At 46.6% G+C, this 288,358-nt stretch overlaps 1 protein-coding gene and 1 long non-coding RNA gene across 2 annotated transcripts; one reads left to right on the top strand and one right to left on the bottom strand.

Moving 5' to 3' along the window:
• Window positions 1-65,302: 65,302 nt before the first annotated feature.
• On the bottom strand, window positions 65,303-213,881 carry PSKH1 (protein serine kinase H1). Its single transcript, XM_069603874.1, has 3 exons — window positions 213,757-213,881; window positions 187,189-188,211; window positions 65,303-66,258 (listed from the first exon to the last, which is right to left on the bottom strand). The coding sequence occupies exons 2-3, from the start codon at window positions 188,125-188,127 to the stop codon at window positions 65,941-65,943; spliced, it is 1,257 nt and encodes a 418-aa protein (XP_069459975.1). The 5' UTR covers window positions 188,128-188,211; window positions 213,757-213,881; the 3' UTR covers window positions 65,303-65,940.
• A 5-nt stretch (window positions 213,882-213,886) lies between these two features.
• On the top strand, window positions 213,887-229,107 carry LOC138447656 (uncharacterized). Its single transcript, XR_011259923.1, has 3 exons — window positions 213,887-214,009; window positions 225,921-226,117; window positions 226,605-229,107. It is a non-coding gene; the product is annotated as an uncharacterized lncRNA (long non-coding RNA).
• Window positions 229,108-288,358: the final 59,251 nt, after the last annotated feature.

Genomic DNA, 288,358 nt, shown 5'->3' with positions numbered 1-288,358 from the left:
GACTGTTGCTACGTTAGGTGCATGCAGGATTCCCCACAGCACACAAACATTGGAAAAGTAAATAACTGCACCTCCTGTCATGCGCAAGTCCTCTAGTGATTGTAAACTTCTTTGGTTCTCAAAAGTACTCGATTAAAGATCAGAATTGTCAGTCCAGTTTGTTAGGTTTCTCTCAAAGAGTTAATTATCATTAGATAATATATTAATTCTCATCAATAAGGCAGTGTAATATTTCCAGTTAGTTTACAAACCATTTTATTCCATTTTCCAAAAAGTGTGTGCACGAATAGTAGAAGTGCCCTGGTGCCAACGTGTTTCATCTGAATACTGGTCTCTCTCAAGGCTCCTCTCGTTCTGGATACAGATATTTTAATGATCAGTTCTTATGTAGAAAACGCAATGAGTGATTTTTAAATATTGTTCCCAAATCTCGAGGGGTGGGGGGAGAGGGAGTCTCCCCTTGTTCTTCTCTTCAGCTCTCAAAACAAGGTGTTAAGTCTCACTCACTATCCTGCCATACTTGACTATTGAAGTTATTTTCCAGAAAGTACCTTTTCTTTTGAATAAAGGGGTCGAGGACCCATTGTCAAGTTCTTGTACTTCTCTTTCTTTGTCACATGAGTATTCCGACTCGTTTTGTATTTTGTTTCTCTTTTGTATGGTTTCCAGACATGTGTCTGGTCAAGTCTGGTGCACTATCCTGCCAGACTTGATTGAGGATCTTGGAATTACAGAAAATGCATTTTCTTTTAGTAATGGGTCCTTGGTCCTTCGCTTCAGCTCTTTTCATCTCTTTTACATGCACCCCTGATCCTTCTGGGCTGTCTCAGGGTCTCCACAACTGTTTGCTTCTACAGTCTTCTGTGGATCCTTGACCAGTTTAATATGTTTGTGTGGGGCTTCCCCAACTTCTTATGGGTTCCAGACCATGGTGTGCTATTTCTCTTGGTTCTCTTCCCCTGCTTTATTCAATGTTCAATTGAACAGACCTGGTGTACTCTCCTGCCAGGTAGTGTTCCATCTAGCTTTTACAGTTTGTTCGTTATCCCTTTCTGCATATTCGTATGGGCCCTAGACCCTGATATGGTTTTGCAGGTTCTCTATCCCAGCTGTACTCAATGCCCTACTTAACAGACCTGGTTTACTCCCCTGCCAGGTGCTGTTCCTCATGGGATGTTCAATAAAGTTTGCACCAGTTTTTACAGTTTGTTAGCACTTTTTGGATCCCTGGATAATGGTGCGTCTGTTCAACTTGTTTCATGCCCTCCGCATCCCACCAGCCCGCCCAATCCTTTCACTACCTTCGGGAAACGCCACTGCGGTCTTCAGTCTTCCCTGGGAGTTGAACAGAGCTTCTTCACTGCTTCTTCATGCAGATTTCTGTCCTCGGTGGCTCTGCAGCAGTAAGCTCTCTCTCGCGTACCTTTGTGACCATCTTCCCTTCGCCAGTCGAGTTCTGCTTTCTCCATTATCAGACAGGATCCTGCTCCATGGAGCCTTTATAGACACTCACTCCTCCTCCTCCGATTCTCGTGCCCTGCTTCTCAGGTCTCTTGCCACAGAACCGGAATCTGGTTCCTCACTCCTCCAGGGCTGGCTTGCCCAGACGTGGCCTGACAAGGTACACAGTCCTTCCTTACTTTTTACGGCCATAGCAGCCTTCAATAGACAGTACCACATATGTTGTTTCTGCTGTGGCCTTTTGCCTCCTATCTTCTTCGTGTCAGTGACTATATGCACTCTACCTGGGGAAGCCTCAGTCATCCTTGTCCCAGTATCAGGCATACGATTGAAATCCTCCATTCTACAGAGACACAGAAGTGTTGGGGGCAACAGAGAATTTAGTGGGGGTGTGGGAGCCGGGGACAACAATGGGGCAGGTGAATACTGTGCTCTTCCAAGGCGATCATCACTGGCTTCCCCTCCCTATGAGATCCACCCGCTGAGTACCACCCACAGGCAGAGACTTGGGTAGCAGCCTTAACTCCCTGGCCTCATGGAAAGGCTCCCCTCCCCATGGAAGCAGCAACAATATCCTGGGATTCATCACAGCATGTATATTTTTGTTGAGCATTACATGCCAAATTGTAAATTCAATTTGGTGAATAAAACATGCACATTAAAATGATCAACTCTGCTAACACCATGAACAACATTGTCATATGTGGAGTTTGGTTCATGGATTTTTCCAGATCAGCAAATACGTGAAGCACCTGCTGGGGCAGTGCAGAACTCGTGATTGCGAGTAGGTCTAGTTTTCTGACGTCCTTCTAAACATGGTCACAGACATTCACAGTGACCAACAGTAGTGGTGGGTCACAGCAGTTCCTACCAGGTTATGCTGCAGGAATTCCCAGGTTCTTCAGGGAGCAATGGGGTAGTTTATGAAAGAGTTTAGTAGTGCTGTCATTGGTCTGTAATTGCTGGTAGTTTTCATGTGAAGATCAACATTATCAAAACTGGTTGGCCTTGTGCAAACTGGATTGGGGGACAAGTCCCATTGAATGAAGTAATGTGGATAGAACAAGAGCATCTTACCAGACATCTTAGTGTAATTCTTCTCTGGAATGATGGGGATACCATTTGAGCCTTATCCAACGAGGGTGCTTGTTCAGGAGATGTGAATCAACAGATTGTCTTCCATCAGCTGCAGCGTCTGAGGTTAGCCTCTTTGTATTCGTCAGGTCCCGGGAAGTGGCATTCATGTTGAGTTGTAATCGGTTGTCAAATGATTGGTATGAATCAGAGCCCATATAGGTGTTCTAGTTGTCAGTGTTCTGGTTTACATGGGCAAGTTTGCTAAGGTTAGAGTATGGTTCCATTGTACCCACTTGATCAGGGTGTTTCTGCTAGGCTTCTAATTAGTCTACCAGAAAGCGAATGGTAAGAGTCAGAATGGATGCTGTTGAGGACATTTGGTAGCAAGTTTTTCGTGTTGGATGGCTATCGTCGTGAGACAAGGTGACGGAAGGATAAAATCTGTTTCTTGGTGGCTTTGCTTAATAGGTGTCCTATAAAGAAACATATTTCGATAGGAAAGGAATTCAGGATTGTTGGTGCTTGTGTGTGATCTCACATGATGTTCCAATCCCAGGGATTTCGTGCGAGTGGGAAATGGCAAATTCAATGGTGTGTTTTGTGACGTAGAATGAGAAAGGCCACTGGAGAATTTCTGGGCCTTTCAAAAGGAAGTACAGCTTTTTAACTACATACACAGAATCATTCCTAACAGACCAAAAACTCCCTGGCCCAACTGAAGCATGTGTTCAGATCTGTGCTGTGGCGGTTCAGCTCAAACTGGTGGAAATATTTGAACCCATATAGATTATGTTAAGCAGGGTGGCTTAAGAACGACCTGAGCTCCAAAGACCGATGATAACTTCAATCCTTTTCAACCACACGAGGTCTACATTTTACATGAGAGGTATTGCAGGGTCCGCGCAACAGTCTGCCTGAACAATATACTGATTGGAAGCTTTGTTCTCTAGATATTCAACAAAATTGATCTCTGCAGCGACCCTCCAAGATGACGACCGACAGCGTTAAGGAGGTGTATGGAGGACCACCATAGGTCAGAACGTGCGGGTTGCAGCTGGACTCTGCTGGGCTAAATATCGAAGACAACTGGGAATATGAGAAGCCATGTATAAGCACGAGGGCCTGGGCGGCAACGTTGCGCGTGAAGAGATTGTTGCACCAGAGACACCTGCTGAGGCATTTAGCTAGCTGGGTGTGTGCCTGAAAGATCAGCCGGCGGGCACCGCTCTATGCACTGCACGCTTGGGTCAGGATGATTTGCCCAACTAACGCATGCTGTGACTGAGGCTGGCGACCCCGAGGAACAGCACCGAAATCAAACGCTAAACGGAACGAGTATGAAACAGCTCAATAATACATAGAGGATCTGAATAATCCACCATTTTCCAATCCAGCTGCAAATTGAAGCTGCTAGCATGCCTACATGAACAGTTTGATGGCCAGCCACAGTGGGGAACGTGAGGAGTAGCATTTATACATCAAGTCCTATGAGCGCAGTGAGCGGTGGAATTTCTGGGCGGGGAACAACTGGTTGAGAACATCAGGACTGGATGGTGACTAGATGCTGATCTGGTATATTGCCCAAGCGCATTATGATGACTTGTTAAGTTTGCCTTGGTCTGGTTTGGAGATCAGGTACGAGTCCTGAGAATTGGGGGCTGAATACTACATCAGTGAGATTGCACTTTGTTATATTGCGCCTAATCAAAGGGTACGCAAATGTGAAGAATTTGATTTGCTGGGAAAATATACACAGATAGCTACTTGCAGTGTCTGATTGAATTTGGGGGATATACCACATGCCAGATTCAAAAACAAAAGGCAAAACCAAAAGCGGTCCATCATGGATTCCTTCACACCTAGAGGAACTCAGAAAGACCTTCCCTTGCACCTAATGGCAGAGAGACTGCAGAAGCTGGACCACGCTCGCTGGGGCGACGACTGTGGCCCTGCGTACCTCCATTGAATATAAAATAGACAAGATAAAGAATGACGTAAACCTCTTGCGACAGGATGTGCGATAACCATCTACCCGTGTGTCCAATAATGAGGAAAAGTTTTAGTCTACAATGACTACCACGGATGCCCTAACGACGACGGTGGAGGAACTGACTAACAGGAATAGGCCCTGGAACAGCATGCTGAAGATGCAGAGCGAATGACCCCACATTGTATATTGAGTATCTACTGTTACATGAAATCAGACCTGGGAAGCTATCTCAAGTTTTCACTATGGAAAGGGCACATCACTCATTGATTTCCAATCCACCACCTGGCGCCCCTCCTCAGCCCATCAGAGATTGTGGCACAATTAGACACACCTTTCTGGTTGGCAAGCTCTACAGAAGAAAAGAAACAGGTTTGTCCCGACCAAGGAAAGGCTCCTTGGGTTGTGCCTCAAATATATGATAAAATACCTGATGAAATTCAAAGCGATACACAAAAGGCAAGGACCTGTTGGAAGTCTAGAGATGTTGGATGGGAGATGGAGATGCAGTTTGATAGGTGTAGGAGAGTCCCTAGTGAGAGCAATCTGTATGAGAATGTTGCCCTGTAAGAGGTCAACTGTTGGATGGAGGGGAGGGGTTCAGTTTCATGAAATACGGCCACCCTTAAGTTTGTGACATGGGATGTGAAGGGTATGTGCTCTTATATGAGAGAACTCAGGATTGAATCATATTTACGCAGAAAACAGATCTCAATAGCTCCATTGGAGGAAACACACTTGTTGGTGGAGGAACTGAATACAATTATTGCCGAGAGAGATGGTGGGGAGCAGGGGTTGGTTATCCTTCTCAATACTCAACTTACTCTGGGGGAGTTTTGATATGGGTTGCTGGGCCTGTACCTTTTGAGTCATTAAAGCTGAAACAGAAGATAAGGGTAGGTTAGCAATTGCTCACAGCTACATATAACAGATCTGTATTGTGAATACATATGCTCAAAATCAAACTGCTTATGCCTTTTTTTCGCACCCTATATAAGTTGACACATCTTAGGGGATCCTTCTGGATATGGGGTGGGAGGTCATTTTGTACCCAGAATTGGACAGGTTGGATCATACATTTAAACCGCCCTCTCCGGCAGCCAGAACCCTGCATAATATTTTATATCCCTCCTTGGTTGTTATTTGGTGAATTATTAAAAAGGGAATAGTTTGCAGAGGCTGTCTGTACTGGAAGAGCCATTTCGGACCATTCCCCGTTGATTATGACCTGGGTATTCAAGAGTATGAATACCTCGATTCAGATGTGGCATATGCCTATGAACGCCTTATCTGATGACGTCTTCCAGTCATCGGGAGGAGGTGGTTGTGGAGTTCCTGGATTGCAATGTTGGAAGTGTGTACAAATGGAACACCGTTTGGGAGGCCCTTATGGTTGTGGTGCAAGGCGAGGCAATTGCCAAAGCTAGGAGCGACAGGAAATCCTTGCTCCCAGAACTAGGCAGGCTAGTAGATAATTTATAGGAGATTCATGATTCAGGAGATTTATTCCTGCCAGATGGAAGGGTACTAGAAACATCCCTTGGGCGACGGCCCAGTGCCACATATCCTGCGCTTCCTTGGATAGGGCTGGGGATCTGGTGCCCCCCTGCTTCCGGATGTAGAACATCGTGGTGGTGTTGTCGGTGAAGACCCTCACCACCTTGCCCTTTAGGGATGGAAGGATCGCCCTGCAGGCCCAGAACACGGCTCGGAGCTCCAGGACATTGATGTGTAGTGACCTCTCCTTCGGGAATGCGTGGAGATCTCTGGTGTGCGCTCCCCATCCCTCTAGGGAGGCATCCGTCATCACCGTTTCCTGATGTGCCGGGGTCTGGAAGTCCATGCCCGCTGCAAGATGCACGCGGGTGCTCCACCACCGGATCGCTTGGCGGAAAGTCTCGTTGAGTGGGATCCTGTCTTCGAAACTACCCGGCGCTTGCATCCAATGGGCGTCGAGGAACTCTTGCAGTGGTCACATCCGCAGTCTGCACAGGCGCACAAGGTAGATGCACGATGACATGCCGAGTAGGAACTTGATGGACCTCACCCTGGCCGCGTCCATAGTCCACAGCCGTTGTACCTTGCCCAGGATGGCCTTCGTCCTTTCCTCCGATGGAGAAGCCAATCGCGCCACTCTGTCGAGTCTGGCTCGCAGGAACAGGGCGACTTGCGACAGCACCAAGTGGGATTTTGCATCGAGAATCCCAGATCCGTGAGCAGTTGGACGGTCTTCGCTGTGTGATCGACGAGTTCTCTTGACTTTGCTCGGATGAGCCAATCGTCCAGGTAGGGGTAGACGTGGATCCCCTGCAGGCGCAGCCGCGCCACCACTGGTGCTAGGCACTTGGGGAACACCGTGGGTCCCGACTTTAATCCGAAGGGAAGGGCCTTGAACTGATAGTGCCGCCCCTGGACCACGAATCGTAGGAATTTGCGATGTCCCTTTAGAATGGGGATGTGGAAGTAGGCATCCTCCAAGTCCAGCGACGATAGGAAATCGCCTTCCTCCAGCTGTCCCAGCACGTGCTGGAGGGTGACCATCTGGAATTTCTGAGACTTGATGTACTTGTTTAGACGACAAAGGTCCAGGGTGGGTCGCCAACCGCCAGTCTTCTTCCAGACAAGAAAGTACCGTGAGTACACTCGGAGCCCCGGAGCCTTTTTGGGACGAGTTCTATGGCTCCCTTTCTTAGCATCGCTCGTACCTCCAGAAGTAGTTGTGGGACATGGTTTTCCTTCCCGGCCATTGGTGGTATGCGGGGGCACCTTCTCTGAAATTCCAGGGTGTGCCCGTGGGCAAGGGCATCCAGCACTCAACAGTTAGTGGAGATTGACTCCCACACGCTGATGAATTTCGCCAGCCGGCCTCCTACCGGGGTGCTCGGGTGGGGGCCTGACGCTGCGGCCGGTTCAGTTCTGTTTCGTCACGGCCTTGCCGCATTGGCCTCCTTAGCGATGACAACGCAATCCTCCTATCTTCCCGCGTCCTCTGTAGGCTTCCTGCGACGAGGAGTGGACCCCTTGGCGGTACGACGAGGAACCACCTCCGAATCCTTTGGAGGCATCCTGCTTGCCACCAGAGTTCCGAAAGGACGGCTGTCGTTGTTGAACACCCAAAGCCCGAGCCGTCTCGGTATCCACCTTGATGGCCTGCAGTGACACATCCACTGTCTTGCCAAACAGATTGTTTCCGTCGAAGGGCATGTCCAGAACCCTGGTCTGCATGTCCTGGCGGAAGTCAGTAGCCTTAAGCCAACCGCACAGGCAAAGCCAAACCCTTTTGCCCATCTGACAAAAGTCGGTTTCCATAATGGTGTGGTCCGAAGCCACCTCACCTTCCTGTAGGATTTCTAGGGCCTCAGCCCTCTTGTCGTCCAGGAGGAAGTACAGCAGGGGAGTGATATTGAACCACAGCCCCCTGTTGCAGCTGGCCATGATTGCGAGGGCGTTGGCCGCTTTAAAAATCATCGCCACCGACATGACCCATCCTCCCATGGCGTCCAGCTTCTTCTCCTCGCCGTCCGGCAGGGATGTTGAAGTTGAAGCCATCGCACCCGCCGCTTTCTTCTTGGCTGCGCGGAGACCACTGAATCCGGGGACGACTGTGCCCTAAGGCACATAGGGACAGAGTACGGGGCCCAGTGCTACTTCTCGTACCGGTCTCTTAACAGGAGCCATGGACGCATTCTTCAGGAGCGCCAGCCCCGCGTCCCAGATGTCATCCAGTAACAGGACTGAGAGGACAGTCTTCCTCTTGGCCTCCCATCGTTGGTAGAGGAAACCTTCTGTTCTTCGGGGCAGAGCTGGAAGAGCTCAGATGCCCTGGCGATCATGGCATGAAAAGAGCCAATCTCGTCGGGGTGGGGGGGGGTAGAGGGGATGTCCGAGGAGGTGGTGAAGGGAGGTCCATTCCATCGTCACCACCGTCGTCGTCCGTCCCTGTCGTTGCTGACTCCATTCCCGTCCCATCCCTCGGTGGAGGGGAAGGAGGTGAAGGCTGTGAAGGCTGGACAGGAGGAGGGGGATGGATTTGCCTCCGCTTGCCCGGTGGGCTTCCCGACGGTCCAGGTTCCGCTGGATCGCCGCTGGGGGTAAGGGCAATCTTGTCCTAATCTCCATACACAAGGTCTGAATAGCCATCAAGATTGCTCCAGAGTTGTCTGGTGGCATAGGCACCGGTTGCGATGGGAGCAACGGTTGGGGAGTAGGATCCTCCGTCTCCTCCACGGTCCGCGGCTCCTCGTCGGCACCACCGTCGCTTTCTTCATCCGCCCCGTCGCGATCCCTCCCGTAGGATCGGACCTCCTCAAACTTCTTGTCCAGGATCTTTGCGACGCCAGCCAGCTCATCTTCAGAGGTGGTATCTGTGTCCGTAATGTCTACCGTGCCGCCCCCCCCCTCTTTCTCTGCCCGGGGTTTCACAGAGGTCTTATCGATAGGCTGAAAAAGAGGATTCCCTCTGTGGTGGCAGGGAAACTCTAGGCCCGGAGGGCATCTCCACTGGGATAGCCTCCGCAGGCTTCGCCAGGGCCGCCACGACTCCCTCGATCGAGGCCTTAGCTGGGTGAACCAGGGCCTTCGCGACTTTGGGTGCGCCTGAGGCCTTCACCTTGGGGCGAGGGTCGCTGCCTCGCTCCCTCTCGGCTGCCGCCGTCGGGATCGACCGGGACTTCTCCCGAAGCATTCTCCGACTTCCTTTTCCCTGAGCCGAAGCGTTGGCTCGTGGTTGATGCCGTCTGACATCACGCCCTGCCTGGCAGCCAAAGAGCCCGACCCATCGGCTCGGACATATTCTTACAAAACGCACAGTCCTTTTCCACGTGCGATTTGTCGTTCTGAAGGCAGTAGAGGCACCGAGAGTGCTCATCTTCCTTGAAGACATTTTGTGATCCGCATCCAGGGCAGCTCCTGAAAAGCTTGGATCCGGGTTCATGTTTCCTTTGTCCTGGGCCGTGGCCACGCGGGGTGGGCCTCAAAGATCTTCTGGAATCCTCCAAGAAGCGAAACTCAACGAAAACTCACCCTTGAGGGGCGTAGGAAAATCCAAAATTGGTCCCCGTTGAACGGAAGTAGAAACGGTGGAGCTTGAGACTCGATTGACTGAAAAAATTTGAGTAAACTCTTTGAAAAATCCCAAAACGCAGTAAAAGCTCGAGAGCTATAGCACGAGGACTCCCAACACTTGAACGTGCGGTAAAAACCTGAAGATGGCTGGCAGAGGAGGGCTTAGGTAGAGGGCAGTCATTGGCTGGGGGCAGTATGACCCAGAGACCAGTGATTGGTTATTAGGAGAAAGACAGTTCAGAAACGAAACAGAAACTTTTTTTTTTTTAACCGAGGATTCCCAGCCTGACGACAGGGAATGTTCATGAGCATGTGAATCCATGCCAGACCCCATGCTGGAGAACCTGGGTCACAAATATCAATGCTTAAAAGCTGAAGCTAGCGTTAAGTATTGATAATCAAATGTGCATGGAAAGTGGACTTGTGTTGTCGACTAAAGGGTAAACAATGGGACACAGCATTGATGGCCATTAAACAGATCTCTAGAAATTAATGGTTTTGGTCATCACAACTGAACGTATTATATAGAACATATATGACCCCACACAAATGTGTGCAATTTACCAAGCAGGCATCTCCTCATTGACTATGGCATAATAATGAACCTGCAGAAGGGGCATGGCCTGAGCTCTTGGAGTGAAGGAGCGCCTGAACGGAGCTCCCGTCAAGATCCTGTCTAGAATCCTCATAAGCAATGTTTTTGCTGGCAAACTCGGCCACATCAGCGGCTGTAGGAAGTGTTTCCCCAGCCCAGTGCCGCAAAGCCAACGCAAATCAGGGTCATTTGAGTGGAGAACTAAGTCGGCGAACAGTGGAGTTCATGTTCACAAAATGGCAGGCGAGGCCGCGACCGAGCATTGCAGGAGGAGGGGCTGTGACTGCCGACCCAACCGTCACAGCCAGCGAGCAGTGGAAGGCGCCATATCCTAGGTCTGCAAGTTACCGAGGCCACTGTGTACTAGCTACAAAAATTGAGAACAGGGGACTACTGGCTGCGCTCATTGACAACGCTGGGACCCTGAGGAGCGTACAACGGCGGCAGCCCAGCAGGTCCTGAACAGTGCGCTGGAAAACAGAAGGTGTGGCTGCCACGCCATAGATGGGACTTGCAAGGGGGTGTTGCGGCCCAACAAAGCTGCAGCGAGACGTTGACAGCTGCGGCAGCCCTGCTAGAACAATAGCGGGGAGAGCATACACAAAGGCAGGAGCGCTGCTGTGGGCCACCACTAAGAATCACCGGGAGATACGCCAGCATAACCCCAAAATACGGAGCGCCCGCTCTATAACGCGCTTGGTGTGGTGGACCACGGTGGACTGGGCCGCAATGTAAACGGCACGAGTGGTGCCAAAACAGACACTGTAGCACACAGTCCTGGAAGCGCAGAGTAGCCGGATTACTGGGGCTGGAGCGAAGGAAACCACCACCTTGTCTCTCCTCACTAGCCAAAAAATGGCAAGGGCCGTAGCAACAAAGCTGAGCGCTGGAGCACAGAGTATTGCCATTGCCCGGTCAAGTACACAGGCCACTGCTGACAGCCACACTAAAAGGCTCTACTCAATGGGAACGTGGTAACCAGGACAGGAGAAAAGAAAGTTGCGGCGCGCTGACCCCAGATGCCGGCAAGTCAGGCCAAAAAGTAAGATGGATAAACACCCTAGCAAACTGGACCCACTATGAGCTTACTAGCTGCAAATTAAAGTGAAGGGGCCGCTGGGGTTGTCATGCAGTGCCACAGAGAAATTGTGTTCGCAACAGGGGTTGCAACTGCATGGCCGCTGAGACCACGTGTAGCATAAGCCAGCGGTGGAGCTCAGCATCCAAGAGTCCAGAACACAGCCCTGAAACATAACTATGGCTGAGCCCAGGTTGCGGTACAGCAGCAAAACAGACACACTGAACCTACTAGCAACACCCCCTCCTGAAATACAGGCGGAAGACGGCAACTTTCACAACACCGGCCATCGCAACAACGATAAAGTTCAGCAGATGAAAACTGCCAAACAACTGGAGACACAAACACCCATTAACAATCGCAGTGGCATGTCCCCAACAAAAGGGAAGAAAGAAATCCACAATCATGGAATCCTTCAGCAACGCAACCAAAACAAGCGAACCGGCACAGCAAAAACCAGCGATGCTGGCAATAAAGATGATCAGGTCCTGGGGGCAATCGCGGCACTGAAGACTTTCATTGAAACTAAAATTGATGAGGTCAAATCTGATATGCAACTAATGAGGCAAGATATATAGCACCTGGCAGGGAGAGTGACGAAAACAGAAACTAGCCTCAAATAAACCAGTGAAACCACGAAAAGCCTAGAAATGGTAATGTAGGAATTGGAGAAGAGGAATGTTGTCTTGGAGTCACGCTCAGAAGACGCAGAGGGGAGGGCCCGCCGCAACAATGTCCAACTGCTTGGAATCCCAGAGGAGCTGGAGGCCCCGAACCCCACAGGTTTAGTGGAGTCACTGCTGATATAGGCAGTCAGCGCTGGCAAATTCATTCAGGGTTTTGCAGTGGAGAGAGCCCACAGATCCCTGCAGAAACGTCTGCCACCCGGGTCCCACCCTTGCCCGATGATTGCAAAGATCCTAAACCTCCAGGACACGGAGATCATACTGAAATTCACGGGAAGGTGGTGTGATAGGACGAGACAATTCCACAGTTGCAATGTACCCGGACTACACACCCATGGTCCAAAGGGCCAGAAACTCATATGTACTGATCAAAGCCAGACTGGCAACTAAACATCAAGGACATTCTAACATACCCTTCCAGGCTAAAGGTGATTTACAAATGCCGACCCACCTTTCTGGAGACTCCGGCTGCACTACCATGTGGCTGGAGCATAACAACCTGGACGGAGGGGAGGAAACGGTCACAGGAGTGTAACATGAACCTGGATGATGGCAAGAGAGTGGAAAATAAGTTTGTTATTGAATTGTTTATCTTTCTGTGCAAATGTACAATGGATACCGAGCGCAAGCATGTTGTTGAATCTTAAACTAGACAGAGGTGATGCCTGGCCACCCACTTGGGGCTCACAGATCTAATCCACGCTAAGGTTGGCATCGGCCGGTTGCCGATGCAGTTCAACTCACACAGGAAGGCCTGGCTGGGTCATGGCAGTGCGGGGGCGGCACCCGAGCGCTGCATGATGGATGCAGCTGCTGGGCGTATGGGTTTTGTTCTAGTTAATGTTTGGTTTGTTAAAGGTTCTTCACAAGTCAAGGTACAGGAAAGGAAGGAACTGTCCTGGAAGGTGGATGAGGTCGGGAGGGCGATAACACCAAAGCAGTTAGCAGGGAAAATTGCAAGGGAAAGGCCTGAGCGAGTGGTCACTGGAGGGAGTCAAAGGGGCGCAAGTATCCATGATCATGGCAGGTAACATCAAGGTACCAACATGGAATGTACAGGGATTGGGCACGTGCTTGCGAAGGAACAGGGTGAAATCCTTTCTCAAAAGAAAAAAAGTGTCTATTGCACTTCTGCAGGAGACCCAGCTCATGAAAAGTGAACTAGCAAAGGTGAGAGAGAAATAGGGAGGACAAGGGTATGGGGCGGCATACTCCACATATGCACGAGGGATTTTTACTTGGATAAATGCGGCTGTGCCTTTCCAGCTGCTGGAGATGGAATCAGATGAACAAGGCTGGTACTTGATATTGCGGGGCCATATTGAACAAGTAGAAGTATGCATAGTCAACTCATACTTCCCCAATAATGGGATCTCATCTTACCTTAACATGATATGCACCAAGATAACAACATATCACGATTGCTTCTTCCTCTGGGGAGGCGATATCAACTGCGTCTGAGATCTTGATAGATCTCTCCCGCCTGCAAACTCGGCGGGGGGGGGGGGCACTGTGTCCCTGAAGGCAGTGCTAGGGAACCTAAACCTTGTAGATGTATGGCGGGAGCTACACCCCACTGATAGACGCTACTCATATTTTACCTCGCCCCACTGCCTATACACAAGAAAAGACTATTTGTGGGTAGATCCCCACACCGGTCCTGGCTCACCCCAACCGTGCCTCCCCCGCACCACACAACACCACCTCTGCCCTATCCCAGCACTCACACAACCTACAGTGTGCCCTTATCAACGCTTGATCCATCCCTGCTCATGCCACTGAAATTCACAAACTTCTAATCAATCTAGTCCTCGATATCCTAGCCATCACCGAGACCTGGCTACATAGCGCTGCAGGGCCAGCCCTCAACCTTGCCATCCCACAAGGATACTCATCAGGCAAGACTGCCTCTCTTTAATAGGAGGTGGGGTAGCACTCATCCTGAAAGATCACCTAGAGGCCAGACCAATCACATCTAACCTGGGTGACACTATAGACTCCCTAGCTATAAACATCGCCCTCTTCCACAACTCCACCATCACCATCAACCTTGTTTACCGCCCACCTGGGCCACTATTGGAGCTCCATGAGAACCTCTTATATCACTTAACAGAAAACCTAAAACTCACTTCCAAAAGCTTCCTCTTAGGTGACCTTAACCTAGGACACGACGACAAAAAAGATAAGCCAGCCAAATCTCTCTCACTAGCCTTAAAAGAATTAGGTTTTGACCAAAAAATAACCTAACCCACACACAATAAAGGACGCATCCTCGACTGGGTAGCCAACCACAACTGTCACATTGACATTAGCTCCATCACCCCGACTCCTTGGTCAGACCACCACATCATCCACTTCTTCATACCGGTCACATCTAACACCAAATAGCCCATCCCCATTCCACCAGCCCTGGCAAGATGCGCCAAAAATCTTAATAAAGATAAGCTCATACCACACCTAGGCATCCTCACAACAGATCTCAAGTCCTCTGACCCGTCAGAGCTAGCAGATATCTATAAGAGCACCATAAACTCTGCTATTGACGCTATCGCCCCCCTAATAAGCTCATACCACACCTAAGCATCCTCAACGATGCTTATACCACACCTAAGCATCCTCACACCAGATCTCAAGTCCTCTGACCCGTCAGAGCTAGCAGATATCTATAAGAGCCCCATAAGCTCTGCTTTTGACGCTATCGCCCCCCCCTACAGAAGAAAAAAGTAAAAACAGTGAAACACTCAAACACTTGGTTCACCTCTGAACTTAAAGAATTCCGCTCGCAGAAGAGAAAAGCTCTGAACATCTGGCAGAAATCCCCCTCCCCAGCAACCCTACTCTCCTACAAAAAAATATCACCTCCCAATACAAAAAAGCTATAATCATAGCCAAGTCAGCCTCCTACAATGAAATAATTGTGAATGCTAGCTCCGAATCCAAAGAACTCTTCATCATTTTCAAAGAACTCACCATGACAGCCACCAAATCACAGGACATTGTTAAAGACCAAACCTGGTGCAACTCCATACAATCTGCCCTGTTGCAAACAATCAAACTCCTACAAGCTAAAATTAACGAGAACCACAAAAACCTATCACAGCACCTCAAACCTACCGCCATCTACAACCACCTGCCCAGCCAAAGGCCCCACTCCGCAAAAGCCCCCACTACCCCTTTCAAATTCTGGGAAGTACCAGAACAGGAAATTATTGCGATAATGAACAAGATTAAACCATCCAACTGTAAAGGAGACCCATGTCCAGCCAGTCTAATTAAAGACTGCACTGAAACACTCGCCCCCTTCCTCAAAGCATTAACGCCTCCTTCAAGGCTAACACAGTCCCAGACAGCCTAAAAGAAGCTTGGGTATGCCCTCTTCTAAAAAAAACACTTGACCCTGAAGTGGCTAATAACTATAGGCCCATCACCACTGTGCCCTTGCTGCTCAAAATCCTGGATAAAATTGCCTACATGCAAATCCAGGAATATCTTGAAACCAACCTCATCCTAGGGAAAAGACAGTCAGGTTTCTGTCCAGGTCACGGGACAGAGTCAGCCCTACTCAACTTAAAAATACAACTTGGAGACTAATGGACAAAGGCAAACCGGCACTCCTACTACTGGACCTGTCCGCCGCCTTCGACCTTGTCAACCATGATATCCTAGGCATGCACCTAAAAAATGAAGTGCACTTCTCCCCAGAAGCCATCGCATGGGTGGCCTCGTTTCTAAATGGCAGACTTATGAAGGTCTTCTCAGACACTGCCTCGGCCACCGCTACTATCATTCACTGCAGCGTCCCCCAGGGCTCCTGCACCGCCCCTACTCTCTACAATATATTTACCCTCCCACTCTTCAATGACCTCGACTGTCGCAACATAGCATACACAAACTACGCGGATGATACGCAGGTACTATTCCCACTAACGGGGACATACGAAGAAGACGTGACAGCCCTAACCAAAATCTACACAGCCATCCAAACCTGGATGGCTGCAAACGTCCTTTGCTTAAACGGGGACAAAACTGAGCTCCTCATAGTAGGGACTAGCGAAACTCTCAACAAACTCCCCCCACAATATAAATCCTTCTACATCGACAATTCCACCATCACAGTCTCCACGACTGTCAAAACCTTAGGTGTTCACCTTGCTGCCTCACTATCCATGTCCTACCAGGTCAACGCCATAGCCGCCTCCTCAGTGCTCACCACCAAAGTGATCAATGCAGTCAAACCTTTTCTCCACCAAAAACTGCTCATCCATTGCCAGAGCCACAATAGGTACCAAACTGGACTAGTGCAATGCCTTTTTTATAGGCACCTCTGTCTACAACATAAAAAAACTTCCAAATCGCGCAAAACAACGCGCTCCGAGCAGCACTGACCATTCCCAAATGGGAACACATCTCAAGCCAGGAAAGATGCCCACTGGCTACCAGTAAAGGAACGCATACTCTTTAAAGCCATGGCCATTACACACAGATGCCTCACACTAGATGCCCCACCCTATCTCGCAGAAAGAATCACCGTCAACAGCTCTAACAGACCCATCAGAGCCCACCGTGCCGACCAGATCCATGTTCCCACGTTCAAAAGAACTAGAGCTGGAGGATCTAGCTTCCAACACCTCGCACCCAAAAACTGGAACTCTCTACCAACCTCACTAAGGAATGAAAAATCATACACCACCTTTCGCAAAAACCTAAAAACCTTTCTATTTCACTAAATGCTAAACCGTATGTACGGCTTTGCTTGCACTGTAACTATAGCAATGCATAAACTCTCTGACCCTCATACCACCTACTTCAATGTACCATTGCAACTGACTGTTATGCCATAACTATGTATGTCTAAGCTTAAGCCTGCTGTAACAGCGCCAAGATGCCTCAGGGCAGCTCAGCATGCTTTATAAATGCAAATAAATAAATTAAATTAAATAAAATAGCAGAATTCGAGATGGCACAATACCTGGGCAGGTCAATTTCGGATCAGTCTACGTTCCTGGTGGAATGGAAAATGAGAGGTTTGAGGCCCCCTGTACCACTATGGTGCATGCCCGCTGATGCCCCGTCAGACCAAATCTTCTGGGATGGGCTCCAAACGAAACTAACTGAATACTTTCAGATGAATGTGGGTAGTGTAGCGGAATGGAGCACAGTGTGGGAAGAAATGAAGGTGGTAGTGAGAGGAGAGTCTATTGCAAATGCGGGTGGCATCCGGAAGATGCTACAGGAGGAGTTGGAGTGGGGGGGTGGGAAGAGGACATTAGGTGGCTGGAAGCTCACACTTCGGTCGCCCCGGAGGAGGAATCACAGCCAGGACAGCCTCAGCCAATATGCTTGGCTGAGGCTGTCCAAATTTGATTACGTGGTTCAGTCCACAAGGGCGCACACCGAGGATGATAAGCAAAGCAGGTTATTGGCATGGCTTTGCAAAACGGGAAAACCCCAAAGCCTTGACCACGGAACTTACGAACGATGAGGGTTGTACACACAGGTCACAACAGGCAATTCATGACTTCATTTTCTGAGTTTTACTCTGACCTGTGCCAGTACCCCAGGACGACATACTAGGTACCCTGGAGGAAACAGGCCTACCCCAATTGGACATAACACAGTGAGATGTGTTAGAACTAGACATATCTGCAGAAGAAATAAGTGAGCCGATTTAAAATCACTGGCCACTAGCAAATCCCGTGGGAGCGACGGGCTCCCCCCGGAGTTCTATAAAACATATGTATCGACTGAGGCCAGCGCTATATAAGGTGTTTAAGGAGGCACACGAAAAGGGCATACTCCCAAAGAGTATGAGAGAAACCCTAGTGATTCCTATTCCCAAGCCGGGTAAAGCCACTGACAAATGTGACTCATACCGGCCAGTGGCGATGTTAAATTACGACAGAGATCCTCATGACCATCCTGGCAAAAAGGCTCTCTAGGGTGATTGGGGGACTGATACACGAGGCCCAGAACGGCCTTATAGCAGGCCGCAGTACAGCCATGAATCTGCGGCGACTGCAGCGCGTTCTATCACAAACGACTGACTCGCAAGCACAGTGTGCGATCATTTCACTAGACACAATAAAGGCATTTCCTTCCCTGTACTGAGAATGGCTCCTGGCAGTGCTGAGGGAATTTGGATTCAGAGAGCAATTCATGAAATGGATAAAGATATTGTATACAGAGCCGAAAGTTAAATCGGGAGGAGTGGTGTCGCCGGCTTGGGACATACTAGGCACTAGGCAAGGATGCCCACTTTCGTCGATGCTGTATGTGCTGGGGCTTGAACCAATTGCAATTTAGCGTAGAAAACTGTTCATAGAGGCAGGCATATGGGTGGGAGGGGTAGGCCATTTGAGATCACTCTATGCAGATGACGTGCTCTTATACTTGAAACCCACACTGTAACGTGCCGGTGATACTGGAGGTGCTCGACAACTATGCAAGGGTGTCTAGAATATGCGTTAGTAAGGCAAAATCCTGTATATTTCCACTGGCAGGCCTGAGAGAGAAGGGGGTTGATGAATTACCTAATTTTGGGCTCCAATGGCGGCTGGAGATGTTCAGATACTTAGGGGTGAATGTAAGACATGCCAGAAAAAATGAATGTAAGCAACACAGCAGAGGTGGTGAAGGGGCTGAGAAAGTCAATAACATTCTGGTCCAAGCTACCACTGTCCTTAATGGGCAGGATTGCCATCTCCAAAATGATAATCTTGCTGAGATTCCTGTACTATTTTAACAATGTACACTATTACATCAAGCCCTCCTTTTTCAGGCTATTAGATGTTTTGTTCCGGGGGTTCCTGTGGGGAGCGGCCTGACATAAATTAGCACTCGCAACCCTTAGCCTGCCTTACAAAAAAGGGGGTACAAAACTGCCAAACTTAGAAAAATACTACTTAGCGGCACAGCTCAGCTTTGTAACTAACTGGTTTTCAGGCTACACTACCTCAGAAACAGGGCTATTACGAAGTCTCGTAGCCCCGGCAAACTTGAAGGAAATACTCTGGCTACCGCCGAAGTGCTTGGGCGATCCGCCCATGATTGTGATGCTGTGGCGGAGGGTGTGGCATATGACACTGACGTTGATGAAAATAGAACGTCCCTACTCCCCTGAGACGCAGCTGGCAGAAGATGTCTGTAGAGAAAGGACGGACTAAGCGGTGGTGAGACACTGGGAAAGAAGGGGCATCTATACCTGGGGGGACATGTTTCAAAGAGGTGCCTTCAGGCAATTTGTCTCCCCACAAAAGAAAGAAGTGATACATAAAGGGCAATTCCTATTTTATCAGAGGGTTAACAAGATGGCAGAAGCAAGGTGGGTAGAGTGGCCGGGCGAGCCAGCAGCCAATCCGTTACGGACTCCGATGTACAGCCTGAATGAAGGCAGGAAAACTGTGTCCAGTCTGTGTGGCCTACTAATGGATAAGCCCAACCCTAAGAGCGCTGCATTGAAGTGCTGCTGGGAGGCAGATCTGGGGGGAGAAATAACAAAGAATGGGAACAAATTTTATTACACCCTCGAGCAGTGTCTAGGAACTCCCGCTTCAGGCTGATCCAATTGAATGTTCTAGATCGTACATACATGACACCACACAGAGGAACCAAATTTAGCAAAACCATGCAAGCACTGTGTCCATGGTGTGGGGTTGAGAAAGCAGGGATAATGCACATGTTTTGGACATACAAAGCTTTTGGGCACGAATAGAGCAGGCATGTAGAAAAGCCGGGATCGTACGATACCAATGGTCCCCGAAAGAATGTCTGCTAGGCGCATACCCCAGAGACAGCAAGAACAAACAGGTGGTCAAATTCACGGACATGGCCTATATACTGGCCAAAAGAGCCATAGCAATGGCCTGGATGTCGCCTAGAGGCCTTGTTAGGGAGAATTCTCTGTAAAGGCTAATTTCCCAAACCTTGCGAGTCCCCCAGCAGCTTAGCAGGAGAAAAAAATAAACCCCAAAAATCCAGCAAAGAGTGAGACTCTTTTCCTCCCACTCTTAGACATGATTTGAGGTGTTCCTTTGACTTTGTATGTGTTTTATGGGCTATGGGTTCCTTTACCCCATAGGGCTTCATGTGTTTTTGGTATGTGGGTTACACTGCACCCTCTGTGCCGTAACCAAGGGGTGTCATAGCGACCCCCAAACATAGACTCCATACCCTGGGACTGACTACTGTCTCCCAGGGCATGTAAAGTCACCATTGGCTTTACTAGTCTTAAATTGTGAACAGAACCAGTACAAACCATCATATTGTGGACGTACTGGTCGGGACAATTCGATTGCCCCCGGGTCTGTTGTTCGAGGGGGCACTGTCCAGTCCCCCCCGACCAAGTTTTGGCTGGTGGCAGTGGATACTACTTTTTATATTCGACCGCGAATATATTCCTATGGGATTTTCCCATTGTTCGAGGCTACCACTTTTTAAAATAGCCTCGAACATACAGCCGGTTTATTAAATTAAAATAAATTCACCGGTTGGTATTTTTTGCCGAAACTTGGTTCCAAAATGGCGTTTGTGTTCGCTTCTGTGACTCCAACCCAAGTCGAGCCCTTTGTTCCACTTTTTGGCGGGCTTCTCCACAGAAGCCTCCAAAAGTGGTGTCACTCTGTCTGGGTACCAAAGGGGGTGCGGGAGGGGGTTTAGGCACCCTGGACTGAGTTGCCTCGGCAACTCAAGTCGCACTCTTGTGTGATTGGCCCAAGTGGTGAGCCGCCCGGCTCCCCACTTAGCATGTTTGAGTGACAGCTAGGCTGAATGAATGGGGGTTTTCTGCATAAAAGCAGGGCTTTGGGGACTGGAACTTCAGAAGTTGCCACAGGACCTAAAGAATCCAAGGAGGGAGAAGCTGAGCCGACCTGCAACGACGACACCACCGGTGGAGCCCTGCTGAACTGTCTCACCACTTTTCCTGACGACAGAGGAGATCTCCAGCCCAGAGAGTCTTCTTCCTTTGATTGGTGGGGATAACCAGTTTGCCCGTCTTTTTGCCTTCCTGGACCATCTCGTGGCCGCCTTGCCCATGCCAAGCACCCCGGCAACCGGAATACCACGGTTTACGACTACCGCGAAGAAAAGGGTAATACCTTGTAACCGGGAAACTCTGCGGCTGGTTTCTTCCCTGGCAGTGCAACGACCTTCAGCTTTCCTCCATGTCGAGACCTCCTCTTCCTCTGGACGAAACACCGACTTGCACCCGCTGCCAGGAACAACTGCCCCTGCTGGAGCGTTCTTCACATTTTCAGGTACTGTGTCCCGCCTGGCTTCCCTTGCGACAGATCGTTCGGGGTGACAGTAAATCCTCGACTTTCTAACCTGGGTTAGCCTGGGGCCTGTTAACTAACTTTACCTGACTTGATCTCAATCTTTTATGAACTATCTACAAAGACTCTTTGGGCATAACCCCACTGTGTGATCCTGGACACATTTTGCTTGTTCTCTAAGAGTGGGTCTGGCATTTGAACTTCCTTGCTCTCCAGTAGACTTTGCCTAACCTGCCTCACTGTGGTTCTTTGAAAAGTATTGAAATTTGTGTGCTTTCAGAACTTTGCCTTTTCCCTCCCTTTTTCTATAACTTATTAGAGTGCCATCTTATGTTAAGCGCTCACCTCTGTCTGAAAATAAGTGGTGTTTCTCATTAAGACTGGTCTAATAAGTAATCAGGGTTGTATATATATAATAGTGACTGTGTTGAAATTACTTACCTCTTTGTGTGCTAGTGTAATTTACAAGTGTGTCTTTAAATAAATAATTATATACTTTTACACCAAAGCTCTGGTCAGTGTTTGCTTGTGCTACTGTATCTCTGTACCCATTTTGTATACTCTATATACTGCCTAACTCATCTTGAGAGAAGTCTGACTGCTCAGCCACAGCTACCAGGTAAATCTGGATGGTACAGACTGCTACCAATTGGGTTTACTGCCAACCACCTGTAGTCCTAAATCTTTTGCAGTGGTCCCTAAGGGAACTGCACAGGTTTCTGCCTAACGGGCCTGTAATTTGCACACTGGTACAGAGAATTTGAATGCTGGGCAGATGCGGAAACCAGGATGTGGAAGGAGGGAGTCACTAAATCAGCGATAATGTGGGTGCTACTTTTGAAACCTGGAAATCACTGGTTTGGGACACGTTTCATCCCTCAGATGATAAACCCCCATGAAGGGCCACAGTCTTTTCATAAATTGGCTGTGCTGTGTAGTAAACAGTGAGCCCGGTGCCAACGCTGCTACCCAAGGTGCTGGGCCCAGGCAGGTGATAACTGGCCACTCAAAGGAAAACCCCAATCACCCACAAGACAAAAAGATATGTATAATATGCAATTCTATTTGACAAAGTGAAGAGGTTTGTGTTGTTGTTATATTAACGGTTACCAAAGGAATATGTATATACGCAATGTAATACAAGTATGGATGTATTTGCTGTATGCAGTAATATCTATGCAAAAATGCCAATAAAAACACTTTAAAATAAAATAATGAACCTGCAGAATGTATGCCTATGTTTTGAAATTGGCCGAAGGCAAATAGCCTTAGGCTCGAAATCAAGCGGGCCTTGGAAGAAGCAGTTGCACTTGGATATGAATGGACCCCAAATAATGTCTTCTTGGTATACATCCCCGTCCGGTGAAGGCTAGACACATAGTTAAACACTTGCTGGAGTAAGCCCTGCATTTTTAAATGTGCATTGCGCTTTTTGCTGTGATTTCGGCATTTGAAAAAACCTTGCTGACAGCTTGAGGAATGCAATGAAGAGCAATCTCTTTCTTTGATTCCACCCATTACCTGGGCTTTTGTTTTCATACTCATTTACTTGCTGTCTCATTGTGCTTTTCGCCTTCCAACATGGATGCATCACTTTCTTTGTAGCTGCCTTGGTCTGGCCCTTAACTCACTCTCCCATTGGTTGCACTGACCTTGACAGACCAATCACAGCAACTGGGAGGCGGGAGCCGGCCCAGACTATGAAGGCCCACAACAATTGCCCCAGTCCGCTGCTTGGGTTTTTCTGCAGCCCTACACATGAACTTCCATGATGCTGCTACCTCACAACTCAAAGAAATCTGGACTACCATGACATTCACACCTCCTTAAGTATGGGTTAGTTCCCCCCTTCTGGACACACTCCTACCCTCTCTTGGCTTTGCTTCCTTCTCTGTTGTCTCCCATGTTTACACTTGTGATTGCATTACGTTGTACACTGCTAGCATCTGAATCGATGTCTAATTCCAACTCCAGCTGTGCTTTTTTGCATTTGACCAATTATCAAATCTAGCTATGTTTTTTGCACTTAGCTTAAAATCCAATCTCCTACTCTTTGATAGACGCTTCCCTCGCCTCATCAATTTCCTCTCATCTCTTGCTGTCCCCTCTCTCCCTACAGCTCCTCCCTTGGCTAACTTGCCCTCACTACCCTTCTCTTCTGCCCCCCTAGGGCTCCTTGTCCACATGCACAGGGCGTACCTCCAATTTGTACCCCTCTCCAGAAGTCCTTTAAGGCTGGCAACTTTCTTCATCTTGCCACCCTCAACTCTCACTCTGCCGTCTCCTCAAAGAATTCAACCTCGCTGTCCTCGGTCTCACCGAGACTTGGTTCAAGGCCAGCTCTGTCATGAGCTTTCACACTCTCCTCCCTGATGGCTACAAGATCCTCTCCGCAACAAGAACCACCCGGTCCGTAGGGGGTGTAGCCCTGATCTTTCCTAAGTGGATTCCTGCCTCCATCTTTCCCACACAGACTTACTCCTCTTTCGAATGCCTTGTCTGCAGGCTCCCTCTCCCTCCTGGCCTGTCTCTTATCGCAGGCACTATCTATCAGCCTCCTCGTCAGATAACCTCCTTCCTCAAAGTGGGCGGACCTCTCCTCCTCCCTCCTGGCCTCGACCCTTCAACTCCTCTTTCTTGGAGATTTACATCCACCTGGATACTTCCGGTCCCTCCTCTCGACTCTTTTGCAACCTCTGCGACTCCCTCTCTCTTTTCTCCCCTCTGGCTGAACTCACTCTGAAAGGCACTTTCTGGATGTTCTGATCTCCCCTGACCTCCCCCTCTCTATCCCCCTCACCACTCCCCTCTCCTGGAGTGATCACTTTCTCCTTTAATCCCATCTCTCCCTCTATACCCCTCAGGCCATGCCACCTCCAGCATTGCCACTGACCTTCTCGGTCATCCAACCCATGAAGCGTGTGTCAGTTGAGGCTTTCGCCACCACCTTCTCCCCCCCCCCTTTCGCCTCTGGCTGACTCACATCCTGACGCAGCCTTTCCATGCTCTACTCTTCTATCTCCGATACCCTTGATGCTCTTGTCCCGGTCATGAGGATCCATTTGAAGCCCAAAGCCAAGTTCAATTCTTGGTACAACTCTTACCTAGCTACCCTTAAACGCAAGTGCAGGGTGGCTGAGAGGAAATGGAGGGCTGCTTGTTCATCCTCTGAAAAACTGGCCTGCTGCCTGCTCCAAAGGCAGTACAGATTCTCTGTCCATACTAAGAAGAGAGCCCACATCCAAGCCCATGTCTCTGTGGCATCTAACAACTAGGCCAAACTCTTATCTGCAAGGAGTTGGCCAACCCTGCTGCAGTCGTCACCTCTCCAGTCGCCTCCCAGTCCCTTTGGCATGGCCCTTGCCTCTCACTTCATCTCAAAAACCCAGGGCATCCTGTCCCCCCCTTCCTCTCCAATCTCCTTCTGCAAACTCTGGTCCTCCTGGAGCTGCCCTCCCCACCCTCTCCCTCTTCCTTCCCTTCTTTCTCCCCTGATGAGGTTTCTAGACAAGTCCGATCTATGAAATTCTCATCAAAACAGGTTCTTCCCTGTTCCTCTAAAACCATCAAGGACCACATGGACACCCTTGCTCCTGCCCTGGCCAATTTCTGCAACCTCTCCTTCACCTCTGGAGCCTTCCCCTCCCCTCTGAAGCACTCCCTTGTGCACCCACTTCTCAAGAAACCCACAGCCGACCCTTCTTGCCCGGCAAACTATCGCCCTATCTCGATCACTCCTTTCCTGGGCAAACTCCTGGAAAAGCTGGCCATCTCACAGCTTAACCTTCATTCCGATTGCGTTGGCTGTCTCCACAACCATCAGTCTGTCTTTAGAGCCGCCAGAAGCATGGAACCTGCTCTCCTGAACATCCATGAATACCTGCTCCTCAACCTTGACTGAACATCCCTTCGGTCCTCACCCTACTCGATTGCTCTTCTGCCTTTGACATGGTGAAACATAACATCCTGCTCAACCGTCTCTGTGACAACTTGGGTATCACCGATCAGGCTATGGCTTGGCTGACCCCTTTCCTCTCTGACAGCCCCTCCCAGGTCCAACTTGGGTCCTTCCTTTCCTTGATTTCCCTCTCTACCTGTGGTGTTCCCCAGGAGTCTAACCGGTCACCCTGGCTTTTCAACCAATACCTGGAAGCTCTCACCCATCGCATTGCTGCTCTCAGCTCCACTTTTCAGTGCTATGCCGATGACACCAAACTCATTTTTGGGCTTCACACTTCCACCTGTTCGCCTTCCCTCAGCTCCGATTGCCGCTCTGCTATTCAGGGGTGGTGTGCAGCCAACGATCTCTGCCTTAATGCCAGCAAGACAGAGATCCTCATCGGCACGCCTTAGCCCTCCTTTCCGGTCACTCTCTGGCCGGCCTCCCTTGGCACTCCTCCTGCAAGGCTAAGAACCTCAGAGAGATCGTCAACTCCACACTTTTCTTTTCTGCCCACATCTGTGATGTCTCAAAAAAGTCAAACTACCAACTGCACCTCGTCAGAGGTATTCAGCCTTTCGTCTCCTTCCCCCAGAAGCTCACCGTCTCACGAGCCCTGGTTCTCTCTAGGTTGGATTACTGCAACAGCCCCTTTCTAAATCTACCAGCTTCTACTCTCCACAACTCATCCAGTACAGGACTGTGAGACTGGTCCTTGGCCTCAAGCCCTGGGATTGTATCTCTCCAGCCCTGAGATCTCTTTGTTGGCTCCCAGTGGCTGCAAGAATTAAATGTAAGACCCTTTGCATTGTCCACAAGGCTTTCTGGGGACTCTGTCCAAAACACCTTCAACTCTCCCTCCGTAAATACCTTCCCACTTGAGCTCTTCGCTCCTCCACCTCCAACTCCCTCAGGGTCAGTTGTTTCTCAAAGAAACGAGCAGAGGGTAGATCTCGGTCTTTGGCTGGGCCTCCCTCTGGAACAGCCTCCCTGCCACTCTGAAACTTGAGGAGAACCATCTCCAGAAGAACCTCAAGACCTACCTCTTTGCTTCTGCCTTCTCTCCTCCTCTGCCCTGCTTATATGTTCTACTTCGGCATCATACATCTGGTTACCCTCTGATTTCGGGCCCAGGTTCTTGCCCACCCTGCCACACACCCGCATCACCTCCTGGCAACCCCTGCACTCAGGTCTGTAACTGCACAGATTTCTGCAATTATCAGACACACCCCATCTGTGCCTTAAACCTAGCACTTGCCACATGCTGGCTGCACTACCCCTTGTTTTTTATTCCTTTGCTCAGTCCACCTCTCCCCTCCCCCTGCACTTCCCACCTTCCCTCTCCCCTGCACTTGCGCATGCTCAAAGTTACTGGGCCTAGCAAGATCGTTGTTTTTTTGTTTCTCCCTTGTTCCCCTCCCTTGCCTCGTCGCGCTCTGAAACATGTGCATGAGCCCGATACAAGTAAAATAACATCAATGGACCGGGCATGTATATTTGCCACGGATCGCCATGTCATGGAAATTACAAACCGGCCTAATCTATAAGCTATGGTGGGATGACATGTTGAAATGGTCCACTGCTGAAACAGCGGAGTCGCATAGGACCTTGAAGAGAGGTATTGGATAACCTATGACGAACCTGGATGCATGGAAGGCTCTTTTGCAGGCGATGTTCTGCCATTGCAGTGACGGACCCCATTGAAGAGGTGGCACTGATTATACCTTTGTTTGTGGCACTGCCTGGAATTATGGTGGACCCGATTCTTGCGCATCTTGTGATATATACTGTGGCAGCTCATGTCCAGTCTAAGGCCTCCTACCGTCTGCCACAGCTATTTACTCGGGTTTCCCACAAGGATATCTGACATGATTGGCTCCCAATGTGAATTTGTTGTGCTCGATGCTCTGTTTTTCGTTATATGCTTAGTAATGTGTGGATTTTTTTTGTTCCTTTTTTCATGATCCTTGCTCTTGAAACTATCAAACAGATTTTAAAATAAACTAGCAGAAGTACCCATTCTCCGAACGAGTTCAGCAGACAGACATGATAACACTGATCCTGTAGGTCGCTTTTCTGATTCACTTATCGCTTGATGTGCTTTGCACCATGAAGTAAACTGCACAGATGATGGGCACATGTGGCTGGCTGATATACCCCGGAGCAGACATTGGTGTGAGGGGTGTGCTGATGTATAGTGGGACCTTCTGTGCTCTCTCCCCACCTGTTGCCTCACGCAGGCGTCGGTGCAGTTCGTTACAGAGCAGATATCTTGGAAACAGTGCATCCTAGGGCCTGGATCTCAAAATTTGTTCCTCATGTTGGGACCGGTCCTTCCACGATCACATTGGTGTGTGAAATCCAGGGAAAGGAGTGGGGTGTCCAAATGTGATACAGTCAGTTATGTGCGGTGGGTCCCAAAAGGTAACTATGCAAAATTTGGTGCAGATTGGTGAAAGCGTGTGGAATTGTATAAGGAACAACTCACAAATCAGGCCAAAAACCAATTTTGACTTTATATCTATATTCAATAAAAAACAAATGTTTTTAAAAAGGGACATTGTTTACAGGTAAAGCCGGAAAAACTCAGAAACTCACTGGTTATGGTAAGCTAAGCAACCATAACTTGCGCCACCAATGTTCACTGCTAAGACTAAAACCCAAGACAAAGTTGACATCACATATCTGGCCCACTTGTTTTTGTTCACTGAAATATCTAGGCCAGGTGGTTTTGTTCACGGACAATCAGAATAACCAGGTTACTCACCGTAGTGACCAGCTTACTCCTAGTCGATAGTCCCCTTTCCTCCATACTTATGGGACATATCTCTGTCCTGTGGGACGGGACCGGAGCACTTTGTAAAAAGCATCCAAAAATGTATTATTTTTTATAAATAAAAAAAAAATGTGTCCATCCTCTCTTTCTTGCGCGGGGCCCGGTTCACGGCCGTAACCCCACCCATCTCAGCTCCACCCCACGCATCGCCCATCAGTCCTTTTCTATCGCCAGGTCAAAGACCTTTTAGCAATAACAGAGGAACCTTATTAGAGGGGACGGCGGGCGGGCGTATGGCAGAAAGGGCACTATGGACTAGGAGTAAGGTGGTCACTACGGTGAGTAACCTGGTTATAATCCTACGTCCCGCCCCTTTCCTCCATACTTATGGGAGATTCCCAAGCACTCCTTACAGGAACTATGGGTGGATGGGAAAAAAGAAAAAACCCTTACTGAAACAGATTCTTCAGCACAGCCTGACCAAACTGAGCATCAGCTCTTGAGCTCATGTCAAGACAATAATGCTTACAAAAAGCAGATGGGAAGGCCCAAGTAGCTGCTCTCACGATGGTCTCCCAGGGGACATACTTCTGAAAAGCAACTGCGGTTGCCTTACGCCGCACCAGGTGTGCATGAATGCCTTTAGGAGGCTTCAGCCCTTGGACGGTGTAAGACTCCGTAATGCAGGCGGCGATCCACCGAGAAATAGTCACCTTAGACGCTGGGTTACCAAAGGTCACAAACAGTTGAGAAGAACTCCTAAGCTCCAATGTTCTGTCCAGATAGAACTTAAAAGCCCTTCTGACATCGAGACAACGCATAACCCTTTCTGCCTCCGAGACAGGGTTCGGGAAAAAGACCGGCAGGGAGATCGACTGGTTCAAATGGAACTCATATCACCTTCAGCAGGAAAGCAGGATTTGTCCATAGGACCACCTTATCCTTGTGAAAGACCAAGAAGGGATGCTCCACCGATAAGTCCTGGAGCTCACCGACACGCCTTGCTGACGTAACAGTGACCAAAAAGGACACTTTCCAGGACAGGTACTTGAGGTCCACCATGGCCATTGGTTCGAAAGGTTAATGGCACAATGCCGTCAGGACCACATTTAGATCCCACGCCGGGTGTGGATTACAAATTGGAGGATAAAGGCATGTCAAGCCTGCAAAATGCCTCTTAACCACTGAGTTAGACAGAGAGTAAGAGCATTGGTCCGTAGAAAGGTAAGCGGAAACCGCTGAAAGATAAGTTCTGCATGACAGGACGTGAACGCCTGACTCTGCTAAGAAGGATACAAAGGACAGTACCGTGTCAATTGTAGCCTCCCTTGGGTCCAATTGCTTGTTTAAACACCAATGACAGATCCTGAGCCATTTGCTTCTGTACTGGGACCTAGTCGAGGGTTTTCTGGCTGCCTGGATAATACTCATGTTATCCACAGACAAGTTAAGATGTTCTAAAGACTTGAACTCAGGCACCGTGCCACCAAGCTGAGTGATTGTGGGGAGGGGTGCCACAGTTGCTGTTCCCTCCGGGAAGGAGATCCTGATCGGAGGATACACCGACAGGTGTTGAAGTTCTGAGAACCAAAACCTGGCCGGCCACCATGGGGCTATGAGTAGAAGAGAACAGTTCACAGAGTTCTTCACTTTGCAAATTGCTCGGTGAACTAGATGCAGAGGCAGGAAAGCGTAAGCCCTCATGTTGTGCCATGGAATATCGAGAGCATCCCCCAGAGAGGAGGCCCCCAGCCCTCCTCTGGAGGCATACTGAGGAAGCTTCTTGTTTACCGCCGTAGCAAAGAGGCCCACTTCCGGTGTGCCCCAACACAGGAAAATCCACGAGAAGACCTCCACCTTCAACTCCAACTCGTAACTGACCATTGTCCGCCAGCTGAGGGCATCTGCTGTGACATTCAGCTGGCCCGGGATGTGCACTGCAAGCAACCAGACCCCATGAAGAACAGCCCACTCCCAAATCTGGATGCACAGGTCCACGGGGAGGGGGGGGGGGGGCACTTGGTTCCCCCTTGCTTGTTGATGTAATACACCGACACCACATTGTGTGTATGCGGACCACCTTGTTGGCAATGATCGGCCAGGAGCTCCAGATGATTTATGTGGAGGAGCTTGTCCTGAGGCAACCAAAGATCCAAGACCTGAAGAAGATCCAACGTCGCACCCCACCCTAGAAGGGAGGAGTCCGTCGTGACTGTTACCGTAGGGGCTGGGTACTGAAACCCCGCACCAACCGACAGGTTGCTGAGAGATGGCCACCACTCCAGGTCCACTCTCATGGAATCTGGAATCATCAATTTGGAGTCCAGATCCACAGCCTGATGCCAAGAACTCTGAAGAGCCATCTGAGTTCGCCTCATCTTGAGACGAGGAAGAGCCAACACGCACGAGGCCATGAGGCCCAGAAGCCTCTGGAACCACCAGGCCAACATGCTCTCCGACTGCGCAAACATCTGACATGTGGCTAACAGATCCGCCATTCTGTGCCCGGTCAGGAACACTCTGCAGTCGATCGTGTTCCAGCGAAAACCCAGGAAAATCAAGTCATGCAAGACCGTCATGGAAGATTTCCGCCAGTTCACCGACAGCCCAAGATGGAACAGGAGCTGTAGGAGAGACTAAAGATTGCATGCGGCTTTCAACAGGCAAGGGCTGCATAAGAGCCAGTCGTCCAAATCCGGATACACATGGATACCCTGCAGACGAAGATAGGCCACAATCACCGACATCCTCTTTGTGAAGACACGCAGCGCTGAGCTGAGGCCAAAAGGAAGCACTCGAAACTGGAAGTGCTCCTCTCCCAAAGACAAACAGATATCTCCTGTGTGGATTGCAAATCAGAATATGCATGTTCGCATCCTGAAGATCCACCACGCTGAGCCAATCGCCCATCTGCAAGGAAGACTGTATCTGGCTGGGCGTGATCATCTTGAATTTCTCTTGGGGTAGGAAAAGATTGAACTGGGAAATGTCTAGGATGGTGCGCAGGCCAGCCTGGTTGGGTTTGGGCACCGTAAACAGCTGGGAGTAGAAGCCCTTCCCTCGCTCCCCGAGGGAAACGGGTTCCACTGCTCTGAGGTTTAGCAGCTTCTGCACCTCGGCGTTCAGGGAGGGCGATCCCGACAGCTGAAAAGGAGGGTTGGAGGGTGGGGTAGGGGGTACGGGGTAAGCGGGAGACCGCCCGAGTGACTGACAAGACCCATCTGTCTTCGGTGATGGTCTGCCACGCCTCCCAATGAGACGCAATGCATCCTCCCACTGGTGTCTCGTGCGAGCACTGAGAACCCTCATTTTGTAGGTTTTTCGGTGGTGTTGCCACCTGAACCTGAGGAGGAGGCTGAAGAGCGGGAGAAAAACTGAGTCCATTGTTGCCTCTGGTGGTTATTCCCCAAAAGGGTAATCCACTCAGATTTCGGGTCAAGGAAGCCCCTGAAACCAGAGGAGGGCCGACTCTGCGACAACGGTATCTGAGTTTTAAAGGGAGTTTTAACTAGGACCGACAAGGACTTAGCCGTCTGAGTGCTATCCTTCGTCTTGGTCAGCTCTCTGTCCGTTGTAGAATGAAACAGCTCTTTACCGTCAAACGGAAGGTCCAACACCTTGTCCTGTACTTCCTTTGAAAATTTGGTGGCATGCAGCCACGCCTGTCGGGAGGTATCAACCCCCAGCATAAGGCCCCGAGCTGAGGGGTCTACGTGATGAGCCGCAGCCTCCAGATCATCCTGGGCCAAGACCCTGGTGTCTGATAATCCCGCCTTAAAATCCTCCAGCTTTTCGACCAGAATGAACTCCTCAAACTCCGACAGACCTTTCCACATCCGCATATTAGCCCCCGCTAACACTAGTTCGGCATTGGCCTGCCAGAGCTGCAAGACCGAGTTAGTGAAAATTTTCCTCCCAAGGGAGTCAAGAAGCTTGTCCTCCTTTCCCAGAACCTGAGTAGCCGTCGTGGAAGAGGATGCTGCAGGCCTGGACTGTAAGGTAGCCGCAGCCACCACCGTGGGGAGGGGGTGGACAAGACAAGACGACAAAGCCACCTCTTCCGAAGAATGCAGCCTCGCGCATCAATTTTCTTAATGACAAAAAGTCCAGAGTGTGGCTTTTCCCAAACCCTACAGACCTCGGCCAGAACGTCCTTCTGCAAGAACAGGCAGGTACACTCCAAAAGAGACAGGGTGAATGCCCCAGAAAGCATGCCCTCCTGCGGAGGGGGTGCCTTGGGCACTGGAACATCCAAGAAGCACATAATGTCCAGTACCCGGTCATGGAAAGCTCTAATAGAGCAGGGCAGATCCTAGTCGTCCCGATAGCCCTGCGCATCATCCGACAGGTCAGGATCCTGCTGAGCCATGTAGGGCACTACCTTGTCCACGGGGGACAATGGGGGCAAAGGACAAAGAGTCGGGGAAGGCACCGTAGGCAAGGGAGGCGCCGGTGGGACCACCGGAGGAACGGGTGGAACCGGAGGCGCGGGTGGACATATCTCCCTAAAGAGCCCTTTGAAATATTCCCTCATGGGGTCGGTACGCATAAGCGTCTGAAATTTGCCGAAAAAGGTGTCCTCCGGGCACTGTATTGGAACCGGAGGGGGCCTCTCATGAGGAGGATAATTCCAGGGATGTAACGGGGAAGGGTGCCACACCGGCCCATCACCCGACGTATCCACAAAAATAAAAGGTGCCGACCCCGCAGGCAACAAAACATTGTGCGGAAGGGGCATCCGAGCGTTCCAATCATAGACTGGCCGATAAGGATGCGCACAAGGAACCCTATGTTCACCCACAGAGCCAAGCCCTACACCTGAGGCCGATGGCATAGTTGTAGGGGGTGAAGCCCAAAATGGCCACCCTGGTCGTGGCAGGAACGGCCGCCATTTTATCACATATGGGGAACTGCGGCACAGGAGGAAGTGAGGCAGGGGTCTCCGTCGATGGATCAGGGGGTCTTAACTTTAGCCTCAACATAAGGAACCTCGGCAGAGGCCTGGAATGTTTCTGCAACATACCAATCGCCATTTAGCCTTCCAAGGAAGGACCTCGGCACTGCCGGTAAATATCCTTCTTTGCCCCCTCAACAGATCTGGCATCGCCACAAGAGTGGGAACGGTGAGAAACAACCTTCACCGATAAGGCTTCGTCAGGCCTCTCAGAAATGTTGGTAACCTTAGCCTCTGTACGAGGGACCTCGGACCCAGGTCCGGTAACAGCCTTACTAGCGCAGGCCTCCGAACATCCGTTCGGTAACACCAAGCCCCACCAAGGCCTCGGGGCGAACCCCGGTCTTATTTTTGAGGGAAGCCTATAGAGATGCCTCAGAGCAAGCTCCGGTACCCCACGACTCTGTAGAGCTGGGTCTACAAGCAGCCCCCACAGGAGGGGCCTCGGAACGTAGTCCGGTATCCAAATGCCCCTTACGGAAACCCTTGGAGAAAACTCTGGTACAATTGTTAGGCCCAACGGGCACCTCAGGGGAATCCCCAGTGATAAGAGCGATCAACGCCCCTCCCGGTTCAGGAAGGTGTCTCCCGACCAGGGTGCTCTGAAAAGTAAAGAAGTTACCGGGCGTTTCTTCTTTTCGTCAATAAACGCTTGAAAATGCAAAGGAGGAGTCCGTCGGAACACCTCCTCCCACCGCTCCAACCGACACTGAAGTGCCCGGACCGAAAGGTAATCACAGTAAAAACAGGAGTCCCAACGGTAATCCACACCCCCCCCACCCCCCTCGCGAAATTTCGGTGACACAAAGAATCTGGAAAGTCTAGTTTGAACGACATAGACCACTAGTACACGATCGCTAGCGAGAGCCAGAGGAAAATAAGGAAGAAAATTATGCGATGCAAATGCATCCAGTCCCGAACGAGCAGAGAAAAGGACTGATGGGCAATGCGCGGGCAGAGCCGAGATGGGCGGGGTTACGGCCGCGTGCCGGGCCCTGTACAAGAACGAGGGGAAGGACACATTTTTGACAAAAATAAATAATTTTTTGGGATGCTTTTTACAAAGTGCTCCGGTCCCGTCGCACAGGACGGAGAGATGTCCCATAAGTATGGAGGAAAGGGGAAAGTAACTAGGAGTATATTCAAATTCAGAGGGTGCTGTATATCTAGACGTGAACCTTCTCATATGTTCTTAAAGTACTTTCCTTAGGTTTTTGTCTCAGCTCATGGTGCACATACATGGGGCAATAGGCAGGCCTCAAACACACAATTCATTTGTATACATGAAGATAAACTTTCATGCTATTAACATTTTCTGATGAGGTTTCTTTCTTCCTTTAGTTTCCCTGTATGTGCCTCTGATTTGTATGCATTGTGTGTCTTCATATGTATTGTTTGTACTAGCAGAAGTGGGTCTTGAATTTTTAGCTAGTTAGTACGTTTCACATTACACACACAATCAGCCCTGACATCTTGTTACCAACATTATACACACAACCTCTTGTAGGGAATTTTCATCAAAATAATTTCACATGTGATGTCATCAGTGATGTCATCTTTGATGTCCTGGGTGTTAGTCTTTGCAGTGCACGGTGGTGGTGCTAGTTATGGTTGCTCAGCTTACCATAACTGGCAAATTGCTGAGGTTTTACCTGTAACCGTAGCATCCCTTTAATAAAGTTTTTTCATTGAATTTCATAGGTTTTTATTATTACAACGCAACAATAACATCCCTTTAACAGTTCCTTTAGGAACCACCTCTCACAGTTAAAAAATACAACAAAAATCTTATAGACTCCATCTACTTTACATTTCTCAGTAAAGTACATAGACTCAATACGTTTTTCAAACATTTTCATTAACATTTTGTGTTATGGTAATAATGTGGCATTCATCCCCCGTTTCAGGGACCAGAACAGGGGATAACGGCCCGGCAGCCCAAGTTATCGGCCCAAGCGAAGTGTGTCTGTGTGCGCCCTGATGCCTGCGGGCTTCAGCACGTTCTAAATAAATAACGAGGGCTCCGGACCATTATCCTGCAATGGGGGATAAAAGCCATTAGCACCCCGGGTTCCCAAAGCAGGAACCCGGGGGAGCTAAAAAAAAAAATAGATTTTTCTTCCTACAGCGGGAAGGGACGGCGTGCTCCATACAGAGCCCCTATTCCCATTCCATGGCAGCCTGTAGAAGGCGAAGACAGAACCCTATGACCATACTGCCACAAGCACATTTGTTTCCCCTTTCAAACCTATCCCACTTTCCAATAACTTTACCACCTAGCCGGTACCAGTTGGACATGGCCACTTTAACACCATTTTTCATCCCTCGCGGTCATTGCCAGTAGCCAGATTGTCCGGGTCATGACCTTATACCATGACCCGGACAATCTTGCCACTGCCCATGGCCACAGACTATACCTCAATCACACCAAAGGTATATTACTATTTTTTGTACCAACATTATGACACGTGTCAAAAAATAAAAAGGGCACATTTGCAAAACCATGCTTTAAGGTCCTTGCCAATGCTCCTTCCATGAGTTTGCTTGAAATTCACCCATGTTTTTATTTTTTCAAAAGTGTCAAAATGTATGTACATACATCAGTCATACAACTTAGCCACCACTTGACACAATCCATTCAGTCTTTACACAAACATTGAAGATTGGCTCTATAATCTTTCTGCAAATATTTGTCCACATTGTCAAACACCAACAAAGTTATAAGCCATCTACAAATGCTGAGACCCCCCCCCCACTCTAATTTAGCCCCATCTTGAGAAAATCCCACCAAACTTTGCAAAATTATTTTAAATCTAGATATAATGGTTTTTGTAAACTTCTTGTGAAAATTCGTCATGGCACCACATTTATAAGCCTTTAGAATATTTTGGGACCCTCCCCTAAATTTGTTCCCCCTTGACAAAACTACTCCATACATTCCAAAACCATTCAGAATCAGGTCTAGCATAAGATTCCAAAATGTAATGCAGTTTCTTTGAGTGGCGCCAAGCTTCTAAGCATAAGCCATCCAAGAACTGCTTTTCACCAACCCTGTAATGCAGAAATAGGCACAGATGCCCCAGAACATAAGTGTCCGCGAACATCACAGGACTGTCCCCAAACATCTGGACTGTTTGCGGACTTCGGGGATGAAAAACACCAGTTTTTTGGCTTCTTATGGCCATATCCCATCCCATCCCATCCCATCCTCATCACCCCTCACCTCCCCATAGATTGTTTGATAAGTTTGACAAGTGCAATGTTGTGTTTTTTATATGTTTTAACCGCGATGTCTGCGGTCACCGGTGGAAGTCCGTGAATCCAACATGGCGAACAGGGAAGTGGGTCCGCGGACCGAACCCAGATATCACTTTTTTTTAACCTACTTGTCGTTTTACAAAAAGAACTACTGGGCAGATTTACACCAAATGTACAAAAGCACACTTTCGGGACCAAGCCGTCGCATATTTGGCGAAAATCCATTCAGCGGTTTGGGCTGTAGACGCAAGCACATTTTTCTTTTTCCATTGCGTCTATGGAGAAAAAAAAAAAAAATCAATAAAATTACCCCCAAGCCGCCACCCCCCTCCCCCTTGGCTAAACCTCACCAAACTTGCCAAAACAATTCAGAGCGGACCATATACTTTTTTTTGCAAAGTTCAGAAAAGGAATCGTCGGAGGGGGGGTGGGAGAGAGGGGGAGGCGAAGTTAGTAGCCACCCAAAAAGTGCTCTTCGTATGAGTTGAGCAACTTAACCATAACTAAACAGTCGCTACCAGAAGCTGTGTAATAGATGGATAGATTAGGTTAAGCAGGTGACATTGCTAAGGGGGGGTCAGGTGAATGCTGCAGAAATAAATAAATAAATAAATAAACAACAGTATGAAGAAAACTAGTTCAAATGGCAGTGAGCCAACTCGGGCCTTTGACTTTGGAGAGGAAAATAAGTACCAGGCGAAGTGTTTATGGCTCACACAATGAACGTTGTAAATCCAATTACTTCTTGCCACTAACTGAAACTTCTTTTTGTTGTCTTTGATGATAGTTTTACATTACTATTTTATTTATTTAGTTGATTTAATCAAATTAATGATTTTTACAAACGAAATCGAAATCAAAACGAAGTGAAGAACAAAGAGTAAAGCTGAAGGCTGAAAGCTGAAAAGGAAAGGGAAACTGAAGTGAAACCGAAGTGAAACCGAAAAAAAAAAAAATGAATGTTGAGTAGAACTTAAGTTTTCAGAGAGATAGAATAAACTTCAGAGTCTGTGTAGTAGCGATAGTCCAGGTATTTCTTTCTCCGCTCATCAGACGTGTCCACCACATTTCTTCTTCCTTGGTATATGATGCAGAAAGGTGTGGTAGCAGAAATTTCTCACCTACGGCTCTGGTTCCTGGGCAATTTAAAAAGAGATGGCGTATGGTTTCTACGTGTCTCTCGTTTTTGCAAAAACGACACGTGTTCGAGTTACTTTGTCCTCTGAGTTTTAAGATCTCATTTGTCGGCAGTAGGTTCAGACGCGCTCTCAAGAACAAGTTTCTGGCAGCTTTATTTGGGAACTTGCTCAAGTAGTTCGGAACAATGTTTAGTTTGCTCTGACTGATTTTGCTTTAGATGCTTTGTTCAAGGTTTCAATCCAGTCGATCTCACTGATTTTCCTTTTTATTTTTAGCGAATTGCCGATGAGATCCTGCTCCGAAGCGTTAATTTCCACAAGCTTCTTTTTACGAGCCATTTCCCAAGATTTAAGCACAGAGGGGGAAGATGTCAATAGTTCCGTGCGTACGATAGCTAGCACATGAGGACAGTCCAAAAGCAATAACTTCCTATACAGTATCATCGATTTAATTTCCATGGTCCCTTCCAACGATAATAAACCAAGCTCTCTTCTGATCAAGGGGGCCGATGCTGACTTGGGGAGACCTAGAACAGTGCGCCAAAATAGACCCTCTAACTTCAGCCACAAGTTTGTAGGTGTGTGAGGGAGGGCTTCTGCTGCATAGGTGAGGGATGGCACCACCTTCATCTTGTAAAATTTAATCAAGGGTAACAGGGAAAAACCACCGAACTTGTTGTCCAATGCCCGGCCTTGTGCCGCTAGGTTTTTTACTTTGGTCATTAAGCAACTTTGGAGGGTTGCGTTTATACTCGAGCAGTCCAGTGCTACTCCCAAGTATGTGATATTTGCGACTTTTTCCAGTGCTACCCCATCCAGGTACCAGGCAAGTTTTTCCTTTGGTCGTTTGTGTTTTTCCATTATCAGGATCTTGGTTTTGGCTGTGTTTATAGTTAGATCATTCGTTTGAATATATGCCACCAGATGGTCAAGTTGACGCTGGAGACCAATAAGAGTCAAATCCATTAAGATTAGGTCATCAGCATAGAGTAGTCTCAATGTTTTCGACTTGCCCATAGTCGGTGGAAAGGAGCGGATCGTTTGCTCCGAGGCTTTGAAATCGCTGAGATAGGCAATGAAGAGTGACGGAGCAAGGGGGCAACCCTGTTTCACTCCGCGATCAACTGGGATTTCAGATGATAACAAACCAGCCTGAGTTAGTCTCACTCGCACCCTTGTTTCTTGATGTAATGCTTGAATCGGTTGGAGGAGTTCAGCCGGGCATTTCCAAAGACTCAGTTTTCTCCACAGGCGCTCACGGTTTACTTGATCGAAAGCTTGCGCCAGATCTATGAACGCTAGAAACACTCGTGGGCCTCCTCCCAACACCTTACTTTTAAGTGCGCTGAGAAACATGATGTTAGTGGTTGTACCGCTGTTTTTTGTAAATCCCGTTTGAAACGGGTCAGCGCATTCGGCCTCCCTGGCCCAAACCTGAAATTTTTGTAGTAATAGAGAACCAAACACCTTACCAACCATATCCAGAAGTGCGATAGGGCGGTAGTTTTTTGGATCTTCTTTCCAGCCCTTTTTGAATATCGGGACTATGATAGATGTTGTCCATGAAGACGGAATTTGCCTTGCCTGTTTGCAGCGTTTGAAGATTTCACTTATCAACACAGCCCACTGACTTGGATATTTCTTTAGGTCGAGGTTTGTTATTCCGTCCGGGCCGGGTGCTCGTGATGGTTTCAGTCTATGCAGGACTTTGAGAATCTCAGATTCACTGCTCAAATCTATCCATGGTGCTAGTTTTGTATTAAGTTCGAAGAGGCTTGACGATGCAGGCGCTTTGAACAGATTTGAATAGAATGTTATCCAAGTTATTTCCCCAATGGGGTTTGATGGTGAGATCTCGTGAGGCGACAAAGAAGATCTTAAGAGTGCCCAGAACTCTCGGGGGTGGTGGCCGCAAACAAGCTTCAACATGGCTTCGGCATCTTGTTGGTAAAAATTGCTACGGTGGTGCCTGAGCCATGATTTGTAAGATTTCTTTTCTTGATTCAAGGTTGCCCGATTTTCAGGTGAGGGACAAACACCGAATTTTCTTCTGGCTCGCCTTACTGATCTCCGTTTTAGGACCAGTTCTTTGCTGTATTGATGTCTAGCACAATCGTTATTTTGTCTGAGGCCAGCAAGTTTAGCTCTAAAAGGAACCAGAAGTGGTTGATAGTCTGGTAATTGCGGGTCACTCAGTAGTTTGTGCCTGTATCTTTAAGATCGAGGTTTCTGAGAGTCTTAGGCGATTTTGCTGGTTATTTAACTCCACTTGTGCTGGCGTAACTGAGTTCACAAGCCTTGTAGTCTTCCATTTCAATACAAGCAGGTTATGGTCGCTAGCCGAGGACCTACGTACCTCGAACGAAGTGGTCAACGCTGCCAAGAGCCTGCTTATGAAGATGTGGTCGAGGTCCGCTGAGGAGTTACCTCTTTCCCAGGTGGGCAGCCTCTCACCTCTGGGGAATAAATCCTCAGCACAGAGCAGATCACAAGATGACATCAACGACAACCAAGCCACGCCACGTTTGCTTCTTAAGGTCAAAAAAAGAGGAAGGTCACCGGCTGAGTCATGTGGTAACCAGGTGGCATTTAGATCTCTGCAGATGATTAGCAGGGCCTCAGGACACCTTACTCGTGCTTCATCGATTGAGTCCTCAATCAGTGCTATGAGGAGTGAGTCAGTCATAACCGTGGGATTCCAATAGACATTGAAGACGATTAAAGATTGTGTTTTGGGCTTTCCCTTTTTCACCTCGGCATCAATCCAAATAACTTCCGTGGCCAATAAGTGAGTTGTCACTCTGAGTGTTCTTTAAGTGTAGGCCGGATCCACAGCGAATTGCAGTTATAAGGCCTGATGACGGTCGGCCAAAAGGTCCTTTAACAGCTGGAGCAAATGTCAAATCGTATCCGTCTATGGAGGGGCGTTCTATCAACCAAGTTTCTTGCAAGCAGATATCTAAACACCCCAAGTTTAGGTCTCCTTGTTTCGTTAGATGCTGGAATCCACAAGTATTCCATGACCCCCAAAGAGAGATCTGGTTTACCAGTTAGTAGTGTAGAGGCAAGTGGTGCGGACAGACGCTCAACAAATTGCTATTTGTTCTTGTTTATCGTCAGTGCGTTGGGCAACCATGCCCATTGTTCCGCTGGTGGAACTTGTTGTTGAAGTTCATGAGTGCCGGTCTCTTTGCCCCCCGGTAATTGATGTATGGTCCTTACGATTCTCGACCTGGGTCCCCGAGGACATCTTCCTATACCCAAAGGATCCTTAAGGGCAATTCCGTCTATCTTTGTGGCCATTATGGGACACCGACTCTCCTCTTTGCCACTGGGGTTCAAAAGAGAAGACCGGGGAGAGGCATTCTGTAAAGCTGGCTCATTGTGTGTAGAAGTTGGTCTGGATCCTCTCTCCTCGCCAGGTCTGGAGTGCGATTGTAGTTTATTACTCCTCGTGGCTGCGATACGAGGTGTAATTGACTTAGTCGATTCTGATGGTTTCCTGGTTTACATTACTATTAAGTGTTCTACTACAGAACAGAAAGGCATGGGTCCAGCAACATCGAGGATGGCCACTGGTTGCTTAGGCCTCTACATCTTTTGGTCAGGAAAGGTGCAGGGCACTCATTTTCAAAAAGGCCTGTGTAGTGGGCACCAGCCAGGGGAGTGTGTGATATCATGGAGGCCTAGTGTAGAAAGTTAAGGCTTGCTTGTGTGCCCGTGTTCCAAAGAGTCAGTTGATGCTGAGAGTGACTGAGTGAAGATAGCCTGGGTGGTGGTGCCGGTTACCGGACACTGCCTACAAGAGTTGTACCTGTGACAAATCATACTTACCCTATACCTCCTGGCGACTTTGTGTCAATCATTGAATCCACAACAGACCTCTAGCATAGTGATCGCTCTTGAGGGAGTTCAACTGAAATACAGAATTCACGAGGTGAGAACTCAATTATGTATACTTTTAGTCCAATTAAATTGCATTATGCTTAGTTTGCCGGAGTTACCTCAGGGCTGTAAAAAAGGCATGTGTATGTTATGGGGTAGTGGGTATAGGGACGATAGTAGGAGATGGGGCATCCCCCGTTAATTAAAACTAAACCAAGAAAGCAACTACAAACAAGGTAATTTTGGCAAAGTAAATTACCATACAGAAATCTATTTTGATGAAACAACGTAGACTCCTCCATCATACGCTAGTCATCATCTCTGCAGTTCGACAAGGAGTACTGTACCCTCAGTTTTGCAAGACTAATAGCAATCCATTTACATCTCAGCATAGCCGTCTCAAACCAGAGACATGCAAGGAAACTTGGGGTGGCTCCCATTGTGACATAGACTGAGTGCTTTCTCCTTAGGAATCCAGGACCTCTCCCCGCAACACTGACGAGAGATGAGATGTTGCTTGGGTTCATGAAAGAACAAAAGGTACTCACCAGCAGGCATAGCAGGTGCTGTCAGATGAAGTCCTGAAAGGTCATCAGGAGTTGTAGACCTGAGGATTTGAATCCAGTGAGGTGGTATTACAAAATGGACCGAAACAAAACCATGCCTCAATAGACTCAGTCAGGCCACGTAAGGTTGGGATCCAAGCACTGCAGAACGAGCACATAGGAATAGGCCTTAAAGGGGGAAGTAGGGGGTGCACTGCTCAAAGTTAATTTGGCATAAGGGGGTAGGAGCTGGAATGAATCAGAGGACTGAGTGATATGAAAATCATTTTGGTTGTGGAATGGATAAGCGCAAGCTACTCTAAAGCACTCCGTCCCAAGTGAGTACAGTAAAGGCCAGACTAGGGGTGCAGGAGAGGGTGGAGGCCAGGAGTGTTACAACTCCTACAGTGGCACACATTTTGCGGTCGCTGTGCCGATCATGGTTCATCCGCCTGTATCCTCGATGGGAGAAAGTGGTCAGGGCAGAGACTGCGTTCAACACTGCTCCTAAATAATGGAAAATACGTTTTCCGTGTAAATAGCATACAGCCCATGGAGAATGTGGCAGCACCCTAAACTATTGTCACAGATCAAGATACAGGCTATGCATATGCCTAACAAAAACATGGAGTTTACTAGTTTTTTTGTTAGGTCATTTTTGCCAGGTACTGCCATGAACGGCATTGGCTAGAAAAGAAGTGAATTCTTTTGGGGACAGAAGAAAGCGCAAAGGTTTTCAGAAATGTTACTGTAATTCATTTAGAAGTTATAGTTGTTGTATATCACAGTTATGTATTCAATGAATGCATCACGTTCCACCTTTGCAAGCTTTTCGTGATGCGATGTACTCGCGAATATGGAACGTGATTTCAGTTGGACAGTGGGCTCGTTGAAATAAACTCACCTGAAAGATCCTGCGTGTCGGGTGTCCATTATTTTAACATTGGCTACGAGGATTTGTGTGGTCACAGCGAGCCCACCGCCTGTTCATGGCACTGGCGGCGTGAGGGGACCTGCAGGGCACACTTGGAGGGCTATCGGAGCCGTCCTATGAAGGAAACGGTCGTCCATCACACGAACGGAGAGGAGAGCCGCTCCACCAGCAGGTGTTGAAGCGGCCGAAGAGCCACAAGCCGCTCCACCCTGAGGTGTAGCAGCGGCCACCACAGTGCCTGCCTGCCCCCCCCCCCCCCTTGGTTCCCCGGTGCCCCTCTGCAAGTTGTGCTGCTCTGCACTCTGCTTACAGTACGTTGCAGCGGCTAGGAAGCACGTTTCTCCCATAGCGTAGTTCACCTAATAGAGGAGTAATGCGGAAACGAGTAAACACAGCCAGCACCTTACGTTATCTGAGAGAAGGGCACGTTGAAGGTGATTATATTAATTGTGAACTGAAAGAGCCCCAAATAAGGGAAAGCAGCCTTACTGGGAGCCACAGACAGCTGCAGATTAGAGGGCAGAGACAAAGTAAAGAAAAAGAAGGAGTAAATGGGACTCTTGCAAATAATAAAGTAAGTTGGAAAAGACCAGCAGACTCGAGAAGTAAATTCTGCTGTGAAACAATTGCCAGTTTTGTATACAGTTCTGTGACGAGCCTCCAACATGGCTGCTGCAAGCATGCCTCCGTCACCTCCCTTCATGTCAGAACCGAGTACCCCTAACATCAGATGGGACAGGTGGAAGAAACTGTATGATACTTACCTTGTGGCAATAGGAGGAGACAAGTGTGCACCGGTAAGGAAGGAAGCAATATTGCTGCATAACCTAGGCACAGAAGGACGCAGTATTTTTGATGGACTGTCTGAACCCACAGAAGTTGGACAAGGTGAGGAGGAACAGTCACAGTTGCCATCAGGAAACTAGAGATACATTTTGCACCAAAGAAAAACATCACATTTGAGAGACACAAGTTTTTCTCCGGGAATCAATAGACACTAGAACCAGTTGAAGCCCCTCAGTCAGTGAGTTTGGGCCCCTCACTGACTCTCTAATTTGCGACCAACTAGTGCGGTGCACCAACAATGATAGAATACAAGAAAACCTTATCAAAAGACTTGTCATTAGAGCAGGCAGTGGAAGTAGCAAGAGGCATAGAAGAAACTTCAAAGTATATGGCCGGCATGAAATCTGACAAAAACAGTAATGAGGTGGCGGCTGTGAGAAATGGCAAAAAATTCAGCATGGGGAAAAGCATAAATTGTTTTAAGTGTGGCAGCAACCGCCATGTGTCCTCGAACCCGTTTTGCCCCGCGCGCAATCCAAATTGCCTTAAATGCAAGAAAAAAAAGGACACGTCGCACGAGTTTGCAAGGAAAATGTGGCCATAGAAAACATTGAGAGAAATGTCAGATGCCCTGAACAAGAAGAGAACACTGCAGACCAACAAAGTGGACATGCCAAACACATCCTGGAAGTTAGCGATGTTGCTGGAGGAGAAAGAGGACCTGTAGACGTTTTCATGATCAATAACAGAGTTGTTACTATGAAAGTAGACAGTTGCTCCCCGTGGACCATAATGTTTATGGAAACCTTTAAAAATGTGTCAAGGTAGACGTGAGAGACTTGAGCGAAGCAGAAATAGAACCATATGCCTATGGTAATGATCTATTGGGGGAAGTATCCAGCAGTGATCAAGTTCAAAAGGGAGGAGTTACAACGCTGAAATCTATGTGACCAGAGAAGGCTCATCCTTGCTTGGTTGGAGTGAGCAGAAGAAGTTAGGAATAAAGATACAAGCTAATGCAGACTCTCCAATTACAATTGCTGAAGTACAGGACCAATGGGAGAAGGAGTTTCCCAAAGTGTTCACAGATGACCTTGGAAAATATAGAAGGATATGAACACCAGATTAAACTAAAGAAGAATGCGATTCCTAAAATATACAGTCAGGTTAGTTCCCCAGAACCTGAAGAACAAGGTAAAAGCAGAAATTGAGACTTTACTATAGAGAGGTGTAATTGAAAGGGTGGAAGGTTCAGAATGGCTATCACCAGTGGTAACAGCGGTCAAACCCAGTGGTGACATAAGACTTTGTGTGGATCTAAGAGAACTCAATAATATTAGTTGACCATCACCCTCTACCGAATATCAACGAAAAGTTGGCTACATGAAGTAAAGCAAGCGTCTTTTCTGGGATTGATCTATCCCAGGCTTGCCATCAAGTCCCTCTTTCTGAAGATAGCCACAGTCTTACCTCTTTCATCACATCTGAGGGAACATTAAAGTTCTGCAGAATGCCGTTCTGTTTAGCTTCGGCGGCTGGAGTATTTCAGAGGGTCATGGAAATGGTTGTGGAAGGGATTCATAATGTAGTGGGATTCATAATGTAGTGGTATTCCAAGATGATGTTCCGATATATGCAGATTCTAAGGTGGAGCATGATAAGTTACTCAGACCAGTACTCTCTAGGTTAGAAAAGGTAGGCTTGACGGTTAAAAGAAACAAATGCAGGATATCAGTGGATAAGGTGGAATATATTGGCCATGTAGTATCAGACCAAGGTATTAGTCCAAAGTTAAGTCTGGTAGAGGCTATAAAAAGTGCACCAGATCCTTCGGACAAGGACCAGGTGAGGTCATTTCTGGGATTCGCCGAATACTATCATAGATTTGTAAAAATCTTTGCAGCCATATCAACACCGATAAGGGCATTATTAAAAAAAGGAGCAAAGTTTCAATGGTCAACCCAGTGTGAAACACCATACAGAGAAATTAAAGACGGAATTACACATGCTCCTTCAACTGGAAAATTTAGTGATGAAGATCGCACAGTGTTGGTGGTTGATCCGAGTATTCCAAGTTTGGGTGCAACTCTGTTACAGTACAATTCAGAAAATGTAGAAAGAGTAATTGTCTTTGCCTCTAGAACGCTTAAAGGAGCGGAAGCAAATTACACTGTAGTTGAACGTGAAGCTATGGCTATGTTCTGGGCTATTGGTCATTTCAAGTACTTCTTGCAGGGAAGGAAGTTTTTAGTGCGCTCTGATCACAAACCTCTAGTACAATTATTTAACAGTGGGAGATGGGCATCTGGGTCTCCTATGATAAGTAGATGGGGTTTGGGGCTTCAAGCCTACAATTTTGATGTAGACTACCTGCCTGCAAAGAAAAACATGGTAGCAGTTTTTTTTTATCCAGGATGCCAGTAGACCAAGTAAAGGAATTAGATGTGAATAATGAAGATGAGAGCTATGTTATTGCTGAGTTGGTAAGTGTGCACCAAGAGGAATAGAACAGGGCTGAGGATAAGGATTTAGACCTAAAATTAATTAAACAATGGACCATCGATGGATGGCCGCAAAAGGAAACCCTAGATAGAAAATATGAGATATGGTGGGAAGTGAGAGATGAACTTAGTATAGTAAGTGGGAAGTTGAGGAGGGGTAATTGCATAGTACCCCCTGAAGGAGTACGTAGAGGTCTTATTGAACTAGCTCATCAGGGTCATTTAGCAGAAGGGGCAACCAAGAGAAGGATATGAAATTCCTATTGGTGGCCCAAGGTAGGCAAAATGGTGGATCACTGAGAAAAACTAATGCGTGCCAATTGAGTGACAAGTCCAAGTGTGTACGTGAAGTACCCCTTACTCCAAATAACATACCTTCCCAACCTTGGCAAAAGTTGGCAGTGGACATACTAGGACCAGTGGCAGGATTGGGGGATATGTTAGTTGATTTTCATTCAAAATGGATAGAATGGGATGTGTCTAGGGAAGTGACAGCCAGAGAATTAGTATCCTTTTTGGAGAAGGTGTTTCTAAGGGAAGGGTTTCCATCCGAATTGGTATCTGATAATGGGGTACAATTTGTATCACAATTTATGAAGTTCTTTTTAGAAAGCTATGGGATTAAACACATCAGAACTGAGTTATATCACCCAAGGGCGAATGGCTTAGTGGAGAGGATAAACAGACTGATAAAAGGAGGTATTCAGTTAGCTATGTGTTCACATCAAGACTGGAGCGAGATACTTAACCACATGATGTGGAGTTATGTTACCACACCACATTCTGTTACTAAAGGGTCACCTTTTGTTTCGCTAAAAGGCAGAGAACCTGGGACCAAACTGTCCGGGTTGGTTAGGACTGGCGGGGTCTGTTGTAGACAGAAAAGCTATCATGAATCTTACAAAGCAGGCTCAAGTTAACAATAAGGAGTATTTCGACAAGACAGAATGGAAAACTGAGATTGGGTCTTTGTTAAAAATCCCAGACACTCCCAGAAGTGTGTTGAAAGTAAATACATTCATTCCAAGAAGATTGTAGAGGTGCGGGGGAGTGTAGTAGTCCTGGAAGGTGGACAAGTATGGTCCCAAGGGAGGTTAGCTAAAACAAAAGAGGAGATCAATGTGGAAGGAGAGGACAACAAGGAAGGAAACGTTTAGAATGAGGAGAGTATTGTGGAACAGGAAGAAAATGATATCCCCACAGAAGGCGTTAATGATAGTAGACACAGGTATCCTGGTGCTTTGCATAAAGTGAGGAGGCCCATCCACAAACCGGGATGGTTAAATGATTTTGTAGTTGTGAAAAGTGGATTAAGCGGGTCTCTTTTCCTTTCGTCAAATTGGCCGTAGAGAGGGAGCTATGACAATGCATTACTTACCGTAAAAGCATTTCTGATGGTTGTATCCGCTTAGATTCTCATGCTGTGCATAGTCTGACATCCAGTGGTCACTGCAGATTATTGCATTTTGTTTTCAGTCGAAAAGGGTAGTCGACAAGGCGTGTCTGTAACACTATCTCTATAGTGACGTGCATTGTACCCACAATCTCTCAAGCGTCGAGGTCCCTCTGTTTGTATTTTTTCTGCCCTGAGGGAACCTATTAGACGCGAGTGAGTACAGAAAAGAGAGATAAAGGATGTCTATGTTCCTTCCATCCGAGCGAGTAGGAAGGGTGGGCGCATGGGAATCTAAGCAGATACAACCAACAGAAATGCTTTTACGTTAAGTAATGCATTGTCTTCTGATGTTTGTTAATCTGCTTAGAATCACATGCTGTGCATAGACTAGCGAGCAGTACCCGGAGTTGGAGGTGGGTTGTGAGAAGGAACAGTAGACAAAAGATGTCTTAATACTGCTTGTCCCACCTGGGAATCAGATCTAGAGTGGGCATCTAGACAGTGTTTTGTAAAGGTGTGTACAGAACTCCAGGTTGCCGCTTTGCAAATGGATTCAAGAGGGACATTTGCAATGAATGCTATGGAAGCCCCAGTGCCACAAGTAGAATTTGCTCTCGGCTTGAAGGGTAGTGCTCTCTTAGCAAGAGAGAAACAGAGTGATGCATTGGACAATCCATCTAGATACAGTGGATTTTGAAACTGCATCTCCTTCTCTTCCTGCTGCCACTGAGACAAAGAACTGATTAGTCTTTCTCAGAGGTCTAGTTCTTTCCATATAAAACATGACAGCTCTGCGCACATCTAGTGTATGCAGGCTCCTTCCTCCTAAATTTGACGGGTTTTGAAAGAACTATGGTAGTTCTATAGACTGGATGACATGGAATTTTGAAATACATTTTGGTGCAAACCTAGGATGTGTGCGAAGAAGCACCTTATCTTTGTAAACTGTTACAAAGAGGTCTAGTATAGAGAGCGCCTGTAGTTCACTCACTCTCCTAATGGAGGTGATAGCTATTAGGAAAGCAGTCTTAAGAGTGAGGTCCTTAAGGGATGCCTTATGCATGGGTTCAAAGGGTGAGCCCATAAGCCTGGTACCACGTTTAGGTCCCATCCGGAAGCTGGGTTGGCTATAGGAGGGTGTATCCTCTTTACTCCCTCCATGAAGGCTTTAATAACTGGGACTTTCCACCATGACACTGAGCTGAGAAAGGGTGTATGCCGAAAGTGCAGCTAGATGAACTTTAATAGAATTAAAAGACCAATCCGGAGTCTAATAAGTGAGTCAGGTAAAGAATAATATGTGTGGGAGAGCAGTCAAAGGGGTTGATGCTCTTATTTCTACACCAGATGACGAATCACTTCCATTTGCTAGAATAGCAGTAACAAGTGTTAGGTTTCCTAGCCTCGCTAAGAATCTCCATGCATCTTTGAGGGAGTTGTAAATGTCCAAATTCTATGACCTCAGGAGCCAGGCTGCTAAATTCAGGGTCTGTGGGCATGGGTGTAGCGTTCTGCCCTTGTCCTGTGACAGCATGTTGTACGGGCAGGGAAGTTTCACTGGAGGAGATAGAGACATCTCTATCAAGTGAGCAAACCATGGCTGCCGGGCCCACATAGAGGCCACTAGTATCATGGTGACTGGTTCCTGGTGCATCTTGTGCACTATCTTGTTGAGAAAGGGAGTCGGGGGGTGGGGGGCGTAAACAAATTTCCCTGACCACCTGACCATGTTATCCAGAGACCGTTCCCTTTGGACTGGTTCTGGGGGTACCTGGAGGCGTAATCTTGGCATTGGGAGTTCTCCATAGTTGCAAACAAATCTATTTCTGGGAATCCCGATTGTGTGAAAACGTCGAAGACGATGTCTTCTTGTAACCGCCATTCATACTCTGCGGGCAGAGGGAAGTCTCTGCTGAGTTCGTCTGCTAGCAGATTGAGTTCCCCTGGTACATGTTGTGACAACAGGACCATGTGTTTGAGAGCCCACTTCCAGATGTTCTGGGACAGCTTGGACAGTCCTGGAGAGTGAGTGCCCCCTTGCTTGTTCAGGTAGTACATGGCTGTGGTGCAGTCTGTGAGGACCATCACTGTCTTCCCTTGCAGGTGTGCCTGGAAAGCCCTCAGTGCTTTGAAGACTGCTATCAGTTCCAGCAAGTTTCTGTGTTTGGACGCTACACTCCGAGTCCAGACTCTGTGTGCAGTCTGATGGGATAGGTGAGCGCCCACCCCCCATCCTGTGAGGGATGCGTCTGTGGTTAGAGTAGCCTCCACTGCGGGAGTGGCGAATGGTTTCCATGTTACAAGGTTTTCCTTCGACCACCACCGTAGCGAGAAAATCAAGGCCTGCGAGACCACCACTAGATCATCCCATTGTCCGCTGGCCTGACACCACTGGCTGTTGAGCCACTCTTGCATTGGGCACAGACGCGCGTGAGGTACCAAATATATACATGACGCCATCATTCCTAGCAAATGCATTGCTTTGAGTAACGTCACCTCTCGACCAGCCACATATTGAGGGATCTGAAACAGCATATTTTGGACCTGCTCATTGGTGGGGAAGACGAGGCCGTCCTTTGTTCGAATTAGAGCCCCTAGGAATTGTTTGATCTGGCTGGGATCTAGGCTGGACTTCTCATCGACAGAGAAGCGCCGTTGGAACAAAAGGTCTACAGTCTTTTGGGTATTTGAGAAGCAGGTCTCGTAAGAATCCCCTGTTATGAGCCAATCGTCGAGGTAAGGGTATACTGGGATGGACAACCTGCGCAGGTGGGCCGCTGCCACTGCCAGTACTTTTGTGAATACCCTCGGCGCTGACGCTATGCCGAAGGGTAGCACTCTGATCTGGTAGAGTTTGCCCTCCATCATGAACCTGAGGTATTTTCTGTGCGCTGGCAACATTAAAATATGAAAGTATGCATCTTTCATGTCCAGTGTTGTCATGTAATCTCCCTGAGAAAGTAGGGGGATTACTCCCTGTAGGGTCACCATGCGAAATCTTTGAGGTTTGACAAATTTGTTTGCTGGGTGCAGATCTAGTACAGGGCGCATGGTTAAGTCCTTTTTGGGGTACAAGGAAGTACACTGAATAAATACCTTCCGTTACCTGTGAGAGGCACGACCTCTATTGCTCCCTTTAGTAGCAGCAGTTCCACTTCTTGAAGAAGAATGGTGAGGTGCTCCGGTGATTAGCGTCATCCCCTTGGGGGTCTGTACTGGGGGACCGACTGAATTCTATGCAGTAACCGCGGGCTACGGTTGACAATACCCAGCGGTCTGATGTTATTCCGTCCCATGCTGGTAGGAAAGATGTTAACCGGCCCCCGACCGGCGATGCATGGGAGGGGTCGCGAACCTTCAGGTCATTTGGTGTTGGTAGCCGGGGATCCTCTGGGAGTGGGGCCCCAACCTCTACCCTTGCCACAGCGCCGTCCTCTTTGCGTGTACTGGCCACTGGTTCCCTGAGTAGAGGACCAGTTGCCTGCAGTGTACTGCTGTTGCCGTTGGCTTCGAAAAAAAATAATTTGTTGCTGAATCCTCGCTTATTGGGAGGCCTTGAGATTTGGTCTAAAGTCTTGAGGGTGTCAAAATCCTTCTTCGCAGTCTCCAGTGCGTCGTCCACTGCTTTCCCAAAGAGGTTAGAATCCTCTATTGGTTTATTAATGAGTGACGCCTGGGTTTCTGGCTTAAACCTGGAATTGCAGAGCCAGACATGACGCTTCAGAAGTATTCCCTGGACTAAAGAACGGCCAGCCGTTTCTGCAGCATCAAGAGTGTTTTTAATGATGCTCTGGCTAATCAGAGTTCCTTCTGTTACTGTGGTCAATAAGCGAGTTCTTAAGGGCTCAGGGACTTCCGAGGTCCTGCCGTAATTTGCCCCATTGGGCATCAGCATAACTTGCCAGTAGGGTATTATTGACAATTCTGGTTGAAAAAGCTGCCGAGGCTATAATTCTTTTACCCAGGCCTAGAGTTTCTTTCCTACTTTGTCTGGGGGTGCTTCGCTGGTTGACAGCGGAACCCCTGCTCTTTTCCTTGTGGTAGTTACCACCAAGGGGTTTGGAATTGAGTGACCCCCAATATATAATGGGTCTGAATGAGAGGGAGTAAACAGTTTCTTCAATTCTGGGATTGACCCCTCTGACCAGTGCCGGTGTAGACAGCGAGGAGTGATTGGTCTCTTAACTGAGGCGAGGAGGGGCATGGTTTGGCTAGTGGGAGGTTTTTGTTTAATGATTCTTTCTACAAAATCAGTATCGGGAGTAATCTCACCAGTTTCAATCTCAAAATGCGCTGCTGCCTTCCGCAGTAGCGCGTTGAAGGTGGGTTGATCATCTATTGGTGAAGGATTCCTGACCGGTGTGGTCCGAGGAGAGGGAAGGTTTATGATCTCAGGGTCTGTAGACTGTTGGCGACTGCCAAGGCTGTGAGCCAACTTCATCTGGGTCTTCCTCAAAGCCCTTCCCCCCCCCCCCCCCACCTATGTCAAGGTTTCCCTCAAAACCTTGTTCTTCGAGGTTCTGTTGGTCTTCATTATCCAAGAATTCTTTGTCCTCTTGGAAGCGAGGGTCTTCTTCAATGAGGTCATAGGTATTAGATTCCTCTTGGAGGGGGTTAAGTAGCCTGGGGTATTTAGACCTGGGGTCCTCATGCAGTACCTCTCTTGGCCTCTTGGGAGTTTTTTGCATAAATTTATCCAGTTTCTCCATACATGATTGGAATCTCTCAAGAGTCCAATGTGGTAACCCAGAACGGTCTGGAGACGAAAAATGAGGCTGTTCTGCCTGTAGCCATTTTGATCTATCCCATAACGTCGAGGATAAAGTCCCTTCGCCTTCTGAGAAACCTTCTCGTAGGCTAGGGCCTTCTTTCGACGCTGGGAGCAGTCCCTGCCTCCCTTTGGCATTTTTGGCGTTTCCCTGGCCTTGTGAGCGGTTTTCGGCGTATCACTCGCTGTCCGTTTCTGGCCGTCCGTGGAAACTATACACGCCAAGCTCTCGACGATTAGTTTCTCTGTCGAGGGTGTGTCTGGTGTCGTGCTGGGCAGTGCCGAGTCTCTTTCGGCGACGATAGCACTCTTACGAGGCGTGTCGCCTGGTATCTTGGTGGTAGCGCTCTTGTCTGCAGGTAGCCCAGTCACTAGTTGCGGTTGCGGGGAGGGCTTTTGACCCTTACGGTCGGTGGAGGACACCAGTGGTTCCGGCGTCTCCGTGGGCACTATGGCTTTCTTCGTCTTCGACAAAGAAGTGCCGTGGGTTGTGTGTTTATGCCTGCTGTGTTCGTCAGCATCGCCGGGGTGTTCATCCCCATAAGTAGGGCATAAGCCGAACTTGTCGGGGCCGGGGACAGACACCGAGGAGCGGGTATGCTCCCTAGCGAGGTCTATGACTTCTGAAACAGAGGTCGGTTATCACTATGCTCATCACACTCTGCAGCGGCGGGTGAGGAATCATCTCTAGACATAGCGTAGGCTGCCCACCTCTTGACCCTGCGGTCCTTTAAAGTTTTCGGGTGAAGTAGTTTACAGGCCGCACAGCCTTCCTTGTTGCGGTCGAGGGGTAAGCAACGGTTACACCGCTTGTGCTAATCTTTCCATGTAAATTTGCCCTTACAACGTGGGAAAAATCTAAACAAAGTCCTCTCCATAACTGAGGATATAGATACGAGTGATAACGACCCCGAAGGAAAGGGGGGGGGGACAAAGGCATTCTCAGAAATAGAAGAAATGTCCCACGACCCCACTCTCCCTACTGTCTTAGGCCGGCGAGGCCAGGCAACGTGTTCGGCAGCGCCGAAGGATCTCCTCCGTCTAGGTCACCGCCGTCGAAGTTCTTACTCAGCGGTGAAACAGCTTCGACGTCGAAGGAGGGATCTATGTAATGTATTTAATAATAGCTAACGACCAAAGGGTCGAGTAAATGTTTTTGCAATTTCACTCGAGGAGCTCTGCGTTAAGGCGACCAATATCTGGGCGGAAAAAAACAATCTGAGGGACCTCGACGCGTGAGGGATTGTGGGATTGTGGGTACAATGCACGTCACTATAGGGATAGTGTTACAGACACGCCTTGTCAACGTCCCCTTTTCGACTATGAAAACAAAATGCAATACTCCGCAGTGACCACTGGATGTCGGACTATGCACAGCATGTGATCCTAAGCATATTAACATCAGAAGTAATGATCCAAGTATAATTCCTTTAGAAGTGATTGTAATATAGTTGTTGTATATCACAGTTATGTATTCAATGAATGCATCACGTTCCACCTTCGCAAGCTCTTCGTGATATGATGTACATGCGAATATGGAACGTGACGATTTGTTTTATTTCAGTTGGAAGGTGGGCTTGTTGAAATAAACTCACCTGAAAGATCCTGCGTGTTGGGTGTCCATTATTTTAACAGTTACCATGAGTGGTTTCTCCAATCTTTCCACAGCCAGTTTTGGAAATGATCTATCTAAACATGGCAGAAACGGCAGCGATTTCCACAAGTACATCCACTTGTACATGGTACAGACTGGATGCTGCTCAAATGGGATTGCACAATATTTAGCACAGAGCTACTTGCGTTGAAACTAGCTTGTAATCAAACGTGACAGGAACTGAAGACACTAAGCATCTGGCTGGATAGAACTAATATCACTGAAAAGTTTCATATTAATGGACTGTTAAGCGTCTCAATCAAAAACAGGCGAGTTGCAGGTGTGTCACTATAATGGGTCATCTGCGAAAAAGGAATGTGTTTCCCTTGTCACAAGGCAAACAAGGGTAGCAACTTAAAATCCATTAACAATAATTTCGCTGGTAACATACGAGTCAAAGTAAGAATTCGATTGTATGCTCAAGCAAACTTGGCACTGTAACTAGTGAAATCCCGGCCATGTTTATGTTAGAAGCTAGAAGCATTTCACATTCAGGATACATCTCGGTACACGCGAGTGCTGGGGGGGGGCGGTGGAATAGGTCAATGCGGACTAAAGAAACGCAGCCGGGGATTCTGCAATGGAGGCATGACTGTTAGAGAGTCACCCGGGGTAGATAGAGACTCGATCTGCAAGCCTATTAGTTTGGCAAAGAAACGTAAGCCAACCAGCTGTGAGTGTGTGTCCACTCAATGAAAGTTCAGTAGGCCATTCCAATCGCCAACAATTTGCAATCCGTCACTACAAACCAAATAAAGTTTGCGGGCATGTCCAAGAAGTACACATTAGCCAGAATCCAGTTCACATCTTTTTTTAATGAATACAGAAGGTACATTTACAAATGTGGATACACAAAATAAATAATTCTATACAAACTAATTCATACATTTTAATGCGTTATCAAAATATTGGTCTACTAAAGTCTCTGCAGTACAAATAACAGTGATCCAAATAGAAAAAGTAAAATCACAGCTGTGGATTCTTTTCATAAAACAAAACTATCTTCATATTTTTTAAGGCAACTATTTACACAGATGTCCAAAGTGACATACAATTGGACTATGCAACACAAGAGAAAGGTTACTGCCCAGGTTGAAGGAAAATAGAAATGGGTGTGCAAGTGAATTCACCACAACCTTGTAAGACAAGAGGAAGAATTAACACAGGAATGAGCAGAACAGTGATAAACCAATGTCATTTCTGTGCACCGAGGAGCACCTCCGACGAGTTCCCAGGCATTAGCACTATACCCACATGGGCTCTATAACGTGCACGTGTTCTACTCACAATTGTGGCATTGCCACTTTTTAGGAATGCACTCCGAGGTTGTGGAAAGCAAACACTTTCCTCTTCAAAGATGGTGAAATCCTTTGTTCAATGAGCAGAGAGGAAGGTTTCCAAGCTTGTCTGCTAATGCAGGTCATAGAACACCAACAGCCACTTGGTATGTGTATAGCACATGCAACCTAATTATCACATGAAGGCAGAACCGTGCACCAATCACTAGCACGTGGGAGCTGCTTGCCTGAACCCGAAGTAGATGCAACTCTTGAATAATGTGCAACAAAGATGGCAAATGGAGACGATCAGATTTGTTACAATATCACAACCAGTCTCAAAGTCACATTCACACCCAGGGAAGAGCCATTGGCCAATCAGATGGCTGGGAAAGCAGGCGAGAATTTACATTCACTGTTCCTTTGAAATACAAGAAAGGTGCTTGCCTTTCCTCCTTGTATTTGAACCTGAAAAATATTGCATTCAATGTTTATGTGCAATATTAACTGCTCAGTTGGACCAGAGGAGGTGGAAGGGGGATCATTATGCATGGAGCCGGTGGGCAAGTCATCTACCATAGTCCAGCAGCAGCATTAATGATATTAGTGGTCATCAAGTCAATCGTATACTTTGAAGCAAGGACAGCCAAGCAAAGGCGGGTAGGAACCACTGGAATATACATGAAAGACCGTCCATGGTGGTTGCAGAAAGACAGCAGAAGTATATTCTCTGTAACACTCCAAGTCCCACCCATTAATGACACAAACCTGCATAACAACGTGCAAAGATTCAGAAGTCCATTTGAAATAGGACCAATCCACGCCCAAATGTCCAACGACTCCAAGATGGAAAATAAGTGCTGAGATCAATTTCTTCACGAAGGAAAAAGCCTTCAGCGCAATGTTGACTGATCGACTCATTGTTACTTTTAGGCACAGCATGTCAGAGAACCTAATTTGCATTTAAGACACAGGAGGCAGAGAAAAATAAAGTGCAGCGCTAACAATGGATATTTAAATCTTCAACTCTAATAGGGCACCTTAAGAGCTAGGGGACACATCCTCCCAATCACAATGATGGTTGCATCAGACAGCCTATCTGGTAACAAACATTAAGGGATTAAGGGAGAACACATTGCCACCATTATTATCAATAATCATTGCTTATGTTTTCATCACTGACATTGCACTGTCATCACCAACATTGTGAGAGAAGGGTGCAATGCACCCGATAATACTGAATGACGACAGCCTGAATGGGTTACTCTGGAAGTGCAGTTTAGGTTAACCAACAGCTTCAATAGCGGAACATCCAGAGCCCTCTATGCAGCTATTTGGAAGTGGAAATACTCCGAATTAGTTTAAAAAGCACGAGGCCAAGGGAGGTACAGAAATCCCTTTCAAACCTACCCTGACCACTTGCATTGCTTTCAAACATTGCCAGTTAGTGGAATAACCCGAAGTACCATTGGGGTCCATAGATCAGAGCAGGCAATGTGATCACCCATCTTACTGCAGCGGAAGCATATTCTCCTTTACACCGTTCCACCCCTTATTTTTTTTTAACTGTTGGGTACCAATGACGAAGTCATGACAAGCAGCAGGTGGCAACACCGGTGAGGTATCAAATTAATTAGCAAAGACTGACTTGCAAAACTAGAAATGTGCTTACCATATGCCAATCAAAGAAGTATGCATAATAAACGCACTAGTAAATTTGGTACTCGGCTACAAGTTACTTCTTACACAAGGTATAAACACATTCACCTAAAGATCAGTATCACAAATATATCATGATCTTTCAATCTATCTGCATCACCCACGTCCTTTGAATGCCTCACCCACGAGTTACCCAACAACCGCTGATCAACAGGATGACCATTAAGGTGGTATCTGAACTGGGCTGCAGCTAGGAGAACACCACTATGGGTCATAATTTTAAACAAAGAAGGAGTATGAAGACAATTCTTTGGGGGCTATTTGTATGCCAGATCCCACTATTCACCATGCGTGGAAAGATTACACCGCTGGGAAGAAAGAGCCGCTAGGATGTCTAGCCTGAAGAAGGTTAACAGGTATGCATTACTTTTTATCCTAAGCATGCATCTACCCTGAACCTGGAAACATGAAAAAGCTGGGGTAGCCCAATTGTCTATCCTGCAAAGTAGCTCAATGGGCAAATGCCTCTGGAAAGCTAGCCACACTGCCATGGGTCTAACAGAGTAAGCACAATCCTACCCAAAAACAACAGATGCCTTGAAGGAATGTCTGCCCAGGGCATTCCTGACTCCCTACACGACAGAATGCAGATTTTCTGAAGTCCATGGCATCACCAAAATACTGTATAAGAGAGCTTCTGATGTGCGAGCTATGAAGTGTCTACTCTGCCACAGAGGTGCAGCATATAAAACAAGGCTGAGCGTATATGGTCTGTTGAAACGTTGCCTTTGACAAAATGTGCAAACATGGTTTTTTCAATATATTGGAAGCACCTTGGGTAAGGTAGATGCATTCTTAAGTATATATTACTTTCTTTTGCACTGAAAACTCAAAGCATACTACCAGAAAAACATAGAAAAAGCTGTGCAAGAACATTGTGAAGATGAACAGAATGTGTGCCCCAAATGCCTAAAGGGCATGTGGCTGAGAGGGCTTGCAGTGCGCCATGTGAACTGGTGCAGGGAAGACAACCACTTTTGTTGCTATCCACTTGGCCAACTGTCATCCGATGCTACTGACTCCAAGGGAGTGTCACTATAGAAAGAAGACTGACATCTCGTTAAGGAGCGAGTTTCCCCAACAGGGCAAAAAGAGTTACTGGTTTGCCAAAATGGACCGGACTGCTTCAATGCGCAACAGAAAAAGCTTAAGTGGAGCATTCCAGTAGCGCCCTATTGAGTTTCAATAATTTCAAAAGGATCAATGTATTAACAGAGTCATAACCTCTTGAAAGTCCAATATGTGTGTAAAGGTTTAGATGGGATGATGTGTGCAGCACATGCTGCCTCAATTCAATGCCCACTGGCATGGGTGGCTGGATTGCTGTGTGCCACGTCTGTTCCGTCGCGTTCTGAAAGTAGTGCTTCCTCATGAATGCAGCTTTGATGCTATACAAGAAACCGATGCAGAATTATGTAACGTTCACTGTAGAACAATTGCTATTCATAGCGAGAGAAAGCTCGGCCTTTAACAATTCCCTGATCACTTGGTGACTGTAGAGTGTTGTACATCTAAATCCCACAATGATATTTAGTTTTACAGGACATACATTATAGACGCCAACACTAGAGGGTGCCCATTTCCTGCCAAGACTGGAGTTTCACATTAGGAGTTAATCTAGAACATGCTTAGACCTACCCTCCCGCTTTAAACCATCTACGTGAAACGCTCAGACTTGAAAATAAACTTATAATGGATGTGTGCATTTGATAACGCAAGAGTCCCGGGGTCTGCAACATGCAGCACTCCAGATGTTATGGATGAGGACCCCCAGGATCACTTGGGGTTGACTATGCTGGCTAGGGCTGATGGGAGTTTGTCCAAAACATCTGGGAGTGCCAAAGTTTGCAGACCCACCAGAAAACCACCATGGTGGTACAGTGCGAACTAATATTGCTATTGTCGGTTAATCTGTCCCTTCATGATCATGTGGATGCACTCATTTAGCATCCAGAAACCCACTCTCACCCAGGGCTTCACTCCACACCACCCTCCCGCCCCACCCCGTAGACGTGAATTCTGGCAGCTAGCGTTTTAGTTATGATATGAATTTACATAAACATTTCTCCGGAAATATTGAACGTCTTGTCATTAAGCGTGGGTGTAGTGGTAGGGGCGACTAGTAGAAGAATACACCATCGCAAAAAATGTTTGAAGGAACTAAATGAAAGATAAAGGGCAGAGACAGTCCCACATTTGCCCTGCAGATGTCCCCATTGGCTTTCTCCCACTCTCACAACTCATTTCACTTCACCGATCGTCTCGGATGGAAAGAGTTTCTCCCAGGCGCCTATTTAAACGAGATCTGGTTTTGAGTCGTTTCTTGTACTAGTGAAGCTGCTGTAACAAGTAAGTAGATCTACTCTCCAGCAGGCCCTTCATCAAAATATGTTCATGCATGTAACTGCAAGACATAGATGAAGATTCACCTGTGGCTTCAGAAGGGTCCTGCAACTCGTCCACACATGAGCGAGCAAAAGTGGGAGGGAGCACAGAGAATGGGAAGAAGGTTAATTTTTTTTTTTTCACAAAACAAACGTCTATGTGGCTGCTGAGCTCGTATGAAGCAGCTCAGTCCTCTCACACATTCCATGTCGCTCCAATGCGAGTACGTTCTGCTGTACCAAGTGCAAGATCTGTTCAATGGTTTACGGATTCAGCCTTCAAGCGGCCAGAATCAGATCATACATGCAGTCTAGTATTACAACAAACCCCCTCCAAGCAGCAGGCTTTTTAACTTATTATTAAGTCAGTAAATACTCAAACGAGTACAATGAGGTGTCCTCTTTTTTTTACAAGGGGCTTGATGGGAGAAGGCGCCAGTCCAAGAAGACATTCTGAAAGCTGTAGAAAGTGATATCAACTTTTGACACAGAATGATGGGTTTGCAATTGTATTGTTGGTTAACTAGCTAAACTTTGAGTTGGTTCAGATTGAATAGGCATAGGAGCAGTTCCCAGCTGTCATTATTTCTTGCACTAGTACATTCCATGCAACGTCTTTAAGTCCCACATGAGGTAGTTCATGTGAGATGAAAATTATGCCATTATGGCACTCGCCAAATGGAAAATAAAACATTGGTAAAACTTGAGTAGCCCAACTACCAAGAGCCTCAAACACTCAAAGTTAAGAAAGATGGACGCAAACAGGTCCTATAGTAATCTGTAGCCAAACGGCAGGTGCTTACTGATGGCACCTTACTACTCCCGTCCCATCACACTGAAGATGATGGTGGCAAGGGCTACTGGGCTAAGTTGCATTGAGATGAGGGTCTTCAGCATGGATTTGCAAAGTGTAAAGACTAGACCAGACAATTTTTTTAGTGTGAACATCAGAAGCTAATCTTTGAGGCAGGCCAATGTGAAGTCCATTGGTACCATTCTCTCATAGTTTGATAATGGAGGGGATGCTTTCAGGCGAGACCTGTGACAAATCCAAAATGTGACCGGGAGGCAAACACCTACGCCTAGGTCAAGGATCCATCATTTTTAGAAAGAATCACAATAGACGCAGGAACCAATTATCCCACATAATGGAGCAAGTAGGTCCGACATTGCCCTGTGGCATTACAAAAAGGTCTAGAGAAGAGCACGCGCACTGCTGCAGTACTGGCACGCAGAAGCTAAATGTACCTAGGGATGCCCTGCACAGGACACACTGTTTGCCTCATACCCAGACAGGTCAATGTAATGTGTGATGAACAGACCTGGAATAAGACACTAAAGTCAGAGAGCCTGCTAGAAACCACACTGTCTTGAGGATATAGCAATGTGGCAGACCGTGGTTGCTCTGAACTGACCCAGCCAACTAGCAGTAGGCAATATGCAAAGGTAGATTGCTATCCACCATGATTGGCCACCAACACTTTCCCTTATCACCAGAGGTGTGCAAATAAATAGCCAACCCAGAACTAAGAAGAAATGCAGGGGGATAGAAGGGGCTATATGAGCTAAAAGTAGCCCCTCTGAGGCTGTAGGGCAATACCAAGAAGAGTGGTGAATAAGAGGTTAATAACAAATACATAAGTAAATAAAGCCTTGGAATGATGTAGCAGGAGGAGGAAATGCAGCCAAGTCACTTCCCAAAGGCAGGAGCCCATAAAGCCAAGGAGAAACTGCAGAACAGCACAAAAAAAAAATAGGTTTAAAAAGAAAACTGCGATTGGGCCCGGCCCAATGGCACGCAGACATACAGTAAATAAAGATGGACTAAAGGAAACGAGGAGGGCGATAGTCACACAGCCCATGCATGAAAGGAGCTGAAAAGGTTGTACGCATACGGAAGGAAGCGCTGGCACTGTAGGCGAATAGTAAACAGGCTCTGGAACACAGGAAAAGTCCAAAAACAGCAAAGAAGGGGGGCGCTTCCGAAACAACAACTTGTTAGCCAATTTTGAGTTACGTTTTGGGCACCTAGATTTCCACTTATGTGAAGGAGACATTGGCACGTTTCGGGCACTAGGCATGTGTGGAATGGCGTTACATGCTGCTGTGCCCCATTACTGAGATCTGGAATGCTACACTTCTTGAACACGAGCTGTAGATTGAGACTCCAGTCCTGCAGGCACCATGGACCCACTTTTGGGTATGGATGGGGTGGCGCCTCGTATCCCTCACAAGGAAGGTGTGTGGCATAGATGATGGTATTGATGGTTTCAAACATAGGATACTAGAGTGATTGGATATTAAAGGGCAGCCGGCCTGAACATAAATGTTGCATAGAAACAGTAATGGAGTGTTTATGAAAGAACCCATGTCTTTCGTTATCGTAGCCGAGCAGATGCTTTACTAAACGTGGGTGCGAGATCACCAACTATCCGGAGGCAGGGTTCCGCAATCTGAGAAATGAATGGCAAACATTAGGGTTGCAAAAAGCCAACCTCCATCTCAGTCAGATCGAGCAGTAGTGCATTACGACAACCTGGCATCAACCCAAGCACACAGAACAAAGCATGGCATGGGAAGCAGTGAATGCTTAATGCAAGCAGCCTCTGGGTACAGTATCAAGCTCATCAAGAGAAGCAGATTTTCAAGCTCTGAAAGATGGCTCACACTGCATTTCTACTGTGATGCGAAAAAATATTAAAGTGACTGTAGATAACAGGCAGCCATAAGCTTCGTCGTCCTCTCTTACGTGCTCGGGTAAGCCTCTGGGTAGACAGTGAGATGTGCGAAGAACGTTAGTCTCCCACCTCCCTTCACAACATCTATTGATTTTAGAGTTCTGACTCAGAACTTAACAGAAACGAGCAGCCGCCAACGCCACAAATGGCTCTCCAGGCGCCTTCAATCTCTAAACGAGGAGTCCATCAGTTGTGACGTCTCAAAGGCACTTTTCCGCCCCTGCACCTTTGTATAAATCAATTGCATAATACAAACTGCTTAGGTTCTATTCCTCAAACACAATTCAAAGCGTTATTAGTAATCGGGTGAAGCAATTTCAAGTTTTTCAGTTGGGTTTTGGTAGCGGCAATTAGTGTGAAAAACGGACTGCGTAAAATAAAACATTTTGAGGATTGCCAGACTAACTTTGTAGCTCTTACGACAAGGCCTGTGCACATAGCTGCTCAGAGACTGCATGGGTGAGCTGTTTGGGGACCAGTAATGTCGTGCACAGCTCTGTAGAGCCAGACAGCTATTTAGTGCCTGGATTAAAATGCTTTATGTTAAGATTGCAGAAAATCAGACTGATCTAGGGCCCACAATGAAATCTTAAGTGCTACCTTTATTGTCCATCACCACTCATCTCATCAAAACGATGTGGGTTTTAAAGAGTTGCGGAGCAAGGGCGCCTATCAGACAAACTGCAATGTTAAAGTTTGGCAGTTACTTCTCAAAGACATTTTTGAGAAGCAGGCCCCAACGTTACAATCTTGCCAGTCTCTGCATGCTCCCATACGTTAAGTTACGTTATTGTGACTTGTACTGCACACCGTTGACATTTTTCATGGTCTGCAGGCGCTCTGGCGGATCTGAAAAGGAAGGTGGGATGGAAGGGCTTAGTGGGATTGAAAGAGAAAAGCGCAAGAGCTTTGATGTGCTGTTGGTAGCTTCATTTTGGATATAAAACGGTCACTGTGTGCTGGTTTGTTTTTAGTTGGAAGTCGCTTTGTGGTGTAGGAGTGTGTGTGGAGATGTGTGTGCGTGTGGCTGGCTAAGTTGGTTTGGTGTTGCTGGATGTGTGCGGTTTGTGGTGGTTTTACGTTTCGCTGCCATACAGATACAGTGTTTATTGTTCTGTGTTTTAGGGTGGTTAAGCAGGATATTGGAAAGTGGTTAGTCGTTTTCGATCTCAGTTCCAGCAGGCCCTTTTTGCTATTCCACTAAGTGAATAACTGTTAGATCTTGACACATTTAAACCACACACCCCTTCGCAAACAGCAACAGCCAGAGGTCATTTGCCTGGCATATAAGAAAGGACGATATTGCAGCTCTTCGTCTTTCCTCCAACACTGAGCTAGATCGCTTGGAGGCTGCTTCCATGTGCAAGTCAATACATTCCGGTCTAGGTAATCTGAACGCTGTTCCTACAACTGCCAAGAGGGAGGAAACAACAGTTTAACAATTGCAGAAAATTGACAATCACTTCTCTTGCTCCATCCCTGGAGAGGGACGAGTGGTTAGCAAGGCCGAGTCATGCAGCCGCAATCAAAAGCTCGGGCTTGGATCCAGGCACGAACACGAAAAGATTTGGAGATTTCAGATAAATAATTATGGGCAGAGGAGCAACTCTTTCCTTGACCGAAGGGTGAAAATCGACATGCTTGTGCATGCAGCACCGAACATTGTAGAGCTTTTGTGCACCCAGAGCATTGCAGAAAAGATTGCTCATCTGTGAGAGGAGGAAATAAATGCCTGCAAAAAGAAACAATCTGTGTGATACTCCGAAGAAACTGGATGAGTGCATCTAAAAAAAAAAAAAAAAAAAAAAAAAAAATACAAACTAAATGGAAGAAAGACCAAAATGGCTCGGACTGATTTAGTTTGCTGCATTCGACCAAGCACGGGGACCAGAATTCTGGTGAAAGGCATGACAAAATGAAGGAAGTGTGGATCTGATCATTGACACAGACCTTTATAGAGCAACGCATTATTACACTGCCGTATTCCCAAAGCAGAACTATACATTAACACTCCATCTTACATAGATCTGTCGCGGTATGGTATGGTGATAACCAAAACAAAGGTGTGCATCGTGTGCCGATACCTCATTCATTTCAAGTTTTTATTGTCGGTTGCTATGGGATACTGAGGGGGAAAACGACTGTGCATCTATTATTTTCCCTAATGTCATTGCTTGCGGACCCTCAAATTCAAGTCTTTTACTGTATGTAGGTGGACAGGTTGTGAGGGAGACTGGTGGCTCAGAAAGGCTATTAGGGCCGTGTCAGAGTGAATCCAACAAATAACAAACCCCCTGCCGATCCCAGAAGCTCTTGAGAGGCACTAGAAGGCATAGTGAGAGATGGCGTTTCAATGAGGAGCTGTGGCCTACCCTCCCAACTTTCCTGTAAAGGAACTAGGAACATGCAAGCCCCGTTTGCAAGACTGCCAGAAAAACACAACGTAAACAAACCACACAACACTCATCGGATACATACCTAACAGCTAAACTGGAACACTGCAACAGTTTGAAGAAGTGTCCAATGCACCCCAATCTAGAAAGAACACAATTGACAGACTGTAAAAAGTCTGCAAAGAGATGAAAACGGGTTGGGATTGCCTACAAGGGAGCACTCAAGAAGCCCATGTGGTAGTGCACCAGTGCACAGTCATGATCGACACTCTGGCACCCAAGTGGGCACCGAATCTCTACACTGCAAAGTGTGCTTAGATGTTGGAGGCACCGAGATTGAATCGTAGATGGTGAATCATTCCCTGATAGTGCCAGTGGGGCAGGAACAGGCCTTAATTGTATGGAACGTCAATCCAGCAAAATGCCCCTCACACCATTCTATGGAGATCAAATCCATGCCTGGCAGCGTCAAACCAACAATTGGGAACTCAGTCAAGATGCATGAGGAGGTCGACTTGCTCGAGAGGGGAAGGCAAAGGTGGGTGCTGTGAGCAGCAGGAAATTCAAGAAAAGAAAATAGTAAGGAGAGTGCCAGCACCTTCTAGCACACTCAAAGAATATGCTAGACCAGACACACATCCTGCAGGTTCTAGGGAATAGCCACAAGCACACTCCACAGGCTCCTTTGCTAGCCCAGTCTAGGCCTCAACCAGCCCTTCCTTGTTTGTTACAAGGAGTCGCTGGGCAGAGGGCTAGCAGAGCAAGGGATGAGGGGAGCATTTGCACTGTTCAGATGAGCAGGGGCACGGCTCCAAGTTAGTCTAGTGATATCTAGCGATTGGAACCCCACACCCTTCCGCTTTTCAACCAGCAAATGGACAGCAGGGTCCAAAAATTAAATGCTTCCTTCTAGAGCTCAGTGGCAGCATTCATTCTTCACGCAGTGGATCTAAGGAAGGCCAACACTAGCGATCACTCCCATTGCCTAAATATTATGTATAGATTTTAAAAAAAGAAAAAAAGACCACACTTGCATTCTTAAGGGCAAGGGTGTGACCCCTTTGATGCACTTCATTGCAGCGTTTGCATTTAAACATCACTGGCCTACATCACAAGAAGGAAAGGCACACAGATACCGGAGTGTATCCCTTAAACACACGCTGGCTTTTGCCAGGTATCCAGGTGGTCACTTGCAATTAACCTTTTGATTGCAATCTTCTGGGCAATCCAGCAGAGGCAACTCGTGCAGACTGGTCACGGGAGGTCTGGCACTCCTCACTCCGCCACCAACACATCCATGAGCTGTGGATTGTATGCTCAGTCTCATTTGGGACCAAAGAAATAACAGAGGGACTGAAAAGGACAGTTGAGAGATTTGGAAAGCACAGAGCAGCAACACCAGCAGATCCAGGAGCACGTCAGTGGACGAATTCAAAACAGACCTATGTAGCTCAACGACATATGAACGACCTCTCTCTGTGTTCCACAGCCAGATGTAATCCTCATTGCCTCTAGAGGCCCTTTGGTTCCCAGCAGAAAAAGATCCACCACCATCATCATCATCATCATCGACGGTATCAATTCTGAACTGATGCACAGTAAATGTCCTGCTGAACCAGGAGGAAGGAGTACCCCCTTAGAACCAATCCCTAATGGTTTCTTTCACCGAGATCCTAGCCATTGTATTGCTGCTGGTACCGCAGATTGAGTTCACGCAGTTCCCGCTCACGCACCCGGCGCGATTTGTTGGATTTGGTCGAGCGGCTGGAGCGTGTGGACTGTGCAGATTTGGTGCTTTGGCATCGGGATGAGGCCCTCTTCAGAAGGTTCTGAGAGATTGAGCGGTGCAAGTTCTTCATGGAGGAGGAGGCAGCCATGCTAACCACCCAGGGATGCTTTAGGGCATGGCTGGCTGACATCCGTTCACCAGGATCCACTGTGAGCAATCGGTCGATAAAATCCTTGGCGAGGTTTGAGACACTAGGCCAGGGCTAAGGGAAAGAAAAACAAAATTATAAACAATGAAAACAAAGAAGGCATTTCTTAAAACACAGGTTGGCATTATGAACACAGGCCAACATTTATTTTTATGCAACAATTACTTTTCATAGAACAAGACTTATGCAACCATTGTATTAAGAGACACCAATGCAGAGGGCATGCTTCTGAATAAAATGGAGACCTCAAGGGGGCTCTGTTAAAAGGGATAGTGATGCTTTACTTCTGTGAGGAGCTACAAAGGAACTTGTTGCAGCTGGCGCCTTATGATCCAGGACACAGAGCTTCATTTATTGGCGATTTATAAACAAGATATGCAGTCGCCTTTTGACAGCGGTTTGGTAGATTGTGAAATAAGTAACTGGTCACAGTGACGATGTCTAATTTGGTGCCCTCTGATCACCAATTACTAAAAGGATCCTTCAGTTACAGCACCTCAGAGGAAGTCACTAAGGTTAGAGATGTTTAGTTCTGGCCTTCGAAGGAAGCAACCCAACTGAGGCTTCAGGTTAATAGACAAGACCACATGTACACAACTCGGAATGTACATACATTATAAATCCATTCATTTAGGAGTTTGTCACCCACTTTCTATATATCAGTTACTTGTTAATCTTAAACAAGCAACAACCCGCTGGCAACAGGAGAGGGGCACACAACCAGTACCTGAGCTCACCACAATGGGCACTGAGAAACCTGGTGTAAGTCTGTAAATGGCAGAGACAGAGTGGTAAAACAGGTCTGCTATTTGTGGAATGTGCTTCTACCCATCATGTACGATACAGGTATGATCAGTGCCAGATGATGCCCTCAAACAAAGTAGTTGCAAGTATAAGAAAGGCAGTGGCAAAGGATGCCACCTGTTAGCCTTGCCCCCAGCCCTGTCCCCGGTGACCCACAGTTTGTTCAGAGAAAACTCATAAAGGTAAAGTGAATCTATGCTTTAATTATTCTCTGCACTCAGAGCTCATAACTTGTCTGCCTCTGTACCAGTAAATCTGTTGGGATCCTTGTATCTATGACTGAACACCTTGGCACACAGCTAGATGTAATCATTCTGCTAGCAACAGGTGTATGTTTAATCACACTTTCTGGCACATAATCTTGCCTGTCTCACTGAGTTTTTGCTTGCATAACACATAGCCATATAGAATCTTTGTTTGCATATACGCACAACAACTGTCTAGCTGGTGATATCTATCACTGAACACTTCACACTGAACTCTATTGAACATTGTGTAAACCAACAGTTGTAATTGTTACAGCTCATTGTACTGCTGACCCCATAACACAGCTCTATTTACTCTTGTTTTGCCTGGAATCCTAGCAAAAAAATAATCTTGATTGACCCATTCTGTTAGACTGCATGAGTGGAAATTACCTAGATATTTTGTTTTAAGTATCTACCACATCTTTATAGTTCACTTAACGGCTGACCCCAGAATACTTAGATAGAAGGACCTGGGTTTGGCTGAAATTATAGAAGGAATCTTAACTTATTGTGTTTGACTGCATGGCTAGCCATTACCCGGACTGAATCTGTTTGACACCCACTAAATCACTGCAGCCAACTATATTGCAGCATTCATATCAAACAGCTACATTGACCCACTGGGCTAGCCTACATAGCTAGTTTGAGGCTCTGTGTTCAGTCTCCTCTACATCTGTACAGCTAACTATATTGCTGCATGCATACCTTACAGTAAGCTGTTAAGCATGGAGTTAATCACCACAACAATTTTGCTGTTCATCATACTGCATACCTAACACAGCTGAATTTCACCATTTGTAAATACCTGCACGCCAAGCACATAGCCACATATACTCTGTTGGTGTACACACAGCTAGATTGAAACATTGTGTTGGCCCCACACTTATGGCTTTTATAGTACAACCTATCTCGCATTTAACTGAATTACATTTCGGCCACAACAGCATAGGACTCCCTGTACTGCCTGCTACCTAACTCAATTAAATAAATTGCATTTATAGATGCATCCCTAACAACTGTTTCACTTATTGATGCATGAACACCTACCGCATATTTGATCCTTTGTACATCCCTACATATCGAACACATTACAAGCCCTTCTCATTGTGCTTTGCTCAGAACGTCGGCTTGATCGATTAACTCGCTTTGCACCTGCTCAACTACTGTATAGCTCCATCCCTTGCATTTCTGGAGGTTGAATCACTCTTCATGCCTCCACAAGAACTACATACGTATTACTGCTGCCTAAATACCTAATAAACAACTAGTTTACTTTTAAGTTGTGCCTACATTCTGTGAGAAACCGGACTGTGTTCTCCCACTTACTGCCCCGGAACCCTTTGTTCAGGTGGCCAGTTAAGGGCCATCGCTTTTGGATCACGACCCTGGGGGTGGACAAGCGAGGGAGGATCGGAAGACTAGAGGGTCATGAGGGATTGGGAGGAGAATATCCAAGGGCGAGACATGGTATTCAAGACATGGTATTCCCCCTCTCCTCATTTGCCATCAGAAACCCCTTTTTCATTTCAGCCTTCATGGGATATTTCCAACCACATTCCATCTCCGACTCCCCATTTCCAACTAATACTGGAAAGAAGAGGCAGCCGAGAGTAGTGGGGACTGCCCATAGAAAGAACATGGAGAAAGTAAGGGCAGCCTACTGTAGAAACTCCTCAAGTCGTTCCACTAATAGAGTCAAGCAGGGTCAGGCATTTAAAAATGACCAATTACACCACTAGACTATAGGACTGAAGGACAGGCATGTCCTGTTAATTGGAGTATTGAAGGTCAGGCAAACCCAGCCCTGACCACACACCTGCAGCCCATTGATACAACACAGGTGCATAAAAGGAGGCTGCTAAGAAAGCAGGCAGAGCAGCAGTGAGGCTGTGTGGCTGAGTCCAGCAGGGGATCCCTTCTCAGTCCCAGTCCAATGACAGAAGCAGAAAGCGAACTGGGGATACTGTCTGGATCTGAGACACCAAGGAGCAGAGAGTGGCAGGATCTGAAGGGTGGAGAAGAGTGGTGTGCCGATACGCTGGCCAGGTGACTGAGGGGCTGCAGCATGGCGAGGAAGCCGTGTTTCCAAGGAGCCATAGTGAGGCTGCCTGCACCCTGATGCCAGCGTTCAATGGAATGCTCGTCCCCCTTAGGCACCCTTGGTGACAGCAAAGGTCCCGAGGGGCAGGTGGCGAGACCCTGACCTCAACCCTGTGTATCCTGAAGGAACCACCTGGCAATGTGACGCTTCCCAGTGAGTTTCGTGAAAGTCAATGAGAAAGAAACTCGGGAGCGTGCGTGTTACTGCAGCGGATCAGGAGAAAGACACAAACTGAAAAGCACCACATGACAGATTGCAAAGGGGCATGAAACAGGAAGCAAGTGAAAAGAGTGAAGCGACACGAAGCAGGAAAGCGAGAGAAAATAATCCTTTTGTGAAAGTCCACTATTGTCCATAGGAAAAGGGCATTGTGGGACTTGTAGTGAAGAGACAAGTTATATCTGAAAGCCAAAAGGGGTCCGAGACCCATGTAATAAAGAAGAAATACTTGAAAACCAGCATTGCCTCAGCCAAAAAGGAATCCAGTAGTGTTTCACAGAAAGACAGAAATAAAAGGATGTGAGGGACCCAAAAGGAAAGCAAGAATAAAAGTTTAAAAGTGCAAAGTGTGCAGAGGCACGATAAGGAAAAAGACTGGTGCACGAAAGTAAAGTAGTAACTGTGCAAGAGGCACAATGGAGAGACGGTAAATGAAAGGAAGGTGCCCGCGGCACGGCAAGTTGAGAGAAAGCCAGACAAAGAAGGTGCAAGTGAGCACAACCAAGTGAACGATAACCAAGCAGTGTAGAAAGCACTTGGAAGAGGAAAAGATATAAGAGAAGCAAGTACAGGAAATACAGAGTGGGGCCAAAGATCAGAGTGGTCGCACTTAGGATGAGCCAAGAACGTAACGTTTTTGAAAGTCTCTGATATTACCCCATGAGAAGGTTGTATGTGAAAGGAACTGTAAACAAGAGAAGGGCATATCTTGACAAGTTGAACTTTTTTGTTTAGAACTGGAGAGGCCGGAGCTTGGGGAAGGGAACCCCGAGAGGTTGAAAGGAGGGACTGTTATATATTTCTTTTGTTCTGTTGAACTTGGACAAGGGAATCCCAAGGAACCAAAGACATTCAAAGTATTTGAGAATACTGCAAGGGCCCTGTGCAGAAGGTCTTAAGAACAGCCCTTTTTCAGTGAACTTATTTTTGTGATCAAACTACACCTGGTGAGAAGACCGCCTGAAACCAAACATGGGTTTCCTATTTTCTGTTGAACCACTATTTTTCCTTTTTAAAGTCCTCCTAACACATTTTTGTAGAGAGTGAGGGCAAGCATAGGTTTAGACACAGGTGGATTGTTTTGGACTTTAGACATCAACGGCCCTTAGAAACATCAGTTAAGGGAACCATCCGTTTAAAGTTAGGCATTACACCAACTCGGGAACCTTAGTAAATAAAGGTTTTGAAACTAACATCTTTGAGTCTGTGTCTCTCTTGATACCATGCATGTCTCACAGCACTAAACAGATACAGGTTTTGCATACCAATCACCTACATATCTTCGCTCATTATGTTGTCCCCATAATAACTGACTAGCACATGGTATAGTCTACACCCCCATGCCCAACTGGTTTTACTCCCAAAATTTGCCTGAACAACCAGCGGCAAGCTAAACCAACACACCTATGAAACCTATCTGTCATAACCAGTCCAATCTAACTGAAACTAGGTCCCTCACAAAAGGTATCAAACAATTCCTTGGATTCTGGAATCATTAGAACCATATCCACCGAAGGAACCTTTTTTTCGTAAACGGAACCCTGAGAAAATCATCTTGTCTGCATAGCCTACAAGCCAATAGTCCTACAGAATTCTTGGAAAAGTTTAATAATCTCCCAACTACCCATCATCACAGAGGGATAAGAAAAGCCTTAAAACGAACCAACCACATATGCAGGCGTGAAGAAAACCATAAAATGATGATCAAGCCTCTCATCCCATCCTACTGTATCACCCCCCTCTTCTGATCCTAAACTACAGGTTGAAAACACTAAGATACCTAGAAACCAACTTTCTTGGTTTGTGAAAACATGGCCAAATGCTCCAACCACAAGGCTGTCAGGTCTATACTGCACTGATGATCCCTAATGAGGGTGAAACCAGGTATGTAGTTGTCCTGGCAGTCTTGGAAACGTCTGTCTTGGGTTGATTAAGCTATGTTTAAAGTAGCACTGCCTTCTTAGACAAAGACCATTTCCAGGAGAAAAGGGTTTGCATTTGAGCTAATTTGCATAACCACAATGACTTGCTGGTGTGGCTCAGAACTGGAGGTGAACTTCCAGCGCTGGCTACTACGTGGCGGCGTAGACTGTGTGACTTGGCTCAAATGGACTTTCCTACTATATGGGATACATTACTCACCGTAATCATATTTCTGATGCTTTTATCTGCTTAGATTCACATGCTATGCATAGGCAGATATCTAGTGGTAGCTGCGGAGCATTACATTTTTTGTTTTTGAAACTCTAAAAAGGGACGTCGACAGAGCATGCCTGTAATCCTATCCCTAGTGACGTCCACTGTACCCATGGTCCTTCACGTGTCGAGGTCCCTCAAACAAAACAATCTGACATTAGGTAGCATGAAGTGTAGCGGGAGTACAGCTGTAATAAAGCAGATAAGAGTAGATAAAGCCAGAAAACATTTATGCACCTTCTGCTCCACAGGGGAGGAAGTGTGGGCGCATGTGAATCTAAGCAGATACAAGCATCAGAAATACAAATACGGTGAGTAATGTATCCCTTCTGAGGCTTGTGGATCTGCTTAGATCACATGCTATGCAAAGATTAGCAAGCAGTGTTTGGAAAAGATGGTGTGTTGTGAGAAGGTACAGCGGCAAATAGATTTTTTTAGCACCGCTTGTCCCACCTGTGAATCTGCTTTAGAATGTGCGTCAATGCAGTAGTGCGGAGTAAAAGTATGTATAGAGCTCCACGTATCTGCTTTAGAAATGGCATCCAGCTGGACATTTGCAATAAAGGGCAAAGTAGCTCCTATAGCCATGGTAGAGCAAGCTCTTGGTGTGAAAGGCAGAGTTTTGTTTGATAAGAGTGTAGCAAAGTTATATGCACTTGACTATCCATCTGTAGATGGCGTTTGAAACGCGATCACCATCCCTGCCAGGTGCTAGGGAGACAAACAGTTGGTCTGTTTTTCATAGCAGTTTTGTTTTGTTTACATAGTAAAGAACCCTCCTCCTTACATCTAGTATATGGAGGTTTTCTCAGTTGAGTTTGAAGGGTTTTGAAGGAAAGCGGGTAGTTCAATGGACTGGTTGTCATGGAACTGGAATATGAACTTAGGTTTTCACCTAAGGTGTGTTCTTAGTACCAACTTGTCTTTGTGGAAAACAAACAAAGGGTCTTGCACGGACAAAGCTTGTAGTTCACCGACTCTTCTTATAGAGGTGATGGCCACCAGAAAAGTTGTTTTAAATAGGTTAGGTGTTTAAGGCTGGATTTGTGCATAGGCTCAAAGGGGTGGGGCGGGGGCTATGAGTTTTGCAAGTACCACATTTAGATCTCACTTTGGAGGCGGGTTTGAAATGGTGGGGTAAAGTCTTTCTACTCTTTTCATAAATGCCATAATGACGAGACTTTCCACCAGGACACTAGGTTAACCTTGATGGGTTTGAATACTTGACCAGAGTCAAGTAAGTGGAGCATGTAGTGAAGAATGTGTGATGCATTTGATCGGGATTATATCTTTTGACCGGCACCATATTACAAATTTTTTCCATTTGTTAAAGTAACAATGTCTGGTGTTTGCTTTACGTGCTTCCTTGAGAATTTCCATACCCCTTTGAGGTAGCTTTAAATGACCAAACTATGAATTAAAGAGCCAGCTGCCAAGCTCATAGATTGAGGATGTGGGTGTCAACGTTGTCTCCCTGTGTTGGGTGCGCATGTTGAAGGGGTACAGGAGTTTGATTTGATCACACATCGCCCGTTTGTGCAAATGCAGAAATAAATGGTCTCACCCACATAGGAGCAACCAGGATTAGAGTTGCTTGTTCCTGGTGCATCTTGTTCACTATCCTGCTCAGTAGCAGTGTTGGGGGGGAAGCGTAAGCTAATTTCCCTGACCAGCTCATCCACAGGGCGTTCCCCTTGGATCCGAATTGGGGAAACCAGGATGCGAAATCTGGGTATTGTGCGTTTAGGCTTGTGGCAAACAAGTCTAACTGAGGATAGCCCCAGAGGGGAAAATATATCATCTGAAATATTTCTGCCGTGCTGCCACTTGTGCTCTTCAGGTAGAGGATCTCTGCTAGAGAATTGAGTTCCCCTGGGACGTGTTGTGACACTAGGGACGTGTTGTGACACTAGGAACATGTTCCGCTTCAGTGCCCACTTCCAATGTTTTTAGGCTAACCTGGAAAGACTTGGAGTGTGGTGTGCCTCCCTGCTCGTTTATGTAAAACATGGCAATGGTGCTGTCTGTGAGGACGTGTACTGTTTGGCCCGATGGATGCACTTGAAAAGCCTGTAGGGCTTTGAGCACTGATAGTATCTCTAAAAAGGTTTATGTCATTTTGACCTGTGATATGGGTCCACAGGCCATGCACGGTGTGGTGAAGGAAATGGGCTCCACACCCGGTGAGTGAGGAGTCTGTTGTGAATCGCTTGCAATGTAGGGTTGTGAAAAGGTTTTCCTTTCAGCAGATTTTCCTTTGTCCACCAACGAAGCACTTGAACTAGGGTTAGCAAAACAACCACTAGAGTGTCCCACTGACCGCTTCCCTGAGACCACTGCGCTAACCACCCTTGCATTGGGCGCATGAATACTGTGAGTGCGGAACCAGGTAAATGCATGAAGCCATCACCCCGAGCAGGTGCATTGCTTTGCGTACGGTTATATGGCGACCGGCTAGATACAGAGGTATTTGCAGCAGTAGGTTTTGAACTACCATTTGACAGAAAGACTAGTCCCTCTTCTGTCTTTATGATAGCTTCTAAGAACTGTTTTTTTTATTTTTCTCATTGAGAGTCCCAACTGGAACATAAGATTGATTGTTCTTTGGGTATTTTGCTTGCAAATTTGAGGGATTACCGGTTATCAGGCAGTCGTCCAGATAAGGGTACCCTGGGATCGATTGCTCTGCATAGGTGTGCTGCCACTACCCGTGTTCACCTGGTTTGCCGGGACGATTTCCATGGCGTCCTTTAGTAGCGCTGCTCTGACTTCTTCTAGCAGGATGTGTTTTTCCTTTGTAGTTGGTCTGTCTTGGCGGGTGGTCGGCTGGCTGGTGTTTATATTAGCACCATGCACTTGCCCTCCCGCCACGGTGGAAAATACCCACTTGTCCGAAGTACCCACTTGTCCGATGTGATCTCCTCCCATGCGTATGTAAAGTGAGAAATATGACCTCCTACTGGAGAGGCATGGGAGGGGACCTGTAATGGGTGGTCATTGCTTAGGAGGGGTGGAGCCCCCTCTTGAGTAGGAGGAGGAGGATCTGCTTCTAAGTCTGGACCTTCTGGAACCCCTGCACGAACTCTGCCCGCCCTGGTTGTAGTTTGAGCACTGCTGGGAGTTCTGTCCTCTAAACGGAGTGCATTTGAACCTCCTCTCTGCACAAAGGGTTTGTTTGGGGGTTGTCCCAGGGATTTGACAGTGTCATATTTCTCCTTAGCATTCTTCAGTGCGTCCTCGACTGCTTTACCGAATAATACGTTAGGCTCGATAGGCATGTTCAAAAGGGTGGCTTGAGTCTCCAACTTGAAACCCGATTGACGTAGCCATGCATGGCGTTTGATGAGGGTACCTTTCGCCACAATTCGCCCTGCATGGCCCGCTACCTCCAAGTTATTTTTAAAAATGCCGTTTGCTACTAATCTCCCTTCAGCAATTGTTTGTAAGAGCTGTGCCTTTAGGGGTTCTGGGACCAAGTCTATTTGCTCTGAGATCTCGTCCCACTTGTGGCAGTTATAACTGGACAGTAGCATAGTGTTTGCTATTCTTACGTGAAAAGCAGCTGAGGAAACTACTTTCCTGCCTAAGGTGTACATCTTTTTGCTCTCCTTGGCAGGAGGGGCTTCGGCAGAGGCTAAAGGTGTTCCTGCTCTCTTCCTTGTGGTGGTGACTACTAGAGAGCTGGGCTTCAGCTGCCCCCGGATGTAAAATAGGTCTGATGGGGCTGGTCTAAACATCTTTCCAATGCATGGGGTGACTGCCCTTGTCAGATTGGGGGCAAGTAGAGTACACTGAATGAGGCTTTGGACAGACTGAAGCAGTGGGATGAACTGTGGTACATAGCTCTTAAGCCAAAGAGGTCCTCTACAAAGTCTTATCGACTTGAGCTTCCTGGGTATCGTTTTTTAAAGTGTCCAGCAGCTTTTAAAAGAACGTCATTGTACTGCAGCTGGTTGTCCACCGGAAAATTAGCCACCGGCTGGTCACTATGGTCTGGGGATGGGATGATCTATACACCGTCATCATAGTATTGCTCTATGCCACCCCCCACTCCCACTTCGTCTACTGGGTCTGTTAATGAGCCAGGGTCTTGGGAACCTTGAGTGTCATAATATATGTCATCAGCCACGTCTTGACAGGTAGAGGTGTTCGTTTGTGTTGCGTCTGTTAGGGAGAATTCTCTCTTTAGGCTGAATTTCCTAACCTAGCGAGTCCCCCAGCAGCTTTGCTGGATTTCTGGAGTTTGTTTTTTTCTCCTGCCAAGAGTGAGACTCTTTCTCCCACTCTTGGACATGATTTATGGTGTTCCTTTGACTGTTAATGTGTTTTATGGGCTATGGGGTCCTTTACTCCATAGGGTCTCATGTGTTTTTACTATGTGTGTTTCACAGCACCCTCAGTGCAGTAACCAGGGGTGTCATAGTGACACCCCACCATAGACTCCATACCCTGTGACTGACTACTGTCTCCTAGGGCATGTAAAGTCACCATTGGCTTTACTAGTCCCAAATTATGAACAGAAACCAGTACAAACCATCATATTGTGGACGTACTGGTCGGGGCAATTCGATTGCCCCGGGGTCTGTTAGTCGAGGGGGCACGCCTCCGTCCCCCCTGATCGAGTTGTGGCTGGTGGCAGTGGATAATACTTTTTATATTCGACCGCGAATATATCCCTATGGGATTTTCCCATTGTTCGAGGCTACCAACTTTAATTATTTAATTCTCATAGCCTCGAACATACCGCCGGTTTATTTATTTAATATTAATTCGCCGGTTGGTATTTTTTGCCAGGACTCTATTCTAAAATGGCGTTTGCGTTCTCTTCTGTGACTCCAACCCAAGTCGAGCCCTTTGTTCCACTTTTTGGCGGGCTTCTCCACAGAAGCCTCCAATAGTGGTGCCACTCTGTCTGGGTACCACAGGGTGTGTGGGAGGGGGTTTAGGCACCCTGGACTGAGTTACCTTGGTAACTCAAGTCGCACTCTTGTGTGATTGGCCCAAGTGGTGAGCCGGCCGGCTCACCACTTAGCATGTTTGATTGACAGCTAGGCTGAGTGAATGGGGGTGTGCTGCATAAAAGCAGGGCTTTGGGGACTGGAACTTCAGAAGTCGCCACAGGACCTAAGAATCTGATGAGGGAGAAGCTGAGCCAACCTACCACGATGACAAACCGGTGGAGTCCTGCGGAACCGACTCACCACTTCCCAACGACAGAGAAGATCTCCCGGCTGGAGAGGCTTCTTCCCCTGACTGGTGGGCACAACCAGTTTACCTTGTTCTCTTCGCATCCCAGGCTGTCTTGTGGTCGAATTGCCCGTGCCAAGCACCCCGGCAACCGGATAGCCACTTACCACTGGACCGCGAATAAAATGACCGCTCCTTTTACCTGAGAACTCCGCGGCTGGTTTCTTCCCTGGCAGTGCAACAGACTCCTGTCTTCCTCCCTGACGAGATCCTCTCTTCCCCCGGACGAAGCACTGACTTCCATCCGCTGCCAGAAACAACTGCCCCCGCTGGAGTATTCTCACCACTTTAAGGTACCGTGTCCGCCAGGCCTCCCTTTCTAAAGATTGCTACAAGGTAATAATCCCTTAACCTTCTGGACTGGGCTGGCCGCCTTGACCTTCTAACTGGTCCCTTTCTTTTGGTCCAACACTTTTTGAACCTTTGCAAGACTCTTGTGCACTTCAACTGTGTGACCTTGGACACATTTCGTTCTGATCCTCTTAAAGTGGATCCGGCCTTCTGAACTCCGATTTCACGGTTTTACTTGCCTTCCTCTCTGGGTTTGTTCTAATGAAAGTGTTGGGATCGGTTTCAAATTATACCCTGCTTTTCTCTCCCTTTAAAACGAATTATTAAAGTGCCATCTATGTTAAGCGCTCACCGCTGTCTGAAAATAAGTGGGGCTTTACTGAAGACTTGTCTAATATTCTTCTAAGGGAATGTATATCTTTTAGTGACCGTGTTTTTGAATTGCTTACTATTAGTGCCTGTGTGTTTTTCTAGATGTGGTTTTTAAATAAATAATTATATCTCTTTTACACCAAGCCCTGGTCAGTGTTTACTTGTTCTACTGTGTTCTTTTGAACTATTGTGAATACTCTGTATACTGCCCAACTCTTCTTGAGGGAAGTCTGACTGCTCAGCCACAGCTACCAAGTGAATCTGTGTGGTACAGACTGTTACCAAGTGGGTTTACTGCCAAACACCTGTAGTCTTAAATCTTTTGCAGTGGTCCCAGAGGGAACTGCACAGGTTTCTGCCTAACAGCGTCCAGGTGGGTTCTTTTGATTTTTCGGGCCTTCCCTTCGACACCGCGTGGGGCTCATCGGTCGATGATGTGGTCGACTGTCAGCCACGGTGGATGGGTTTAGTGTGTCGTGTAATGGAGGTGCTTGATCCGCCGGGTGTCGTCTCCATAGCAGAACCGTCGGCCTCCCAGTTGGAGTTGGGGGCTCGCAGATGGGAATCCATCGGGTCCCGATCGCCCTCGGCATCACTTAGGACGCCGACATCGCTGGAGGCTCCCTCGACGTCTATGTCGGCCTCTGCCTGCATGGTGTGGCAGGCTCAGCGTTTAGTTTTCCGGTCCTTAGTTTTTGGCGAAACAGTTTGCAGGACTTGCACTGTTTTTCAGAGTTGTCCCTAGGAAGGAAAAGGTTACGGCAGTCTACGTTGTGTTTTCCAGGCGAGTGGAGGTGAATTGTGAACGGCAGTCTTTTCTCTCTGCAGACTGCTGAGGCCGGCCCTCATTACCCAGGAGCCAGCGCAAAGCGGTACGCAGAGTTGGGACCGCAGAGTTAGACCGCAGTCTACGGCAGTCCACGGAGCCAATGGAGCAGACCGCTAAGGGCTATCAGGTACAAAGTATCAAATCAAAGGACAGGGGAAGGAGGTATTGTCTGCCACTGGACTCGCAAGAAAGTCCGTCTGGGCAGATTCTCAGAAGTTGGAGTCGAATTACCAGGCAACCCCGTGCAATGGACGGATCCAAGACACCAGCGACCTCTGGCCATGTCAAGAACCCAATCACTCAAGGCTCTAATCACGAGGACCCTGAGGACTTTTGTTCCGAACAGTCGGATCACTCCAGGCACCCGGAATCGACGTCCGACGCCGACCCTCATAACAGTATGACAGACAGCGGTCCTATTGTGACAACTCCAAGACCGTACACAGCAGCCTGCACGCATCTTTCCCCGAGCGCAGCCTGCACCGTACAACTTGCCATCAACGAGGAACATCAGAGTTCCGTTAACAAAGTTCTCAGCTATCACCCCGGAGTGGGGCCACATGAAGAAACAGCAGTCGACCTGGAACCACTGGACGCAATGTGTTCCGACCGGCAGACCTCCGCCGTGGCGAGTGGGACCCAGTCTGTTGGTACCGAAGGGTGCCTCCGGCTGGATCTCAGTCAGCCGGCTGGGACCAAATCTGCGGTCCATGAACTGTCGACAATGGATACGCAGCCCCCGGACGAAGTAATCCCGCAATCAAGGTATAATACGAATACAGCCTCATCATACCCCGAAATCAACAAGACTGCTAAGTCTTCAACTAAGCCGATAACTCTGGCATTGATACACAAGGAGCCGGTGCTTCATATAAAAAGCGTTTGTAACAAACCCAACAATGAACCCAATCATGAAGGTACCAGTCAACTTAACAATCTACCTACACAACACGTGGAGGGAAGGCCGGCTCGGACTACAGATACCGCAGGACTGTGTGGAGCTGAAGAGGTCCCAGTGGGTGTCCCGCTGCAACAGGCAGAACTCACCGCGGTGCATTCTAACCTGTACCAGCAAAAAAAAGAGACAGCACTGGCAATGTACAAAAAAAAAGTCTTACATAAAAAAAAGGTCTAGAGACTTGATAGATCCAACGGCAATAAAAGCACAGGAAAGAAAAACAGCTGGCCCCGATCAGGAAAGCAGAAATGGGGAAAGGCACTTTTCCTACCCCCCTTATGTCAACAGCCCTGAAGGACTTCTTTAGAAAACAATTCAAAAGAAAGTTAGAAACCGAGGCGGAATTGTCGGATGCAGAGATATTGGACGCTGTCCACGACATCTCACCAGCATCAAAACAATGCAAAAAAGGATCGGAATCTCACAATAAAGAAGTAGTAGCGGTGGAAAGTACAGAACCATCTTATATACTGGATACACCTAGCAAACCACCATCCTTGCTAAATGATCTAAAGCAGGCGAACACGCAACCAAAGCATTTGGAAACAATTAATGAGTCAAAGACACCACCAACTTCTAAACCTACTGGGACAGCAGGGTTTAAAGCCACAAACGGAAAGGACCAACTCGAACCACCAATTCCAAAGATCGTCCAATCCACTCAACCAGTCTCTCCCACACTGACTCAAACATCTTGTGGCTATCCAAAGAACGCTCAATCATGGTATGTGGACTCAAACCAGATTAGCACATCTAACAAAGCAACTCAGGTCTACTGTAAACCTCAGATAAAAGACCCCCCAATGCGGAGTGCACACCCCAATGCGGAGTGCACAATCTGAAAAAGTTGGCGTAAAGAATCACAAAGATTCACCATCAGGAAGAGATCCGTTTGGCCACATATATGACCACCACAAAGAGGTCACAACACCGACCAACAACAGGAAAGCGAGTGAAACGTTCTCAAGTACTCCTCAAGATAAATCATCCAAACACCCGGATATGCTGTCTATAATGTCTGCTATCACCATCGCCTTAGCACCATTCAGAAAATTATACGAGTCCATCAATGACTCTTAAGGACTCCGTAACAGTAACCGCAGCGATGCACACCAAATTAATCTTTGTTGAAGGCTTCATCACAGTCTTAGAACATACAATGTCGGAGCGAGAACGTCTCTGGGATCAAAGATTAATGACCGTGGAAGAAAAACTTAAACATCAGCAAGATGCGATTTTGACACCACACAGTAAGGAACAAATACACCTCGGAAAAGAGAGACGACCAGGGGTCAAGATAAACAGCGAATTACAGAAAAGGTCCCTGGCTGAAATAACAACAGGTACAGCAATGTCAGAGGTTCTGCAAAGAAGCCTCTCGTGTCCAACTCAATAACTGACCTGGAGGACATTACAGTTCCTCCTATGGTTGAACCTCCAAAAAAAACTGGTATTAAAACTCGTGCAATATTCAAACTAGTCAGATCTTCAATGCAATTACAAAGTAAAGCGTCAAAAACAAATCTCACAAAAAAAAAAAAACAACTGGTATGAAAGATTCACAGTGCTGACCAGGAAGTAATAGAACTCGACAATTCACCAGCGACATCGAAAGAGTTCATGGCCAACTCCTCATTAATGAATTTAACAGTCCATCCTGATGAGGTGGATGACGCGGACGTCTTTTATGAATCCTCAGACGAGGTTGAAGAGACCAAACCCCAGCAGCAACGACAAACGGGTCTAACGCTAAAAACCAAATCACACGTTGATCATTCTCATGAAACCTCAACAGATTTAACTCAAAAAAAGAGGGGGGAAAAAAAAATGAAGAGACCCAATCGGAAAAAAACAAATCCCAAACACTAAAAAGTGACACGAGACATGAGCAACTCCCTTTACAAAGGTCACGAAGAGAACAAAATCGGCACACCGGAGAACTTGACCCGAAACTAAGCGATATCCAAATCAACTGCACGAGGCGAGCCGCAAATTCAAATACAACTCGCACTTTCAAAATGGAGCAATTGACATCAGGCAGAAACTACATGGTGCTAAACAGGAAATCAGGCCTGGAAATATTGGGAAAAGTTTGAAAGCTCAGTTCATTAAACACCGAAGACTTCACGCTGATTGAACCTTATCATAAAAATAAAAAAAGCGAAAGCCTATCTACACATAAAAGCATCAGCGCTTTTTGACATCCAGGAAGAAGTATACGCAGACCTGGAACATGCTGGGTTCAAAATATCTGAACTTCTAAACGCCAACTCTCCGTCATTTAAACACACATTTACTAAACAAAGTAGCAATTTGGGAAAAGTACACTTACAGATCTGAGACAGAGAAATACCAGGAGCCCAGAAGAAACAGACAACACTACGAGGCAAGATCCCGGAAATACCGGAGTAGATCGAGCCGGGATACCCACAGACGCGATAAAATTCACCATTTTCGGTCTGAAAACTTCGACAACAAAAGAAGAGAGAGACCGTGGTCAAATAGATGTCCTACCCAAAGTGACCAAACTTAAGAAGTCATCTGACATCGCAAGAACACCACAACAGGATGACCAGAGTGACAAGAAATACAGCCCGACACCGGACGAAAAAGATCTCTCATACCACCATCGGCACCTCAGGACCTTGGAATTGGATAAAAGACGCTTTGAAAATGAAATCTACAACATAGCAGTCAGGAGCCAAAAAGATTACAGACGAAATCGGCATCTGCACCCAGAGAAATCGTCCGTTAAGAAATCTACTTACAATGGGATCGTGGAAGCCACGAGCACCTGTCTAAACCAGAGGCCAGAGACTTGGACTTTGGACATTATTTGCCTCCAAGAAACTTGGCTGCAGGAAAAACCAGCTCTCTATGGATACCAAATCCAGATATCGCCCGCAATAAAAGGTCTTCTAGGGAGACCTTCCCTGGCATTCTAACGGCAACGCGATCTGGCTCAGGAATTGCCTTGGGAAAAAAAAGATGATTGAATCCTACGGCATGCGGGTATCTCTAGCATCATGGACTAACTCAACTATAAGAACACCGACACAATGTCCCGAGAACCTGGGTATAATGAATCTCTATTGGAACCCACAGAGGGTCACAATTGCCAATTTTTGTACGGCAGTATCTGATGCACTAGACAAACTTCAAATCGAATTAGAAACCACAAAAGTCATCTTTGGTGACTTAAATGCAACCTGACACACAATCTATACCGTTAACGCCCAAAAAAAGGCCAGCTGCACGAGGACGGATAGGGGGCAGGCATGGATGACCCTCATGAAGGACAGAAACTTCCACAATATTGCATCTACATGTGGAAAAAATCCCTCCCTTCCGACATGGGAGTGTGAGAATTCGGCGGCAACATTAGACTATATCTTCGTTTCAGTGGATTTAGTCCAACATGTCGAATCATTCGAGGGTTACCGCACTACTCAAATTGACCACAACTTACTCCATATGACTTTAACCTCGGCCTGCCAGCAAAAAAATAGCTACAATTTAAATCTGGAACATCACGCTCAACAGACGCGTCTGCGGCTTACAACAGCAGATGTAATATCTATAACCCACAAATTTAACTCTACTATGGCAAATAACCACTCAGCACCAATATCAGCGAGATTAAACTATCTACCTCTGCTGTTATCGTTCAAACTTGATGCTACCACAGGCCGGGGGGCAAAGAAAAACAGAGACCATGAATATGACAAAACTGTAGTAGTCAAAAGAAGGAAGTTACGAAAACTAAAAAGACATACATTTCCACTACTCAGGAAGGAAGAAAGAAGCTGACTGAGGCCGTAGGAATCTACAAAGAATGGCTACAAGGGTATAGAGCAGTCCTCTATCAAAATGACGCTGAGAAAATGGCAACAATTCTAGACAGCAAAAAGAGCAGAGACTTTTGGCAATCGATAAAAAGCAAAGACTCTTCGGCCTCTAACCAGTTAGTCAATTCGGTTTCGGAGAAAGATTGGATAGACCATTTCCTCCGCCTCTTTGCCTTCCCAGAGACAAATGCAACGATGCCAATTTTCTCAGACGAAAACACTTGGGTGGATTTTACAGATATCGATGACATCAAAAACCTAATCTCAAAACTAAAAAGACCAAGAGCTCCAGGACCAGACGGCCTTACAAATATAGAACAGAACCTGGAGGAGTGGGCAATTTTTATAAGTAGAGTCTACCAGCAATGTAAAACAGCGAAACAGATCCCGAAATCATGGACTGAAGCGGTAGTGGTGTCACTTAACAGCAGAAAAATTGAAGTCGTCCCGCAATTCAAATATCTTGGCATAATGATTGACTCTTCAAATAGTGAAAAAGCAATGATACAGGCATTATGGAGTAAGACAAAAAACTTGACCAGCCAACTGAAGATGGTCGATAAAATTTGGGAAATTTTCACTAATACCAGCAATACATTTCTATAAATCAAAATTGGTTCCAACACCGACTTATGGCATGGATGCATCACTTAATATTCCATCATCGAGATGGCCAAAGATTGAAGGTCATGTGTGGAAATCCGTCTTGGGACTTCCGAAATAAACATCAACTCCAGCTATTAGACGAGAATTGGGCTTACTGTCGCTAGCAGCCACAGTTGAACAAAAACAAATGCAGCTCCTACGGAAGATTCTGATGCCCGAGAATCTGCAGATCTATAAAATCATCAATAAAGAACTACAAAGTGGCCGATGTAAAGTCTTAAACACATGGAAATATAACTTGGACTGTAGACTAAATGACTTGGCATGCTCCCATGAAGATTTGATCAACAGCCCAGAAAGAATAAAAACCAAATTGGGACTGGACGATTGGATATGTACATGTGAGAAAACATCTGCGAACCGTTTGTTGATTCACCTACCGCCACCTACAAATAAGTTGAAAGTCCCGCTAGCATACCGTTCTAAATTCCCAAATAAACCACTTCAGAAAATGTTTGAGGATACGCTTAAATTTACTGCCAACTCAAGAAATTCGAGCAACGCGTGCTCTCTCAGCATCTGATAAGTGTAGAGTATGTAAAGAGGACTCCGAACGAGCAACAATTCAACATTTGCTAATGTACTGCAAAAAAAAAAACAGTCACTTACGGGTCTCATTTCTGACCCCGCTCTTCGCAAACTCACAAATCCGAGACGATGAAATCTGGTGGTATCACCTGTTTGCAGGGGAAACTACAAGATACACCATAGCGGCAGTTAAGATTCTGGAAGCAGCCATGCAGAGGATTACAGCTCAGACAACATCGGAAAGAACAGCTGACGAGACAGTTGCGTCACTGCAGCCAATACATCCATAGCCGCAAGAAATTAGAAATTGAACTTTCTCATTTCTACATTCCATACTTTGTCGACAGCTCTACCTGACCCGTTTTTTCTTCTTTTGGAAGAGATTTTGAAGAGATTCTTCTAAAAATCTTTTTGATTATACACAATTAAAAAAAAAAAAAAAAAGTTACACACTCTGAATCCTTCCAGGGAAACTTCCTGTTACAGGAAGGACACAATTTAAAAAGGTGCATTTACCATAATATGGAAGGATGGAAGCCTGGCAAAATACAAGCAAGTATAGGGGAATAAGCATTCTCCAAGTGAGATGAATGATGACATCCCCACTCTCTCTACTGTATAGGGTCGAGGCCCGATTGGGCCAACGTAGGCCACAGACAAGGTACGTTGAGAGGGGAGTCGTTGTCAATGAATGGTCTTGTTCTCGAAAGTCGTCGCTGTAGATCTTACGGTGTACGAACGTCGAAAGGACAGAAAGAAAGTCTAACAAACTTTTTATAAGTAATGGCATCAGCCAGAAGGAGGAGCTCTGCAATATGCGTTCGACTATGATGGTGGAAAAAAACAATCTGCGGGACCTTGAGTCGTGAAGGACCATGGGTACATAGTGGACGTCGCACTAGGGATAGTATTAGTGGCACGCACTGTCGAGGTCCCTTTTCGAGTTTCGAAAACAAAAAAGGTAATACTCCACAGCTACCACCAGATGTCGGCCTATGCATAGCATGTGATCTAAGCAGATCCACAAGCCTCAGAAATATTTATGTTACAATTCTGCTGCACCTACAACAGGGGAAGAGTGTCAAAGTCACTAATGTTTTAAGACAGGAATCGAATTCCGAAATGTAGCAGGTTGCTTTTAATCGTGCATCATAGACAATTAAAATACATAAGCATATGGAGTTCCCACAAGCAATGACATCCGAAAATTCGGCAGCATTACGGGTTTCGCGACTAACACGTTGCTTGATCACAAATCCTACCCACCATACCAGTGTGCATTTATAGGAGGAGCTGTGTGTTGATACGATCATGAACATAACAAAGGGACTCCTTCCCTCTGGATTGTGCATTCGGCCATATTGCATTACATTGACTGTGTTGAAAAAGGTATACCTACCCATAGAAATGCATGTTTAGCACACGGTCAGTCCATGCCTGATGGAATAAACACTTGTCTGTGCAAGTGAACCGTAATGGAAAGAAATGCTAGGATTCAAGGTATGAATCCCCTCCCAAACATGGTACAGTGAAAAATGTGAGATATCTGATGATCAGAATATATAACAGTCTCAGTACATGATCACTGAGACGATATTGATAACAGTAATAGTAAAAGTACAGGAGTAAAGGATTTACTATATAGGAGGATATAAATAACCATGAATGCAAAAGTGCACATATGATGCGAACAGCAAATCCAAGTCCCCTTAGTGCGGATGTGACGCCACACAGCGAAGTGCTATTGCGTAAATGCACAAAAATAAAGTACCACAATACAGCAGTCCTAGGGACAGGTGTTGTAAAAATGCAGTGCAACACATAAAAGTGCTAGTGCAAAGGTCATCGATCCAAAGCGCATGGTACGCAGCAGCAGAGAGTAGAACAGTAAAGTGCAGATGCAAAACCATTCAAAACCCTGAATGGCAATCCGTCTGAGAGCTTGTCAAGGGCTAATCCCCATGTGGGGGCCACATTAGATTGGTAGATGCTAAATGCGAGGTCCCATGATTATTCAGTGCATGGTTCCTTAACTGAATCAATGTCAGAAAGTCATGGGATGATGCAAAGGACCCCTTAAAGGCACGTTAGGCAGATAGATGCACAGAACCTGGTCCCCATGTGGGGGCCACCATCTATGGGTATATGCAAAATCCCTTATTTATAAAATGCTAGGTATCTGAATATGATGCAAATCAGTGGGGCATAAGGCTATGCGAGGCAAAGAAGAGGAGCCTGGAATGGCATGTTGGACTATAGGTTATGCACAGTGTGTTCCCCACTAAATATGGGAATGTGCAGTGTGCAATATCCCATATGTATAAGGTGCGGTGTGCCTAAATGGAAAATATATGGAAAAAACTTTAGTTGTATCGACGTCAAGGTGAGAACTTAATGCAGCAAAACCCTAGAAATTCAGCTAAAGCCTCCTTAGGTTCTCGCCCCGTGTTGCGCAGACTATGACCACAATGATAACATCACATCACTAATTACATGTTGTATGGGAACACTGATGACATAACAAATCACATCACTGATGCCATCACTGGAGACAACACTAATTGCATTGTATATAACTGATTATATCAATAATGGAATTAGACATAACATCATTTATAAGTTAGCTCATGAAAACTTTGATTACCTGAACAACAATTTAGGCAGTGTACTTGGCCATGACAAAGGCTGGGGTCACTGGCCAGCACCAAAGGCCATAGCTAGTGTTCGTTTATGTGCATGATTAAAAGCCATGCCTAGTAGTCCATCACGGTTTTAAAATATACAGTGGGCAACATCGAACTCTATAGTCAGTGGCCATGGCTAAAGGCCATAGCTAGTGCCCATTAATATGTCAGAATATACAGTCGGCACAGCCAAAGGCCATCGCCAATGGCTAGTATTGTGTTGAAAAGCATGTCTTGCGGCTTGTTAGTGTATATAATATACAGTGTGCACAGTCGAAGGCCATAGCTAGTGGCTGGTTAGTGTTGTGTAATACACAGTGGACACAGCCGAAGGCCATTGCTTATTCCATTTCATTATTTTGAAATTTACAGTGGACATGGCCAAAAGATGTACAAACGAATCAATGTCAAAGGCCGTGGCTAGTGGCCCATTTATATGATGTTAGAATATATAGTGGGCACAGTCAAATATTGTGGCCACTGGCAAGTATTGTGCTAACGTCCATAGCTAGTGCTTATTCAGTGTATATAATATACAGTGGATACTGTTGAAAGCTGCATCCACTGGTAAAGCCCAACATCTATGGTAGGTAGCTTGTTAGTGTTTTAAAACATTCAGTGCACATGGGTGAAAGTTGTGACCATTGTCCATAACTGAAGGCCATGACTAGTACCCATTCATGTGTGTATAATTGGCCATGCACATGGACCATGGCGTAAGGTCATCCTTAGTGCCAGTTATAGTTGTAATGCAATTAGTGATGTCATCAGTGATGTGATCTGTCATCATTGTGGTCATCGTATGCGCAATAGGGGGCGTGAAGTTAAGGTGGCTTTCGCTGAATTTCCAAGTTTATTTGCAGCAGGTTCTCACCTTAAACGTCCCTGCAACGAAGGATTTGTCCTTAAATTTCAAGACTTTTGTTATTCCATATATAATAAACATATAATACAGACCTACTCCTTAAACAAAAGTGCACAAGACAAAGTAGCATTGGATTTTTTTTTTTAAAGTAATGAACACAGGAAAAATAACCAGAGGGAGGAAATGTTCCAAAAAATATGCTGGCAAAGTATAAAAGGTGCTCACCTTTAAAATCCAGCAATGTGACGTGAAAGATTCCCATGAAAACTAAATCCCAATACGAAACAAGTGCATGTGGTCTTGTGAGTAAGCGTATGCACTGGGAACATGACAACCTGAGTCAAATCCTGGTATCCAAATACTTGAGCAAGCTTGCCAACCTAAATAAAACCCAAAGGGTTGCGTCCACCCTCTGGAAAACAGTTATGCTCTTCACCCACACGTGTCCTTTACTTGTGCCCTGAAAAGCAGCCACAATCAGGGGACAATAACTACACCAGTGTCGAGGATTGCAAACTCTCTTGCCACATCGTGTCTGGCGATTTCAACAATACTCTGCTTTATAAAGTCTTCTTCAAAAGTACACATACCATAGTGTCACTCAAATATATAAATCCTTATAGAACTATGCAAGGCAAAAAGTGTACAATTGTGGCATTATGCCCCCTCTCCCCCATCTTGACAGACTGCAAATACCAGAATGAAATTCAGATAAGGCAAAGAAATGGACAGTAGCACGGTATAAAAAAAGAAAAATGCGGACGCCGTGTGTTACAAGATATTTAAAACTTTGAGAACTAACGTTTTTGGGCAATGTGCAGTGGGATTACATTATTTGCCATTGAGCACACTCTTTGATTAAGCAGCTTTCTCCAAGCGGTACTCCCGTTTTCGGGGCCATCATTTTGACGCGGGCCAATTTGGCACGGGCATTCCGCTGCAGCGCTAATTTCGGCATCCCTTTTCAGCGTGAAAGCCAATCCGGCGCCGTTATTTTGGCACCAGGAATGTTTGGACGTGGCCGACATTGAAGCCACGTCTAAACCTTCATGCTAAATAAGATCACAAGACTGCATTGCAACAAACCTTGTCACCTCCCACTTGCGTTGCTTTTCTTTTAATTAAATTAGTTAAATTAAAAAACATACAGCCTTGAGTTCGAGGCCGAGCATTTAACCACTAGGCCACAATGGCTTGGTGATTCATAGGGCATACACTTCATACATGTTCAATGATAAAAGGCTACGTATGAAACTTGTGAACATCCAAGCAATAACATCCTTGTAGCATAATGGTTAAGTGCTGCGTCTCAAACTCCTTGAGGCCAGGGTTCTCCAATAGCTGCATTCAGCAGAAATATGATTTTTTTAAATTAAATTTTTTCGGTTTTATAGAAATGCGGATGCCGTGTGTTAGGAGATATTTAAAACTAAGAAAACACAGCATTCATGACCATGGACTGTCTGCATTCCATGCAGTAAACGGGACCGAACCGGCTTAGTTTCAAAGAGAGGATGGATACAACCCCCCCCCCCTTAAGTGTTCTTTGTTGTGATGTGTACTTGCAAGAGCTGTTGGAATGTTGAGAGGTGAATGTCGTATGAGGGTTCTGCAGGAGCCGTTGAGAACAGAATGAGAAGGATGATACTGGCTGGATGGGACGCCGGTGTTTCACGCACAAGCTTACTTGGTAATGATAATAAAGGCTAAAGAACTTACCTATGAGAGCGGACTTCCTTTATTACTACACTGGCGACGAAGGTGGGATTACCGGCGTGGAAGGGGCAGCAGAACGCGTGAAGACATTGCCTTCCAGGTATCATCCCATCCGGCAGTACCGGGAGTTGAGCAAGGGCCTAAGGTTGTAAAGTGCTTGTGTCGATACTGTACCAGCCCTTGTAAAAGCGAGTTGGATTGGTGCTGAAGCGGACTGGTTGCTGTCCGGGGCCAGTGTCAGGAGCAGAGTGGTGAGGGGTTGGATCGAAGACTGGAAGTCCGAAGAGCGGACAGTGTCCTCTGTGGCAAGCCAGAGTGGCGCCGTAGCGGGCCCGATTGCGCCCGCGGCCGGCGTCAGGAGCGTTCCAGTGGGCGGCTTTACCAGGACCTCGTCCCGTGGGAGGAACTGTGCGGAGCCGTAGCAGGCCTGATATGGCCTGGGGCCGGCATCGGGAGTGAACCTACAATGATGTGCTGATGACCCTGTTCCGTGTGAGGAACAGGTGCAAGTCGTACGCACCTAAGGGGAGCGCTTGACTTCTGAACTTCGTGGACACTGAAGCAGGTTGGTGTGCTGGTTGTACCTGTGGCACTATTCGCCATGGTGCGGTGGCAGTTGTGGGAGGAACTTTCTGATGGATGGCTCTGTGATCGGCCTGTTGGTCCCTCAGAGCCAGCTAATACAATGGGGACGTCGGCTGCTGTAGGTGGGGAGTTGCAGGAGCCAGTGACGGAACGCAGCGTGGCGTGCTGCGTGCAATGCAACGACAATGCGGAAGGGAGAGCGAAAGGACTGGTGATTGTTTCTTTTTCGTATTGCTCTGTGCATGCACCTAGAGGCAGAGTACACGCATTGAGGAGTCAGAATGGGTCATTTTTCTGTGGATCGGATTGGGAAATATTGAACAAGAAGATGCCGGAGCACCCCTTGGAATGGGAAATGCTGGAGTGCTCTTTAAAGAGGAAGGTGCCTGCTTGCACCTCGCAGACCTATGCTAAGGGGCCGTGTCTGCGCTCGTGTGTGGTCTGTGGGAAGAAATAGTCTGGGACAGGACGTTTTGGTAGCGTTATGGAGATCTGTTGGGCATCCTGAAAGAGTATTATTCTGAACTTTGTGATTTTTATATCAGGATGAACAATCTCGTCCTGTCAGAGGACCGATTCATGTGTAAGCGTATAAGGCCAGTATGTTTGCCGTGTATATGTTTTGTGGCCTCAGCGTGCATGGTTTGGGCCTTTGGTATGAGTGGTGCGCATGTTTATGTTGTGGCCCGTGTGTGTGTGGTCAGAGCAGTGTAGTGTTTCGTTGTGCTTTGCAACGTTGTTTTATAATCGCATGCTATTAATTTCCTTTGCAGGTTATGGAAAACGATATTGCTGTTGTAATTGTATTTTTCTTGCAGGTCGTTTTTTTAATGGGAAATGTACAACTTGATTTTAATGCCCATTTTTGGGCAGACTGGAGGGTGGTGGCGGACTCTCAGTAACCTTCTTTGTTGTTCAAGGTTTGGACAGTGCCTTAAGGGGACGGACTTGAGGGTGGGTATGCCCCTCGTTTCTCGCTTTCTTGAAGTGAGCATTAATGTTGCCTTGTGTGGGCGGACATGAGGGAAGGGGTTTCCTCAAATGCCAGGTTTGTGTGGTGGTTCGACAGTGTGGTTCAGTCCTGCATAAAAGCATGTTTGTATGCCCTTAGAAAATTGTGGTGTGGGGCATGTGTGTGTGCGAGTGTTGGTGGGTGCATTTCGGTGCACAGTTCTATATTGTGCATATTGTAGGCAATCAGTAGTTAGTGATGGGTGTCCTATTCCTGAGGAGGCGCACTAGGGTTCCGGCCGGGTCCTTTGTGTTCAAGGGGTTATGTTTGATACATGTAGTGTGGAGGCAGTGACTTGGGGTCACATGTAGTGTGGAGGCAGTGACTTGGGGTCACGTGTAGTGTGGAGGCAGTGACCAGGGGTCACGTGCAGTGTGGAGGCAGTGACTAGGGGTCACATGTGGTGTGGTAGCTGTGACAGGGAGTTACATGTGGTGGTGTGGCAGTGAGATGGGGTCACATGCAGGTGTGGTGTAGTTGTGGCAGTGACTAGGGGTCACATGTGGTGTGGTAGCAGTGACGGGGTCACATGTAGTGGTGGTGGCTGTGACTTGGGGTCAGATGTAGTGCGGAGGCTGTGGTTAAAGGCCACATGTGGTTAAGTAGGTTATGATTGGGTCTAGGGTCACGTGTTGTAGTTGATGGTTAGACCAGTTAAGTTCACAATGGTATGGTTGTCCCTAGGTGGTTGAACTAGGTATCTTAACAGATTGTTGTGCTTGTTGTTGCCCTGGTCAGGGCTGGTTTGTGCTTGGTCGTGGCAGGCTCGAGGCTCTGGGGGGCAGCTCGGGGCATAAGGATGTTAGTGCACTGAGGATTCAGGAAGTTAGTTAAGTTGTCGCTTGACTGGATAGTGGATGTGGCAGGTCCAGTTCTGAGGGGCAGCTCAGGACGGTGGATGTTCATTTTATTATTATTTTTCGTTCTCGTAGGGTGGTGCCTGGTTGGTTTGTTAGGGGTACTGGTATGGAGTGGAGTAGATATTCCTGTGTACCTGTTATTGGGTCTTTCCCGGGGCAGTTTCCGTTGGTTATACGCAAGTTGCTTATTGGTATGGACTTTGGGTCCATTTGGGTTACCTTGCGTGGAGTAACTCTTTAGGGTGTTGCTCATGTGCTTGTAAGGGGTTTGGCGTACCTGTTGATAGCGTGGTGGCCACACGTTGTTGGCAGGTGGTTGGTTATGAAGTGTTTTCCACATTGGGTTTAGGCATTTCATTTGGTTTTTGTGTTATTACCGATGCACTGTTTTATAATTGGCAACGGGGGAGGAGTGTTGTGATGTGTACTTGCAAGAGCTGTTGGAATGTTGAGAGGTGAATGTTGTATGAGGGTTCTGCAGGAGCCGTTGGGAACAGAATGAGAAGGATGATACTGGCTGGATGGGACGCCGGCGTTTCACGCACAAGCTTACTTGGTAATGATAATAAAGGCTAAAGAACTTACCTATGAGAGCGTACTTCCTTTATTATTACACTCTTCTAAGGGGGTCCCATGTAGGCAACATGGCCTTAGTGGGTTGATCCCTTTCCTCACTTTGAAGCTAAGCAGGGTACGTCCCAGTTACTGCAGGGATGGGAAATCCACTGTTAAGGCAGCAACTTTTTGGAACTCACTTCCTATCACCCTGCGGTCTGAAGCCGTCCTTGCTACTTTCAGGAAATCTCATCTGTTCAAATGAATTCTTCCAATCTAGTTGCCCTGTGTCCTGTTTCTTGATGGTTGTCTTTTTGTGTTTTTGTTATGGCGTCCAATGCCTGTGGGCTTTCGGCACCACCTTATAAATAAGGTAAAAATACCCATTTCTTTTAATTTTTATTATTGATGGGAGACTACAAATACCAGAATGCAATTCAGGTAAAGGCAAAAAATTGTCTGCGAGTGCAAAACCTTCAAAGACTGCGGTTTAATTCAGATGCCCATGCCATCCATGCAGTAACCGGGACTGACTCTGCTTAGCTTCAAAGGAAGAAAAGGGCCGGCCCATTCCTCTAAGTGGTCTTGTACGTTTGGCTCATTTAACAGTCAACATGGCCTGAGGAGGCTGGCCCCCTTCCTCACTTTGAAGCTAAGCAAAGTCTGTCCTGGTTACTGCATGAATGGAAGACCTGGAGGGTAACTGAGTCACTGGCCATGGCCTTCAGCCATAGCCAGTTTTTCACCCTGACGTCACTATAGTTATAAAAAAACGTTTGAAATAAATGTTTTTAAAATTTAACCGCGCACATTCCTGCAATTATCTGTAGCCCTTTGTAACCTGGGATATAGCCGCGAATATCGGCAAAACAGACGGAAAATAATCCTTGCCTGCCCCCCCCACGCCATCACCAAGTGCCCCCCTCATCTGTGCCAGCTCCCCCCACGGCCTCCTCACCGCCCCTGCCCTCTCCCCTTCACCACAGAGCACATGCTGCGTCTGACGCAGTTTGCTTTCAGATGTCGGCTATTTGTGGCTATAGCTGAAGCTACAGAAAGCTTTGTGTTGCAAACTTGGTCCCTGGACCCTATCAACTCCCATATTTCACTCAGTGCTTCCCCTCCCCAACCCCCCCCCCCCAACCCCCTCAACCTCTACCCTGATGGCGTTTCATTTTCCCATAACCTCAGCTATAACTGCGAAGATCTCTCGCATCGAGAGAAAAACAAGATGGCAGTAGTTTAATTTCTGAAAACCATGATCCTGCAAAGCACCATGGGAGATATCACTAATTTTTGGGGAACGGGGCACCCCCTTCTACGACAAATTTCAAAATAACTACAGCACGGAATAACCCCAAACCACGCATGGATCGTGAGTCAACCCTTCCTGCCCGAGTTGTTTCGGACTTGGTCCAAATCCGTCCAGCGGTTTAGGCTGTGCGCTTTGGCAAAAATTGACCTTTGTCTATGGGAAGTAGACCTCACCTGTTTTTTTTTTTAAGCTTAATTTATTGTTTAACAGATCTTTACAAAATTTTACAGTCAGTGGGCAGGGGGCGCACAGACTTAATTACTTCTGAAATTTCTGCAAAATCCGTTACTCGAATCAAAAGTTATTAACAATAGAATTTTGAGGGGTTCCTATGTGTCTCCGACTCACCTTAACTATAGGGTGGCGACCACCGCCCTACGATATATATTTTTCTTCTTTTTCTAGATGCCTTTGAAGTTCCAATTTGATTTGTGATGACAAAAAAGTGCTTCATATGCTCCATCATCAGCAAGCCCTAAAACAGGAATACCGTGATCAACCAACTTTGGTTTAGAGAAGTTGACCCAGATAATTTCCACCACTATGTCCCCTCCCCTTATTCCCCCCCCCTGCACCCCACAGCCCCCCCTCACCACCCTCCCCCCACCACACGCCATACACCCACTCCCCCCCGCCCTCCCCGTATTCTGCACCTCCCCCCTCATCCCCCCCAAGAGAAGCTTAAAAAGCATAGGATGCTTTGCGATCCCTGCTTCCTACCATTTTTTATTTTGGAGAATCTTTGTGGGGCTTGCACCACATAATTGCTAAAACCACTGTTACAGAAACATAGCATGCAGCAATGCATGGCCTGGCATAAACATGCCAACTCACTAACGTTTCTTTTTCCAAACTCCTCCGCCATACTACCCAATGAGGAATACCCCAACAATATTAGCACCCGTCAGCTGCTTTGTAAGAAGCATGTCGTGTGCCAGGAGTTCCATTTCCTGCCGTGCATGGATTTGTAAAGTTGTAAAATGGGGATATTTTGTGTACAAATGGGCTACTTTCGACTGCAGATTTTTTGGTGGTACCCAAGACTGCTTAATTCCTTGGTCTATTGCCCTGCACAACTGCATCCTTTATCGCATCTGCTGTTGAAACTTTGCTCTCTTCTCCTTGCACCCTGTGCCTATAAATGCAAAATGCAAAGAACAGCAATAAACGCCAAAACTATTGGCTTTGCCAATGCTGGTTAGTGATCTTGGCATTTGTGCCATTAAAATTGAGCCTCACTTTGGTCCAATATTTTCAATGTATTTCAATGATTAAGTAGAAAACCCCATGGTGCACATCACGCTACCATTTTATACCATGTAAAGGGTTGGTCAACTAAAAGTAAATCAAATAACGGTCCAACCTTTGCTCTTGGCAAATTTGCTTGCCAAGTTACATATTGCTACACTTGATGCTCCAGATAAGATTTGGAAGTGAGAGTATTTTACACCCTATTTTGTAGCGTTGGGAGTAAAATGACTTTAGGGAGTAAAAATGTAAATCCATTCCCAAAGGGAATATTCTACAAGCGAATAAAAACTTTTTGGACAATAGAAACGTTTTTGTAATAATTAATTTTTTCAACTAGTTATTTATGCACATTAAAAGATGCATGCTAACTTCTTCCTATCAGGCAGTTATAAGAGTAGTTTCTTCCTGTGGTACTATGCTCACTACTGGTCCAAACAGTTCCATGGAGCTTTGTGGGTGAAAGCAGGGGCACAAGGTTCTATATGTCCGTTTCCTATTTTTTGTTGGAGTATTTTTACTTTTTTCTTTTTGGGAGTATTTGCCTATTTTTAGGGAGTCAAAATGGTCAATACATTCCTCATCTGTAGGGCGTGCTACACCACCAAGTATTGGTGAACTTCGCTGAAAGTCCCATCAATTTAGAATGAGGGCATTGTCCTTTGTGCAAACCTGCAAGCGGTGCAACAGTTAATTCACAAAGATGGTCCATTTCTCAACAGGAAGCACACCACAGTATATCTCCCTCTCTTGCAGCACTCAAGTCAAAGTATGAAGTATGAGTTGCACGGACTGAATCCTCACAAACAGTCGAATATTGCCAATCAATAGTTTACTCCTGCACTAGCCAAGCTTAAAGCAATAGGGTGTACGTTTTGGAGTGGGATTGGAGGCAGTCCCATGCTCAAAAAAGCCTATAGGAGTCACAAACAGAAAAGTATGTATGCTACCTGGTCAACTAAAAAACTGGATGGAATTGATGGAAGTGAATGGGTGGAATTACCCTACCCTCCCCTCCAGTTGCTGTGTGTACCCACCACGCACGTGTCTGTGCCTTCTTGTTCCCCCATGCTGTTGTATATCCCTATTGTCCACCTATCACTGCAAGCCCAGCCCCCAATCACTGTGTGCCCGTGTGTAGCTTTGTTCCCTGCCATTCTGTTCCCATGATGTTGCTATGTATCCCAATGTATTACCCAACCCTCTCGTCACCATGTATGCCCACCATGCCCGTATGTCACTGTGTACCCTGCTTTCTTGTTCCCCATGCTATTGCTATATATCGGAATGCCCCCCCCTCCCTCCCTCCTGTCGCGGTAAGCCCAGCCATTGTCACTGTATCTGTATGTCGCCGTGTTCCCTGCCATCATGTTCACGTGCCTGGTCTCGGACGCTCTAAAGATGACCCATCAGATCACATCACTACGCTTACTCTCTACTATACACCATCACACAACTAGAACATTGCTAAACCCCTGATAAATTCGGCCTAGCTGATCACATACGAACACTACCCCGAACACTACCCCATGAACACCTCATCACCCTAATATGCAGCTATCCCATTACATTCCGGCCTAGTTACATAAGCGTCCTTCAGGCCTAACCCAGCCAGAACCCAGTCTGGGTGTCCACCCACCAGACTGTACACATCCAACTGATATCTTCAGCACCACACCTAAAGCTAGGATGCAGCTACCATCCGGCAATTACATCAGCTGCACACAACTGGTGCACACACGCACCTTTGACACTATCTCTCTCTACTGACCTGTAGTGCGGTTCCCGAGGGCGTTGACTTACCAGCGCTTTGAGATCACACCAATGATATATAGAGCGCTATATAAATCCCAAGTAACGTAACTTCACATAACAGCATGCAGCTGAGGTATCACAGCAGGTATTTGAACTTTGTAAAACCTTTAAGACTTCACCAATTCCTCGTTTATAACAATCCAGTGACCATCTGTGCAGACCTAGCACTTGAATCCAGAATTGAGACTTTTGAAATAGAATCAGCTAGGATAGTCTTGCAGCCAGTATTACTGAATCTGTACCTGAATTAGAGCTGTATGAATCTGTTCCGCAGACTGCACCAGCCAACTTCACCTAATTCCGTCTCCTGGACACCACTAGGCAGGATCATGACTTTGGGCAACTCTCCATAAGCACTATACTCTTCCCCAACGCATTTTATAAAACCATTTGCTCTTGGGAGGATAGCTCAGTGGCAAAGTGCTCTCCTTGGAAGCAAGACGACACAGAGAAACACTAGTTTGATTCCTGGGTCCGCGCTTAGAAACCTCTAGGTATTAAGCACCTTATAAATAACCTATAATATCATAACCATTCCCATCAATTTATATACCCTGCTAGATGTGGTAAGGAAGCTTTTGGAGACCAGAACGATTCCAGAATCAGCAAGCAAGGCATGATTGCATCCCATCCCTTTGTTACGACTCAAAGGTGGTTGACAATCATTGCCCAATATCCCAACTATATCTTGTGGCATGAATTCTGGAAAATGTAACCTTGTTAAAGCTACAGGGCCAACTGGAGACACGTGGATTTGAGAGGGACTCAAATATGCAGTCCTGGACATTAGAACGCGGTTAATAAAGCATAAAGTGAATGGCACTGACCCCATTAGATTCATCTGCTGCATTTGACATCAGTGACCATAGGAGCCACAACAAAGTAGACTCCCTCTTTGGGCTCCGAGGACTTTCCCCGACTTGGGTCAGTTCCTTCCTGAAGGCGAGGCGTGGAGCGCATTGGCCGAGAGAAATACAAGGTTACCTGTGGAGTTCCACAAGACTCCACACTCGAGTCTCTGCTCTTTAATGCTATCTTTGTAGGTTAGCAGGCCTGAAAGGGGAATCGGGCACCGTTTTTAAGATGAGACACCCTGTCATTGGTAGTTCTGGATCAGATTAAGGGGATATGAGTTATGTCTCCCGTAAAGTGTCAAAGGATTCCTTGCTGCAAATCTTGGTGGAGGAAACCTGGGTATGTTTCACTACTGATACAGTGCGAGAGAAGCTGCAGACCGCCCATCCTTTTGTCCGTCCTCCTGCCTTTGGGCTGTCCAGAATCCTGGGTCCTTAGTGAAGGCACTCTTTTGTAGCACACATCAGTGCCATTGCTAAGTGAGCCCATTACATGCTCTGCTTTATTTTTCATATACACCCTCTGCAAAGCACCACCCATAGGCCCACCAGGCTCCAGGTATTGGCTCTCTCTAGGCTCAATTAATGCAGCAGTTTTTTCAAAGGACCCCTACAGAAAAGTCTTAGCAGGCCTCAAATGGTCTAAAACAGAGCCAGTTGATTTTTGGGAAATCCCACATCGCCAAAAGCCGGTGCGATTTGAAGGACCGTGCCGCACCTCATCGCCTCAGATCATTTTAATCTCACAAAGAAAACCGATAGTACCTCAGCATCCAAATTATAAAATGGGGAGAGAAAGTGTGGGGGACTGTCGACATGAAACGGACTGGTTTGAAGTCCGGTCTCATCATATAACCAGTTTTTAAATCCTGTCGAAGGGCATATATTTGGCCTGCCCTAGTAAGGTTTCATCTGTAGAATGTTTGCTTTGTAGGCCACCCGATTTATAATTGAATGCAGGATATTCGTGGGAGGGGGGGGGGGAAGAGATGCGGTTTCTGGTTTTACCTTGTAATTGTATTTCATGCTTTATATGTTGCACTCCCAGCTACTGAATCTGGTCGAGTTGCGCCCAATAAAGGTTTTCTATTAAAATTGTGACCAGAATCTCCCATAACGTCATCAGCCTGCCAAGACACATCTGCCTCCACCCGCAGGGCCTACGGGCTGCTGAAGCATACATGTGGATACATTATGGCATTTTACTGCAACCTAAGCATCCAAAAAGATCATGGAGCTGATTCACAAAGACCCTCCCATGCCTGTATCTTGCTGGCAAGTGATCCATAACACTGCAGTCAGGAAAGGAGCCCTGCGACGGAATCAACTCTGCCCTAAATTCGCTCTACTGGCTCCCATCGACACCTAGGCCACTTTTAAAAGACATTCAACTCACCATATTTGCATAAAGGAGGAAAATGATCGATATGGCAAGGAACCCCGATTTGGCACGCACTACATTCCCTGAAAATATCCTTCACAAAGTCCTTAGAAATTGTTTTTTTCTGATAGATTGTACAGCACTGCTCGCATGTTTGAGGGGGGGCGAGCCTCAGGAAAAGGCATACATACCAAGGCACATAGGTTCAAGGTTTAGTCTGATCATGGTAAGTCGCAGGTATATCTATAGTAGCCATCACGAGCATAAAATGTACCTGAACTTTACTAATGCCTTTTCAATTTAAGATTGAATGGGATTGGCGATGTAAATTGCAGGAATATCTTTGTCTTTTTACCCCTCTTCCATGGCAAACAATCCTGCAGTAAAGTCCACCACAATGGGCTGCACTGCAAAATGTGAAACGGAGTAGAGCATTGTGGGCTTATGAAAGGAGACGTCGGTCGAGCCTAACAAAGAAAGACATTACAACAAGAAATTATACCTTTTTTCTAAACACCTTGTATTACAAGATCTAGCACTATAATAGGCAACAAAGGCATAAGAAATAAGCTGTGCAACAATAAAAGTCATTCGATTTCAAACAAACCAATGCTGTACACAGTCACTCTTTGCCAGCACAGTGAAAACTAAAGTACGAAAACAAACCAATGCAGGCAAATTGGATTTCTTCTCCTTGCAATTACTGCAGCTCCGTCTGGAGGATTGTCGGCCGTCCTTGTAATTCGAAATCTCTTCTGGTCAGCAAACACAAATCAGCCTATTGATCTGTTTATGCAGGGAGACGCGTTACCTGCTGCACACTATACGCTGGTATTGGGATTTATTCAATTAAAGCCCCCTTTCTTAACTAGCAAATAAATATACAGAAAGTATTGCCATGGGAATTGAGTGGCCGGGCTTCCCAGCAAGCTGTCGAACATCATACAGTGGTGAGAACTTCTCAGGCAACCATGTTTCTCAAACAGTAATGTTACTTGTCATGGAGATCTGTGCCCCATTCACATAACCATAAGAAGTCGTGAAATGGTGTCACGAAGCCTGAGCAATTCAGGCAACCCCATGAAAGAATGTAGGACACAGAGGCAACACTTCAGACTCAGTGCCTCATGATGCAAGAGGAGGCCCGTTTTCCCTTGGAGCCCAAAGTTACCATTTTCACTGTAGAACTCAGCAGTTGGAAACGTTGCACCAATGTGGTTTAGACTTGGGAAATGAATGGTCAATGATTTACAGAGTTGAGAGAATTGCTGATGAAAAGGTGTGGTGGAGGGGTCGGGGGGCAGTGATAAATTTCTAAATCGGAGAGACCAGATTGATCCATTCGAAATGGGAATTGAATCAAGCGTGGAGCAGGGCAACACACTAAATAGATCACAAGCCTGCATATAGAGCATGTCAATGTGTAGTAATGAGACTTCACAGAAAGTAGTGGTATGCACTTTGGGGGCTGGAAAGTAAGAGACCGCTTCTCAATTACAAAAGATAAAATATCCCCCTGCACACACCTCACTGAATGCCCTACAGCTCAGATGCACTCGCACATTAGGAGACGTTTTACACCAACCATTAAAACGGATGCGTCACCAGCTAAAGGAATAACTTTTTCCAATGCTTTAAGTAAGTGTGAGGAGGTCATTCCCAGGAGGGCCCAAAGATTATAGTTGAGCTATGCACGATTAGACTAAGGGGGTGAGGGAGAAAACTGCTCCGTAGACATTACGATCACTTAATTTAATTCCACATGTCTGAAAATGGCGATTCTAGATTATTGGCTTTACAATAGTCCAAAGGAAAATCGAGATAATTACATGTACTTTGGAACATATTTTTTGATCTTGCATTTAGAATGATTGACTCAAATTAACTAGTACATAAGACTAGTTCATTACCTTCAAACGAACAAGGAAATGGCCCCTGCATTTATTTTGATTTCGAGTTAATATTTTAATATTAATGTTTTAGTCCATGCCTTGACGACTGAATAATTATACTTAAACCTTTTAATTGATCATGCCATGTATGAAAACTTGACCGCTTCGGTTAGGCCACACGTCCAAGTAAAGGTTTCTTAGCTACTTCAGATTCTTAGCCTGTATTGGACACTTAAGCCTCACCACATACAATGTTTTATGCATCATTGGGGCCCCCACTTATCCCACCTTAAACATGGATGTTGCCTCACACATACTTTGCGAGATTATGTCAGTGCTTTTGGTGGGATAAATAAACCTAACTCAAAATCATTATGTAGAGCTTGCAACTCTGCTTCCCAGCACAAGTGCTAATATTAACCATTTAGGTCATGCACAATACATCAATCCTAGGAGAATGAAAAACAGAAATGAGATATGCACGTGAGCTAAAGTTCGAACACAGATCTCTGTAGCAGGCAGCCATCCTCCCACTGAACAATCCGACCGGCAGCTGAACATGTATATATATTCCACTTGTTAATCACTAGAATAGGGAATAAGTACTGCAGAAATTGTCACAGTGGGTACTTAAGCTTCACTAATAAAACGTGATTGTAAGGTAGCACTTGGCTTGATGGGGAAGGAGGAAGGGTAGTTTTATCCTTCTCCGTTCCCCTTTACTAGTGATCATGTGCAGCAAGGCAGCGCAAAACAAGTTGGGGAGGACATTGGCGGATTTGATGCTGCAGACCAACCAGGCGTTAGCCTGCTCAGTTGGATTGCAATCCACCAAGATTTCACACCATGTAAATGCTAAAAATGATGCATCCCTCTCGAGCACAGGAACGTCCTAACAGCTCTCTCCGGATCCTCCTCAAACGGACTACAATTACAGATAGACCCCACAAACGCCCAAGACAATGCACAAACGCGATGGCATTCAACGGACCCAGGCACAGGATAGCCTACAGACAATGGTAAAGGGAAGAGAAAAAAGGAATGGAATTCGGAAACCGTGGAAATAGGAATACAATGATCATCTCATTGCTCTTTTAACCATGTTATAGAAAAGAGGCACAAAATCAATGAATCACAAATGTACCCCCAAAAAAAGTACAATTTCACCTTTACAGACAATAGTAAATAGAAAAATTAAACTAGGAGGAAAAAAAACAGAATACATTATTGGTTAACTACCGTTTGAGGAGGGCTAATAACAAATTGAGCTAACTACCAAAAATCTTGAACTGGGACTGCTTGATTTGTGGACAACCTGTTCAGTAACTAACGCAGGCAAGCATATGCCAGAATTAAAAGGCGTGACCAAAGCCCAAGGTCACCAGAGAAAACGTAAATTCAACAAAACCGACTGCCTGTGCCGCACCTTGCCAAACTTATCAACACTCAAAAAAGTTAATAAATGCTTGGAAGCAATAGTGTTTAATGGACAGCCAACACGTGTTTTAACCGGTTATGGTCTTCATCAGGGCTGTAATGTGTGTGAGAATATATACAGTAAAATATTGCATCACAATTCGAGGATTACATTATCGAAAATTAAATATTTTATTATTTGAGCAATTTAAAATACATGTCCCCCTAAGGTTTAGCTCATAATGCCACAGAAACATTTAAGTCACACATAAAATTCATTAAAATGGTTAACAAACGAATGAACTTAAATATTAGCAGGATAAACATAGAAATGATGTTGCAGGAAAGAAAGGGAGAAAAAAATGGAGGCGAGGGGAAAAGTGGAGGTGAAGAAGACAGACACCAAATTAGTTAGATCATAAGTAGATCTGAGCATTGATAAGGTTGGCATGGTTTGGTGCAGGTAGTCAGTTTTGTTGAATTTACATTTTTGGTTAGACAGGCATTGTAAATTTTTAAAAGGTCTTCTATAAACGCATACATTAAATGAGTATTTAAATTAAAGGTTCTTGTGACAATTGTATTGGGATGCTCAAAACGTTTCCTACGCTTATATTAAACTCCTTAATCTCGTCATTGGCCTGGCGTGAGCAAGGGATTTAATAGCACATTTGGAGATGGTGATCTCAAAACACGATATAAAGCTAACAATTATTCAAATAGGCAATACAAAGGCAGCAATTGCTTTTTAAAACTCCGAAAACGTGTAAAAATGAAGGCTTGCACACAGGGCATTTCCAATATAGCCTTATAGACGGAGGAGTTATTGCGGCATACCATGGTGGCCCAAAGTGGGGGTCTACGAGGTCTACAAGGCTATTAGCACACGATGGTAGTAGCAATATATATTTTGGATTTTCTTCGTGGTGACGTATAAAATGGTGCTTAAGAGTGAGTAAAGTAAATGGACAAAAAAAGTTGGTAAATTAAATGCGATTATATTTTGAAGTATTTAAACATGGTTGTCTTCATACAGTAAGCATTTTCATTCCAACTTGGTTGTACTGGAACAGGTTTAAGTGGAGCATGCTGTATGTGCCATGTAAAAGTAAATGTTTTCTGTATAAGAAAGTTAAAGCATGTTCCAATGTTATACTCCCTCTTTCGTGTGTTAAACAGCGTGCTGCAGGAAAAAGAAGGTCATCCTAGAGAGGCAGTGTCTTGGTGAAACAAAATCTTACCTGGAAATTGCATTGTTGCTTCCCCGTCTGCATCTGAAGACAGAATGCAGTCAAAACCAGTAGGCTGAGAGGAGACCAATAACAAAACCCCATGTGCTCAGATAGAGCAGAGATTTTTGTCCACAGCGGTTGACCAACATCTTTTCACCATCCATTTATAACGTTATGCTGAAGGTGAAGGGTGGGAACTCCATAAGAACAAGGGGAGGTGCAAGGAGTTTCAGCAGTGTGCAAAGACCCATATTGCAATTAGAAGGTAAAGCAGAGACCGTCACAGGTGGTGTCAAAATCGGGTTCCTGAGTACGCCAAAGAATGTTGGGAGGAAGGGTCCCAAAGAGGCGATGGAGTCTAATATGGACCTGCAGTGCCCAGGGCTTGTGCAGCCCGTTAAAGATATTTTCCCCTTGGGGGCACTTCCACTGGCCGCCATCGATGCTTACCAGTGCTCACAGCCCCTAGCCCCATGTCCACCTGCCCCCCTCCCCTGCCCGCCCTCGCCTAATCCAATTGGTGTCGCAAGACCCAGAACACCATATTTAAGCCCCTCTCCCAGGCCAGCGTTGTCTGGGTAGGTGGCAGGTTCAGGTACAGGACACCCGTTTGCCCGTTCTCCCTGCTGCCCCACCCTGCCACGTACTACCGCTTTTGCGGTCTGGAACAACACCCAGGTAGAAGGAAAGCGGAGGGGAGGGGGGGGGGCGGTGGGGGGAAATCATATTTGTCCCTTTGACTTGTGGAAGGCTGGTTTGAAAAGAATGGGATCGGATTCCATTATTGGGAGCGTGCGTTTACATCAGATTTCTTTAAAAGAAATGGGCAGTATGACATAGAGCAGGAGCGTTCTTAGGCCTCTGAGAAGAGTGGGATTTGTTAATTGGAATAATGACTCGGGAAGCCGCGATGTATGTTCACCATTTTACAGTGTATTGAAAATCTGCATGCATTTGTATTCCGGTTTTTCTTCCATTTTTGTTTTAAAAATGGTGTTCTAAAGCACCGATTGAAAACAAAACAAAAAAGTGTCTACCTAAAAGTCATTTATCTGCAAGCCTTCGTAATGAAGCCCTTGGAACAAAACCTTTTAGATTACCCTTGACTAACACAGTAAAAGCAAACTGAACACACACATACACAAATTAAAGCTTAAACAAAGCAAACCAACATCAGTTTTGGACGGCAATGTATGCGCTCACCTTTTTCCAGAGGTTTTGAAAGTTTTAGCAGTAAAGGAAAATCGATTGCTAGTGCAATGCCCAACGAGACCCGTGAAAGTTAGCCATCAAGTCAGTTCCAAACGAGAGGCAGATCTTCAATATACTCTCTCGGCACCCCCTCAGACTGCTGCTCCGATTCAGGCCCTTGCTCAATTGTAAACCCCCCCCACCGCCTCCCCCATCCCCCATCCCCCATCCCCCATCCCCCATCCCAAGCTCGACTCTGTTGACATCACAGAGAGCTCCCAACATTTAAAAGGACAGGTGCACAGACATCACTAAAGACTAGTGCACAAGGGAAGAAAAAGCAATATTTTTTTTTTATTAAGAACCACTTTGTGGGAAAGTAAGCACTTTGAATGCTGGGTAGACCAAGCATGACTCTCACAGGACTGAAAAGAAATGTGCGATCGGTTAGCACTCTGAGGCGCTCAAACACTGAAATCGGTGGAGAAATACCGATTCCATTAAAAAGCAAGGTGGCTGCTCTTTTGAAAAAGAAGGGTTCGCCTGTGGCAATTGCTGGCAGTGTCACTCGCATTTGACTTCAGAGGTAAAACTGTTCTCCTCTGGCGCTCCTGGCGGAAAGACATGCAAGCCATGCTTCAAAGTTATTAAATTGCATGTGGCATAGATGCAAAGGGCCCTGGAGACTTTGTTCTGTACGTGGCTGGGAACTAGATTTCACCCAGCGTTACAGGATTCCTCTTCTTCAGACGGCTGTTTTGCATTCATGCAGCTGCTTTAATTACAGTACAAGGTTCAGATCGTACCACTTCACGCATAGCCCAGACTAACATAACATCTTTAAGGCTGGCTAATCTCATGCATGTCTTAAAGATCAATGGATTTGTCCCCAAAAATCATAACCAGTTTTAGAAAAAACATTTTTCCCAGCGGCATGTCCGTCCAAGATGGCCTAATGAGATCTCCTCAGGCATCATGCTGCTAATTGATTAGGAGGATGGGTGCACTACCTGCCCCTACATTTGAAAGATCAGGTAGGCATGGAAGAATAAAAAGGTCAGAAAGACAGGTTCTCGCTGGTCACCAAGGTGCTATGCAGATCAGTAAGCATTTGCTGAACTTCCGAAATTACAAGAATGCCTAATTGATAATGGGGACATATCAATGGTGTGCGTCCGCTCACCTCCAGAGCATCCCCCAAGGAGACTGACCCACAGCATGTAGGAAGGGAGTTTATTTTTTTGGAAAGAGGTGCGCCCCAAAGGGCGGAGCGTGTTGGAATCACCTCCTGTTTTAGCTCCAACTCGTGACTCGCCAAAGCTAGCCAACTCAGGGAATCTGCCAGGCTGTTCATCAATCCCGGAAGATGTATTCCTTGGCAGACTGACCATTACCATATTGCCATTGCAGGAAGGGTCAAAGTTTGGATTTTGTACCTTCCCAGACTGTTCACATAAAATATTAAAGTTGTGCATTTGCATATGAACTCGTTCTAGATGTTGGACAAAAGTGCTTTTCGTGGTTCTCCCGAAATTGGTTCAGTCGGATCAGGCAGGCTACGTACGAAACAGGCAGGGGGGGTGGATAATCTTGGGAAGACTAAATATTCTGGCATCTCCGGAGGCCCGCAAGCAGAGGAATACTGATACTCTTTAGATGCAGAGAAGGCGTTCAACCAGGTTGACTGGTGTGTTATGAGAGGTATTGAGGAAGATGGGCCTAGGGGCGACCTAGATGGGGCGGACAGGGACACTGTATTCAGCACCCTCTGCTAAAGTGCTGGTTAATGGGATGGTGTCACATTCCTTCTCCCTGTTTCGGGGTACCAGGCAGGGCTGCCTACTCTGTCCCTTGCTTTATGCATTAGTAATGGAACATTGGGCTTCCTCTGTATGTGCGGATTGGCATATTCAAGAGGTCTCGGTCCAGGTGCAAACTTACAAACTCACTTTCTTTGTGGACGATGCCTTAGTGTATATGTGTCTGACCCGAGGGGTTCTATTCCACACCGCCTGAAGGGTCTGCAGCAACAGGTCAGAGTTTTGGGATTTAAAATGCATCTCTACAAGTCAGTGGTTTCGACAGGGAGCACCAAAACTACAATATCTTCAGTCCCTGACATTGGTGGTTTCCGGGGAGGGTTTTAGAGGTTTAGGAGTGCAAATACCTAGAGAATCTTACAGACTTATTCAGCAACTTATACGCCTCTTTGGACCGGTATACGACAACCTCGAAAGATTGGGAAAGATGCCACTTACTGGACGGCTAGACTCAAATTGTATGAAGAGGTCTCTCCTCCCCAAGTTCTTATTTATATTTCAGATGGTTCCCAGGGTGGTTACAGACTCCTTTCTCCTGATAGTTAAACAGGTTCTTTTATGTTTCCTCTGGAAGGGGGCCCAAACTACGATTGCTTATAATATACTTATCCTGCCGAGGGAAGGGTTGGAGGAGGGGGTGGGACGAGACTCCCTGACCTGACCATTACTATAGGGCGGCGCAACTTCAGGTACTGGTTAATCAACTTGCTCCGTATTCATATAAGCAAAGGGCGAGTCTGAAGACTACAGTCCTAGCCCCGGTCTCTGAGAGAATGGTTAGGGGTCCCGTAGATAAGAATCCAGAGGAGAGTTCTGAATCATCTAGCACTCTCTGTACTTTGGAATATATGGAAGGAGAAGACATGCACGTTGGCGCACATCATGGCCCTCCCCACTGATCTGTAGAGGGCGAGTGACATATTACCCTATGGAATATCTCATGTACATGCTTGACGAATCCAGATGCAATATAGAGGAATGGCGGCTCAACTTTTTTACTTTTTTGTTGATGTTAATGTTAAAGGATATTTGTAACTCGCAATATCACCACCGGAGTGGTCCCCTGGCGCTCTGGTGGTAGAAAAAGGGGGGGGGAAATCGGGTTAGTGAGGATGAGCTGGAGAAGTGCAAGAGAGCAGTGATGTGTTGTTGGCGGCCTCAGCCCGGAATTCCGTTGGCTGGGCTTGGGGTGTTATACTGCCCGAAGACGTGTGCTGTTGTGCGGGTCTGATGTTGCAGTGTGGTGAAGTTTGTGCGGATTGCAGCATTTTAAGTTTGTGGTTGTGTTTGGTTGGAATTTGAGGTGTGTATGTAGAGGGTGAAGTTGTTAGTGGGTTGGTTAGTTGACTTTCCTGTCTTGAAGTGGGGTGCACATTTCCGAATTTCTAATCAGGTGGGGTGTGTGGGCGTCTCAGTGTCTATGTTCAGCTCGGGGCTTTACAACACTTGCGGTCCATTTCCAATAGGTCATCCTTTCATATGCATAACCTTGCCCAAGTTGGTGCAACTGGCTGCCTACATGGCCCCTGTTTGTATGAGGAGCAGGCACGCGTTTGTGCGTCCTTTGCAGTCTAGCCCAGGAAGCATTGCTAATCTAGTAGGAGGGCGGCATCTGTAAGCCCTGGTTTGCTCCCTCCATGGGTTGAGGCCTGCTCGGCCTGTACCATCTTATTTGTATTTATTTTTTATTTATATAGCGCTTTAATCCAAGGCGCTTTACAAGAGGAACAAGCATAATACAACAAGCAATACATGACAAATTAATCTAAACCAGAAAACAGTACAAGGAACAATTTACATTATAGATGAGGAAAGGTGCTGATGGAAAGGGACTAAAAGAGAGGGGGTAGGAGGAGTAAGTAGAGTGAGTAGTGAGACAGAAAACGAAAAAGATGCTAGGGGGGTGAATGGAATAGATAAGATTTAAGAGAAGTGCAGAATGAGGGGTAGGAGGTAATAGAGCGGATGGGGAGGGGTAGGCGGTTCCAATTTGGTTGCTCATTCATGTTACCGCTCCTACCCCTTTGGTGTATTGCAAGGCTAGCGCTTGCACTTATGTCCGGAGGCGGCGTCTGCCTACATTCACAACTCTTCGGTCCATGCCCTGGTCAATATCCACAGCTTAATTAGTGTGGCAAGTGCTAATGTTTACCCAACTTTATACAGGTATGATATATACTAGCATCTATTCAGTGTGTGTAGGTTGTTCGCTGGGAGTTGGCTTGGGACGCTGGAATTTGTCCTTCTGGGTGTCGTTTGTGTCTTATTAGACATAGTGTTGTCTCTCTTGTTGTAGTAAGAGTTTCTTTATTCGGTATTCGATGTTATTGTCGTCCTAGGTTTGTCATTCTTTTCATTGTGTTTCCCCATTTGGTGGTTTTGGCTTTTCAGTTTGCATCTGTGATGTTGAAGAGCCAGGTTTTTATTAACTTTCTGAATTGTAAGTTTTCTTTGGTATTTTATTTCTTCCGGGATGTTGTTCCAGGTTTTTGCGGATAAGTGGGAGAAGGAGGCGCCCCCCAGGTTTTTTCTTAAGTTATGGTTTTTCTTCCAGACAGATTTCGTTGCTTGATCTGAGGGGTCTCGTTAGCCTGTAGATTGTTCATTTCTTTTGCAGGAATTCAGCTCCTTGTCCGCGGATTGCCCTGTGTGTTATGCACATTGTTTTGAAGGCGATCCGATGTTTGACTGGGAGCCAGTGCAGGGTTTTTAGGGCCGGAGTGATGTGGTCTCTTCTGGATAGTTTGAGGAGTCTGGCTGCTGCATTTTGGATCCGTTGTTTCTTCAGGAGGTATTCTGGTATCCCGAGATAGAGGCTGTTTGCATTCTTGACATGATTGGGCCAGGATTGTGAGTGTTGTGTGGGTGAAGGAGAGGAAAGGTAAGCTTCTACTTGCCGTGTGAAGGAGGAAGAAGCAGGTCTTGATAATTGCATTGATTTGTGGTTCTAAAGTTAGGGTGTTGTCCATCAGGACTCCCAGATTTTTCTTACTACCTTAGATGGAATTGGTGCGGTTCCCATTTCCATTGGCCATGGAATAATGGCGTTCTCTTGATTTTTGGATATATTCATGATTTCTGTCTTTCCTGGGTGGATTTTCAAGCTGTTGGCAATCATCCAATTGACGACTTCTTTTAGACGCTCGATTAGGGTTTAGTGACCGGCTTGATCGTATTCGATTTTGTAGATGATTCGAGTGTCATCTGCGTAGTTGTAGCATGTAATGTATTTTTTGAAGATTCTGATTAGTGCAGTTTGATAGAAGTTGAAGTACAGTGGTGATAGCGAGGACCCTTGTGGTACTCCAGGAATCGTGGTGTGGATTTGAAGGGCTCTAACCAGACGGTTTCTGTTCTGTCTGCTAGGAAAGATTTAGTCCAGAGTAGTGCCGTGTCTGGTATGCCTATGTCTTCTAGTCTTTTGGTTAGGGTGTCATGGCCAACTGTCAAAGGCTGCGGAGAGGTTGAGCAGAATCAGGGCCGAGGTTGTGTCTGAGTCCGCGTTTGTTTTTAGGTCATCCCAGATGGACAGTAATGCTATTTCTGTTCCTCTTGCAGGTCTGAAGCAGACTTGTGCTTGGTCCAACAGGTAGTGTTTTTCTACGTGTTCTTGGGTTAATTTGTACACATAGGTTTCCAGGAGTTTTGCTGGGTAGGGAATGTTTGAGATCGGCCTGCAGTTGGAGGACTTATATGTCGCCACTTGTGTTTTTTAAGAGTGGTTTGATATATGCTGGTTTGAATGTTTTTGGTACGGTTCCTGTTGCTAATGAGAGATTTAGGAGGTTTCTGTAATATTCTGATGGTGTTCCTTGTGCGAGGATTGATTTGTAGCGGTCAGGTGGGCATGGATTCATGGGTGAACCCGATTTCTTGCTGTGTTCACCAGCATGACAAAAGCCTCTGCCGATATTTCGGGAATGTTTTGGAGTTTGTGTTGTGGTTCTGTGTTAGGTTCGGTTTGTTGGATGTTCTGGTTGGTCTGTTTTATTTGTCGGATGTCGTCGATTTTGTTCTTGAAGTGGTCTGCCAGGTCGTTGCAAAGTTTCTCCAAGGGTATTGGGGGTGTTGTCGCAGCCTGGTGGGTTTCTTATTTCTTTGATGATGAACATTTCTTTTTGTGCGTTTGTCGCTTTAGTGATTCTGTCGTCATAATGCCTTCTCTTCGCATTTTGCATTTCATTCTTGTATGCTCGGATTTGTTTCTGGAACAGTTTTTTCTTCTGTGGGTTGTATGCTCTTCCATTCCAGCTCCATTTTCTTGTTGTCCTTTTTCAAGGTGCATAGTAATGGTGTGAACCATTTTGCCATTGCTCTTTTTTTTAATGGGGTGAATGGTTTTTCGGTGGCGATGTTTTCGATTGTATCCGCAATCCATTTGTGTAGCAGCTCCACTTTCCTGTCTAGGTCAGCCAGCTCTAGTTCTGTAATTGAGGGTTTGGTCGTCTCCAGCTGTTCGAACAGGTTGCTTGTTTTGACGGTTTTCCAGTTTCTTTTTGTGGTGGTTGTGAGTTTGGGGGCCTGGATGCAGAGTCGAGTTGGTAGTCTGATTTCCAGTTTCTTTTTGTGGTGGTTGTGAGTTTGGGGGCCTGGATGCAGAGTCGAGTTGGTAGTCTGATGATGAAAGGGATGATGAGATGATCGCTCCACAGTATTCTTTTTTCGGTGGAGTTGTGGTGATTGTTTTTTCTGGGCAAAGATTGCGTCGAGGGTGTGTCCTGCCGAGTGTGTTGCTCCTTTGACCAGCTGTCGTGGTTTCATGATTGCCAGTTGTCCGGTCAGTGAGTTTTGAGAGTTGGCGGGACTTGCTTCAAACCAATGTTGAAATCCCCCAGGATAATTAGATGCTCATTCTTGATGGCTAGGTTGGTGATGGCTTCTATGAAGTCATCAACAAAGGTTGCATCATATGATGGTGGTCTGTACACCAGGATGAATGTGACATTGTTTTTTGGGTTGGCTGATAGGTGCATGACCATGGTTTTGCAGTTGGTTTATTTTTAGGTGTTCTTTGAATGCCATCGCGAGACTTCCTCCTTTTTTATGTTTCCGGTTTATTTGAAGGCATTTGAAGTTGGCTGGGAGGCAGCTTTGGAGTGTGATTTTGTAGTTGTCGTCCAGCCATGTTTCTGTGATGAATAGGATGTCAATGCCATCGTCATCGAAAAGGTGCAAGATTTCTGTTGAACGTTTTGACATGGATCTTGCGTTTAATAGATTGCAGTAGAGTTTAGAGGTGTGGTTTGGTCTTTACTGTTGGGGTCGTCTTCTGATCGGTGTTGGTATTTCCTTTAAGGTCAATCTCAATTTGCGGTGACGTTGCTTTTGTCTTCGAAGAGTTCTTCTAGGTTCAGTCTTAGGTTTTTGTTTTCCTCACGTTCTTCTTCCAAAGATTGTGGGTGTCGAGCGGAAGTTGCTCTTGATTTGGTGATGTAGGGTGTTATTGCGTCGATTATGTTTACTGATCTTCTGCACAGTTGTGTTTGATGGTCTGCTCTTGCTGATTCTTGCGTTGGGTTGGTTCGTTCTGGTGACCGGTTGTTTGCAAGGTATGGAGTCAAGCATAGGAATTTTTCTCTTCTCTCAGCATCGGTTCGAGTGTCGTTCCTGTGATTTAGAGCGTTTTCTGCGGTGGTGCGTCTAGGTAACTGTTTCGGTGCGTTTGTTCTTTCGGCTCTTTCTTCCACTCGGTATAGGTAGTTTGTGGCATTTTTTGGGTTGAGGGCTATTTTGGATTTTGTTTATTTTGCTTTGGTCTGGCGGTCTTGTGGTGTAGTACTGGGTGAGGGGGATTGCCCGCTATAAGTTGGTGGTCAGCAGCCGGTAATGCCGATTTGTTTTAGTCGGTCTTTTGAGTAAGGTAGAGGAAGTTAGTTAATATTGTATCATTGGGTTAAAGTTGGCTGCCCTTAATATGGGTCTCCCTGGATGAGGTTCACTGTGGTGGGCCGACTATGTGGGGTTGGGCGGGTAGCTAGTTGCTATACGAGTGAACTAATGATTTCAATGCCAACAGCTAGATTTGAGAACCTCGCACAGTGGGAGAAAGGCGCCACGCCCCGTCGGTGGAAAGAGTACAATCCTAGACACAGGTGATGAGTTACAGTTCTAGTGACAGCTAGATTTGAAACACCTGTATTGATTTTGATATTTCATTTCTATCGCGCTCATACACAAGTGCTTCAAAGTTTTAAAGTGGGAGAGAGGCCTATGCCTAGCAGGTGAACAAGTACAATTCTAAACACAGGTGAAAGATTACAATTCTAAACACAGCTAGATTTGAGTGTCCTGTACGGTGGGGGAGATGACTATGCCGGACCGTTCAAATGGGTGCTATACTAGACATTGCTGTGCTTAATAGTGTGCAGTTAGGAGGCTGAAGAGGTGTTATATATTACTAAGGTGTTTTAGGGTGGATTTGATAAGTGGGCTAGGCTTCCAGGGTAGAGTTATTGCTCTATTCCCCACCTAGGCCACTCTTCCCTTACAAGTCCTTGGTCGTTGCTGGTTGACGGCTGGCCACTGGCTTCCCCTGGGGACACCCGCTGACACTCTCTGGAGCCGCCCTTTGCCTTGGGCCCTTCGCCACAGGTCTGCCGGGCATGGGGCTGCCCAGGAAGGGTCAGCTAAGACCAGACGAGGCGGCCGAGGAGGAATCGGGAAGTGAGGGAGTGTTGGGGTCGGAAGCAATGGAGGAGCAACACAGGAACTGGGGCCAACAAGGAAAGGTAGATTCTGGGGAGGTTGAGGCCCGGGGGGTTGCTGGAAAGGCTGCACTCACCAGGATTTGCAGGTGTGCACTGGCTTTTTTTTGGCAAATCTGGGAAGACACCCGGGTAGATGTCACTGCATATATCCTGAAGATTGAGTTCAAGCAGTATACCAATATTGGTTTAATTGTTAATGAACATTTCTGAAGAACCGGGCAAGGAATGCATGTTGGCGCAGATGGTAAAATCAGGCTAAGTTTGAATAGTGTATCGATAACTCATTGAAAAAGATAGATTTTATTTTTTCTGAACAATGTATGGAAGGGATCTCACGATGGTCGGCTGGTAGGGAGCTCCAAGTTCGCGGGCCAGAGACAACAGCCATCGTCCCGGCGAACAAACTTGGATGCAGGAATCAACAGATTTTGATTTGCAGACCGAAGAGTGCGCTTTGGTTGGTAAATCGAAATTGTTGCTGAAAGATAAGTGTGGGGCCAGGCCATAAAGGCACTTGCATTCTTGAAAAAGAACCCTCTGCTTAACTGGGAGCCAGTACAAACTTCTACGAAAGTTTGGAATTGGAGCAGCTTTGGGAAGGGCAAAGAGTAGCCTAATGGCGGAGTTTTGGGCGACTTGAAGGTGTACTACTTGGTTCTTTGGAATGCCCATAAGGAGGGCATTACAATTATCTAATTTAGAGTTGACCAAAGCTCCTACAACAGCAGGCAATCTCAGTTGAAGTAAATGGATTTAACAATCTCGGCCACTTGAAGGTTACCATCCCGATTTGCCTGCCAATTTTCACCTTGGAGGCATAAACCGTTGCAACATCGAAGATTGCCAGGAAGGTGTAAGGAAGGCATGGTATCAACAGCAAAACAGACACAAGTGACCACAGTTCAAGGGTGTTAATTGAACTTGAACTATGGTGTGATAAACGCCTATCTAAACCTAAATCTACAGATGGGAGCAAGCTACGACAATAATGAAGTCCTAGTGGAGTCTTGTCCAAATAAAAGGCCCTATACTAAAGAAAACTACCGCTAATCCTTACCACTAATTTACAAATAATGTGAGGTAATGTTTACAAAATATGTCAGGATGCTCGGGCCCTTGGCCTCCCTTCCCCACATTTTCAGCACAGGGCAAGATGGGTCACTCGACGGCACGAGGATACAGTTCCATTTTCCGCGTTCAGGACCTTCTTTGTCCAAGTCCTTCTACTTCTTGCAAGCCTCTTGATGCAGTGGGCCGGTTGTACCAAACGCACAATGTTATTTTCCTTTTTCCAGTATTCAATTTGGGTGTTCACCCTGGATCCCCCTCAGCTGGACTCAGATCCCTTTCTTTCATTCAATTAGTCTTGCTCAGCCGGGCTCCGACCAATTGTGAAGTACATTAAACTATCAAAGACTTTCGAATGTGCACTGGCTTTAGCTAGACCCATTGCGTGACCACTTCAATCTCAATATTTCTTTCTCTCACACTCATACCCAACAGACTTTCAAATGAGCACCCACGTGGCGCCGGACCACTATGTAGGTTATCTTTTCTGGGCCTCCCGAAGTTCAAATACAAAGTTCAACTTCTTCATTCTATTTGAATCGATCATCCCAAACGCCTCACAAACTGTTCTCTTTATACAATGTTGCGGCTTTCAACCTTAGTTCAAAACACAAGCTGGTTTGGTATCGGTCTCTCCGACTCACCGGCTGTGCCGTCTCTTCTGACGCTGCTTTGCTGTAGGAGCCAAGGACAGTACCACGGCGGCAAGCGCCCCGGTCCCTTCGACATACTGTGCAGGTTTGATCAGCCATAGTTCCTGGTCTTCAGTTTCTTACTTTCCAAGGCTCACGAAAGTAATAGTCTTTACAGGTCAAGGGTGCTTCCCTCCAAGCAACCCTCTCTGGTCTCGCCGTCTTTCTCCTTATGTCCTTGTGTGTTTTGCCTCGCTCAGAGTCTACTTTTGTGCTCCACCGTTTATCTGTGTGGGGAAGTGGCTATGGTGTTAATCCATTGTCGCTCATGTTGAACTGTATGTGAGAAAGTGTTTGTGTCGGGAAAAGAGGGTGCGGGGGGAGGTAAGAGTTCCTAGGTATCCTAGCTTGTAGAATGGGGAAAAGGTGTTACAAAGAAGGGGATAACGCGTCTCACCCTTCGGTGTCCCACTTTCACTCCCTAAAGACTCCTCATCCAGGAACTGGATCCAAAAGCTACGGCCATGACCTGGCCACCTGGATGGCAGATCTCCGGAGACTAGCAGGTGAGACACCTTCAGGTTTCTCACAAAGGAAACGGATGTGCAAGTTGCTTATTTGAGGGGAAACTATGATCTCTGTCTTAGAGGGATTTAATTGGAGCTGGTTTTCCAACATCCAATGTTTAATTTTACATGCACAGGCTAACACCATCTATGGCAACCATAGTTTTATTTTTTTTATCTGACATGGATTTGACGGTCTTCAGCGTATGAATTATAACTCAGAAGTGAGAAGAAATATAGAGGGGAGGTTGCATGTGGACATTAAACAAAAGTGGGCAGTGGATACCTGTGACACTCCACACCGGATTAAAGAAATCCAAAAGAAAAAAGGTCCCATCTTTACCTGCCGAGAACAAAAAGGAGGCAAACCATTCCAATGAATCCTCAGAAACTTGTACAACCGTGGCTAATCTTGAGAAGGAATTTCAAAGTGGACAATATCAAAAGCAGCCGACAGGTCAAGCAGGACCAGCATGCCAATATCCCCTTAATCGGTGGACGATCGACAGCCTTCCCAGACAGTCAGCAGTGCAGTGTCAGTACCATGCCCTGGTCTAAAAGTGTCAAGGATACTATGAGCATCCACAAAGTTTTGTAATTGGACCGTAACATTTCTTTCCAAAACTTTGCGGGCCAAAGCAGTCCAGCAATTGGTTGATAGTTAAACAAAACCGTGTGCTCCAATGAAACCTTTTAACAATGTAGAGAGGTAAGACCTTTTACGCTCAAGGGGCACACATCCTTGGGCCAGCGAGGCATTAATAAAGGAGGTAATAAACTCACACAATATTGCATGTTGTCTGGCAAGATAAGCAGGGATGGGATCATAATTGAAATGAATGGGTTTCAATCTAGAGAAGAGTTTCAGAAGTTCTTTGGAAGAAACCGGGGAGAGGGAAAATAAAAGACAGCGGTCGAAAATTTTACAATTGCAACAGTGTGATCTGAAGTAGACACTGAATTTTATCTGAATAAAAGAATTCATTGGCTAGAGTGAGTGAGGGAGAAAAGGTAGTTATAGTGAGAGCTGGAAAAGCTAGGTTTTTAAATTCGACCAAAAAGCACCTTTAGTCGATTATCAGCATGATTTATCTGCCTTTGGAGAACTCAGATTTGGCAGATGTAGGCATTTAAAGCTGTTTTGACCATCTGAAGATAATTATAATCTCTGGTTTTTCACCACTTTTTCTCCTTACAGTAGATCTTTGATGACGCTGAATGGCAATAGTTATTTAGTTTTTTCGGTTTACTTAAGATTGTTAAAGGTGTCGCATGGTCCCAGTTTTTCATAAATGGTTGAGATTAGACTTCTAGAACTCTACACAATCTAAGTCCTGTCGAAAGCCCACAGAAAGTTGAACAATTGCAACTTGATCAAGATCTTTTTTGCTATGCAACAAGGATGTAGTTACGATGGGGAGTCAGTGGTCTTTGAAGGGATTAAAAAAAAGAAAAAATTAACATCCAAGTGGCCATTCCATATCACAGCAATGTTTTTATGGTGGAATTGAAATGTAGCTCTAAACATTACTGGCCTAAGCAGTGAACAACTATATGAGAGGCGGAGTCTGTAAGCAACAAGAGAACATGGAAATGTAACATGTCCTTAGGTTTAATAGAATCAGAATCAGCGGGAACATTGCACCAGACATTCAAATCACAGAGTATTAGCAATTTGGAATAGTTCAGAGCTTCTGAGCCCAAAACATCATCAACATTTTTGAGAAAAGTAACAGTAGGACCAGGTGGTTTGTAACAAAGCACAAGCTGATAGGATTCATTAGGAGATGGGGAAAAAGTAGCGGCATAGATTTGAGACATTTCATCTCAGTCCAAAACACAAGGGTTCGCTAATTCCAGCAAGGAGTTCGCAATAATGGCAATTCCTCTGCCTTTTTGAGTCTCTCTATTTAGCCATTGAATTTGATCATCAGGCACCACTAGTTGAAAGTGTGCAGTGGAATATTAAGAAGATCTAGTACAAGAGAGTCAATAAGCTCTTTAGTACAATCGCAAGTTTGACTGCAGATCTTGCGTCGATCAATACAGCATGTAAAGGCATTCTTTCCTTCTTGGCAGTTGTAGATGGCTGCGGGGGTAACAGGGCTTCTCTAGTTTCATAGATGTCTAGGTGCCCAAGTTTATTATGAGCACAAAGGCAAACAAATCATTGTTATTTAATTGCAGTAATGTTGTTTTAGTACATTGTAACATTATGCAGACTAGGTGCAATGCTGATCATCAAAATGCATCAGCATATCTAACAATAGCAGAGAACAATATGAAATGAGATAAGGAGGGTATCAAACCAGTAAACAACAAAATTAGATATTCATAAAGCCAAAAGGGAAGCTGAACAGGCACAAACAGTCTTCGTGCTGGCACGTCTTTTGTGGCATTGCACTATGACAATTCAACAAAGCGCCGATCCCCGGAAGCCGGGAGATGAAATAGACTTTAGCTTGGATGCGCGAGATGCACAGGAAATACAAAATTTAAAATCAAAACTGTTAAAAATAAGGCAAGCCCCAATCAGTAAAATTGAATTGCATTTTAAAATAGATTCTGACTAATAATAATGACACTGTACCTAGAAGTTGGGTGTGGGGGGGGGGGGGATATGCGTGGGAACGCTGATCTTAAAGTTGCCAATCTCTCATGGTACAATTTGAGATTTCTGTGTCTTATTTTCATTTTCAAAAACCAAAAGAGATTTAATTTTGGAAAAGAAAGTGCAAAAAAAAGTGCATTAAGGGCTGGGAAAATGGCAATCTTCCCCAGGACACGGATAGGATTTTAGCAGTCCTGCCTGAACAATAAATCAAAGGTCTAGAAATGGTCCACGAAGGCTACCCATTCCAGGAGTTTGGAGTCTTGTGGCTGTAGCTTGAGGGATCAGTTCCATAAAAGGCATGCCAACTTCAACATATGTTTGGCTGCATTTCCTACCAAATTGTTATTTGTGATTGAGGCTATGATTGCCCCAAAACCATTTCTCTCCTTCTAATCTTTAGATGAGCAGGATGAACCGCCTGCCTGCACAATACCCTGAGACCCAACGGCCCCTAGATCCACCAGTCCGTTCATGCAGGAGTCCTGAGGAAGATGGAGCATTTGTTCTGAATATCTGTTACACTCTAAACTGTTGGAAAGATCCTGCAGCAAGCAGCATTCCAAAAAAAGCCAAATAAGTTATGTTCAAGCCCTAATTTTTGTGAAGATTCACATTAATGGCTTCCACCCACACGGAAGGACTCTGTTGTGGAAAGGAGTTACCCCCTGAGAAATGTAAAAGATTTCTATCAGCCAGCCAATTTGGGATGCGTAGTTATGAGTCTTTTAGATCCACTGCATAGATCCAATATCCTTGCTGCAGGGCAGATTGGATCTGTGCCTGGGTGATCATCTTGAAACGGTGTAAGGTTAAGAGGAGGTTGAAAGTCAACAGACTGTGCATAGACCTACTTGGTTGGCTTGGACACAGTAAAATAAAAAAGGGTAAGGTGGAAAGGGGGATAAAAAGAAGTAAAAGATCTTAATCTACCCAAAGATTTAAAAACAAGGCTCTGATGTGATGTTCCTCAACGCTTCTATGTCAAGAGGCAGACCTTCCCACCGGACTGCTGTGGGACCCGACGGCCATCAATTGGTGGCCTGGTCTGCTGGTGCAGAGCTGGGACTAGGGCCCTGCAGAGAAGTGAGAGAAAACCCCTCAAGTTGCCACCCTTTGTTGTTTCTATATGAAGGCCCGAGACCCCTTTGCCCAGTGCTAAAACCCTCCATATTCTGCAGAATGAACGGGAGCAGAAATGTGGCCTGAACACCCCCTTACCCGCCCCTGCTTCATGGACGAAATTGGTTTCTATAGAGAGGAACGGGATTTGGCCAATAAGATGCTAGCTTTCTTTTTGCTAAACTTCTCATCTGTAGAGTTATGGAACAGATCTGTTCCATCAACTGGGACGTCTAATACCAGGTCGTTAGTAAACTTGAGGGCATAGAACCAGGTTGGTCTGCATACATCTGCTACAATTGTGATGCCTCTAGCACAGGGGTGCACAACTGATTTTGACAGAGGGCCGAAAGTACCTTACATGAGGGCTATAGTGGGCCGAAAATTAAATGTGGGCGGGGCGGTAGGCGGGGCGTGGCAGGAGGCTTTTTAAACCCGCAAGTTGTACTAAACACATGGAAAAAGAATGTTTTTGAGGGGTAACGATTTTTATTTGCATTTCAAACTTACAGTTTCCATTGTTATAATTTATTTCTATTTAGTTATTGTATCTCGCCTGTTTAATTAACTTGTATATATTTTATTGACCCTAGATTGGACATGCCATTATTTTGGACTGCTACAGTTTGCTATTTGGGTTGCCCAAGAGGAGTACGGCCTTCGTTGAGTCAGGTTTCTTCAAAAAGCCAAAGATGAACATCTCCTAACTGTGCCTGTTTTAGCTTTATTATTGGGTTCACTCTTGGAGTGCAACACTATGCCCCATGGCCCCCTCACCCCCAACCAAACACAAACACAATGCCCTATGGCCCCCTCACCCCAACCAAACACAAACACAATGCCCTATGGCCCCCTCACCCCCAAACAAACACTATGCCCCATGTCACTCACCCCCAACCAAACACTATGCCCCATGTCCCCCTCACCCCCAACCAAACACTATGCCCCATGGCCCCCTTACACCCAACCAAACACAATGCCCCATGTCCCTCACCCCCAACCAAACACTATGCCCCATGTCCCCCTCACCCCCAACCAAACACTATGCCCCATGTCCCCCTCACCCCCAACCAAACAATGCCTCATGTCCCTCACCCCCAACCAAACACTATGCCCCATGGCCTCCTCACCCCCAACCAAACCCCCACCCCCCAAATCAGCAAACACAAACATGCACCCATACAGACCCGAACCCCCACCCCCCAACTCAGCACACACACAAACATTCAAATCAAAACATTCATACACATCCGACACACCCGAAAACACGAGGTTTTTGCCTTTTAAAGATGGCCGCCACCGCATCCTCTTCCACTCATTCGGCTCCACTGTGAAGCCCCAGAAGCCTGTTGCCTCGTGATTGGCTGCCTGTTACACCTTAACTAATCCGGGAGCACCGGCAGGCGAAGCCGGCACAACGAAGGCGACCGACAAAGGCTCCCCATCTGACTGAGCCTGACCGAGCACGGGCCGTGCATGCCTGCTCCAGCACCAGCGTCAGCCAGGTACTGCTATTCCCCTAATTGCGCAACCCTCTTTTCTGTGCAGCCTGATCCGCTCCCTCCTAGCTACAGCACAGCCTTGATCGTTCCACCGCCGAACAGAACACATGGTCGCTAACGCACCGCGTTGCTAAGAACCCTCCACCTCATTACCCCATGTCGGCTCCAAAGACAATATTGTATCTCGCCGTTCATCACTAATGCACTGCATCTTAACTGTGTCCTTGCCTTCATGCTTTATTTTGATCGCTGATTGTCATTATAGCGACTCACACACTTAATGTTGTCACGTCCATTGTAGCCAGTGCATCGTACCTAGGGCCAGCCGATCACTGCTAAAGTGCTTCACCTGCCTCACTGTTAATTGGCTAACCCTCCGTACCCTGCACAATGGCCTGCATCATGTTTCTAATACAAGCACACAAACGTCAGTGCCTCAGCAACTTCTAGGCACACATTTGCACGCAAGACTAGCCTCGACACTCCACCCTGTACACCTGCAGACATTGCTTCAGCCTACTATGCTCCTTTAGTCCCGTGTTACCATACCTTGCATCCTGAACCTGGGCATTGTTTCAACTTACCTTGCACCTTGAACCTAGGCATTGCTTCAACTTACCTTGCACCTTGAACCTAGGCTGAACCTAGGCAGTGTTTCAACTTACCTTGCATATTGTACCTAGGCACTGTTTCAACTTACCTTGCACCTTGAACCTAAGCATAGTTCAACCCATCTTGCATATTGTACCTAGGCATTGTTTCAATTTACCTTGCATCTTGAACCCAGCCACTGTGTTAGCACTCACCACCTATACAATGTTCCTACCAGGCACCTACTCGTACTGCTGAGAACTATTCTCCACCTATTAATCTCACATGCCCGTCTAGCTCCACCTTAAGCCTGGCCTCCATCTGCAACACCCCACCACCTCCCTCAGATCCTCCCGCCACAATCATGCTACCCCTTACCTCCCTACCATGCAGCTTCTCTGAAAGAAACGCTAGACTACGGTCCAGGCTTCCCAAACTGTACGAGCCACGAGCCAGGGACTTGACCCAACCCAAACTCACCAACTGCTCCTATCTCGCTAGCACCTGTGCCAACCTTACGATGAAAAGACCCAAGCCCACCCCACAAACTACTAAGTCCAGACACAAAACCGACAACACAGCCACCACCACCACCACCACCACCACCCCCACCCCCACCAAGACAAGAGACGCACCCATAAAAGGAGCCCTCATTAAGGCTCGCTCTGCAATAGCCCATGCTACAGATATAGCAGACCTCATTCTAGCAGCAGATCTAGATTTCCTAGCCATAACAGAGTCCTGGCTCCACACAGCCGCCGGACCAGCCCTCTCCTTAGCCACCCCACACGACTACACCATCCTCCGAGCGGATAGGACAGAATCAAGAGGCGGTGGCCTGGCTATAATTGCCAAAACACATCTCAACATCAGACTAGACTCCTCTACCCACCTCCCATCATGCGAATCACTCACAGCCAAGCTGCCCACTACTAACTCCCAAACGATATCCATCCACCCACTCTATAAACCGCCCGGACCTCTAGGATCCTTCGAGGAAGGCCTTAGCACCATCCTCCCAGAGCCTTCTCCTTGGAGATTTCAACCTAGGTTTTAAAGACCCCAAAGATCACCAGGCCACCCTCATCAACAATACCCTATCTGAATTAGGCTTCACCCAAAAAGTATCTGGCCCCACCCACAACAAAGGGAGAACCCTTGACTGGGTTGCAGACTTCAACTGCGTGGCTGCCATCACTGACAACTCCCCCCAACCTTGGTCCGACCACCACCTACTCTCCTTCACCCTCGAAGCCTCGAGCCCCATCATTAACAACATAAAGCCTCTGCCATTCCCATTCCCATTCCCACGAGAAGTAAGAAAAAGATCACAGTGGAAAATCTGATCCCTCTGATCCTCCCCACACTTAACCAACTCCCCGCCACACTCAACCCCCATGACCTCGTCGAAGGCTATAACAAAATCATGCGCACAGCCTTAGACTCCATTGCACCTTCAAAACTAAGAAAATGCAAACCCCAAAAAGCACCTCAACCACTGGTTCTCTAATCGCCTTAAAACTCTCAGAACAGAAAAACGCAAAAAGGAACAGCCCTGGAGACAATTTCCCACAGAACTCAATAAATCAATACTCAATAAAATAAGGTCCAACTACAAAAAAGAAATTATAGCTGCCAAACAAGAATCCTACAACATGAGAATCGTGCAATCTAACTCCAGTACCAAAGAGCTATTCACAATAATTAAAGAACTGGAAACACCAGTGCTAATTCCCGACACCTGTGTGAAGGACAAACAAACAATGGTGCACTAGTGTCCAAAATGCCCTAAACAAAATCACAAACCTTCAAACTAAAATTAAAAACAAGAAAGAATCCTTAACTAAACAGACCAACCCTACCAACACGACCCCGCGCCCCAACTCCCGTTGCCTACCCCCTCCCGCTTTAGCTTCTCCAAGGTCTCCACTCTAGAAGTGGAAAAAATCATCCTTAGTCTAAAGCCATCCAATTGTCAGGGCGACCTCTGCCCCCCTCAAATCATTAAACATGCGGCAAGAGACCTCTCGCCATTCATCACAAGACTTATCAACGCTTCCTTGTCCTCAGGCACCGTCCCCAGCAACCTCAGAGTGTCCTGGGTCCTCCCCCTTCTCAAAAAACCTTCCCTCGACCCGTCCATCCCCACCAACTACAGACCCATTACCACCGTTCCCTTCCTGCTCAATATTTTAGACAAGACAGCCTATCTACAAATACAAAAATTCCTCGAATCAAACCGTCTACTCGGTATTCGGCAATCAGGTTTCAGACCCCAACACGGGACACAAACAGCCCTTATCGACCTGAAGGCTCAAATCAACACTCTGAGAGACAATGGGAAAACTGCCCTACTGCTCCTCCTAGACCTATCCGCAGCATTTGACCTGGTCGACCACAAAATCATATTCAATCACCTCGACTCTGCTGCCCATTTCTCCCAAGAAGCCATCGGCTGGATCGAGTCCTTCCTTAGCAATAGATCCATGCGTGTCTTCTCTACCACAGCGGCCGCAGACCCCGTCCCCATTACATGCGGAGTACGCCAGGGTTCTTGCGTCTCACCTACACTGTACAACGTGTTCATGAAGCCCTTGTTTGATGATCTAGATGGTCTGGGTATCACCTACACTAACTATGCCGATGATACCTAGATCCTCATCCCGTTGACGGGAGATTACAACCATGATTTGGCCTTGGTGAACAGGGTGTACATCATCATTCAGGCATGGATGGCATCACACAGTCTATGACTGAATGACGACAAGACTGAACTCATCATACTTGGATCCACTGCAAACCTAGCCAAACTAGACCACAATTACACCAGCTTCAGAATAGACAGGAACCTAATTAAAGTAGCCAAGGAAGTTAAAACCTTGGGAATATACATTGACTCCTCCTTCTCTTTCCATAAACAGACTAGCTCCTTGGCCTCCTCCACGGCTTACACATGTAAGCTCATAAGAGCAGCCAAACCTTTCTTATCCACCCAGAGCTGCATTACATTAGCCAGAGCCCTTATACTATCAAACCTGGACTACTGCAATGCCCTCTACGTAGGAGCTAGCAAACAGGTTATCAACAAAATACAGACGCTGCAAAATAACGCTCTCAGAGCAGCGCTCAGCATCCCTAAGAACGAACACATCTCCAACACTAGGAGAGCCCATAACTGGCTCAAAACTACAGACAAAATCATGCTCAAAGTAGCCTCACTTACACACAAGTGCCTCAACAACACCGCCCACAGCTACTTAGTCGACAGAGTAAGCAAATACTCGTCCAACAGACCTACCAGAACCTCCAACGCTAATCTACTCACTGTCCCCAGATTCAAACGCACCAAAATGGGGGGCAACAGCTTCCAAGTGAAAGCAGCCCAGCACTGGAACTCCCTACCACCCCCACTAAGGACACCCCAAACCTACTCACACTTTAGGCGCAACTACATACACTGGATAAAGAACAATGACCGATAATCCCATCCTACCCAGACCCGGCACACACCTTGTAAATAAGTTTACTCGTAAACCTGCATACCCACCTTGTAAATATATACACTTGTAACCTGCATACTTCCCTGTCTTTGTCATGATTGCTGTAACGGTTTTCTACCCGATTGTAATTACTGTAAATACTGCAATGCAATGCTATGTGAAGTGTAACTAAGCTTTGAATAACCTTGCTGCTCCTGCGCCCTCCTACCCTCGGGTTTGGTGCGCACTACAAATAAATAAACTAAACACCCCCCCAACCCCGCATCTCAACATACACACAAAATACATTCAAATACAAACATTCATACACATCCGACACACCCCCCCACCCCCGCATCTCAACATACACACAAAACATAAAGCAAAACAAACCCGACACACAAACACAAACAGAGCACTTACCGGAAACTTGCTGGAAGGCAGGTAAACTGGAATGCTGGAATCGTACTACGGCTGGTGTGGTCCAAGGCTGAAATGCCTTCTGGCATCAAGCCTTATGGACCACGCCAGCCGTAGTGCTGGCCCTCCATTGGTGCAGCACACACGCATTACGTGGCTCGTAGGAGCGACGTGGTGTGTGTGTGCTGAGCCAATGAGGGCCAGTGTTTTGTCCGGCCCGGAAGACAACAAAGACTTTCCTAATGGAGGGCGGCCCGCAAGCAGCATCGGCCGCCCTCCATTAGGAAAGCCTTTGTCTTCCAGGCCAGACAAAACACTGGCCCTCATTGGTTCAGTGCACATGAACCACGCAGCTCCTACTAGACACGTAGTGCGTGTGTGCTGCACCAATGGAGTGCCAGCAAGGCTTGACGCCGGAAGGCATTTCAGCCTTGTCACGCCCAGGCCAGCCATAGTGCCAGAAGCCTCACCAGCGTTCCAGCACCTCTGGCTAAGTACATGTTTGTGTGTGTTCGTGTGTGTGTGTTCGTGTGTGTGTGTTCGTGTGTGTTCGTGTGTGTGTTCGTGTGTGTGTTCGTGTGTGTGTTCGTGTGTGTGTTCGTGTGTGTGTTCGTGTGTGTGCGTGTGCGTGTGTGCGTGTGTGCGTGTGTGTGTGTGTGTGTGTGTGTGTGTGTGTGTGTGTGTGTGTTTGTGTTCGTGCATGCGTGTGTGTGTTTGAGCATGCACGTTCGTGTGCGTGTGTGTGCGTTTGTGTGTGCGTGTTCGTGTGTGTGTGTTCGTGTGTGTGTGTTCGTGTGTGTGCGTTGATGCGGAGGGGGTGTGTGTCGGGTCTGCCTGAATGTGTTTGTGTGCAAGTGCAGTGTGTGTTGAGGTGCAGGGGGGGTGGGTGTCGGGTCTGCCTGAATGTTTGTTGTTGTGTGCACGTTCAGTGTATGTTGAGATGTGGGGGTTGGGGGGTCCGGGTCTGTATGCGTGCATGCTTAGGAGTTTGTTTGGTGAGTTGGGGTGTGGGGGGGGGGGGGGGGGGGGGTTCATGTCTGTATGGATGCATGGTGTATGCTTGCGAGTTTGTGTGCTGAGTTGGGGGATGGGGGTTCGGGTCTGTATGGGTGCATGGTGTATACGTGTTAGTTTGTATGCAGGGGTGGGGGGGTTGGGGTCTGTATGCATGGTGCATGCTTGGTGGCATGGGGCATAGTGTTTGCATGAGGGGTGGGGGCCATGGGGCATAGTGTTTGCTTGAGGGGTGGGTATCTTGGGGCATAGTGTTTGCTTGAGGGGTGGGTGTCTTGGGGCATAGTGTTTAATAAAAATTGGGGGTTGAAAAAGCCTCCTGCCACGCCACGCCCCACCCACATTTACTTTTCGGCCCACTATAGCCATCATGTAAGGTACTTTCGGCCCTCTGTCAAAATCAGTTGTGCACCCCTGCGCCTACATCATCTCTCTTGTTGAGGTAGCACATGTCCACTGTGGTGTCCGTCATTATCAGGACATTCTTTCCTCGTACAGAGGAAAGAAAAGCCTTCAGCGCCAGTCTGATTGCCCTCAGCAACAAAAGGTTGTTGTGTAGTTGGACTCTGATGAAGACCAACGACCGCTGATAGTCAGATCGTTGGCATGAGCGCCCCACCCTGTGAGTGAGGCATCCGTCATGGTCATCTCCGGCCAAGGTTGCCAAAATGTTTGTTTCTCCCTTCAGAATATTTTGCTTGCAGCCATCCCCAGGCCATCCTGTGCAACCCTGCTTGGAACCTGTAGTAGGTCTGACATGTTGCCCGAAAATTGAGGCCATTGTGTCCTGAGAGCCCATTGAAGGGATCTCATTATCAGATGAGAATTCTGGCAAATGCAGGATGCCATGAGGCAGAGCAACCTCAAGAAGTAGAAGGCTGGGAGAGGCTGGGCACTCTGAAGTTTGGGTGGCGAGGTCTTTCACCAAGGATGTATCCAGAACAGCTCCAATGAACTGGAGCTTTTGAGATGGGATCATGTGGGACTTTTTGGAATGGAGGGAGAAGCAGAGTCTGTGGAGATAGTGGCAGGTTAAGAAGAGATGAGCCAGGTAGGGGAAGACGTGATTTCCCCCCCCCCTCTCCCGAGACTCGAGGGCACCATCAGTGTGGTAGGCAAAGATCAGCAATGGCAGAACTCGAAACTGATCATGAGAACCCCAAACGGCGAACCTCAGGTACTTTCTGTGGTTGAGATGGATTGGCACATGAAAATAAGCATCCTGAAGGTCCAATGACACATCCAAATCCTGGAGTTGATGGCCCTGAAGGATCAAAGAAAGTGTGACCATCCTGAAATTGTCCTTCCTGAGGATCTTGTTCAATTATCTTAACTCCAAGATGGGTCTCAGTCCTCCGTCCTTCTTGGGGATTAGGCAATATGGAAAATATCATCCTTGTTCCTCTCAGTTACAGGTACTGATTATAGGATCTGTTTCTAGCAGGGTCATAATTTTCTGCACAAGAAACGGATCTGGAAACTTTAAAGAATGGCTCCCTGGTGGATGATCCGGAGGTCTCTGAATGAAGGGGAGGCAACAACCTTAGGCTATGGTTTGTAATGCCTAAGCATCTGAAGTAATACCTTGCCATTCTTTCAGATGCTGAGACAGTCTGCCTCCCACTGAGGTGCCGCGAGTTCAGACCTCAGCGAGGTTTTGAGGCAGCTGAACCAGTGGCTGTAGGTAAAGATTCAGCCGTTTGGTCAGGCTTTGCACCTCTCCCTCATCCACCAAGAGGGAATCTTCTTTGGCCTCTTTGACCAGCCATTTCTCGAGCTCTTCCAATCGAGTAGTAGTAGTAGTGAAAAGGTCTACCCCCGCAAGACGTTCCACTGGCGTGAAAGAGCTGAGGCTGCCTAATTGCAGCACCTAAAGACTTGGCTGCCGCATTTAAGATCTGCAGCTTCTCAAGACTTTCGTCAGCCTTGCTGCCAAAAAGACGAGACCGGTCAAAAGGCATATTAAAGGAGTCGACTGCACGTCCGGTGCAAATCCAGACTTCCTTAACTACGCAAACCTGTGCATCACGGGGCTTACTGCCATTGTTCTGCTGATGCGGTCAGCAGAATCCAAAACCGATTGAAGAGACTTTCAATTGGCCCCTTTGCCATCTTTTACAATAGCCAAGAAACCGTCTCTTTCCTCCCCTTCAGAAATGTGTTCCGCCACCATGGATATATAGTCCCATAGAGTGCAAGTAAAATTTGCCAGGGCACATGTGGAGTGGGCTGATTTGAGAGCCATGCTCCGTAGAGAAAAGACTTACCTAGACCAGGAGTCGTTTATCATCCTGAGCCGGTGGGATGATCAGAAAATCAGCCTGCTTGGAGGTAGCGATTGCAGCCTGCACCAAAAGACTTTCTGGGGTAGGTTTTGACAAATAGCTCGGGTCACTACTTGGTCGGTATTTCTTTGCCAATTTCTTATTTACTACCGGACTTGATTCCGGTGCTTCCCAATTAGCACTTACACTCTTCTGAAGAGCGACATGAAAGGGTAGGATAGGATCCCTTTGATGACCTTTGTCCAGGATATCTGTGAGGTCATCCTGTTGGAATGGGAGGGCAGGACTGCTCCATCCCAGATAGTCCACTACCTTGGTCATTAATTACCAGTAAGAGGCATCTGTATGCTCCTCTGACTCAGGCTTTCCAAATTCCAATTCTTGTGACGTGTCCACTCGACTGGCCATCTGTAAATGTTCATGTAGGTGCCTTAACCTGGAGTCTTCTGAACATTTGGTGTGCCATACTGCAAACCAAATGGTGCATCATCAGCCGGGTCATTGTCCTCATAAATAGAAGTTAAAGACTTAAAGAAATCATTCCTTGGTAAAGGAGTACAGGTTTTCTGAATTTCAGGTAAAGGCGTTGATGGCTTCGATGCAGATGCCCATGGAGTCGTCAAAGATGTTTAGACGTCAATGGCATCTCACTGGCGTCAACATAGACTTGTCCTTTGCCAGTGACAGACTTCGATGGCTTGAAGGATTCCCTGATGACTTCTTGTGGAGGCCTTGACGGCTCTCGATAATCTGGCCTTCGTCCCGGGCTCCAGGGATTTGGCTCGCGCCCTTTCCTTAACGGCTTCAGAAGGCACGGTAGGAGCATGGCCTACTTGCTTCAAGGGTTTCTGGCTCTCGAAAATGTTGAGCATTTCCTGACTGGATGCTGCCCATTCAGCTGAAGTAGAGGCATTAGTTGGGCAAGTTATAGTCCTTTCTGGGGAGAAGTTGGACGAGGATGACGATAAGGCGATTTGTGATGCCTTTTCTTAGACTGCTTCAACAATGACAAGGAGGAGGGAGGAGAAGGAGGAGGAGCCACTCCGTGACCTGGACCTTTTAGTCTTCCGTCGAGGAGAGTCGCTGCTCGCTTTGTCGGAAGAAAGTTTTCTCAACGGGTTAGTCAAAAGGGGAATTTTTGGGGCGTCTACTTACTGCCAATTTCCCTTTACGCCCCTTCAGAGCTTTTCCGGTCATCAACTGACACTTGACATGCTCCGGTCTTGTGGTCCACACCGAGACATCACAAGCATCCTCAAGGTCTTCTGATCCACAAAGACACCACAAGCATACTCGATGCGGGACCGTCAGCGACATATTGGGGGTCGCAGTCGTGGCACTTTTTAATCCCGGTCTTCAGGGTTGTTGGAGCAAAAGACGAAGACATTTTTGATAATTTGTGAAAAAATATCTGAAGCTCGCCGTAGTTCACAAATCAAAAACAGAACAGAAGCTAATGGGCCCTTGCACACGCTATATATACCTTCGATGACATCACACACGAGACTGAGGCCCTCGAGGGATATCGCGTCGACCACATCGACGCTCAGCGCCCTCTGCCGAAAAGGTTTTCCGAAGCAGCTGAAGCAGTAGGAATACGTGGGAGGACACAATCCATTTGAAAGGGCTAGTCTGGCTACCCCAAAATGCCACTATCCATATAATAGCACATCCTTTATTTTTATCAACCACTTGTTAATAAAATAAAAGTGTGATTACACATCTATGATCGATGCGCAGTTAAAATAAATGTGTTGCCGCGCCCCCTCCACCAAATCATGAGCACCCCCTTGCACATACAAATGTGCAGTCCCCAAAGCTGCATCCCCATTGGGTCATGAAAGGCCAGGGAAGCAAACCGCCTCTGGCCCTGCATGGCCATTGGACGTGCACGGCTGGGGTACAAACTGTCAAATAGAAAACAGGTTTCCCTTTGACAGTTCAAGCCAGCACAGGAGCGCTGCAGCTGAGGGAGCACTCAATGGCTGGCGAGGCTCCTCCGTGATGGGCGAGGGTTCTGGCGGGTCAGCACCACCTTGCTAGTTATGGACGAGCCACCACTACATGCAAAGAAAACTATCCCGCTGCAATTAAAATATGTATCGTGTTAGATTTGAAACTTCAGGGCTTCCAAGCACAAAGAAAAGTGTAGGGGTAAACATGAAGTTTAAAAACTGTCCAGTCTCAGATTCATTCCTAGTGAGATACAATTGAATGATATGTGCATTCCGAAGAGCTTGCCCTCTAGCGATTACAGCTGAAGCACATTTGTCAGGTACTGCAAGGAAAGCTTGGTTTGCAAAGACATAATAATGGTGCACCTCACTGGCACATGAGAACAGTTTCTGCCAGGTTCGTGAACAGACGCCCTCTGCGATCATACCAGTCAACAAAACACTGGTTAAACTGTGTTTAGTGGGTTATCAGCATGTTGCACCACTACTAAAACAAAGTAATAGGATAAGCAACTTCTTGGTATGGTTAGCCGAATGTCAAAACCATGAACTTATAAAACAAAATGTTCAAATTCAGATTTTCTGCAGAGTTTGTTAGTTACACAGAAGAGCAGGTCAAGCTGACCTCTCATACTTCCCGAGCAGCTGCACTCTAAAGTTTCTGCCTCTATGGAAACAGAACAAAGACTAAAGCAATCACTTCAACACATGCAAGAGCAGGACACGAAGAGCATTCTACCTTTTTCTCTGAACAATTCTGGTAAAGGTGTGAAAAGATTTTCCAGTTAAAAGATCAAAGAATACCACCATTGAAGTTTGAGCCGAAGCCAGGACATACTTTGTACAGGCAAAATAGAAGTCTTTGCTCACAAACACCAAAACTAGACAGAAGCACGTGTCAGATGCTTAGTGGAAATGCGTTTGCCTCCCAAGATGCAAACGGTAAGACTGACACTATCAATTCAGATGTCTGAAAGTCTCAACATTGGTGTGCACACCGGATGCCAGGGTTACTGAATGTTTACCAACTTCACAAACATCTACTTGGGAGTTTACCTTCAGATCGGATGAAAACACTTCCCGAAGATCCTCGCTGTGGAAGCAATGCTAGGGCATCCCATTTGTATGTAGCGCTGGAAAAAATGAAAAACTCAATATCTGCAGTTGAAGTTTGATATCAAAGGCACTACATCACTTGCTTAACCTCTGGACACAGACTCAGGGAAATTTCTGCTGCCTGCATAACGGTCATCAGAATTCAGGCAGGAACAGACCTACATCCCAAATACATTGGTAATACACTAGGGTCACAGAAAATACTATGTGTGTTGGTAGGAGCAGGGGGAATAAAGAAAGATTGATTTGCTGTTTGTGTGGGAATGGAAGGAACCAAGCTCTGTAGGCAGGACAATCTTCAAAGTGTTTAAGCTAGGCTGGCCTGTGCACCGAGATAGCCAAGTAAGCCATTTTGTGATACAGGCATCTAGCATCAAGTGTTCAGCTGTCTTTGTGATGTGGGCTGGTCAACGAGCAGTGATCTTTGCAGATTTGTGTGATGGGCCAGATGGGTTTGTGTACACGTTTTAGGCTTTGCAGCGTTGTTGGTTATTGCGTTTGGCATGGAATGTATGGATGATGTGCCAAGATGTGGTGCTGGTTAAAACGAAAAAGGTTTTAAATGTCAGTAGGTGCTTCGTATTGGTTTAGGATGATAACAAATAGATGTTCCTATAGGAAGATCAAGTATCCTTTTACATTTGTGGTTTAGTTGCATGGTTGGTTTGGTTGGCATAGGGCTGTAGTCCTGTTCTAGTCTGTTTTGTATGAGGTTTTCATGCTGTTTGGACCCAAAGATGGTGACTCAGCCACTACAGTCCAGTAGATACTTTGTTCCAACAGGTGGTCTACCACTATAATGGCAAGGAGGTGTCCAGGGATTGGGGGTCTCGCTGCTAGGAAACTGTAAATGACAGGTCCATCGACAAGAGGGAGGGAGTGTATTACACAATTTGGCAATTGTGACAGATCAGAAGAAGGTGGCTGAAGCCAGAGTCTCTTGGACAGCAGATGGGACACATCATGTGTGCATAATCCTGGAAATACTCTCTTCTTCCAAGAAGAGCACAAAGCAGTCAAAATTAATAACTGTGTTTTTTGCACCAAGTTCTCCACTTAATGGCTCTCCCCTACCTTAACCTCCTAGGTGTAGATTTATGTGTTTGTATTTGGTGTTCATGGATATTAATAACCATTACGATTAACTGCAGCCAGCCATAACTTGCCTTGCTAATATGTATACCCATAGCCTTGCATCACCACTTAAGGTATTTTACATTATCATTTAGTATTACTGCTCTTACAGTCCTAGGTAATGTAAGAAAGGCATTGCATCAAAGTAAGACAGACAAGTGTTCACAGGTCAAGGGTGTTTAATTAAACTGTAAAGTGGGCGAGATAAACCTAAGATGGGAGCAAGCTACGACCAAATAATAATAATAATAATAATAATAATAATAATAAAGTTCAAATAAAAAAGTGCCTGTACTAAGAAGCCTGCTGCAAAGCCTTCCGCTATGTTACACAGTAGTGTGGGATAATGTTCACAAGAATTTAAAAAAAAGTGTTCACGAGGGGGCGCAGGCAAAATGGCTGCCTGATCCGTGAGCTCCCTTGATGGCCCCGGGAAAATCGCGGAGACTGAAGAAATAACGGAACGCCCGCTGCACTAAAGCGGAAAAACCGCTGTATGAGATTGCCGTGACCCTGGAGACACCTTCCTGAAGCTTGGGGCTGCCCCCGTCGCCGAGTTCTCCATCGGAGTGTTTTCGCGCCCTCCCCTGCCCCATCGGGTCCCGAGGCATACGCGGGAGGAGGCCTTCTCGCCGCTCCGCCCTCGGCGTGAGAGAAGCGACCTGCGCGCCTTGGTGCTCATACTGACCAGCTGTCCCTCTTCCGATGCGAGTGCCCAGCGGGGGGGGGGGGGGGGGGAGTCGCGGCCAAGACATCGGGCTGCGAGACGTGTGGAGCCCCCGGGAGCCTCTCCGGCCCCCTCTGCACCTGCATTACCGGAGCGGCTGGTGATTCCGGGCCGTCACGGGAGCGCGCCCGGGCCGTCACGGGAGCGCGCCCGGGCCCTCCCCACAGTGAAGCGCCATAGACCCGCGGCCGCCACTATCACCTGCGCCCTTCGAGGCCTGGGCCGACGCAGGAGCGTGCCCGGGGGCCCCCTACTGACCCACCGGCAGGAGCCAACAAGGTAAGGGGTGAGTGCTTAAGCCCAGCGGTGACAACTCCAGTGTGGGGGAAAAGACCCTGGTGGACCAACAGCGGGCCCTCAACGCAGGCGAGGCGCACTCCCCCCTATAGGACCGCCGATCCGCACGGGGTTGGCCGGGGGTCTGCATCTGAGACACTACGGAGACGGGGGGAGCCCCGGAACTCCAATTCTGGGGGAAAGTTCAGTGGACCGTGGGAAAGCCCCTGCATAGCCCAACTGCCGTCACTGGAACACCACATGGGAACCTGCTCCTAGGGCACCAAGGAGTAAGCCAGAACAGGGGTGGCGGAGTCCGCTCTAGGAGACAGATTGATCCCCCAATAAGTCCAAACAAGTTCAGGTCCCTGCGGGCCGGATCAGACTTTAAGCCTGGCGTGAGTGGGACGGGAGGGGAACTCTTGATCAGGAGTAAGACCACTGAGGCCACCGAACGATCGCAGGGACGTTGAAGGGGGAAGCAGCCCATGAGCTGGAAGGAAGCCTTGGCGAAATATCAATTCTCAGCGGAGAGCCCGGAGATGGAGGCCGGACCCCCCTCCGCCCAAGCCCCTGACATGAACGTTATGCAAAACATCCAAGCGATCCTCGAGTAAATTAGAGGAATGAGAACTGACATGGGGGCTAAACTGGCAGACCTCACTTCTAAAGTCTCTACCCTGGAGGACAGAATAGAGGGGGTTGGGAACAATCGAGTCCATTTGTGTTTCCAGGATGGCGGTGGATACCTAAGATTTAAGGAACTACAGCAACGGGAGGAGGAACTCCGTCGCAAGGTGGACGACATGGAAAATCGGGAACGGAGGACTAATCTCAGGATTTTTGGTCTAGCAGAACCAGAGAGAGACCCCGCCGGGCCTGGAGGAAAAGGTTCAAGACATCATTAGGATCGTCCTGGGTTCCGACTCGGGAGAGTCTGTCCTAATTTCCTAATTAACAGAGTCCACCGAGCTGGAGGAGGCGGAAGGGGTCCACGCTCGGTCCTCGCCAAATTTCACTACTACAGGGACAAAGCGCAGATACTCGAGAGGGCAAGGACCTTGAGGGACATACAATATGACAATTCCAGGGTGGCGATTTACCAGGCCCTGTCCGCCCTCACACTGCAGATGAGGAAAAAATGCTCAGCAATCACCAGGTGGCTACAGGAGAAGGGGGCCCGATATCGCTGGGGTCACCCGTTCTACCTGGAATTTGAATGGCAAGGGGTGCGGCAACGCCTCATCACCGAGGAGGATATCCTGAGAGCCACAGATGAATTGGTGGGAGACTCTCCTGGCCCCTCCGGGGATAGGAATGAGACTAGCAGAGACTCTGCCCGGGCTCCCCGGGGTCCCCCCTCGAAGCAGGGGAAACATAAGGTGAAGGGCACACGGAAGTTCCAGAAAACGAGGCACCCGCTGGTCGATCACGGGGACCACGTTTGATCTCACCAGGAGAATAACAGGGTTGTTTGCATAAATGCATTGGCCAATACGGTCGATTGGGGTCTCCTCAGTTCCAAGGGAACCACACACTATCTGTTGAAGTCGCCAGGGTTGGCGGAATGTCTGCTTCATTGATATGCCTTGCTGTTTGGTCCGGTTTGGGGGGAGAGAATCCGGGGGTGAGAAGTGGTGTGGGGGATCCTGGAGTACGTGGGGTCCCCTCGATGGTCCTCCGGTGCCGGCAAATGGCGGGTGTTGTCCTTCGGTTCATGCCACTGTTGGCAAGGTTTATGTTTAACTGATGTATTTGAACATTCGAGGCACCCCTATGCTGGAGTTGACAGCCCAACATCCTCTCATGGGGGTGGCGGGTCGGGGGCTCCCGAGGTTGGTGTCCGCTCCCCGGCATCCGCTCTAAGTCAAAGCAAGACACAGGTGACACCCCATGAGCGGCACAGGGGGCAGGGGGGGGGGGGGGACAGCGGAGTGGGTCCCCACAAGGGGATCATAATCCTGACGATGTTCGGGAAGGGTATTCTTAACTCAAAAGTTGACAGGCATGTTCCGTATCATCTAATTTCCCGGGGTCTGGGTAGCAGCCCTGGTAGTTCGTTAACCAATCCTGATGCTTGTCGGGCAAGGAAGACTAACGCCTTTCCACAATGGGTAAGGGAGATGGGGTAGAAGGGAAAGGGTGGGGGAGGTATATAGGAAACAAGGGCACCACACCATGGCAAGGGGACTCAAATCAATTGATGAAGCGGGGGGAACTTCTTGAAACTTCACAGGGTAAAGACAGCGACGATCATGGCTGAGGGAAGGATTGGTACGCTCAACGTCAAGGGACTAAACTCACACAACAAGGTCTCTTACAAGTAACATGTTTCGCTAACAGAAGCTGCTGGTCCTCTTCTTGCAGGAAACACTATAGAAGGGGGGCGGAATCGGCGATAAAGGGGAAGGATATTGGTAGGAATTTCTGGGCTCACACAAGTCTTCCAAGAAGGAGGGGGTGGGTATCCTCTTGGGTAAATCATTCCATCTCACCAACGTAGAGACGAAAAGGGGCTTTGGGGGTAGATTTCTGGGGATCAAGGGCCTGTCCCAGGGCATGCGGGTTACGTTAGCCACCTTGTACGCACCAAATACGGGCCAAATCAAATTCCTCCTCAAGATCCTTGAAGTCATGGATAATTGGGCGGAGGGAGCCATGATTCTGGGGGGGGGACTTCAACCTTATTTCAGACCCACATCTCGATTGGTGGTCGGTCAGAGGGGTCGTGGCAAAAGCCCCCACCAGGGACAATCAATCTAGCATTGAGAGACCTCTTCCGGGAATATTATTGGGTTGATGTTTGGCGGAAATCTAATCGTACCCCGGGGGGCTACACATTCTTCTCCCCTCCCCATCAAACATATACCAGAATTGACTTAATGGTGGTCTCAGAGGAAGGGGGGGGGGGGGGGGGGGGGGTTGGAAACTCTATGGTCGAATCGGTGACCTGGTCGGATCATGAACTCCTTGTCATGGAGTGGCGACTACAGGACACCCAGAAAACATATAGATGGCGCTGTAATGATACCCTCATGAGAGATCAGGTCTTTAAAGAGTTCCTAAGGGAAGAGATGGAAAATTACTTCACGACAAATGACACCGGGGAAATCCCAATGGCCACCGTCTGGGAGGCGGCTAAGGCCACCTTCAGGGGCCTCCTAATTGCTGAGGGTTCGGCCAAAAAACGAGAGCACTAATCGAGTCCAAACTCCGCAACGACCTGCGGGTCCTGAGGGCCCAGCTCACGAACGGTAACATAGACCGCGAAAACCTTCTGAGTGAAATGAGGGACAAGAGGCAAGCCCTGCATGCGACTCTAATTGGGGAGGTGGTCAAAAAAATGATACACGAAACAGAGATACTACGAAAAGGGAGATAGGGTCGATACCCTCTTGGCACACAGATTGAGGGGAAACAGAGCGGGTAGGAGAATAGAGAAGATCAGAGATGACACTGGTAGTACCCAAACAAAAACAGGGCCTATAGCCGAAGCCTTCGCAAACTTCTACAAGACACTCTATACCAAACATGAAAGAGTCTCTTTGGATAGCATAAAAAGCTACCTGAAGGACCACCCACTCCCAAGACTCACGGATCTTGAGAGGGAAACACTGGAAAAAGAGATAACCGGGGAAGAGGTGGAAGAGGCCATTAAGAAACTGAAGGTAGGCAAAACCCCGGGGGGAGATGGCTATACGGCTGATTTCTACAAACAGTACCAATCAGTGTTGATACAGCCGCTCACCAAACTCTTTAACCACATTAAATCTTCAGATACTATCCCGCCGACATTCCTGCAGGCCATAATCACGGTGATCCCTAAGCCCGGTAAGGACCCAGCTGAACGTGGCTCGTATAGGCCCATCTCGCTCCTAAATACGGACGCAAAGATCTTTGCTAGGATCCTTGCAACCCGCTTAGAAAAATATCTTCCTCGATTGATCCACCCAGATCAAGTCGGTTTTGTGATGCATAGACAGGGGGCCGATAGTATGTGTAGGGTTTTGCGCATGCTAAGTTCAAAGGAAGTTAGGGTGAAGGGCGCTCTTCTTCTGTCCCTAGATGCAGAAAAGGCGTTCGATAGAGTAAGCTGGACCTTTATGGAAAATGTCCCATCATCTCTGGGAATGGGACCCAAATGGCTAGGATGGATGAGAGCCCTTACTCGCACCCCTCAGCAAAAATCACAGTGAATGGATGTGAATCCGAACCTATCCCACTGGAAAGGGGCACAAGACAGGGGTGTCCACTCTCCCCCCCCCCCCTTATATACGCCCTAGTAATGGAGCCTTGGGCCATAGCCATCGGGGGAAACGATAAAATCCAGGGTGTTAATATGGGTAAAGCCAACTGTAAAATAACCCTCTTCGCGGACGACGTCCTGCTCTATCTCTCCAACCCCTCCCAATCAGTTCCCGAGGTACTAGATCGCTTAGAACAATATGGGTCCCGCGCAGGTTACAAGATAAACCTAGATAAATCAGTGGCGTTCCCAGTGGGCCAACTTAACGACTAAGAGAAACAATATATTGAGGGCCTCCCGCTCTGTAGGCAACCTGAGGGATTCTGCCACCTGGGGATCCAAATACCTTCGGATCTGGCCGATCTTTTTACTGCAAATTACCCTCCCCTTTGGTTGTCGGTCAAGAGAGACTTGGAACGCTGGTCGAAATCTGGCCTCTCGTGGATGGCGCGCCTTAACTCCATCAAGATGGTCATCCTCCCCAAATTTTTATACCTATTCCAAATGCTGCCGACCCAGATCCCGAAGCCGTTCCTCCTAGAGATCAAGCGTACTCTCCTCCGCTACCTTTGGGCGGGAGAATCCCACAGAATTGCATTCGACACCCTGATAAGGCCCAAAGACGAGGGCGGAGTTAACTTCCCTGACCTGGACACGTACTATAAAGCCTCCCAGTTGCGAGTCCTAGTAGATCACTTAACAACAGGCCCTAAGAAACAGTGGGTAGAACTGGACAATCTGCTCTTTTCCCCGGTCACGCTAGATGAATGGCTCTGGGTCCCGAAGGTTAGGATTCCAAAAAGGGTATTGAGACACCCAGTCCTAGGGGTGATATGGACTATATGGAAGGAAGGGGGCTATTTTAGGTGGCTCACAACGTGGCCTTCGCCCCCGATTTGCATATGGGCTCCCCCACTCTGGGAGGGTATCAATGAGCCACTGGCCTTCCAGCAGTGGTACGAGGCAGGTCTTTGTAGAGCCGGTCAGCTCTGGACGGATGGGGCGTTCATATCCTTGGAGGATCTGAAGGATGCCCTCGGCCTTCCCAATTTCTCCCCCTTTCGATACCTACAACTAAAGGGTGCCTTGATCGAAGGTAGATGGGGAGACACTCTCAGGAGGGAGCTAACAGATTTCAAGAAATTTATTATTACACACAAGGGGACGAAGGGGGCTATATCACAGCTCTACGGCTTTTTGCTATTTTCCATCCCACGAGACCCCCCACCTTCCCAGACACAGTGGGAGAGGGACCTAGGCACTCCCATAACGGAGAAAAGATGGACCAAGATGTGTAGGCAGGCCAGCCGCTCCACAGCCGCCCCCCCAGTACCGTCACCAGGCTCTAAAGCTGATCCATAGATGGCACTACCCCCCGCAAAGAATAGCTAGAATGAGAGCGGGTTATGATCCCCATTGTTGGAAATGCACACAGAAATAGGGGACTATGTACACATGTGGCACAAACCTACTGGAGAGAAGTCCTCTCTTGGATAAAAGAGGTAGATGGAATGGATAGGACCCTATCCCCCTGGCTAATACTGTTCGGCATTGAAGTTGAGGGGGGGGGGTCCCCAAAGGTGAAACACGACCACATGCTACAAGTCATGCTAGTAGCGGCCAGATGTTGTTGGGCCCAAAAGTGGAAGTCACCTCGAGCTCCGGGGGAGGGGGAATGGATTTCTAAAGTACGGCGATTTATGATATGGAATTCTTGACCCACTTGATAGACTAATCCAAGTCCAACATCGAAGGCCTGTGGCTCCCATTCTTCGACAAATATGGGAAAACGGCCCAATAGTCTACGACGAGCCCTGGACAGTCTTTTAGATCTAGACACGGTCTTTTCGACACCTCCGCTAGGCCCTATGGGGCCCTGTTAAAATATGGGACATTCCTCCTTCAGCCTGGCCCTGGCGGTTTGAGCTCCCCCCACCCCCCCCGCCCTTGAGGGAGCCACCTTGTATTTCTGAGTTTGAACTTCGTGAAAGGACACGCTGAACCCTGCTGATATCGCCAATTAATGTATCATGGTGTGGGGAGAGGGTGAGAACGATGGGAGGGGGGGGATGAAAAGTTGTGAACATTGATCTTTTGTTTTTTCTTTTTCCAAATGATGTAGCACTGTCATTGTCAATTCATGTCACGATTATAAAAACTCAATAAAACCAAATTTTCAAAAAAATTAAAAAAAGTGTTCACATATATCAGGATGTTATGGTCAGGGTCTCCCTTACCTGCATTTTTTAGCACGGAACAAGGCGGAACGAGCACAGCACACTCCTGGGCTTCTCTGGCATGAACTTACAGCTCCTTTTCTCAGTTTCAGGGCCTTCTGTGCCCAAGTCTCTTTCGCATGCAAAGTGTCTTCCTCCAGAGTGCCCGATCCGCCATAACAACAAAACACACGTTCCTTCCATTAACCTTTACATTGGGTGATTACCCTTCACCCTTGGATCCCCCTCAGCCGGGCTCCGATCCTTCTCCCAGCCGTCAGCCTCCCTCAGTCGGGTTCAGACCAACCACTCATTGTGGACATCCCTCAGTCGGGTTCATGCTTGCCATCACAATGTTCATGGGTGTATTCATGCTCACTGTAATTCGGGTGCATCCCTCAGTCGGGTTCACATTTGCCAAAATACCAGTTTAAAAAGAAAAGTCCTTCTAGACCCCTTAGGTTCTTCCCTGTACCTAAGCCAGGGTCTCAGCCCCCAGTCAGGCTTTGCACAGTTGTAATCTCCGTGCTCAGACCTTCCAGAGCACTTGCCAATCCAAACAGACTTCCAAAGGGCGATCTTGTCTTGCTGTGTCACGGTTTGCTTACGGCAAGCGTGGTTTTGATATATACAGTTTGCACAGCATTTCCCTCAGCCGGGCGCAAACGCTTATTTCACAATGTCTAAACTTCAGGCAATGGGTTAAGGACTTTCGATTGTACCAGGTATTTGGACTGACCCTTGTATGACCACCTTAACTCACTACACTGGCCTTCTCTATGGCCTCTTGATACTTGTAGTTTTCTTTCTTCCCAATATTCAATACGGTCTCTTTGTTCATAAGAGGGTTACCAGCTAGAGACCTTCGACTGGGCGCTCACGTGGCTCCGGACTACCATCTCTGGTACCAATGTGTTCACAAAAGACCTTTTGTCTAATTATCTTCTTACTGATGCCACTGCAACCTTGAGCTCAGTACAGTTCGGTTGACTATCGGCATCTTCCGACTCACCGGCTATGCTGACCTTGTTGGCTGTTCCTTGTTCTTTTGCTGCAAGAGTCAAGGACGGTACCACAATGGCAACCTCGTCTGCCCGCCCTGGCTATCAGTGCGGTAGGCTGCCATGTACCGCTGACATCCGTCACACCATGGGCCAGCTGCGATTCCTGGTCTTATGTTTCTTTCATCTGAGGTTTGGCAGGTCTGGGTTGAAAGGTGTAAAGTTAAGCACCTCATTGACCTCCTTTCACATCTCACCGCCTTCCTTCTCCGTTTGAACTGCTGTCCTTTAATGGCTGCCCCCTCGTGCGTTCGGCCTTGCTCGGAGTGTGGTCTTGTGCTCCAACTTTTATCCCTATGGGGAAGGGAAAGGGTAATCAGGTGTGTGTAGTTGTTCAGGTGTGTGTAGTTGTCGGTAATTGCCGGACTTTGCCTGACCCTTGTTTTGGGACAGGTCAGGTAAACGGCTCGGATATTAGTCCGTTGTCGGTCAGGCTGTGCTAAAGTGTTTGTGTTGGAAAAGGGAGGGGTAGAGGTTCTATGTATGCTTCTAGGTAGGATGGGGAAAAGGTGCTAAAAGGAAGGGGGTACCGCGTTTCAACCTTCGGTGTCCCACTTCCACGCCCCGAATACCCCTCATCTAGGTGATCCTCCCGCACTGGTCCACCCCCTGGAACTGGACCCAATAGCGGTGGCCGTTTTCCAGCCACCTGGATGACAGATCCCTGGAGACGAGCGAGTAAGACAGCTTCAGGTTTCTCACAGTGAAGAGTACAACAGTTTATCACCATGAACCATCTTCTAATATGCATGCACCTATTCTGGGATAACCTAATTAATGGCTGAACGGCAAAGTGGCTTGATGGAGACAAGGTAGTAATCACCAAATTAATAAAAAATATTAGGGCTGAGGTTGAAAAAGATTTACAAGAACAAATGAAGAGTGAAAGTGGCTAATGCTGTGTGAGTATTAGAAGCTGAACTATGAATCGCTCAGACTGAAGATATGGTGCAGAATTTGACAAGAGTGGTTGCGGATCAAAGACTATCTAGTCATTAAGTTAAAAAAAAAAACACAGATCAAGTGGGAATAATAAATGCATTGTTGGGCCAGATGGAGATCTTCCTCGAATACCAGGGATGCTGGTGTTCTCATTGCACTTCAGACAGAGAAAGCCTGCAGTTTAATGGGGGGGATGGACTGTCCATGGATGTGCAGTCAGGCAACATGAATCTAAGTACAGGAACCAACCTCTGCTTCCAGTCATTCATGATAATCTTCTCAGACCACATGTTAAAAAAAGCGAGGAAGGACTACCTTGAGGTAAAAAAGGTTCAATGGGACAAAGGGGTCTGTTACTCTAAGCTCGTCCAGAAGTTACGGGTCAATTACCAAGACTGATGGACTTGAGGAACTTGCCCTAATGAGGCGACTGACCTAAACTACAACATCAAGAGAAATAGCCCACCTTGAGGGTCGGATGAGGAGCAAGGTCAATGAATTCGTCATACCAGGTTAACACCTATCCAGTTAATCGTTCCCTCCCATAAACTGGTGCAGCTTATACTACGAAAATGTGCCTCAAAAGAACAGATTTGGAATGTTTTAGAGAATGCCAACTGGGAGGGCAGGTCTTGCTGGGCCTCTAGTTCACCAAAGGCAGAGTCCACGCAATCATCTTAATTAAGGTAGGAATATTTGTCCAACTAACTGTCGCAGAAGGTTTCCACTTGTGACATGTATGGCTGAAGTTAAATTTGGGGGTGTGGGGCGGGAGAGTATTTCATGCATATATTTGAGGCCGTCCTTGTGGATGGGGGAGCGCTAATTTGGTTCTAGTAAGGGTTTTATTTTGCCAGTGGTAAAGGTTTTTAGGGTTGTGTCGTGGGAGGGACCCCAGTTTTGTACTACACCAGAGGAGAACAGCAGCATTTTTCACAAAGTTGCTTTTTTCCATTATTGATTCAATTTTCACATGCAGATTATTCCCATAACTTGGGAGGTGGAGATAGGGCGAGTTGGTGCAGTGAGTTGGTACAGTCATCAATGAAAGGTCCATTATGTCGCAGAATTTTGTTGTTAAATCGCGGGAGCTGGTTAAGGGAGGGAAGTGAAATAGAATGATGGAATGGGAATGTATGTAGAGTTTTAATACTGGACGCCTTGGCTAGATGTAAATATGGGAAATTGAATGAAGATGCCGATAGTCAACCGAACTGCACTGAGCTCAAGGATGCCTACTCCTGTGGAAGGCAAGAGGACTTAACCATGCCAAAGGTGGAATGGTGATAAATTACCTTAAAAACACATCAACATTGCAATGCTCCAGGAGACAAACACACTACATCCAGTCATATTACTTTGTTATGATCTGTCATAGTTCAGGGCCCTCAACAGCTACAAGTCCAATACAGATTGCCCAGAGTTTCTTCAAAGGAGTTACACATTCTCATTTTACATAGGGAGGGTACTTCATACCCAACCTTCATCTCTAATTGAACATGTTGTATAGACTGGGGGGTGTCCTAGGCTTCATTCCAAGTCAGTCCAAAGGGTTCAGTTGGCAGATATCTAGTGGGCATATGGTGGCAGCTTCACCCTGGAGACCATGGTCTTATTGTTCCTGTGCGCATAATGAGGTTTCTTGAAAAGACCTACTTTCCAGGCACACTGGGTTTTTAATTGTATGTTAATGGAGAGGACTCTGATCATCTCCAGTTGTTGCTAAGAGAGACATACAAGCATGCATGCATGCATGTTACAAGGGTACCTTGGTTTGCAGGTTCAAGAGAGGGTCTCCCTAATACAGCCCAAGTGAAAATATTTTAAAGAAAATGCAAGATTATTTTGACAAGAACAATGATTCTGTACCCAATTTGGGAGATATTCAAATCTTACATACACGGATGCATAGGTTTGACAAATTAGGAATACTACATACCGTACAGAGGGACCTGGGCAAAGCAGGAGGGAGGGCAGGTTGAAATCTCTTGACTAAGATTATGATAATTTGAGTGAAGCCAAATTATTGCTTGAATTGACCGCTATTATCCTCGATTTCAGCTTTGGCCATTGAAATTACATCAAAGGAGCGATACAGACATTGTTAATCGTTATAAATCCCACCATAAAACAGTCTACCACTTGTTAAGGAGATGAGGTTCAGTTTTCCACCAAGTAATTGATCTGCATCAGAACGCTTTTCCTCCTCACAGGTGCTACAGCGATAACTGGGATGGCAGTGCAATATAAGTGGGCCGCAGCATTGTTTAAGTACCTAGTGACTGAGGGTGTAGAAACCACAGTCAGAGATAAAATTGGCCAAACGTAATAGGAAGGCCAATCGTCTCCATGAGAAAAGCAAGTTTCTAAATTATTGTACCTTTTTCCAACCATAATGGTACAGCCACCACAAGCAGTTTTCCATCAGAGGTAGTGTGTTGACTTTGTGCATTTGGGCCAGTGTGAAGTTTGAGTCCGTTAAACTGCCACTGGACAAGGGGGGGCTTGGCCGTCCCAAATTCTAACAAGTATTTTCTTTTTGCCCAGACTCACGTCACCTCTCTGGGAATCACTGCAACACGCATACTACATGCAAGAGCAGACGTTGAACAGTGCATTCTGGGATCACCTTATTTGGACAGCGGAAGGTGCAGCTGGGTAGAAGATTGTACCTAGATTCACTCGGGCATGCTACTCCCATTCAGCATTCAGGGGCTCCCTTTGTCAAATCAAGAAGAGTTTGGTAAAGATACTGCAAATGATTCACATTAAAGTCTATTGCAATGCATTTCCCAGTCAAGCAATTCACGTTGCAGTAGGAGCTCAAAAAGCCTCATTACATCCAAGGGGGAGAGGTCAATATGTACTTCAGCCCCCTTCACACGCTTGTTTTGTACAATTCCACAAGTGCCCGACCCTCAAACACTTTGACACTGCTATACACCTGCATGCTTATGTACAGGGTCTGGACGGCCAGGGTACTCTTATTATGGTTTTTCCCCCCCCCCATCTGCTTTGTGCAACCCTGAAGATTTCTGTAGAAGAAGGGAGAGTGTGAGGGGGTGGGGTAGGGCAGAGCAACTAAGTATCTCAGTGTGAATTCTGAAAGTGAATCAGTGGAGCAAATTAACAGTAAGACAGCATGCAAGGACCAGAAGAAACAAACAGAAGACAGGCTCTAAAGGTTAGCAAAACAGGAAAGGTTTGATAACGTTTCTTAAATGCGTAAAGGTTAAATGCGTAAAGGTTATCAATGTAACAAGTCTGCCGGTAAGCTGTTCCAAAGCTTACCGGCATGGATGGCCCCAAAGTGGTCTAGAGCTCTGGTAGGGCGAAAACACATTCATGGTGGGCCGGTTATGGATCATGCCATTTCAGGAGTTTTTCGCGATACAATGGGACTTTTTAATCTAGAGTTTTGTGTTCGATAGTCAACATTTTCTAAGAGATTCTGGCCTATTAAGTCATTTTAATGTTTTCAATACTGGTGAAGCATGCTTCCGAAGATTCACAAAAAAAAACAGGCAGCCATCTTCTGGAGGCACTGCAAGGAGCAAATGTATGCTTCAGTGGCTCCGGTATATAGAGCACTGCAGTTGTCCAATCTCATGCAGACAAGGACATCTATGATATGATATGATATATGGCATTTGTAACGCGCCTATACACAAGTGTTTCAAGGCGCGACGAGGCAGGGAGGGGGGAACAAGGGGAAGACAGACAACGATCCTACTAGGCCAGGTGTCATTTACATCGCGCAAGTGCAGGGGTAAGGGGAAGGGAAAAAGTGCAAGGGGGGGGAGTGCAGTACAAGGTAAGTAGAATAAAATAAATAAAATGGGGCCAGCTGGTGGCAAGTGCAAGGTAAGTGCAGACAAGTGCTGGGAGGGGGGGGGGGGGCTGTAGGGATACAGAAACAGTCCCGCAGTGCAGGGGTTGCCAGGGAGGCAGTGCAAGTGGAGAGTGGCTGGGCCCAGTACCAAGCCCGGTGAGAGTGGCCCAGTTGCAGTTTCAGTGAAGAATTTGGCAGGGGAGAGGGAGAGAGAACGCAGAAGCAAAGAGGAAGGTTTTGAGGTGCTTCCGGAACCGGAGATGGTTCTCCTCAAGTTTCAGGGAGGCAGGAAGGCTGTTCCAGAGGGAGGCCCCTGCCGCAGAGAGAGATCTACCCCCAGCTCGTTGCTTCGAGAAGCGGCTGACCCTGAGGGAGTTGGAGACGGATGAGCGAAGGGCTCGGGAAGGAAGATATTTAGGAAGAGAGAGTTGAAGGTATTCAGGCCTCAGGCCCCAGCAGGCCTTGTGGACAATGCAGAGGGTTTTGAACTTAATCCTCGCAGCCACTTGGAGCCAGTGTAGAGATTTCAGTCCTGGAGAGATACGGTCCCTGGGCTTGAGGCCAAGGACAAGTCTCGCAGTCCTGTTCTGGATGAGTTGCAGAGGGCGTAGAGTGGATGCAGGCAGATTAAGATAGAGGCTGTTACAGTAGTCCAGCTTTGAGAGAACCAGAGCTCGGGAGACAGTGAGCTTCTGGGGGAAGGAGAGGAAGGGAAGAATACCTCTGAGGAGGTGCAGCTGGTAGTGTGACTTCTTAGAGACGTCAGATATATGAGGAGAGAAGGAGAGTGTGGAGTTGAAGATACCACAAGGTTTTTTGCCTTGCAGGTAGGAGCAGGAAGAGGGCCAAGAGGCTGGCCAGAGAGCTGCAGGGAAGCAGGGAGTGGGTGTGCCGATGAGTAGAATCTCAGTCTTACTGGCATTAAGGCAGAGGTCATTGGCGGCACACCATTCCTGGATAGCAGACAGTCAGAGATGAGGGAAGGAGAGGAGGAGGCCGAGGGTAGCCTGAAAATAAGCTGGGTATCGTCCGCATAGCACTGAAAGTTGGGGCAGAGAGCAGCGATGCGGTGGGCAAGGAGTGCCAGATACTGGTTGAACAGCCAGGGAGATTAGATCCCTGGGGGACACCACAGGTGGAAAAAAAGATGTCAGAGAGGAAGGACCCCAGTTGGACCTGGGAGGGTCGCTTGGAAAGGAAAGAGGTCAGCCACGCCAGAGCCTGACCAGTGATACCCAGGTTATCACGGAGACGGTTGAGCAGGATGGCATGGTTGACCGTGTCAAAGGCAGAAGAGAGATCGAGCAGAATGAGAACACACAGTCACACACTAGTCACAATTATACATGTAGAATCAAATGAAAAGAAAAAGGTCGGAGCCTCGTTGTACCTGCGGTCTTGTATAGTCTTGTGGCATTTGCGGACACGAGAAGCGATGCTGCATCTCTGGAAAGGGATGCAGCCATCGGGGACTTGTTCTGTATATGTGAGGGTTGCTATGGGAAACCGCGCTGGGCACGTGTTGACCTCGGTACAGTTGTGTTTATGGCACATCAGGTTGCTACCAACCTGTAGCACTGCAAAATCGGACAAGTCATTCTATGACCCCATATAACATCTTCTCGCATAACAGAAAGGAAATGCGCCATTTCTATTCAATTCATACGTCACCTCAACTATTCAAGACCACAGGTACAACGAGGCTCCTCTTCCCTTTTTGTTTTCATTGGATTCTACACGTATAATTGCGACAAGTATAACAGATGTCCTGTTAATATGGTCAGCTTCTTTCTAATTGATTTTCCTTTGTAATTGTAGAACCTGCCGTGAAGGACCTTGGTCCGAAATGCACTGGCGGTAGTGGTCTCTGCGCACATTACATGGAAAACAAAATTTGAATAAAACAAGAGACACTTTATATTTTTTCATTTGCACGTTTTCATCATCCTGCCATGATGGATATACTCATTCAGGATAAATTGAACAATTGAATACTATATGCAGTCGTTTTTACAACATTTAGTGACCCCAGGTCTGGTGAAGCATTCACCAAACACTTTTTTCACTACAAATACTATATGGCCACTCCGATTCGAACAGTGACAGGGTGGTTGAAGAAGAGTGAGGTTGACAGACTGGTGTAAAAGGACTACACCAAAGATATGCAGATCAAGATTTCTTTATTTCTGGATATTCCCATGTCTGATTTTTTTATTCAAAATAAGTAAAACTGTGGAAAATAAAAAAATAGTGTTCTTGAGCGGACAAAGCTCCTGCGTGATGTAGCCAAAACTACGCAAACAGGGAAGCAGTCGTCTCCATTCAAAAGGCTTATTAGTAGACAAAACATACAAAGCCCAAGGAGGCAGTCGAAGAGCATATCAAAATGATGCTCCAGCAGTTGTCTACTGAAATATTCTCTTGCTAAAAGCCAAATTCTGCAAAGTACAACCTACAAGAACGCTCTTAAAAATCAGTCTTGGCCAGTTGCGCAACAACATAAAGCAGAGGTCAAAATATCAAGTTACAAGCTACTAGCCAGGGATAAAAATATTGTGCCACATGCACAAGAGTCAATTATCAGTAGCCAGAGGCTAGTGATAAGTGCAAAGTCTTATGTAAAGGACATGGGCTACCTTCCACAACAGCAAATTGTCATCTTAAAGTCACCATTGGCAAGATTTGTTTTTAGATGGGGAATTCTAATATAATTACTTCCCGAATTACTTCCCGTAACCTGGGGAATAGAACGCATGAGTGGATAGTTTTTTTGGCAAACAATTTAGGACACATTATCGTAGAAATCAGACATGGTCAACTCTGGAAGAGCAAGGCATCTGAAGATTGTTCTTGAGAGGGCCATTTTTAAACAAAAAAGTTAGAAAACCCGAAAAAGCCGCAAGAAATAACAGTGAATCAAGGAGCAGTATTGTGCATTTTTGTGGTTTTGAAATATTGAAGCAATCAGTGGCACGTTGTTAAGCCTTGTAAACCACACTACTATACACCAAGCGCACACACGCACCCGTCCCCTTCTCTAAATAGAGAGACCCTCATTCGCATTTCATTTTCTGTTATATAGTCAGCTGTATAATGCAATGATACAATGTGGCACTTTTCAGACCAATGTAGTCTCAACGGAACAATATGCTAGTAATCAATCTATTACTGTTATTTTTGCCACAGTTGCTATGGCAGAGAATATTTCTAAAATAGCTGCCCGTAGAAGTCTGAGCCCTCATTTGGGGTACAATTTACAGTCTAGTGCAGAGGTCTACAAACTGTGGGGCGCAGTTTTTTATTTTTTATTTTTAGATTCAGAAGAAATGGGCGGCGGCTGCTCACATGGTCGGGCTGGAGCATAAAACAGTCTCAGGCACCAATGAAAAAGTGGCTCGCAGTTGCAAATGGATATGGATATTCATTTATATAGTACCCAAAGGGGTTAAAATGTAAGCAATGTGTGATATTTAAAGAATATTTATTCAGTAACAATGGTCAAAATTACTAGCTGCATAGTAAAGTAACTCAAACTGTCCCACATTGGCCAATTTTGACTGGCCAACACTAGCATTTTTAGTATGGGCATTGTCCTATTGCCCTGTAGGCCAGTCCAAGCCTGGCAGCTCATCCATAATGGCGAGGGGGCGTCCACCCAGTGGCCCCCTCACCCATTAAGGAGGAGCCAAGAAGCCAGCCCAGTGAAACACAGTACTCCCTCAGCTGCTTTTTCCAGCTGAGGGAGTGCTCCAGGGCTGACGGTTCAGTTCCCCAGCTGCACATGCTCACTGAGCCATGCAAGGCTAAGGGTGTTTTGCTTCGCCAGCCTTGCATAGCTCTTGGCAATGCTGGCTGGGGCACTGCATGTCTGTATGTGCGAGGGGCAGCTACTGCACATCCTCGCACATTTGGACAGAGCAGCCTGGAATGGGGCGTTTCAGCACCCACACACCGGCACCTGCAGAAGGTACGTTTATGTTCATTTATTTAAATATGCGTATGGATGCATGTATGCTTGTGGTGTGTGCGAGTGTTTTTTTGGTCCGTTGGGCTGATTTTGGCACGTGGGGGGAAAGAGGGTTTACAACAAAGTCATTTTAAAAATGCCTAAATGCCTTTGTTGCACAATCCCCCTACCCACCTGCCAAAATCAGCTCTCCTGAGGCGCTGTGGAGCTCAAGGGACAGGGATGGTATTTTTTACTGGAGATCCATCATAGATGTTCACTCAAAAATACCATGCTTTCCCCCTTGGCACCCCAGCGCCTTACATACATAATCATATTGATTGTGTTAGCCCCAGGTGACCATCATAGATGTCCAGTTAAAAAATTTCGTGCCTCCCCCCTGAACCCCCAGCACCAATTGCAACCGTTTGTTTTTTTTACCCTTTTTTTTTTAAAGAATGCTCTACACATATTAAACCATTATTTTAAAAAGATTCAGGGGGGGGGGGGGGCTAGTGGCGGGAACAGGGTGGAAAGAGCCCAGGGCCTGTAATGGGGTGTCGTGGGGTGGGGAGAGCCCAGGGACTGGGTAGAATGGGATGAAGGAGCCCAGAGAATGTGATGTGAGCAGGTGGGGGAGCCCAGGCACTATACTGGGAGTAGGATGCGTTGACGGCACGCAATAGTTCATAGCCATTTGTACAATTTTATGGGAGCGTGGCCTGCCCAAATTTTGCGGGCGGGGGGGAGGGGGGGGGTGGGCTTGCTCTCTCGAGGGGACACCAATCTCCTTTGATCCAAAATCCCACAAATGACGCCAAAAAAGTTTGGTGTCATTCGCTAAGTTGACCCTGATAAAGCAGTTTGTTGTATCGCACATTCATTTTTGTTTGAAAACACTAGTAATTAAGAGTTGTCACAGGTCTGAATCCCAGCAGGATAAATTCAGCCCTGCCTCCGTTCTTTAGAAATGGATGATGATGGGTTATTTATAACGTGCTTAATACCCAGAGGTTTGTAAGCATGGACGGACCGGGACACAGACACACACACACACACACACACCTCCATGTTAATCAACTTAATTTTTTTTTTTTTTTTTTTTTAAAGTACTTGAATGTATATGGCAGACAGACAAATTAAGAGGTATTTGGGAGGTTGTTAATCGATGTTTCTCAGTTTACTAGCACTTTCCTGTGCCATCATCCACCCAGTCTCTTCCCTCTGCACATATATGCCCTTGCAAACACCACAATTATCATAAAACTTTAGGAGATATCCTGCCCTTTACAGAAATATCTGACATGCACACATACGTTCACAAAATATCCCGTTCCAACCCAAACTGCATCCTTGCCTAGCTCCCAAACTGCGCATCAATTTCTCACTTTCCTGTCCCCTTGACTGTCCCTCCAACAGATTAAAGGTCTGGATTGTCCTGATGGAGGTACAGTGCGCCACTACATGGACAAGACTAGGCACTCTGAAACTATACAGCCTCAATGTGGCACAGTACAAAAATCAATTTACATAATATACAAAAGGTTTACACTATACAAAATCCAAAAATACTGACTTTGCCTACGCCGATTTATTAGTCATGGCCTCATTTGATTCCATTTGGGCCCTCGGATCTACAGTTTCATATAGATGGGTGTTTAATCAAAGTGGTTTACAAAGACCTTTGTGGATTTGACGCAGAAGGATTTCGTGGCCTCTGCTCCACCTGAGACAATGAGCAAAGGCTTACAAGCACAGCACATCTCGCATTTCAGTCAGAGCGTTTGGTTCTCGGTGTTCGGAGATGGACGATGATTTATAGAAGCGAGGCCATTGAATACGTTTTCTTCCATTGTCTGAGGGCGACACTAGGTCAGGGGACAGCGATTTCATGTTCTCCACCCTTCCCTTAAAATAGCAACAATAAAGAGAATGGAAAGAAATCATCTGTCATGTTCCCGGACGTCTATTGTCTTCTGCCCTGCTGACGTCAGTGAGACTGGGACCAACTGTGGACATTTTGATTTTGATTAAGGAGAGCACAGACAATGAATTGAACGGTTTATCTCAGTCCCCTGGACACTCGCTCTACATCTTGGCATGTTTTGCTTGGACGGGAGTAGAGCAGTCAAGTGAAAAACCTAATGAGTTCTCGACACTGCAGACAAGTCAACGGAATACATCCTTTGTTGCACTACAATACTGCTACTAGTGCATAGGAAGACCTCTTACAAAGTGTGGTTGTCAATTTTTTCAAATGAAATAAACTTATGTAAATATAATTATACCAAAAGGTGCACAAGTGTAAATTCTGGGGTTGAGGAGATGACAACCTCACAGAATGCCAGAAAGGCAGGCCCTTCACCAGTAAAACTCCTCCTCCGTTTTGTGCCTTGATAAATTCCAAAAAAGCAGAGAATAACCAGTTAACCAAAGGGATGTCAAAACATATGTCTTTTCATAGCTTTTGAAAATAGCTTCAAAGTCCCCAACTTCATTTTCTGACACTCCTAGCAAATTATGTTACAACGTCACTATGTTGGGGCTTGGGTGAGCCAGTACCTTCCCGGCTCCAGGAGATCAAAGTGGCAGCTCACAATTTGTGCATATGTTAATCCCAGTCAGCCCAATTCCTACCACTGGAAGGACAGCTTATAAAATCGAGAGGAACACTGTAGAACTGCTTTTGCCCAGTTTTTCGTCACTTTATTGCACAAAGCTTTCTCATGAGCTTGGGCAGAGATCATTACCTAGCCAGGGGCATGCAACATCAAATTTGGGATTGCAGTGTTATTGGCGTGTCCATTCTAACCCCCCCCCCCACCCAACCCAAACACTGTCTTCAGTGCCAGCATGCTTCCCTGCACCATTATGCAGCCGTTGCACTCCCTTGAAGGCAAGGGCAAGTACTCACCAGCTTCATGAAGCTCTTTGATCTTTCTGCTTCCAATTTCATTGTGAAGAATCCTGCAGGCTTTCAGCATAATTCTGAAACCGAAGCTCTGGAGCTGCCTCAAATCTCATGAGTAGGTTCAGTAGGGGCACAGGGATTTTGATCATGCCCTGTTGATGTTCAACATTTTGTGGAACTTGTGGGAGACACTGGGGTATATCGACAAGTGGGAAAGACTACCAAGGATTCTGGGCCTTGACCTGGTGTGTAAAAGTCCTAGTTGGCTATGCAGCACATCACCCGAGCAAGCTGGACGTTTTGAAGCAGCTCTCAGCCGGCCAACCAACAGAACAAGGAGGGTGCAATGGATGCCTGGGGTCCTCGTTTCAAGCAAGCTTTACTGTAGGCCAAAAGGAGTTGCTGCTCACATGTAGAACATGGCTATGAATGTAGTATCTTGACTGCCCCCACCCCCTTGCCTCATCTGCTGTTTCCCAGGCCTTTGTTACATATGCTGTACAATGAAACATTGAACAAGGTAAAAAAAAAAGGGGGCAGGGCGCAACACCCACAGAGCACGAGAGTGCCACTGATTTTGACAATGGAAATGTGAGAAAGTGAAATAGGAACAGTCTTCAAGAGGGTAGAGGTTGGAGTACATAACAACTGTGCTCTGCTGCATCAGTCTCCTGATTTGCAGCTCCTGCTCGTCAGTGGCAGAGCAGGTCCAAAAGGTACCCAGTTTGACAACTGCTTTGACAGCAAATTCACTGCAGACAGCATTTCATTTAAATCAGCCACCCTGACCTAAAACCATACTTTCTGGTGGCAGGGTAATTTCCAATAAGCCATGAGTAGGCTTTGGTATTGTGACCGACAGTTCACACAAGGCTCTATAAGCATCCTAATTCTGAAAACTTTGCCAAATAAACAAATTAATGTAAGTTTGTATGCTACTATTTGGCCTAGGGAACTAAAAGTAGGCCCCCCAGATAGCTGCTGGTGACAAGGTAACCAGGCTATCCTAGGCTAAAAGCAGGAGCTTAAGCCCCCAGCAATTTCGAACCCTGTAAGTGGAACCTCCTGTACAACCCAACCTGTATTCCCGTTTACTCGATATCCACATCAAAATGCTGTTTCCAAGTCCTTTATTTGGTTGGTATGAGTGGGTCCTGTATGGCTTCTACCAGGCCTCCAAATAAGCGCTCGCCAGTGGCTGTTGGCTACAGATCATATATAAAGAAAAACAGGTTTAAATTTTCATCTCATGGGACACTTACATTTGTGGGGAGCTATGTACTAGATCCTGGTACCAAAGAGGTATCTCCTTCCTACTGGGTGATGCCAGATTACCCAGGAGCTGCCTTCAGCTCCTGCTCATCAAATCTCAATTTCGAACCCTGACCAAGTCCTTATATAGTGAACAAACTTTAGTCCTGGATAAATTACGGTGCAAAGTTCAATGCAACAAAACCCTTGAAATTCAGTGGATTTAAAGCAACAGAAATTAAGCAGGCATTAATTACGCCACCTTAACTCTGAGCCCCCCATTGCACCGCACCTAAGCACACTGAAGATATCACCTATGACATCAATGATAGCACTGGAACAGCGGACCTTAGGTGAAAGCGATGCATGCAACATTCAAAAAGTATATTGCTGCATCTTATGTATTCAAGTGGAAAGCTTGTTTGGGGTTTACTTTTAGAAATACTGACAATGTACAACCATGGCATGTCTGCACATGAGTCTCTTGGTATCGAATGAGTACTCATTGCTCGGTTCCTGAATCTGTTTGCTATGTAAAGTAGACATTTGCAGTAGTTCAATTAGGACTTTCACCTGTCCACCAAAGATTACTAACGTAGATTAAAAAGGAACAGTTTTCCAAATCCCTTTGTGCCACATATCACAACAAACATACAGTCGGCAGAACAAAGCAAAAGGTAGGCTTTGACCGTAGCAAAGGGTAAATTTTATGGCAGGTGGCCTGTACACATCAATCATGTGACACCCAGTTTCATGTGGCAAGGTGACAGGGTTATCAGGATAAGAGTAGATTGTGTACTTTACCGACATACACTGTAATCTTTCTAGCGCACGGGTTTCAAGCTACATGTTGGCAGATGCTTCAGACTGTCTATGATCCCTTCCAGTGGACTCCTCTGCCTAGAGCAAGCGGAGGTTGGATGGCAAACATCAGGAGTTACAGCACAACAGGGTTCTGCTAACTTTGGATCTAAAGCTGTAGATTCTTAGAATAACTTCAAGTTTATGCTCCTAACATTATTTTTTTGCCCAACTACTGTGGGCAAGATGAAGGTCTCTTCTTCTGCAACAATACTAACAATGATGAATTTTCCCTTTGTCTATGTATAATTGATGTGTTTATTCTTCTTTCTGTAGGTTATCGATGAATAAAAAGGGCCTAGAACGCGCCATTTATATTAGAATTATAACCAACATTTAATGTATCATTTTTTGCCTATCTGAGTCCAATAACTGATTTTGCAAGGGTCCGGAGAGCGTAAGCACATGATTTCCCCACGTGGCCAAGATAAAGCAAAACACAGAGTTCCCATAACATTCCCAAGGTATAGCCTAACTAAAAGGCCCACAAAAGAGCGCTCACCTGGGGGTGGCTACTCCGTCCTCCAAGTCCAGTATGTCCTGAAGATTCCCTGCATATGTTCCACCATTACCCTGAGCCAGGAAGTCCAAATCCATCCCCCCCCCACCCCCAAACTCCTTTCGGTGCACTTGGGGAGGGTCAGGGTCCCACAGCATACCCAAATCAATTTATAGCACATAGCGTCTATTTTAAAAAGGTTGTCGGGAAGAGCACGAGTATCATTAAGAAAAGGAAAAGCAAACGTGGGGAGGACCATTCATTTTAATTACCGTCATCCTACACACCCATGTAAGGGTAAACTCAGACCATCTTCTCAAGGCTCGTTTCAGAGTTTCCACTACAAAATCGTAATTAAGGTTGTACAGAGCTTTCAGGTTATGGGAAACCCGAATAGCCAAATATTTATTGTGTCAACCATTATTGACATACAGTGAAGGTTCTGCATTGTCTCAGAAGTCTTTCAAGTTCCCCTATTGGGAGGACCTAGGACTACATGTGGTTAATACATAGTCCAACCAGAGCTCCATAAGTGTCTAATTTAATTTAGCATTTATATAGCGCTACGAACCCTCCGGTATCTGAGCGGAGCTTATTATTACCCACGTGTGTGGTGCTCATTTATCGACCTTGGAAGGATTAAAGGCCGAGTTTGGCCGTGCCGGGATTTGAACCTGTGTCACCAGGCTCTGCACAGATGTCAAAGCGACGCTCTACTCGCTGTGCTATCAGACCGGCTAGGGTGAATATTTCTCGCAGGGAGTCCCATGCATCCGCTAAATACGCCAGTATATCATCTGCAAATAGGGAGAGTTTAAATTCGACTTTGTCACAGTCAATGCCCCTTATCCGGGGTAAATTCTGATTGCTGCCCCTAGGGGTTCAATCCCTAGGGCAAACAGAGTGGGGACAGAGGACACCCCTGTCTGGTGCCTCTGTGCAACACAAACCCTGTGGACATAACCCATAATCCTGTTAAGAGTCACCCTTGCTATAGGATCCTCGTAAAGAGATGTCACCCTAGTCATACCCTACCCTAAACCCAAACGTTTCCAAAGCCACACTCGGAAAAGGCCATTGCACCCTATCACAAACCTCTCTGCATCTAATGAGACCCGATAGGCCCCCTTTCCTTGCTTCTGGGTATTGTATAGAAGGTTGAGCGTTTTCTAATATTATCAGAACCATGCCATACCCTGGCAAACACCAGCTGATCCCCATGAATCAGAGCTGGGATAATCTTGTTGAGCCCATTTCCCAAATTCTTGGTCAAAATCTTAAGTTCATGTTCAGTAGTGAAATAGGACTATACAGTGCACACCAGGACAAGTCATTCCTCTTCTTAGGAACGACCGTAGTAATTGCAGCCAGCATCGATTTGCAAAGTGACTCACCCTCTAAGACTCTGCTGAATAACTCTGCTAATGTAGAGGCCAACACAGAGTGGAGCATTTTGTAAAAACGGACAGTGAACCAGTCTTCGTCCAGAAACTTGCCTCCATTTCTTTGATTGTTGCCATTACCCATTCTTCCGAAATGGGAGCGTCTAAGAAGCCTCCTCCAACCCTACCATGGGAAGATTCAGACGGTCAAGAAATGTAAGAATCTGGCCCACGTCCCCTTTTTCACTCAGACATATTAGGTCCTAAGAACTCCTGAATGTGTGCCTAATTTTAGTACTCCCTCGTTTAAGATCCCCTCTTCTGGCCTGAGAAACATTAACCAATCTTGATTTCTGTAGTTCCCTCAACCACCATGTGAGGTGCCAGTCAGCCTTCTCCCACCTATTCATAGTATTTTTGCCTGGGACGTTGCAGTTTCAAATTTGTCTCAGACGATAGAAGAGCTTTAAGTTCCACTTTACAACTCTTAATCTCATAGGGGCACATGCTAGTGCCCCCCCTTTTCCCACCCCACATGTTTCTCCCCTAGTCGTAGCTTTAACACCTTCGCATAGAATGGCCATAGTGACCTCCACTGTATTAAATTCAATGTATTCCTTATTTTAGTAAACTATTCTACACTCACTTCCTTATCCTTCAGCAAAGTCACTGCAGATTCACTGCACCTTCCCCCCTCCACTCAACCAACGCCAGATCATGGTCAGACCAGGGGACAGAGCTTGTCAACTTCTAAGACAGATGGTAGGGTGTCCGAGTATGATATGTTATGTTACTTGGCATTTATATAGCGCTCTATACAGCATTGGTATGACCTCAAAGCGCTGGTAGGTTGAACGCCCTTGGGAACCGTAGTTCTGGTCAGTAGAGTGTGTGGGTGCACAAGATGAGTGCAGCTGATGTAAATGCCGGATGGTAGCTGCATCCTAGCCTTAGGTGTGGTGCTGAAGATATCAGTTGGATGTGTACAGTCTGGTGGGTGGACACCCAGACTGGGCTCTGGCTGAGTTAGGCCTGAAGAGACGCATATGTAAGCAACAAGACCGTAATGTGCTCGGCTAGCTGCGTTTTATTAGGGTGATGAGGTGTTCATGGGATCGTATTTGTATGTGAACAGCTAGGCCGAATTAAATCCAGGGTATAGCTGTGTTCTAGTTGTATGATGGTGTATAGTAGAGAGTAAGCATAGTGATGTGTAAGATGGTTATCTTTAAAGCGCCCAAGACCAGGCATGTGAACAGGATGCCAGGGAACACAGCGACACACTGACACAGAGACAGTGGGGGGTGGGTTTACAGAGACAGAAGCGGGGATGCGGATATATAGCAACAGCAAGGAGAACAGGAAAGCAGGGTACAGAGTGATACAGGGGGCATGTTAACATTTACATTAGCATTTCTATCTAGATGCTATTCGGGAAAATGTTGCGTTTCTATCTAGAAGTGACTTTGGCTAATGTTCGCAATTTCATCTGAGTGAGGCACCTGCTTCCATCCACAGGTCTATCCATTGTGGGACATGCTAACATTTGCATTTCTATATAAGAGAGGCACATGCAACCATTCACAATTCCCTCTAAGTGTGGCACATGCTACCATTAGCAAAAGTGTGGCATATGCCATCATCTGCAATTCCATCTAAGTGAGGGATATGCTACCAATCATATGAGTAGTAAATAAATGCAGGAGCCAGTGCTCCAGATAAGATTTGGAAGTGGGAGTATTGTACTCCCTATTTTTTTAAGTTGTGAGTAAAATGATTTTTTAGGGCGTAAAAATGTAAGTCCAATTCCCAATGAGGGTATTTTATAAGCTAGTAAAAATGTTTTTATAATATTTCTTTGCACCTAGCTATTCATACACTCGCACCCGGGAAAGACAGAGTGACCAATCACAATCTGCCTTTCCCAGGCATGATTGTGCATTCACTGCCCGCGGCGGGGAGACAAAATATGGTCTAAAAAAATGGCCACCACCATTAAAATAGAAAAGTGACTAAGTCCCATTTCGGATGGCCGCGGCCATTTTGGAACATGTTTTCCATGGCCACCATCATTCCAAATAGGGATCTAGTCCCTTTTCCATTTTAATGGCGGCAGACATTTTTTTGTAATGTTTTCCTCTGACGTGAGATGGGCTAGCACTGAGCTTATCTCCTGTTGGACGAAAAATAAAAAAGAAAAAATCCCGGCTTCGCTCGGGCCTACCAAAGCTCGGTGGCCGTTAAACCCCATATCCGCCCCCCAGCCGGGGCGTGAAAGCTATATTAAAAGATTAATGTTTACATCTTCCAATCAGGGAGTTAAAATAGCTTCTTCCTGTGGTACTACGTGGCTTCTGGTCTAAACATATCCTTGGAGCTATGAGGGAGGAAGCATGGACACTAGAGTCAACATGTCTTTTTTTTCTAATTTTTTGTTAGGAGTATTTTTACTCCTCATTTTTATTTTTGGGGAGTATTTGCACATTTCTAGGGAGTAAAAGTGGCTGATGCACCCCTTATCTGTAAGGCTGGCAGGAGCCGTTATGAACCTAGGACTAATGTTGGGGGGGGGGGGCACTGTCCATTTCAAACTCTCAAGCATCTACCAATCCCAGAGACCCATTAACCCATCCCAAGCCTAGCCAAGTCCCTGACTAAGTATTCCCCACTGCACGAGTATCCCTTGTCCGTAACCTATCGAGGATTGGGTCATGCCATAATAAAGTCACCCCATCCCCACCAACCCCCACTCCCACTAAAAAGCATTGCAGCTGTTAATCCCTTTAAACGTGTCGCCACCTCCTCCCAAAAGGCTATTTGGGACAATACATTTATGCCAACGTTAACCTCCCCTCCCAGTCAGTCCTCTGCATCTCAAATCTACACCTGCTCCCCAGGGTGACAGCCACCCCTCCTTTTTTAGTCAAACCCAGAGGCATCGTACACCATCAACTATACCACCGCCTCCAAGAGAGGGTTTTGGTCCCTTCACCAAATGAGTTTCCTGTATACATAAAAAAAGTCTACACTCAAAGCCTTACATTCCCTCCTCTACAATGACCTCTTAAGCAGGGAGTAAAGGCCTCTGACATTTAATGTGCCCATTCTCAGACGAAACTGCAGTTCAGTCATGCCTACAGGGGGTAAACACTCACCTGATATTCAACAATGAAGAATCTTCCCTCAAACCCATTACCCATCTCTCCATGTCTTCTCACCTCCTATGGCCCAGAATCGGTAACAGTAGAATTGGGAGGACAACACACACTAAAAACGTAAAACAAAAGCAAAACAAACTCCTTCCAGCAGACACCCTCACTCTGGTCTGCCACTTCCCACCTTCTAGAGGGAGTGGTCCCTGCGCCCTCTTCCTCATAGTTCAAAAATGAACCATCAGGGTAGCTTTCCCCTCCTACCACCCATCATTAATCACAAAAACTATAATTATGCCCCCACAGAACCCCAAACCAGTAACAAGCACCATTAGGCACTGTATCGTAAAAAGCAACATGTCTGGTTAAGAGCGGTCACGCAACATAGCCCCACAACTCAAAACAGCCCAATATGACCGACATGCCCGCCCCCACCTACCCTCCTGTAATAATGTGTCATTCCAAGCGAAATATTCTAAACGGGAATGGATTCCTAAACGGGAATGGATTCTCAACCCACCTCGGCTCTTGTCACCCTGTCAGTTCACACCAACGCTTCGATTAAATGCCTCATGCCCGTCACCACCGTCCGACTCTTCGGGTGTCGTCCTCCGTGACAAGCTGGCATTTAAATTTCTTCCCATTCAAATATCAAGGAGAAAGAGTACCCCTCCACCCCCACCCCAATTGGTATTTGGCTCCCTTGACTCTTAGCCACTGTGTGAGGGAGGCACATTGCTTGCGCCTTCCCAGAGTATAGGAGGATAGGTCTGGATGGAGACTTTCGAGTTGCCACAGTCCAGGGGGAACGTGCGTTTAGCTTTGTCGAGGGTGCAAGTCTTCTCCAAGAAATAATGTAACTGGAAGAGAACTGATCTTGGGCCCCCTCCCTCCACCTATGGCACTGTGTGCCCCATCAATGGCAGGTCGTAATAATTCTTCTGCTTTAAATAGGAGGGTGAAGATATCAGTGCCAGTCTCCCCCTCCTCTTCGCTCCTCTCCTCTCCCACCCCTTGTTCCTCCCTCCGCCCTGCCCACACACCCCCTCTACCCTCAGTTCTGCCTTCGCATATTTTCAATACCGTCAAACTTTAGGCACATTTCCTCATTCGGTCTTCCCACTTCCGCGACCCTCATGTCGATCTGAATTTCGAGAATCTCCACCAAAGATGGATTTGCTTTCAACCTCTGTATTCTCACCTGCAGCACCTATTGACACCACTCACCTTCACTGGCCCTGCCCCGTCCCAGTTCCGTACTCCTCCGGCTCCTTCTTAGCTCTTTGCACTTATCACACGTGTCCCATGCCTCTCTCCAGTGGGGCCCACCAAAAGTCAGGACACAGCAGTAGGGACATTTCTCCAAGTGCCCTACATCAACACCTGCACAAGACCCTCATGGAACCACTCTCTGGTTGCAAGATGGGTCTCCATAAGTACCGGGTGGGAGGGAAGGCGCTCTGCTACAGCCATCTTGCCTACCACCCCTGGTGGCCTCCCCTGCACATTTTTCATTATAATTAACAGGGCGCGCGTCTTAAATTCACTTAAAATACTCCCATTTCTCCTAACTACTGGACAGTTGAACGACAAACCAACAAAGGGCTTCCTTCAAGGGCATTGTGCTCAACTGGTTTCTTATTTGGTGAAAATCCATCCACCGGATGGATAGGACTGTGCGCTTAAGCACAAATGGGACATTTTCCCTATGGGAAAACCAATGCAAAGTTAAAACGCAGCCTACCTTTTACATCGCAACACATTTTCGGGAAATTTTACAGTTTCGGGCTGATCCATCCCATGTTTAAAAAGTTATTAGACATAGAACGCTCCCATTTCCTATAGGATGATCGGTTTTGAGTTAACTATATGGTGGCTAGTATCAGTGTGGCAGCATTAGAGTTTTATATAAAGAAAAAAAATACATAAATGGATTACCAATTCATACCGCCAGTGCTTCATATTAATGTGCCTGGGTGGCAAGATTTACAGAAAACACGTTTTTCAATACTGCTGTGTCTTCATTATTTATGTGGTCTTCATTCTAAAGATGTGCTACATTCCATGAGAGGACACCACAGTGTGGAGCAACAGTCCGTGGAAGCTTGGGTGTAAAACGATTTCTGTTTTTTAGAACAAGAGCAATATGGTGTGAGAAGAGTGTTGTTCCAAGATGCCTCTCTTGGCCCTCTTCCTGCTCCTACCTGAAAGGCAAAAAACCTCGGGGTCATCTTCGACTCCACACTCCTCTCCTCACATACCAGACGTCTCTAAGAAGTCACACTACCAGCTCCTCCACCTCAGAGGTATCCTTCCTTGCCTCTCCTTCCCCCCAGAAGCTCACTGTCTCTAGAGCCCTGGTTCTCTCCAAGCTGGACCACTGTAACAGCCTCCATCTAAATCTGCCCGCCTCTACTCTCCGCCCTTTGCAACTCATCCAGAACAGGACTGCGAGACTTGTCCTTGGCCTCAAGCCCAGGGGCCGTATCTCTCCAGGACTGAAATCACTACACTGGCTCCGTGACTGCGAGGATCAAGTTCAAAACCCTCTGCATTGTCCACAAGACCTTCTGGGGCCTTGGGCCAAAATACCTTCAACTCTCTCTTCCTAAATATCTTCCTTCTCGAGCTCTTCGCTCATCCGCCTCCAACTCCCTCAGGGTCAGCCGCTTCTCCAAACAACGAGTTGGGGGCAGATCTCTCTCCGCTGCAGGGGCCTCCCTCTGGAACAGCCTTCCTGCCTCCCTGAAACTCGAGGAGAACCATCTCCGGTTCCGGAAGCACCTCAAAACCTTCCTCTTTGCCTCCGCCTTCTCTCCCCATCTCCCCTGCTAAACTTACTGAAACTGCAACTGGGCCACTTACCGCTCTCGGTCCTTGGCCCAGCCACTCTCCCCTGCACCGCCTTCCTGGCAACCCCCTGCACCGCGGGACTGTCTGTATCCCTACAGCCCCCCTTCCCAGCACTTTTCTGCACTTATCTCGCACTTGCCACTAGCTGGCCCTTGTTATTTATCCTGTATGCTCTTAACCCTGTACTGCACTCTCCCCTTTCCACCTCCCCTTTGCACTTTTCCCCTCCCCCTCTACCCTTGCACGCGCGATCTGAATGACACCTGGCCTAGTAGGATCGTTGTCTGTCTCCCCTTGTTTCCACCCCCACCCCCCCCCGCCTCATCGCGCCTTGAAACACTGGTGTATAGGCGCAATGCCATATCATGCACAATTTACTACATTTTAACAAGGAGCGTAAATAGGACAAGCATTTCCACCGGGAAACAGCAGCTTTTAACATTGTAGGACTAGCCTGTCCGCTGCATTTTGGGTAGCATGAGGAACAGCTTTTGGAGGGCTTCTCGAACATATGCAATCTGCTTAAAAGTGTTTCATGGAATTAAATGCTTTACTTCCTTTATCACTTGCAACTGTGAAGATGGAACAAAAACATTTCATAATAACAGAGTATCCTTTTACAGACTTCTGGTTAAGCAGAGTACCCCAGGACCGCAAGACGTGACAAAATTGATAGATCTGGCCTGTTTATCAGCAAAACAGGGAATAGGTATGACATCGTAGTGGACATTGGGTCGAATATTTGCGGTGTGGTGGGAGGATATGAAGAGATTGTCCACGATATAGAAATGTACACCGGGGATCTCATGAGGTTAACGATAATCGAATGGGCTAGATTTCTCTTGTGCAGTCTCTGTACCATCCTTAGGATATGCCACCCGGCCAGAGCACAGTTTGTTCACCATTTATTGTGCAGTTATATCTTTGATAAGGGAGAGATAACTCGTCCGGAGAAACACCAAATTTGAAAGGGGTCCACGATAGGCAAGGGGATCTTCACGATGATAATGGGGCATGCCCGGGAAGTTTTACTGTACGACTTGCTACCAGTTTGTGCAATTGATGACAAGCCAGGGTTTATACATATTTTGGTGCTAATTTTTTGTTTCTATTGGATAAATGTCAGAATGAGGCCAATTCCAACCATTGTACTGCTATACAATAAACAGATTTCAATAATAGAATTTCCTCTGGTAAATACTCTGCTGAACCATTTTGTTGTGTTTGTGACCATAGCAGGATCTCCCTGGATATTCCTTTTGCTCACTATGAAGCTATTGTGGCTGGGCCAAGTTGGAACAAACCCTTTTCAGCCTTCTCTTTAAATTCTAAAGGGGACTATTCTAAATTTGATGACAAACACTGTTACAAGGAACGAGCATTCAGGGGCGGGTGTGCCACCAGAATGAAAGGCACATATTGCAGGACAGAACGCTCCCAAACTAACAATTTGAGGTCAGCACCAGGTGGCAAAGCTTTGGCTCTGGGAAATACTCAGGTTAACAAATCTATAGGAAATCTTAAGTGTGGTGTTCTGACTCGTCGGGCATGTTTGCAGTCTGCCAAGTCAGTCTCTCTATTGTCAGAGACCACGGCTCACAGATATCCGCACTCCTTGAGTTCAATTCACTTGCACTCAATGTCAACATTTCCAAAGAAAGAGGATTGTGAGAAATAAATGATCTATTGAAGATTCAATAAGATAAATGAGGATTAATGAAGGATGAATAAAAATGTTTTAAAAAACGATCTGAGGACTATTCAGGAGTATCAATTGAGAGAATCAATTTACATTAATATCAGCAGGTGATAAACCCATAGAACATTGATCAATAGATCAGAGGAGAAATCAAAGACTAAACCACATGAAAAATAATTGCCTCCAACAACTAAATGGGAGAGATTACGGGGAAATCTTTTGAAGTAAGCACCTTGCATATATAATATTTTTCTTTATATGCCTTTGCAATTAAAAGAAAAAAAATGGTTTTATGCAGAAAATTATTTCTTAATATGATGTGAATAAACAAAAAATACTTTTCCTTTAATTGATTGGAATCATTAGCACAAATTCTCTCATCATTTTCATATTATTCATATTGGGCAGTCACAATATATGACTTGCAACAAAGACCATCTAAAAAAATAAATTAAAAAAACACAATTTTTCGTCGCAGGACAATGAATGCCTGTAAATAACGCACTGGGGCTGATTAGGTGAAACAGTTCACCAGCTTGAGAGCACTTTAACACCAAACATTTGAGTCCAGACTAGCCTATCCTGAAATTTAATACACCAAGGACAGGGTTTGAAATGCTGGGAGCCATTTAGCTCCTGCTTCTACCCTTCAGATCCCAGATCAGCTACCCGACAGTCGAAGCTAGGGTCGTGCAAGTGTGCACCCGCCGACCGCACAGGTGATTTTTGCGCAGGAGGCCCTGGTGTCTCCACCCTCCTGAATCCATTCATGTCTAGGAAGTAAGCCTTTTTTATTCATGGTGTCATCATCGTGTCATAGCAAGGGTTTCTGATAAGGGCCGGAGGAAACTAGTTTGATTTATACAGTTCTTGTTCGAGTCAGACTTACAGCTGCTTGCCGTCCTGACACATGCAGGCGGCCTTCACACGCTGCCGATGCCAATGGGTGCCGAGTGTCACACATCATCCTGCAGGCCATGCAGCAAGCCTCAAGCTCCGTGCAGGACCAGAATTTGCGCTAGTTAAGGCTGCTGCCACGGGCACCCACACCAGTGCACAGTGATACAACCTCCACTCTTCCATGAATGTGGATGCACAAGGTTCCAGGCGGAATGCAAACTTTTGCTTTTCCAACAAAGGTAGAATGCTGGCCCTCCCATCTGTCCATCACCCACCTTGGGTCACCACAAGAGGTGCATGGGTTTGACTGGTTGACTAGGACTTCCCCGCATTCGGCACTTTTGGTGTGCGGTCAGTGGAAGGTGGACCCAGGTGAGTGCAGGACATGGCACCTTAGTTGTCTTTTGCTCGCATTAACAGGATTGGCAACCAGCAGGGAACACCGACTGATATATCCATATATCTTTTTTATCAAAATGTTATCCCACACATATTGCTTCTCACTGTTTCATATCTTGCAGACTTTTTTCTGACTGCGTTTTTGACCATCTTGCATGTTCCCATCATCTTGCCCGGAAGGCCTTTTGTGGCCCTCCTCCCCCACAACTTCCATTGTCACAGCGATAGCCGAAATTCAAGTTGGCACAAGTAGATTTCTTTGGGATCAATTCTCTGCCATTGCTGGAGGCCTTTCTTTACATTTACTGTGACATAGGTGTAAAACCCTCTTAATCTCCACTTCTTACAGAGTAATGGCGCAGAGTGTTCATTTTTCACAACGCTTGCTTTATTTGTGTAACAGTCGGGGGGAGCTGATCAAATTATTCCGCCCCTGATTGAGCCATCTTGTTTTTGTTTCTGCAATGGTTATATTTCAACGTTTTGTCCACTACATGTGTTCTTTGTGGCAGCATGAGTTAGCATGAATGAGAGTGTGGTAGTACGAATGTTGGATGGTTGTAGTACCTCTCGCTAAATAAACAATAAATCTTGCAAGGAACGGGGGGGGCAAGAACATGTGTTACTTTTTGTCCATGCAATGCCATGTCCCCAGTTGCAGTGTATGTTTGTTTGGCTATCTTCTTTATTTTTTGATTGCATAAGACTTACTGACAACTGTGTTGTTCAAAACTATGCTGTGTTTGACGTCTCACTGAAATGAAAAATGAATTTCTAGCAATTCCATTTTAAGAAACAGTACAGGGGCGCTTTCCTTTTTGCGTTTTACCCTAAAAGAGCTTGGTTAGCTGAAAAGAAAACGTTACCAGGAGCTACTTTTGGCTCCCCAGGCCAATTGGTCCCTTACAAACATGAATATGTGAGATTAGGTTTGAGCTAGGATGTAAATAAAGAATTTTAGGACACATCTAGGAAACATTTGAACATAATGGATCATACATAGTGGGCAAAAAGGTTAGTGTGCATCTGTTACGCTCACCTGGTATCCATGCAGATGCCACCCAGCCCTGGTTGGATGATTTGCACTCTCGAACCCTCTCCCGGTCCCTTGGTAAGGCCTCTGGTTAAAGATGGGTCTTAATATTGTAAAAGGTGGATTCTGCTTCCTGCTCCTCGTGGCAGGGGTGCGTAGATGTGGGGGGCGAGCAGCGACCAAGTTACTTCACTGGTTCAAGTTCCCCTGTGGGAATCCAGGCCTGCTGCGACTCTGTAGGTTTGCTGCTGAAGTCTTTATATGCAGTTCTTATGTTCCTCTTAGTTCGAATAATAATGTCTTGCTTCTTTCCTTTTAGGTATGGAAAGGTATTTTGGTGTTGTCATGCAGTTTGAAGATGAGCCTGGGCCGGTAGGCGAAAGCGTGGTGCGCGTGATGCTGTCCGGTGAGTAATGCACGATGCGCTGCGCTGTTTCGCCTTTTATATTGCTAACCTGTGTCTTTTCTCTCCTTGCAGGTTGCGATGTTCTTCGCCGAGCACCGTAATGTTCCAGCAATGATACTGACCAGGAGATGACTAACCAGGTAAGAATTGTGTGGCTTTCTTCATTCGAGAGGAAACGTGAGTAAACGCCTACTAATGCGGTCTTTCTTTCTCCTCTTTCTAGGTTATTGTATTCCAGGATGCATGCGGTGCCGGATGGGAGTTCGTACCTTCAGGTGAGTGAAAATGGATGTCGGCAACGGATTGAAGACAGGATACTGTTCCAGGCAAGTTTTTCGTAGTGTTTTTCTCTCTGCAGGTCCTTGGTTTCAGGTAAACTGCAAGAACTGGACACGGTGAGCGTTACGCTGCCCACAGCAGGATAACGCAAAGCATGTTCGGCTGTCTGGGTAATGGTTACGAGCCTGGCGCCAGAGGCGCTAGGACTGACTCCAAGAGAGTCTTGGATGAGGTTTTAAGGCCTTTGACCTGGCCCTAACTGGAAGGCTGACTTGCCAGTGAGGGCCAGGGGCAAGGGTCATGACAGCATCTCATGTGGATTTACGATTTGCGGTGTGCTGTGTACTCACTCCCGATTCCCCAGCAGTAGCTTCTGCTTACTGGGTAATGCCTGAAACCCAGGAGTTAGTTTTAGCTCCTGCTCATCGAATCTCAATTTCGATCCCTGAAGGGACCCGATAAAATAATTCCCTAGCTGTGTAGTTTTGCCCATGCTCAGGGAACCAATTAGAATAAATTACTTATTGTGATTATGTCATGTCCTTTGTTTCAGATGTTTATTTAGAAAAAATTTCCTCACAGGATAGAATAAATGCTGAATTCAAAAACAAGCATTTGCAAAGTCAATACGCCTGGCTTTTTATGTTAGCAGTGAAACTCATTTGTGTGCTAAATGTATACATGTGCTGCTGTGTACGGTTTTGGAAGACGGTGTGAAGAAAAGATAGATACTAGAAGATATCAAAGGGCAAATAATGTATTGCCATGGAGTTTCAACTTTCACTATAGAAATGCCAAAGTAGTTCAAAAGAGGGACAGGAGAGACAGCAACTCTAAAGCGTCACACTTAGTTAGCAGATATATATTTTATAGGGTCGAAAATAGTGGCCGTCATTTCCCTCTGGGAATAGCAGCTTTTGGGCAGTTTACAACGTTGGTGCTGTTGAAGGAATCCGTACAAACTCTCGCAAATAAATATAGATCCAACTGATTTTTTGTTGGAAAATTGCGTGCGGTTTTCTCAGGGGATGGGGGGGGGGGGGCGGCGGGAGAGAAATAGGAGTGGAGAGGATGAGGTCCACCAAATTTGTGATGCCATTAACACAAATAAATACTCTGGCAATGTTAGGAATTTTCCACCAACTATCAAGCCTTACCAGCAACAGCAACACAGTCCCAGGGGCAGTCCGCGTCCCCAAGCCGGACGTCTGTACCCAAGATGGGGTCGTCTGGGTCAGCGCCATGTTCAGAGATGCATTACAGTGACCGGGAAGCAGAGCAACAATGCTTCAGGCACGCAACAGTAAGTCTAGCACAGATAGGTTGATCAGATGTGGATTAGACCAACTATGGACTTTCTTGCTAGCCGTCTTTGCCTTGCAGCCACATCATGTTCGAGGAAGGAGTTATGAGTTCAATCCCAGACTATGTAAGTGCTATTCTCTATTAAGTGTCAGCAAGGAGATTTTATAGGATCTCACAGAAAAGAACATTCCCCCCCCAAAGAATCAAGCAAGACAGGCAACACCTGTGTGCGGGAAGGTGGGGGGGGCACAACGGGGGGACCAGAAGGGGTGGGGATGGCCTGTGAGGACAGCAACAGTAAACACATGTTGGTGCATGCTTACCTGCTGTCTGAGCAGGAAGTCGGCCCTGGGACCTCCAGGTCCAAACAGGAATTGCCCTTTTCTTCGTCTGTCCTTCACTTTGGACGCCCATGCGAGAGATGCCCTTGATGTTAAGAGCAGGAAGGAAGAGGCAGGGCTAAGAAGGTGGGTGGTGCTTAGGCCTGGTGACCTAGATCGACTTGCACCTGCTTCCCATCAGCAAAGGAAGAGAGGCTGGAGGGCTCCTTAAGTAGAGAAAAGAGCGGCAACCAGGAAGGCACCAGGTGGGCGGGGCTTAGGCATGTAAGCTTAGGCGTCTTCCCAGTCACACCCCATGGTGGCATACATGGGAATACCAGAATACATATAAGTATTCTACGTATACATTGAATAAGGGAAGAAGTAGCCAAATTATGACTTACAGTTACAGCTCTCATTTTTCAGTTTACAGAGAAGATCTGTGACTGGGCAAACCAGATTACCAACCTTGATGGGCTTTTCCTTAGTGGAGACGGCAGAAGTAAAAATACCCAATAGCATCCCTAAGCGGAGGCTCGGGTTTGTGGTCTCTTGCTTGGTTTATAGCTTTGGCATCTTGCAGTGAACTCCCAGGCAACAACCAACCAGGGTTCAACAATTCAGGTACTGAGTGTACGCCTACAGCCTGTAGTGCTAGACATATCTGTGCCAAATTTTTGCCAGAAGTGGCAACCTAGTCCTAAAGACGTACTTTTGCAAATTTAGTGTCAATTCATTGAGGTTTTGATTTTTTTTTTTTAAATAAAAAGTAAAATTTTGATTCAAAAATATTACTTAACTCTTTGGTTCAGTCCTCGCATTTGCTTCCCAATGTGGTGTCCCTGGACACTAAGACCCATCAAATGGGTCAACTGTGTTCAGAAATAACGAAAGATTCCGATTTGTCAAGGAGGAAACATGAGGAACATAAAACATTTGAGAAGCCTGCCATGTTTGGTTTGAAAACTTTACCTGTAGTTTGCTAACTGTGCGGTTAAAATAGACAAAAACGTATTACACTAGTCTTGCACATAAAACAAACGCAGGAGTGGGGAGGATGGTGTGGTCTAGAGAAAGGCAGAATTTTTTTCCATGTGGTTCACAAACAGAACAAAGGTTTACAAGCTGTACTCCAGGTAGCTTGATTTAAGTGCCCACTGTGCCCTACTGTGGGTAGTGTGACGAATCAAGGGAATCTCCCCCTTCCAAGGAGAAGCCCCCCCCCCCCCCCCAAGTACCCTCCATCAACGCGCACCCCAGCCTGCTCCGCAACACCCTCTGTAGGGGTTGAGACAAGTGGGACCTCACTGGGAAAGACTCTGCATTTGGGGACAATGACTCCACGTTCCTGTAAGCGACCAAGTCACACCCCATGGTGGCATGCATGGAAAGATCAGACTCACAGAACAGTATACAATCCAGAGACTTGGGTGAAGAGAAAACTAAAATATACTGTTACCAACAAGAAAGAATCCATCCCTTTAAATAGAAATCACCATTTAAAATGGGACGAGGAGACTGGAAGAGGGGGAAGATGCTGAGGTGAGCCGATGCAGCGTAACACCCGAGTGGGCAGGTGTATCCGAGAGCCGCCGAGCCCGCCGTTTTGGAAACTGCTCTGAGCGAGAGCAAAGCACCGGACACACCTCATCCACACACAAGGAGAAACCAAGGAGCAGATGGTGGTGGGTGACCAGCTCGCATGGAGGGAGAGCAGAGCAGGGTAAGGAAGAAGGAGACGTTGAGCAAACAAGCAACCAAACAGGTCCATAGCGAGAGGCCCCCAAAAGATTCCCCCACATAATCCAAGGTAACTGGGAAGAACAGGAGACTGCCGGGGGATCATTATGGAATAGCAGGAACTCGCCCGAGTAGAATTGACGAGAGTCACATAATCGATGAAGTGGAACTATCCTAATGAGAAAAGGCGAATCACAATAAATGCTGGAAGAGATATCAGTAAGATTGAGACAGAAATACCTGGGAAGAGGGACAAGTACTACCTATGTTAAGAGACAGACTGTAAACCAGAAGGAGAATCCTATGAAGAGAGGACAAGAGGGGCCTACAAGAGTAAAGATAAGTCAAACAAACCACACCAGGATTGGGGGAACTTTAACTATCAAGAAAGCATATCAGAGTAAAGGATGTATATGCTACCAAAAGGCACTTCATTGTAGAGGAAAAGTTGAGAGAAAGACAGATGATTCCTGAAAAACAATCCCTAAAGAGGAGAGAAACCCCACAGAACTTTTGAAAAAGTTAAAAGAACTTATACAGAGGGTGACAAAAGACTGTTTGAAATTATAAGAACCTTGAAGCCAAGGAGAACCCCTTGAGAGAAAAGATACTCAGAAGAAGAGATATTTTGCTGACCTTAATTTTTGTTACAATAGTGGTAGCAGGGCGCATAATTTCCACTCACAAATGGCGAGTGAAAATTGGACTGGGGCGAGCTCCTGCTTTGCATTACACTTCTGCAATTATCTATTCACTCCACCACGTGGTAATGGAGCGACAGTGAGCATAAACTGATGTGTCAACATTTCAGAGGCATTTTCCAAGGGTCCAACTGCATCTCCCTCTCTCTCTCTCTCTCGCTCTCATCAACTTCTGCTCTCCCATCAGTACATAGCCGACCGCATCACACGTATGCTAAAGGACCTCCAGCAGCTACCTCTCCCAACCTGCATTCAGTTCAAGTGCCTAGGCATGACTTGATATCTGGTTTCTCTCTGCCTGGATTTGTTTCTTCATTGCGTTTTTTCCCTGCCTGGATTCGTTTCTTGCTGTTCTTTTGCTCTCCCGCGCATCTCTTTCGCATTCTTTCTGCTGATCTTTCTTTCTCTTTCATCTCTTCCTGTGCCGATTTTTCTCTTGCGTTTGTGTTGTTTCTCCCGGTCTCTGATCTCTGCGCTCTATCGTCACCCCTCCACTCGCTTTGCTCAGCAGAGCAGCTGGTCACTCTGTGGCCGGGGTGAAGTGTAAAGATGGAGGTAGAGAACGGGGATGGGGAGCTTTTCCCAGATTTCATGTTGCCTTATCAGGAGGGATGATATTAAGGGGGATTAGGAGCGCCTTTCTCTTTTCCACCTCTGCCCTTCTTTCAGTCTCCAAGTCTCCTGCTGCTGACCTCTTCTCTCTCCTCTCCCCGTTTTTCCCTTTTCCCCTCTGCTGCTCATCATGTCCCTCTCTCTCTTCATGGGTCTGTCTTTCCCTCCTCTGCATCCCTCTTTCACTCAAAACCTTTCTCCATGTGTCCATCTCTGCATCTTTGTTAATACCCCTTGCTTGCTCTCGGTTCGTTATTACCCACTACTTTCTGTCTCTAATCTGTGCAAGATGGCCTTATTTCTAGCCGACATTCAGTCAGTCTCTTATTTCTGCATGTCATTCATTATCCGTTTCCGAGTCGCCCTACTTTCCCTGAGCCTCTCCTCTCTGCCTTTCTCCCTCTCTTCTCTGCTGCCCGTCTCCGCCTTTACTCTGCAGATATTTTGTGCCTGTCTCACCATTTACTCTCTGCCTGGCCTCTCTTCTGTGTTCCTCTCCCGTTGTCGTGCCTCTCCCTCTTTGCCTGTCTTTTTCCTTTCTCGTTCTCTCCGGTCGCCCTTTCCTGCCTTGCTATGTTCTCTCCCCAGTCACTCTCTTTCCTCCCTTCCTGTCTTTCTTCCCTTGTGTTCTCTCCTCCATCTGTTTCTTCGTCCACTACTGTGCCAAATCCCCCAGTCTCTGGCACCTGAAGACCCCTGCTGGCCTGAGATGTACACAATGAGTAAGTGTTGAGAATTGTCAGGGTGGAGAGTTCTCCCTGATGTTATCTCTTGAATGTTGGGGTCCCTTTGGGTTTCATTTAAAAATATTGGGGAAGGGGGGGGTAAGAGACAGACACCAAGTAGCCACTGAACTGATTTACTGCAAGTGCTATTCATTACTCATCGCACAACCTTTCAGTGGCTATCAGTACAGTAGCTACTTGTGCCCTCTATCCCATTTTAAAGCACTCCTTCCTGGGGCACTTTCTGCAAATATGTAAGCAAACGAACTGTGGGGTGACGAGGATAGTCCAAGGAGGAGGGCTCAGACGCAATGAAGGAAGTGAGCAATGAACTGTATTTAATGAGGGCATATGATAACATCTACATTGTCGGTAGTAATTTAACAACTATAGATCATTCTATGCGAGACTGGAGGTGAGCATTATGCTCATCTTTCTTTATTACTGCTCACACAGCAATTTCAAAGCCAAACATTTTCAAACTTTCCAACCTGAACACGTTTTTGTTTCCATCTTCACCTTCTCTGCAGGTTTGAAACCAAAAAAAGGGGGCGGGGGGGGGGGGGGGTCTAGTTTATTTTCACCTAAAATGTCTTATGAACTACCATCTATGTTTTGTTGTAGTCCAACCTCGCTCCTTATGTCCATCAGGCTCCGTCCCAGCCTATATGCATCCCCTCTGCCGGTACACTGCCATACAGAGCTGTTAAGAAAGATTTCATATTGTAGGTAATTTTCCTTACATGTGGCAACCCCCAAACTTTTTGCTGTTGTTTTACACCCTGATCTAGACTTTGCCAGAGAAGCGCAGCCTTCCACCGCACTCCTCTGGGCTTTCGCTCCATTCTTACGGGGAAACTGACATGCCCTTAAGACAGTCTGTACCGGAAAACGTTTTCCGTAGTTCTTTTCTCATGTTGCAGCTTTCGCGCAACATGGCACAAGAGTGCACCGTAACTTACATTACCGCGCTCTTGGGTCTCTAGCCATTCTACAGACCCTAGTAACTCTCGATGGATTTATAACGAACTGTGCAAGTATGTCACGGACGGGACTGGTGGCAGCAATCGTTTGTGTTTTGAACTCCCTTTTGCCCTGTTAACCGCGCTTCTCGCGTTTGGCCAAAATGGGTGGCCTGGCTACCAAAATGGCCAGACCACGAGGTTCTTTGTCCTGTCCGCTGACCGTCTTGTCCCTTCACCTTCCCCAGTTCGAGCCGACCCGGGGCCATCCTTATTTGGGCATGTACTTTCCCGCGAAACACAGATGCTTTCGCGGGCTTCTACAGGCCTGTTGTGAGCCTCCAGGATGAGGGCTGGGATGTCTGGTCCCAATACACATCATGGGTGCCAGAGAGTCTAGTGTGTCTTGAATGCCTGGGACCACTGTGGTCCGTGATAGGTCCACGTATGGTGCGAGTGTTTTGTGAGCAGATCTCCCATTGGGTCCTCTCAGTTTTGGCGCAAAGGGAACCCTGGATAAGAGGAGGCTGGAAACACCACTACCATGTCGATCTCCTGAGTTCTCACGAACAAAGGAGATAAGTATCCTGCAACTAAGAAGCTGAGTCGAGGAATCGCTGGTGACCCGCTGAAGGTTTGTCACCCTGCACTGCTGTCGTCCTGTGAGACCCCTCTGCCTCTGATCGAACGAGAAGGCCTGTACTGGCGCTTCGACCCTTTAGAATAGTGGGAACAACTATTCTCGGCATCTTCACCAACTCCTGTACGTAAGCCTTCAGAAGCGTCCCTGAACCATCCAGCGGAGTAACCAGCCTACACAGGAACCTTGCTCTGTTACCGCCGTCTGGCTGCTGCTGAAATCCGAGCCCTCGACACTCACACACCCTTCGTACACTTGGCGTTCCCAGGTCTGAAGTGAGAAGTGTACATTGGACCTGGAATACAAGCGGCTGCCGAGTTGTCCTGCTGAGGTAACCATCTGTGCATGTTCGCTGCGTTTGGGACACCCTCGACCCAGACTTCTGCTGCCGCGGAATCTACACGGCGCCGAGACGTCCCTCTGATCGCATCTGAACCTGCCAGCGAAGACACTACCTCGGAGAAGCCTGGGACTGCCTGCATCGGGGACCGGTGAGTAGTCAATACCCTGAACCGGTCTCCCTCCTGCAGAAGCCTGTGGCTTTCCCCCGCTGTTGAAAAGCAGCACCCCTTTCTCCGTACTCGCGCCCTGCTTCTGCCCACAAGTGGAGGCTGCGCTTGAGTGGCGGAGGTCTGTTCGTCATCGTTTGTTCACCTCTCTGAACTGCCCGATTTCCCCAAAGATACACTCCTTGGCCCGTTGGCACCCGCGTGTGCAGGTACTTTTGAGCACAAGGCTCCACTCTTCGTAGGACTCGGACTTCCTTCTAGTTAGGTGGCCTCTGATGTCGAACTGGGTCTAACGATTACTTGCACTGCCCGTTTTCCTCCCCATCTAGGTGGTCTAATATTTCGTGCTTCTAACTCTTTAGACCCCTTAGTCTTGTATATATATTATATTGATTGTGATGTGTTGGTTTACTTGAGTTTTATCGTAATTCTTTACTATGGTCGATGTTACAAAGGCCTTGTAATAAACGTGTCTATATTTTTAATATACCACCTGCCTGGAGTAATTTGTAAGCGCCCTTGCTTTGTGTGCTCATTGCGGGCTTTCAGTCACCCTCACCCCTCTTGAGACCTAGTCTTGACCGCTGCCATCGCTTCCCTGATTGGTGTGGCTTGTCCAGAGGTTATCCTGTTCCAAGAAACTAGGCTGGCCTTCTGAACCTCTGCCCCTCCAGGACAAAGTTCAGAAATCCATCTTAACAAGAGCTAAGTGCCCAACTTATTTCTCACATGTATAGCATGATGGATGAGTGAAAAGAGTGAAATGTTAGGAATTGCGCCGGTGGTACATGTATTTAACGGTGTGGCGCGAGCGTAACAAGAGTATATGTCTGTGTAGGCACAGAGTAGTGCGCATAGCAGTGACAACGCGGGTACGGCTTAACGTTCAGTATTTTTCTTCATAAGTTCCCTCCACTTAGTGTTGGAGGTCGGGGCCGGAGCCGCAGGCGAACACACCCGCGTCAGGCCGCCGGTCCCGCCTCCTCCATAGCCCATTACGCTGAGGTCGTTAGGACCCTGCGGGCGCCGGCAAAGAAGGAGGTTTTCTCCCGACTTGCACTGTGCGCGTAACAAATCTCTTCATAGAGATTTCGTACGCGCGGTGCAAACACAGAAAATGTACCTGGCTTCAGTTCAACGCTGTATTTTGAAAAGAAAAAAAAAATGAAACGGAAAGTGATAAGACGCAGATTTGGAAGGTTGGAGTTGAAGGGAAAGCCGGTCCCCTACGCAAGTGACGAGTAATTAGTGGTTGATTGTAGTATGGCCTATGGCCTAGCACATGGTTTATCGGGGAACCCGAACTCCAAGGGTTTAGTTGCTGGGTGAAATGGCAAACCTTGTTTATTGATGGTGCTGGCTGTTGATTGTTGTCCAAAGTCTAAAAATGTTTTCTTTTCTGAATGGTCAGCTTGTTAGAATTAGAGACAGATGACTTCTGATTTGTTTTCATTAATACAGGATTTTAATATAGTAATCAACATATATCAGATGTCTGCCAACACATGTCATCTGAGGTGACACAAAAGCCGGCGCGCGTTTCGACCATAGTCTTTATCAAGGCAGATAATATTGTGGTGATCCTGGTTAGGAAAACATCAGCTGCAGAGCCTCCCGGTAGGGTGCGGGCTGGATAGCCAATCTGTGGTTAGTAGCGGGACGCTCGATAGCGTGGTAGTCCAACGAATGATAAGACGCTCCATAGATCTAATCCGATCTGAACAGTCGAGTCCCCTCCATCAGCTCGTGGCAGCTACAAGTGAAATTGCACATTATAAGGAGAGCACAGTCTCCCAAAGTACATCTCCAGAATGGAGCTCTGAGGAATGGGGACACCAACCAGCAGCAGATGAAGAGGATCTCTCCCTCAGCTTCAAGAGGGTCTTAGGAGATTGCTTGTCGCAGGCAGTGACGGGGGGGAAATGATGCCCCTAGCCCAAAGACTAGATCAACTTGAAGCTATGCTAAAATAAGCAGAAAGCGGAGTGAGAAGGGCAAGAGAAAGAGGGCACTGAGCCCAGGGGAGGGGACATGGACTTGACACCCCGATTCAGGGATTGACCAGGGCTGTAAGAAAGCTCGGAAGAGGACCGCCTCTTTGACGCCCCCCTTCCCCGAGCACCATTGAAGGGGTAGAATTAACGCCCCAAGAGCCAGCCGACCTGGCGAGTAGGCTGAAAAAAGCCTTTATTGAGGGCAACATTGCCGGGCTCTCAATCCCCTATCCCAGGGGTCAATAATGAGAGGGAAGAGGATGCGTGCTACTCGCCAGACAAAGGCGGGGGAAGAGGTGGAGATGCCTCGGCACAAAAACATCGACAAGCCTCATGAAGAGGAAGACAAAGGTCTTCTAGACATGTTTGACCCGGAGGCAATTGCGCATCCCAGATCCTCAGAGTGGGTGCCATTGCCCAGAGTGGCCCAATACATGGCGCAACACCTACGAAGGCCGCTGGACAAGGAAGTCGATAAATGAGGGCAGAATGCCCCAGACCACTGCTGCCAGGGAAAGTGACGGATACCCCAGAATTGGATCCGAAGATGGTGACTTGTCACATAGGCATCCAAAGATATCAGAAAAGTGGTTGACAAAGCCTGGCGAGGGTGCCAGGACAGGGTACTAGACCCAGCAGGCCCGCTCGCAAAGATAATGGACCTGACAGAAAAAGCTGCCGATACAGGCGAGCCGGTAGACGTGGTGGCCCTAGGGAGCTGGGCCCAACGGGCAGTAGGTCTACTGGGTAATGCAAACTGTGCCCTTTCGGCCGAGAGGAGGGGCAGGGTATTGTTGAAGGTTAACAAGTTAAGCGACCTGGCCTCCTAGGAGGCAGGCAGAGCGGCAAAAGGCCTATTATTTGGTGAACACTTTGCCAAAAAAAGGTCTCAATTCGTAGGGACATACTCAGCTCTTGAAAAAGCATGATCATCCATCCGAAGGATTTTCCAAGGACAGGTTTTTGCAGGGACCGAACAGAGGTCAGGCGTCCGGTCATTTTGGGCAATATAGAAGGCCTCAAAAGACACAGTCCAATACTGGGAGAGTCGCCAACAAGACAATTTCTTTCCAACCAGAGCTCGTTTCCCCAGTAACCGCAGAGGAAGGGGAGCCTACAGGCAGTCGACCACGCAAGGCAATGAGTACCAAGCAGGTGGCTCCTCCGAGAGTGGGAGGAAGGACACAATGTTTTTTTAATGCAAGGCGAGAATTGTCCAACAATGCCGAGTATTGCAAGCAGTGGCAGGCATGCGGCTAAAGTTTGTAGGCAACCCCTCACAAGCGCGAGAACCCACAGCGATATACATGCCCCTAGAGGAGCAACAGCTGCTATACAGTGAACTGCCCAGCCTAGAAGACAAGGACGCGTTAGAAAGACGCAGGAGAGCAAAGGGTTCCTCAGCAACAGGTTAGTGGTGCACAGAGGAGTAAAGATCAGACCAGTGATCAACTTGAAAAGTTTAAAAGAATGGGTAGTATACCGCCATTTCAAGATGGAAGGCATACACATTCTTCGAGACCTGCTCAGGACAGGAAACTGTTTAGTCCGATTAGACCTCAAGGACGCCTACCTTACCATTCCGATAGCACCACAGCATCAGGGGCATCTTTGATTCCGATGGGGGGCGGAGATATGGAGATTCACAACTCCCTTTTGGGTTGGCGTCCGCGCCGTGGGCATTACGAGGATTATGCGTCCAGTCACGGTGGCCATTTGAAAAAGAGGGATCAGGATTATCCTGTACCTCCACCATCCTAGGGCAGAGCGCAGCAAGCCTGCAGGATCAGGCTACTTGGATTTGCAAGCTCGTAGCGTCCCTCGGCTTCGTCATGAACAGAGAAATCCGACCTACGCCCGTCTCAGAGAATAGAGTTTTTGGATTTGTGGTAGATATCAAAAAAGACTCACTAGAGTTCCATTGGCGAAGATAAAGGCCATAAAGAAGGAACGGAGAGCAGTAGTAGCGAAGAAAGTTGCTTCGCAGTCTAGCGCGGATAGTGGGCCTGCTAGCAGCCTCCATACAAGCTATATTTCCCGGCCCGCTACACAACAGAGCCCTCCAAAGACTAAAAATAAGACCTAGGATATCATCAAGTAGTATCATTAGACCAGGAGGCCATCTCAGAGCCATTTTCAGGGATACCCCAGACATTGTGATAGAGTCGGACGCAAGCAGGGCCAGCTGGGGAGCTCGATGCGGCTCTTTAGAAACAGGAGGGAAATGGTCAGAGGAGGAGCTGCCTAGAACTTGTAGCAGGGCCTTTCACGGTTAATGCCTTCACCAAGGACCGAGCAAAGTGTTGCGTCCTGCTCAGGATGGACAATAGGTCAGCAGTTCGGTATTTCAACAAGCTGGGAGGTACTTCTTCCAAGATGTTAGCCAAACTGGCAAAGGATTTCTGGCATCACTGTCTACGGCAACAAATACCTGTGTCGGCGGAATACTTACCAAGGGTTCATGACACAATAGACGTCTTCAACCACTTGCAGGAAACGTGGGGTCCCCTAGACACCGACCTATTTGCATCCAGACTGAACACACAAATGCCCACATTTTTCAGCTGGAGGATAGACCCAGCGGCAGCAGGGACAGATGCATTTCTGCAACAGTTGAGGGTGCAGTCCGCTACGCCTTTCCCCCGTTCGTCATGCTGACACCGGTTCTAGCGAACATCCGCAGGGAGCAGGCAGAGTTAGTGCTTGTAGTTCCGATATGGAAGTCCGAGCTGTGGTTTCCAGTAGTGATGGAATTTTCTACGGATTTCCCGAGAGAGATTCCTCACAGGATCGACATCCTTCAGGGTCCGAGCGGGCAACTCCATCCACTAGTAGTGGAAGGCACACTACGCCTGATGGCATGCAGGATTTCGGCCAAAGATGGCAGCTGCCAGGCATTTCGCAGCTCGCTGCTGAGTGCCTTAGGGACACCTGGGCGCTGTCTACCATCAGGAGCTATGGGGCCGCGTGGAAGCGCTGGTACGCATACTGCACAAGAGTTAGCATTAATCCCATTTCCGCTCCTGTAGTACATGTATTGAGCTTCGCAGAAAGGTTTGCAGAAGGAGGCGCCTACAGGAAGATCGGCGTCTACAGATCCATGATTTCAATAAGCCAGTAGGAGAGCGTGCAGCCATATTGCATCTACTGAAAGAGATTAAGATGCGAAAGGCCCCAGAACCCAAATACTCCACCCTTTGGGACGTTCAAACGGTTTTTTGACTATTTCAATCTTGGCCAGACAAAGACCTTTCCCGATACCAACTCTCAGGAAGAGTATCCGACAGTAAGACCCTAGAAGTAAACAGGAAGATATTTTATCCAGAAGGAGTGGCCTTTAATGTAGCTAACATGACAAAAACAGATTCCACGGTCATCTTTAATCCACATTTTCCCCAGCAACGGCAAGCTATGCGTGGCGCAATGCATTAAAGACTATGAGACGGCAACAGCTGAGATTAGACCGAGAGGGGTCACGCAGCTTTTGATTGTGTGCAAGAACGGCCACGATAGCGAGACGGGTTAGAGAGGTAATGCGCTGGGCTGGCATTGATTTATCGGTGTTTGGGGCACATTCAGTAAGAAGCGCGATGGCTTCTAGAGCTTTTCAGCAGGCGTTCCATTACAAGACATTATGAAGGCTGCAGATTGGTCGAATGAGTGTACATTGAAAACCTTATTTCAAGCCCATCAACCAGATTGCGAATAGAGCGATTGACAGCTTTGAACAAGCATAATGCTTGCCTCCTGTCTCAACATAAAATGAAGATTGCCCATGCTGAGAGCGCTGGACATTCTTGATTCTATTAAAGACAAGCAGGCGACCATTACATCCCACCCAGGGATACGTTCAATTCATGTGTTGAATTGATATTATAAAACAAGGATACTATAAAGTGTTCTGTCACAAGTATATAAGTAGATCCCGCCCTGATGATTATAGTTTCATTTGTTTAGGAGAAGAGCAGAAAGCGTCTTGAGCGAGAAAGACCAGCATATCAGGATACAGTTCAAGGAGCGTAAAGACGCTGGAGGAAAGTGTTCCAGTTGACATTCGTTGAAAAGTTGAAAGTTGAAGTTTATGGTTGTATGGACATTGGCTTCCAAAGAAAGAGGAAGTGTACCGGCAGAGGGGATACATATAGGCTGGGACAGAGCCCGATTGGACATAAGGAGCGAGGGGGGACTAGAACAAAACAGTTGTGGGAGATGATAGTTACTAAGATACATTTTTAAGTGAAAGGAAACTAACCGCCCGTTTTTAGTTTCAAACCTGCAGAGAAGGTGCAGATGGAAACAAAAACGTGTTAAGTCTGGAAAGAATAAAAAATGTTGGATTTGAAATTCCTGTGTGAGCAGTAATAAAGAAAGATGAGCAGAATGCTCGCCTCCTTGTCTTTAATAGAATCAAGACTGTCCAGCGCTCTCAGCATGGGCAATCTTCATTAAGCTTCACTAGGCACAATGATTTCAGAGGTGCATCCTATTGCTGAGGTGTTGGTGCACATAGGTTTGCGACATGTCATCCACCACGCTTCTTTCACAAATGGGGAGAGATTTGGGTGTGGCTAGTGGCCTTGAAATGTTGTACCCTGGTGGTAGGGTCAGTTAGGATTCGTTTTTGGACAGCTGACCTTTTTGTGTTTAATGACTTCCTGACAGACAAGCACCTTATTTATATAGGCAGGCAACACCCACATAGCAATAGGGAAAGTTAGGCCTTTTCTTATAATTTAATAAATATACAATTAGAAATGTAAACATTGCGCTTTCGTCCTCCTGACCCTCCACAGTAGCTTGGTGGTGTCTGGGGCATGGCTGAAGGCCACACCAGAGGTATGCGGCAAGTGGCCCACAGAGCAATAACCACAGCAAAATAGATGTTTGGGTGGCTCATAACTTGCCGTTATTGCCCCGTGCAATCTGGCCACTGGCAAAGGCTACCACAGACAGACTGTGTATTTAAGTGGCCACTTGGTCTTTGGCCGAACCCAGTGGCTACTGTGGGTGGCTTGGAGGGTTCTGGAGCAGGGGAAATGATTGCAGGTCACGGCCAGTGGGCTACAGACCAGTTTGTGGGATGTATTGACCCACTTTTGCTCTGCTATGCTGCATCACACTGTTATGGTGGGGCCAGAAACAGCAAAATGGCCACAAGACCCTTATGCGTGCCAAAATCCCTGAAAAATCGCACTTTTCAACGCACAAAAAGATGGCTTCCCAATCTGCCTCGCCTGTTGTCAGTGGTGTAACAGAGCTCTCACTACTGAAAGGTGTCACTGGGCTCCACAACAATTGAAAGTGGAGTGCAGAAGGAAAAAGCGGTGCTTTGCTAAATGAAACTCCAATATTGCTTTAAATCACCTTTTCTTTGCTCCTGAAACTTCAGAATGCCGGTACAGAACAACTCCAAATATTCAAAATTCTCACTGGGTGCTACAATTCACTTAGTTTAAGGAATCACTGTGAAACTTACAATGTCCTGAAAGGCTAAAAGCATAACGAGATTTTCACAGCAAAAGTGCCTGTCTGTGGATCTGTAAAAAAAAAAAATAATAATACTCTGTGCAGCAGAGGGCTACTTGTGATGACAGTTGTCAGGGGCCTTCCTGATTAAACTTTAAAATGATATAAACTGAAAATCAAATGTTTGCAATATAAGAGGCCTGTTACTGATAGTAACTTATAGTTGTTTTTGATCCCACAGGTTTAAAATCTTGAATTAATTCTTCTTGGTATTTGATAGAACAAGTTGGTTTTGTGCTAAGGAAAAGCCAAAAGAATTTAACAATGATATATATAGGTTGGGACAGAATTTGGCCTACAGAGGGAAAAGGAACAATGACAAGCTGCAGCAGGAAATTCGAAGTGTGAAGAGGGTCGTAAATGGCCTCTGCAAGGAACAAACAAGGAGCCTGCTCCCGGACTGCAGGGAGACAAAAAGAGGCGGACCCAAGCAACCATCTGTGGCTGAACATTAACAAAGAACACTTTTTAAAAGACTTATAATTTGTTAGTCAAAATGGTGAAAAATATAAAAATGACAGTTCATTTGATTTCTGGCTGCATGTTTTAAGAGGCGGCAAAACCGTGATATCTTCTGGAAAGGAATGGCAAGAAATGTGATTTTTAAGCAAAATGCATGACTGTTAGAATTATGAAAATGTGCACGCATGTCCCCATGTTAAACACGCATATTTGTGGAAAGTTGCAGAAAAATCAGAAAGTGTTTTCATAGAGAAAAGGGCAAAATTCTGTGGAAAGCGGAGACAAGATCCCACAGCTACAGGGTTTTGAGGAATAGATGCCATGTAAAATATGGCATCTTGCATAAAAGTGACTAATGTAGAAATGTGTGTTTAGGGTAAAATCCGATTTTGAGACCAGTGGCTAAAGGGATTGTAAAAGAAAATCATGAACCTGACATCACCCAGCCTTGAGCCAATCACTCAAATTGCAAGGCGGAGATTAAGTATTGACCCTCTCCCAGCACAAAGGGGCAAGCTTAGATAAGCCAGCCCACACACCCCTTGTATGATGTCATTTCATAGCATAAATAGAGACAGCTCACCAGACAGAGACAGATCCAGTCACTCTCCTGATGCTGGCGGAGCACACTGCAGCTGAAAACTACATCTTCCTTGTTCCAGACACTTGGCAAAGCAAGGGCCAATTACATAGCTGAACCATTCTCAGCTGGCCTCAAATCCTAGAACAGAACCCCAAAAGCCTAGGGGAAGCACCATAATACAGCCAGGCTGTGCGGTTACTGCTTGCCTGCTGAATTAAAAAAATCCTCAGAACCAAGGAGGACAGATCCCGTCCAGTCCTGTGCCTTGCTGACCCGGTCCAGTCCGATGTGCCCAGCCGTCAGTCCCCGATAAGTCCAGAATCCTGACGGTCCCATTTAAATAGTGAGTATAAATAGGAAGAACTGTCATATAGCGCATTTACTTTCCATAGTCTTGTCCCTAGCTTATACCCATCCCATCTTTCATTTAGAACCAGTATTGTCAGAACTATCTTTGCACAGATTCTTCTCTCGCATGTGTTCCTAAAGTCTAACTTCCCATTGATTGATTAAGAAAGTGATTCCCAAACCAAACAGAAAGCAGAGTATCACACCTGAACTGTTATGATCGGCTGTGAATGACCTTCCTGTGTGACATTCTACTTTTTGGTAGTCTTTAATATAGTGTAAGCAAGCCTATTTGTCATTTTTAAAAGTGCATTTTTGTTTCCATTCTCGCGCCTATCTCGCAAAAACAACCCTCACTAAAACCTCTCTAACTCCCTCAGTTTTTGTGATAGGAGTTGAAATTGTGCTTCTACTTGTAGCTAACATCTGTACCTATCCATAGAACCCAATACCATCAACTCAGTGCGATTCTCCAGTTATTGCGAATATCGCGCACTGAAAAGTTTGACCCGAATTTTCATTTTGAGAAATTATTACACATTTAAAATAGCTCTAAACTGCTTCCAACTTCGATTTTAAGATTTCAAATGTTTTCTTTGCATTAAATCATTGCTTATGTTTATATGCAACTACTGAATGAAAGCGGCTCCCATAAGAATTTAGAGCAATTTAAGTATTTCAGACCATATTTGGTGTTTTCGCCCAGTCTATTCTAAAGATTTTAAAAAAGTCATTCTGACAGTTGAAAAGCCCACTTTGTTTTTCTCTTTCTGTGTAAATGGGCAAGGGGGGGAAGTGAGACACTGTTTGACCTGTACATTCCTGAATACCTGCTCCCTCTCCTTCCATCTCTTTGCATTGCCTATTGGGGGGTTGGGAAGTGTTGCTGGGGGAATTTCTAACCATTGTGCTATCTGATCTGAAACCAACACAAAAGTATTAGTTTCTGTGCAGCATTTGCTTGCTCATAACTTAGTCCCAGTGTATTAAAGACATCATTCTGTTTTCTGTCACCCCAGGGGTGATTGCTGTTTACCTATTAATATAAATAGTGTTTTTTATCTTAACCAAGTAAATAAATAATCCCTTTTACAAACCAGCCTGATTTCTGGTCCAGCGTGACCCGGGGTATTCTTAAATAAGGGGTGTGATACATCTTTCTTAAATAAGTTTTCCCATTGCGCTGTACACTAGGCCGAGAGCAGAGTGTATTGCCCGAGTTATCCAAAGGAAAATCAGAGTTTGCCCAACTTATAATTTGCCCAGCTTTCCCAGAGCAATCTGGCCATGGGCCATGACCACGACATATCAGCTAAGGGGTTAAAGTGGCCCATGGGCCGGGCCAAAGGCCATGCCTAATGGCCACTGTGGGTGGCATATGGACACGGGCCAGTTATCCAAGGGAAAGGCAATTTTGGCTGGCCTAGAACTTTGCCAGATTGCCCAGGGCAAGCCATGCCCAAGCCAAACTGGCTACTGACACACAGACCCATCGTGGGGACATTATGGTTAAGTTGTCCTAGCAGTGAAGGTCAAAAGGAAAAAGAAAAAAGAGGCACGTTACTGTTGCAGTGCAAAATTGAACAACCCTATAACTGTGTCAGTAATTGTAATCTATACAAACATAACGATAGCATCACCAATTTGTAGACCTCCGCGTGTGTCGATATTAGGAGTGTACGTGTGAGGGCCACTATTACGGTTGAGTATTTCAACATATCTGTATAACGTCCATGGTTTTTCGATTTTGCACTGCAATCATAACGTCCCTTTAACAAAGTATATAAACATTTTATACACTTTGTTAAAGGGACGTTATGATTACAAAGTGTAGGAAATATAGGTTGATATACCTGTCAAAACTAAAGATAGCATACGCTATAATAAACATGTACCTGACGTACATAGATAGCATGATTTCATTACGTTATTTTGTGGTACATTTCGGCGGGAGAGTACAGCCATGACAATTCCGTGCCCAACTGGCCTTGGTGGACGGTCACCAGGAACAGCATAGCCTGTTGGTTTGACGGGTTCTGGTGTAGTGCAACATACAGGCTCCGAGGGGAGTCTGGTACTGTCACTACTTTAACAAGCCATTAAAATGTTAAAGCACAAATACGATGTGCGCCTCAGAGTTCTGTCTTTTAACGTGGCACAAACTAAATAAAATGATCAGATGACACTAGCACTTCCTCAGTCGATTACTGGAAATAAAATCAGCACCAGGCTAAGCAAAAGGGACATATGCCAATCACCTGCAAACTGCTTAGGAAATGATTGACGAAAAGGTTAGTTTGTTTTCTAGTGCGGAGATGGGAAAAAGAAAGAACATAGAAAAGGTTGAAGGACATTCAACTGAAAAAGACAAAAAGACTGCAGGTTCCAGATCACATCAGTCAGTGGAAAACAACCACTGTGGGCATGCATGGAGAATTTATGGCCACATGGGAGAGATGAGAACTTTGAGATACCAATCGTCTGTGTAACAAATCTATATTGAACAGATTTAATAAGATGTGTATCATCTCCTCAGAGGTTTGATACCATTTCTGAATGGATTGGGTGGAAGACAGAGGATGGCTTATACGTACCCAATCCTTAACTTACAGAAGCAGATTTGTAGATAAGCAGTGTTAGAACTACAATCTGAAACTAATTAAAAAAAATATAGATATGTTGCACTCTTGCCCGGTTCACTTTCCATTTCCCTCTAATTTGAGGTCTCACACTTACCTCCCCAGAATAGCTGTACTTCCCTTTCAGAATTTGCCGATAGAGCCTGGTCCGGTTATCATCCTCAAAGGGCATAGTCCCACTCAGCAGAATGTAGGAAATCACCCCCAGTGCCCACATGTCCACAGAGTTTGTGTAAGGCTTCCGGACAAGGATCTCAGGGGCAATGTATTCTGGTGTACCACATGTGGTTTTCATTAAACAGTCATCCCCTTTCTTCCGAGCACTCGCCAGGCCAAAATCAGTTATCATGATTTTGGAATCAGTCCCAGGGTGATAATACAAGAGGTTTTCAGGTTTCAAGTCCCTGTGGGTGATACCCAGTGTGTGCAAGTACTTGACGCCCTCCAGAACCATCTGGAGCACCCTTGTGGCATCCCGCTCTGTGAATGATCCTTTGGCAATGATCCTGTCAAACAATTCCCCACCAGTGGCCAGCTCCATCACCATGTACACCCTCTCCTGGGTTTCAAACACCTCAATAAGCTGTATAATGTTAGTGTGCCGCACCCGTCGAAGGACATTCAGTTCGGATTCACAGACCTCTCTTCCTTCCCTGTACTTAGTCTCAATCATTTTAATGGCATATGGCTGTTTGGAGGCTTTGTGCTCTACACGCACAACTCGACTGAAGCTCCCCCGGCCAATCAAGGCCTTAATGTCATACTTTGCAGTCACACGCGAATCAAATTTTGCACGGTACTTCGCAACCTTGTTTCTGCGGGGGTCGGCATGCTCCATTTGGCTCTGTGGATGTCCACTGTGGTAGGGGCTGGTGTGATGGGGAGGCGTGGGTGAGCCAGTCTTAATGATGGCACTGCCTTTGTCTGTGATGAAGTGCTTGTAGATGTCATTTTTCTGTGACTCAACCTTCTTGACGAGATCAAGCTGAACATCTTCGGGTGACTCGGGAAGTATTTTGCTCGTCCCACAGCCCATCGCTGATGGATGCTATTCATCCATGAAAGCCTTTTGTCAGGGGACATCAACATGACATAGATCAATGGCAAACATCTTCGACATCTATCAACAGAAAGAATAAATCAACATTAGTTAAGCACGCAGGTGCAAATAGACGAGTAGAGGACAACAGCAAACATGCCTTGTGGAGATAATGCATTAACAGTGGCTTGGATGCAAATGGGATAGGGGGAAATAGTGATCAAGCAAACAATTTCTACCAACAAGCTTTTAAACACATTTCACATATTTTGTCGTATTAGGACGTGAATATCCATGTAAATGCCCATTAAGTTTTGAAGAGACAACAGAACACAAGCGAGCACAATTAGGCATCTCATGCACGCGTAAAATACAGAGGAAGCAAAGCTTACTAAAATCGGACCCCACCAAACCACCAGCAATCTCTGCAGAAGTGTGGAGGAGGAACTGGCCATGAAAACTGTATACCGTCAAGGCCAGGGCATGTGTTGGTTTGGCAAGGCAATATGATAAACCTTGTGGGGCAGCGGGCAAAAGAAGTTGGGCCCTTGCCACACATGCAACGGCAAAACCCAGACTTCTCATTTGGCAGAAACATGAGAAACAAGTTAAACAGCAATTCGGTTATTAAAATAAGAAACTGAGCTTCATCTGGACCCGACCCCCCAAAAAGAATCCTGTGAGGTTCGATGTCGCATATTGCCAGCCATGGTTACACAATGGCCATCAGCCAAAATGTAGGTTTGATGCCATTTTTTTCCTCATCATTAGCTGAATTGCCATTATAATAAAAATTGGCCAAGTTGAGAAAATGTAAACATGGCTCCACTGTAGATGTGTAGGGCAAAGAGGATTTGGATCGCTTGATAACCAGGGTTAGCACTTAGCAAGCACAGACAAACGTAGGGGGTTACCCCAAACCCACCTTCTACAAGCATGCCTTTTACAGAATGAATGCTCTCAATTTTACTACCCAAATTCCATTCACAATTCTGCCTACACAGTCGGTGACATTGTCCACCATGTCTCATGTTTTCCCCACCCAAAATCCCCCAATAGGTTTCACCTGCATACCCTTACTTTAAAAAAAAAGTTCATTGAAATGTGTTGCTACCATGCAAACTGTTAAAAAACCATTGGTAGAAAATTCAGCAGACTGATAAGGAATGCCATTACTCCATCACACAAGCAGCTGTTATTTGTCAAGACCCTTGATCAGGTGGATCAGCTGTACACTATTTCTAGGGGACTGGAAAATGCCTTTGGTGGCCCTTTGTAAGAAGCTACAGTGTTATGAGCGTTCCCACACAGTTTCTCTAGGTGGAAGTGTCCCTCTTGTTAACGACAAATTGCCACTGAATGAGAACGTACAACAATAGGAATTCCAAGTTTGAACATCCGGCAGGCTTAGCCAATCAGGATCTTCATAGAATTCCTGGCACTATTACTAGGTATTCCCTCAGAATCTACCTTCCTGCTCGGTTCTGCCTAGCAGAAGGCTCCTGGTTGCTCCCCCAGGCCACCACTCAGCTCTGCTTCTCCTTCACTCTCCATGCATGGTACAGGATGGCACATGACAATGCACACTCTCCCCTTATGACGCAGCCTCAACTCAGCTATGATGACATAGCAACAGTGCAGAGCAGGACCACCTTCAGTCTGTCTTGAGGCGAGTAATTTCATACAGTTCCTCTGGGTGCAGAAAGCTCAAGCAACTGGATGGTGGGCAGGAATCGGTACCAGCTCTGTCGCGATGTACGCTCTCTCCGGTGTTTCAAATAACTCAATAAGCTGTATGTTGGGATACCGCACCCGTTGAAGGACATTCAGTTCGGATTCACAGACACCTCTTCATTCTTCGTACTTGGTCTCAGTCATTTTAATGGCATATAGGTGTTAGGAAAGATTTGTGGTGCACACACAATCCCACTGAAGCTCAGCCAGCAAATCGAGGTCTTCACTTAATGTCATACTTTGCAGTCACACGTGGATCAAATTTTGAACGGTACTTGACAACTTTGTTTCTGCTGGGGTAAAAAAAAAAAAAAAAAAAAAAAAAAAAAAAAATCAGAGGCTACTTTGACATTTACCGGCCCATCTCGAACAACCCTCATCTTCATTGGAAAAATCTTGCGAGATGATCACATCCTCCCAGATAGTGGCACACTGTCGGAACCGTCTCCTCCATGACAATCTGGCGTGCACCAATTATGAAGCACAGAAAAAGCCTCTGTATATAAGAGGAAACATGTAGCCTCGATTCTTCAGCAGCAGTTGACGCACTCAGTCACAATATCCTCATCAGCTTAGATGGGACAGCTTTCAAATGGATCAGAAATTACCTGCGATATTGCTTTGTCAAGTCAACTTCACATCAGCTTCTTTTGATCTACCTTGCAGCATTCCACAAGTCTCACCAAGGGTATTTAACATTTATGCAAGACCTGGCACAAGCACTCTTTCACCCGCCTTCCCGCAGCCCTCCATCTCCAGGTCTATGTAAGCGATCCTGAGATTTTACTAAACACATCTACAGGAGGATCTGACAGGAATCTGATCCCCCATTCTTCATTCAAGAAAAGACTGGAACATGGACAATGATCACCGCCTCAACCCTCAAAGGGAAAAAATAATCGAAATCATTGTGCTTTGGCCGACACCTACCAGTCATCTTCCCTCCCGTTACAATTACCCAACCCATCAACCCTCATTCATACTTGAAACACGATAAGCTAATTTCCAGCTGCATCGGCTCAAGCCTCCCCTACCTAACCCTACCTCAGAAGATTACTCCTGCCCCAGCCACTGTAGTATCAAGTATTGACTATTGCAACAACACTCTCTACTTGGGGTCAACTAAGGTATCCAAACAGCTGCACCTCCTTCAGTACATGGCTGCCAAACTAATTTTCTCCATCAAACCGTAGGACCCCATTTCCTCCGCCATGGGTGCACTGAAATGTCTCCCCGTAGAAATCTACAAATCCCTAGACAGAGCCAGGGTACCAAAGGTCCACGTTATCTGACATCTAGCATTAAGAGCCACACTCATAACTGGAACTTAAGATCAGTTTCCCAAAGCCTGCTTCGTATTCCGTCAGCAGAAACAGACATGGTGGCAGTTCCGTGGATATGCTTGGCTCTAAACACGATCCCACTTTCTGGCCGTCTCCCTATAACACGTTACTTATGTAAATTCTTTCACTATGAGGGGCAATCCTCAGGATGCTCTTCACGATTCTCATCTGGTAATTTAATTATAAAAGGCTGTAAATATGTTTGTCCAAATGTTTTATTCTCAATTTTCCGAATAAGGCATCTTTCCATCTCATCCTTGAATCTGCATCCGCACTGCAAGCCCATGTTTTGTGTTGTACATTTGATAAATGTGATTGATTTTAGATTTACTATCACAATGAATAGAGTTATGTTGTAACAACACATTCTTCCACTACCAATCTTATTGATGGAACAAACAGTTGCGTGCAGACACATTATAAACACTGAGATGGTAGGTGACAGTCCAGGACACTGGCACTGCCCCAAGTTGTAATGCCACCTGCAGACATCACCGAGATCCACGCGTTACGATTGACCGCATGATACATGCCCAGCAGATTAATGTGCATTAAAGCAAGGGTACTTGGCAATACCACAATGCACAACACTGAGCATCAGGCTATGAATTATGCGGCTATACTGATGAGGACTGCCAAGTTCCAAATGTCCCATGGACTGGGAGACAGACACCCCACTTCAAGATTCCATACTGCCAGGAGTCCCAATTTTGGATAGTGTAGCAGTTACATACAATCAGGCCTCACAATGTACATTGCACTAGCCATTGGCGAGTTTCAATGGACTCTTGGTGAGTGAGATATGGTTTGCTGTGTTAATGCAGAGAACTGAGAGGGGCGAGCGATTTATATGACTGTTAGTGGCTTGCAACGTTAAACGTGTACATGTAGTATATGTACATAACCAAGAAAACTAAACAGTTTTGAAAAGGTCGTCATAAATCATGCAGCCACAGTGTAATGTACTGCCTACTTCACTATATTGCCCAATGCACCATAGAAAACCATGCAAACCAGCAGACGTCACACATCAGTTATCTCGGATTAGCTTTTACTGGCCACTTCACAATCCTTTTCCCGGCAAACTTAACACTGCCCCAAGTGCTGTTTACGTTTTATGAAAACGCACAAGAAGCCCAGCTGAGCAATACATTATTGTGCAACAGGCCCGGAGTGACCGACTTCAGATGCAGCAACCCCATTCTCCCTTTTTCCCCTTCCTGATCGCCTCCACCGCAACTCTTATTGGAGTCTCCAGTGTGGGACTGGGGACGTACCATGTCGATCCAGCATAATCACAGTGCCAAGTCTTGTGCCCCTCTAATGCAGTTTCCCTGTGTTGGCACAGGAAATCGAGGTGTGTGGAGGTACGCATGTTCTCTGTGCCAATGGAGGGTGGGCCTGCCTGCCAATCTAGCCAGTAAATGAATGGAAGCACAGGAAAGCTGCCCACGCCAAGCACCATATTGCCTCTACCTATATACCACTCCTAGTTCTTGCTACTAGCAGAGGGTTCTGCATTGCCGTGCACAGTAGGGCTATCGGGCACCGCCACTGCCATGACATCGCATGCTGCAATCATTGTTAACATATTAAAATGCATCACAAAGCGGAGTAAACGCAGTTGGCAATGTTTTTTGTCCTACTTCATAAACTCATGTGTTGGTACAGGAAAATGATTAGATGAGAAAGGTTCTGCTTCTAGAATACATTTCCTGCATAAGGGCATTCAAAAAGATTACAATAGCAACAACAAAGCATCGCAGATTTTATGGGCAGGGTTAATTAAAATAGTGGCTTATGAATTTCTGGAATATCATCCCATTTTACACATCGGGTCAGCTCAGACGCCTCCTGCTTTGTGAAGTGCTGTAATAAAAGGTGTTGTTGCCCAAGCCAATAGACGACATACCAATCTCTGTTGAGCTGGCTCATTTATAAGGCAAACCTGCGACTACAGGATGAAAAAACGATCACGAAACCTGGATCTTAAATGCTCCCGAGTACTTACCAGTACTACGGAGTCTCTCTCATCGCAGTTCCCGCTTGCCCTTTAAAATGTGCCATTGGGTAGCCACGCCAACTACCTTGTGAATAAAAAGCACATCACCAATAACAATGCCTAAGCAGAAACAACTGGTGAAGAGGAAACCAGAGGCCTAAACAAAGGATGCACCCCCTGGGTGAGAATCCTTTGCCATTGTGAGGAATTGGACCATCTGCACAGGGAAAGAGCGCTTGCCTGGGCTTTTTGATTTTTTGATAAATAAAAATGAATGATCGGTGATTAACCTCGAATGTGTGCAGCCATTCCGCACCCATTTTAACTGCTCACCGCACAAAACGCATAGTCACGTGTACTCTGGGAAATGACAGCCTACAGGCACCCTCTTCCCCGGTCAAATTCAGCTGGAATGCGACGTGTACATCAAAGCATCTGAAGGGGGAAGGCACACCTTCATCCAGCCATGGGCAGATTAATTTAAATATCAAAGGCCCCATGGATCTGCTTTCCCTTTGTCTATCCGGCTGGTGGCAGTGCATACCAATGAGGAATCAGGTAAGCCTGGAGAGGCTTGGTTACCGGACAGACAGCGGGGCGAACACTCCTTTGGTATGCAATGTGTCAACTTGAAGCTAGTTCCCACCCCTCTGTATGAAAGCCAGTGAAATGCATGTCTGGGTCCACTATTACAGTAGGCAAACCCCTGCAGGGCTGAGCCCTTTCAGATGGGAGAAGTATGTGATTTGGGGGGAGACAGAAGTCTGCTCCCAGCACAAACTTCAAGGGAGACCTGCGCTTTAATCAAGAGTCACAGTTAACCAGAGACACTTTGATCTACAACGGAGAGGAAGATGGGTGGGACTTGGGTATATGTGGTCACCCCTCACCTTTTCCTGTTGCAGAGCACTGTGGTCCTGACCGCATGCATAAAAGAAGATTGTTGGTGGGGACCCAGGATTGGGTCAGGTCATTAAGGTAGGCTTAGCCTGCACCAATCACTGGGGCCCATTTGGCTTTAAAAGAGGGCAGAACCCCCCCACTTAGGAGATAATCCGATGACTTCAGAAGGAACTAGGACTCATTTGGACCAGAGCTGAAGGTACAGTCTACCTTACATCTTCCACCAGTGAAGGAAGGACAGGAGCTCCAAAAGGGAAGCAAGATCCCTCCCCTAAACATCTCCCAGGGAACAGAGTGAGATAGACTCAGAGGACCCGTCCAGCAGCCCCAGAACCAGCACCCAGCCAGCACACAGCAAACCCTGCTAGGTTCTGCCAGCAAGCTTCCTAGGCGAGACGCTCCAGAGAGTCTCTGGACAAAGGACAATGCAGTTGCCTGCAAAACACTCTTGATCTTTGGCCGTCTGCCTTTTAAGGACTTATCGAGACAGTCGAGTCCTCCAACCGCAACCGGCTGCACCACTGACTGTTGTCACGCCGCAGTCACCAGAGCCGTCTGAGCCGCCTCGACCAGCACTCCAGATCCACCAACCAGCACAGAGACAACGATTCTTGGCCATGTGCCGCCACACCAGTCAGCATGCAGCTATCCTCCCAACCTCACTTGCCAAACTGCCTGCCGCCTGATACTCGCAGCTGTCTTCCAGGAGCTGCCGAGCGCTGGAACCTCCTCGCCGCTGTCGAGCATCTAGAACTTCTCAAGCACCAGGTACATTGTGGTTCTGCCCCCCTGGTCCTTCTCCGAAGGCCCCTAGAGACAGTTACAACCCTTTGCCCCTTGGTGCTGAAACCATTAACCTTGAACAGTAAGACCGATTACTTTAACAACTACCCTCATGTTAGTATCTGGAGTGCTTCCCTTTCCTTCGTGAAACTGTCCTCGGCGTTCCTTTATAGGATGGGTTGTATTTTGTAGTATGCTAGAACGGTCTGTTGTAGTAATAATAAAGTAGATATCCTGTATACAACCTTGACTGGACAGTCCCTTTTATCATCGGGTACTAATTGTATTTTTGCTGTGTTGCAACTAACCAATGATACACAACCTTGTGGAGATAAGCCTGCCGTTCCGTCCACGTTACCACGATTGGAAAAGGAGGTTTATAATTGACTTGTGCCAATCTGTTCGGATCCCTTCTGGTGTACTAGAGGTGTGGGACTGATTGATGGTTTAGAAACCGATATTCATCCCTGGACCACTAGTGCCCCGGAAATTGATTTGTCACAGCCATCCCACTCAAAAGCAGGAACCCTCACAATCAATACATTTCCATGCTGGCTGCACCAATATATGCCAGTATTCACATATATTCATTCGCTCAGTATTCATGTGTGCTTTGTGCATAATGCCAGTAATAATACTATAAGAAAACATGCCCACTACGGCTCTGGCACACACTCCTGTTGGCTTTGCCTTTAAAACTGTCTGGTCACAACAAGAAAACATGTCCAAACTGGCTGCACAATGCAGGCGAGTCTAGATGCATAATAACGCTAATGTTTGCTTTACCCTCGATGACCAGTGAAAAAAGCCACACCACAGTAAGAAATGGCTTAACTGGCTGCCCTAAATGCCAGTCTAGACGCATACCACCACTTATGATTGCTTTGTCATAGAATCGCAGTTAAATAAAAAAAAAAGTCATGCCACAGAAAAGAATGGCTAGACTGGGTGCCCCAAAATGCCATTGCAGCCACATATCTTTTCTAAAAAATCAACAGGATTATGTACTTGCATCTATGATGGAGACCCATTAAAGTGCATCATGACTGGGATTCCAAGAGCCGTCGAGAGGAGAGCAGCGTGATCGTGGAGCCCTCACGCCACGTGGCAAAAGACAATAAAGGTAGATTAAAAGAGCATTCCCCAGGTGGGGGTTTATCGATGTAGGCTGCATTGGTGGAGTGCAGCAGCCCGGATCGCCAGAGGACTTCGGCAGGTGTGCAGCATTTGTCTCTGTAGTGACTGAGGTGCGGAGGCACTGTGCCCACGGCAGATGCAGGCCGAGCTGAGAGACACGCTAGCAGACCGCGAGCAAGAAGAACCACTCTGGGAGAACCGGGGTGCAGAGGAACCAATGCGGCTGCGAGGCAGGGTGGCAGAGAGCTGCCGCTGCGAGACGGCGGACAGCACAGGAGCCCATCAGGTAGGGGCTGCCTGCGATATTGGAGACCCACCAAGGCTAGATTCGTGCAGCAGGTGCTCCCCTGCTGGCGGGAGGATAGAGGCTGGGTCGAGCCAACCCAGAGAAGTAGCATCTCAACGGAGAGATCAGGAGGATCCAAAAGGTGCCATACCCATAGCCCGCTGCCGAGAGCTGCGCAGAGGAAGAGAGCACCCGGAGCGGCCAAGAGGGCCCACACAGCGAAAGTCGTGAGGCAGGAAGGCAGCGACCCCAAGGGGCTCGACTATCTCCCTCACGCATCACCTCTCTCCCCCCCCCCCCCCACTTGAGCCTTGAGGGAGAACCATCACAGGTCAGAGTGAGCCCTGGCCCAAGATAGGGTGCAAGCAGGCAGAGGCTGGCCAGTGCAGGAAGTGATCACTGCCTTTGAGCAGAGCGACGGTGAGGAGTGGAGAAGCGTGGTGGAAGGCCCCTGCCCAAGCTTTGAAGCCAGCAATTTGCAGAGAGATCAGGGGAGGCCCTGCAGTGTTATAGCTAGGGCGGCTGGAGGCCCATTTGAGGTACATTTTGGAGCTGCATTTAGTGACTCAGCCAGCACACACCCATCCAGAAGCACAGCAAGGGAGCAAGAGGCACACCACGCATAGAAGACAGTGACCAGTGACCAATCATGAGCAAAGCGGAGGCCAAATAGAGGGCTAAAGAGTCCATCTACATCCATGGTGGGCTAGGAAGAAAAAGGGAGAGGCCATTTTGATAGGCTCAGGAACAGTGATACTGGCACCAGGGCCAGGAGGAGGGTCATTTGAACCCCAGGAGGAAGACAAACAGTGGCTCACCTGCTCACAGTTAGACAGAAGTTCCAACACCCCCCCCGCACGGTCAAGGGTAGACCCACTTAGTGGCGAGGGGGGGGGTTCCTATGCCCTGAAAAAGTGGCCAGAAGAGGTCCGAAGGGTGCGACACGATATCGGGGAGAAGAGGAGAGGGCAGGGCTCCACCCCATCACACCTACCTACGCACTATGTCCAAAAACAAGGGGAAGAACATGCAAGCTGCACCCAAGTAGAAGAAACTCCAGGAGGGCAATCTGCAGAAACTCTGGCGCAGAGACAGCGAGGTACCAACTGGAGGATATCAAGGGCCCGGGGCAGGCACTGCAAAAGATTAAGTGGTCACCCAGGAGGTCCTCCGCCAATGCTTTCAGGATTTTGGGGACAGGATGGCGTACACCCTTCAATCGCAGTTGAACATGATGCGAGCGGAACTGTCCCAATCGTTTCGAGAGGTGAAGGGGGACATAACGAAACTAGAGCAGCAGACCGATGCAGCGGAGAGCGCCATTCAAGAGGTCGCAGAGGACACAAGGAAGATCGATTAGCTGGTAGAGCAATTAGCAAGGGTCATGCAGAACAGCGAGACCCAGAGCAAAGACCTTGAAAACCGCACAAGAAGATCTAACATCAGAATAAAAGGCCTTGCTGAGGCTGTGGCAGACAAGGACGTACGCACGATGGTGCAGCAGGTGTTCGGGGACCTGCTGGAAGTGGAAGACTGGTCGGGGATATAGCTGAACCGCACACAGAGCTAGGGGTCAGACCCATAGATGTAGTGGTGGCCTTACACAAGTACGGGCAGAAGGAGAAGGTGCTGGCAGCTGCCAGGAGGGCCAGATCAATCAGCTACAATGGCTTGGAACTTCAGCTATTCCAGGACCTAGCCCAAACCACCCTGGTGAAGAGTAGGATGATGGGCTCGGTGGTGCGTGCCCTAATCCGGGCAGACATACGCAAAAAATTGACCTTTCCCTTTAAACTACTGTTCGAATAGGAAGGGAAACAGCATCAGGTCACCACCTGCGAGGAAGGTACGAGGGACCTGAAGATTGAGGACGAAGGGTCACCAAGGCAAGAACAAAGACTGGCGAGATAACCGGTCAAGAGGAAAATGTGGGAGTGGCCAAAGTTTGACAAGGGGCTAACATTTTTTTTTTTTTAAAACAACAAAAAAAAAAAAACACAGGGGTTAAGGAGCCCAGTTAAACCCCCTCAAACGAGGAGGCAGGAGTGGAAGGTGTCCACACGCCCATCAACACAGGAGCGCCACGCTGAATGTAAAGGGGGGTTACAGGAAGGCATGTTGTAGCCCACCTGGGGGAGGTAGTTTGGGGAAAGTTACAAGGAGAGGTGGGTGGTACAGGATGTCTTGGGTTTATCTACATGGGTCTAGAGGGACTCGCGTAGGTTTACTCTGGCTTGTTACAATGGCTCAATTCCAGAGATGAGGGTCGGGGGAGTTACAGGCTGGTTAAGCCCACCCAGAAAGGGGGGACAGGGGATAGGGGGCTGAAGGGTGATGGCAGAGGGGAATTCGAGGGACAGGGGGGGGGGGGGGGGAATCCCAACCGCAGCCACACATTAGTGCGGGCCGCACGGTAAAACGACCATGGGAAAGAGGGAAGTGCTTCGGGTGACCAGCCTAAAAGTCGGGGAGCTTAATTCCCCGGTTAAGAACAGGAAGGTGGAACAGTTCTTGGGGCGGGGGAAGTCGGGAATTGTAGCCCTCCAAGAGGCGCACCTTCGGAGGCAAGACAGGCATAAACTGGAAATCAAGGGGAACCGCCATCTGTTCCAATCCAACGTCCCAAGGAAAAGGGGGGGGGTTAATCGCTATTCAGGACATCCCAGGCTTCCAGGTCATAGCTACTCAGAGGGACAGAGGGTAGGTATCTGGTGGCCTCTTTCCAATAGGGGAGTGGGACATATACACTGGCAGCAACCGAAGCCCCCAATACAGGGCGAGATGGGTTCTTGCGGGGCGACACTGACCAAATTGCAGACGTTTGCTAAAGGGCAGATAATGTTGGTAAGCGACTTTAATCTGGCGTGGGACCCAAGAGAAGACAGGAGCGCAAGGGTGTTCCACAACCAGGGAGCGCCATCTGCCTACTTGAAGGAACACATGGCCCAATTGGCCTCGTTAGATGGCTAGAGGGCACTTAGGGGGTGGGGGAATGGCTATACATTTTATTCCCACGTTCATAAATCCGTCAAGGATAGATTATGCCTGAATTTCAAAGTTACTGTTGGGTAGGTTCGCAGGGATAGAGCTAGGAGTGATCGTCCCTTCAGACCATGAGCCCAAAACGATTACCTTAAAGATGGGGCAGAACTAACCAGGCCTGTGGCGGTGTAAGTGCCCTTGCCACATCCTTAAGGATGGAGTCCTATGTGAGGACATTAAGAATAAAATCTTGGATTACTTTGCACTTAATGCAACAAAGTGTGTACGCGACCAGGTGGTGTGGGACGCATTTAAGGCTACATTGCGGGGGAGCTCACTGCGATGACGTGCCAGATGAACAAACAACTAGGTCTATTACAGGAGGAATTGGAAGCTAAACTTAACAAATAATGGCTCAAATGGCAATTAACGTGGGGGATATGCTGCAAAGGGAATGTCGGCTGATTAGTGGGCAATTAGATGTTTGGCAGACTAGAGCTGCAGAGCGTCATTGCTCTACCTCCAACAGAGGTATTCTGTCAAAGCCAATAAGGCAGATCCCCCGTAAGCGAGGTTGATTAGGAAAGAAGAAGCATCGAGGACAATCCTTAAAAGACAGGGTGGGGGGGGAGGGGGGGGAGACAAGAAAGCACTGCTCTCCACAACATAATTTCGGTGTTCAAAGAATATTATTCCTCCCTGTACACATAAGATTCCCCTGAGAAGGGAGCCCAAAGGGAATACCTGTCCCGGTGCCATCTCCCTAAGATCACTCCTCAAGAATGGAATCTAAGAAGAGTAGCTGTAGCTGCCTTGCCATCAGGAAAGGCCCTGGGCCCAGGCAGCTTCCCAGCTTGTTTCTACAAAACCTTTAGAGAGGCACTAATACTGCGCTTAGTCCAGCTCTTCAACTCTTTGGGGGGGGGGGGGGGAGTCGGGGTGTATCTTGCAGGAACTTCTCTTTGGGGAGGTGGTAGGGTTCAAAATAATTGCCCACAAGTCATTGTCACCTCAGAAAAGGTTCAGGATTTGCAGGGTATAGTACCCTATAAATGGGTGGAAACTGGCATTAGATATTTGGGGATCCAGACTGCTGGTTCTCTGGGGGCTTTTTACCGTGCAACTACCAGCCTTTAGCGGTAGAGCTGTACCGGCTGCTGGCGGAATTGGTGCCCTTATCAATATCCTGGCTGGAGAGGATAAATGCCCTAAAAATTGTGATTTTGCCAAGACTCTTGTCATATTTCACAGCCCTGCCAGTGTGGGTTCCCCAAGGTTTCTTCAGGACCCTTAAAATAATATGTGGGGTCTTCTTTTCTTGGAGGTTTATATACCTTCCACTTCCACTTCCCCATAATTCCCAATATATTGCAAAGCCAGTCAGATCACGGGAACATCCACACCAAGGCAGGGCGCGAAGTGTCGGCAGTACTGTGACGAGGATGAGTAGGACTAGGAGTAATGAAGATTACCAGTCAGTAATCTGAGCATTACCTCCACGTCCCTCTTCCCAGTACTCATCAATGAGGAATACCCAAGCCAACAAGAGGTGGGGGGCCACAATGAGACCCCCAAACCAAGAGGCCAACGCAGCAACCCTAGGGAACGCAGAAAGGAACCAACAAAAAGGCAGGGGAGCGCCACTGAAGCCCCTGCACCCCACAAGAGCTGGCCACGAACTACCACCAAGGAATCAGGACCGAGCGACAAGGCAGCCGGAACCACCAAACAAACCACTCAGAAAACCACGCCCAGAAAACCCAAGGCCACGAGAAGCTTGGGAAGCCAGAAAACAGGCCCACAGTAAACCAAGGAACACGCAACGCCAGAGAAGGCAATCCCACGGAAGACAAGCTACCAGCAGAGCCCGCACCCAAAAACAAGGCGGGGAAAAGGAGCAAAAGAACCAACAGCAGAAGCGCAAACCAATGAGCATCACCCACCCAGAGGAAGCTGGAAGTAAAGCAAAAGCCCATGAAACGGCCCGTCCAAACTCAGCCCATGCAGGGGAACCCCCAATTCACAGGAAAGCGCGAAGGGCCACAGACAGGAGACGAGGCACCCTGCAATGCCATAAGGGATCACCCATACCGGAGCCTGGGACCCAGGAAGAGACGGGGCAGCCAGGAGGACCACCCAGAAGGCCCAAACACTGCGGACCACAGACATTCAGTCATGGATGGCGACCCACGGCCTCTGTCTGAATGACAAAAAAACGGAGATCCTACTCCTCGGATCTGACCCAAACTTTAAAAAAACGAACCCCAAACTACACATCCTTTAACATCGACAACAATATCATTAAGGTAATGCCCGAGGTAAAAACTCTAGTATTCTACCTGGACTCCTCTCTTAACTTAAAAAGCAAGTCAGTATACCTATAAATTAATCTGAGCGGCTAGATGTTAGGAAAGATTTCTTAATTGTGGGTAATTTTCGTTCCATGTGGCAACCCCTAAACTTTTTGCTGTTGTTTTCACCAGGATCTAGACTTTGCCAGAGAAGTGCAGCCTTCTGCCGCACTCCTCTGGGCTTTCGCTCCATTCTTACGGGGAAACTGACATGCCCTTAAGACAGTCAGTACCGGGAAACGTTGTTTTCCATAGTTCTTTTATCATGTTGCAGCTTTCGCGCAACGTGACACAAGAGGGCACTGTAAACTAAGTTACTGCTCTCTTGGGTCTCTAGTCTTCTACAGGCCCTAGATACTCTCTTTGGATTGATAATGAACAGTGCAAGTGAATCACGGATGGGACTGGTGGCAGCGATCATTTCTTGTGTTTTTGAGCTCCTTTTGGCGTTTTAAGCACGTTTCTCGCGCTTAGCCCAAAATGGTGGCCTGGCTCCCAAAATGGCCAGACCACGAGGCTCTTTGTCCTGTCCGCTGACCGTCTTGCCCCCTTCACCTGCCCCAGGTCGAGCCGACCCAGGGCCTTCCTTATTTGGGTATGTACTTTCCCGCGAAACAGATGCTTTCGCGGGCTTCTACAGGCCTTGTGTGCGCCTCCCGGATGTGGGCTGGGATGTCTGGTCCCAATACACATCCTGGGTGCCAGAGAGTCTAGGGTGGTGTGAATGCCTGGGACCTCTGTGGTCCGCGATAGGTCCACGTATGGTGTGAATGTTTTGTGAGCATATCTCCCATTGGGTCCCCTCCGTTTTGGCGCGAAGGGAACCGTGGATAAGAGGGGGCTGGAAACACCACTACCATGTCGATCGCCTGAGTTCTCACGAACGAAGGAATACAGGAGCCAAGTATCCTGCAACCACGAGGCTGAACCAAGGAATCGCTGGTGACCCGCTGAAGGACTGCTCCTCTGCACTGCTGCCGCTTGGTGAAACCCTTTCTACCTCTGATCGAACGAGAAGGCCTGTACTGGTACTTCGACCCTTGGAATAGTGGGAACAACTATTCTCGGCATCTTCACCATCTCCTGCACGTAAGCCTTCGGAAGGGTCTCTGGGCCATCCAGCAGACTGACTAGCCTACCCAGGAGTCTTGCTCTGTAACCGCCGTCAGGTTGTGTTGTATTACGAGTCCTTGTCACTTTCACATGATTCGTACACTTGGCATTCCCAGGTCTGAAGTGAGTAGTGTACATTTGGCTGAAATACACACGGCCGCTCGGTTGCCCTGCTGTGGTAACAAACTGTGCGGGTTCACTGCGTTTGGGACATCCTCAACTCCTGCTGCTGCGGAATCTACACGACGCCGAGACGTCCCCTGCTCGTATCTGAACCTGCCAGCACTGAAACTGACGCGGAGAAACCTGGGTCTGCTTGCATCGGGGACCGGTGAGTAGCATCGCTAGGAACTGGTCGCTCTCCTGCAGGAGCCCATACCTTTTCCCCGCTGTGTCCAACAGCACGCCTTTCCGTACTCGCGCTCTGCTTCTGCCCACAGTGGAGGCTGCGCTTGAGTCGGAGCTCTGTTCATCTTCATTTGTTCACCGAACTAAACTGCCTGATTCCCTCGAAGAGACTCCCCTTTTTGCCAGTTGGCACCAGCGCGTGCAGGTACTTTTGAGCACAAGACTCCACTCTTCGTAGGGCTTGGACTTCCTTTTAGTTAGGTGCCTCTGAAGGCGGACTGGGTCTAATTATTATTCGCACTGCCCGTTTTCCTCCCCATCTAGGTGGTCTACACATTTCGTGCATCTAACTCGTTACTCGTTTGCATTTGTATATACATTGTATTGGTTTACTTGAGTTTTATTGTGATTTCTCGCTACGGTCAATGTTACAAAGGCCTTGTAATAAATGTGCATATATTTTTAATATAACACCTGCTTGGAGTAATTTGTAAGTGTCCTTGCTTTGTGTGCTCATTGCAGGCTTTCAGTCACCCTCACCCCTCTTGAGACCTAGTCTTGACCGCCGCGATCGCTACCCTGATTGATCTGGCTTGTCCAGAGGTTACCCTGTTCCGAGAAACTAGGCTGGCCTTCTGAACCTCTGCCCCTCCATGACAGAGTTCAGAAATCCGTCTCAACACTAAACCATTCCTGTCCAATGCCAGTTGCATCACCCTGGCTAACGCTCTTATGTCTAGATTAGACTGCTGAAACGCCCTGTACTCAGGTGCCAATAAGTAAGAGCAGCTCTGAATATCCCTCAGAGAGCACATCTCTAAATTCAGGAAGGAAGCCCATTGGCTAAAAATAAAGGATCGAATCCTCCTCAAAACTATATCCCTCACCTCCAAATGTCTCAACAATCTAGCTCCCCCTTACCTATCGGAAAGAAATCACCAGGAAACTCACCTCCCGACCCTTAAGATCTGCCAATACTTTCCTGCTGGACATCCCTAGATTCAAAATTACCACGGCCGGAGGAACTAGTTTCCCAGTTAAAGCTGCTTAAGATTGGAACACACTCCCTATTAACCTTAGACGCCCCCTACCATACGTTAGATTCAGAATTAATGCTCTCAATTGGCTTCGAGCCAATGATTCATAACCTCCTCACTCTGTGACAACTTTTGTCAAACACCTGTGACTTATTTATCCTCTTACTTACAACTGTATTCTTAGGTTCTCACCACCTACGTTGTGCTAGCCTGACTCTTATCCGGTCCATCCTTCTATGTTCCTTGAATAGCAATGACTACCTCACTTCACCTACTCTATCCACTCTATATCAAATGACTACCATATCATGCATTGTTCCTCACACTGTAACTACATGTTTGTGCTAAAGTATGACAGGTAATGTAACTAAGCTTTGAGATTTCTTGTACTGTTGCGCCCAGCTGCCCAAGGGCTTGGTGCGCATTATCAAATCAATAAAACAAATAGAAGCACCAAGGCGAAGACCGACAGATCTAGGAACCAATGCCAGAGGAAGGGCCACGAGGAAACTCGCCCCCTACTAGCCATACACCAACCGCACAAGGGACGCCGGGAGACAACCAAGAGAACCACCAGAAGATGAAGCACCCACACCAGGGAACCAACACAAGCCCAGGGCACTGAGTCTCAAGACCCCCCAAGGGGCATGAACATACGCACCACCCAACGGAGAACCCGACACACCCAGAAAAGACAGGAACGGCCAAGCCCCCCCCGCACCACCAAGTCATGGGGAAGCCCACCACAGGAAGGGCACCCGAAACCCCCACATAGACCAAACCAGAATAAGGGCAGAACCACAGGACCAACTTAGTACACAACCAGAAGAGCCACCGCCAGAGCTGAAAAAGGAGGCCAAGCGGTACGAACCAGCGGCCCCCGAAGGGAGACAAAGGCCCCTGCCCGCCGGGCAGACAGCAGAGGAGAGGGAAGGGCCATAAGCCCCACCCACCTCCCTCACAGATGGGAAGCTGAGGGAGCACCCAGAAACCCTTGGCTGCGGGAGACAAGATGCCCACTTGAAAACCCAGGTACATAGGAGGCCCAACCAAACCCATGGCAGCATGAGGGAAGGACGTGAAACCCAGCTACATAGGAGGCCCAACCAAACCCATGGCAGCATGAGGGAAGGACGGCGAGCATCGACGGGCAAGGGAAGCGGGGGAAACGACCAACACCCAAAGCGCAGGCAGGTACGACCAGAACAGCCAGAAAGACAGTTGGGAGAAGAGGGGAGGACCCACGAGAGAGCTCAGAGGCACAGGGGCCCACAAGGGAAGGACAAGGCGGCGAGGATGGAAGCCAACCAAAGTACCAGCGACGGGGCCGAAAAGTGGCCACAAGGCCACTAGAAAAACAACCCGACCAACAGACCGCAAGCCCGCCAGAAGCATGAGGGGTATGCAGAACCAGCCCCGCCCCATACCCCACAGAGAGGGACCAGGAGCCACCACACTCAGCAGTCAACAGAAAGGAGGGCAGGGCCGAACCACCCCCACCCCATCCAAGACAGACCCAATAAGAAGCCGGAGGCAAGTCCTGGGACCGATGGAGGCACCAATGGGAAAGAACCCCAAGCAGGCCAGGGCACCACAGACTGAGCCCACCACCGGCCCCAGAGGAGCAATCAGCGGAGACCTGCCCAGGCAGGCCCGGAAAGGAGAGGAGGCCTGCGCCCCAGCTGAGATCAGGCAGCGAGAGAAAAGATGAGAAAACGAAAGGTCGAACAGAAGCCACGCCCCCAGTACAGCACCCAGCAGGCCAAAACCGGCAGACATCCGCCAGCACCCACAGTGACGCACCCCCACAGCCAAATAACGAAACCGAATGATGGCGGGCCAACCACCGGAAAATGGGGCAAAGCATCCCAATTCCCTAAGCACACAGTACGACACACAGACATGCATACACTGGGCGAACAGAGCCCACAGACACAGACCCCCCCCCCCCAGTCACATGTAGATGGAACCTAACACCCAGGAGCACAGCAAGTAATCCAAAAGGGGAGGGCAAAATCTTCCTCTCGCCATGGCCAGTCTGATGAAATAGCAAAGACTCCATGGATCGGCCCAACCTTAGTAGGCCCTGCAGGCAGCAGCCACGCAGACGGATGACAGGTAAGCGGGCCCACCAGAGGCCAGGCCGCAGGGCCAACAAAAGACAGAAACACCCCAACACCGTCGATATGCATCCGAGTCAACCCGAAGCCAGCAATCTCCACCTAGGATCAAGGGCAGTGAAACTTCATGACTTGGACAGGTGTATACAGTAAGTAACCCCCGCAGGGGCACCCTATCCAGAGGGAAGCAGTATGTGCATCGACAGAGACAGTCCCCACCACAACTCCAAGGGATACCAGCCTCTTCAATCAGGGACCACAGAGAGCCCAATTAACCAGAGAGACGCCTGAACCTGTTCCCACCCTACCACCACTCGTGCAGCAAAGCACATTGGTCATGACCTCCTCCATAGAGGAAATTGTTGGTGGGGACATAGGATTGGGTCATAAAGGCGGGCGCAGCTTACACCAATCACTGGGGCCAACTGGCCACAAAAGAGGGTCCAGCCCCCTCCTTAGCCAGAGGAGCGAAGACCCTGCAAGGAGCAACACCACCACATTTGGACTCTGGCCATAGGCACAGCCTGCCCCGCAGCCACTGCCAGTGAAGGAAGGCAGGGACGGACTGGGACTGGGCCACAAAATCGGCTTGCACCAAAGAAAAAGTGGCCCACAGTTGCAAATGGCTATTCATGCTGTTTGCGACACTAGTACCGAGGTGGGCTGGGGATGTGATAAAATGTGATGCAAATGTGTGCATTTTAAAGCCTGCCGCATAGTGATGCTACACAACGAAACTGTCCCACATTGGCCCAAAAAGTGACACACTTTGACCAAAAGAACTGGCCCACACCAGCATATTGTGTTTTAGGTCCGGACATGGGCCAATAGCCCGATAGGCCCGTCCAAGCTCGAGGTAGGTCAGTAGCACCAAGAGGGAAGCAAGATCCTTCCCCAAACATCCCCCAGGGGCACACAGGCCCGATTGGCAATCATAACCATGGACCAGGCAGCTGTGAGACACCTCCAACGGAGCCACTGAGATGCCGCATCCGCTGCATATGACTAGGCCATTTCCACACAGAAGCGGCCGGCAACAAGTCAGAAGGGAGCCCCGCTCCCTATGCCCGAACCCGAAGAGGAAACGGGGAGGGCCCGGCTCTCTCACTGGCCATACCAGACGACTACATGATCCTCAGAACAGACAAGAGTAAATGCCAGAGGAGGCAGAGTAGCACTCATCGTTAAAAAACAATTGGGTTCTAGAGAAATATCTGTCTACCAACCATTCACCTCAGGGGAACGACTTTCTGTGAAAGTACCCCTTTCAGCTAACTCAACATTGACTATACATCTTCTTTACAGACCCCCCAGGCCCAGTATCATCCTTGGGTGAAAAGATCACCCACCTTCTCAAAAATGTTAAACCAGGGTCTAAAATTATTTTACTAGGAGACTTTAACTTAGGACTCAATGACCCTAAAGATAACAATGCCTCAGCTCTAGCTAACACGATAACAGAACTAGGCTTCCTAAATCGCATCACGATCCCAACGCACAATAAAAAGGTAGGAACCTTGATTGGATTGCTGATCTTAACTGCAATACGAAGATTCTATCAAATACGCCTTGCGCTTGGTCTGACCACCACATGATCACTTTCACTATCCAGGACCAGCCTACTTCAAACTGTAGCCACAGTATAGCCCCTCCAGCCCTTACCAGAAATAAATGCAATATTACAGCAGAAACAATACTTCCATTACTTCACCCCATTATCAGCCCACTGAGCCGTGACAACCTAAACCCTGCAGCGATGGTCTCTCTCAGGCTTTAGACAAAGTGGCCCCACTAAAAATGCATAAAGCTAAACAATCTTCTCATACTTGGTACACCACAAGTCTAAAAACACTACACAAGACCAGGATATTAGCTGAAGGGACCTGGAGAAAAAAAACTGTTCTATTAACAAAGACAAATTTGTCACAGCCTCAAATAACTACAAAAACGCTATCCACCAAATGAAAAGTGACACCTACAATGAAAGAATCAACAATGCTAAATCAGGTGCAAAATAGTTATTTACCATCCTTAGAGAATTAGAAACCCCAGTGACTGCAGGAAAACTGCATAAAAAGACACCACCTGGTGCTCGAATATCCAAAAGCACTGTTGGATAAAATATCTCTCCATTTTGAGCATACTGACGCCACTGTGAATCGGCCTAGCCCTTTTCAGTTTACCACAGTCTCAGTACCTGAAGTGATACAAATAATGAAAGCCTTAAACCTACAAGATGTCAGGGGGGACGGGGTGGGGGGGGAATATATGTCCAGCAAACTCTTACCAAAGATGTGGCAACAGAAATTGTCCCTTTCATCACCACTCTATTAAATACATCATTCAAAACTAGCACAGTTCTCACCAATCTCAAGGATGTGTGGGTCCTCCCTCTCCTAAAGAAGCCTACACTAAACCCATATACACCTACCAGCTATAGGCCCATAACTAAGGTACCCTTCCTTCTTAAAATTTTGGACCAGGCTGCGCACCTTCAAATTCAACATTATCTTGAATCAAACTATCTCCTTGGCCTTTGCCAGTCAGGCTTTAGACCAGGTCACGGCACAGAATCTGGTCTCATCGAACCTTAAAATACAAATGGATGAGCTACTGGGCAAAGGTAATATAGCTCTCCTTCTCCTGTTAGACCTATTTGTTGCCTTTGACCTGGTCAACCACAATGTCCTTTGAAAATATCTGACTTCAGCACACTTCTTTGCCAAAAACCACTTCTTGGATAAAATCTTTCCTTTCCAACAGGACAATGAGAGTATTCGCACCGACTGCAACTGCCGACCCGGCTCCAGTTCTGTGCGGAGTTCCACAAAGCTTGTGCATCTCGCCCACTTTATAAAAGATTTTTACAAAGCTGTTATTGGACCATCTTGACAGTTTGGGTGTCACCTATACTAACTATGCAGATGACACCCAAATACTCCTACCGCTCTCAGGGTCCTATGACACTGACTCCAAACTTTTGAACAAAATCTTCCCAAGTTATTCAGGCATGGGTGGCCATTCATGGCCACTGTCTAAACAGCGACAAAACGGAGATACTAATGATTGTTCAGGTACTTTGTTTAAACGGTTTTGTGAGCCAATTTAAATTGTTTGTTATCGATAACAATACCATCAAAGTAGCGAAAGAAGTCAAAACCATAGGGATCTACCTTGACTCGACACTTTGCTAACCAAACAAATCAATGCTACAGCCTCTTCAGTGGTGTACATAGCGAAACCGGTTGCAGGCCTTTCCATTCTCCTAAGAGCTGCATCACCTTGGCTAGAGCCCCGATACTATTGAAACTGGACTGAACGCATTATACATCGGCACTAGCTGCCGCAACCTAAACAAACCAAAGTGCTACAGAACAACGCATTAAGAGCGACACTTAACTTTCCAAAAGCCAACCACATTACTTCTACCAGACAAAAGGTTAATTGGCTTCCAGTGAAGAACAGACTTGCTTACAAAATGCTATCATTAACCTGCAACAAGTGTCTAATGAACAAAGCACCTCAATACCTAAACTGTAATTTCACTAAGAAGAAATCTATCAGACTTACCAGAACCTCTCAGGTCAGCCAATTTATGATTCCTAGATACAAAACTGAAAAAAAACACAAAGGTAAGAGTTTTCCTGTCTTAGCCTCCAAACTCTGGAATAGCTTGCCGTCAGACCTAAGACCTGAGCCCTGAGCTAGCCTACTGGGCCTTACGTAAAAAACATGGCTAGTCTCCCAAGAAGAATATTGATTCTAGTACTAGATCATTTGACATATGGTGGAAACACCAAGTTCCCCTACACAGCAACCGTTTGATGTCCTGAACTAGAACTGTATTGCCCTCAATGTAAATGTACTCCCCCTCTTTTTACGTACTTCGATAATTGTAATAAATATGTAAATACCTTGGAAATTGTAATGGAAACTACTTGCACTTGAATTGTAACCTGTAAACGTGCACCTCGATACATTTAACATATAGCACTCTTAAACCAAAGGTATTTGTACCGCGCACCGTCACCAACGGAGTTGGTCCCCAGGCGCTCTGGCAGATCTGCAAATGAGAAGGTGGGATGGGTTAGTAAGGTGTAGGGGGAGTAGGATAGTGAGAGGAGTGGTGTTCTTTTGGCAGCTTCAACTCTACCCACCGGGTGCTGAGCTTTGGTGCGAGTATCGGATCAATGTCAGTCCTCGTGTGCTGTTGGTGCGGCTTATGTGTTGTTGCCGTGTTGTGAAGTGCGTGTGGGTTGTTGTGCAAGTTTTTTGAGTGAGATAAGTATGCAGAAATGTTGAGCTTTTTTTTGGTTAGTGATTTATATGATTTTTAACATGCTAACATTTCACAATTCTGACTAAGTGTGGCACCTGCCAACTTTCACAATCCCATCAAGAAGCGATTCAGGCTAACGTTCAGGATTCTATCCAAGTGTGGCACATGTTAACATTCATAAGGAGAATAAGGCTGGACGTCAGGGCCTCCCAAGCGATTCAATTAAAACGGGACTCTGTGGGCCTCACAGGCACCCATCGATTTTGACAAGAAAGCTTCCCTGCTGGTTGCCTTTGTTTTGCCACCAGAGGCTAGGAAACCTGTCCAGTTATAATCTGTAATGTTAACATCCTCTCTATGGCTACAGCTAGGGTTTTACACAGGATAAAGTCACAGGGTGGAGAGGAAAGTATGCACATATGTCCTAAAGAAACAGTCCTCACAAACTGAACGCTGGTGCACTTAATTGTGCACTGCTGGCCAAAGACAGACCATTCCAAAAACATTATCACAGACGTGTCACCTTTCGTTTAGCTTTTTGGTGTGGGGTATCCAATAGGCTGAGAAATTAATAAAGTGAAACAGTAGAATATAATCTGTCCTAAAACCAGGGAAATCACTCATTCATTTTGCATTAGGAAACACATTCTCCCATTATATCTAAACATCATACAGCTGCCTCCCATAACATAATTTACCTACACCGAATTCACTCTTCCCATTCCTTATGATACATGGATTTTGGGATCAAATATGTGCTTCTGGGATTTTTTTTTTTTAAACTAAGACTATATAAATAAACAAACCCTCTCCCCGCCAGGAAAACCACAGCGAAGCAGGCGTCAACAGGCCGGACAGGGGTCCCTCCTCCCAATGCCTGACCACCTGACATACAATGGGCAGCGGGAAGGGCACACCAAACCCCCACCCCGCCAAGAGCAAGCCCCATAGAAGTGGCAGCCAACAGGCCGGAAGGTGGCCCCGCTCCCCAAAGCCCGACACCAAAAAGGAAACATGGAGGGCATATCCAACCCCCTCCACACCAGGAAAGCAACCTGCATCAAGACGGGAGCGAACAGGGTGGACGGGGGCCCCTCTTCCCAATGTCTAACCAGGAAGAGGCAGCGGGGAGGGCACACACCAGAGAAGCCAGCCGTCCCCCAGGACCGCGGTAGGGGAAGAAGACGAGCAAATCCAACAGGCCGGACAGGGGGGCCAGCCTCCCAATGCCCGACCAGGAAGAGGCAGCGGGGAGGGCACACCCAAGGGAAGCCGGCTGTCCTCCCCCCACTAAAACAGGAGTCGGGAAGAAGACGGGCAAAACCCTCACAGGAAGCACACCAGCATTGCTGCAAGGCATCAGAATACGAGCCATCCGAGAGCGGAACTCTCTGCAACTACAGCATCCAATAACGGTCGTGCAGCAGGACCCCAAGCCCTGCAGGGTATCCGTGCCAGGCAGACACGCTCAACCGGACTCCAAGCCCCGCAGGGAGACCAGGAGCGCACTGCCTCCCCGCAGGAGACACCACCATGGAAGGTCCAGCAACATTGTTCCCCAGTGCCCAGCTCCAGGAAGAACCAGTCGCTGTCGAAAACAGGAGAAAAAGAACTGGGGATTATGGGTAAGTGGGAGGTGTATATACCTCCAAGAAAAAAAAAGTTCCAGTGTGGGAATCAAAGCCTCATAGGCGAGTGAGTACTTGGACGAGGAAGGTGGAGGTAATGTGTCTGTAGTTATAAGCACCAGGTCAGGCATTCTGTCATATGTAATGGATTAGCAGGTACTGTATCAAACGTCAGTTCCAGGGCCAGTACTCTTTCTGGAATCAGTATCCCAGATCTGGTACTGTGTCTGTAATTATTTGCCCGAGGGCAGGTATTGTCAGATGTAGCTGATGTGCAGGTATGTACCGTATCGGAAGTCATTAGCTCCAGAGCAGGTATTGCGTCGGCACTAATTCGCTCCAGCCAGAGGATGTGATGGGCCTTTAGCTTTAGCGCTAGAGAAGGTAGTATCTGCTGCTATTCATCCGGGTGTTGTTTCTGTGTCTGCGGCCATTAGACATAGAACAGACACTGTGCCTGCAGCGATTATCCACAGAAGGGTCGGGTCATTAGACCCAGAGAAAGTACCGTATCTGCAGTCATAGCCCTGGGGAATAATTACTTTCACAGTAGGCACTGGAACTGGAGACAGTACACGTCTGCAATCAATAGCCGGCGCAGTGGCGGACGTAACGGTCAGCAGACAGAAAAATGGCGAGCAGGCCCCTGTGCCCTGCCCCGCCCCTTCCCAATCTCTCTCTGAGACACTCTTTGCAGTCAGACCCGAACTTCAGCAGATGGTCACAGCGCACTGTAATGGAGGCAATGAATCTATTAATGGGCGTTAAAAACCTGCCGCACGCACGGTGCACAATGCCCACTATTACTCTGTATTAACCGCTTCCCAGTTGTTCGCTGCAGCTCGGTCCAGGGTGCTCTGACTGGGCAGTTTACTTCTCGCCGTAACCCCTCTCCAGAAACGCACGCTCCTCTGCTCCAGCAAGTGTTTAATGTATCATAGTTACGAAATAATGCAGATTTAAGCAGACCTGAATTCTGCTTATTGTAATATTAGTTCAGGGCTGGATGTCTGCGCTCGGGCCTTAAAAATCACAACTTAAATAAAATGAATCATGTCCCCCTAAAGTTCATCTTTGCGCAACTCCACCCACTTTGGGGCCCCGCCTCCAGGGCCCGCCCACTTGGAGCCCTCTGTAATTTTTGCACACGGGGCCCTTTGCCTTAAATCTGCCACTGAGCCGGCGCAAGTATTATAAATAGTCACTTACACCAGACTACTGTCGGTGTAGTAGCTGCACAGCAGTTACTGCGTCTGCGAGCAATCCCGAGCCTGAACTGTACCGTAAATGAGATCCAGAGCAGCTGTGTCTAAAATACCAACAACAAAAGGGCTGCCCTGTGTTCAAACCAAATGTTTAGAAAGGCACGTACTTACAATGTTTAATTTCAACATGTGATGAGTACAATACAACGAATTACAGCTTCAGCCGCAGTCTCTAACTTCAACATGCATTTCCAGAAGTTGCAAACGCGCTGCTCTTACCAATATAACAACAAAGAGGTGAGAATGAACTGAGTTAATGGACGCTAAAAAAATACAAAGAAAATCCATTACAAGAGCTGGATCCCGTTCACTCACCTGATGCTGCCTGGAACCTGAAAAGTAGCGTTTGGTAGAGGAGGCCTTATGTTGCTTTGATTATCAATTGAAAGAAACATTTAAAGTTCCTATGAGACACGATAGGATGGTGTGTCTGCTTAAAAGTTTGCGACGCTTTCCGAAATGCCTTTAAGGCGTTATGACGTAGGAACGTTTGTACGTAGGACGTCCTGGACGTCTACTTTCTTAGGAAGAGAATCATGGAGTAAGGAGGATTCCATGCCGTGCACGGGTAGGTATTTATTTGTTTATGGTGTATTTATAAGGCGCATATACATTTCTTAAGTGTTTCGAAGCGCCACGTATGTTTAGGAGGACGGCGAGTTCCTTTTTCCTATTTTGATTGCCGCAACAAATGGTCTTTGTGCATCTTCTTGGATAGTAAGTAATATCCCTATCACTGGCTCCCCCTCCTCTGCCCTCCCTTAAACAGAAGTGATATATGGCCTTGCAGGACAAGCCTAGGGAATTTCTAGGAAGACGTTTTTTACAAATTGGGCTGCCAACAAGTCGGATTTATTGTTTGCGTTAGCCACAATGGAACTGGTTTTTTGCTGTATTCAAGTGCTTGCATCACGGGCTTTCTACAAAACTGTACAGTGTATATACACAATTCTTCTTCACCCTAAACTGTGCAATAGGTCTTTCTCTGTTTATCCAGTAATGAACTCAACCAGTTGGAAATTAAGCCCCTTGTGCATCCCATTTTTGCCGCATTTACTTGCTTCTTTTTCTGCACTGCTGCATAGGCTCACGCAGGGTTGCTGTAGCGGTAGGAGCCGAATATGGGATGTGTCATATGCCAGTGACACGTGCCACTGCATGTCACCACTACAAGTGACACATACCACTGGCAGGTGTAACATGCCATGCCCCAAAAAAGGTTTCACATGCCTCGGTAAAAAAATTATCAGATGTGGCGTCTGTCTCTTCGTTTTTCAAATTATAATCCTCCTTTTTTTGTAAAAATAAAATTGAGAGGTTCCATGCCGATTCGAACTCAAGACTTCGTGATATTGGCCCTAGCTCCTTAACCGCTATACCACTACGATTTACAATGAGTTTTGCTCAAATTCTACCTCTAATGTGAACTGTCAGATGGTTCAGTGATGGTCCCTTTTTATTTTAAGTTGCATCTTTAAACAAACTGCATGTGCGTTTCTGAAAGTTTCCAGGATAGAAACAATTTACTGCACAATACTAAATTTACAAAACAATTTAAATGTCAAACATGTATTGTGTACATGTTTTCCAAAACAGTATGGTCGCAATATTAAAGTGTGTGTGTTTGTACATTAATTCATGCGTTTCACACTTGACTGTACGAACTGTGATAAATACAGTACAACCATATACTACTGATAATATTTATAACCTATATCAGAGTATATGCACGATCATGAAAACATTATTTACAAATGTTGCTAAATCTTCAGATTTAGGGCCCAATTCATAGAATCCAGCACATAAGCAGCGCAAGTGCCGCACGCCGAGAAGGAGCGTGTGCCAGCTGTGGCGCAAACCAGCAATTGCGCAGCACGCATATTCATGGATTTTCCGAGGCATCAGTAGCCGTGGCGCCATGAACACCAAGCAGCGCCAGTAACGCCCCCAACATGCCCCCATCCGCAGCAAAAAGCCAGTGAAATGCCCAATTCGGTGCAAGGCCCCGCGCCATCCATGGCCTAGCAACCCCCCCTGCACGTGCCCCAGTGAAATCACATACCCCGCTCGCACCAGCCAAATGCGTGGCAAGGCCCGCGTATACACTGCAATACACGCACAACTCCCGTGTAAGCAGACACCACCTCACGGGACAGCCAGACCCCAGCAGTGGACCATAGCCCGCAGGCAGCCCACACCAGATGCCCCCCCCCCCTATCACCAGTGAACATACCCCGTAGGCAGCCCACACCACATGGCCACCCCATCACCCGTGACCATACCCCGCATGCAGGCCCTGCCTCATGTCCCCCCCCCAGTGATGGCAACCTGCATGTCCCCACCTGTGACGGCAACCTGCAGGCAGGGCCCGCCTCATGTCCCCACACACCACCAGTGATGGCAACCTGCAGGCAGGCCCACCACATGTCCCCACCTGTGATGCCAACCTGCAGGCAGGGCCCGCCTCATGTCCCCAACCCCATCCAGTGACGGCAACCTGCAGGCAGGCCCCGCCACATGTCCCCGTCCCCTACCCCAAAACACATTGGACCAACATATAATCACGCAGCACATGCCAACTAAAAGGCCACCACACGGTGCACCCCCCCGGTGCACCTCAACACCCTTCCATTGGTCATGCTCCCTAATACATGCCCCATGTCATGTGAATCCTAACATCACACATGCATGCTTGTGTGCACACACATGAACAACATTGGTGAACAGCAGAGACCTGCAAATGAGTCATGGAGGAGTGAAACATGCACTAAACCGTTGAGACCAGACACCACTTCGATTTCAATGTTACAAATTTATATTAAAAAATATGTATCTAAGGTCACACACAGTAAAAACATGCATGAACCAAACCAAAAGAAATTGAAAACCAAAATCAATGTGATGCAAAAAATGAACGTATGTGCAAATGAAATCACATATCATGTGAAAACCATTCCTTCATGGTTAAAAAACTGTTCAAATAAATTCCAAATATTTACAAAGATCCAGGGTCCATGGTCCCAAAACATGTAGAAAAATCCTAAAAATACAGTACAAAAAAACTATATACAAGATGCGGAGCAAAGTCGAGGAACTCCAAATAAAAAGAAAAAATAAATGAAACCTACTCCTAAAGAACTGTATACAAAGGCAGTGGGCTAGTCCATCTCCTCACCATGCGCTCTCATAGTCTCCGCCAGGGCATCATCGAACACTGTGTCAACTTCAAGTAGGCGTGCCTCGACTTCCCCCTCGAGGGCTTGCAGGGACTCCTGCATGCTCCTCTCGAACTCCCTGCTAGACTCCTCGAGGACCTCCACCCGCCTCTCTGTCCGACGCAGTCAATTCTCCGCCCTGGCCATGGTGAGGTGTGCCTCCTGTGCCCGCTGCCACTCTACCCCGATTTGCTGGCCCAAACGCTCCAACACAGAAGACATCCTTGTCGTAAGGTTCACATTTGCCTTCTGCCCGATGGCCCATACCTGCCCCTCTGATGATGATGATGAATGCCCTGAGTCCTGTTGCATCCTACCCTGAGCCTGCTGCCGCAAAAAATGCCTGGTGCCTGCGCCACAAGGACAGCCTCCGGGATGACACCAACCGGGGCCGTCGTGCGTGTGCCCTGCTGTTGGGGCATGCACTTCCTCCATTGCCATAGCTCCTGTCGCTGCAGTGACAACCTCTACTGATCCTCCTTCGACTCCCGACTGTGGCAGGGATGTGATCTCCACCAGACGGGCTGCCAGGGTTGGGACAGGAACACAGGGGGCCCTGGTGGTATCTGGGGCGGAAGACGGCAGGGAGACGCACAGAGGAGGAAAAGGAGGAGGGGGGGGGCGCAGCAGTGGCCAGTAAACATACCAGATTTGTGATCAGGAACTGAGCTAGCCAGTTAGTGAGGCAACAGACCTCATCTTGATGATGTGCAAGACACCCAGGATTTCGGAACCCATTTTTGCATGGGCGTTCCCCCCCCCCCCCCCCAACCTTTTCACATGGTTCGTTTTGAATCTTTGCATGGGGTGTTTGCCATTTTTAATCTTTTATTTTTTTTTTTTTTTTTTTTTAAATGTGGCATTTTTTAAAACAAAAACTAACGTGACGTATGAGGTTTTGCAATGTTTTCACAGATTAAGGCCCCTTTTTGAGATGGGTTATTTCCTAGTTCCCAAAGATGTTAAGAATCTCAAACGAAAATCAGGAGAGGTGGAAACGGACAAAAGAAATGCAAAAACACAGAAATATGATGTCTTATTGGGATTTTGGGTACACATGGATCACAGTTGCTGGAGAAGTTAAGTCGCAGTGTGTGGTTTGTGGTCTACATTAGCAAATTACATCCTGAAACCAACAAAATTAAGGCGGTATTTGGAAACAAAACATGCAGATTTAGTAAAAAAGACCAGGGATTTAATTGTACGGCAGCTGTATGGTATAGAAAAAGCAAAAAGACACTCAAAAGTGTGGCCTCAATACCAGCCAATGCTTTTGAAAGCTTCTTACCACATTGCATACTATTTGGGCAAAAACAAAAAGCCCAGATGCTGAGAGAGGGATTCTGCCAACAATTCTCGCTGTCAACCGGGTAATGCTTGATGACGGTGCAGCAGAGAAATGCCAAAGTATCCCTATGTCGACGCCACAATTTGCCGCCGCATTACTGGCCTGTCCTGTGATAATCGGTACAGAATTGATATCGCTCTTGAAGCACAGTTTGCCCTACAGTTGGGTGAGGCCACTGACATTTCAAAAGCAGCTCATTTGATTGCTTATGTGAGGTACTGCAATGGAAAAGAAATATTTGAATATTTCTTATTTTGTAAAACAATTCAGGACAGCGCAACTGCATCTGAACTCTTTGACATTGTTGACAACTTCCTAAATTCCCACTGCCTAAAGTGGGAGGGTGTGCTATTTGCAACAAAGGTGCTCCTTCAACCTGTGCTGCTAGAACTGGATTAAAAGCAAAAGTGTTGGTAGTAGCTCTGCATATTGTGTGAACACACTGCATGATACACCGGGAAGCTTTAGTTGTGCACAAAATGGATAATGAACTTACAGATGTGCTGACTTCTGTTGAAAAGATTGCACTTTTTATTAAGATGCACCCCACACAAGCTCGTCTGTTTGCCACATTGTATGCAGAAATGGGAGATGAACATGCTTTGTTGTTTCACACGGAGGGCAGGTGGCTATCTAGGGGAAAGGTTTTAAATCGCATTTATGAACTCCAGAACAAAGTGAGACACTTCTAGACCAGACAAAAGCAGAGCCTCTGTGTGATTCATGCTGGCTTACCATGGTGACATCTTTATTTTTTGTTTCTGATCCTGAATAGTAGTTATTTTCTATGGCACAACGTTTTATGGTGTTCCTTGTCTGAACTAACATACCCGTGATCCTCCAGTGTCGCGTACCCGTTCAGCGAAATCGGGCCACGACACAGGCTATAACTGGCCTGCGTCAGCGCAGCCAGCTGTTGAAACATACTTTGCACAAACTGCTTGCTTTGCTCTTGCTTTGCATACTTTGCACACATTGAATCTAATTATTTTAACTTTGTGATAGCCTACTTTTAGGAATAGTATTTTTTTGGTGCTTTTAATTTTATTTTGGGTGCTTTGATCTTAGGATTGGTAACTTAACTATGTGATTTAACTATTTTAGGAATTGCTTACACTTTCCACGGCACGCCTGTGTGAACTTTTGTTTCTGATCCTGAACGGTGGTTGGTATTTTCTATGGAACAACGCTGCATGGTGTTCCTTTTCTGAACTACCATACCCGTGATCCTCCAGTGCCGCACATCCGTTCCACAAAATCGGGCTGCGACACAGGCTGTAACTAGCCCGCGTCAGCGCTAACGCGAACCCTGTTCTAGCAGCTGGCAGGAGGTGCTGCTGGTTTTCTCCTGGTTTCCCTCTCGTGGTGGATTTCAGCTCTTGCATTTCTACCTGAAGGTATTCTCATAACTATGGGTGGATTCATTTACGTTATAATGACTCTATTAAAATTGAATAACTCATGTGGCAGTATAACTCTATGTACTCTGAACAAGATCAGGGTATATATTGGTTTACTTGTGTTTTTTAAGTATTGTATAAGTAACTATTCCATACTATTTTTGTACTCTAGAATTACTTATAGAGTACAAAAATAGTATGGAATAGTTACGGCAAAAGGATCACAGTGTGAAAGAGCCACACCTTTGACCTATGATACATTATACTATTAGGATCCACTTATTTTGGTTTACTTGTGTTCTTTTTTAAGTAATGTATATGTTTTTGTGACATGATCATTTTTATGATTGTTTTTACTAGGATTTCTATGTTGTGTGATTAATAAAATCTGCTTTTTATGAAAATGAGACGGTACCAGTAAACTGCTAGACAGGATACCCATTTTATATAGGCACTGTTGTTACTAAACTTTTTGCAGAATAAAAGTAATTCTCCATATAGTAAGAAGTTTGTGAATCCCCGATGTGGATATAGCTGTATTGAGAGAGAGTACAAACAGGTTATCTTCCAAGCAAAAAAAGAGTTCCTAGGGAAAAAGTTAAAGGCAACAGATAATCTCCCAAGGGAGTTATTCTCCATTGTATCTAAATTCTGTGATCCATCTTGCAAATCTACACCGATTGAACCCTCACTCATGCTGGCGAATTTGTTCAATTCTTTTTTCATAGATAAACTGGGAGGCATTAAGGCCGACATTGCTAATAAAATTCAGCCCGCAGGGGGTGTTCCTGGTGAGCCCCCCAATAATCAAAGCACAGCTGACCTTAAGGATTCAGTAGTGCAGAACACAACTTTTGATTTTCAACAGGTTGATGAAAAAGAGATCCAGCATTTTCTGGACACGCTTAAGCCTACAAATTACTCCCTCTTTGTTCTTCCTGCCTACGTAGTTCTAAGTGATCCGGCCGGAATGTTCGCATGAGAAAGGTGCGAACCACCAAAAGTTTGCACCTTTCTCATGCGAACACGCGTACATACTATGGGGGCTGCAGGGGTTTCCCCCACAACCCCAGCTCACTATACTATGAAGTATAGTGAGTAGGGTGTTGCGGGGGACACCCCTGCAGCCTCCGTTTTGTTTCTCTTTTTCTATTTTTGAGGCTGTGCTGCGGTGGTGTCCCCCGCAACACCCCGCTCACTGCTACCACCAAAGGTTCAAACTTTTGGTGTTCGAACCTTTGGTGGTAGCATTTTTTAGAACTTTTGGTCCTTGCGACCATTTATAGTCGGGTCAAAAAGTACAATTCTGCCTACGTGGCCAAGCGTCTGGCCTCTGACCCGACACCATTTGTAACTAAGTTTGTTAATCTTTATCCCAGGGGATGATCCTCTCTAGCTTGAAACATTCGATAGTCGCTCCTTTTATTGAAGAATCCCACTCTGGACTCTAAAATCTTTCAGAACTTTCAGCCAATAGCAGGATTCCCATGGCTTGCCAACATTTTGGGAAAGGTAGTTTTACTGGTCAACTTCAGGATTTTGTAGAGCGGGAAATACTACTGACAAATTCCAATCCGGGCTCAGACCCAAGTTTGGAACGTAAATGGCCCCTTTGGCCGTCCAGGATGACCTGTTGAGGGCCACGGATCGGGGTGAGCTGTCCCTTTTTGGTGATGCTTGACCTGTCCGCGGCCTTTGACACAGTGGATCACACTACCTTTTTGGGTCAATTAGAAGAGGGGGAAGGGTATCGGAACATGCACTGCAGTGGGTCAGATCATTTTTGACCAACCGCTGCCAACGAGTAGGGTTTGAAGTTTTCTTATCAGATGCTATTAGCCTGATCTGAGGTGTACCACAGGGGTCCTCATTGTCACCATTATTATTCAACTTATATGTCCGCCCTTTCCTAGAGTTCTTGAGGCGTCGGGGACTAAATTTACACTTCTACGCGGGCGACGCTTAGATCTTTCACAACATTTTGGTAAATTGGCACAGTGTCTGGATGAGGTAAGTACCTGGATGTCTTGTAATCAGCTTTAGTTGAATGCTGCTAAAACTGAGCTGATTCTATTTGTACCTAAATATATCCTAGTGGCTGCTAAGAAACTACCCACCCCAATATTGTTGGGATCAAACCTGAAATTCGTTTCTAAGGTTAAGAATCTGGGCTGCATTTGACAGGACGAACTGGGTAGTGAGGCTAAAGTTGGAGCAAAGGTTTGGGCTGTACATTTTGTCCTTAGGCGGCTTAGGCAGGTGCTACCTAACATCCCCAGGGAGGGCTATGCCATGGTTGTAGGCGCACTAACCAACGACAGTCTGGACTATTGTAATAGCCAACTGCTTGGTATTCTGCACAAACAAATATTAAGACTGCAGAGAGCGCAAAATGCCGCAGTACGAACAATTTTTAGCTTGGGTCTACCAGCACATGTCTCATTCCACTGGCTGGCCGTGGAAGACCTGATTAGATTCAAAGTGGCATGCCTAGTCTTTAAATGTATCAATGGTCTTGCCCCAGAATATCTAAGATCTGATCCAATTATATCAACCCCCAAGATCTCTCCGCTCTAATGATCAGTATCTTCTGGTTATCCCCCGTTCTGGGTGGATTTTGGCAAAATGTGTCTGCAGAGTTTGCAACTTTATCCAAATGTGCAGTGAATGTACTGTTGCCTTTCAGCACCTTGTACCTTTGCGAGATTGGATTCTCAGCAATTGCAGCCCTAAAGACTTAATATCGGTCAAAGCTGGATGTGAAATTGAACCCAATATTGACAGGCTGGTTGCTGAAAGACCGGGCCACCCTTCACACTAGTTCTCCAATATGCCACTGTCCAACTTGCAAGTGACGGCATTGATTGTAATCTCAAAGTTGTTGTACTTAAGAAACAAATTGTTACATCAGTTGGATGTCAAACGTTACTGTAAAACAGCGATATTGGCTCTTTTATTTTGTGGGAAATAAATATCCAACACTACTGTCAGTCAAGTCCTCTGTATTGAAGCAAAACATTCTGAATGCTGTGTTCACAAATATTTGTTGTCTAATCTAATTTGAGTTATTGAAAGCAATGATTTTGAAAGAATTTTGTGTTTGACACCCCGACCTCCATTTGGGGGCACCATTCTAGGCCGATAACCGTTTGCAACCGATTAACATTTGGGAGACCATGTGTATAGGGGGGCCCAAGCCAGGTACTAAAAAAGTTTTAAGACCACAGATGTAGAGTGACTATGTTGTTATAAAGAACAAAGGCGAAAAAACAAATTACTATCTTGCTGGCACTGTTCCATGTTAACATATATTTTGGTTGCTAGTTTGGAAGAGCACTTAGACCTTCTCCGGTCCCTAGGGAACAGTGCACGTGTGGGCTTGAACGGCAGAAGCTTACTGTACTAAACACACCTTCTTTGCAAAATCCCTGGTTGCTTGTTTACTTTTTACAGTGCTCCGATATCCACGTGCTTGCAGTGCCCATGTGTGCGACCTTGGTATGTGCACGGTACAGTGCATATACAACTGGTACGCATGACCGCGCCTTTCAGTGGGTACGAGCAAATCATTCCAGTAGTTTACTGTGTAAGTCACACAGGCCCGGCAATACTCAAGTTTTGACTCAGTCGTCTGCTTAAGAACATTGCAGTGTCGCATAGCTACTGTAGGAATGTGTATATCGTGTATATAAAGGGCACGGTGGCACTATGCTTTTGCCCAGACGACTGCATGCTTGTGCACAGATGCCCGCTGGCATAGGATTGTTGTGTGGCACGTGGCATCTTCAATATTGCTTAATTCTCTAGCAGGGTGCCAAGGGGCACAGTTTTATTTGGTTGGCCATGTTTTGAAGTGTGGGCAGACTGTTTGAGCCGCTGTGTGGTACGGTGTGCTCTGCACAGACCGCCAGGTGTAGTCTCAGGCCGGGGATGTTTGAAAGGCCCTGATGAATGCGCTCTCTAATTACTGCCTTCCTGGTTCTGGTGGCACAGAGCGCTTTGGGGTTGGATGAATAATCGCAATGAATTTGCTTACTTTACAAAAGCTCCAAATTAGATTTGCTGTTGTTTTCTGTGCACAGAGAATGGTTGCCGATATTGGCCACCCAAGCTCTCATTAAGAAGGGAGAAAAAAGGCTTCTCTAACCAACAGTGGACAGATGCCCACCCATCTATTTATTTCTCTTAAACATTGCTAGCGGCCTGATCATTGCGTTCACTTAAGCCATTGAACACCAGCCAACTAAAAAAGGTCAAAACACAGAATGCCGCTCCCCAAGTGGCATCCATTAATTCTCCAGCAACTGAGATTTGGCTTAAAGGAGAGCCTCGGCTTCACCCCACTCAACCCCTCACCCCGTTCAAGCTGGGGAAGATTGTTTACAGTATATGCATCAGTTTGAGATTTGTATGATGTGGAAAGTGTACATGACAGGTACTCTGTTCTCAAGTGAAGTTCAAGGTCAAAACACCCCTAAAGAGGTTCTGTAAAGCTGCCCCCCATAAAAAGCAAACAGTCTGGCATTCCAAGACTGTAATTTTGTATTGTAACACTTTTGAATATTATGTTTTCACTGCTGGAAGTTAGGGATGCTAAACCCGTGAAGCAGAGCTGTTGTATTGCTTTTACACCATTTATTTTAAAGCGCATATAGAGCGCTTGGTTACCCCAGTTCATTTTCCAGTGCCTTTTCAGTTCACAGTATGGTGACGTTGTGCCAGCCTTTGGGCGCGAGGGACAGTGTTCTAATTCCCTCCATGACTCACACTGTCCTTCATCTATGTTTAGTTTATGTTCAACACTTTGGGGAAATCGCTATATGATTTAATAAATACAAATGTAAGTTTCAAGGACTCAGACAGATTACTGCATGTTCTTGTTATACTTGTGTCCTTCTCTGTATAGGTTGGTGAGATTCCTGGAGGGATTTTATTGCACCTTCAATACGTTTTCTTTTTTTTTTCTCCAACCATTGCACCTCAGCAGTTAATTGAATCTAGTTTGACTGTAAACTTTATAACGTATTTATTTAATGCTTCCCAGGCTGGTTGTGATCACTGGCATTAACTTGAAATTTTTTGGATAATTGTTTATGATGATCTGGCTTGAATGCTTTTTATGATGATGGTTGGGAGCCGTTTTGACATCTTTCTTTTTTGTCTCCAGTGATGGGACCAGTTCATTCTCGTACGATGTTGTACAGCTTGGAGCGATTTTCTTGCTTTTCTGTATTTTTCAGCAGCCTTGTGGAACAGAGGACTGGTGCAAGAGGTTTCTGGCCTGGGCGTGAAACGAGTGCTGTTAATTGCTTTGCTATTTGAAATTGGGAGGTCACTTTATTCCCTTAATGCAGTGGTCTTCAAACCTTTTTATGCTGAGCTCCCCCTTGAGTAAAAATATAGTTTGTGCCCCCCCCCCACAAGCCACAAATGCTTATGTTTTCGATTAAATGCTTATATTTTCAATAAAAAACCGTCACCATAATCCTGTTTTTAAAGAACTTCGTGCCCACCCCGGGCATCCATTGGGAACCCCTTAAGGGGCCAGCTGCCCAGTTTGAAGACCACTGCCTAAGCCACCCTAGGCGCTCAGCATACAGAGGCCCCCTTTTCGAGGGTGGGGTGATTCCTTCCCCTTTCTGTATCCACACAATGACTGTTCTACTGATCGCTTTTAAGCCGTCGCCGAGTAGGGGATAAATCCTCCTACTGGCTGCCCTTCTCTGGCTTTAATGCTGTTGCAATGCCCCAACAATGTTCCACATGAATAGGTCCATGCCATACGGTGCACCCGACCGCTTAAGTAATAATTTAGCTTATCTATGTGTGTCAGGCCGTGGTGCATGTGTGAGAAACCATGTCTCTACAACATTTACCCATGTCTTGGTTTATTTTTTTTTCCGGTTTACTTTCTTTGCAGGTTTTTCCACTGCTCACGAGCACTGCACTATTTAAGCTTTAGTGCATAATTTATGGCACAATAGCGATGCTTAGGCGTTTGGGGGGATTTCTGTTGACCCTTTTGGAGGATAGTACCTCGCTCATTTTAGCAAAGGCCTGCCTTCTAAGGTGTAATATTTACTTTTTGTTCCCCCAGTAAAGATCACTTTGGTTATGGGTTCTGTCCCTGCATACCCTCCTATTTCCGGTCCCTATAATTTCCTCTACATGTTACTGTCCGCAAGCTGGGACTCTCTAAGATTGATATTTACATTTAAGAAACTGAAACGGGCGCTTGTCTTAAAGGACACACACAAAATTACTCTGCAGGATTTTAGGTACAAGAGCTCTGCAGTTAAGAATGTATTGCCTCTCCAGAACGCCCACTTCTTATTGTATTAGCGAGCAGATGGAACTAGTTGAAGCCACAATAGGTGAAGTTACCAAGCGACGCTTTGCTCACAAATAGGACACTTCAATAGCAAGCCCACTATAAGTTAATGGTTTTGGGTACAGTCAAGTTTCACAAATACTTGGAGCATACTAAACTAACTTTTTTGTTTCTTCTTCTTTTAGGTAATAATTCAAATCATGGCACTCTTTAATGTGCTTTTCTTTGATTCTGACCATTTATTTGAAAGGATGGGCAATTTGAGCCATTGGCAATTCCTGGTGAAGTTAATTGTAAATAGCTGATGGAGGGTCTTGTTGAAAGTAGAAGAGAAATAAGTGAAGAAAAGGATTCCAAAGCAGTGGTGCTTTCCAGTCAGCAGGTAAGCATGTATTTTTGTTTTTTGGTCCATTTATTTAATGTTTGGGGGAGGAGGGTACAGCCCCTACGCTGAGGCATTCCCTTTTTTCACACATACAAATGAGTGCTGCACCATGCCCACCACCCTTTTACAGCATCTCTTTATCCTCTAGAGTAACTCTCTAAAGTATATATGGCCTACATAATTTCTCTTATGTTATTGGGCATTTGTAGTGCGCCTTTTGTCATTGGTATGATCTCAAAGTGATATGGGTTGAAAGCCACCGGGAACTGTAGTCCATGTCAAAGTAGGTGTGCTGCTAGACTTGAGTTGTGGGTAGCTGCATGAGGAGGGAGGGAAAACGCAGAGGAGCACAACCATAAATAAAAATGAAACCAAGGGGACGGGTGAGTTTGCGCTTAAAGCGAGTCACTAACAGCTCAAGCAAAAAATTTGATAATTGATAGTAACATTTTGAAGTTTTAACTTTCCTTTTTCATACCTGCAGCCACGAAACAGTGTGTTAATACACAGAAAACCTGTTGTAGTGATGCCTTTTTAAAAAGAAAGGCAGAGGAGAAAAAGCAGCTACTGGTGGAATCTGGCAATCAGGGAAGCACTGGAAAACGTACACTACAAGAAGAAGAAGAGACGGTCACAGAAGAAATTATATTGTAAAAGCTGATGGGTGGAAACTGACTATTCCTACACTTAGTAATGGCTGTTCACAGTTCGGGTCACAAAAGCTGGAAGAGCTAAGTCTTTTGCCAGGGATGGGTAGTGTTCTTCATTCCTCCTACATTCCTTCCTCAGAACCTGCCTCTGTTACTTCACCTGGACAATTGAAAGACACAGCAATACATCAGCAGATGTCTCTGTGTAATGTTGCAGTTTCCAAAGATGTAGCTGCGTAACAACTACAAAATATTGAACTATCAAGAAACCGTCAACTACAAACGTTTTGTCGGACAGATCTAATTGGACAAACTCAACTGTATCATCACGTCTTCTCAACAGTGTGTCCTTGTTACAGTATGATGGTCATGTCTTTTTTTGACAGTGAAGTGACATCTACACGATCCCACACACCTGCTCAATAGTTCACGGTCAGAGTAGGGTCTTTAAAAACAATGGAATTGGAACATCCCCACAACTTGAGTTTAGTTGCTATGTCAGCCCCTGCTACTAGTCAACAACGTAATGTACAAAAATATCCATCTTTAATAGATTGTCCAAAGTTACTGATTACAGTGGTGAACCCATACATGTAAAGTTTGTGTTTATGGAGCCAGACATGAGTATTGCTGTTTGTCATGAACTGGGGAGTGTGTGTGTGTGTTTGTGTGCTCTAGCATAGAAGGGAAAGATGGAAAGTGACGGATACAAATTTCCTTTCAGTACACAAGTGTAAGTAGACTCGCCCTATAGTAATTCAACTGTCTTACTCGCAATGGATCCATCCTATGGTAATCAAAACCCTTTTCCTAAATCTTTTGGAAGCATCATGAAATAACTCCTCCTGTAGTTGTCTGCAATAATCATTCACAATTCAAAACCCATCATAAAGTTGTCATGGGGTCATCCTGGAGTAATACGAGATCATCACTTGAAGTAATCCGAACTCATCCTGGAGTAGTTTCTGTGATCACGCTAGAGTATTCTCATTTAAATACTTCGGGGTTCTTGAAAGGGTTAAGACAAATGACTGGGGTAGAGAACAGAACCCCCTCACAAACACCCTTTTATCAATCACTCTGTTGTCTTCTCTTGGTCTTTTAGCCCTTCCACCCATAATGGGCACATCCACTCACAATGGACACTCCTCCATCATTATCGCGCAGCACCCCATTCCCTACCAGGGCACCAATGGGCACAATGGGATTCCTCATATTGCTTTCTCTTGGCTACCCTTTGTTAGCCGGTCTTAAGCCACACCATGCTTAAGACCGGCTTGCTTGCCAGGGCTCAATGCAACCATGACCCATCATCGCCTGCAAGAGTCCATCTTCCAGCCCTCCCCAATCCACCTTTGCTAGCTCTCCTATTGCATGCTGTCATTCCTGAGAGGCCATAACTGCAGCTTGAATATCTGCAGGTATAGACCATCCACTTCTAGCTCACAGACATCCTCTGCTAAACCTCAGACCTTCCCTGATCCCAATGCCAGCACTAATAACATCTACCCTTTGCCAACCCAACTCCTCACAAGTACTAAGGGCTACAATTACATGACACCATAATGGACAGATCCACTGTGTCTTGCCCTTTGAAACAGCTGATAGCCCGTAGAGGCCCCTCGCGAACCCACATAAGCCACTATAACTCTCCAATTCCACCAACCCTGATGGCGCCAACAGGTAACCTAGTGGCACTCCATCTGCACTGATGTCCTACTATAAAACTCATGTATTCAAATTTGAAGTTCGACAAAACTGAACTTACATACTTCTATAGCATATATATCATAGAGACCTAATTCTTATTGTCAAAGTAGACTGAAATGTATTGTTGACTGGGTTAAGCCACCCTTGATCAACATAAAACAAAGATAAAAATTCTTATAAACACATATTCATTTGTGATCTTAGAATGTTTTGCAAATCCAGAGAAGGCAACAACCAATTATTCTCAGCATTAAACAGAGATCAAAATAATTGTTTACACAAAATTCTAATTTGTCACAACCAATCAACTCCAATTTGGATCATAAGTTTTCCAAAGCGTTTCAGATTTGACATCCATCATTATGGCTTGGAGCTTTATGTTCATTTCAATTCAATGAGGAAACCATAACAGTTCATCTGTAAACCTATAATATAACGGGTAGAATATCTTGAATTAAGTGGTAAGGAATATGTTGCACTTGTGCTGTACAACCAATATATTACAAAGATGTATCATTGTTCGCATTGTTTCATAAAACACTAACCTCAAAACCTATATGGTGCAGATTTGCAATGTTTACAACCTGTATGATGTAACAGAATTGCATAATAAAAGTGATATCCATGGGTCCATGTCATTTGGATATTGTAATAATAATCTCCTGTTCTTAAAGTACCCAACTTGCCCAGCTTCTGACATTTCTCACATGCCTCGGGAGACCTTTCAGTCAACTCAGTTGTTGCACATAGCTGTTTCATGCACCTCTGAAATGAAGTAGACCAGGATACACCATTTTATACGTATTCTGGATACTAAAGGGTTAAGGCTATCAGTACTTGGGTATCATGAGAGTTTCCAGGTTTAGTGATTTAATGGCATGTCCCTCAAAAAGGATAAGGAACATGTACACAACAGTGTCAGCCGCGGCGGCGGGATATAAGTTGTAAATCAAATTCCCATTTTCTATACAGTCTTGGAAAGGACCTTGAACTAATCATATAGCCAGCATGACCCGCTCACTCCAAAAGAGCGATACCGCAGGTACATTATTTGATAATGCAGTTATGAAGGGAGGGACTCGTTATCTCAGTGGTAACATGAGGACTCGCACTCATAAAGATAAAACTTCCCAAGCTCATGCATAACATGTGCCTACCTTACGCCAGTTCGATTTCCCCCAGAGTTCGAAACAGCCGACTAAAAGACGAGCGTGCGTCCTCTGTGTGTTTTTTTGTTTTACCATTGTCATAGCGACCATGTGCATGCAGGTCATGAAAGATAGCCCTCTCGGTGTGGGATCTCCCTCTTAATTGGGCAATAAGGGCTTGTTATTGCTACTAATTTGTAATAGAATATATGCTATTCATCCAATTGTAAATACGCCGAGCGTTGGTTACACGGCCGAATGAATGGCTCAGAGCGCCGTCCTGCTCCCTGTAATGAACAGTATTAAATCCATTTTGGGGGACCCAAATGAGCTAGGCGTGAGCCCATGTGGGTTCGTAGCCAGCTTCAAGTGGCAATTCATTCTTGACCATGGAAGTCCTTAGCTGGTGGTTGTGCGGAGCGCAGGGCATAAAGCCGAAATATCGTCTTGGTGCCCCACTTCCACATGCAAGTACTTTATAGGTCTAAAAAAGGTTGGATCAAAGCTTTAAACAATAAAAAGGGTTATTCAACCCACAGTGATCTCCATCCTCCTACTAAACCATGTCAACATTAAAGGTTTCACCTTGGTATTGATGATTAATAATTTGCTCACAGGACAGCTGCCCCACTTAGACTCTTGACATAGCACTGACAATAGTTGTTTATACAAAACACATCAGACCATAGTCACAATTCATCCCACGATGACTCAATGAATCTAGCGTCTCAATCCATGCTATCTCTCTTTGGAGGAGCCTTTTGTGTAGGTTCCCTCTCCTCCTGCCCATTATTACCTGTTCCAAAATGACACATTTCAGTTGTGCCACACTATGTTTTGCTTAGACAAAATGTGTGGCTACTGGAGATTTCCAATTTCTAGTGTTCCGTCCATCTAGTTTTGGCCTTGTGCATCGTTTTGCCTACATAGTAAAGGCTGCATGGACATTTAAGTGCATACACCACTTTGGTCGAATCACACGTACACGAGTGTTTCAATTCGGTAGCTTTGCCAGAGTGCGGCTGTGTAATGCTTTTGTTCTTAAAGATATTACTGCAATGTTGGCAGTTAAGGCATGGTAAAATCCCCTTGTGTGTTATTTTCTTTTTTTTTTTTTTTTTTTGGGGGGGGGTGTTAACTCGGCTCTTACCAGGGTGTTACGCAGAGCCTGACTGTTCCTGTACGCAAGGGTGGGTAGCTGTGGAAACAGGTTTTGTATGGTCGGGTCCATTCGCATCATGGTCCAATTGCGTTTGATAATTTTCTTAATCTTGTAACTCTGTATCGAGTGCGTTGTTACATATACAAGTGGTTGACCTTGTTTGTGGGGTTTGGGTTCCAGAAGGGAATCTCAAAATGCCTTCTACTTTCTTGGCTATGTCCAATGGTGTTGTAACCCCTCTCCAAAAACTTGCAGTATCTCAACTTGTTTTTTGTACTCATCCACTTTTGAGATGTTCCTCCTATACCTCAGAAATTGGCTTAATGGCATGCTGTCAATTATGCATTTTGTGTGAAAGCTGGTTGCATACAGCAGACTATTTCTGTTTGTGGGTTTGGTGAATATATGAGGCCATCACCCTTATGGTTCAACTCCACATCCAAAAAATGGGTTGTTGTGCCACTGACCACTGGGGGTCGCGTACCTAGTTAGCATGGAGGGTTGTGTACCTAGTTAGCCAAAGACTTTGGTTTCCCAGAAGCTGCTCAGCGGATCATGGCAATAATGCAACCGGATCACTAGTCTGCATCGTTTAAGGTCGGAACTACGACAGTATCTGATCGTCTTCGAACCTCTGAACTCTGAATTTCGTTCTTGATTGAAAACATTCTTGGCGAATGCTTCCGCTTTGCGCCGATCCAAGAATTTCACCTCTAGCCTCATTGTCCACAAGGCTTTCTGGGGCCTGGGTCCAAAATACCTTCAGCTATCCCTTCGCAAATACCTCCCCTCTCGAGCTCTTCGCTCCTCTAACTCCCTTGTTTTTCAAAGAAACGAGCTGGGGTAGATCTCTATCTTCGTCTGGGTCCTCCCTCTGGAACAGCCTCCCTGCCACTCTAAAACTTGAGGAGAACCATCTTCGGTTCCGGAAGCATCTCAAAACCTTCCTCTTTGCTTCTGCCTTCGCTCCCCTTCTCCCCTGCTGATCTGCTCTCTTGGCACTGTGCACCTGGCCACCCTCTGTCCCCTGGGCCCAGGTACCTGCTTACCCTGCCACCTTCCTGCACTTCCTCCTGGCCACCCCTTGCACTGGGGACTGTATCTGTACCCATGCAGCCCCCCTCCCCATTTTTCTTCTTTTCTGCACCTATTCAGACTTACCCAGTCTGCTGCCTTAAACACAGCACTTGCCACTTGCAGGCTGCACTACCACAGTTTGCCTCAATTTTCTATTCATTTTATTTATCTGCGCTCCTCGGCTTCTGCACTTTCCACTCTCACCCTTCCATGCACTTTTTCCCTTTTCCCTGCACTTGCACATTCTCAATGTCACTGGGCCTAGAAAGATCGTTTTTATGTTGTGCTGTGTTCTCCCTTGTTCCCCTCCCTTGTCTAGTCGCGCTCTGAAACACTTGTGTACGAGCGTGATACAAATAAAATATCATATCATAGCTGCACAATACGAATGCCCATGGCTGTCCCTCTTAATCATGGCCCCAGTTCCGAAAACCAACAAAATGGAACCAGAGTCCTATTCCATTATTCCTAGCTGAAGTATTCAGGCGTCTGGCCTGCTTTGAACCCTTTAAGGTTTTCAAAGTAAACGCTTTCGACCCCCCCCCCCCCCTTGACACTCAGTCAAGAGCATCAAGGCGGCGCCGAGAGGCAGGGGCTGGGACAGGCAGTAGCTCGCCTTGCAGCGGACCACCAGCTCGATCCCAAGACTTAATTACGAGCTTTTTAACTGCAGCAACTTTAATATATGCTATTCGAGCGGGCAACAGACTTTCCCTCCAATGGATCCTCGTTAAAGTTGAAAACTCTTTACAAAGTTGTCCGCCTCACATTTTTCACCCCTCCTAATAGGTTCTGAGATGCTGGATGGTTTGGGAAATCCAAGGTTCAGGACACAGGCAAGAGGGATAATGGTTCTCAACGTGAGCACTAGTGCTAGGAAAAAATCTGGGAAGGCCTTCTCACTGAAGTTTGTAACAGATGGAAAGAGCAACTAAAGGAAGGGCCTGACGTTATTCAGATGAGGAGTTATTTTGTCCAGTGAGTTTCAGCAACATTGGGTCGACGGATTGTGGCGGGTGACCAGAAAATGGTCAGAATATGAGGAGTCAAGGTGAAGACAATGGCTGTAGTCCTCTTCGACAGGTTGATTTGCCAGGAGTTCAGTGGCAGAGATTTGATTAAGTCATTGGTAAAGAGAGATTGAAGACTCAAGCAGAGCAATATATGAGAACTATGCAAGAGGAGGTGGAGCAAGGAGCTGAATACAAACATACTCAAAAGAAAATGAGATTAAGGCTTTGAGGAGAGAGGTGGATGGCGTGGCTTTACTGATCAGAAGACCTCCCATCCTGCCATCCTTCTAGGATAATCAGTGAGAGTAGGGAAAGTTAGAGAAATCAGTGTGAAGGGCTTCTAGTGAGGCTGCTGAAGATATGGTGTTTACCCGATTTATACACACAGGTTACTGGTTATCAGCACATAGAGGCTCATTTTAGTAGATACTGTGGAACTTGGGGCCCAATTCTGCTGGAGGTATTCGACACCCATGGCCCTTAGGGCCATATTCTACTTGAGCTGTAATACATGGGTGAATTCCCCATTCAGAATGTACATTTGCTTTTTACATCAGTTTTCTAGCTTTATAATGGGCCCTATTCTGCTAGAGGTGGAACAACCTCATGGGGATATTACACCTCTAGCAGAATAGGCCCCGTTTTAAAGATAGGAAACGGGTGTAAAAAACAGGTGTACATTCCGAATGGGGAATTCACCCATGAAATACACCTAGCATAATTACACCTCCATCAGAAGAGGCCTCTAAGTCCAGACATTCTTCCTTATCACTGTGTCCATTCTTGAGTAGCAAACCCACTGCCTGCGTATTTGTAATGATCTTGGGGTGTGAGGGAAACCGTGTTCATTTTGAATTTAATTCATATTTTTACTTTTTCCTCCAGAATGTGCAGCATAGTTTATATCAACAAACACCGCTTTTAAAACAAGAAATATTCAAAATTTTAAGGCATCACGTAAAAAGGCAATATTTCCACACTTCCAGCAACTAATCCAGAAAATGGGCAGGTGTTCCTATAAGTTATGAAGGACAAAAGCATAGAAAAGATGATTGGAGATGTGATCAATATAAATGGATTCAAAATGGAAGGCATGCTCTGCCGAGGGCCAGTCCTCTGGTGTGAAAGACATACTTCCAGAGATTAATTAGTAGTGAGGAAGTTACGTTTTACAAATATGGCTATGAAGTTCTTGATGGAAGTGTTGAAAAAGTGATTGACCTTATATGACCCCCCCCGGTGTGGCCGAGACTTCAGAGATTAAAGATACCCTTGTTGAAACCCTGCGAGCATGGTTAACCACGAACAAGGATGGGATAGTGGTGATAGCAGGGGATTTTAATGTGGATTGTGGTTATGCGGAAAAGGGAACTCTAGTGGGAAAGCAGGTGGGTCTTCCCAGTTACAGGTTGAAGGGCTCCCAGAGAGCTAAAGCATGGATGAGAACAATGGCCGAATTTGACCTCACTCCCATATATCCAGATAATGAGGTAAACAATACCACCTGGACAAACGGCAAAACTTCTACAAGGATAGATTTTATCTTTACAAATAAACAGGAGAGTTTGAATCCTTTGAAATTAGAACTGATTGATATTAAGGCCAGTGACCGTGTAATGTTAAGTTTTAAATTATACGAGATCATCTTCAGACTTAAAACACTTATGAGACTGAGCGTTGCTATTAACTCGGGGGGGGGGCTAATCGTGTATGCTGGACCCCAAAGATTATGCACAGATATAATGCATTATTGAGGTCCGATTTGAAGGTCAGAGAAGGAGAGAGAGAGTGTCCAAGACATCATCGCCGTAATATACTCCTGAGTTGAAGCCGAGGTTGCTGCATCTAAGAAAGGGGCCCATAAGAAAATACAGAGAGCAGGACAGTACTACGATCCTGCTATAGCTAGAAAATGAAACAGATGAAATTGGCTATTAGGAAGCTGGAGAAAAAGTACAGAGAACGCCCTATGATCTTAAAAGGGCGGATAAGAACCTTAAGGAATAATTATAAATCTTGGCTCTGCAACCATAGAGAATCAGATGAAGATGAAGGGTGGAAGTACCTGAATAGACTAATAAGAACTAATGATTCTAAAAAAATGTTGTAATTGACTAGGGAAGGCCCAGCGACCAGCAGGGGCACAGAAAGAGATAGTCACGGTAACCGAGGCCAACTGGATAGAGTTTATTAAAAGATCTTTTCATGGCTCTGAAAGGACAGATTCTGTCCTACAAACCCAACTAAACTCTAAAGTGTGCGATCTGGTGAAAACAACAGACCTAGTGGCAAGAATTAAGAAATTAAAAACATTGAGTGCCACGAGTTTTGGGCCAGTGTGTTAAGACAGTTGTTTCTACAGATCTGCCAATCAAGGGTGATTCCGGAGACGTAGAAAGAGGCCATCTTGATCCGAGTGTTTAAAAAAGGCCAGAGAGAAAGCCCCGAAAACTATCATCTCTTAGCCACGCTAGATTGTAGTAGTAAGGTATTTGCCAACATTCTGTTGGAGCTACTTACGGGTTGGACAACAAAAAAGGGCATTCTAACCTACGACCAAACAGGGTTCAGAAAGGGGTGTTCAACAACACACCCTATCAGGGCCCTGTTAACACTAGTCTCTGACTTGGACGCTAAATCTGAGATGGTATTGTATGCCTGCTTTGTGGACTACATGTCCGCATTTGACAGTGTAGGTAGAGCAAAGTTATTGACTATGCTTTAAGACTGGGAGATAGATTCCCCTTTTATATTTCATAAAAGCCCTTTATTGTGACACGGCAGTAAGAATCAGACTGTCACAGGAAGGGGCCCTCTCGGATAGCATTTCTACTCGGAGGTAGCTAAAACAGGGATGTGTGCTTGCCCCCTTGTTCAATTTATATCTCTCTATGCTGGCTAGATGACTGGGCGCAGTTCATAAAACCCCCCGCAATATGGAAATAAGGTATTGACGTGCATCTCATACGCGGATGATGTAGTGATCCTTGACAGGACCAAAGTTGGGCAACAACATTCTCTTACAGCATTATTCTCCTTCTCACAAGAGCTATCTCTCAAGCCAAATATAAAAAAAACAAAGATTATGATATTTGGGGACACTACCGCCGCTAGTAAGCATCAAGTCTGGTGGCTGGGGGGAGAAAGAATAGAAATCACCAGTAGTTATCGTTACCTGGAAATTGTCATCACGACTAAGACTACAGCGATTTCTATTCTAGAGGAAGTCGCAAAAAAAGCCTGGGGGAAATGGTTAGCCCTAAAGAAAACTATTGATGGACAAGGGGGCAGATGCCTGGAAGCAAAACGGCTAGCATATAAAATTATAAATTGTACCTACAATTATGTACGCCCTAGAGGTCTTTCCTTGGAAATGGGTCACGCCAATTGAGAAATTGGAAAGAAAGATCTTGGGTTCAATGCTAAGCCTTCCCCCATGAACCTCCGCTCAGGCCATTAGACTAGAACTGGGCCTTGCATCTTTGAGTATGTGCTGGTCAGTAGCTTCTTGTAATCTATGGGCTAAAATAAAGTTTGACCTAGCAGGCACAGATAGCCTATTGTCACTTACCATTCAACATGCAAGTAGGTATGAATCCAGTAAATGGTTCAGAGAGCAAGAGGCTAGAGTAATAAATTACATGCATAAAATTGGATTAACGCGAATACCAGAAACATGGCTAGACTACAATCTGGCTAAAATCCCGGATTAGGCAAGGACAAACGACATAGACTTTGCATTGACCCATCTCGGCACTTTAAGGAAATATAGATAGTATGTCAAACAGGACTTTGATAGAAGCAGCCCTAGCATCTACCTAACAAGGAAGTGATCTCCGAGAATGACTAGGTTCATTCTGTCGCTCAGACTACAAACAACTAAGCTGCTGGAAAACACGGGCGCTTGGAGGGATAGCCCTCGAGAACAACAAATATGCAGATTATGTGGGAGATGTATTGAGACGGCTAAACATCTTTTAACCCAATGTGATGAACTAGGGGTACTATACAAGCGATCGTAGAAAAACATAGTAATCCTAACTCTGACCTGTTTTCGAGCGAGCTGTTTGCCGCCAAGTCATCGGTTTTAAACCATGCAGCATTTTATGTATGGGAGGTAATTATTAAAAGGATAGCTAAAATTGATGATGATAGCTCCTAGTGATTTTAAGATTGTTTTATATGGAAAATCTGTTTGTTGATTAAAATGATTGTATTTTTACTTTTGTTTATAAAATTGGTATGTGATATTGTGTAAGTGTGAAAAAGATGCTAGACATCTAATAACGCACTATAAAGAAATACAACAAAAAAATATTTTCCATTATCTACTAGGTGAAGACAAAACACCTGAGCCATTCATGCCTCATTGAAATATGAGAAAATACCCCTTAAGAGCTCATGTTTGCACAATGCCATCTCTGCTGATAGAAATTACTGAAAATAAAGATTTAGGTCCGATTTCAATTTACCAGAAAAAAATAGCAGAATGCAATGCTTCCTCTACCCACATGAGAGTTACAGTGCCGAAAAATACAGAGCAAATAAAAAATAAACTTAAGTATGGTAAACGGAAATGTACTATCAGTCATGATGATTTATATAACCTCTAGGAGCTTCACTATGCACTGGAAGGGTTTGTAGGCCATTACTCTCTGGTTCCAGAATTTATTGTAACTTTGGCTCTTCCAGACATTATCAATATTTTTGAGGAAGTGATGAAGTTGAATTCAAGAACCCTAATTTCATATGACACAACATTTCAATTAGGTGATTTTTACCTCTCTCCACTAATATTTCAATGTTCATTGTTTGAGGAAAATCTTGCAATCCCTGCCTTTGTACCAATTCATGATAAACGCGCAACGATTGCTCATGAAACATGTTTTTTCTTTTGTAGCAAAGGGTATGCCTCAAATTAACCAGAGTTCCATTACTATAGTAACAGACAGAGAATCTGCTATTGTGAAATCTGTAGAGAATATTATTCCAAGATGCAAGCATGTGGTTTGTTGGAACCACATACTGAAAGACGTGGAATCCTGGGTTTCAGGTCATGAAGGAGGAAAAGCAGACATAAAAGTGTACACCAATAATGTTCTACAGCTCTTAGACTGCAAAAGTGAAGAAGACTTTCTAAAATTGTTGGAAAAACTAAGGGCAACATTGAGTGCTTCTTTTGTAAAATATTTTGAGGAAAAACTGAGCAAAGACATCTTGACAAAGGCAGGCAAATGGGTCTTGGAAACAGTTGGAATGTATAGGAAAAACCTGTGGAGTTACAACTAATGGGTCAGAAAGCATGAACGCAGTGATGAAAAGACTGACTAAGCACAAAGAGGTCCACATGGATGAAATGGTATTCGCAATCTACTTTTTGCAAACATTTTATCTAAAGGAAGTGTTGAGAGGACAGTGTGGCATGGGGAATTATCACCTGTCAAACAGGCATTCTGGCAAGAAACTTAATTCTGGTGATATTGAATACCAATTTGATTACATACCTGTGGAAAAGATAGTGGACTTTATAAAGAAGGGTCACTATGATGAAGAACCTGTAACAATATCAAAATCAAAAGGTGATGAGGGCAAATCAAATACTATGGAAGGCCTAGCAGACTTGGTAGTTAAGCAAAACCGAGTATTTCTTCAGGCACAGTCTGGATGTTTCATACTTACCGGATTACGAGACTAAAAGGATGTGGTAAAGTTATTCCCAGTTGAAACATGTTCTTGCAACAGTTCACAAACATGCTACCACATTCTGGCTGCTCAGACGTCAATTGGTAAGAGTTCAAATAAGAAAATAGTGTACTCTCTGAAAAAGCTCAGGATGAATGTCAGAAAAGGCATATCTGGAAGGAAAAAAATTTGACAGAAAGATGAGCTGCAGATTGTAGCTGCAATGGATTCTATTCTGAGTGGAACTAAATTTGAGGACACCCGGGAAGACATTAAAGCAAAAACTAACCATACCATACAATTGAACCCATATGAGAATGTTCCCAAGAAAGAACATTTGACCTCTTTTCTGGTAGACGAGTATGATCATTGTGAACCGCAGCGGTCAAGCTCTCCTAAACAAACAAAAAAAACGGTGCCACTTCCATGGGAATTAATACCAGGTTATCCACGCATGCAGAGTGTCCTAGGTCAACATATTTACATCAATGTTGAAGACATGAAGTCTCTCTTAGGTGATAACTGGCTGGTTAACACAGTCATTGAAGGCTTCTTGCTTACTAGAGCTTCTCCAAAACATGTCACTGAATGAGATGTACGTGTGAGTGTTTTCAGTCCATTCATAATTAATTTCATTGACTTACGTGGATACTCTACAAGTGTTCACGAGTTCGCCATCAAATCAGATATTATGGCAAAGGACATCTGGATCATCCCCACAAATGTACAAAAAACTCACTGGGTACTTATGCTGGTGTTCATGAAGTGGAAGATTAGTCTATATATAGACTGCAATCAAACCTTCTGCACAAAGTACATATACATGCTACAAACATTCATGGACATTCAGATGGCATCCAACATTGACTGGTGTAAGTGTACAATCCATGCTCCTCATGATGTACCAGCTCAGCATGATTCATCCAGCTGTGGACTATTCTCTGTTTATTTTCACATATATTCTGTAGTGGGTCACTTGTACCAATCCTTGCAGACAGGAATGCGGTATGGCAGTGGATAGCTATGGAATTAATTAGTGGAAAAGCCTTTCTCCCAAAATCACAGTTGAAGAAACAAAAATATTGCAGAGCAAAGGAAGAGATTAAGCAGAATACTAAGAAAGATCATCATACACAGTTTTCAAGGAATCCTCCAAAAGAGGCAACATCCACTGTTGAATTTCTACAGCATTAGATGACTATTACACTGCAACTTGGTTCCTCTGTTTCATGGGTAAACTCTGTAACCAACAAAATCAAAAATGATACTCTACCAGAGACTATGCCAAGACTGGTATCATTTGTCTTGCCTTGACCTAGCTCATTTCCCTAGTGGTCTGTACACATGTCCAAAGTGCATTTAGGGAAGCACTATGTATTTGAAAAAACAGAATAAATCAAATACAAACAAATGTCTACCTAAAAACCAATAAAATATGACAATCGCACTGCATCAAAGTTTATGGACAACCTTTCAAAGACATTTTATGTTACGTTTTATGTGACTTGTTAGTACACCAATTTCCAGATGCAGCTGTGCCAGGCAACACAATCAGCATGTCTTGTGTGCTAGATTAACAGAAATAGAAGGCAGGTTTTACTGACATCCTACAAGTGAGATGATCTCCCAAGGCTCTCAGGTGGCTTGGTCAAGAGTTTGAAGAAAGGGATGGCATATGTTGTGAAAGAGAGCTCATCCATAAATGTCTTATTGGTAGCTCAAAACCATGTTGTAGTATCTCATTTACAATGTTATTTCATTTATTTACATTTGGCTAAATGTTATAAAAATGTATGCTAATATACAAGTAGTAATGTCTCTCGCCTTTGCAGATTTATTACACTGGTGGTTATAAGTGACACTGGTGAATTGTACTTGGTGCCATTGCTGAATGTGGGTATTCATTGGAGTCATACCCATTGCAGAAAACTCAGATCTCTTGCCCCATCTTACAAACTTGTCACACAACATTGCACTCCTCTGCCTGTGCCTTCCACCTGTACAGTGGAATGTATATAAACGTAAGCATATCCACAGCACTAGCCAAGTTATCTTGAGCAAGTCACTTGTCCCAACAGGTAGCGAAGAGCAGAGTCTTCTCCTTTTCATGTGTTCCCCTCAACCACCTGATTCCACTTGCACAGCCCTAACAGACACTGCTGGAGAGTGCCCCATCTCTTGTGTTTCCTCTTCCGGTCCCCTCTCCCTCCACTTTCGTTTCGTCTTTGTGTTTTTTTTGCTTGTTTGGTCCTTTCCCAGTCCCTCCCTGACCTTCCACCTGCACACCCTGGTCCGCCTGCAACCTCTGGATTGGGCCGTGAGCGAGTCGCGTGTCCCTCATCCTGAAGAGCTCCAGGGCAGCCTTGCCTGAACAGCCATTAGCTAAGGACCAGAGGCAAAGGGGAGCTCCCTCCAGAGCAGTTCCACTCCCTGTTAGCCCATGGACGCCTGACGTAGACAACCTACAGTGACTGACAAGGTAAGAGTGGTGTGGGCACGGAGTACAGACATTACTCCAGTAAAACACCACCACTCTTATTACCTAATATCATGTATCTACCCGCATTCCATATTTTTGCATTTAGCCTAACTGTGTAAGTTAGACATGTTTTTCTTCTAACTAACCGTACTAAAAACTATCAAATTCTGCATACTCCCCTTCAAACTCTGAACTGGACACAACCATACCTCTACCGCACCCCAACCCGCATGCACTTCACAACAGCCAACCTGATATACAACCAAACCATGCACAATCATACCTCAACACCACAATGCGACTACCAACCGAAAATCCAGGTTTTCTCCGAACTGAAGCTGCCAACAGTACATCAAAGCTCTCTTGCTCTTTTCTCAATCCCACTAACAACCCCCGCCCCAACACTCCTTACATTGAAGATCTGCCAGTGTGCCAAGAGACTACACCAGTGGCAACTGTGTGCGGTACAAGATCTCATAACATTAACATCATTTGCCAGTTTTGGCATCAAATGCCCAGCTTCTTCCACCATTTGCTCAAACACTTGTGTGATAACACTGTGCTCTTCTACCATACAGCATACCATCATACCTTTAACTGACAAGTTCTACTCTATATATCCAGGTACTGGCAGACACATCAATATAGACCATGTTTGTGAGTAATGGGTTAATGACAGGCATTGTTTAACCTTTCCCATTTCCAAATGTTCTTCATGTGTGTTTGCATCATTTTCAGGTGAGTTTCACTGCCGTTTATTCATTAGGGTACCGTTCTGGCCCGTTCCGGGTACTTTTTCTGGATAAAATGTAGATTTTGAGCAGTAATGGGTTAATGACAGCATATTGGTACACCGTTGTCATTTCAAAATGTTCTTCATGTATGTTTGCATCATTTTCAGGTGAGTTTAGCTGCCATTTTAAATGCTAGGGTAGCTTTCCAGCCCGTTCTGGGTACTTTTTCGTGATTAAATGTAGATTTTGGGCAGTAATGGGTTAATGATAGCACATTGGTACACTTTTCTCATTTCAAAATGTTCTTCATGTGTGTTTGCATCATTTTCAGGTGCATTTCGCTGTCGTTTTATATATTGGGGTAGCTTTCCAGCCCGTTCTGGGTACTTTTTCGTGATTAGATGTAGATTTTGGGCAGTAATGGGTGAATGATAGCATATTGGTGCACTTTTCTCATTTCAAAATGTTCTTCATGTGTGTTTGCATCATTTTCAGGTGAGTTTCGCTGCGGTTTTATATATTAGGGTAGCGTTCCGGGTACTTTTTTGTAATAAAATGTAGATTTTGAGCAATAATGGGTTAATGAGAGCATATTGGTGTACCTTTCTCATTTCAAAATGTTCTTCATTTTTGTTTGCATCATTTTCAGGTGAGTTTAGCTGCCGTTTATATACTAGGGTACCGTTCAGGCCCGTTCCGGGTACTTTTTTGTGATAAAATGTAGATTTTGGGCACTAATGGGTTAATGGCAGCAAATTGGTGCACCTTTCTCACTTCAAAAGGTTCTTCATGTGTGTTTGCATCATTTTCAGGTGAATTCTGCTGCCATTTTATATATTAGGGTACCGTTCCAGCGCGATCTGGGTTTTACACACACCCTGATAAATATGCTATGAAGGAAATACGCACAGTAAAGTTTTTATCTGATAAAGCAGGACAGCCATCGCCTGATTCCCAGAAGCTAAATGTGTAAACATAATTATTTTGCGGTCTTTTCACAGCTAGGGTGTTGTGATGAATGAAATTAGCTGGAAGGCCAATGTATATTATGTGCAAGCCAGAATCGCTTTGATATTTAAACGTGTGTGTTAATTATTTTTTTTATTTATATTTTTATTCACAATCAATCAATCAAACATACATACAAATCAAAAACTATCATCAGAATCAGACATACCCCGTTTCATCATTCTTTCCGGGCTCCAATAAACCCTGTTCAAAATGTTAATCTTTCTAGATCTTTCACTCAAATTTAACAAAGTTTCACATTACTGCACATCTCCATCCATTCTTCTCCCGTAATATCACACCCCAATCGCTGACTCCATTCTTCCTTCAATTTCGCATTCTCTTTGTATTTAGAAACAATAAGTTTGTACATTCTACTCGCAATCCCCCCTTCACCCGGTCCTCTCACTGCCGTCAATATTTCTATGTTCACATCCCCTTCCCATCTCATCCTACCAATGCTCCTTTTCAAGCGTCTGTATTCAGAATATGTAAAATTCTCAATATTCCATTTCTCACACACCTCAGTCCCTGAAATCCATTGTCCATTCTGCCATAAATCACCAATCCAGAACACACCAGCCAAAAACCAATCCACCCAAAATAACACCTTTCCTTTCTCTTTAACAGCAGAATTCAACCATATTGAAGCAGTCAGTGAGCAAAGCATCTGAACCCAAATATTCTTAAAGCTTTTTCCAACTCTTCCTTAAGAACTCAGTAATGAAATTCCTCCTATTCGCAATGATAGTCGTAGTTAGAATTGCCCTCGGCAAAAGCAGTCCCGCAAGCCCTGTCTCTGCAACAGTCCAATCGTTTGACTCTTCCTCAAGAAATGGAATAATAAATTGACAAGTAAAGGCCAAACGATATGCACGGAAATTTGGTAATCCCAAGCCCTCTTTTTCCAAAGGGAGTTGAAGCTTCCATAACTGTAATCTCGGGGGTTTCTTATCCCATATGAACGACTGAACCAGATAGTCAAGCTCCCTCCAAAAAGAGGACTTAATTTCCAGCGGTAGCATGCCCAGCACGTAATTAATTCTAGGCGTAGCAGTCATTTTCAGAGCATTTGCTTTGCCCCATAGTGATAACCTTAACAAGGGCCATCTCTCCAAACTTGCTTTAAAGTCTCTACACACCTCATTCATATTCTCCTCAACCATGTTCTCTGTTAGTGGAGTGAGCCATATACCAAGGTATTTCATCTTCTTCTCAAACCATTGGAAGCCTAACGATGAAATAAAAGATCTGTCACAAGTAAACGTCAACGGCATAACTTCTGATTTAGAACAATTAATCTTGTAGCACGACACTCAATAAAATTGACTCAATATCTCTAACAATGTTGGCAGGGAAACCCTCAAATCTTTAATAATCAACAATAAATCATCTGCGTAAAACCAAATCTTTTGTTCTGCCCCTTGAATACCAATGCCTCTAATGTCTAGACTTTGTCTCAAAGCAATTGCCAAAGGTTCAATAGCCAAAACGAAAAGTAAAGGAGACAAGGGGCAGCCTTGTCTAGTACCCCTCTCAGAAGAAATGAATCCGACCTCCAACCATTAGTCCTTATATCAGCTGTCGGAAGAGTATATAAAAGACGTATCTGTGAGATAAAACTTTCTCCAAAGTTCATTCTGGTGAGAACTGAGAAAAGATATTTCCAATTTATCCTGTCAAATGCCTTCTCAGCATCAAGCGAAAAGGCAGCAATATCTTCCACAGAAGATTGAGCCTTATACATTGTTAATAGCAATCTCTGTACATTACTTGAGGTTTTTCGACCTTGAATGAAACCTGATTGGTTATCGTGAACTAGAGTACCCATCAAATGAGTGATTCTCAATGCCAGTATCTTTGCCAGAATCTTATTATCAGTGTTAGTTAAGCTTATTGGGCGATAACTTGCCGGAAGAGTACCATCTTTCCCTTTTTTTGAAAAGACCAAAATTGTTGCATGAATAGTAGAAGACGGTAAAAGACCTTCATCATGGGACAAAATGTAAGTATCCCTCAACAAACTTAGCGCAGAGTCTGGTAGAATTCCACCGGAAGTCCATCTGGTCTCGGGTCCTTTCCTATATTTAAGCTGTGAATCGCCATTTTGATCTCATCCAAAGTTATAGATTTCTCAAGGAATTCGTTATGCTTACCAGACACCTGTGGGAATTGTAATGACTCACAAAAGGATTCACCATGCCCTGTAATTTAGGTTCATCCCTATATAGTTAGGAATAGTATTCCTTAAAAACTTTATTTCCACAGGATTAAACGTAGTATTGCCATCCAAGTCACAAATCGAGGTAATGGCCCCCTCAGAATTCTGCCGACTGAGCCGGTAGGCCAGCCAACTATCATTATTTTCCCCTTGTTCAAAATAAGAGCATTTGAGACGAAATAACTGCCCCTCAGCCTTTACGTTTATTATTCTATTCATTTCTCTCTTTAAAGCATTCAATTCCTCTTTTTTACCTGGCCTCTCTGGATCAGTTACTAAAAAATGAGTCACTTCCTTGATTTGTTTCTCCAAATTTAATCTCAGTGTTTCCATTCTTTTTCTCTTTCCACTCGACAGACCCACGATTAGGCCCATTGTGCATTTAAACGCCTCCCAGACAATTTTTACATTCAAATCATCTGTACGGTTTTCTCTCACAAAATGGTCTATTTCATCTCTAATTTTATCAGCCACCATTTCATCTTGCAAAATTGAGGTATTCATCCACCAAGTAAACAATCTATGTATTCCAAGTTTCATCCTCAAAGAAACAGGGGCATGATCCGTCCCTACAATACTTACAATGTCCCCCGCAATAACATTTTCAGTAACTTTGCCGCTTGTGAGAAACATATCAATGCGGGAATAGGTACAATGAGAGTTAGAATAAAAACTATACTCTTTCAACTGCGGATGCATCAGACGCCAACAATCCTTCAAATCATTTTCCGCAATAAGTGACTGAAAAGATCTAAAATGAGGGTCGCTCCGGTTGTCTATACCACCCCTACTTTGATCCAATTTAGCATCCATTACCAAATTGAAGTCCCCACCTAAATTAACATTCGGTGTATCAAAGTCTTGTATTAATTGCGAAACCTTTCTGAAGAAGGAACCATCATCAATGGACGGCACATAGATATTACATAGTCACCTTACATCCTTGAAGCTCAATCAACAAGACTACAATTATTCCTTCTTTGTCTGCTTTTTGTTTCAAAATTTTAATTGGCGCATCTTTATGAACCAAAATCGCCACTTCTCTAGATCTGGAAGAGTAGCACGAGCCATATGTGCCGCCAACCCATTGCTTTTGTAATCTTTGAATCTCTTCATTCAACAAATGTGTTTCTTGTCAAAAAATAAATACCACACTGCCTCTCACACATACAATTGTAGATTCTCTGCCATTTGTTCAGGTTATTCAATCCATTAACATTCCATGACAACACTCTCGGGTCCAGCTTCATTGGAGACACCATCTCTTTCAACAAACTCAAAAAAACACTAGGTGCATAAAAACTAACCAAAAAACCTAAAAAGAAACAACAAAAATATATACAACCCCTCCCTCCCCTTATCGACAGAATGCTGATAGCAACACTACAGTACATGAAAGACCAGATCCCCCAACACTCCCCCAAATTAAATAAGAACTTCAGTTACCTCATTGAGTAGAAAAGGAACCCTCGTATCCAAGCAATTTTCCCCAAATTCAGGTCAACTATAAATAACCCTATATATGGAAACATAAAGTAACACAGATTGTCAATTATAACCCCATCCTCTGCTCAAAGCAGGTTCAGTTAGTTGTAGTATTTTTCTACCACTATGTAACCCAAACACCCATCACTATCGCCCATCTTCCAAAATATACTCAATCTCTTAAAACTTTCAGAGAACGTGCTTAAGATTTTCCCCTGGTACCAACCACCACATTAATCACATACATATAGGAAAATATGATGACTGTCACACAGCCTTAAAGATAAGTGAATACACATTTGAACACCCACGGGCCTGGCCATATTATACAATCACTATACTTTTTTCTCAGCAGTTCCACAATCTTAAGCCTCAAAATAAGGGGTCAAGCGATCGAGTGCATGGGTAGTTGTCTAAGGTCAACATCATGTGAAAATGTATTATGACATTTCACTCCAAACATCCATCAGATACCTTAACATACTAAACCAATTGCAAAGGATAGATAGATATAGCAAAAAAACACCAAAAATACATAAATTAATTAGTTGATAAACCAGCATCACCGGTAGAATCATGCAGAGAACCTCATTGAAAGAAAGTGTTAGCTGGTGTTCAGTAGAAGTGATCATACCCCTTATAGCGCGGGAACTTTAAAAAACATCTAATCAAACAAATGGACAGCATGCCTAAAACATAAATAGGTTCAACAATGCTGACGTATGATGTGTAAATGCCAGCATATAAAGGAACAGGCATATGATGGTGAATAACACTGTAAAGTCTGGCGCATACGTCATAAAACATAGGTCTATACATACAATGCTATATTATACATCCCATCCAGAGGTTATCGTGAGGAAAATAATCAAGGATTTAAGTAAATATTTTCAATTTTTAAAAAAAGAAGTCAAGTCAAGGCCGCAGCAAAAATAATCTGTTCCTTGAATCAGCCGCATTTCTGGTGAGGCCTCTGAAGCCTTTATATTCCCAATCCGACTCCTTACCGCAGTCAGTTCCGTGCGTGATATCTCCGTCCACCGAGGCGTGCACAGAGTCGACGTTCCTTAAGCACACTCCTGATGGAAGTGGCCGACTTTCAGAGCAGCCCTGTGGTATCACGTTACACGCTTGAGGAGAGTAGCGCTCACCCGGACATGGCAAAGTTGATGCTCGTGCAGCGCGTCGGTCTGCGACTTCTGCCCAGCCCAGCCCAGCGGTAGTTGATAGCACAGCACTGGAGGGGACTGCCCCAATGAGATCACCATGACACCGCAGCGCTGCTCCTGCACGTAACGAACAGCAGAGAAGGCATGCACGCAACATCAGCTGACCACGTGTCAGGAATAAGGTCCTTTCTTCTATATTTCTCTACCGGCACGGACCAACAAAGATACATTCTCTGCCACAAGTATATTTTAAAATTGCAACCAGTTAACTGTAGCACCATGGCAGCGCCATTTTAGTTAATGTAAAAATACAAATAAAATGTAAACCAAACATATACTACCAGGTGACAGAATCACTCCATTTCAGTAGCATTATTAGATCCTTCACAATGTTTCTCCAGCCAAGCGATTGCTTCCTTTGGATCATTGGTAACCCTTTCTCCTGTCGGATACATAATGTCATAGAATTAAATTTGTTGAGGAAGACTTTTATGTTTAGTTCCTTTGCCAAATCTTTAACTGCCTTGAATGATTTCCTGATTTCCAAATGCTCCTTTGGGAAATCTGGATAGATGAAAATCGGGTTTCCTTTGAAATTAGTAGGACCTTTAGATCTGGCAGTTTGCATTCTGGATTCCTTCATCTTAGACATGGCAAAGGTGACAAGAATATGTCTTGGTCTGGATCCAGTAGATCTGCCAACACGATAAACATTGTCAAAATCAGACTCAGCAACCGATTCCACTCCATAGCAATCCTTTGAAATTTGCAGAGTAATTTCTCTCCCACTGTGTCTGCATTCTCCTCCACTCCAATTATCCTGATGTTTTTCTCTCTCAGTTTTAAATCCAATTCCAAGCATTTTTCCTTCTCCTTACATAGATCTTTCTTCAGGATATTGTAAACTCTGAAGCTTTCAGCTATTTCAGAGCCCATATTTGAAGATGTTTTCTCCAAGGAAGTTACTCTGCCATCCAAGTGGGAAACACTGACACTAAGATCAGCCATAGTTGCCTTGACTTCCTTCATATCTCGAGCTACTTGCCTAAGCAGCTTGTAGATAGTCTGAGGGCTGGGAATTTCTTCTTCTTCATCCTCCAAATCTGGAAGTGGTTTCTGCTTTTTGGGAATCGGGTTAACAGATTCCTGAGATTTCTTCTTTGAGTTCATAATTAAATATGCAATATCTTTTAGGGAGAAGGCCAGGACCACAAGCTTAAGCTGCTGCTAGGACCAACATTCCGGAATCCACATGTGTTAATTCATATGTTCCCGAAATGCTCTTTGATTTTATGCAAAGCAACAAGTAGCTTACACTGGTGCTTTCACCCATGGTCTCTAGGGTAATTTCAGAGCCAGGTCAGCTGAAGATGCATGTGGGCTAGTGGTGGCCACCCCTAACCTCTCCACCTTCCCCTGGTACCGAATGGAGATACTTCCTAATGCAAACTCCAATGGGTGCTTTCCCTGAGTTTATCATTGTGGGTGCAAAACATCAGCCCCACCTTGAACTTCATTTTTCCCGAAGCATACTCCATGCCCCACACCAGAGATTTGAAAGCAGTGCAAAACATGTTGGGGATAAAACATCTATTAAAGGAGGTCAGTCTTTAGCCACCAAAGGCGCATATAAAGTGACACAGGCTTTAGTTTGAGAAGACTGGTGCTTCCTTTGGGAATATGTGCTTACTATCAGCCCTTCTTTGCGCTTTATGCTGTGGCAAACTCCTAGGTAGCACAATGGAAGCAGGAGGTTAATAGCTACCGATTTTCATGGGGCAGGCAAACAAGACAGGAGCTTAAACCCTAAATGAGCACTTTTGAAAGCTATTAAGCACTCTGCCTGGGTCATTTATTCACAGAATGAAGGAGATCTACAGACAGCAAAGTATTCAGACAAGGTAGACCCAAAATACATGTTTGCAGACCTCAAGATGTATTGTTTGCGGCCTTTCTCTAAGCCAAATACCCATCCTTTAAAAACGCATTGAGCACAATGTGGCCACGACCAGTTTCCAGAGCCCACCTTAATTTCATATTACACCTAAAGCACTGGACAGACAGACAGCAGAGTGAATACAGATCAGAATGTGGCCTTGTAGAGGTAGGTCGGAATAGTGTTTTGTAGAGGTGGCATCAGGATGGGGCCTTAGAGAGGCATCAGGGTGGGAGTTTGAAGTTCCATCTGCCATCCGAGTGCAGGACCGCACTAAGGTATGGCTGTAGGCTTAATAAACCACCACAAAATTTGTATTTATTTGGTTACTCTGAGCGCACGAGGCGCAGTAACCACGAGCAGCATTTAACTTCTATCATGCTGGAAAGGAAATGCACACACCTCATCAGATGTGCAAAGCAGCCTGAGCTGTAACTACCCTTCGTGCTGTGCCACCGCCATTGCAGCACACGAGTTGAACCAACTCTAAGATGGCCGCCCGGGCCATCTGATCTTTTCCTGCACCCTTTTCAGCAGAGGTGAGACGCCGCCTGAGGATTGGCTCGAGCAGCTTACTTCCCCTCCAATCCAAAGCCGGAAGGCGCAAGCCGGCCCTTCCGGGAAAGGCCCTGAGGGCAAGGCCAACAACTGTCCAGGGACTGTCCAAAGACTGTCCTGAGCTGACCAGAACCCAGGGCCATACCCCCTGCTCGTTTCTTATGAGGTTGTGAGTAATCCATATTTGTCTCACCTACTCCATCTGCGCCCTTTACCTTATCCGCTCAATCTGCTCCCTCTATTACCTTGCCAGCATCTGCTATGTGTCCCAGTCACTGCATTGGACGTTAAGGTTGCTTAAAACATTCGCAACAGTCCGCCACCTTTAGTCGGACCTATGTACTCTACATTCTGGTGGACATCTTTACTATCCCCTCTCTTCATAGTCAAATCACACTCATGTGTTCGTTATAAATGCATTTGAACTTGTGCCTTTCTGCATTTTAATTGACTGCCTTTTTGGCTCCCTCTGCTAAAATCGAATCTAGGTATCTGTACTCTAATACACTGCTACCGCGGTTACTGCTGCCTTACATTCTGTGCACGCCACTGCACCTACGGTGGTCATTGTTATTATTGTTTAGCATTGTGTGCAATTGCCTACGACAGCACCTCTATCTCAACCACCCTTTTTGTAGATCTGGTAGGCATCTGCCTTTAGACTGTATTAGGCCAACATGCCCTCCACCCTCACTATTCTATTTGTAAGAATACTGCCCACCCTACTCTAACTCACATGGCACACCGGTGGGACAGTACCCAATTACACCACCGCCTCCCTCCACTACCCCAATCTTCACAACGCCATGACTATGCCGTCCATTGCTCACCACAACAACCCTTACCTCAACAACCCAGCCTTATGGCTCCAACACTTTGCTTCCAGACCTTCACCAAACATACCATGTTCCATCACCCTGAGAAATGCTAGACTTGGCTCGCGACTCACGCACGCCTCCCATCACTCTGTGCATCTTAACAAACGGCCTCTGACCTCCACCGCATCCACACACTTGAAAAACCCATCATCACCTCACCCCAACCTCCCTAACACTAGCAATATTAAGGGTGCATTAATCAATGTCAGATCACTCACGGCTCACGCTTTAGAAGTGGCTGACCTTATTCTTACCCTCGACCTCGACTTTATGGCTATCACCGAAACTTGGCTTCACGCAGCCTCTGGCCCACTACTCTCACTTGCCATCCCTCCAGGTTACAACATTATCAGACACGATCTTAACTCTAACCAGTCCAGAGGTGGTGGCATTGCCATCATCCATAAAAATGCTGTAAACTTCCACCTCTCCTCTGTGCATCACTTTTCCTCTATGGAAGCATTGACAGCCAAACTAGCTGTCACTCCTAACCACTCTATCACCTTCCATCTACTTTACCGGCCACCTGGGCCGCTCTCCACCTTCGCTGAGGACCTCTCCAACATCATCACTCATAACGCCAAAACCAAATCCCAAGCCCCGATATTAGGGGACTTTAACCTGGGCCTCACTGATCCCAATGACACTGCTGCCATGACTATTGATAATATGCTTATGAATGCAGGATTCATACAGTTTATCAACCAACCTACCCATGTTAAGGGCAGAACCCTCGACTGGCTAGCCTCCCACAATTGTCCTATCCATATCATCTCTAACCAACAGTATGCATGGACCGACCACAACTTAATTACATTTAACATTCAGTCCAAACATGCCAGCCCCTCTCCTATCATTGCACCGGCTACTGCCACCCGCAGTAAACGTGACATCACTTGTGACAGACACCTCCCCCTCCTCCTCCCAGCTCTCAATGACCAGGTTCGCTCATGCTCCGACCCCACGGCTATGGTTGACACCTTTAACCTCGCTATGCAAAAAGCCTTAGATATCATCGCCCCATCCAAACTGAGAAAACCCAAACCTCGAGCCCACCTGAACTCTTGGTTCACACCCCAGTTCAGAACCCTGCGCAAAGAAAAATGAATTGCGGAATCACATTGGAAAAGCAACCAGTCCGCAGCCAACAAATCGTTCCTTCTCCTGGTCACCCTTAACTACAAGGAAGCCATATTCCAGGCTAAAAAAGACACTTACAATAAACGTATCGAACAAGCCAAATCCAACACCAAAGAATTGCTTAGAATCCTAAAAGAACTTGAAACCCCTGTCACTGCACCAGACACTTGCATCAAAGATAGCACTTGGTGTACCAAAATCCAAGAGGCTCTCCTCGGCAAGATTGCCACCCTCCAAATTAAAATCAATAACAAACAATCAAGCCTACAATCCAACCCACAACCCAACCCTATCCCCACCCTAAACCACCCCATCCCAGACTCTCTAACTCCTTTTAGCTTCTCTCCACTCCCCATTTCTGAAGTGGAAAAGATCATCACCAGCCTTAAACCAACCAATTGCCAAGGCAACCTCTTCCCGGCACCTATAATCAAGGAAGCAGCTCATGACCTAGCGCCTTTCATTACTACGCTCATCAACTCTTCCTTTAGCTCTGGGATCGTACCTGACAACCTAAAGGATGCGTGGGTCATCTCCCTATTGAAAAAACCCACCCTGGACGCTAGTATACCCACAAACTACAGGCCAATCACCACGGTCCCGTTTTTACTAAAAATCCTCGACCGTGCAGCATATCTACAAATTCAAGATTACCTTGAATCTAAAAAACTCTTGGGACTTAGGCAATCTGGGTTCCGGCCACCTCACGGCACTGAAACTGCCCTCATAGATTTGAAAACACAGATTGAAGATCTAAAAGACAAAGGCAAACTTGCTCTCTTACTCCTCTTGGACCTCTCGGCAGCCTTTGATCTCGTCAATCACGAAATCCTCTGCCACCACCTTAAATCAGCTGCACACTTCTCCGATAAAGCTACAACCTGGATTAGCTCCTTTTTAGACAATAGATCTATGCGCGTGTTCTCTCCACTAGCAGTCGCCCCACCTGCACCTGTCTCCTGTGGCGTGCCACATGGATCTTGTGTTTCACCCACGTTGTATAACGTGTTCACCAAACCTCTCTTCAATATCTTGGACTATCTGGGTGTCACTTACACAAACTACGCTGACAACACCCAGATACTAATCCCTATCTCAGGTGACTACACGGCTGACTCCTTCGCTATCAATGTCATCTACCAGGCCATCCAGGCGTGGATGGCTCAACATGGACTCTGTCTTAATGATGAAAAGACTGAGCTCCTTATTCTTGGTTCGCCACAAAAACTTACCAAACTCGACCCTGCGTTCAAGTCCTTCGTCATCGATGGGAATATTATCCCAACCGCCAAGGACACAAAAACCCTAGGGATCTACATTGACTCGACCCTATCCCTGACCAGACAAACTAACTCGGTCTCTTCCGCAGCAGCATATACCTGCAAGCTTATTACAGCCTGTCGCCCTTTCCTCTCCGCAACCAATTGTGTCATCCTGGCTAGAACTCTTGTATTATCCAAGATTGATTACTGCAATGCACTGTACCTAGGCACCAATTGCAGCAACCTAAACAAGTTACAAATTGTCCAAAACAATGCGATTAGAGCTGCCCTCAACATTCCCAGGCGCCAACACATATCCGATACCAGACGCAATATTCGCTGGCTCTCAGTCCCCCACCGTATCTCCCTGAAAACCCTGGCTCTTACCCACAAATGCCTTCATAACCAAGCTCCCTGCTACCTGGCCAACCGATTTGCCCTCCACAACTCCATTAGACCCAGCAGAATGGCTCATTTAAACTGCCTTGAGGTTCCACGTTTCAATCTCCAAAGATCAGGTGGAATTGGCTTCCCTATCTTGGCAGCTAAACTCTGGAACACGCTTCCTAATGTGCTTAGTGCAGAACCCTCATTCCCGAGATTCAAACACCTTACGAAAACCTGGCTGGCCGCCCAGGACATTTAGCTCTGGGTTCTCTGCTTAATTTACACATATATATATATATAATCTGCTTGTCCTCTCATTGCTATTATTATACCTGTAAATTCTGTATTATACTTGTAAACTTTGTAATTATGGTTCTGTCTGTTTTTCTTATGTTGTAACTAAGTGATGTGCCCGGTTGCCCCTGGGCCTGGTGCGCTATACAAATAAATAAAATACAAATAAAATACAAAATAAAATAAGGCAGTGGATTGGGCTTTGTGGAAATTCTCATGAGTCCTTGTACAGGTGGTTGGAATGGGATTGTAGAGGAGGCGTTGGATGGAAAAATGCAAGGTGGTATAGATGGGAATTTGTGGAGAGGGTCTGGATTGGGCCTTGCGGAGAAGGTATGCATTGATAATTGTAGAGTAGGGCCTACCTGGATCTCTAGTGGGGTTCGATAGTTAATGTTAAAGGATATTTGTACCGTGCACTATCACCACCAGAGTGGTCCCCTGGCGCTCTGGCGGCTCTGAAAAAGGGAGAGGGGGAGGTGAGTTAGTGGGAATGAGCTGGAAAAGTGCAAAATAGCATTTTATGCAAATTTTATGCAAATTAGCAAGCTAAAAAACCATTATATTAAAAAAAGACAGTCACAAGGCAGCCTCAGCCCGGTGGGTCCGTTGGCTGGGCTTGGGGTGTTTTACGGTCGGTAGTTGTCGTGTGCTGTTGTGCAAGTCTACGTGTGGTTTGTTTTGTTGTTGCAGTGTAGTGAAGATTTTGCGGTTTGCTGCGTTTAAGGCTTGTGGTTGTGTTTGGTTAGAGTTTGAGAGGTGTATGTGGAGGGATGAAATTGTTAGTGGATTGGTTAGTTGCCATTGCTGTCTTTGCAATTATGTCCAGGTGTGGTGCTTGCTATCATTCACTATTCCATCTAGGTGTGGCACATGCTGATCTTCACATTTCTATCTAGATGCTACTCAGGCTAAAGTTGAGAATTCCATCAAAGTGTAGTGGGTTTGTAAAGTGGTGGAAAAGATGGGTTGTCACAGAGTGAAGCGTTGTAGTGGAGGTCTGATTGGAGTTTATCAAAGGCGTCTTCAATGGGTGTTTGTAAAATGGCTCTGGATAGGGCTTTTAAGTATGAGTCTGGGCTTTTGATGAGGTGCTCTTTATGTTTATCAGACTTTATAGAATGCAGTCTGGGTGGGGCTTTTTTAGGGAGGTGTCTGGATGGTGGATTTGTGTACGGGTCTGGAAACGGCTTTTTATATTAGGATTGGATCAGGCTTTACAGACAAGTCTGGATGGAGCTTTAAAGAAAGGTATGGATGTGGCATTGCAAAAGGCATACCTCTCAACTCGCCCGCTTTTGGCGGGTGTCGCCCAACACAGAAAATGTTCACACACCCGCCAAACTCTTTATCTGTCCATTCTCTTCAATGGACTCTCACCCACCTAAAACGGATTTGTGTGTTTTCACCTGCGTTTCTGACTTGAGAGGTTGAGACCTATGAAAAGGGGTGTTACGACTTCTGATAATTCCTAGTCTCGTGGGCAGAAATGGAGAAGGACACATCCTTATGGATTGTTCACCCCCTCAAGATGGCGTTCCATTAATTCCTTACGTGGAACTAGAGGAAGTGTTCCATCCTTTTCCAAGCTGGCTGCCGCCACTGCGTTGCTTTGCAGGATGAGATCTTTGAACAGGCTCTATTAAAGACAGCCCTACGGTCAGCCTCCTGCATCGCTTTGCTTTCCGAAGCTCGGACACTGTGTTTTTGTATCCTCTGTTCTTCATATGTCAGCCCGCTATTCCCTTGGCATTGCAGAGCTGGGCTCCTTCTTGCTCACTGCCTATGTCTCCTCCTCTTCTACCTGCCTTGGTACCTCTGAGCTGGGCTCCCTCGTTGCTTAGTGCCATGAGACACCATATGTTCTCTCTGCTTACTGCCTTTTCTTCTTTGGCTTCCACAGCCTTTTTCCTGATTACCTGCTGTTTCACCCTCTACCGCCATCTGTCTACACACCAGTCATTCAGCATTACCGGCACTATCCTTCTGTGACCTCTGCCGTTCAGCAAACAGGTACCTTGCATCAGCTTTATGGATCAACAGCTAGTGCATCAAAAATTGACATTCATTTTCAATCCCTCACATTTTGAACATTTCCTAGGCCACATTTGGTATCCAATATTTAAACGCAGCAGGTAGCTAAATAAACAAAGCAAAGATGTACTTAGTGCATCATCTACTACAGACTTAAGTTTTTTCCCACAACAGGTTTTTATTCCCCTTTTTGGGCTCAGCCAAATTGGCACACATTTCACTGGGTTTTAATTCATGGGAAATTAGGCTGTGGGTCATTATCATCACGCCTGGAAACCTCCATGGTATTTCATCCGGTACAGCAGCAGGTCAGTCTGTGGGCTTTACTTGAATCCTGATAGTGATGCTCGCCCATTACTATGGCTCAGATGCAGCAAGTAATCTCTACTTTGAAAAACAGAAATGCTGCCTTACGTCAGATTGTTGCAGCGGGGCCAACTCGTACTGAATTCGCTCCAGCTCCATTAACCTCTGGGAAGTTTGATGGGAATCCCCAAAAATTAAAAGAATTCCTGGAATCCTGCATTGTACAGACAACTCTTAAACCCTCCTTTTTCCCAACGGAAGGTTAGTTTTCTGGTATCAAATCTGGCAGGAGGTGCTCTGGCCTGGGCATCACCCCTAGTCGTCACTAACTATCAAGTATTGGACTCATATCCTGCTTTTATCAACTGCCTAAAGGCCATGTTCAGTTGACAAGAGTTGGCAATCGCTTCTCAGGAAAGCCTCTTGGATCTCAGACAGGGATCTTAGGATGTTCTTTCCTACATAACTACCTTCAAACAAATGACATCTGACACAAACTGCCCTTAGGACGCCCTGGTGACCTTATTCCGCAGTGGTTTATTAGAGGAACTAAAAGACAAAGTTTCCCGGCTTCCGAGACCCACTACCTTGAAGGACATTATCACTTTAGTATTACAGATTGATTTTCGTATTCAAGAGCATCATGTAGAGAAACATAAAGGACTGTTCCCCAAGACACAGGATCCTTTACGCTTAAACCTTCGCCAAATTCCAGAAGAGCCTATGCAGATAGGCAGCACCAGGGGCCCTTTAACTCCTGAAGAAAGGAATCGACGAAGAAGCCTTTCCTTAAAGGGAACCACGGTTGGGGGAGAAGCTTTCTGTTCACAAGCACTCAACCCTCAGGACACCATTGATTGATTGATTGATATTTTATTTCTATCGCGCTCGTACACAAGTGTTTCAGAGCGCGACAAGGCAAGGGAGGGAAACGGGGGAGAACAAAACAGCGATCTTACTAGGCCCAGTGCCATTGAGAATGCGCAAGTGCATGGGAGAGGGCAAGGGGAAAAGTGCATGGAAGGAGGGAGAAGTGGAAAGTGCGAAGCAGAGGAGAAACATGAATAACAATAAATTAATAATAAAGGCAACAAACAGTGGTAATGCAGCCAGCAATTTGCAAGTGCTAGGTTTAAGGCAGCAGACAGGGTAGGTCTGATAAGTGCAGAAAGAAAAAGGGGGGGCTGTATGGGTACAGATACAGACCCCAGTGCAAGGGTGGCCCAGAGGCGGTGCGGGAGGGTGGCAGGGTGAGCAGGTACCTGGGTCCGAAGGACAGAGGGTGGCCAGGTGCACAGTGCCAAGAGAGAACAGATCAGCAGGGGAGAGGGGGAGCGAAGGCAGAAGAAAAGAGGAAAGTCTTGAGGTGCTTCCGGAACCGGAGATGGTTCTCCTCAAGTTTTAGAGTGGCAGGGAGGCTGTTCCAGAGGGAGGCCCCAGCCGAAGACAGAGATCTACCCCCAGCTCGTTTCTTTGAAAAACGACTGACCCTGAGGGAGTTTGAGGTAGAGGAGCGAAGAAATCGAGAGGGGAGGTATTTGCGGAGGGATAGATGAAGGTATTTTGGACCCAGGCCCCAGAAAGCCTTGTGGACAATGCAGAGGGAGCCAATGGAGAGATTTCAGAGCTGGAGAGATACGATCCCAGGGCTTGAGGCCAAGGACAAGTCTTGCAGTCCTGTTCTGGATTAGTTGCATAGGGCGGAGAGTAGAGGCAGGTAGATTTAGAAAGACGCTGTTATAATAGTCCAAGCTATAAAGAACCAGAGCTTGGGATACCATGAGCTTCTGGGAGAAGGAGAGGAAAGGCAGAGTACCTCTGAGGAGGTGCAGTCAGAAATTTGACTTTTTAGAGACTTCAGAGATGTGGGCGGAGAAGGAAAGGGTGGAGTCAAAGATGACCCCGAGGTTCTTAGCCTCGCAGGTGGGGGCAGGAGGAGGGCCAAGGGAGGCCAGCCAGAGAGTGAGGGGAAGGGATGGTGAAGGTGTGCCGATGAGGAGGATCTCCGTCTTGCTGGCATTCAGACAAAGATCATTGGCGGAACACCAATCTTGAATGGCAGTTAGGCAATCAGAGATGAGAGAGGGAGAGGAGGTGACAGAGGGCAGCCTGAAAATGAGTTGTGTCGTCAGCATAGCACTGGAAATTTGAGCAGAAAATGGAAATGCAGTGGGCGAGAGTTGGCAGGTATTGGTTGAAAAGCCAGGGCGAGAGGTTAGACCCCTGGGGAACACCACAGGTAGAGAGGACCCAAGTTGGACCTCGGAGGGTCGATCTGAGAGGAAAGAGGTCAGCCAGGCCAGAGCCTGATCAGTGATACCCAGGTTTTCACGGAGACGGTTGAGCAGGATGGTATGGATGACCGTGTCGAAGGCAGAAGAGAGATCGAGGAGGATGAGGACAGAGGGAATGTTAGAGTCAAGGTTGGAGAGCAGATCTTCACAGATGTTCAGGAGAGCAGTTTCCGTGCTTCTGGCAGCTCTGAAGCTAGACTGGTGGTCATGGAGACAGCCAACAGAATTGGAATGAAGGTTAAACTGAGAGATTGCCAACTTTTCCAGGAGTTTGCGAAGAAAGGGAGTAATGGAAATGGGGCGATAGTTAGCTGGACAAGAAGGATCAGCTGTGGGTTTCTTGAGAAGAGGATGCACAAAGGAGTGCTTCAGATGAGAGGGGAAGGATCCCGAGGCAAAGCAGTGGTTTCAAAAATCAGCAAGTGTTATGCTCACCTGGCTCCCACAGAGGCGTCGATCTGAACTGGACAGCTGCGGTCTCCACCAATGTGACGCGTAGGGCCGAGATGACAGACTGGACTGGCCCACCTAACTTCGTTTGCTTGGCCCGTAGGAATATTCTTCTGATGGTTTGAAAAGATGAGCTCTCCATCCTGCATTGAGCGCAGAGGCGCGTAGATAACCAGTTGCTTCACTGGCTCGAAGGAATTGGTGAGTTCCAGAACAATATTGACTCCAAGATTCCCGGCAAGGCGCCGTAAGTATGTAGTTCATAAGAGTTCAAATGCCTGACTTTCACTCTTGTCCAATTCCTTGCAGGTTGAAGCTTGACCCTAGTGAAGAGTTCCTCGTGGCAACCGGTAATATTCTGGTAAGGATTTGTATCATCCAACACAGTTCGATAAAATAATGTCAATATGTAACCTGTTGCTTTCTCCCTTATTCAGGCGCTGAGAGAAAGTATGAAGTCTCGGGGAATAATACCTCCGGAGGTAAAATCAGGTAAGTCTATTGTGGTCAGGAGGGTTCCCCTTGTTAGTCCCTTTGTTTCACCTTGCTGTCCTTTTGTTTCCCCTTAGGGGCCGGGGTTCGGCGAAGATGCAGTGCAAGTTGCGCCGACCCGTGAAGAGGAATAGTACCCCCGTTGGTAAAATCAGGTAAGTCTATGGGGGGTAACTAATATTCCTCTGTGTATTCCCTTGGCTCACCATGCTGTTCTTGTCTTCTCCTTTAGGTGCCGGAGTGCGGCGGGAACATGCAGGAGGATGCGGTGGAATGTGAAGATGCTGCGAAGGTCAGTGAGTTCAGCGCGGCGCTGCAGCAGGCGAGGCGACGCGCATAAAATAACTTCTTCCAGCTCGAAGGCGCGATGGATTGATAATTCAGGTAAGGATCAAAGGTATTGCTCTTGTTCTAACCTTTTCTCCTTCTTTCTCCCTTTTTCTAGGAGCTCCAAACTCGAGGCGGGCGTGGCAGAAGGCTGGATGCAGACTTGCAGGCACGGTGAGCGTTACGCTGCTGGATGCAGAATAACACAAAGCGTGTGCTGCTCTTTGGGCGTGGTTTAAATAGCCTCCAAAGTAGTCCCAGGTAAGTATTCCTCCCCAGCCCCACCCGAGTAAAAAAATAGTCCCTAGGTAAAGTAGTCCCTTCGAAGCCTCTTTTGGCTTGGAGCTCTTGCAGCATGGTCTGCATCAGGTAAGTTTGCAGCATGGTCTGCATCAGGTAAGTTTTAATCTATGAGCCTGGCGCCTATGGTGCCAGGACTGACTCTCCATATGAGCCTGGCGCCATAGGCGCCAGGACTGCACCCAAAAAGCCCCTAGCAGGGGTTGTTGGGCTTGCTTGGGATAACTTGATGCCTGCTTCCGGGGTTGCTGGACTTGGTCTGGGTCCCCGGGGGTAGGCATCATGACAACAAGTGCCTGAGCAAGGGTGTCAATGTGGTCCTTGATGGTTTTAGAGGAACAGGGATGAACCTGCAATTGTTCTCAAGGTGGATCTATATCTGTATCGTAGGCATATATCTGACAGTCCTACTCTCATTGATTGTGGTGCGGCTGGCAACTTTCTGGACAATCAATATGATATGTCATATTTACACCTGTTCTCATCCCTGTGGAAGGAGTAGAAAGATCCCTCCTATCTTCTGGACCCATAAAGGAACCTACCTTAGAAATAACGGTACGCATATCTTCACACACTGAGACCGCTCGGTTCGACCTAATTAAGGCGGCTCATTATCCGATCATTTTGGGGCTTCCCTGAATCAAACGGCATAACCCTTTTGTGAATTGGTCGGCAGGCACTTTATTCTTGGGCTCTGAATACTGCCTGCCTCATTGCCTGGCCAGGGAGCCATTGTATTCGATACCCACATCAACTCCAGTGAAAAGAAAATAGTTTCACTGATCCAGACATTACCCAAGGAGTATCAGGCTTTTCAGAAGCTTTTTGCAGAGGAAGACTTCAAGGAACTCCCCCCTACATAGAGCTAAGGACTGTTCTATTGATATCTTGCCAAATATTCAAGTTCCATTTGGAACAATGTATACCTTGTCGGAACTTGAGAAAGAAGCTCTCAGGACTTACCTACAGACCAGTCTCAAGAATGGGTTAACCACTGAGTCTAAGTCACCAGCTGGAGCTTCAATGTTTTTCATACCAAAAAAAGATACATCAGAATTACGCCCATGTATTGACTACCAGGGATTGCACAGGATAACCTTGAAGGACAAGTATACACTTCTGTAGATTCCTGACATTCTGGAAGCTGTCCATGGGACTGCAGTATTCACGAAATTGGACCTCTGAGCTGCGTACTATCTCCTCTGCATTCGTAGTGGTGACGAGTAGAAAACTGTGTTTTGCACTCCCTTTGGCCACTACGAATACTGTGCAATGCTTTTGTTCTGGTGAATGCACCTGTGGTATTCAAGGGGTTCATGGACCATCTTTTTGCTGATCTTATGCTGTATTAAGTAGTAATATATTTGTAGGACATACTGGTCTTCTCTAAATCCCTACCGGAACATTGACTCCATGTAGCAGAAGTCTTGACTCGCCTCCTGAAGAACAACTTGTATGCCAAACCGGAAAAAGGGAGTTTTCACCAGTCCTCTGTTACTTGGGCTTTGTTCTGTCTGCAGCACGAGCATCGATGGATCCTCAAAAGGCGCAAGCCATTGTTTGCTGGAAGGAAACGAAAACTGTAAAAGACATCCAAGGGTTCCTGGGGTTTTTCAAACTTTTATCGAAAGTTTATCCTCAATTTTTCGATGAAAATCCTTCCTTTAACAGCCCCCTCTTGAAAAAAGGAGCACGTTTTCTTTGGAATGATTTAGCCAGTTCAGCTTTTCATGATCTCAAGGATCACTGCATACAAGCCCCAATATTGAGGTTACCCGACCAGACCCAGCCTTTTTTCTTGGAAATGGATGCTTTGAACACTGCAATTGGGACGGTCTTGAAACAGGTGTTTGACGACAGAAGTGAACCCCCTATTGCTTATATGTGGAAAACCCTATCCGCATCAGAACAAAATTATACTGTACTGGAAAAAGAACATTTAGCAATCAAGAGAGCATGTACGGAATGGTGCCACACATTGCTTGGGTCCAGACATCCCGTAACGGTAAGAACCGACCACAGCAATTGAAAAGTTCTACAACAGTAGACAAGCCAGCTGGGCTTACTTTTTTTCCCACTACGACCTTCATTTTACTTTTCTCACTGGAGTGGGTAATCAGATGGCTGATGCGCTATCCCAAATTGACGCAGATACTGGAAAACATACTATAAGAGAGAGATTTTTGTGTGTGGTCACCACATTTCTTCAATGTGTGCGTCAGGCTACCTATCTTGGAAATCATGACATTTGCGAAGCAAGGACACGACACAGTCTCCATGAAGAGCAAGGATTGTTGTTTTGCGGTCAGGTGCTCTTCATACCCACCTCCTCTCTACGACAAAATGCTTTGGAAATGTGTCATGACCTTAAGTCGGCTGCTCATCGGGGAGTATGCGTCACTCAGGAGAATGCCAGTCGGCATTTGTGGTGGCCTACGTTGCAACGGATGTCAAAGATTACGTTGCAGCCTGTAAAGTGTGTCAACAAAGTAAGACCCCAAGAAAACTACCCATGGGGAAATTGATTCAACCAACCTTGCCCACACTCCCTTGGCAACACCTAAGTATGGACTTTATAGTCGACCTGCCGCTCTCCCAAAACCAGACTACCATCATGGTAACTGCAGACTCATTAATTAAGATGCAAATTTCATAGCTCTGTCACAAGTTCCTTCTATGCAACTTATGCCATTTTTCAACTTGATGATGGATTGCCTTCTACCATTCTCTCGCACAGAGGTCCTCAATACACGTCTAATTATTGCAAACATCTATGCAAATCCTTAGAAATCAAAAGAGCATTGAATTTGGGATATTACCCGCAGTCTAACGGTCAGACCTAACGATTAAACCAGTCTCTTGAACAATACCTATGCTGTTTTGTTTTTGCCTCACACGATAACTGGTCTTCTTTGCTTCCATATGCTGAATTTGCTTACAACAATTCACTTCATAGCGCCATTGGTGTTAGGACGTTTTTCGGTTCATATGGATTCCATCCAGCTTGTGTGCCGTCGGTCTCCCCCTCCAACACTAAGGTACCATGAGTGGAAGAACTTGTGGACAAGATACAATCTGGACACACAGTTGCCTTACGAGCCTTGACAGAAGCTAGAGCTGCAAGTAAAAGACAAGCAGATCGTAAGCGACATAAGGCTCCCGTCTTGAAGGTCGGGACCGGGTTTGGCTCTCTGGTCGATACCTACCCAGGCATTTGGTTCCTTCAAAGCTCTCTCCACTTTTTTTTTTGACCCTTAAGGATTCTACAAATTGTGGGCCCAGTGGCTTTCAAACTTCAACTACCTCCCTCGTGGTCCAGAATTCATCCAGTTTTTCATGTTTCACAGTTGAAGCTGCATGTCTTGGATAGTTTCCAGAGAAGGGATCAAAGCACTCCGGTTCCAGTTGACACTGCATCAGGACCGGAGTACGAAGTCAAAGCCATCGGTGACTCACGTTACAGAAGAAGTCTGTTACAGCACCTTCTTCATTGGAAGGGTTACGGTCCTTCAGACCGCACCTGGGAACCAGCCACTGCGGTCCATGCTCCTGACCTCCTAAGACTATTCCACAGATTCCACCCATGGAACCCGGTCCATTACCCCCTCGGACGGGGAATACTCTTAGGAATTCCACCAATTCGTGGTCTCTTCGACAGAAATGGAGAAGGACGCATCCTTATAGATTGTTCACCCCCTCAAGATGGCATTCCATTCATTCCTTATGTGTAACTAGAGGAAGTGTTCCAGCCTTTTTCAAGATGGCCACCACCAGCACGTTGCTTTGCAGGATGAGATCTTCCGACGGCTGTATTAAAGACAGCCCGACAGTCAACCGCTTCGCTTTCCTAAACTCGGACGGTGTATTTTTTGTATCCTTTGTTCTTGATACTTCAGTCTGCTATTCCCTCTGCATTGCAGAGCTGGGCTCCTTCCTTCCTCGCTGCCTCTGTCTCCTCCTCGTCTACCTGCCTCGGTACTGCTGAGCTGGGATCCCATCTTGCTTACTGCCGTGAGCCGCCATATGTTCTCTCTGCTTACTGCCTTTTCTTCTTTGGCTTTCCAGCCTTTTCGTGATTACCTGCTGTTTCACCCACTACCGCCATCTGCCTGCACTCCAGTCATTCAGCATTACCGGCACTATCCTTCTGTGACCTCTGTGGTACAGCAACCCAGTACCCTACATCTGCTTTGTGGATCAACAGCTAGTGCATCATCTACCACAGACTTGGGTTTTTCCCCACAACGGGTTTTTTCCCCTTTATGGACTCAGCCAAATTGACATGCATTTCTCTGGGCTTTAATTCAAGGGAAATTAATGCTTTTTTAGGATGTGGTTCATTATCATCACCTCTGGAAACCTCTGCTGTATTTCATCCACTACAACAGCAGGTCAGTCTGTGGACTTTACTTGAATCCTGATAAGGGGGACCTCTGTGGGGGCTGTGGAGAGCATTGTCTGATGGGACTGTAAAGAAGTGCTCTGCAGAAGTGTCTAGATGTCAAGCCTGAGATGTGAAGCATTGTACAACCTGCACAAAGTTTGTTTTAGCAGAAGGCAACTACCATGTGTCATAACCTATCAAAATAGCCATTGGTATTCATTCTTGGTGAAATCCATTCAAATATAGAGAAATCAGTCTGTTTAAGAAAAAGTCCCAGATGGGGCGGAGTGAAGTTGGCACTATGATCAGACATGAGGACCCCTTGCTCCATGATACCGGCTCTACGGATATCCCAAAATATGCATGCTATTTAATATAGCACTGGCAATTTTCCTCCTTGAATGAACCGGAGGCTGTGAAGGCATCATTAAGCAAGACACAGAGAACAGATTCAAAGTTTAAACAAAATATGTTTAGTAACTTAAATGTCGGGAAGGTATAAGGCCTAACTTGCCCTGTACTAAATTGGGATTTCCGTACCTAAAGAAACTAAGGATAGTCCAAGTCATAAAGTTCAAATTAAAAGTCTGTTTGCATACAAAAACTATATTTGCCCTCACAACTAAAGCTAAACAATGTGTAGGGATGTCAGCAACAAATGTAATAGTGTTCCAAATCAAGTTCTCAGCTTCTTCCAGCTCTAGGCTTACTTTTCAGCTCCACTTGTCCAAGTTCAAAGCAGCTCCACAAGCCTCAGAGTTCACTTCCCCAAGAAGAAAACACAGTTCCAAAAGATCTCGGGGTTCCCTTCCCCAAGACTTCAACTCTTCCAGCTTGCCAATGTACAATCAGTTCAAGTCTCTCAAAAACCTACTCTAGGTCGACTTTACAATCCTTCAGGCTCAATTGATACAGATTGCTATCTTCTCCCATTCACTTCAGCAATCTTAGTTCACAAGTGGAAACTATTTATCTTGACTTTCCTTGGCCTTTTCCAAACATGGTATCCTCGGTCTAGGCATAGTTGTCGGTCCACACCGTCCACCCATTATAGATCACGCAACCGATAACCCTATACTTTTTTGCCCACACAGGTTTCTTGGTCACTGCACCTGTTCCCTGGTTCACATTCACTTTGGTTTCTCCTTGCCAGTCTCATGGCTTTGCCACCATGAGTTTTTCTCCTTGCCAGTTTCTTGGCTTTACCACAAGGTGTTCTTTCGCACAATTCACTCTGTGGTGCCCACTTTCCTTCACCACATTACTTTCACAATCTTCAACAATGTTCATTACTTGCTTTCCACTTTTTTCATAACGTTTCATTCTTTGCCACTAAATGTTCATTACGTGTGTTCAACACCTGTTTTCCACTCATCCATAGGCTTCTTAAAGTTTTTCTTTAGTTCGGCATTCAATAAAGCTTGCAAAACATTCCTTTACTTTACAGTTCAATGTTCGTTCATAGTATTCAAGAACCCCTTTCTTGGCTTCACTGTCACTTGTACATACATTTCCGTTCAACCGGCATCACCATATGCCCTCCGATAGCCCCAAGAGCGCCCCACAATGAATGTTCCCTCTCATTCACTTGCCGGTCATCTGCAGCTCTTCCGTGTTTGTTCTTTCTCACTTTTCTGGTCCGCGCACACTTCTCTGTGTGTCTACGAGCAGCGCTCATCTGCTACGATCCCGCTGTGGGTTGCCGGTAGCTCTGCCTCTCACTCAGGAACGCTACCGGTGGCCTGCAGCACTTGTGGGTCCTCTGTGCCCTACAGCCCTTTCACGGCTGCTCGCTCCCCACTGTCACAGTTCCTCTTTGTCAAAAGCCGGCGTCCTGACCTCCAAGCAGGACACTCCTCGGCAGCCCCCTCTGATGTAAGAATTTTCCCCTCTCAGGCCCATCTCCATCAGCCCAGAATCCCTTCTGCTGGTCTCTCCTATCTGACTGTTGGCTCCACCTTTTATGCAGCTTTGACCTCTTAACAGGTTGCAGGTGCGAGCACTTAACTCCAATGGCCTGACCATAATTATTGGTGTTCTGTGGACATGCCTGACCCTCACAATAGATTTCAGGTCCCCCGCTCGTCTCAGTAGCAGAGTGGTGAAATTGCATGGTAGTGTGTGTAACTCCTAGTCACCACTTCCTCGTCCCAGTACTAGAGTGGTATAACTGAGGAGAACTCTTTACAACACTGTGTGGTTTTTGTGCTCTTTTGGCCTGATGTTTTTCTGAAACAACATTAGTGGGGTGATATGTGTTTACCTTCCCTGAATACGAAAACAACCTTCTATTTAGCCTCTTTTTAGTGTAAATACATTGACAGCATTTTCCAGGGAATTCTTGAAAGATAGAAAAGGGGAACCGATGACAATGTCTCGTAAAGGCGGCTGGGACTGAAGGTTCATCATAAAATGAAAATGGGGGATACTTCCTCTCACCCAAGGACATCCCCATTCCATTCCCCAAATCGCCTCTACCCAGGTGATCCTTCCTCGCATATCCACCCCCAGGGTCGGGTTCCAAAAGTGATGGCCCTTTGCTGGCTAACTGAGCATAGGATATTGGGGAAACGGAAGTGAGGAGGCCCTCAGGTTTCTCACAAGGCTCTGAGGAGCATTGTGAGCAGCACAGACATCGCTCAGTGAAGGCATTCTCCCTGGGCGGAAAAATCTGGAACCACGTCCCAGCCCTATCCAAGACGGTGGGCAAATGTGTGGTGAGGGAAGGTTGTGGCCCATAAAGCTTGCGACTGCTGCCTTTGGTAGAGTTAGTCCCTGAGACCAGTGCTGTCATGCAACTGGATTTTCCTGATGATTCTAGCAAACAATGTCTTCCGAGAACTGGGCAAATCCATTTACACCCTTTGTTTATTTTAGTGCGTTCAGACAAGTTTAAATGATGCTGCGGTGCTGAAGCCCAGATTCAAAATGTGGTAGTTAGGATCAGGAGTGAAACACTTATCCACAACTCCACTTAAGCGTCTGATGGGGATCTCGGGGAAACCTTTTTTTAAGATTGTATTCGGCAGGAAATATTTAAGTGCAGCTTTTTAGGTTTAGAATGTGCACCTTTTGTGCTATGCTTTCAACATATAGCAAACACCCCTTTCTTTAGGTTATTTTCCAGATGTTCATGATTAGCCTTCTGAGAGGTAAATGTGTATGGTGGGATGGGGTGAGAACAATAGCCCACTGTTGCTAGTGGGATCTGTGAAGGAATCATGAAGGAAGGCACAGACAACAGAATTAAAGTTCAAAATAAAATGGTTTATTAGATCAAATGTCAGGATGGTTAAAAGCCTAACTTGCCCTATGCTAAGGTCAGAGTTCCCTACCTGAACGCAACTAAGGAAAGTCTGAGTCAGTAAGTTCTACTTAAAAGTCTGTCTGTGTCAAAAACCTAGCCTTGCCTTCCCAACTAAAGCTAAACAGTGTGTATGGATGTCAATAATAAAGGTGATCAATACAAAGTTCTGAGCTCATTCCTGCTCCCAGCTTCCTTTTCAGCTCCACTTCCCAAGATTCAAGAAAGTTCCACAAAAGTCTTAAGATTACCTTTCTCAAGTTCAAGGCAATACAGTTCCACACAATCCTCGGGGTTCCCTCCCCCAAATTTAAGGCAACACAGTTCAAAAGAATAGGGTCTTGAGGCTCTGTCCTCAAGACAGCATTGCAGTTCAGGAAGCCCCAGGGTTCCCGTCCCGAAGACTTTATCGTAGCAACTTATACTAGGCTCAGTCTATCAATGTACAACACAACTTCAGGTCAACTTGACACTCCTTCTGGATTGCCTTAACAGTTCACTTACAGTTCTCCTCCTTGGTTTGTTTCACAATGTCTTTGGTTTTCACAATGGAGTGTTTGCTGGTCGTGGCGCAGTTGTCAGACGACACGGTACGCCCATCACTGGCCGCGCAACCAGCAACACTAGGCTCTTCAGCCCACACAGGTTCCTCTATATTTGCCCCTGTGTACAGGTTCACCTTCACTTAGCTTCTCCTTGTCGGCCTCTTGGCTTTATGTGCAGGTTCACACTCTCCTGGCTTCCCCTGGTTAGCCTCTTGGCTTTGCCATAATGAGTCACACATTCTATGCTAGACTTGGCCCTTACCGCACTGTATTCATTCACAAAGTTCACTTTGTGGTGATCTTATTTATCCCCCAACTTTCTGTCATGCTCTTTCACACTTATGCTCGTATTTCATATGTTGTTTTCATATGGGCACTTTCCCCTTTTGACTTGCATCAGCATCGTAGCTTTGCTCACAAAGTTTTCATTCAGTTCGGTATTCGATATTCAGGCATTAACTTTGCTGCTTAATATTTATTCAGCCTGCGACTTCGGGTTTATTTCAATCTGATTGTGTCATCTCATTTGGCATTCTATTTGGTCCATACGGCACTTATACGTAGCCCATAGGAGCTCCCTGCTTCGAGTGACATTCCCCTGCACTCAATGGTACTCGGCATTCCTCTCCAGCGGCTACAGGTTGTAGGTGTGGGCTCCCAATTGGAATTAACTAACTATAGTTAAAGGTACATGCCTGACCTTCACAGTATTCTGCAGGCATCTTCCTTGTCCCAGTACTAGAGTGGTGAAAGGAGTTATTGGTGTTCACTACTCCTAGTTGCCTCGTCTCTGTCCGAGTACTGTCATGGGGAAAATGTGGGGAGCTGTTTGGCAATTGCCCATAGAGGCCAGAGGAGTGTTAGGTTGGTTTTCAGAAGGGAAATGGGGATACCATGTCTCACCTAACTCATCCTAAACCCCTCTTCTTCACACTCTTTCTGGTATTTCTAGATTGGTAATATCTCCTGGCGTTTTCTTGGTTGGTGGGACAGGTATAGCAATACCCCATAACTGCCTCTGGGATAGATGGAAATGGAAATGTGGAATACCGCGTCTCACCTGAGGACAGCTCATCCCCAATCCCAAGGATCCATCACCCAGGTGATCCTCCCTCGCTTCTCCACCCCCAGGGTCAGGATTAAAAAGTGATGGCCTTTCCCTGTCCACCTGAGAAGAGGACACAAGAAGGGTAGATGTGAGGATGCTTTCAGGTTTCTCACAGATCCCACAATAAAACCAATCTATTTCCAGCACTGCCTGAAATGGAAGACAAGGATTGTGGACACCCACTGGAGTTCCAGGAGGTGAGGTGCTCGTTCTGTGGGACCAGGACCACTATACATGGGATTTGCAGGCCCCAAGAATCTGTGTTTGGTGGCGGGTAAGGAAGCAGGCGCTCTCGCAGAGTAATGGAACAACATCTCTTAGATGTTCTCAATGAACAGCTTTAACAGCTTTTATGAGAATTAAGGAGACAAGGAGAATTAGGGAAACAGATGCTGCAAGGCTTTAAGTAACAGTCTAAGGAGAAAACAATATTGGGTCCAGACAGTATTCTGCATGTAACCCCATATTGTATCAGTATTCTCAGATGCAGTTGTTTCTGTCCTGCCTTCAGGTCCTGCCAAATGTTCCACAGTGATGGTTAAGGGAAGGCTCGTTCACACTTCTTCACCTCTAGGGCAGAGGACTTTGGAGCAGACTGTACCCCCAATCAAGGACCAGATGTAATCCTTCGTCAATTTACAATCTGCTGAATCTAAAATTTTCATGTTTCAACTCAATGTATTATTTAATACAATCTAAAACCGTTTTCTCTCTGAATTTTGGGTGAATTGCTCATCATTATTGGTTAAAATGGCCCATTCCTTGGGCCTCATCACGAGTTGGCTGGTAAGCAGGCGTTATTTCTGCAGAGGGGAACAAGTGTTACCGCAGGGACCCATGGCGCAAATAGTGCTGTATCACAAATATGTATGCATGCATGCACGGCCCTGGTGGTGACGCAAATTGCGCCCGGCGGAAACTGCGCCGAAAAGTGGGCTACCGCCCGAAAACCCAGCACCAAGAGCACTACCCCAAATGCGTCACTGCCGGAATGGCAAACACTGCATCAAAAATCAGAGCCCCTGGCAGCCATCCACACTGCAAGAGCATCTGAGATGTCTCAGGAGAGTGCAAGGGGCAAGAAAGCCAACGATCGCCTGTGCAAATTTACAGAGGCAGAGTTCAATGTATTGGTGGAAGAGAATGTGGCCCACCATGCACAGCTCTATGGTGCCAGACAGAAGAAGACATCATCCCAACGATGCACCCAAATCAGGCAGGCAGTGAGCCAGAAGGTGTCGACAGTCGGCCGTGTCCCCCGGGACGGGGAGGACTGGCATAAAAAGTGGAATGACCTGTGTGTGCAGGTCTGGGGACTCCTGTCCCAGCACAGATGGAAGCTCTCCTCTGGTACTTGACCTCACGCCTTGGGAAGAGAGATGAAGTACAGTCGTGGACATGGAGGGGATCGTGTGAGTTGGAATACCCGAGGTGGGAGCTGGCAGCCAGGAGACAGAAGGTGAGTCAACTCCCCCCTTTTTCATGTAACTACAACAGTCTAGCACAGCATCCCCCAGTGGAACGACCCATGAGCCGGGCACTGCAAATGGGGGTAGTGCGTGGGAGCCACTACAGGCACCTACCGCAGCACCTATGTGCCAGTGCATCAAGGCCACCCCTGTGAACCAGAGCAGTGGGGAGGGCAGCCAAGGGACAGATCCAAGCGCCATGCACCTGGCGGCGTTCACAGCAGTGCCCCTTGGGGACCTATCAATGACAAGTACCAGACCCCCCCGCCTCATCACGTGTAACTGTAAAGTTGGTCATGTGGATAAGATGCATGCAAGTGAATCAACAGCTAGACCAGCAATGTACCCCTGCCATGCCACCATGGCCAATTCAATCCCCCAATGTGCCCCCTCTTCCAGCACGTGTCCCCAACATTGCAAACTCACTATCAAACGCAACCAGACCAGGCCTGTGCATCATTTCAACAGCCCGGAGCCACACCCATCACCATGTATTTACTGTTGTGTATTCCAAAACATGTGAGAGATTGTGTCCTAACGGCATCCCATATGTCCCCTACAGACAGACAAGCATCTCCAGAGACCTCAGAGGACAATGATGTTGTGGGGCCACCTGCATCTGCACCATCCCGCCCCAAAACAGCACCAACACTGTGCATAGGGGATGACAATCTACCCCTAGGCGCAAGAAGCACCCCACCACACCCACTGTGGAAGGGTCATGCCTACACCAGCAACCCAACCCACCAGGAGTACGCCAGTTGCCACTGAGGACATCACTGTGGTAGTCCACACCACCAGGGAGGACACACCCTGCAAACCGTGTCTCTGGAAGAACAAGGGGAGAGCAGTAGCAGCAAAAGCCACCATGCGGCAGCGGCCCCCAACAAGGGGAGCCACACCCATCACCATGTATTTACTGTTGTGTATTCTAAAACATGTCAGAGATTGTGTCCTAACGCCATCCCCTATGTCCTCTACAGGCAGACAAGCATGTTGTGGGGCCATCTGCACCTGCGCCCTCCTGCCCCACCAACACCGTGCATAGGGGCTGACAATCTTCCCCTAGGCGCAAGACACACCCCACCACAGCCACTGTGGCAGGGTCACACAACAGCAACCCAGCCTGCCAGGAGCACGCCAGTTGCCTCTGAGGACACCACTGTGGCAGTCCACACCACCAGGGAGGAACACCCCTGCAAACCATGTCTCTGGAGGAACAAGGGGAGAGCAGCAAAAGCCACGATGCGGCAGTGGCCCCCAGACCAGGCCGCAGTCTGCGCCGTCCAACACCCACCACAACCGAGAGTCCAGCTCATGTCAGGGAGCGCAACCCAAGCCCACACAGTCCCCTCTTTGCAGCCCCACCCGGTAATGCACCCATTCTGTGCCAAAAGGCCCACTTTTGGCCGGGTCATGCAGCGGCTAAATGAAATGGAGGCAAGGCAGATGCAAATGGAGACAATTGCCACTGCACACAGTGGCTATATGGAGGCTATCTGTGATGCCATCCAAGGGGCCACAAAGAGGATGGCCCGCGACAATGTGAGGATGAGGCGTGTCGTCGCAGCATGCACAGCCTCACTAACTGGGTTTGGGCAAAGGATATGTGAGTGGTGCAAGGGGGTCTCTGCCATAGCAGAGCAAATCAGGGAGGGCAATACCCTCCATCGTCAGCTGATGTAGGTGGCTGCATCAATTCCTTCAACTTCAACCACCCCCATGAAGGAATCTCGTCAGAACACCCCTAGGCAGAGGTCCCAGCGCCAGCTGCGCTCATGTTACCTGGATTCTGGGAGTCGAGAGACCAGGGCAAGGTCTTTGTGAATGTCATGACTCTTGTTGGCCTGAGTGGCCATGGACGGTGGTTTGGATAGGTGCTGCATGTTGGTAGTGGGTGGGGGTAGAGGGGATAGTGTGCTGGGGTGTTGGTGGTGGGTGGGTGGAGAGGGGATGGAGTTTGAACAAGTTACATACAAATCTGTTGAACTGAAAACATGCAAGGACATTCGTGATTGTGTTCTTGAGCTCTTTATTCACACTGTACTGGTCGTGTACTGGGTCAGACCACCGAACGGGAAGTAATTGTCTATAAGTGCCCTGTCGGACACTCTCCCCTCCCTCACTTCATCCCTGTGGGTGTCTGCTCTGGCTCCTGCCACATGGTCGTCATCTCCATTTTCCTCTGGGTGTGCCCTGTCGGCATTGGGGGGGCGCATTCCTCCTCAGGCAAATGTTGTGGAGCATAGCACACACTAATACTATTATCCATACTTTGTCAGTGGCATACATCAGGGCGCCTTCAGTGCGGTCTAGGCACTGGTTTCGTGCCTTCAGGAGTTCAAAGGTGTGCTCTATGCATACGCAGGTCCGACTGTGGGCATGGTTGTAGGCAGTCTCATGTGGTGTGTGTGGGTCACGCACAGGGGTCATCAGCCACGCCAGCTGTGGATATCCAGAGTCACCTGCATGGGGTGGAATACAGACATCAGTCATTTGTCTCATGCATGGGTCTGCAGTCTCAATGTATCTGGCCATTGTTAGCCATGAGCATTCTTGTGTGCATCCGCCCATGCATATATATGTAATGGGTGTTCATCCTTTGTATATTATACCATACATTCCTTCTCCTGTACATGCACCCTGTGTCATTTTGGCAGGTGTGCTGTGGTGTGTCCCGGTTGACTGCACATGGCCCAACAACTGTGGCACATGGATGGACATGCTGTTGGGTGCTGCTGTGTGGATTTGCGCTGTGCCACATTCAAGATACATTGTGGTACATGTGGTCTGATGTGTCATTGTGATGGCAGCAATGTGTGTCAATCAGCATGTGTGTGTCCAGGTGTGTCAAACGTGTGCATGCACCCTTGGATGCCACCCGTAGATGGTACAGGTGCTGAACGGGTGCTGCCAGGGCCTCCTCTTGACATGCAATGATTCCTGTGGCTATCCCACCTTTTTTGTCTTGTGATTCAACATGCATATGTGGCAGAGTTTATACTTACCCACTATCCAGGTCTGTTGTCCTTTGTGCCTCTCCATGTATCCCGGCAGTGTGCTGTTGCGTAGGACCATGGAGTCGTGGGTGGATCTTGGTTAGCGGGCACTGCAGTGAGTTATGACCAGGTCAGGGCAACAGGTCACCTGCACGTTCAGGGAGTAGTAGTGCTTCCGGTTCCTGTATACGATCTAACGGGCCTGGGGCACCACTAGTGTGACATGGGTGCAGTCAATGGTTGCTATCACATTGGACAGTTGTGCATTGATCCGGGCATGGCTTCTGGGCAGTGCAATGTATTGTTTGACATGGCACAGGAGGGCATCCAGCACCTGGCCCAGTACTGCCTGAATGTTGACTGTGTTATGCCATGCATTATGGCCAATGAGTGCTCGAACGTGCCTGCCCCTGGAACTGCAGGACTGACACCAGATTCACCAGTGGGGGCACGGCTGTACGGATATTAATCCTGCTCTCAATGTCTTCATGTATTGTGGCCAGCAGTTCATGATGGTCTCCCTGTCCAGGTGGTACTCATTTACCAACTGGGGGTCACTGTGGGCCCAGGGTGATGGCCTGACCCTGGGGATGGGTGCGCGCCTTGTTGCGGCTGCTCTCCTCCTCATCCTCCTCATCCCCCCTGTACTCCATGTGCCCTGACCTGGTTGTCCTGCATCTCAAGGTCCAGGCGTAACATGAGCAGCTGCCTGTCCCAGCGTGCAGCAAATAATGTCAGCATAGTGTTGTAAACAGTGTTTGGGGCCTGGGTGGGTCTTATATAGCCCTCTGGTGTGCATTGTGTTCATCTGTAGCTTGATTCCTGGCACTTGGGTTCATTTACCCTAACCCCGCCCCTTCTCCGATCTGACTACATCAAAGACTATCTGTCCTTTGAAGCACTGTGCCTCTCCCTGCACCCTGCAGGGACTTCCTGTCTTCCTGGGAGGTGACAACCCTTACCAGCCAAAATGGTCTGTTTTCGGTTAAACTCCGTCCACACAGTAAATGCGCAGCAGGCCCTGACGAGAACTTAACTAGAAACCAGCTGAAAAAACAAATAGACCAAAAGGTTTTTGGCCAGTATAATTGTAGTTTCCCAGAGACCACCATGTCATAACCAGACATGGCTTATATTTAGACTTTCATCTGCCACCATGTTCTGGGTGGGAGCATTCAATTGTCATGAGGACTGCCCATGACTAAAGGCCGATCCTGGCTATTGGAGCTTAAGGCTTCATCAGTCTTTCCACGTGTCACTTTGTACTGCTGTGATAACACACCACAATGCAGGTGTTACATGCTTGCTCTATGATGTGAAGCATTATGAAAGCGGGATCCGATATGCAGACCTCACTCTCAGAGACAGACCTACCCGCATCAGTGTGTTACTAAAAATCAAAAAAGCTCAGGCCATTCTGCAATCACAGATGGCATTCTGTCATACACCCACCCATCCAAAAATGGTTGTGCATCACCCGACTAGGGGTCTGACTCATCAAGGCAAAAGTATCTAAGAAGGCCAACTGCATTGCAATGCCAAGATCCAGGTTTGTGCTGGATGTCCATTTTCAATCCTTGCAAGTATATGGCCCATGCAATTATTTTGAAATTCTCGCTTTGCACGGCCATTGACTGGGAGGCCTGTCCTCTGTTTTGGCAAGAAGATGGGGTCCAAAAATATAAGCTTTCAGCTTGGCCCAAACTACTGCAAATGCATCTTTTTTAATTGTGGCCCAGTTTCTCTCTTTTTCTTGGTCAGTCGGCATCTAATGTAGATAAGAGGTGACCCTGTTTTTCTGCCCCATCTACGTTTATCTGTGCTAAAACCGCTCCAATTCATTCTGTCTGGACGATTAAGTCCTGTCCATGATCCAGGCTCTTTAGAACAGTGGCCCTGAACAGCCCACCTTTTAAGTATGGAAGGCTGCTGTCAGGAAGTAGTCCAAGTGACTTTTGTCCAATCATTCAAGGGAAGGGCAATGGTCCCATACCAGTAATTACTAGTGAGGTCAATGAATGCTCTCGCCTTGGTTTAAGTGGTTGGAATAGCCCAATCCTAGACCACTCGTATGTTGGTTTGTTACTGCTACCCATTTGGTGCCCATGGTAAATCACAGTGCCTTGCACTATCTGACACTTTGAAAGCCTTGAATGTAAAATCCAGCATTTTGCATGGCTTGTAGCACCCGCTTCAGATGGGATAGATGGTCTTCCCAGGTGCAGCTGAAGACCACAGTATCTTCTAAATAGGCAATGCTGAATATTCTTCAAACCTAAATAGTGCCTGGTTTCACATCCCCTGAGTGTTGGCAGGGGCATTTGCCACCCAATGAGCATAGCAGTAAATTGGTAGTGTTCTTCTGGTGTGGAAATTCTGGAGCTCTTCTTTGCCTTGTCTGTCAAGTCAATCTGGCCAGTAACCAGCTGTAAGATCAAATGAATTTGTACTTGTACTTGGCAGCACCTAACTTGTCAACAGGTTCATCTGCATAAGTTATGGGGTCTGCATCTGTCTTGGGCACAGAGTTGAGCCATGTGAAGTCCATACAAAAGCAGGCATCAGTTTTCCCATTGCTAAACATTTTAGGAACCAGCCCAACAGGAATAGCCATGAGCTATGGAACGACTCAATATCCCTGAGGTCCAGCATCTTTGAGACCTCCTCCTTGATGGTATCTCTCTCCTTGTCATCCAGTGAATTCTGCTGTTCACTGGCTTACTGTCTCATGTGTCAATAACATGGGCACCTCAGTCTATGCTCCCTAGTCCATTGAGAACAGACCCCCAAACTGGCCCAGCCTCGGAGCATTGGTATCAATGAGATAGTTAACCTCTTGTGGCTAAATCACCTACTCAGGCCTCACAGTACTTCAAACTAACAGTGATCCTAATCATAAAGTTGTAACAGGCACAGTCAAGAGATATAGCTCCTTCGCCTGTTATGGTAACGTAGGCCGAGGGCAGGCTATACACTTAGGAGGGGGTGATGGTGGAAATTACTTTTGGAGGGACAGGGCCTCCTAGCCCCTGGCCTACCACTTCTCTGTGTGTATATGCAGCTCTTGATTTTCCCTTTTGGTGAACAACACCCCTGGGATACCCTTATGGCACCCATGCATGGGGGTATAGCTTTGTACCCCTTGTGTGTGTTTCTGGGCATCTATGTGTTGCCCACAGAGCAGGGTATGGATGGGTGGCAGCTACATGCTGACTTGACAGTGGCTCTGAGTGTCCTCCATTTTTGGGACACCCAGGCCCTGCCATAGGAATCAATGGTTTCCAAAGGCAAGATGGCCACTGTAGCCTCTTGGTTTATATTGTCTTTACCCCTTGTTTCCCAAAGTCCTGGGAGGCCCTGACTCTGTCCCCTTCTCCTTGACTGGCAGTTTGGTGGAAGGACCATATATGGCTCTGGGGCTGCCTCCTGCAGACTGGCTGGAACCTTCCCAGGAACTCTGTGTTGTGGGTACACCTTTGGAGTACGACCAGTATGAATGGACTATGAAGTCAACTCACATTCTGTGTTGTGGGTGTGTGGTTCTGGTTGTGTAACACAATTCCTGGGCCAAGCCTGACTGAAATTGGAGTAAAGGCTAAGCCCTGTGTGCAAAGGGCTGTGGTTTCTACTGTTTGCTGTGGCGTGGAGGAAGGAGGAAGGAGGATAAGGAAGAGAGGTGCGTGTGCCTGTGCCTTTAACCACCTGGCTGGCTGAGTCACCTGACCCAGTCCACTCGGCACTTAAGGCCGCCTCTCCCGCCCTTGTGGCGCTAAGCCCTGTGTGCAAAGGGCTGTGGTTTCTACTGTTTGCTGTTTGGCGTGCGGCGACAGGTGAACAGGGACTCAACGCTACAAGCAATGGATCCGTCAAACCTCACAGCGAGACTCACAATCTCGAGAACAAGAGCCCAATTAAAAAGGGCCGCATCCACGGATGAAATACAAGAGTTAAATGCCAAACGGTCGAGGAAAAAACAACAAAGTCAATACTTTTCATGTAGCTCTGCATTCGATCTAGTAGAGTCTACTGAACAAGATGCGCCAGCTTATGTGGACCTAACAACAGAAGCCTTCGATGGCGTGTTTAATAATACATGCCAAGAGACAGAGTCGCAGCCCCCGAACAATGGAGAGTTGAACTTTGCAGTTCCTAATATAACCTCAGATGCATCTCGCGCTACCACTGGCAGTTGTAAGGTCTCAGAGCTCGCTCTTTCAATGGAGACGGAGACCAACGCATTGGTAGTGCGTGACAAAATACTAAATGAGGAAGAACTACCCGAACACACATATACAGATACGACGGAGTCTCACTTACCGAGCGTGGTAAGACATGGCCGTTTGGGAGAGTCTGCGGCGTTGGAGCCTGCGGCGTTGGAGCCTGCGCGGAGAGAATCTGCGACGTTGCTGACTGAGGGGGAGGCACGCCCGACACTCGCTGATGACGCGGCCGTCTGGAGGCGGTACGGAGAGTCAGACACTTCACACAGTCCGTGCTGTGTCGAGGTCTACACCCTGGTGAGGCTGGAAGAGGGCGGGAGTGCTAAAGCGGGCGCTCTCCCAAAAGACGATCGCGCCGCTGATACCATGCCTGCAGAGTCGCCCCGGGAGCGCTCGATGCAGATGAAAGAAGTAAGTGACTATACAATGATGCTTGACTTACCTAATGCCAATTCTATAGAAAACATCAACGTCTCATTTATTTGCCCGGATCTACCTACCAGTCCTGATCACAATAAGGTCAGTGTAGATGGCCCATACAAAGACGAAACATCGATAGGTTTGCAAATGTATGGTAGCGCTCAGAAGGAGCCCAGTAAGAGTAGCACGACTGGGTTAAACGATAATCCCCCATGTGAGAAAAGAAATTCGTTAGAATTGGTTTCTACCGTGCTGCAAAATTTAATAAACTTAAATAAAACTAGGAATTGTGATAAACAGCCATCTTTGACACCAAAAAATGCTTCCACAACTGTTGTGTCAACTAAAAAGCTAAGTATGTATGACACAGCTATTAATCAAGACATTTGGGGAGCAGATAGACCGAATAGCTATAAAGCACAAGAGGCAGTATCCCCCATGAGGTGTATACAGACGCAGGAGAGACATGTGCCCATCTCACAGAATAGGGCCTCTAAACAGGATCATGTAGAACAGAGAAAACGGGAAATAACACATGAGATTAGCAGGTCTAACTCGCCTTTAGATGTTTCATCAGAAGAGGAGGAAACTTCAGACTCTTCGATTGGTGAACGCCCCTTTCCTAAAATAAGAAGAGAGGGGAGATGCTATAGTACCAACAGAGCAAAACCATTTGAGAGAAACGAAATCATGAATCGAGTGACATGTGGCCAGGCCCCTCTAAACGATCTATTAACGACATTAACCGCTGCCATGGCAATTTCTCTCACACCGTTCACAAAACTATATGAAACACTAAATGACAATGTAAAGGATATGTCAACCCTGTTAGCATTGATGAACTCAAAACTGGTTCAATTAGAGGCAATGCAGGGCTTGGGTAGCCTTAAACAAAATGAGATGAACCAGCAGTTGCTGTCAGGCATACAAGACATGAACGAATCTAAACAAAATGACAGGATTGACAAGAAGTTATTTGCTGAGGTAGCGAGGGAAGCTTTGTCTTTATTTCGTAAATCTCACGTTGTCCACAAAGGGGAGATGTTGGGGGCTGCCTGTCAAGAGAAAGACGCAGGTGGGATCCCTAAAGTAGTGAGCCCCTGCGATGAAGCAAATACTCCAAATCTGGCATCGAATGCCTCCCTCCACCCGCAACTGGAGTCTCTACACAAATCCTCTCTACACCTTAAGACGACAACGGAAACGTCACAGATCGTGACGAACGTCACAATGAACGAAGGGGACAGGACGGAGGTTGATCAGACAACGCTGGAAGAGGATTTGCGAAATATTACTAATAAGACGAACAGGAACGTGGAGAGCTATACAAACCCACTCGACCTCTCGTTCAATTCTGCGTTTAGACAGACACAAAATGCGATGAACCCAGCATTGGGGGACGTCCAAATCGCCTCCTGTTCCGCTTTGAGCCAGAATGCAATAGATTTGGTTGTTGACCCGCAAAGTGATCAGTCTGTGATATTAAAGCAATCGGGCTTGTTCCCTATTTTTGAAAATTCAAAGACAGAAGCGAGCCCAAGTCGTGTAGGGGGTAAAATGAAAAATGCGCCAACTACAAAAAAACAAAAGAACATGCCGGCTCGGAAAAAAACGCAACAAAAAGGTGCACGAAAGTTTTTGCGAAACATAAATATGCTCCACTTAGATGATAAAGCGATTACCTCAAGCCTAAAACTAGCTGATTCAATTAAAGAAGGCAAGTCGGTGTATCCTGACCAAGAGGCGACAAAGGCAAAGGACCAAGAGAGTTGTTACACCTTTGCACCGATGGTCGCTCTGGCGACAACATCGTGTGTATAATACGATGCCGCCTTACTCACCCAAGATGGCCGACGCCTCTGAATCCGTTTGTGCGGGCCACGGTGCAGAGGTTGCACGTTCTTTACCTTCACGCCGCGACGATCATGTGACTCCATATAATCCAACCAGGAAGTTCAGCAAATGCGTCGCTACTCTCCAGACCGGCGCTTCGTAAGTTCGTTCCTAGGGAAAGTGGTTCATATCCCGTCCTCCTATCTTTAGCTTTCTGAACCTAAAATATCCTGTTCTTTCTGCCCTTTTATCCCTTAGGCTCTTTCCTCTCGTCAGTCCACTCGTCACCTCTCCGATAGGTTCCGAAGCCAGCCTGAATAGTGAGTTCCCGGGGGTTTATAGTTCCCTTTTTTGTCACCCCTAATCTTAGCACTTACACTAACCTCTGCTTCTGGTTTCCGGAAACACTCTTACTATCTCTATAGGACTCATCCCCTTTTTTAAGACTTCACACAGCATTCCTGAGGCACTCGACTCTGTACCCGGAGTAAGTTAGTCATAACTTTTCAATCAAGACTCCAGACTACCGAAGGTGGACAAGACTCACCTCTCCTTTCTCTCGCCCAGGACCAGCCTCGACCGCACCTGACTCCTTGAAGGAAGCCTGGCAGATTTGCCCCGAGAGTCTACAGTATACCGTCACAGCAACACAGGGTTTTTCTTCCCCGGAGGGTTTTCCCTGGGGACTGTGGTTCCTCCGCAGCTGAAATAACTAACGGCTGGGAGGGAGCAGGGTGTCCCGGGAAGCTTTCACTTTCTGCATTGTTGCTGATGCAGAGTCTGCCCGCTGCCCAGGTTAGTGAAACCGCACAATGTGTTTTGTCTCAGATTGGGCACAGTGTAATAGTTAGCGACGCCTAACAAAGAAAATATTCGATTCGAGGCTCCTGGGCAGACGGTAGACTTCTGATGGAGCAACAGATGCAGCAATTAATGGCGGCCATGCAGTCTATGTCTTTGGAGATGCAATCTCTGAAACAAGACAATGCTCAGTTAAGACAACAGGTCGCTAGAGCTTTTTCGGAGACTCCCCCTTATGCCTTGCATACCGATAAGTATGACGGGGATCCTCACAAACTCAAGGAGTTCCTTGATAGTTGTATGATTCAGTTTACCTTTAAAGCCCGTTTTTTCCCGTCCGATAAGGACAAAGTAGGTTATCTGATATCCCACTTGACAGGCCCTGCATTGGCCTGGGCTACTCCCCTAGTCACCTCGGGAAATGCCATTCTAGACTCATACACAGCCTTTACTAATAGTCTACGATCTATGTTTAGTAGGCAGGAAATTTCAGTTTCTACTCAGGAAAAATTACTAGATTTAAAGCAGGGCAATAAGGATCTCATGAGTTACGTGACTCAATTCAAACAGCTATCGGCCGAAACAGAGTGGCCAGATGATGGTCTCCTCACGCTGTTTCGCAGAGGTCTTTCCGAGGAGCTGAAGGACGAAGTCTCAAAGGTTCCTCGTCCCGCCAATTTAGCCGAGATGATTGCGCTCACGATGCAGATAGACTACCGTCTCCATGAGTGCTTCCAGGAGAAGAAGAAAGGGAAACCCACTAAACCCTTCTCCGGTTCTCCTTCCCCTTTATCTCGATCACAGATTTCTGACGAACCTATGCAAATAGGAGTGGCCAGAGGCCCCTTGTCAGATGGAGAAAGAGAAAGACGAAAGAGTCAGGGCCTATGCATGTACTGTGGGGCTTCATCTCACGTGTTAAGGGATTGTCCCATCGTTCCTCCTCGTCGGACCAGGAATCCGATGCGGGGAAACGCCAAGACCCTGTCGTAAGGGGAACCACGGCAGGAGGTCCTGAACGGAGTTCCCCAAAAAGACTTGGTACTTCTTTTAAAGAGGAGATGACGGAACACACTATGTTAGTACTTCCCCTGCTCTTGAAATTACCAGACTTGGAGCTACGAGGAGTCCCAGCATTAATCGATAGTGGAGCAGCTGGCAACTTTATAGACGACCAGTGGGCTGCAAAGTATAGAATCATTAGATCCGCCAAGACCTGTATAACCCCCATTCAGGGGGTGGATGGGTGCCCCCACAGTTCCAGACCTATTAGAGAGCAGACAACCCCTCTTACATGCCAGATTGCCGCCCACAAGGAGACGTTAGTATTCGACTTGATTAAGACTGCTCATTTTCCCATTATATTGGGGTTACCATGGTTACGAACCCATAATCCCTTCATAAATTGGGCAGCGGGAACTTTATTTTTGGGTTCCGAATATTGTGTCTCCCATTGTCTTGCTCAATCCTCTGTTGGGATTCAAGCTCCTTCCATGATGGTTGAACCAACTGAAGGCCCATCGATTGGGATGGTCAGTGAGATCCCGAGGTGTCATCAACAGTTCCAGTCCGTATTTTCTCAGCCAGAATTCCCTAAATTACCTCCTCATCGTCGGGATGACTGTCATTTGGATTTGTTCCCGGATCGACCGATACCTTTCGGCTGAATGTACATTTTATCACAGCCGGAGAAAAAGGCTCTCAAAGACTATCTTCAGACTAATCTTCAAAACGGTCTTATAACTGAGTCCAAATCACCAGCCGGAGCCTCTTTATTCTTTATTCCCAAGAGAGATACAGAAGAACTACGGCCATGCATAGACTATCGAGGGCTTAATAAGGTTACCATCCCCGATAAGTATCCAATGCCGCTTATCCCTGATATTCTTGAAGCCGTTCAAGGGGCTTCTCTCTATACCAAGTTAGATTTACGAGGGGCATATCACTTGATTCGCATCGCCCCTGGCGACGAGTGGAAGACTGCCTTTCGGACCCCATTCGGTCATTACGAATATAGGGTGATGCCGTTTGGATTAGCTAATGCTCCCGCTGTTTTTCAGCGTTTTATGGACCATCTATTCGCCGATGTACTCCTTCACTATGTAATCGTCTACTTGGATGATATTCTAGTTTTTTCACAGAGTATAGAGGAACACATCGGACATGTCAATTTAGTGTTAGACCGTCTTAAGGCCAACCAGCTATACTGCAAACTGGCAAAATGTGAATTTCACAAGAACCAGGTGACGTATCTAGGGTTCGTGTTGTCTGCCCAGGGTATTTCAATGGACCCTCGGAAGATCTCGGCTGTTTTAGACTGGCCTTCCCCCTCAAACGTCAAAGAGATCCAACGATTTTTGGGATTCGCAAACTTTTACAGAAAGTTCATCCCAGGATTCTCCAAGACCGTGCTTCCCATCACCAGTCTTCTGAAGAAGGGGAAGACTTTCGTTTGGGATGACTCTGCGCAGAAAGCTTTTTCTGAACTGAAGAGCCTTTTCACGTCCGCTTCCATCTTGCTCACCCCGGACCAGTCTCGACCATTCATTGTTGAGACTGATGCGTCTCACCATGCTCTAGGGGCAGTTCTTTGGCAAGAAGACGAGTCAGGAGAAGAAAGACCAGTTGCTTATCTCTCCAAAACCTTCTCCTCCTCGGAAATAAATTATTCGGTCCTCGAGAAAGAATTGCTGGCAGTTAAGCGAGCATTTGAGGAGTGGAGACATCTTTTGCTGGGCTCGGCCCACCTGGTCGAAGTTCGAACCGACCATCACAACCTCAAAGTGTTGCAACAAGCCCACACCACGAACAGTCGACAGGCTCGCTGGGCTCACTTTTTTCTACCGTTTCGGATAGAATTTACTTTCCTTCCGGGAGATCAAAATCTTCGAGCAGACGCACTTTCAGGAAAGGATCCTCCAATTAAAAAGTTCCACCCAGAGCCTTTCTTTCCTTAAGCTAAATTTCTGGCAACAGTGACTGATTTTCTACATACAGTCAAACAGGAAACTGCACGTCTGGATCCGATCTGCAGGAACTTACAAAAGACTCATTCGCTTACCCAGGAGAAAGGATACTACTTTTTCAAGAATCAAGTGTTCATTCCGACCCCAACCCTTCAGAGAGAAGTCCTGTTCATGTGTCATGACTCCAAGGCAGCAGGGCATCGTGGATATCAAAACACCCTTGAGCTAATTACTCGTCATTTCTGGTGGCCAGGTCTAACTAAGGATATCCAAGATTATATATCAGCTTGTACTATTTGTCTGCAGTCTAAGACTCCAAGGTGTCCACCTTTTGGTTTACTCACCTGCATGCCTATTCCGGACAAACCCTGGCAAGTCATTTCTACTGACTTCATTGTCGATCTTCCGTTGTCCTCTGGCTACACCACCATTATGGTGACTATCGACTATTTCACAAAGATGGCCCACTTCACCCCTCTGCAAAAACTCCCAGGGGCTGCTCTTATGTCAAAGATCTTTATATCAGAAATCTTCTCCAGACATGGTCTTCCTAACACTATTGTGTCTGACCGGGGTCCCCAATATATCTCGCAATTTTGGAAGGGTATATGTCAAGCATTAGGGATCGATAGAGCCCTCAGCTCCGGATATCATCCTCAAACCAACGGCCAGACTGAGCGCCTTAACCAAACATTAGAAACTTATTTACGTTGTTTTGTTTCTGCAGCACAAGATGATTGGGGAGATCTCCTACCCTTGGCAGAATATGCTTACAATAATGCCAGCCATTCGGCGCTAAAAACCAGTCCTTTTTACTGTTCATATGGTTACCATCCATCCTTTGAACCTTCTATCTCAAAGTCCTCCTCCAGATGTCCTGGAATTGACAGTCTAATCGATGGTATTCAGAAGGGACAACAGCTCGCTCGGATAGCGCTGCTAGCTGCCCAAGATCGAGCCAAGAGGGTAGCAGACCGCCATCGACAAGATCTGCCCTCCATTCAAGTCGGGGATGCTGTCTGGTTATCGGCCCGGTTTCTCCCGAGACATTTGGTGCCGTCCAAACTGTCACCCAAATATTTTGGACCATTTCAAGTAATAGCATTGGTCGGTCCGGTGGCAGTCCGATTGGAGTTGCCTCCTTCTTGGGCCCGTCTTCATCCGGTCTTTCATGTCTCCCAGATCAAATTATCCATTAAGGATCGATTTCAGCGCACCTCTGCAGTTCGTCCCCCTCCAATAATGACCGATACTGGTCCGGAATATGAAGTGGCAGGGATTTGCGACTCCAGATATCACCGGGGTCGCTTGCAATTCCTAGTGGACTGGAAGGGTTATTCTCCTGCCGAACGGACATGGGAATTGGCATCAGGAGTACATGCTCCCTCATTTGTTCGACGCTTTTTCAGGCTGCACCCGGGGAAACCGGGTTATCCGCCCCGTAGGAGGGGGCATACTGTTACACCTTTGCACCGATGGTCGATCTGGCGACAACATCGTGTGTATAATACGATGCCGCCTTACTCACCCGAGATGGCCGACGCCTCTGAATCCGTTTGTGCGGGCCACGGTGCAGAGGTTGCACGTTCTTTACCTTCACGCCGCGACGATCATGTGACTCCATATAATCCAACCAGGAAGTTCAGCAAATGCGTCGCTACTCTCCAGACCGGCGCTTCGTAAGTTCGTTCCTAGGGAAAGTGGTTCATATCCCGTCCTCCTATCTTTAGCTTTCTGAACCTAAAATATCCTGTTCTTTCTGCCCTTTTATCCCTTAGGCTCTTTCCTCTCGTCAGTCCACTCGTCACCTCTTCGATAGGTTCCGAAGCCACCCTGAATAGTGAGTTCCCGGGGGTTTATAGTTCCCTTTTTTGTCACCCCTAATCTTAGCACTTACACTAACCTCTGCTTCTGGTTTCCGGAAACACTCTTACTATCTCTATAGGACTCATCCCCTTCTTGAAGACTTCACACAGCATTCCTGAGGCACTCGACTCCGTACCCGGAGTAAGTTAGTCATAACTTTTCAATCAAGACTCCAGACTACCGAAGGTGGACAAGACTCACCTCTCCTTTCTCTCGCCCAGGACCAGCCTCGACCGCACCTGACTCCTTGAAGGAAGCCTGGCAGATTTGCCCCGAGAGTCTACAGTATACCGTCACAGCAACACAGGGTTTTTCTTCCCCGGAGGGTTTTCCCTGGGGACTGTGGTTCCTCCGCAGCTGAAATAACTAACGGCTGGGAGGGAGCAGGGTGTCCCGGGAAGCTTTCACTTTCTGCATTGTTGCTGATGCAGAGTCTGCCCGCTGCCCAGGTTAGTGAAACCGCACAATGTGTTTTGTCTCAGATTGGGCACAGTGTAATAGTTAGCGACGCCTAACAAAGAAAATATTCGATTCGAGGCTCCTGGGCAGACGGTAGACTTCTGATGGAGCAACAGATGCAGCAATTAATGGCGGCCATGCAGTCTATGTCTTTGGAGATGCAATCTCTGAAACAAGACAATGCTCAGTTAAGACAACAGGTCGCTAGAGCTTTTTCGGAGACTCCCCCTTATGCCTTGCATACCGATAAGTATGACGGGGATCCTCACAAACTCAAGGAGTTCCTTGATAGTTGTATGATTCAGTTTACCTTTAAAGCCCGTTTTTTCCCGTCCGATAAGGACAAAGTAGGTTATCTGATATCCCACTTGACAGGCCCTGCATTGGCCTGGGCTACTCCCCTAGTCACCTCGGGAAATGCCATTCTAGACTCATACACAGCCTTTACTAATAGTCTACGATCTATGTTTAGTAGGCAGGAAATTTCAGTTTCTACTCAGGAAAAATTACTAGATTTAAAGCAGGGCAATAAGGATCTCATGAGTTACGTGACTCAATTCAAACAGCTATCGGCCGAAACAGAGTGGCCAGATGATGGTCTCCTCACGCTGTTTCGCAGAGGTCTTTCCGAGGAGCTGAAGGACGAAGTCTCAAAGGTTCCTCGTCCCGCCAATTTAGCCGAGATGATTGCGCTCACGATGCAGATAGACTACCGTCTCTATGAGTGCTTCCAGGAGAAGAAGAAAGGGAAACCCACTAAACCCTTCTCCGGTTCTCCTTCCCCTTTATCTCGATCACAGATTTCTGACGAACCTATGCAAATAGGAGTGGCCAGAGGCCCCTTGTCAGATGGAGAAAGAGAAAGACGAAAGAGTCAGGGCCTATGCATGTACTGTGGGGCTTCATCTCACGTGTTAAGGGATTGTCCCATCGTTCCTCCTCGTCGGACCAGGAATCCGATGCGGGGAAACGCCAAGACCCTGTCGTAAGGGGAACCACGGCAGGAGGTCCTGAACGGAGTTCCCCAAAAAGACTTGGTACTTCTTTTAAAGAGGAGATGACGGAACACACTATGTTAGTACTTCCCCTGCTCTTGAAATTACCAGACTTGGAGCTACGAGGAGTCCCAGCATTAATCGATAGTGGAGCAGCTGGCAACTTTATAGACGACCAGTGGGCTGCAAAGTATAGAATCATTAGATCCGCCAAAAGACCTGTATAACCCCCATTCAGGGGGTGGATGGGTGCCCCCTCAGTTCCGGACCTATTAGAGAGCAGACAACCCCTCTTACATGCCAGATTGCCGCCCACAAGGAGACGTTAGTATTCGACTTGATTAAGACTGCTCATTTTCCCATTATATTGGGGTTACCATGGTTACGAACCCATAATCCCTTCATAAATTGGGCAGCGGGAACTTTATTTTTGGGTTCCGAATATTGTGTCTCCCATTGTCTTGCTCAATCCTCTGTTGGGATTCAAGCTCCTTCCATGATGGTTGAACCAACTGAAGGCCCATCGATTGGGATGGTCAGTGAGATCCCGAGGTGACATCAACAGTTCCAGTCCGTATTTTCTCAGCCAGAATTCCCTAAATTACCTCCTCATCGTCGGGATGACTGTCATTTGGATTTGTTCCCGGATCGACCGATACCTTTCGGCCGAATG

The sequence above is a fragment of the Ambystoma mexicanum genome, chromosome 1p (genome assembly GCF_040938575.1).
Source record: "Ambystoma mexicanum isolate Mex_15411 chromosome 1p, UKY_AmexF1_1, whole genome shotgun sequence".
Taxonomy (NCBI): domain Eukaryota; kingdom Metazoa; phylum Chordata; class Amphibia; order Caudata; family Ambystomatidae; genus Ambystoma; species Ambystoma mexicanum.
This window is presented reverse-complemented; position numbering and strand designations above follow the sequence as displayed.

Bases quoted from the DNA above. Each gene is read 5' to 3' on its own strand.
- PSKH1 (XM_069603874.1), bottom strand. From the start codon at position 188,127: ATGGGCTGTGGGACGAGCAAAATACTTCCCGAGTCACCCGAAGATGTT. The intron at 66,259-187,188 runs GTAAGTGTGAGA...TCTTTCCCTTAG, and splicing joins AGTACAGCTATTCTGGGGAG to CCCTGGCCTAGTGTCTCAAA.